The sequence below is a fragment of the Thermobia domestica genome, chromosome 6 (assembly GCF_964235325.1).
Source record: "Thermobia domestica chromosome 6, izTheDome1.hap1.1, whole genome shotgun sequence".
NCBI classification, from domain to species: Eukaryota; Metazoa; Arthropoda; class Insecta; order Zygentoma; family Lepismatidae; genus Thermobia; species Thermobia domestica.
The window spans coordinates 144,608,206-144,851,998 of NC_137459.1; the positions used below are offsets into that span (position 1 = coordinate 144,608,206).

The 243,793-nt window shown below is 36.9% G+C and overlaps 1 protein-coding gene and 1 long non-coding RNA gene across 2 annotated transcripts; one reads left to right on the forward strand and one right to left on the reverse strand.

The window, feature by feature from the left end:
* Positions 1–29,890: 29,890 nt before the first annotated feature.
* LOC145687324 (uncharacterized) lies at positions 29,891–243,414 on the reverse strand. The gene is made up of 9 exons (XM_081760782.1): positions 243,364–243,414; positions 242,683–242,734; positions 201,807–201,919; positions 200,364–200,495; positions 145,409–145,552; positions 112,205–112,370; positions 96,906–97,039; positions 44,901–45,098; positions 29,891–38,669 (listed from the first exon to the last, which is right to left on the reverse strand). Exons 1-8 carry the CDS (start codon positions 243,412–243,414, stop codon positions 44,904–44,906), a joined length of 987 nt encoding a protein of 328 aa, XP_081616908.1. The 3' UTR covers positions 29,891–38,669; positions 44,901–44,903.
* Positions 145,988–210,040, forward strand: LOC145688245 (uncharacterized). Its single transcript, XR_014131862.1, has 4 exons — positions 145,988–146,428; positions 152,196–152,339; positions 171,500–171,596; positions 209,746–210,040. It is a non-coding gene; the product is annotated as an uncharacterized LOC145688245 (long non-coding RNA).
* Positions 243,415–243,793: the final 379 nt, after the last annotated feature.

Consider the following 243,793-nt stretch of genomic DNA (forward strand, 5'->3'; position numbering starts at 1 on the left):
CAGTGTGACGTCACATCCGTCTCGTTGCCATGGTGATCATAGTTTTATTTTCTAAACAACATGGCCTAAGAACCTAAGTACAAAGCGAAAACAGTAACGCGTTAACTTCCGGATTGCAAACATTAGAGTAAAAGCAACACTTGTATATGTTTAAAAATATTCAATGAATGAAGCTACGAAAACATATAAAAAGCAAGCAATTAGGTAAATAATCAGTTAAAATATGTTAAGCGTTGAAAGTGAAATGTTTCCCCTGATATCGTGGATTTTGTGTAGCTTATTTATATATTTGGATGTTACGTTAAGTGCCAAAATATACTTAGCTTATTTGCTATTGGATATTAAATTCAAATAATGCTGGAAAATTTTTACTTAGTACCGTCAGTATCACATATTACATTAAAAGACGTTTAGGTTTACAAAAATAGTGTTTAAAACTTATGCTGAACCATACATAATTAAATGTTTTCTTGTTGTACTATTAGTATATATTTTTAAAGTAAATAGGAAATATAATTCAGGTCCTATGCATGTTAACCGATCAGAAATTGGTCCTGATTGAAAATTCTCAGAACAAATGTGTTTGTTCTATTTTCACTGTGCCGAGAGTTCATGTCTGTTCCATAGAGTTTTTACATTGGGTATAGCTGCTTTTGTTCATTGTGCGTTGCGTGGTAATGGCGCTGGCATCACTTATGCAATTTCTACCTTGTCAGATTACCTAGAGATGTGGTCCCTGTAGAAAAAGGTCCCTTATGTGTTACTTCGTTAATTGCAAAATTTAATCGTAAATTTTCTAAATAGTGGACCCATATTCTTAATCTGTATTTTTTCCCTGCCAACTTTGCTTTGTACTCAAAATATTCTAAAATTATTATTAATTGCGTGTTCTTATTAACAGTATACTTCATAGTATTCCTATCGGTTCATGCATTTGTTTAGAAAAAACATGGCGATCACCATGGTAACAAAGAGGAAATGACGACATCACTATTCCAGTCTATTCCTCGGCGACCCCCACAACTATCAGTCGTCATTCGAGTTGTACCTCCAGACTACACTCACACAGAAATCGAAGACGAACTACGCTATGCTGGACATGAAATCACAAAATGTCTTCGAATCATCGGACAAAATGGACCTACTTATATGGTACGAGTACTCACCAATTCTAAGGATACCATCGATGACCTTCTTTCCGGTGCTTCCATCTATTGTAAAAGACATCGCGTAGAACCTTCTAAAACTACAGCTCTTTTATCAGTACGCTGTGCACGTTGCCAAGAATACAATCAACATACCACTGCTCAATGCACCAAAACTCCTATCTGTGGATACTGCACTGGCAATCACAATACCAAATCCTACCCCAATCTACAAGCCGTTCCCAAATGCAATACCTGCTCCGAAACTCATGCTACCTATTCCTACAAATATAAGGCTAAACCGCAACCTCTACCAGATAAACCAAATCTAACTGTACCTGTCCGTACAAACGACGAATCAACTCCTACCAATAACTCCATCAGAGACCCAATATATATAGTTCTACTATCGTTCTACCATAGTTACTACCATCGTTCTTCAAAATGTTCATCCATTTCTTAGAGACCATATCCCACTACAAATCACAACTACTGCCAAGTCTCTATTTAAAGTCCAGCTTCAAGCCACCTACTCAGGAGCTCACGTACACTTCACTTTCCACCCAATTTAACCTCAACATGACTTGGACTCTTAGATTTATGGTTTTCACTTCCTTGTTCTTAAATATTCGATCCGTCTCAAAACACAAACTCGTTTTCGAACAACTCCTACGCGAAGAACAAGTATGTGCCTTTGCACTCAATGAAACATTTCTTACACCCAGTTCACCATTCAAAATTCCTGGATATCAGTTATTTCGTTACGACTGTCCCAGAAATGTCCTCAGAGCGCAAGGCGGAACAGCAATAGGCTGCTACCGACATCTTCCTGTCCGCACTCATACTTTACCCCACAATCTCCTCCAGCCTCTACCAGAACATAATCTTAATACAATCTACTTTAAATCCCTAACCATAACAGTAGCTATTATCTATGTTCGTCCAGGACATCCAATTCCCAAGCCCCTAGATGCGAGGAGCTGTAGAAGTATTGGGGAGCCGCCTTGATGAGCTTATACGTGATAGAGTCAAAACCCGGAGCTGTTGAGCGCTTTGGATGGATGATCGCTTGGATATCTGCCGGAAGAATTTTAGAGGTTAGGTCATTATCAGGTTGCAAAATATGTGTACAGTCGGGTTGGAGAAATCGGATATGTGGGTCACAAAATCGTGCGATGCGAAAATAAGTTGATCTATTAACCAGTTGAGGTGGTGGAGTGAATATTTGCTGAAAATAGGTTGCGAAAGCATTTGCCTTCTCGAGATCGGTGTGAAGAGGATGGGTATTGAGCATGATAGGGTAAGTAGGTCTTTGGAATTTTCCAGTAAGTAATTGGAATTTTTCCCAATATTGAGTACGATTGGATTTAATGGAAAGAGAATTACAGGCTCGCGTCCACTGTCGGCGCTTATAGGCAGAGAGATAATTAGAGACCATTCTGTTCCATTGACGATGGAGGCGAAGTGCGTCAGGATTTCGAGTTCGTTGATAGTCCCTAAAGGCTTGTCGTGATGCAGTGATGATTTGACGATTTTGAGGTGGTACAGGCGGTTTATGGGGGAAACGCATCTTAACTCATCTTAATTCGTCAACCGACAAAGAAAGTTTAAACCTTTTGGGATTTCCACCTTTTGAGGTAAATTTTAGACTTTCACTGAATCAGTTACTGCTGCCTTACTATCGTAGGATAATGGTTCATACCTTGTTTTTCTCAGAATAGAGCATAATCCTTTCCAACGTTCCACTCGCCTGTTCGTACTATACACCAGAAACGAGAAAAGCGGGGGAAACTAGGAGTATTTTCGAAATTATTTTTCCAAAATTTTTGCGCCTATTTATATATATTCAAAAAATTACTGCATCATTGCTACTTGGCCTAGTATCATGGTTCAAACGCCATCTTCTTCAGTATTACGCGTCCTTTCTAACGGTACACTCCGCATCAAAAAAATGCGACAGCTAACGCCGTGCAGCTAGGCCACCCAATCTGCACCTTCTTATCCCATAATCGTGTTTGGTAAAGAGACCTCCTCTCTCTCCTCCTCTCTTCTCACCCTTACTAAAATTAGATAACAACATGAACGCAATTCTAATTTCAAACCACACAGATATTCGTATCGATAAAATGAAATAACAAAACCGAGACGAAACAAGATTCTTAAGTTGATTTAGGAAGAAACTGAAACACACCCAATGAAAAATTGAAAAAAAATGGATGTCTATTACACAGAGGTTAAGAAATGAGGCAGAGAGAGAGAGAGAGAGAAGGCGAGAGAAGAGGAAAAAGAAAGGGAGAACAGATAAAAATGTGAAATTTTAAACTTAATAAGAAAACAGCCTAGCATTATAAAGTTCCGTTACCAGAAAGCCAACAGTAATATAGAAATAACGTTTGTTTTATATATTTTTCTCAGAACTATTCGAATATATAGAGGATGCTTGAAATTCATCATGTCTTTTTCATAAAGGATAGCATACTCAATTTCCAGTAGAACTGTAGATCTCACAGACACATCTAAGATAATGTCAAAAGTTTAACACACATGCTTTGTTTCCGCGTGGTTCGGTTGTAAATTCGGTAGTCTTTATTGGACCTACTGATGCTAACCACATTCTAATAAACCCAGTAGATAGCGTAGGTCATATCTTCCATTCAAGACTACTAATGCAAAGTGACAAAAAAAGAAAAAAAACGAAAAGAAAAAGGAAGAAAGAAAGAAAGATGAATTTTGAATGAGTGCTATTTTATTGGTAAATTTTTATCAGAAATATCCCATATTAAAGTCCACACCATATCATAATGAAAAGTTACAAATGTTACAGATGTTATCCCCAGAGCACAAAAACTGTACGCTGAAGTTGCCAGTTAATTACATTTTCCAGACAGCTCTATCAGTCTCTTACTCCGTTTTAACTTTGAAACATGCACACGCACATCAAGTGCGTGTGTGTGTGTGAGAGAGAGGGGGGGGGAAGAAGTGAAAGATGCAAAGACAGGATAGGGAAACGTCAAGAAAGAGAGAGAGAGATAGACGAATATAAATATGAAACATACTTATCATTACAGTGTATGATGAAGAACACACACACTGTTTATTCGAATTCTTGCCAGTGATGCTTTGTAAGTTCTCCACCAGAAGATAAATCTCTGTTTACAGCCATTATTTTATGCGAAAAATTTATGCTTCCTGACGGGGAATCGAACCCAGATATTCCGCTTGGAATTCTGGTACTTTACCACTACACCACCGATTGCTTTACCCAAACTTTGTCCAACAAATGCTGTAATATTTCTTTCTGAGAACGACAACACGAAAAGTGTTTACTGTAGATCAATGAAGTGTTTCGAATGTCTGGTAAATCCCTTGCCCTTTCCCAACCAACATTCGTAAATTGTTTCTATCATGATAAAGCTGTTTGCTTCCACATTCTTAAGAATTGCGCGTCTAATATGATAAATCGATTCTTCACTATCACTTTGTAAAAAATGCTACTTCGGCGCGAACAGGATTCGAACCTATGCTGGACAGCTGTATTAATAGTCACTCCATTACGTTACCTCTAGACTATTATGCCAGCTGAATCTAGAAGCGAAATATTACTTACTTTAGGTTTGTTCTTTGAAACGATCAAGCTTCTTTCCGTCAGGTTATTTGCACCTAAGTGCACAACGAAATTCATTTATTCGACGACCTAGAGAGAAATTAGTGCCCACTAATAAAGGAAACCACAGTCAATCCAGGAAAAATAACAGAAATTAAAACATATTATGCAGTAATTTCACCGTGCAAATTCAAAAGGACGCGAATGATGATAATAATAATAATAATAATAATAATAATAATAATAACCTCTATTATAAAAGTAAAGTGACTGTGACTTATAGTCTCTTGAACCATTCGACTGATCTCGATCAAATATTCAACATTGATAATGTTCGGACCTGGGAGTATTTTTATCTATTCGTTTTGATAGTGTTACTTAGGGGAGGGGAAGAATGGTAAATATAAGAAATAAAGAAAACTTAATAAGTTTTGAATCAAAAGACCAATCTGGGTGAAATTTGCAACATAGATTACGTTTATGCATGGAATGCTTTTAACCATCTCATTTTAATGGAAAAATGTAGGGAAGGGGGAGGACGGGGAGATATACAAAAACCAATGCAAATAAAAATAGATGTGACTATATTAATGACTTAATAAGTCTTGAACCACCGGACAGATCTGCATCAAATTTTTAACATGGATGAAGTTCGAGCCTGGAGTGGTTTTCATCATATCACTTTGACGGTAAAGCTTAGGGGAGGGGAGGGGAAAGATATATAAAAATAAATAAAACCTAATAACTCTTGAACCACGCGACCTATCTCGATCAAATTTTTAACATAGATGAGGTTCGGGGCTGATATGTTTTTTATTATTTCACTTTGATGCTATAACTTAGAGAAGAGGAATGGGAATAATATATATATATATATATATATATATATATATATATATATATATAAAGTTAATAAGTCTTAAACCACCGTACCAATCTCGATAAAATTTTCAACCTAGATGAAGTTCGAACCGGAGATGGTTTTCCTCATATCATTTTGATGGTGTAACTGGAGTCGCTAAGTTGAACAGTGACATATCTGATGCCGTTTAAATCTAAATTCAGCCCGCAACATGGAGAAGGGGAAGACATATAAAAATGATCAGAATAACCAATATCATTTTCGAATTCATAGTTTTCCGGGTGGCTGAGATGAACAATGACACTGAAGATGTCGTGCTCCGCAACATGGAAAGGGGAGGGGATATGTAAAACTCATCGAAAATGACCGATATCAAAAGCGCTTCAGTAATAGTAAAACGTGACTGAATAACGGAGCATATTATTATTTTTTCTCAATTTAGCTCAGCAAAGCAGCAGATATTATTATTATTATTCGTGCACTTATTCGTGTACTTTGCATATTATGAACAAATTAATTCATAATATGTTTTTATTTCTGTTATTTTTCCTGGATTGTATGTTGTTTCCTTTACTAGTGGGCAATAATTTCTCTCTAGATCAACGAATAAGTGAATTTCGTTGTGCACTTAGGTGCAAATAACCTTATGGAAAGAAGCTTGATCGTTTCAAAGAACAAACCTAAAGTAAGTAATATTTCGCTTCTAGATTCAGCTGGCATAATAGTCTAGAGGTAACGTAATGGAGTGACTATTAATACAGCTGTCCAGCATAGATTCGAATCCTGTTCACGCCGAAGTAGCATTTTTTACAAAGTCATAGTGAAGAATCGATTTATCATATTAGACGCGCAATTCTTAAGAATGTGGAAGCAAACAGCTTTTTCATGATAGAAACAATTTACGAATGTTGGTTGGGAAAGGGCAAGGGATTTACCAGACATTCGAAACACTTCATTGATCTACAGTAAACACTTTTCGTGTTGTCGTTCTCAGAAAGAAATATTACAGCATTTGTTGGACAAAGTTTGGGTAAAGCAATCGGTGGTGTAGTGGTAAAGTACCAGAATTCCAAGCGGAATATCTGGGTTCGATTCCCCGTCAGGAAGCATAACTTTTTCGCATAAAATAATGGCTGTAAACAGAGATTTATCTTCTGGTGGAGAACTTACAAAGCATCACTGGCGAGAATTCGAATAAACAGTGTGTGTGTTCTTCATCATACACTGTAATGATAAGTATGTTTCATATTTATATTCGTCTATCTCTCTCTCTCTTTCTTGACGTTTCCCTATCCTGTCTTTGCATCTTTCACTTCTCCCCCTCTCTCTCTCACACACACACGCACTTGATGTGCGTGTGCATGTTCCAAAGTTAAAACGGAGTAAGAGACTGATAGACCAGGTCTGGAAAATGTAATTAACTGGCAACTTCAGCGTACAGTTTTTGTGTTCTGGGGATAACATCTCCAGTCCTGGTCATCTCTGAAAGAAATACTGTTTAAACGCAAGGGAATAAGCAAAATATATGTTTTTATCATCTGGGTTACCGAGTCTCAGTCGAATTACCGGGTCACTACGGCTTTGAATCCTCGACCAAGTGGTAATCCATAAGCGAGCCAACATCATCCGACTGACACTATGATCCGTTTGAGCTCTAGCATGTACATTCTATCTGTGCAAATTACAACGTTATATCCGCAAGTGATGAAAGTGATGCTGGATGTTCGGAACAAATAAATCTTCGGAAAAGACTAGAAAATGGCAACCTCTTTGGTTATTTGAAAACAAAATTTTATTTATACTAGTTCGACACAAATTTGTTTCCATCCTATAATTCAATGTGATTTATTCATGTTGAAATTTGAAACATGCAAGGTCTGCTACATCTATGAGGAACACCCAATTTTCCATTTGAACATTTGTGACTTTTCATTATGATACGGTTTGGACTTTAATATAGGATATTTCTGATAAAAATTTATGAATAAAATAGCACTCATTCAAAATTTATCTTTCTTTCTTTCTTCCTTTTTCTTTTCGTTTTTTTCTTTTTTTGTTTACTTTGCATTAGTAGTCTGGAATGGAAGATATGACCTACACTATCTACTGGATTTATTAGAATGCGGTTTGCATCAGTAGGTCCAATAAAGACTACCGAATTTACAAACGAACCACGCGAAAACAAAGCATGTGTGTTAAACTTTTGACATTATCTTAGATGTGTCTGTGAGATCTACAGTTTTACTGGAAATTGAGTATGCTATCCTTTATGAAAAAGACATGATGAATTTCAAGCATCCTCTATATATTCGAAAAGTCCTGAAAAAATATATAAAACAAACGTTATTTCTATATTACTGTTGGATTTCTGGTAATGGAACTTTATAATGTTAGGTTGTTTTCATATTAAGTTTAAAATAACACATTTTTATCTGTTCTCCCTTTTCTTCTTCTCTCGCCTTCTCTCTCTCTCTCTCTCTGCCTCATTTCTGAAACTCTGTGTAATATACATCCTTTTTTTCCCAATTTTTCATTGGGTGTGTTTCAGTTTCTCCCTAAATCAACTTAAGAATCTTGTTTCGTCTCGGTTTTGTTATTTCATTTTATCGATACTAATACATGTGTGGTTTAAAATTATAATTGCGTTCATGTTTTTAGCTAATTTTAATAAGGGTGAGAAGAAAGGAGGAGAGAGAACAACTTGAGCTTAAGCTTGAACAACAGGAACACGAATACAAAAACATTTAGGTCAATTAAAATTCCCCACCGGGAATCGAACCGGGACCCCGTACACAAAAGGCAGACGTGCTAGTCATTAGACCAGCGGTAAGAACGGATGAAATCTGTTTTGAAGTGTCTGAAATTGATGCCTATTTCGCCCTGATGTACTATGTCTATTGATGTTTTTATGTTTGCCGTATTCGGTACTTTGAGGAACGATATATGTTATTCATGTAGGTCTATTACGTATTCGTCCATAAATACTATATAAATTATGAGAATTATTCGTGATCTTTCATGGAAATTCGCTGGTGCATGCACAGTAGACGGACAGTGTAATTGGAAGGTGAGTTCAACAGAGATTATGTATTTCGCCGACATTATTTAATAACTATATAGAATAGATAGCGAAAACGAGTCTACCTAATGAAGATGGAATTTCGGTAGGAGATGAAATGATGAGGTGTATACGGTTTGGGGTTGATATAGTTGTTGTTGCAGAATCTAAAAAGAAAATTAATAAGATGTAGAAAACTTGAGAAAGGCTTCTGAAGAATATGGGATGAAAATAAATGTTAGAAAGACAAAATCCATGGTGATTGAAACGAAGCGATCGGTGTCAAATATGGAATTAGGAGCGGGAGAAAAGAACAAATGACTAGTTTTCGATATCTGAGTAGTATTATTAGTGATGATATGATATGCGAACGTGAAATAAAAGCAAGGATAGAAATGGCGAAAGAATCCTTTAAGATGAAGAAAATACTATTTTGTGGGGCCTTAGAGTTGAAAAAAGACTCATAAAATGCTTCGTGTACTGTATGTTACTGTATTTGTAAGGCAAAAATATGGACATTACGCAAAAATGATGAGAAACAATCAGAGGTTTTCGAAATATGTGCATGGAGAAGAATGGAGAGAAATAGCTGGGTCGAGAGGAAAACGAATGAGAGGATGTTAGAAATGGAAGGAGAAAAATATTATTAAGAAGAGGAAGAAAAACTGGTTGGGATATTGGTTAAGAAGGAACTGTATCATGAGGGATGTGCTAGAGGGTATGGTGGCAGGAAAGAGAGGGAGGGGAGGAGGGGATTAATTACACTATATAGAAACAGAATTAGGCTATTGGCGATATCAAAACAGAAAAATCGTATGTGAAGATGGAAAGGTTAATAGAAGATCGTGGAGCATGGCAGTTTCTCAGCCGCGGTAAGTGATCCGCTGGTAATGGCGGAATACTTCTGATATAATGATGCCGATGATGCACAGTAGAAACAGAAAAATCCACTTTACTGTCATTGCTAATTCGAATCACAATGCAAATTTCTACAGGCTGTCAAAATGCCTTGCTCTAAAGGCTGTAGAGAACTATCTGTTACTATGAGAGAGGAAATCATAGGTCGAGTAACTATGGGACAAACTGCCATTCAAATAGCTAGGGGTATGGGCTGTGACAAGAAAACAGTGAAGAAATTGATGTAGTGATATGAAGAAGGTGGTGAATATTTCACATCTCGGCCAAGAAGTGGGAGACCAATAATAATAATAATAATAATGGCAGGTATTTATATTTATTTAAAGCAAGTCTTTAGCATGCCCTCCTAGTACAGTATTTTTTAAACAGTCATTATAAAATTGTCAAGCTAAATTTTAAAGAGTTATTATAAGTGGTGCTTTACTCATTTATTTCACAATTCATTTCTGCCAGTAGCTTTCGTCCTCTTACTCCCTCATCATGCTTAACCAGGAGGAAGCTGCGCTTCCTCAGGTTGGGAACCACTGCTTCCGTTTGACAGCCTGTAGAAATTTGCATTGTGATTCGTATTAGCAATGACAGTAAAGTGGATTTTTCTGTTTCTACTGTGCATCATCGGCGTCATTATATCAGAAGTATTCCGCCATTACCAGCGGATCACTTACCGCGACTGAGAAACTGCCATGCTCCACAATATTCTATTAACCTTTCCATCTTCACATACGATTTTTCTGTTTTGATATTACCAATAGCCTAATTCTGTCTCTATATAGTCTAATTAATCCCCTCCCTCTCTTTCCTGCCACCATACCCTCTAGCACATCCCTTATGATACAGTTCCTTCTTAACCAATATCCCAACCAGTTTTTCTTCCTCTTCTTAATAATATTTTTCTCCTTCAATTTCTAACACCCTCTCATTCGTTTTCCTCTCGACCCAGCTATTTCTCTCCATTCGTCTCCACGCATATATGTCGAAATGAAATGAAATGTTTGAGTTTTACGTCCCACGGTTATGCCGGTTAGACGGTGTGATGAGAGATGAATGAAATGGTGGAATGAAGAAAGTGGGAGGAAACGGGAGAACCCCGAGAAAACCCACGAACACGGTGTTTGTCCACCACAAAGTTCACTTGGCGGGAGCAGGGTTTGAACCCGGGACCCCAAGTACCAGAGGTGAACGCTCTACCACTGAGCCACCGCAGCCCCTGCACATATGTCGAAAGCCTTCAATTGTTTCTCATAATTTTTGCATAATGTCCATGATTCTGCCTTATAAATACAGTAAAATACAGTACACGAAGCATTTTATGAGTTTTTTTCAACTCTATTCAAGGTCCCACAAAATAGTATTTTCTTCATCCTAAAGGATTCTTTCGCCATTTCTATCCTTGCTTTTATTTCACGTTCGCATATCATATCATCACTAATAATACTACTCAGATATCGAAAACTAGTCATTTGTTCTTTTCTCCCGCTCCTAATTCTATATTTGACACCGATCGCTTCGTTTCAATCGCCATGGATTTTGTCTTTCTAACACTTATTTTCATCCCATATTCTTCAGAAGGCTTTCTCAAGTTTTCTCCATCTTATTAATTTTCTTTTTAGATTCTGCAACAACAACTATATCAACCCCAAACCGTATACACCTCATCATTTCATCTCCTACCGAAATTCCATCTTCATTAGGTAGACTCGTTTTCGCTATCTATTCTATATAGTTATTAAATAATGTCGGCGAAATACATAATCTTTGTTGAACTCACCTTCCAATTACACTGTCCGTCTACTGTGCATGCACCAGCGAATTTCCATGAAAGATCACGAATAATTCTCATAATTTGTATAGTATTTATGGACGAATACGTAATAGAACCTATATAAATAACATACATCGTTCCTCAAAGTACCGAATACGGCAAACATAAAAACATCAATAGACATTTTACATCAGGGCGAAATAGGCATCAATTTCAGAGACTTCAAAACAGATTTCATCTGTTCTTACCGCTGGTCTAGTGGCCAGCACGCGTGCCTTTGATGTACAGGATCCCCGGTTCGATTCCCAGTGGGGAATTTTAATTGACATAAATGTTTTTGTATTCCTGTTCCTGTTGTTCAAGCTTAAAGGAAATGATTGTAAAACATGTATAACCGAGTAGAAAATAAAGACAACTCACTCAGATACGTTCAGTAAATCAGTTAACTGTTAAAGACAAGAAACAAAGTGTCTAAGGCATTTGTAACTTGAAAGGAACTCTTAAAGGTTAGTTCCAGTCCCACCAAAGTAACATTTTTCTTTTACCTCTTCTCGAAGTTTCTCTTTGTATTTCTATCGGATTCGAATAAATAAAACTTCGAATAGAGGCCACGTTGAATTCATTTATTGAGTAAGCATGAAATTCTTATAAGATATGGCTATGATTTTATTATTATTATTATTATTATTATTATTATTATTATTATTATTATTATTATTATTATTAGTTAAAGTACGAAGTTTCAAATCAGACGATGCAGTATTTACGTAAACTAAATAATAATTTATTTGATAATATTCACTAGCCCACTATACATTTGCGAGATTTTGCTTTGGGAAATGAAGTGTATACGACATTGAATAGTAAAAATATTACAATAAAAATATATCATTAAAAATATTGATTAAGTAATTGGAGTTAAACATGCTTTCCAGTAAGAATTATATATAGAGAGGATTTACTTTAAAGTGCGATGCAAACGAATATTCTAGTTTTAATCCGATTAGAAACCGATAACTTACACAATACTATTTACTTCATTAGTTCTATAAACCTTTATGCTTATCGTATTATAATTATCTTTAAAATTATGATTTTGTCATTTCAAAACATAGAACGAGAAATAAATGTAATATTCTACCTAGGTATTTGTTAAGGAAACCTTTGAAACAGTAATGATTTGAGGGCATGACCTGTTGGAGAATTTGAGACCCTGTCGACATAAATTCGTGGCCATATCTTCGATCATGCTCAAAGTGGACTAACAATGTTATATCAATTTCCTCTCATTCATATATTGACCATTACCTGGGGAGAATCTTCTGAAATCATCAATGCTTATAATTAGTTTTTAATTACAAATCAAAGGATAATAATGAAATATTGAACATACTTAATATTTTGTTTTCAGTTTTGGATTTTAGATTTGCAATTCATATAATGTTTCCCTCTAATCGAATTTGAGAGAAACGTAGTTGCCAAAGTTTTATTCAAAGAAATGTTTTCAGTCCTCTGATGAAAATAGGAACACACTTTTAAGGAAAAAAAAACGAAACCAATACTTCCTACAGGGTTTGAACACATAAACTTATGATTAATAGACTATTGACCCAAACCGCTCGACCAGTTCGTACGTCTTCACTGAGCTTCTTTAGACTTTTGTGTAAAGTAGTTTCCTGCTCCACACTTTTTTTCTGTTTATGTCGATACCACTATAAGTTTGTGGTGAATATTTGGGTGTTGCAGGTCTTGCAATGCATAAAAGTCTTTCTCGTATAAACTACATTCAATTTTACGTCCTAATAACTTATATGCAACAGGTTGAATCTGTGAAATGATTGGGGTTGGAGTGATCGTAAATGTTTTCATAGTTAGGAGCCTGGATATGCAAACCCGCTTAACGTAGGGATTTACTATTGTGAAATTTGGTACAATCACATGTCCGTATCGTACACCTGAACCGGCAAATTCGGGAAAAACCGGATTTTTTTTTAAATCATCCGCCTCGGAACATTTCGCCCTCTGGCCTGGCCTGGGTTCACGTAGGGATCTGAAAATCCCATGGAAAATACGTTGTTATGTACGCAATGCGTGTGCAAAATTTCAATTTGATATCTTGAAAACAAATAGCAAAATATATTTTTGAAAACCTGAAGGTGATCCATTTATAGATATACAGGGTGGCCCAAAAGTAGGTATACAACCCTGCATTGATTACGTATGACAGTTTATTAAGATAATGAGGTTCTTTTGCTTCGGTGTATTCCGACTTTAGCGTATAAGTGAAAAGAAATAAAAAAAAACAAATAATAAACTAGCCTAAGTAAACCTGTATGAATAATAATAAGTAAATTATATAAAATGTCATAAGTCGATCAGTAAGTTAGACTTATACCTACTTTTGGGCCACCCTATATATACATATATTCTAAAAATTCCTACACCATTGCTATTTGGCATAGGATCATGATTTAAACGTCAGTTTCTTCAGTATTACGCTCCCTTTCCAACGGTACCACCTACATGTCCATATCATATACATAAATCCGAAATTTCGGGAATAACTGGATTTTTTCTAAAAAATCACCCTCTCGGGATATTTGCTTCCTCGGGCCCCGGCGCGTGTTCAGGTAGGGATCTCAAAATATGAGAAATACTCAAAAGTGCACACAATCCGTATGCAAAATTTTAATCTTGATATCTGGGAATCTTATTTTGGGATTTTTTTTTTTTTTTTAATTTCCCTTAAGAAAAAAGAAAAAGTTACTCGCTCCGCCGCCACTTGGCACCGCCAAGTTTACCATCCGGTTCCAAAACGTATCTGGGGTGCTCTTTGATCCACGCTTGACTTCACCAACAATAAAAAAATGGGTTCAATACGTGTTATATGAGCTTAATAAGCGTTTAAACACAACACTACTCCATGGTACAGGTTAGTACCATTAATCCTCAAAGGGTTAAACACTACTAAGCAAATATTTCCGAAGTGACGGCTGTATCGAAATGATCAAAGATTGCTGTGACATGCTCATACGCTACAAGTCTTTCCTGACTTTTGTTTACTACTCCTTCCTGTTAACAAATTTTCTTCAATTTTCTTTTTTATCTGAAAGAAAATAAAACAAAGAAAAATGTTTATTTTTACCCCGGCTCTTTCTTTTTGTTCAGTAGATAGGAAAAAAAATACTACTAGTATTAGCTACTCCTACTGAGTATTTATCGAAGTCAATCTCTCTTTTCATTGGTCAATTGCGGCTACAAGTGAGCAGTACTGATCCGAGATTCACTGTTATATTTGGTGGTATTGGGAACGACGGTGAATGCTTCAAACTAGACCGACGATAGGTCATATGTTTTGTTATTTTTGTGGAGGACAACGATTTCTTGGCGCAAATATATTCATTTAATTTCCTCTTAACCCGTAAAGGAAAGACCACATTTTTTCGGAACCTCCTTCGGCGATTAGAGAGGAACTGGTTCCGTCCCATATTGCCTTGATCAAATTGTATCCAATCGCCAGACTTTGAATTTGAATTTAGAATCTGGAAGGTAGGGACAACGCATGTGACATCTTAAGGAAAAAGCACTGCATATTCATAGCGCTGTTTTCCATTAAAGAAAAGATTCTCAGAAAATTTTATTCCCACGCTCCGAAAATGCAAATATTTTAAAAGAATTTAGACATCATTCGCGGTAACAGTCTGACGACCAGCTGTTTAGTTTTTTTTTTTTTTTTTTTTAAAAAAAAAGAAAGTACATGAAAAGCAGTTGTTGTTTGTCCCAGTGAAGTGAGTATACTGTTGATCGAATGTAGCGTGTACTTCCTAAATTTTAGGTAGCTATACGATAGTTTCCAAAAATTAGAGGTGGGTATACGCCGTATATCCTCCATTACATCCCTGAAGCAGAGTAATACTTCTGTTTACAAATACTGCCCACAAGATTTTCAACGTTTCACGCACAGTAATATACACAATACCCAAAGCATAGCATAATATTCTGTTGATGCAATCTTGGTTTAAGAGTGAGATCATGTGTTACCAAGTAGTAATAGTAATAATCATAATAATGGATGCGTGTAATATCGTAAAGAACCCGCTTCCCATAGCATGTCAGAATCTGCCCGAAACTGGACCCTTCCCTAAATATACACACATTTGCCCTATCTGCAGAACCTATCTTTACACTTCGTGTACAGTTTCCCAACTAGTGGAAATGTTGGCGAATAGTTCTGCACTTGCAATTAAATACATCTCCAGGGCCGGATTTAGCATTTTGGCGCCCCTAGGCCCAATAAATTTTTCCGCCCCCTAGTCTGGTTAAAGTTACTTTCCTACTTTCCTAAAAACCTTTATTAAAAAATTATACGAGGCCTATATGTTAATTGCTTAAACACCACTCCACGATGCAATTTTATTATTGCAAGTTGTTTGATGAATTTACTTGGTTCTGGGCTTAACAAAATACCGTTAATGTATTAACAAAAGATTGGTGAACTTTACCAACAATTATTTGTTCCAATGAACTTCAAAATCAGAATGCTTTATTAGCCTGATTTTTTTTAATCAATTCCAAAAATATGTTATGTCTATTTATTTTTAATCTTTTCTCTCAGCCGTGCGCCCCCTGGGAGCTTGCGCCCATAGGCCCGGGCCTACCGGGCCTATTGGGAAATCCGGCCCTGTACATCTCTCAATGTCACCCATGTTAGGCCAATAGTGGTCCCACTAGCCTTTTTAGTACCTCGTTTATGGCTCGTGAACGCTCCGTACGTGATGTTTCCTCTAAAGAATAATAACAGTTCTTAAATTTAATAATTCACTTTCTACTGCCTGCTCATTTAACATCTCTACAGAATGCCTAGCATATTTTTTATTCCCATTTCACTAGAGTATCTACAATTCAATTCCTAAAGGATACAGGACGCATAAAGCTTTTTACGGTTTCCGTGTTTGACCTACTCATTGAAGTCTTTGTTTAAATGTGGCAACCAAAAATAATGAATTAGCTATTTTTTGTACCGAAGGCGGTACATTCACACAGACGGATTTCTCACAATTTATATGTATATAGTTTCTTTAAACTTTTTTTCAACGAACAAATAACTAAAGAACCAGGTTAAAGTGTTTGTACAACTGTTAGTAATTGTTGCATCCACCATACTTTGTTGATGTTCACTGCAGAATAGAAACTGTGTTACTAAGCTGAATAGTATGCGTAATCTGTATTGATCCACTTTTGAAATAAAGTAATGTGTTTAACATACGTTCGGCAATTACGTATCACAACCTATCCTCAGAAATACAAACTATCAAACTTGGAAAGCTTAAGTACAGAGAAGTTAGGTACAGCAGTTAAGAGAAGTTCGTATTTAATTTAGAGGAGTGGCTGGGGAAAAAAGAGTGCAAGTTGTACCTTACTCCATCATGTCGTACGAAGTTATGTCGGATTAGTTATCACAATAAAACCTGAAATAACAGATTGAAATCTGGAAATTTATTTAAAGACGCTGTCTTTTATTGAGCTCGATTTTTTTATTACTGCTCCTTTTCACTAACTTAGAGCAGAGTGTAATCTAGTAAAGTACAAATATTTCTTAAAGTGGAGTGAAATATTATATATATATATGGTGTTTCAAAACAACACCGACAACATTTGGGAGGTGATTCCTGACACCAAGATAAAACAAAAAGTATAGACCAACCTGGGTGCACAAATGCTTATTTTCGGAGTTATGGGTTGCCGAAAAAATGAACCTTAAAGGTCCATAGCTCCAAAACTATAGGACCTATCGTAGTCGGGTCAAGACTTCACTTAAGAACTATTCCCCTGTTCGGCGTAAGCTCTAAACTGACATAAACAAAGCCACGTGAAACTAAATCTAGCTGATTTGCTGTTGGCTTATCGACGCTTGTACTCCTCCGCAAAATAGTTCATATGATTTGATTATTACTTTCACTATGAAGCTCTACATAAAACTATTACATTATTATAAATGACAAAAATATAATGCAGATTATCTAATAATACTGCAATCGAGTGTGGTTAATGAAACAATAGAAATAAACACTAAGCATGCACAGTAATTATGGCGCCAATTCAACTGTGAAGACGTGTTCTGCCTTTAAAGTCTGAAAGATGGCTGGCATGAATCCCGGTTCCGCGAGTGTTGTGCTGAAACACCAAGGTAAACCTTTACTCACTAAGCAACAATTGTTTACCAACGAAATTCATTTTTTTTTTTTTTTTTTAATCTTTCGAGGTTCTTCTTTCTTTTCTGCTGCTGCTGTAAGTATCTGGACAACACGAGACAGTATTGTCAAAATGCACGTGTATAATTTGCTCCTCCCTGTGGGGAGTGGGAGTGATACATTAGTAGCCAATCGTAATTGTGACAAGCGGAAGGATACAAATATTTTGTTTATCGGAGTTTAAAGCTTACGCTGAATAGGTAATAGTATGTGTGCTATCCAAATATCCATGTTTCAGAATCCTGAGGTACTTGCGCAACAATTTTTATAGAGGTAGTTAGTGAGTACTTCAAATTATATGTCTGTAGCCAAACTCCCTCTATAAAAGTCGTTGCGTGAGTACTTTAGGATTCTGAAACATGGGTGTTTGGATAGGGCACATACTAGTTCTTAAGTGAAGTCTTGACCCGACTACGGTAGGTCCCATAGTTTTGGAGGTATGGACCTTTAAAGTTCATTTTTTCATCTTTTCGGCAGACTATAACTCCGAAAGGAAGCATTTGTACACCCAGGTTGGTCTATACTTTTTGTCTTATCTTGGTGTCAGGAACCACCTCCCAAAAGTTGTTGTTTTGAAACACCCTGTATATATACACATTATTCTGAAATGGGTTTTACCAAAGCCAAGTAGTATTAAAGTAGCTTTCTTGCACACAAGAAGAGTGTATTCAGCTTATTTCAACAATTTCTTCTGAGCTCTTTTGGTTAATTGAGATTTTGATTTCAAGCTGAAGTATTAATGTTTTCTACCTATGGTTGTGAAAATACAAAATTATGTCTTAAAACAGAACCATTTTCAAGTAAAACTTACAACTGTAATTGTAATTACTCACAATTGTTCTTTTTTTTTAAAGAAAAAATAAACAATCACTACTAATAAGCCACACATTTTTTTTAAACACTTGTGTACAACAAAAGATCTATGAAATTTGCACATAATGTTAATTATAACAAGAGTCTCACTTCACAGAACGACTTTTAAAAATAGAAACATGTATACCTAAGTATATATGTAAAGGAAGCCGAATAGTTATATTGTTTGGAGAACTCTATATTCGGCTACCTCTTCATGGTTATTCTTCCTCCACTGTTACTCCCGGCCTGGCCCAACCCACTTGTTTCCCATCGCTGCACAGTGGTCCAGACACCCTCCAAACCTGGCCAAAATCTCAAAATTCGAAATTATCAGAAATGTGAAAGACTAAAGTTTGCAGAAATAGGTAGATTTTCCTGCAGCTCGTAAAGGTTTTGGTCTACAGTTAGTACCAATGTGAAAGATTAAAGTCGTAGAAAAACGCCATGTATCCACACCTCGGTAGGAAACGCAAAATATTTCCTTGTTAGGCGTCAATAATTATTATTTAGAACATTATTACCGGTATACCTTTGTCGTTCATGACACATACGTAGAACTCGAATCTGCTTTCATATACCAGTCAATGTGTGGATAAATAAAATTAAATCGAAAACCAAAATTGGTATACTTGATATTGAATTTCATGTAGAGTTTTAAGTCCAGCCGAATCCAGTTCTATTATGTGCTGGATGTGATAGTATTGGATGTTATCTGTTAGAGGAAATGACCGAGTGTTGCCCGTTTTAGTCCGATCTGGTCTGACTAGTACAATACAATACATAGTGCCGTCAATTCGGTGGACGTTTCTTTCTCAAGAAAACTAATCAGGTGATGCTTTTTGTTCTCCTTGTTTCCTTCTACGTTTTGCAGGACTCGTAGAAGCCTCCTTCGTGTTGTTTCGAATGACACTTCTGGAATCACAAGGAAAAACAGTCAGCCTAAATACTACTCGCAACAATATTACCTACCCACATACAAATATGCCTTTCAAACCAGGTTGGGCAAAAACGAGCAACACTCGGTCATCTTCTGTAACAGATAACATCCCCTACTATCCCATGCAGCACATAATAGAACTGGACTCAAAATAAAACTCTACATGAAATTCAATATCAAGTATACCAATTTTAGTTTTCGATCTAATTTTATTTATCCACATAATGACTGGTATATGAAAGCAGATTCGAGTTCTACATATGTGTCACGAACGACAAAGGTATAATAATGTTCTACATAATCATTATTGACGCCTAAGGAGGAAATATTTTGTTTTCACATCATGAACTTTGCGTTTCCTACCGAGGTGTGGATACATGGCGTTTTTCTACGACTTTAACCTTTCACATTGGTACTAACTGTAGACCAAAACCCTTATGAGCTGCACGAAAACCTACCTATTTCCTTACGCCTTTCCTTATAAAATCTTTCTGATTCTGGTCTTTCATATTTCTGATAATTTCGAATGTTGAGGTTTTGGCCAAGTTTGGAGGGTGTCTGGATCACTGTGCGCTGGCTGGAACAACGTGAAATTAATGTCGTGTTGGAATTTAGCTCATACCCCTAAACTTCCCCAGCTGGATGACTTTTGCTTATTGGAATGATGTGGTAACAGTCGAATTCTTTCAAGAATATGAAATCAGCAGCAGCCAACCACAACCGCGCTGCCTGACGCTGTCTCCTGCTTTTTAGACTACTACTACGTGATTGGAAGACGGCTCATAGAGTGGAACCACTATAATAGTAGTTCTTGTTAGGCATGTTCAAAGAGCTCATGCGAAGAAATACCAGTTTCAAACATTCTGAATTATGCTCTTCAATATGTCTGTCTTCCATTTTCAATAACATAAAATGTTAAGTTGTAACTAGCTGAACCTGCGCTCTCTACACAGCGCATCGTTCACATACAGTATGTGATCGAAAGTATCCGGACACCCCCTCCCCCCAAAAAAACATACGTTTTTCATATTAGGTGCATTGTGCTGCCACCTACTGCCAGGTACTCATTATCAGCGACTTCAGTGGTCATTAGTAGACTTCGGATTTTTGCATATTTGCATGTTTTTTTCCTGATGTGATATTGATATGCTCTTTAAACAGAAATCCGTTTCAGGTGTTTTGGGGTAAAATAGCAGAGTTTTATAGTGCATATATTTGCATATTTCGGAGGTTTGTGCATGTTTATGTCGTTACTGCATATAAATGCATATCTAAAGGAACGATCAAATTGATAGTTTTTAACGTCCAACAACTTTCCTCATAAATGGAATTTCAAGTTTCTAATATAAATTAAAGTCAAGATCTTGAAATGGTTGATTGTTCTCGGTTAAGAATATCTTCCAAGGTCATGTGAAAGTTGAATAACAAAAGGGTGAGTGATTCATCCTCTCGGCAATGATGCGTGACTGTCACCTTTTTGGAAGAAGATATAAATAACGGTGTCAAACCACCTACAACAAAATTTCCACGTCATACACCTCAGAAGTTAAAGTTGTTACTGTTGTTTGTGTGTGTGTGTGGGGGGAGGGGTTGAAATTGTGTGGTGTTGTGGCAGTATAAGAATGCCAAAAGAAAAATCTGTGTCCATTTAGTTGTAGTGCGACATCTTCAAATTCGAATTTTAACTAGCTCAGAATTTTGTCCAATTTTTGTTCACCCAAGAAAGAAACTTGTACCATTCAAATAAACGAGGGAGGACCATTTCAAAATTTCGGGCACTTCAATCACCTGTAGTGCGACATCTTAAAATAGGAATTTTAATTAGCTCAGAATTGTGTCGAATTTTAAAACATTTTTGTATCACCAAGAATAAATTCTGAACCGTTGAAATAAACCAGGGACGGTCATTTAAAATTTCCCCACTGAAATTACCTGTAGTGAGACATTTTCAAATTCGAATTTCAGATATCTTGATGGTACAAAAATCTACAAAAAATAGGGAAAATTCTAAACTAGTTAGAATTCGAATTTAAAGATGTCACAGTACTGGTGATTGAAGTGGCCAAAGTTTTGAAATAGCCCTCCAAAATTTGAAGATACAATTTTTATGGTACAAAATGTAAGAAAATTGGGCAAAATTCTGAGCTAATTAAAATTAAAATTTGAAAATGTCGCACTACGGGTGATCAAAGTGACTGAAATTTGAAATGGACCTACCTCGTTTATTTGAATGGTACAAGTTTTGTCCTTGGGTGGACAAATATGGAAAAATTCTAAGCTAATTAAAATTCAAATTTGACGATGTCACACTACAGGTGATCGAAGTGGTCGAAACTTTTAAATGGCCTTCCTTTGTTAATTTAAATGGTACATTTTTTCTTGGGTGGACAAAATTCCTGAGCTAGTAAAGATTCAAATTTGATGATGTCGCACTACAAGTGATCGAAGTGGTCGAAATTTGTGAATGGCCCTCCTTTAATAATTTGAATGGTATATTTTTTTTTTCTTGGGTGGACAAAAATTGAAAAAAAAAAAATGGACAAAGGTGTCGCACTACAACTAAATGGGCCGAAAAATCTTCTAGAAGTTATCTTCTGAAGCAATGAATTGAAGTTGACAGATGTTAACAATTCAAGATGAAAATATATTTTGCAAAGTGTATGCTAAACAAGTAATACTTTCAAAGTAAGTTTGTTTTCAGAAAAGGACATTTCTATTTTGATCTACAGCAAAAACTCAAACTTTAGCAACTTTTTTTTTTTTTTTTTTTTTTTTTTTTTTGCCTTCTTATATTTTCAGTTTCAAGACTGGTAAGAAGTTTATGCAACTATGAAACAGCCTAGATGTAGCTTTCTTTTTGCATACTTGACAGAGTTCATCCCAAAGAAACCGTTGAAAAATGTATTTCGGGAAGAAATGAACCTTTTTTAAAAATGAGCTCTAAATATGAGAGTGTTTAAATGTAAGCTTGTGTTGCTTTCATACACACCTCTGTCTCTCGAAACCTAAATTCCCTACTGCCTTCTGTTATGTTTTCGATAACTTCACCTTCTTCCCATTTATTCCTTGCCCAAATCACTTTATTCCATTTAAAGTATCAATATTATACATAATAAATTATTGCTGTTTGGGACGGACAATGTTACGGTAGATGAAAATTGGATACAAAAAGTAATTTCAAGTGTATATATTAAAAACCCCAAGAACAGAAGGGTTTTTAATATAGGTTTTTAATACAGTAAACACTTGCCTTCAATATGCCCCTTATTAAACGGAAATTTATTTTAAACGGAAATATTTCACGATCCCACGAATTTAAAGGTAAAATAAAATGGGTTAAATTATCTTGATTAGACGAAACCTGTGTTGCGAACAACGGATGTTAAAATACACATTTTAACGGAAATTTTCAAGTTCCGTAATGCAATGTTTAATTTTTTTTTTAAGACATTCTGTGAGAGGTTAGGTATATGAACTATGTTGTCTGTAAAGGTCTTCGTTTACTTTTTACCCTACACATTTACTCTTTAGTCCACCACCATGTAAGGCCCTAGCAGGGCCGTAACTTGTGAGGGGGCAGGGGGACAACTGCAACTCCAGGAAAACTCCCCACCGTTTGAGGGACCCATTTTGAGACAAAATTTTCTTACTTTATAAACGATATGAACATGAAATTATAAATGAAGCATCAAACATGTTCACTACATTACACAAACAAAACAACACACAAAAGGTAAATCAAACAAAAATGAGTCGTGGGCCCATTTCAGTAAGAAATATCTACAATTAGGGGCCCTAGAAATAATATTTATTCGTATGGCTTTGAGATTTGTCAATATTATCCACTTCACTAATGTATGTATGGAACGGGCCCAGGGTCCTAACTAACGGCCCCGTAGACCTTGTCGTGCGGGAGGGCCCACAGACTCCGGGGGCCCATAAAGAGTAAAAGAAAAATGGAAAGAGGGGGCCCAAGAATTAGAAAAACAACTTCTTCTACGGGACCCAAATACGCGTATTAATACTTACCCCCCGCCCCAGAAAAAAGTCAAAGTTACGGCGCTGGGCCTTAGATACCGTGCGAGTTTTTGAACGAAGTGCAATTTACATAGTTATCTCCAAATACCAATAACGCGTTCTCTAGCTGCTCTAGAGACAGGAACAAGGAGCATAATATACACAATAGATCAAAAGGGAGCCACAAGTAGAGGGAGAAGCGGTGAAAAGGGCATAGCAACTACTTTTTGTCTTGACCTTTAAAACCGTATTTAGGCTTTTTTTTTTTTTTTTGTTTACTGTAAGTTTTATGTGTATTAATTCGTAGCATAAATAAATAATATAATTGAATACGTTAGGCCTATATTCAACATTTTATTTTATCTCACTATGTCCATTGTATGTATGCACCTTATTTATTTTTCTAAGCATTAATTCTAAGAGCTGTTTGAACCCGAAGAAACCAAATTTATTTAAGAAGGCTTGGACGCTTGCGGAGCTGAAAACATTAAAAGCGACCTTGCGTTTATCAATACTCATTTCAGTTCATAACGAGATTAGAAGAGCGATGATTAGGACTTTGCAGTGCATTTGAGCTGTTTGATTCAATAACGAAGCAGACGCCCCCAAGACCAATCGGACAAGTATTTCTTCGAAACGCACATTCAATAGACGCGAAAAATTCTGGCATAAAATTCTTGTCTAATGTGAATAAAGTGTTCCTAGGATCAACGACGCACGAATTTCAGATTTAACAGCAAGTAACATTGCTTCTTTGAAATACTATCCCTTAACGACCCGTGACAGGGAAGGAACATTTTCGATGTACAGTAATGTTTTAACTAATAAATGCAAGTTTTCGCTAGAAAACACCGAAAACTACATAGTTGTATATTGTAAAATGAATGCATCATAGTTATACGCAAATATATGCAGTTCAAGTAATACAGCTTTTTTCTCTAAAGATAAAATTCCTCATTTAACTTTAGTTTTTGATTGCTGCATATTTACAATTTTTAGTGCATATTTGCATGTTTTCAGTGCATATTTTCGTGATTTTTAGTGCATATCGATCCGAAGTCTAGTCATTAGACATCGTGAGAAAGCAGAATGGGGCGCTCCGCGGAACTCACGGACTTCAAACGTGGTCAGGTGATTGGATGTCACTTGTGTCAGAAGTCTGTACGCGAGATTTCCACACTCCTAAACATCCCTAGGTCCACTGTGTCTGATGTGATAGTGAAGTGGAAACGTGAAGGGTGAAGGAACACGTACAGCACAAAAGCGTACAGGTCGACCTCGTCTGTTGACTGACAGAGATCGCCAACAGTTGAAGAGGGTCGTAAAGAGTAATAGGCAGACATCTGTCCAGACCATCACACAGGAATTCCAAACTGCATCAGGATCCCCTCCAAGTACTATGACAGTTAGGCGTGAGGTGAGAAAACTTGGATTTCACGGTCGAGCGGCTGCTCATAAGCCACACATCACGCAGGTAAATAGGTAAGTGCCAAACGACGCCTCGCTTGGTGTAAGGAGCGTAAACATTGGACGATTGAACAGTGGAAAAACGTTGTGTGGAGTGACGAATCACAGTACACAATGTGGCGATCCGATGGCAGGGTATGGGTATGGCGAATGCCCGGTGAACGTCATCTGTTAGCGTATGTAGTGCCAACAGTAAAATTTGGAGGTGGTGGTGTTATGATGAGGTCTTGTTTTTCTTGGAGGGGGCTTGCACGCCTTGTTGTTTTGCGTGGCACTCTCACAGCGCAGGCCTACATTGATGTTTTAAGCACCTTCTCGCTTCCCACTGTTGAAGAACAATTCAGGGATGGCGATTGCATCTTTCAACACGATCGAGCACCTGTTCATACTGCACGGCCCTGCCTGACTTGAATCCTATAGAACACTTTTGGGATGTTTTGGAACGCCTACTTCGTGCCAGGCCTCACCGACCTATATCGATACCTTCCGTCAGTTCAGCACTCCGTGAAGAATGGGCTGTCATTCCCCAAAAAACCTTCCAGCACCTGATTGAAAGTATGCCTGCGAGTGGAAGCTGTCATCAAAGCTCAGGGTGGGCCAACACCATACTGAATTCCAGCAGGACCGATGGAGGGCGCCACGAACTTGTAAGTCATTTTCAGCCAGGTGTCCGGATACTTTTGATCACATGGTGTATGAGCATGAATCTCCTTGTCACTCCTTAACATCTGTACACGTCCCTTTACAGACAAAAGTGAAGGAAGTCTTGATAAAAATTGGCAAGGGGTATCATAAAGGGAAGATATTTTTTTTTTCGATTATTTTCCCAATATCTCGCACCGTTTGCAAGATTTGAGCCTATTTCCGGTTGGAGTTTCTAATTCATGTATGATCAGAGTTTGCTTTCTTCTTGCATGTAGTATGCAATAAGCAAATACATTACACACAATTAATTATGCCAGTGATATATGGTGTTCATTAGGCGAAACACTCCAAACAATAAAGATTCATCTTAGACTAGAAACCCTTATTATTAGTTTTTCATTATCATTTGGCCATGAAACAAACTTTGGAGAGTTACACTAACCCCGTATACAAACGTGTGGTGTTGGAATGTATAGCTCGTAGGATATGATGTTATACTTTAAAATTTCAACGCTTCCAGTGTACTCCTAAAAAATGTAATGAAGAAATAACGGTCATTTTTTTAAAAAAATCAATTAGAACTGAACAATCTACACAAAATTTGTAATCGATCAATGAAAACGGCATCTTTATAACGCTTGTTAGGTTTCCGATACATCATTGTCAAAAGAATTAGCCACAAACATATAAACCGATAGTCCGCGTCACCCGAATTTTGTTCATATTTATGGACAATTATGAATGATTAGATTCTTCCCTGAAGGTTTAGTAACAGCGCACTGCGAGCTTATTGACTGATGCCACACACCAATTCGGGTAACGCGGACTATAGCATTTTAATCAGGGTGGAAAAAAATCATGATTTTTTTTTTAAATTAATTTTTGTTGATTTTTTTTATTTAAACCGATTTTTTTGATTTAAATCAAATCATATAATACAAGTCGCGAACTGAAGAAAAAGCATTAGGAATTAGTATTAAATGCTAATTATGCGATTTAAGTGAAAGTGGTGGGGTTGAATTTTGAATTATCCCAAATCGTTAACCTATATCAATCTCAAACAATACTTCTTAACCCTTTTAAATTATGGCTCTTTTTAAAGGTAAATTATAGACTTTCAGTCAAGCAGCTACAGCATCATCCCTATTTATCCTAGGGTAATGGTACATACATCACTCTCTTTAAAATAGAACAGCTTTTGAAACGGTAACATTCACATTTCCCTATCATGTCCCTGAAGCGGGAAAATTTTGAGAGTAATCGGCCTTTTTTTTTTTTTTTTAAATTTTGATCCCCTCTGGATTCCCCTGTGTTAACGCACAGATCTCAAAATCAACTGGGAAATACTAAGGAGTGTACTAAATGTGTGTACAAAATTTTAAGCTTCTATCTTGAGTAGTAAGGGTGAGGAAACTATTGAGCTAAGGACATTCCCACAATACCCCAGATGACCTGGATGTAGGTAATATAAAAATTTCCTCAGACATCCCTATTTGTTCTAGGATCATGATTTGTACATTACTCTCTTCAAAATAAAACAAATTTTCAAACGGTACCCTTCAAATGTTTCCATCATGTATCTGGGGTGGGTAAATCACAAAAAAAAAAAAAAAAAAAAAAAAAAAAAAAAAAAAAAAAAAAGGAATTTTCTGTTAAAAATACCTTTTTTAAAAAAAATACCACTGTGGACTCCTCCCCCTGTTTTAAGGCAGAGATCTGAAACAAACCTGAAAAATACTGAGGGGTCCACTGAGTAAATGTGCAAAATTTCAATCTTGTAGGTGCAAAAGTAAACCCGCAAAAAATAATATTCCCCAAATACCCCAGATTCCCGTATAAAACAGGATCTTAGGTAACAGTTTCCTGAGACATCCCTATTTATCCTAGGAGCATAGTACGTTCATCATTTTCTTCAGAATAGAACAGCCTTTCAAACGGTACGATTCATATGTCTCCATCTGAGGTGGAAAAATCACGAAAAAAGCTATTTTTTTTGTTAAAAATGTCCTTTTTTAAAAAAACTTTTTTGCCCCTCTAGACCCCGCTGTTTCCACGCAGAGATCTGAAAACATCTGAAAATTATTAAGGGGTGCACTGAACGAGTGGGCAAAATTTCAGTCTTCTGAATGCGAAATGTAACCCGCCAAAAAATAATAATAATACGCATAACAAAAAAATATCTTTTTAAAGGGTCTTTTCTAGTAAGATAGTGAAATCGGCCCTTGATCCAAATTGGGTCGCTATTGACACAAAAGGTTACCCTTGACCTAAAACTACCTAAAAAAATTTTTGACCCCCCCCCCACCTCTGCTCCTTACCGAATTATCGTATCATACATGCTCAAAATTGAATATTTTTTAATTTTGGTAGGGGTGATCGAAAAATTTTGAAAGTTTCACAGATTGTAGATACTATTTAGATGTAAACGTGCATTTTTTTCAAAATTATCGATTCGTATTTTCTGTTTTTTTTTTTTTTTTTTTTTTTTTCGTGTTGAAACTTTCAAAAAATTGTAGGAAAATTTTTTTTGGGGGGGACATGTCGCTGATTTTTTGGTTAAAAATTTTTTATACCCTTAGGTACAACATATATTTCTTCGGGGCCTGAAAGTGATGGCAATATTGTCAAAAATAAATAAAACTGAAAACAAACGTGTTTTTTCGGGCTCAAAAAACCTCGCGTCGGCTGAACGTATCTATCAGTACTTGCTTCAGTGGCGCTCTTTACCGGTAGCGCTCTCTACCGTGAGCTGAGTGTAACTTTGTTGTGCACGAGTCGTTGAAGCGGAAGCACTGTTACGAAGATATATTTGGTGTTTCTATTCCAAAATGAACCCAATCGAAGCAGCCGAAGAAACCAGGAGCGGGAAGGGGCGCAAAAGAAAGGAAAACTGTCAACTTTGGCAAAGGATTGTTTGAAGGGGCCCTCACCTTCCGGGCAATAAAATGGTATAAAAACTGTGCAAAAAGCACGTTTGTTTTCAGTTTTATTTATTTTTGACAATGTTGTCATCACTTTCAGGCCCCGAAAAAAATATATGTTGTACGTAAGGGTATAACAAATTTTTTTAACAAAAAAATCAGGAACGTGTCCCGCCCCCCAAATTTTTTTTCTACAATTTTTTTAAATTTTCAACACAAAATAAAAATAAAAAATAAAATACGCATCGATGGTTTTGAAAAAAATTGCACATTTACATCTAAATAATATCTACAATCTATGAAACTTTCTACAATTTTGATCATGTATGATACGATAATTCGGTAAGGGGAGGGGGTGGGGAGTGAATTTTTTTTTAGGTAGTTTTAGGTCAAGGGTAACCTTTCGGGGCAATAGCGACCCAATTTGGATCAAGGGCCGATTTCACTATCTTATTAGGAAAGACCCTTTATGACGTCATCACACACTATGCCTCAACGCAGAAAGGCGTGAAAGCATATGTAACGTGTTCTAAAATGCCTCCAGTCTTGAAGAAAACGAAGTAAAAACCCTTATTGGTACTTTTTTAATCGAGTAATGAAGATTCTACTCTATCACCTAAAAATAGGTGATATAATTTAAAAGGTTAAGCATTAAGGAAAAAGTACAGCAACGTTTATCAAAATGACACTTTTTTTCACAAAAGTTACTGATATTTGGCAGAGGCCTGTTTTTAAAAACTCAGAATTAGCTTGCGGCATGAAATACATAAATTTCACCTAAAGTTATAAAATTAACAAAAAATAATTTTGGGGGAGGGGACAGGACCCCTCTAAATACGCCCTATGATCTGGGAACAAACAAACAGACACGCACAAAAAAGAATTTTCGTCTTAAATGTCGATGGTGATTTCCCCGTTGGAATAGTTAACGATTTTAAAACCTAAACCTAGTGTTACGAAAAGAAGAATGCAGGACTGTTCAGTTACCTGTTCAAAACGGGATTTTCCCTAATCATCCTTTGCATGGCACTTGTTTTCATACTATACTGTCATTTGAGTCTCACTGTATTATGATTATTAACTTCCATAATCGAAATAACAGAACAGAAACGGGATTTTACTTATTTTCACTTTAAATTAATTTATTTCGGAATTCGATTTAAATCAACGATTTTTATTTTTAAAAAATCAAGTCATTTAAATCTTGATTTAAATCAGACTGATTTAAATCAATCCACCCTGATTTTAATATACATATAGGATCTGTAAGCTTTCCAACATTATTCATCCCTGCAACTCAGCAACAAGCTGATCTTACTTTCGATCGTGCACAATATGGGTGCAGAACCGGACTACTGTAACAACAAAAATAAATAAATAAATAAAATAACCTACTGCTGTACGTGACTACTCAGACAGTATATGAATCAGAAATGTCACACACACATGTATACCACATTATATCCGAACTGTATGCTTTATTGTATCTAGCTGCTTAACAAGCAATATTTTTGTTTATATGTTATATTTTTATTTACTGTACAGGATCACAGGAAATAAAAGTACCACTAGGTGAAAAAACATCTTTACTTTTTTCACTTGTACAAATGAAAATATGTCTAGTCTAGCTGTTTCTACATCTAGTCATAAAATGGTGAAATCTGATGATATCTACAAACACTTCCAGCAATTTTAGTTTAACAAGGCCAAACAACCCACAATGACATACCACGTGAAGGGGAAAAAAATAAGAAGTTAGGTGCAAAAACTGAGTTTCTCACCTCATTCTGTTAATAATGGTATGAGCTCGATACGTTACAAATGGCATTGTGATATGTCATTATCACAACAATAGAGCTGTTTCCATATTTTTGGATGCTACAATCTAACATCTCTTCAAAGTATCATCACAACAGAAACAACTCCAATCAACTTCATTAAACTCCCACACCCGGAACAACCACCATAGGCTAGATGATTCAAACAAGCTCATTCCAAATTGATTTTTAGCCCTCAGATGAAGAGTTTATTCATGTCAACATTATTTTTTGGTCAAATACTTTTATCACAGTTCCATAACATACATGCTCAACATTTCATACATAACGCTTAAAAACCATACATGATCACTATTCGAAAGTAAATTCATGTGTTTGTCTGCACATATTATCTAAAGGCTTAATTTAGAAGAAACTTGCCATTTCTACTTTAGTGATGCAGAGTTCAATGTATAAAACAAAATGAATATATATTCACACAAATTAACAAATCTTTAGAAACATACACATCTGGGTATATTCACACATTATGGATGCATTCACTATTGCATATAAACAATAATACACTATTTTTATTTACGCATTCTTACTAGAATTATTTAGCTGTAGACAGAAAGAGGAGGAAGTGACTTGAATTGTTATAGAAGATAAATGCATCCATAATACACCCTTATTTATTAAACTTTTATCTCATTCATAATAATTACAATTAAAAAAATCCACAGGAAGCACTGTGGTCATCTTAACATCCAGGGTAAACCATAGAACGACAATGGCTAAGCAACGTAACACGTGAGACTGTCAATTCAATTTGTACCCTTTTCCTCGCAATACTTATGATGTCAAAAGAAACAAAGGAGTTACTAACATAAGTCGATTTTCGTCATGCTCTATATTACGTGAGTACTTTCCAATAGCAACTGTAAAATCGTAAACGTGGAGGCGTTTTTACGACACATTACAAAGCCACTCTCTTCAAAGGCACTGACTATTTTTAAATGATGTACAACAGTTAAGTCTACACACACAAACTCAACCATTAAAACACTCAACCGCAGGAACTCTTGCATTGTACATATAGACAGATGCATCAAACCAAGTGAAATTTCTAAAGCATGTAGAAGTGTTACAGAAATCATGCTACACAATGTCTTAAAATCAGAAAAATAAAGGTTTCAACGTTAAACGACATGAGACACTACATGAATTACTTGAATCGGTACTCGGAAGGAAATAAATGAAAAACTGAAAATACAATTTTCCCCTTCGTTATTATTACTTTATGTACCATAGAAATGCTTTTAAACTTTACTACCGATTGCGGTTAATTTCTCGAATGCAACAATGAAGTATAAAAAATTTCCTAGCGCAAAAAGAATAAATAAATAAATAAATAAAATAAAAAATAAAAAAATAAATAAAGCAGTACATAAATCTAGTTTCAATTTGGGGTTTATTTTCTTCTTCCATCCGGCAATTTACGAAACAATACGTGAATTAGTACAATTGTCAAGCAGTACAACTGGTGAATATTATATATATTCAAAATCATCTAGGATTAGAAACGAGCAGCAAAATTCTTATGGAGCACAACGTTACTACTCCTCTTAATGCGAATGAGAGCGGAAGTCACTGAGCATGCCAATTTTCTTCTTGCTGGTGTTACTAAAAATACCATGAGTAACCTTTTGAATGTTAAAAATGTTCTTTCGGAGCATCCCGTTGCGAAGAGATTTCTCCAATAGCATTAGATACATTTCTCTAATCAACAACCTAATCTACATCTAAATAACATAACCAAATATATTCACACTCATTATATATGTACTTAAAAAAGGATTCTCTTTACGCATTTTTTCCAGATGAGTCGCCACTGCTACAAAATCTTCAACTCGGAAATTTAAAATGAATACATAACGACTACCAAAAACACTGAAACAATCATATGTACATCTGCGCTGAAATAATAGGTGAAGTATTCGTGAAAGACATTATTTCTCACCAATGAACGTCTCGTGCAATACAAAAGATTAAATATCTAGTATATAATGTTGGGAAATTAGAATCATACACATATTTTTTTTATTTATTTCTACAAAAAGGAAATTGACAATTTAAAGGCATACAGAGGAAGTAGCAACGCTGTTCCGTTTTGAGAGACTTATGGAAGAGAGATGAAACTATTCCATAATACTGCACGCACTGAACAAATGTTTGGATAGTCTTAGTAAGCTCCCTTAAGTGTTGCAACAATCCAATTTTATCAATTACTTCCGATGTTTAAACAGAGAAGTGACGAATTTGCCATGAAAGCTTGCTTATATGCACATTCGTTATATACTTAATTACTGAAGTAAGTTAAGACCCAAAACATTTGAAAATCAATAACGTATCTGTTCATTGATCTTCCATCAAAACAAAAGCATCTTGTTTGTAGGACAATAATTTTGACTAAACAAGCACATGTAGCTTTACCTTCGTTCCCGATTTCAAAGCAATAACTAACGGCCGAACATCTTCAAATACACACTAGACTAAAAAATTTATTTACGAGCATATTTGGCACAACAAAATACATGTATATAAAAACTGAGCAAATATTACCAAAGGGTTGGTTTAACCTAAGCCATGCTAGATGTATATATGACCAAGTAATAGGGTTCAAGAAGTATGTACATATACCAGAAACTAGGCACACACTAAACACTTTCGAATGACTTCAACGTAAGTGTCGGTTACGTGTAACTATCTATGCTCAACTTGCCTGCGACCAATAATTCCGAACTTTAGTAAAGACAAGAAAAAATACATTAAATTCTGTACGGTACATAAAAGTGTGGCAAAAGGAAGTTCATGTGCTCCGAGTGTATTTAACTGAACAAAGTTCTAGTCAATTACCAAGAATAAATTTACATTGCACTCGAACATTCTTGAAGAACCACAACAGCATTACTTCTCGACATATTAATCTTCATAAGCATATCAATTACTGATAATTCAATATCGAATTTATGTTGCAAAACTTAATTTATAATTGTGTTCGAAAAAAAAAAAAAAAAAGAAAAAAAAACTGGACACCGTTCTTTAAGGTCGTGAGATCACAACCGCACGCAGAATAAAACTTGATACTTTGGTTTGAAGAGCTCTTCTAAAGGAAGATTCGCTTTTGTTTAATTCTGATTACGAATGAAAGTACAGAATAAAAAAAAAATAAATAAATAAATAAAACAAATAAATAAATAAAAATTAAAAAAAAAAAAAAAAGTGGCCCTGATTTTTTTGAGCATAACTGTACGTTTGGGGTAACAAATTATATTAAACCATATGAAGTAGGTAATTAATTTCCGATACTGTAAGTATCGTTCAACTCCTTATCTTAAGATCTTTCAGGTAAAAGGATACAAGATGAAACGAATGAAAAAAGAAAGAGAAAAGCGAAAACAAAGCACAGCATCGTCCTTCATCTACACTTTACGAACGATGTCGGCCAAAACAAAGTAACAGTTCTTTATATTTACACCCTGGTGTTAATACAACGCCTCAAATTTCAGTAATGATTCAGATCCCACTATAATTATGGCTTACATCCTTTATAAGCTCACTGTTGCGCAAGGATGAAAAGCAAAATGAAGTAATCAATGATTTTTTTCTTATCGATATTATGTGCGGAAACAATGCAACAAAGTATAGTATTCAAAGTAGTCACGTCAGAGAAATGTGTAAAATACTCAGGTGACAAATGTTATTACAAAATGCTTACAAGTTACTTTACTTTCGAATATTTTAAAAATATAAATCACATAACTGTCCTTCCTAATGATTTTTTTTTCCAGTTCTCTTAAGGCATAAATATGCTATTGCCACTTTTGATGGAGGTTTACTAAAATGCTGTTATTTATAAGCACAAAACAGTACTACATAATTAACAGGTACCATTCATTTTCCTGAGTAATTTTGATGTGAATAACATGGCACTGAATCGTCTTGCCTATATAAATATACATATCCATATTCATGATCATTCTTTAAACTAAACCAACACTAAACTAATACACTAAAAACTGCGCATATTCTTTAAATAAAAACAAATCTCCCATGGAAACAAGATAGTTGTTACAAATATAATCCAGCTGAACCATAAATAATAAACGTAAACCAAAGGTATTTCTTAAAGTTATTAGCTACGTTCATCATGTAGAGAACGAGCATTATAATTTATTATTTTGACGGCACTACATAGTAGACATTCCGAATGTCTATAATTCTCTAGCATCGTCAATATCACACCGACTTATTATTACACATTAATTCTGAACATTTTTTTTTTTTTTTTTTTTTTTAAACTCCGTTCTGCCTGCTGGCTCTAATACAAAACATCCTCATAAGTAAACTTGTGTCAATTCCCCTCCTCCCTTCCAAAACACAGTGTGAGAAAAGCAGCAAAGTATTTTTTTCTAGCACTGAATTGAAAATGGACACTTTACAGGTATTTGTAAGTACGTACATATATTCGTTGGAACAAAGGAATCCAAACTAAATGAATGAATGAATTACAAGAGAACACAACAGAACACAAAACGTACGAGCTCTTGCACTAAAACGCAAAAACAAAAACACGTGACCCAGCATCCCAACATATATGATGGCCCTTCCTGAAATCAATTCAGTTTTTTTCTGTTTTTAACTTTTTCTTTCCTCTCTCTCTCCACGGTTATCTAATTCCATGGAGCTAAAAAGAGGATGCATCATTTCAAGTCTTGGTATCAAAACGCTCTAAGGAAGAATTTAAATACACGTTAAATATCTCGACATATCACTACAGCTACAAATTTACTAGCTCAACAAATAAATTTATACATGTATACAAAACAAATTTACTAATTTAGTCTTTATCCTTTGACGTTCCAACTGCTCCTGCTGGTAACCAAGGGATTTTTCAGTTGATCCAATTTCATTCAAGAGAAATAATTTATTTATTATTTACTTCGAATTCTGAATCCCTAAAAACGGTGTATTAAGATAAGACAAATGCTACTGCTTTTTGAAGGAGGTTGTTAAGGAAAGCTCAATGATCATTAGAGAATTGTTTATTGTACGATCCCTCAATCTCTTTCCACGAGAAAAATCTTTATACACCATAGGATTTATCCCTAAGCATGGCAACACTAAAGTCAATACAAACGTGCGAAACTGAAAGGTAAAACAAGCCGTATGATGTCATCAGCAGTACTAAGCTCAAAATACATCACCGACGGCAGATTCTCTTCAGCATTTGCGAAAACTTATTAGTTTTATTAAATAACATTCTACTGATTATTTTTCTTTAAAAATCCAAACATATTACTTTATTTTAAAAAGTCCTCAAGGACGAAAAGGGGGGAGGGGGAGACGTGACCGAGAAAAAGAAAACGTTTGATAACCTTATTTCTCCTTACTTTTTCCACTCCCATTTGATAAAGGCTCTTAGCGGAAGTGTTGATAGCGTACTAATGACAACCAAAAATTCGTCAAATTTTATCCCTTTCTTCCCTTATCCCTCTCAAGGCTCTGCCTTATCTCAATACACTTGACATCTGAAATAAGATCACGATAGTCTACAAATGTAATAATAATCTATCTGCAGATAGTATTTAAATATATTAAGAGGGATGATGATGTATCCGATTTGGATCCAGGAACAGAATGTAATTCATTTCGATGTTCTCTAGAGAATGAAGTAAGTTTCCTCGAAGAAGTATTATCTCTTTTGCATTGATAACTTACGTTCCTATCCCACATATAAGAATTTCCACACTGAAACGAACGCTCAACTATTCTAGCAATTACTGATGTTCACCTCTTTACAAAGTTAGTCAAAACATTAAACATCCGGACTTTTAAATTACTAAATTCTTATCTATCATGGCCAAAGATACGATATATCAAGTAGGATAGAATTAATTAGTCTTGGTATACACTAAATGTATTACACAATAAAAATCTGGAAGATTTTTTTACTCCTGAAGATGGAATATGACAACCAAAATAATTAACAATTCTGTAAACAGTAGATCCCGTATCATATAGTCTCAATCCTGAAAAGGGTCAACACCAATCAATCAGCAAGTAATAACACAATCGTTCCCGAAAGTTAATTACACACTTTACTATGGATTATTATTATGAATTTACAAGAAAATCTAATATGAAATACACAAATTATTTATAGTCTTATTCAAAAACATCTAGCTACCCACTTCTCTTCTATGCGTCGTATCCTCACAACCAAATGCAGAACTATCTATTACATTGATTTTAACCCTATTAAAATCTCTGTCCTAGATCGGAAAAAAGTTTTGAATAAATGTTCCTCTTACAGAGCACACTAGCTGTGTATAAAGTCTATTTTCTACTTTAATAAAATGTATTTGTAATAAATAGGAAAGTAACCTTTGTCTTCCAAACATCAATGACTAAATCTACTGTATTTACAAACAATGACACTGAGGTTGAGAAAGGGAAGAGGGGGAGCTTTACTCACACCAATATTCATATGATTACCAAATAACACGCTAGCATCAACTTTGAAACTTTTACGAGGTACATGCTCCAAACAACTTCAAGTTTTTACACTTAAAAAATACGTTCCTAACATAATTTGCTCTACTTTAACCAATAAAATTATGAAAAAAAAGAAGAAAAAACGAAAAAACATAAAGGAGTTCTCTATCTTTGTAAAATAACATTACTATGAGAAAAAAATTCTTTTTAGATTGATCCTGTATAAAAAAAATAGCTGACAAAGTTTTGAAGCATCAGAGTAACTAAAACTGTCTTTTCTATCAACTGCTAAGTGACACCTAATGTTTCAGAAAATTTTCTGCATATGAGAGTCAAATATGCACTCTTAAGACATTCTTTTTCTGATATGTGATTCAAAAATTTTGCTGTATCAAAGTAGTGAATTCTTATCCTATAACTAAAATTTCGAAGATATTGCACAATCAGATACTTTTTAAACAATATAAGACAGTCTTAAACAAAAGTCTAAGACAAACTGCAAGGATTTTTATATCTATCAACTGATTAAAAAAAATAATAAAATATTTTAAAAAATGAATGAACTATAGTATCACGAAATTATGATTCCAGGAACAGTTTTTGCTTAAAGACCCAATTATTTTCTGCGACATGACAAAGTTATACAAATTCCGAAAGTCAGACACAAAATTAATAAAATATGTGTATGTCAAGCCTATTAATATACAAAATGTAGAAGAGTTTTCAAGTAACATCAATCATCCCAATGTAATTTAAGATCTGATAATTTGTGCCACCAGATTTTATTTTTTTAAATAAGTTATATCAAATTTTGGAACAAGCATGGAGAGTCATCGTTTTTCTATCGACAAATTAATTTTGTTAAATTACGGGACAAAAATAAACGACCTAAAACGCCATTAGTTTTAATGGCATTTTTGGTTGTTTATTCTTGTCCCGTGCTTTACGTAACTAGTTTTGAAAAATCTGCAGCTTTGCACTCAGTATTCAAAAATAAAATATTTTGGCAATATAAAATTAAAGTTTTAAATGTACTTTCAAATTTGGATCAGAAGGATTATTAAGCATAATTTATAATAATGATCACACATTTCATTTTACTAAAATATAACTTGATTCACTTTTCATAAACCATTTCTACATATATGAAGAACTTCATTTTACTATAACATTTAGGTGCACTTGAAGCTATTGCACTACAAGGAAAAATATATATATTTATTTATGTACATGTACATGTACATAATTGAAGATTACTAAATCGCATTTATACAGTTCAAAAAACCTTTTCGCAAGTGCCTTTGAGACAGAGTGCTTTTACACATAATTTATAATAGTAATAAATTATATCTTCCTGAATAATCTTACTTATGAAATAAGACTCAAAACTTTCACACATAATTTATATAATTTCGCGTTTCTCTATCCAACATTCTACGCTTAATTTACTCAGAATGGAAGAAATCAACGTATCGAAAACAGAAAAAAAAGATATATATATATATATTTTCTCCGGTTTAATCTTGATACGCACTGTTCCTTTTTTCTGATACACTCGTTGCCTCAACTTGTCGCTGGGACCTCCTTCATGATCTAAACCACTTGTAAAATAAACAAATTAAACCACGAAAAAATGCACTTGGTTCTATGATCAACATTTAGTAGACTTTTTTTTATTTTTTTAAATTTTTCTTTAGCGTGAAAGACGTCGAAGAGATCACTTAAGAATTCAGCAAGGGTCCCATTGCTTTAAAAGAATGCGACCCAACGCTAGCTACACTGTTCGATCTAAGAATGAGTTCTAGTAAACCTATGGTTATTCCCTGGTAAGAAGCCAGTGTTATAATTCCATATCCTGTGTTTCATCTTCACTGAAATCAGACATTGATGATTCACTATCAGAAGAGCCCTGAATCGGAAATTAACAAAGAATTTAGTAAATAAATAAATAAATAAATATCACCTGAACAAATTATATATATATATATATATAATCTGTAGCTTGGGTCTAAAATGGCCAATGTTACGCTTTGGTGAAAATGAGATTTTCAGCAGCTTGAATGTCTCTAAATGTGTATTTTCTTGTGTAAGAAGGGCAAGTGTCAACATGGAATAGTTTTAGAATAATTTTCCAAATAATGTTATAGGTCATTGCTGAGGATGAAGTATATCTGTTTCTAAAAAAGACCAAAGTATACATTGGCCTTTCTTCAATCTACTAAAACTAATGTGTATTAGGGCCATAGTGAACATTAACCTTTTTTGATCCAATATTGTTAATATTTTAACGCGACCAAAGTGAGAGTTGGCCTTTCTTTATCTCGTGTTTTGGAAACTCTGTTGAGGCCAATGTTTAAACTTTGTATTTATTTGTTTGACTTGAAAGATGGCGTCTTTTGTGTGACACATAAAGGAAAATAAGGTAATAATGTTGTGCTTTTGTGAGTGTAAATCCGACAACAATCTGGTTCATGGTGACGAATCATAGTTAAAAGTGTATATTTTGTTAACACTGCATAGGGTTGCCAATTCAGTCAGTTTGTGGCTAGATCTGACCATTTTGAGAACCTGGCTAGCCACAAATTTTCAAAAAAGCCACTAGTAGCTTTTCTAGCAATGTGAATTTTTCTTTTAGCTATTTCTAGCTATTTTCTGAGTTCAACCACTTTGTGATATATTTATCGAAAGTCTAGAGTTGTTTTGGGATTTTTAATACAATAAGGAAAGACCTGTTAAAATTTAACTTATATGCTTAATGTTTCACTTCAAGAAGACGATTAGCTACATAATTTTCATAGCAATTGCATATTATAGCGGAATATGTTATGCTCAAAGCACAATTTGTAAGCACACTCTACGTTTAAACTTTCAATAAAGGGCCAATGTCATTGTAACTATTGGGGGGGGGGGTGAGAGAGAGAGAGCGAAAGAGAGAGAGAGAAAGAGAGAGAGAGAGAGAGAGAGAATGAATGAATGAATGAATTTCAAGATCAGAAGGGCCAATGTCAAGAGATATCTCAGAGATAAGCTGAGATATATTCATGAAAATGCAAGTGTCCGATAGGGCATAAACATATTTTTCATTGGTGAAATGAGTTTATTTTGAGTTTAATGCCCCGTTCAGCAGCGAGGCTATATGAGACATGGACCTACTGATTAACGTGGAATCCGAACCACATGAGCTCCCGCCGGGAATCGAACCCGGGTCTCCTACGCCAATTTATTGGTGAAAGTATGAATTTTCTACTTGCACGTATGTTCGAAATATCTTCAAACAAAAAATTGTAAAAAAAACTTCAAATGCGTTTTTTTTTTCTTTCTTAAAATGGTATATTTTTGACATTGGCCCTTTTAGACCCAAGCCATAGATATTACATATTCACTACTACTTGTACAAGTAGTTTACACATACTCGTAAAAAATCGTTCCTTCATTTGACTTGTTTTACGTAACCATAATCTTAGTGACTGTATGATTTTCATTGGTGTGAAGTGAATCATTTACCAGCAAAAGAAAATGAAATCTTTGAGTTTTACGTCCCACGGTTATGCCGGTTAGGCTAAAGGAGACGGTGATGATGAGTAATGAATGAAATGGTGGAATGAAGAAAGTGGGAGGAAACGGGAGAACCCCGAGAAAACCCACGCACACGGTGTTTGTCCACCACAAAGTTCACTTGGCGGGGGCTGGGATCGAACCCGGGACCCCAAGCACCAGATGTGAACGCTCTACCACTGAGCCACCGCGGCCCCGGTACCAGCAAAAGAATTGCAAGCAATCATATGCACAAGGAACTGAAAGTTAACTTCTACACAACAAACCTGGCCATTACAAGGATCTTCACTGAATTTTCGAGATAGTGTGCAACCACACTGGTATCGAATAATCGATACTAGTGTGTCTTAATTCTGCCGTTTTATATCCTTTCACGAAATAATTCAAAATCCTTGAAGATTTCTCCAGGAAAATAAGTATCCAAAGCGTTCATGTATAAGCAGTATCAGACTGGTTTGAAGGGCGTGGTTGTCCCCTCATTTACGTTACTTCTGACCAAGACTGACTTTTGGTTACTATTTAAACATTGTTTATTATTTGTATTGTATCCAATATTGTTTTTAAAGAATATTTGTTGTGCATGTGCATAGAATAGTACCAAAGTTTTGCATATCATAATATTTAACAAGCTTTTGTACCAGGTTACTGTCTACTACCATGTCAAATTTCATCAAGATGAACGAGTTCGGTGAATATATTGTAGATTTGAGTTTTAATGTCCCGTTCAGCAGCGAAGTTTTATGAGACGTGGACCTACTGATTAACATGGAGTCTGAATCACATAAGCTCCCGCCGGGAATCGAACCCAGATGCCCCACGCCAAAGGCGCGTATGCTAACCGCTTAGCCACGAAGGAAATCGGTGAATATATTATGTCCTCGTGATTTTATTTTATTTATTCGGGAGGGGGGCGAGCGGTGGAGTCAAATGAAGAACGAAAAGTAACATCAATTTCAAAATGTTGCCGAACCTTTAAAAGGTCAAAATATGAAGCAATCAATACAGAAATGGAAGTTATCATTGAAATATACACCTCACTTTATCAAGTGAATTTCCTTTTAATAAAAGTATATTGATTTTCAGTCTTGAAAGTTACTGTATTTTCAATTGAAATTTCGTTCATTAGGAAACATTCATTTATATTTAGAATACATTACTTATTGCAATATTTTTCTTGATCTTTTTCTCGTCAGTGGTAATTCTAATCAGTATAGCTTTTAATACCATGTGGAATTTCAGATAGCATTGCAAGGGGGTCCGCGGATCACTTTAGGAATGCACAAGAGGTCTGCGTTATCGGAAGGTTTGAGAACCACTGACATATAGTGTAGCCAAACCAAAACTACCAATTTACTCAGTATGATGTGCTTATTCCGCAAAAAATATGAAAACTCGATTTAAGGACCGTTCAAAAATTTTGTGGTCCCTAATCCAAAAAATTCAATATATTTCATAGAATCAAACATTTTCTTGTACGCCCCATATTTTGAGAATATTGCGTTTAGTCGAATAATAAAAATTTTTGTTAAAAATTATTGTTAATAAAATCTCCATTTTAAATGACAATAAGAGAGAGCTTTAAATGTTTTGCTAGTTGGCCTTGGGTTACCTATCGCTGGAAGTTCTCATACTTCCCGCTGCATGGCGCTAGTTGTGCCTGTATGCTCGTCTGGAGTGTGCAGCTAGGGAGCTGAATTGTTCCACGTAATTGCAAGGGGTGTAGTTCGTTAAGAATTTGCTGCGAAATTGTGTTAACTTGGTGAAAAATGGCGTGAGATTTAGCTTCAGTATGGGTTAAAGGAGATTTTGGCAAAACTAACCACTAAATTCGTGTTCTTTTAAAAACAAGTTTTGATACAAAAAGTGAAAAAGAAAAAAAAAAGGAAAAATGAATGGTTTGTCCTGGTTTGTATGGTAGTTTTAAGTCACTTTCGAATACTATTATACTCATGTTTCCTTTTTCATAATATCTAGTCTTAACAAGGAAAGAAAAGTAATGAAAATTAATTTTGAATTAGCTTATGTCTTTCGAATTTAACAGCTATTTAGTGTTGGAGTTGCTGCCCCATTTGACATAATCAAATATTTTTCAACTACTAACTTAAATGCAGCAAAGCGTAGAAATAACCAAGGAAGGAAATTAGTTACTTTAAATATATTTCGCGAGTTTAAGAACCTATTCCCTTATTGTTCCTTACTCTGGGGATTTTATACTCTTTCATTCTCTGTCAAACAATACCTTAAAACTAAAAAAAAAACTACCTGTTACTTATTATTGAGATTTATTCAACAGACTTAAGTGAAGTCGAATGCTATTTCAATTTACTATATGTTTCTTGTTATTGAATTTGTTCATATTATAATAAAGTTTATCTGTTTTGAGAAAATAGGTTTTGTTGTAATTTGGTGCTATAACTGGTAACCTGCTATACCGCTTACAAACATCCCAGCTCACTCGACGTGTTTCCGTTAATTTTCCGTGCTGGTTGTTTTGCTTATGATAGTTTTGGATTTAATTTTTTTTAAATTCTAAATACTTCAGGGTGCAGAGCAGCGAGTACTGAGAATTTTCTGGAGGCATATAATTATATATGTGTTTATTACGCAACACATATATAATTAATAAAGATTACCTGGAACATTTTTTTTTTTTTTTTTTTTTTTTTTTTTTGCAATATGGTGCTATATTACAAAAAGGAAATAATTAGGAGGGAATATTGTGTAGCCAACACAAAACTAACGATGATGTGCTTATTCCTCAAAAAATACGAAAACTCGATTTAAAGTTTTGTTCAAAAGTTTTGTGGTCCCTGATACACAAAATTCAATATATTTCATACAATCAAATATTTTCTTGTACGCCTTATATCTGGAGAACTACATACAGTGTAGGCAAAACAAAATTAACAGTTTACTCAGTATGGTGTGCTTATTTCGTAAAAAATACGAAAACCCGATTTAAGGACCAATGAAAAATTGTATGGCTCGTGATCCACAAAATTCAATATACCAGAATGAAACATTTTCTTGTACGCCCTATATTTTGAGAACTACATAAAGCGTAGCGCAACCGAAACAATTTACTCAGTATGGTGTGCTTATTTCGTAAAAAATATGAAAATTGGATTTATGGGTCGTTCAAAAATTGTGTGACCTCTGATCCAAAAAATTCAATATATTTCATTCAATCAAACATTTCATTCAATCAAAAAATGGATCAAAAGATTGCGATCTTGGCCAATAATTAAATGTTGGGTCAGTACTCACAAAATTTTTAAACGGCCTCTAAATCGGGTTTCCGTATATTTTACGGAATAAGCACATCATATTGAGTTAAGTGATAGTTTTTTTTTGGCTACACTATATGCAGTTCTCGAGATATGAAGCGTACAATAAAATGTTTGATTGAATGAGATATATTGGAATTTTTGGAACAGGGGCCACAAAATATTTTGAATGGACCCTAAATCGAGATTCATATTTTTTACGAAATAATCACACCATACTGAGTTAAGTGGTAGTTTTGCTTTGGCTACAGTATATGTAGTTATCGAGATATAAGGCGTACAAGAAAATTTGTAATTGAATGAAAAACATTGGCTTTTTTTGATCAGGAGCCATAAAAATTTTGGATGGCCCCCAAATCGAGTTTTCGTATCTTTTACGGAATAAGGACATCATAGTGAGTTAAGTGGTAGTTTTGGTTTGGATACACTATATGCAGTTCTCCAGATATAAGACGTACAAGAAAACGTTTGGTTGAATGAAATATATTGGATTTTTTGGATCAGGAACCACAAAAATTTTGAATGGCCTCTAAAACGAAATTTCGTAACTTTTTTTTTTTTTTTTTTTTTTTTTTTACGGAATAAGGACATCATAGTGAGTTAAGTGGTAGTTTTGGTTTGCCTACACTATATGTAGTTCTCCAGATATAAGGCCTACAAGAAAATTTCTGTCTGAAATATATTGGATCTTTTGAGCCAACTAGAATTTAGTTGGTTTTAAAAATACTTTAATAATAAATATCAATACAGCAGCAAAAAAATCAAAGTTTGTATTATTTTTTAGCTAAATTTATACCTACCCTGTCGTGCCCTTGTTCCATTATTGGAACATGGTTAATCAGTGGTTAATACGGCTTAACAAAAAAGTTAATTATTGCATTGGGCTAACAGTCCCCAATTATGGAAAATATATATAAAAAAAACACGAAATTTATAAACAAAAAATTAATTTGGGAATAAATGGATTAATAACACAATTATTAACATACAATCATAACAGTGAAGTAATGGCACTCCAAACTAGAAAACAACGAAAACATCAGTGAAGGGTCTCCCGCGCACTTCTTTTTTTCCCGATCCTTTCGGCTGTGTCAGCTGTCGACGAATGGCTCTTCTTCCCTGGATTTCGGATTTTATACCCACGCCCAGGGAAGAAAGCCTTCTAATTGGCTGAAGGAACAGGGCACGAGGCACGAGAGAACACATCTGTTTTGGTTTGTTCTGAAGGTAGACTACATAGACCGATTACATACAAAGTGTGTACCCTACAAACAACGAACATGAAAATATTATCACACCTTTTAAACTTTGAAGTTCTTTCGTACCGGACCTAATGACATCTTCATGCACTCACTACCAAAGTCCAAAGTTGCTAGGGTTTCCTCCACACTATTTAGTTGTGATATGGTACATACAGTTATCAACTTACAGTTTCCGGAAAAACTTGACTGTAAAATATGTGTTAGCTTGGAATTCCTGTACGGGATATGCTTCTCCTGTAAAAAGAAAAAGAAATATAAAAAGTAAGGAAAAATGTAATGGTAAAATGAAATATACACAAGTCAAACACATACTAATAGGTACACTGCGAGTTCTTTCGCTAAATGAATCATCTAATAGGGAGAACACGGGATAAGGAGACAAGGAAACAAAAACTGAAGAATGATGAAGTAGCTGTGCAGTGACCAAGTGGTCATCATGAAATCAACTTTAACATGGATAATTATTTTCTTCAGATAAGAGTAAAATTTTAACTTAGGACAACAAAGAAAATTGTATTTAATTGCTACAAGATGAATACAATGTTCAATGGAGTGATTATGACGCAATGTCTAACCTAAGCGTTCTAGAGTAAAAATTAAGTAAATAACTGCTGAAATATATTAGGTACCCCAGAAAAAGTTCTATTGGATTTTGACTCTACAGACATAGCTGAATAATAATAATAATAATAATAATAATAATAATAATAATAATAATAATAATAATTATTATTATTATTATTATTATTATTATTATCCATCAGTAACAATATCCTGTCTGTCTTCAACATTTTGGACTACATGCATCTCAATATCGTAGAACCCAAAGCTACGTAAACCAAAGAAGTCGTCCAGCTGAAGCAGGATAATACATCTCCGACTCACTAACATTGGTTTTCATATTTTTTACTTTCGAGCGACGATAAGAGAGAAGAAAGTACAGTGACGTGAAAAAATGGATTCGTAATTTCTACGGATTTACATGTTTCATGGCCCAAAGATTCCACAAAAGTAATTTTTCGACATATGTCCGTCTGTCTCTCCGGATGTACACTCACCTAGAGGTCATGTCGTTCAATGTATCTCAACCAAATTTTAAACTTAAAGTTTCTGTTTGATTCTCCTGCGGAATCTTCCGAATTTTCTTTCTGCCCCAATTAATAAGAGTAGTTTACTGAAGAGTAAAAGTAAAACAATTTTCTCAAAAATAGCTCTAACGATTTTCTTCAAATTTCATCATCTTATCTAAGAAAAATCGAGTAGTAGTAGTAGTTTGCTCTTGCGGGCTAGTTTCTTCTGATAATTTTCTCAGAAACAACTCAAGTGATTTTGATCATATTATTAAACTGAAAATATGTCATAACTCATCTGTTCTGAGGGGTAGTTTACTCTTGGGATGAGTATTTTTCGGGACAATTTCCTCAAAAAGGACTCGGGCGATTTTGTTCATATTCCATAAATAAATCGTTCATTATTATTCCTAAAATACTGTATAAATCATTTCCATTAGAATATTCTCTTGTTTTTTTCTTTGTTTCTTCTGTGAAAATTTTGTAAAATCTCACTCATGCGATTTTGGTGTTCTTGTATAAACAAATAATTCACTAAGAAGCATAACATATGGCATAAGTCATTTTTTATGGAAAAATATACAAGCGGTAACCTACTTTTAAGAATGAGTTTTCTTTGGGTGATGTTTTCCAAAAATGGCTTATACTTTTTTTGTTCGTATTTCACAAGAAAATATTTTATTAATAAGTGCATCACGACATGATTGTGTTTAAGGAATCGGAGCGAGAAAGTTTAGTGCGGTGGCCCGTACCTTTTATTTTATTTCACATTCTAACTGCTACAAGTACACAGTCTAGCCAGGCGCAGCAGTTGGCGATGCACGATACTCAGAGCAGTCCTCCAAACACTGTGCAAACCTACTAGACCCTTTCTATTTCAAGTGTGTCCTCGGAAAACATGCAAAACATACTTCGGCCCCACCCCCGCCTACCCTCTTACGAAGGAAACCTTCCCTTTGCTTTGGGGAAAGTAGTGAATGACCTCAGCCGTGTTACCAATTTGTCATTCAGCCGCGTAGTCTTGACGAGTGAACATCGTCGACTACTTAGAATGGCTAACAAGACAGTGCATAATAACGGGGATGCGGCACTAGTTCTAAACGGCACAAGGCTAAAAATCATTTCGCGGCACAAGTCCTAAACGGAACTGGATCTAAAGAATTCTTGTGGCGCTACCATCGCGTCCGTGTCAAGAATACTGTCAATCTGTTAGTCGAAGTTTTAGATATACTGTTTCATATTACAGAACCAGATTCTAACTTAGTTCTTACAAGTAATTTGTATAAATACATATTCTATCATTCTGAAATAATAAATAAATAAAGCCTATTGTTCTTTCTTGCTGTTTGCATGATAGCATTTGAGTCAAGGATGTTATAAAATAGAGGATCTGCCCATACAACAAAATCGTGAAGCCATACGTCACAGCTTCGCCACATCTACTCTGCCCACTCCGCGCCACTAAGATCGCAATGTTTCGAGCCAACGATCATGGCGGAAACGAGAGTAGCCAATCAGGCGTGAAGGCTCAGACGATGCTCGGTTGTTTTTTGGCTTCATTGAGTTCATATGTTGAAGATACGAATGGGCAGATCCTCTACTTTATAACATCCTTGATTTGAGTGGTGACAATATTAAGTACCTATGAAATGTGATTGCCAGATCTTTCATAATGACTGTTTTTTTTTTTTTTTTTTTTTTATTCCCACACTATTGACCTCGTATTAGTAACATAATGTTTGTTATATACGTCATACATTTTGCTTTCTTTGCGCTGATTTGAAGTGAATTATTTTTACATATATACGAGGGTTGGGGCAAAAGTCATGGCAACTATTTTTTTCTTGAAGATACCAGTCCGGTTGAAAAATGTGACATATACAGACGACAGGACAAGATGTTAACTGCATATGTGGACAATGAATAGCACTGAAATATCGTAACACACTAATTTATTACGGTAGTATACAGGGCAAAATGGCCTTCACGGTGCAAAAAAATGACAACACAGTACGCATACAGTCGACATGACAAACCTGGGCTTAAAGACCCTCAAAGTAATCCCCTGGTACTTGCACCACACGCTGCCAACGATATGGGAGGCGCTGGATAATATCCGCCTCAGCATTTGCGCACCATGTGTGAATCGAGTCACCAGTTCGCGCACAGCATTAACAATGTCCTCGCGTGTTGCAAACCGCCTACCACGTAGTGGTTCCTTAATCTTTCGAATGAGATCAAAGTCACAGGGCGAAATGTCAGGAGAGTACGGTTTCTAGTTCGTATTCCCTGGCCCAAAATTCATCGATGGCGATTATTCGTAACAAGAATTGATCGCCGCCCTGTTGCCAGTGTGCAAGGTGGTCGAAGCATATTGCATAGAGCATCCACCTTTGACTTCCGTCAGTGCATGCGGTACCCACCATGATGCGATTTTGCGTGGTTGCAGCTCATTACGCAATATCCTGTGGACGGTGAGTTTCTCGATGCCACCTGCCTCCGACAACTCCAGTAGCGTCCATCGTCTGTCTTCATCCAGGAGCTGCTCAATGACGGCACCTGCCACGTCGGTCTGCATACTGACAGGTCGTCCCAAACGATCCTCATCACTGGTTGACACACGTCCTTGCTGAAACTTTCCTAACACCGTCCTACTGTTCGATATGGTAGGGAATTATTCCCAAGGGCTTCCACTAATTCACTGTGACATTCCATCGCATTTCTCCCACGGAGAACGGCTATTTTGATGTAAGCGTGCTGCTCAACACGGGTTACTTCCATCTCGCACGACACTCACCAACTGACTGATTTCATAGCCCTCGCTGTGCTACTACCAGCTATCACAGAGCCATCTGTTGTTCTGCATACACACTATGCCTGCAGAACTTCCACACGACACATAGAAATTTGTGATCCGCTCACATATCTGCAAGAAAAAAAATAGTTGCCATGACTTCTGCCCCAACCCTCGTATTTATCATATTTAACTCTTCCCGTAGCAAATAGTTGTCATACTCGTAATTAACTACTCTTTCCCATTATTAACATAGTTTTAGTATTACTACCAAAGCTGTTACCGTTGGAATTAACTACTAGTAGTAGTAGTAGTGTATATATATATATATATATATATATATATAATATATATGCTACGTTTTTGAGACCTGAGCCTTGATTGTACGTGAAGTTAAGATCAAAGGTTATGTCACGGATGGCAAATGGTGGCTTAACACCCAAAAGAAACTCTTAGCCTCCCAAGTGGGGGTTAGTCTGTGTTTAATAATTACAGGAAATTAATAATGTTTATAAAAGAATGTGAAGAAAGAAACACTTTTTAAAAAATTAAACTACGTCAACATGTTAAAATAATTAAAAGAACCTAATTAATCATCCACTTTGTACTCTCATTTGCTTAACTGGACGAACCCAGACCTAAAGGAAAAGTTTTCTGTCCAAATCTCATAAGCAGTGGGAAATTTTAATATTCTAGAAACTGACCCTCCTTCCCTCTTAGAAATGTAATTTTCAAGATGCTGAAACACAATATTTTATTAATTTTAGTTAGAAGTTGAAATACCGAGTTTCACGCATCCAGCTTAAGCAAATCCTTTTTTACTTTACAAATATTTTCTGAGTAAGTAATGGGGAATTCGAACATTAAAGAAAGTTCACCCTTTGTTCTTTCCCTTTTATGTGTTGAATTTTCAGTTTTTTTTTTTTTTGTTTGTTTGTTTGTTTTGTTTGTTTGTTTGCTTTACAGTGGAAAGTTTATATGTCCAGTTTCATTTTAGTACCTTCAGAGATTTACGAGATACACTACTCTTAAAAAAAATCATACCCCACACTTTTTACGATACGTATTTCCAAAAATTCTTTCTTATATCCTGCTTTCGTAAGGAAATGATTTTTTAAAACTAAAATTTAACGACTTTACTTGTAGTAGTATGCCAAGAAAGTCACTTATTTTAACTCTTTTATATGAGTACAGAAGATAAACACAGTCAAACTTATGGACCTTCATGAACAGTTTCCGATTTCTTTTGATTTAACTTATTCGTACATTTCCCACAAGCTATAGTTTTAAATTCACGCACTTTCAAGACTCGGGTTTCAAAAAGGTAACAAACTTAATAATAATAATAATAATAAAAATATGTACGTGTGTAATATGTATATATTTATTATTTTATTGAAGCTTTAGTAATTTGGAAATATACCTTTGGTTTATTTTAATATGAAAAAAGCCTGCTCCCGTGGAAAAGTTTGCAGGATGAATGATTATGTATTGGTTTCTTCAAACGTACTGTGTTGCGTATTACATTAGTAATTTAGGGTTATTTGTTGATTTTTCTTGCTTATACATATCAACTCTATTAAAACACACTGTGAAATATAGTAACTGTCTGCGTTCTTAATATATAGTCGGTATTTAGTGTTCACATGTAATATATCTAGTGGTCTTTTGTCCTAAGCAAACTTTGGTGGGCTTTTGTCCTACATTTGGAAAGTTAGATTGGGCTTTTGTCCTACTCTTAATAAAATACACTCCACAGAGTATATGTATTGCAATTTTTGCTTGCTTGGTTTCAGAAAAGTCTGGTAAAATATGATGTTTAAACATTTTTATTAAATTCTTTTTTAGAAATTTGTTATGGGATTCTCGTATCTCCATTTCGAAGAAACGGATTTCTTAATCAATTATATAATTAATTCTTAGAATGAAATAGGTTATATAATGTAATTCATGTATAACTGCAGAACAGATAATGGTAACAATAATTTTAGTAGTACAAATATAGCTGTTACCGTTGGAATTAGCTACATTCGTAACATTATTGCCAACTAGTTACTGCATCGTCGCAATTTCGTGTGGTGGTGGCGAATTTCAGAACTAAACCAGGTGAATGAAAAAAGGCACAAGACCTAAACGGCACAAGACCTAAAAATCATTTCGTAGCACTAGTCCTAAGCGGCACAAGTCCTAAACGGTACAAGACCTAAAATTTAGGTCCAGTACCTATATTTTTAGGTGTTATGCTGTTTAGATCTTGTGCCATTTAGGACTTATGTTACCCCGCATAACGACGTCCGTGAAATAATTCAATGTGGCAATCTTGTCCACACCCAACTATTGAAGGATCTCGATCATAGCATCTTGTCTCTTCTCTTTGAAGGGAGGTACGGGAAAACACACATCGACAGCAGTGCCAACAGGGTCACACTTGAAATAGAAAGGCTTTATTGATGATGTTGTCAGTTTCGGTGTTAGGTCATGAGATGTCAACCAGTGATGAGGGTATCGTGGGATATTGTCAAGAACCCACATCTCATCGCATGTCAATAAACTGTCCAGTTCGCTTTCTGAGCCACACTTATTGTATGTGAGATTCATCATCACACTCTATACTGTTTCTTTAGCTGGAGAAGGTGTAAAGAATAGTGTGTGGAATTGCAATCGAATTATTCTCCCTATGCTTTACATGCTTGACCACACTGTTATTTATGCCTTGTAGACGTCTTGTACGTGGTGTACTCTTGAGGAATTCATTGCCGGCCTTGAATTTGTTAGAGCAGCGTTGCATTCTCGGGTCATTTATCACATCCGGTCTCAATTCCTGGCATATTTCATTCCAGTTTCACTACACGCCCGCATAATACTAATTGGGACACCTATGTTTGACTTGCTCTCTATCCCCCGTCCCCGTTTAACCGTAGAGACCAAAGTTAGCACGCTACAAGTTGCATTACCCTTTTTTATTATTTATTTTTATTTTTTTTTTCATCTTGAAATGAAAGGAGTTGGAAACGATTGTGGCTTTACTACGTTAGTAGTAGAGATAGATGCTGGCACAACTAAGTCAGCAAAAATTTAGAGTTACCATGGCTCCGACCAACGCACCCCTATCCCGAACCAAATTTTGGGAGGGATAACTAATTCGGGGGCCCAAGGTCAAGGAAAACTTTTGATACAAGAGTCTGTGCCCAGAGCTATGCTCCAGGGCTCCATAGGCTATCTAGAATATTTTGACCTATCTGAAATTTATCTCGTTCCCTTTCATGGGTATAAAATATCAAAAAGTATATATTTCAGAGGTTTTTGACCTATTCTATCCTCTGATGATGGTTTATTACATTATACGGATGAGTATACAGGTACCGGACACAAGTACCTTAACGCCCCCTTATCTCGTTCCCTTTTATGAGTATAAAATTACCAAAAATATAAATTTGGAGGTTTCTGACCTGATGTATTCCCTTTAATGACTCGTTTCGTTTTATGGGTACAGAGTACCAAAAATACAAATTTTGGAGGTTTCTGAACTAATTTATATCATTTGATAATGTTTCCTTACGTTATGAATCAGTATAAGGGTCCAGAATATAGGAGCATTAACACACATCCTGGGGGCTGATGTATAGGTCCAACAATTGGAAACTGCCATGGTATGATAGTATAAGACCATGGAATGTACCTCGTGATCCGTCTTGTTCAAGATTATGGGTATACAATTAACAAAAGTAGAAGGCTATTTTGATAAAAATGTGACTAGGAAAGGTTTCTGATTTCATATATTCTCCTTAATGAGGGTTTATTACATTACATGGATGAGCATAGGCTCCTATTGTTTTTCATATGATAGGGTACATAAACGAACGCTCCAAAATTTCCGGAGGAGTACCTAATTTTGGGAGTCAAAGATCAAATTAAATTTTTGATAGAACCAGGGTCACCCCCAGAGCTCATTTCGGCATTTGATCACCTTTCGTTCCCTTGGATGGGTATAAGATTGTCGAAAATAGCAGGTTATTTTGCCAAAAATATAAATTGGAAGGTTTTTGACCTCTTCTCTTTAATGAAGGTTTATTACATTATATAGCTGAGTATAGACCCCTATTGTCTTTCAAAGGACAGGGGTACATGAACGAACACTCTAAAATTTTGAGAGGGGTACCTAATTTGGGGGGGGGGGGTTCAAAAGTCAAGATCATTTTTTTGACAGAACCAGGGCTATGGTCCAGAACTAATTACATTCACTTCGATGGGTATAAAATAGCCAAAAATTATAAATTGGGAAGGTCTTTGAAATCATGTATTCTCTTTAATGAAGATTTATTATGTTATATGGACATTGCCTTTCATAGGACAGATTCTTGGTCATTATGACGTAAAATTTACTATTTGCTACATTCTGAATATTGTTACTCAAATCTGATTTGTTATTTGTAATAATAACTAATCATACTCATCATACGAGAAAGCAATGAAATGTTATTCATTATAATTTCAAGATTTGCAAATCAAAATTTTCAAACTTTTAAAATCAATGTTTTCAAACTAAAATAGTTTTCAATCCAAAATTTTCAAACTAAAGTTTTGAAACCAAATACTGAAAAACTATAAATTCTAAAAAAAAAAAAAAAAAAAAAAAATGTCGAACAAAACCATTTCAAATAAAAAAAAAAAAATAAAACAGAACTTTCAAACCAAGATTATGAAACTAAAATTTTTTAACTAAAATTTTCAAACCAAAATTTTCCAACTCAGAATTTTAAAACTAAAAATTTCCAAACTAATAATTTTCAAACTAAAATTTTCAAACCAAAAATTTCAACTAATATTCAAACCCAAATTCTTAAACTAAAAAAATTCTCAGTGATTTGAAAGTGATCACCTAATCAGACTGCATCAAAGATAATGACCTCAGATTGTGAGATGTAACTAAAGTTCAACGTGTCGTTGCATATCAATTGGTTTTAGTAACTACCCATAACAACTTTCAGTTTTGAAAGCTCAACTACATTGTTTAGCATAACAAACATTGACAAGTAAATAAGAAACGTGTTTTACGGTTAACCGTTAAACTATTGGTTTTCGGTTAGGAAATAAAAGACTTCCAACTATTCGATTAACAAATGAACGATTTTTATAATATTCGACTTCATCTACTCAACTATAATCCTAAATTCAAAATGTAAAATTAATGGGTTACTTATCGGGTTTCAAGCTCAAAATTCGGAGTTAAATGTAGGGATCAACCAATTAAATTTCTCACAAAAGGTAACTTTTAATCATTGACCTTACAGTATGTCCTCTACTCACTTATATGCTATAATAAAGTATCCCATCTTAGATTAGGTGAAAACCCTCATAAAATTTAAATTTTGACAATTAGGTGAAAACCTATTTGAAAGGACACATCCTGCTATTGGACCATAATCATTTATTGCTTTTCATTTGTTTACTGATTTTGTTATTTGAAATTTAAATTGTCTTGGAGAACTGTTTAGGACTAAATATTCACTATTCTCTCATCATTCAGATGATGAACCACTTGAAATGGAGTTTTCTTTCTTCAATTACCAGATTTCAAGCCTCATCTCATAAAACAAACTGTCTGGTCAGCTCTAACTTATGAACTGTTTGAAAAACTATAGCCAATTAGCGAACTGTAATCTTTTATCGATTTTTATTTGTAATGAAACATATTTTGCTGTTTAAGATTTAAATTGTCTTGAGAACTGCTGAGGACTACATTTTCAGAAATACAATCCAATTTGTTTACGTGATGATCTAGTTGGCGAGCCATAGCCTGATTTCCCATCGTAGTGTCATCAAAGGAAACAAAGTTTCTTATAATAACTGACCTTGACGAAATATTTGGTCAGTTATAACTGATATGAACCGTTTGGCTGGAAATAACCTGTAACGTCGCCAGGAATGAATTCTTAAGGTACGCTACTTGGTTTAGCGAACACTGAGACGTGAATAAAGTGAAACCTGAACCACCAAATGTCAAGACATCCTCACAGGAACCTACGATAGAACAAACATAATCAAGTATATACCATGTGTTTTCCCCCACCTCGAATCGAACCCTGGACTATGTACTGATCAATTTGAGAGAGGTGTAGATTTCCGTGTAACTTTGATGGGAAGGGTATCTTTCATTTACTTAGCACAATGGTTCGTATTCCATGAGTCCAAGAAACTTTGTGCGGGGACTCGGTATCTCTCGACGCTCAACGCCCTTGGGCTGACCCGATTGATTCTTAAAGAGATATTATACTCTAATCCGAGAAGGGCTCCTTCGTGGCTAAGCGGTTACCGTACGTGCCTTTGGCGTGGGAGACCTGGTTTCGATTCCTGGCAGGAGTTCATGTGGTTCGGATTTCTCGTTAATCAGTACGTCCACGTCTCATATAGTCTCACTGCTGACCGGGACGTTAAACTGAAATTCAATTCTAATCCGAGCAATTAACAAATTTCTTATTTGCATTGACAAAGTCTTCGTAAATTACATATTATGAAGAAAAGAGATATTGATTCAGCCTCTGCTATATCAAAATTGCATAACAAAAATCATATCGGAAGTTCAAGTAAACGACAGGTCAGGGAGAAGGTTTCCTACACAAATTTCGTAACGAGAAGTAATGAATTTCATTAGAAATACCGTACTTATTTCATTCTTTCTTTATTTGTCATAGGAAAAGAATACAACATTTGCATTTTTTTCTTTTGTGACACCATTAGTTAAGAACAAAAGCTCATCATTGAAATTGAATTCAGACCTCTGCTAGTGATGTTTAGTTATCAAGATATCAGTCCCGTGCTTGTGACACTGAACTTGTAATTCATGCATTGTTTATGCGATAGTGATTTCCTACAAACTACTTATGAACGGTGCTACCTATCTCATAGAAGATTTTCCAGTAATGATGATGTAATGTGAATGATGGTGAATTCAATTCACTTTTCTCTGGTGCAAGAGGTTTCCAATTCAATTCCTTTATTGATCGTTAAGAGGGCTTCCCTTCGTTCTCATCACAAGTACATAGGATTGTCAGTGAAAACCATACCTATTTCACTGAAGATTTTCCAGTAGTGAGTGACGATGCATTGAACTCTATTTACTTGAGTGAAAGAGGTTCCCTACTACTAAAAACTTCATTGCTTGATTCATGAACAATGCGTTCTCATTGCAAACAATACAAGTAATGTATTTTCTACTGAAAAATGTAATCAAATATGTAATAAACGACATTGTGTGTGTTTGATGTTAACCTATTATTATTATTATTATTATTATTATTATTGCAAAACAATAGTCTATCTACGAATGGGGTTTATATGAACGTGCAACCTCTGACTATGAAACCTCTATGAAACCTCTGACTCGACAAAGTTCGGTATTGTCCCCTCCCCTCTGAGCAGCTTGACCCTTTCACAGTGTTGTCGAACCTCACTTTCACCCGCATAAATGAACACGACACATCTCATAGAGGGCTCAATTGACACCCGTGATGAGTAGAGAAAGAGACGAACACAATGGTGAGTAGAGAAAGTGGAATCGGCTTTGAACCAGCCAAGGTTTCTCACTGTGGTGCAATGTTGCAACATAGGGATTAGCTGCAGGTGACAAGATAGACCTTCCAGAAGTGTTTCCAGCTTTTACATTAAAAGAATACAAAATCACACTAGACTAGGGCCATCGTAACCTGAGCTCTCACAGATCTAACATCGTGTAAGTTGACGACAGTGTTGCGAACCGTCATAGCAAGAAGAATCAAAGCGACCACATGACAGAACGATAAAGGAATCGAATTACTTTATCACTGATTGAATCAGATTATAAGTTGAAATATTTACAAACTAGATATTTAAAAAATAATCGTACTTCACTTTACTCCTCAACATTCCAGCACAACGTAGTTCCACTAGGCCTAAAGTTATTGCCACAATAATGAATACTTTTTTTCTTTTTCCACTTATTGACACAACTCTGTCCTTTTGACAAATTTGCTACGTAAATAGAAGTGGGGTTACATGGAACAACAACCGGTCCACCTCCCTATCGTCGCAGGGAGTAGGTTTTCGTGGAATTGAAAGCGAAGAGGGTAGTGAGTCTGTACGGCTCTTCTAAAGTTCAAGGGCAATGAACCATTATTTGGAATGTCAAGCTGAAATTAGTATAATTTGTAATGATCTTTGTAGGAAATTTGTTGACGTAAGGAAAAAAATGTGCCTACATACTCTATATATTACAGAGATCGTTATAATGAGCTTTTCATAAGGACTGATTTAGAAATTGAGTGATTGGAAAGTAACGAACGTGATCCACAGGGGTGTAGCCAGCAGGTTTCTGTAGGGGGGGCCCGTCGTTTTTGAGGGGGGGCAGCTACAATGTACAAAGTCAAAAAAAGTGTTGCTGCTAGTGTTTTTGAGGCCTGAAAGAAAGGAAAATTTTGGTTTTCTTCTGGAAAACTAAAAACACTATTTTAGCTTCTTCTTCTTCTTCTTCTTATTATTATTATTATCCATAAATTATATTCAAGATAGTTTTTATTATGCTTAATCAAGAACTACTGCCCGGGACCAAACTCTATACTTTTGTGCATAACTATAAAGGTAACCAAGAAAGTTCTGTCCCTTTTCGTGGAGGTCTGTGTTCAATTGGACCTCACACCGTGACTTGAATGCGAGTGGAGATAAGGCGAACGTCAGGTGTTGGTGTGGGTATATCCAACATACTACCTGGTTGTGGCAATTCAGATACACCGTGAACTTGCGTAAAGACAGAGAGAACATGGGACATCCACAGAGCGTCATAAGAGCATGTATGCTGAACGAGTTCAAATGGAGGTCAAACGCCGCTGTAGCGGGACAGAAGATATGCCAGGGCTTTGGTGAGGGTGACGTGACGACGCGGACATTGCAGCAATGGTATAACAAATTTAAGGACGATGACGAAACTCCCGAAAACACCACGTGCCAGAAGACCAACACATGTACAAAGAGGAACTGGGACTACAATTCAGTCTGTGGAGAAACCATTCGGCAGCACATCCATCAACTTGTGAAGCACTACAAGTTGGGTCGATGGGTCTCATATTTTGACTCCGGGCCAGAAGGCAACGCGGCAGTCGCCTGTGTTTATTTACTGTTTCGGAGCCATTTCTGGACAGGGCGTTGACATGTGATAAAAAGTGTGTCTTATACGAAGCTCCACGGCGCCGTCATCATTGGTTAGCATTCCATGAACCGATTTCAAAACAGCCGAAACCAGCACTGTACCAGAATAAGGTCCTTATGTGTGTTTGGTGCATCGTGCATCGAGAACTGCTACCAGCTGGTCAGAGTATCAATGCAACTGTGTAGTGTCAGCAGTTGAGCTGTGCTCAACAAAAACTCAAAACTCTGGAGCCATCACTTCTGGATTGTAAATGTGTCCTCGTTTACGGGACAACGCTAAGTCCCACGTGGCTAGGATTACTCAGGACACCATTTTCAGCCTTCAATGGGAAACAATATGCAACCACTATATTCCCCGGGTATTGCACCGTCCGATTATCAACTGTTCCATTCTTTGGACAATCACCTTAGAGGACGCCAGTTCAAATCCCTAGTAAAAGTCCAAAATGCACCTGATACTTTCTTCGTTTCACGGCCCACCAAGTTCTACCGCGATGGATTCCATGGTCTTCCAGAATGTTTTCAGAAGGTCGTCAATGCTGATGGGGACTATTTTTGATCTTCCAGGTTAGGTGACATATCGATGTTCGAAGGTGGTGGGTGAAAAAGCAACAAAACTTTTCTTGGTTACCTTTATATTTAAATTTAAGACCTTGTATACAGAACCTATCTACACAAGATTGATTTTCTTTTAAATTTCATTTAATTTCTTTATGGTTTCCTGACAAAAATATTTATTTTTTATTCGTGACTAAGAAAACATACCGGTAATTATTTTATTACACTGAGTAAAAATAAAAGAGAGAGCGAATGAAATTCAAATTGAATAAAATCATTGTTTCTCACCAAATTTTCCATCCTCTATGTCTTTTAAAACACTTGTTAAAGCATATAAAAATATACTGTACTTACAAATCAGTTTAGTACCTTTGTTTTATGGCTATATTTGTAGTACCTTGTTAAAACGTTTGTCTTCAAACTGTCAAATATAAATCGCAGTAAATTGTGTAATCTGCTGTTACAAGAAAAAATATCCTATTTTTCGATCGGTATAAGGAAGAAATACTATACTATTTTTCGATCGGTATGGAAAAAGCAATATTTCTCCATACTATTTTACCATAAATTATTAATTGTCAATAAACTTTGTTACTTTTAAATGAATGAAGCGAGATAATTTTACTATGATGTTTTAAAAGTTGGTCATTTGGGGCGGCCAGGAAACCATTTGGGGGGGCCTGGCCCCGATGGGCCCCAGCTTGGCTACACCCCTGGTAATCCAGCTATGTTTGTCTTTTCGTAGAAGACATTTTTTCACCAATATGTGAAGGGGAGGATAGGTTTAGACCCACAAAAATACATTTGGAAACACTAGGTTGTTTCCATGGTAACCGAACAGTGTTGTCGCATTTATACCTACACATTACTGTGAAAGTTTTTGTGTTGTCAGGTTGTTTTGATTTTTTGTGCTATCATCTCAATGCATTGGTGTGAATATTGTGGTGTAATCATTGTTATTTTCATTCATCAATGGAACATAGTTTGTATTCGTATTATTCACATAGAACTAAAATATAAATTTAGTATGTGTATGTGTGTGTGTAGGCCTATGTGTTTATGAACATAATGCCTGAAGTGAGTAAGAAGCGCGGAAAGGGGGTGCCCTTGACAAGTCAGGCACGGGAATTTGTGTTTAATCTTAGGGAATATTTCGAAAAAGAAAGTAACGACGGTCCTTTATTGCCATTGAATAAAGTGATTGAAAGAGTAGATTCAGCTTTATACATTAGCCCTACAACTGTGAAAGGAATCACAAAAGAGAAGTGCCCGAAAGATCTCGCTGAACCGACAGAAATTTTATCCATCCTAGGAAAAAAGCGTAGGATTTCTACAGTAAACGGAATTAAATTGTCTACAAGTGAAAGCCATTCTCTAACGTAAGTAGTTTTCATTTAAAAAAAAAAATAAAAAATAATAAAAAAATAACATTATGGGTCTTACGCAGAGTCGTTCTGACGCGTGTTTAGTGTCACACTAAAGACTTGAGTTGATTTTGAGTTTAACGCCTCTTTCAACAGCGAGGCTATATGAGACGTGGACCTACTGATTAACGTGGAATCCGAACCACATGCGCTTCCGCCGGGAATAGAACCGGGGTCTCCCATGCCAAAGGCGTACGCTAACCGCTTAGCCACGAAGAAGCCCGATCTCATACTAAAGAGTTCGACTAACATATGTTTCCATGCAGTAGTCAGTCATTTAGTATGACGCTAATCATATGTCAAAACGACTCTGCATAAGGCCCTATGTGTTTAGAAGTAGCAGTTGTTTTCTTTACGATTTTGCAAACTATCTTAACGCAATAGTAATTTGTTTGTTTCTTTTGACATACTTTCGACAGGCATAATATTAAATAATATTTTTGTTGTAATACATATATGATTCATTTCCACAAAATGTGCCCTTTGTTATATTTATATTGTTACAGAAGATAAATGCGGCAACCGCACTTGATTGCACGTGAGAGTTCTCAGAGCTCTTCTTAGCGCGGCCTTACTTTACTAAGACACAGTGATTTTCTGTTTTAATTTATAGCAGACTTAAGATAGTGTCTCCCCGTTTCAATGCGATAGCGTTTCCACTTTACAGGTAACACTTGCGATTTTAGATCTAATTCATATGCATATTTTGAAAGGTTTCCTGGTGGCTACATGGTTAGCATACGAGCGGCGTCGGAGGTCCACATTCGGTTATCAGAGATCTCACACGATTCTAAATCTTACATTCAGCTGTAGACCTAAACCTAACGTAGTTTCAATGCTGCTAAGGGACGTTAAACTGAAACAAATAAATGTCTTTAAAAAATAAATTAAAAACCCTACTTCTGCAAAACATTACTGCCGATTTCAATTTCGCATTATTAATACTAAATATTAATTTCAATATTTTCAGGATGTTGCTCGGTTAGATTTCGGTTTAGTGTCCCTTGCACCTCCAAGGTTATATGATACGTGGACCTACAGCTTAACATGCAATCCGAACCAGGTAAGTTTCACAGAGAATCGAACCTTTTTCATCAAGGCCGTTTACTCTTTTTTTTTAAACATTTCACGATTATGCTCCGATGGTAAAAGGGACGTGATTATGATAATGAACTAAAGGGTGGAATGAAGGAAAGTGGAACACTGAATGAAACGAGAAAATACCCACACACGACGTTTGACCAACACAAAACCCATTTGCTGCGAACTGGAAACGAACCAGGGACCCAACCACACAAAAGCTGAAAGCTTTACTACTGACAAGGAAGGGTCACGCAGTGGCTCCGCTGAGATTCGAACGAGACAATTGTGCTTGCATTTAATATGTTATAACTAGACGAATCCCGAAGTTATACGTGCCACCGGGCGGAATCGTAAGTTACAACATATTTTGTAATATAGAAGCTACAAAGCTGGCACAATAGTTTGAACCTAGTCATTTGTCCGGAAACGGTTGGGTAAGTGGAAAACTCGGTCAACACGTATCCCGTCATTTTCAATGACAAACTTTTTGGGGTAAAAAGCTTTGTCCCAGGGTCCCCCGCAGGGTCCCAGACGGGGTCCAACTCAAAATTTTCAAATGGCAAGGGGATTAAGTAGCACATCATTTGAAAGCTGTTGTAAAATGAAAGAAAATGCAGCAAGTCCCGACTCTCTACAACAACCCTGTGCAAGATGGCGGTGGGTCAAAATGTAAACAAAAAATTAATTGAAAGTCTATGGCCACCTTGAATCCAAGATGGCCGCTTAAAACCTATATCGAAAGGATAGGCATACCAAACTGCTGAAGCTAGGAAAACGAAATCTGACATTAACGTTGATTAGTAGGTGACGAAAATATGCGAAATGTTCAAAAACGCGACATCTTGAATTCAAAAGGTCGTACTAAGTATCGAACGCATGTTCCCCTCAAACCACTGATGTTGCAGAAGCGAAATATGGTATTTACGTTTATGGTTAATAGTAGATATCCACAAAATATCAGAACTTTGGTACTTAATAGTAGCATGAACTTACAAAACAGCTGAGTGCCATTTTGGCTTAGTGGTAGAGTACTATTTTCTGGTTTTCAGTTTTACGTGCCACGGTTATGCCTGTGTAGGCTAAAAGAGATGGTGATTATGTGAAATGAGTGAAATAGTGGAATGAAGAAAGTGGGAGGAAACGGAAGAACCCCGAGAAAATCCACACACACGATGTTTGTCCACCACAAAGTTCACTTGGCGTAAGTGGGAATGGAATCAGGGACCCTGCGTACCAGAGGTAAACGCCCTATGCTAATTTCCGGTGTCTGAAGTCATCGTTCGAACCTAGGTAGTGTTATGTGAAAGTTACAGTCAACAGTGTACTATGTTTTCTTGCAGTTCAGTTGTCTGCTTATCCACTGCCTTTACTTCATCATATATGCAATTACCAGCCATTTTCTTCCATTCATCACCGTCTAAGGGGCATAATGACACGCCATTGAACTTCTTTTTTAAATTTCACTTCGCAAAAAAATCGAGAAAGTAGGTTGTACTTTTTTCGTTATGGATGGAATAGGTTTTAAAATCTCCATGAGTTCGCTTTGCTCTAGTTGTCAATTGCATTTATCTTGACTATAGTATATTTTTAAAAATAAATTGCTAGCTTTCGCGTTTAAGGACGGTAGATCTAACAACTATTAGTAGACAACTCATATCAACACGTATTTCAAAATTCTGGCGCTATGTAGATTGACTTTACAACACGTAAGTACGAATCTTTATCGTAATAAAACGAGAACATTTCCTACTGGTTTAACTTCCCACAGTCATGCCCTTTAGGTGGTGCTCAATTTAAATAAGTAAATGACAATGATGTACATGTACTACCATGAGCAAAATAAATGACGCGTCTCTTTATTTTGAAGTTTTTTGAAAATATCTCCGTTTTCTTTATATGTTCGAAATCTCGGAAGGTTTCCCCAGCAGGACAGGTTAATAACAAACCCGTTTTTAATATTTGTGTTAGATATTAGCTTAAAATAAAGAAATTAGAAGCAAAAAACATTAAATCGACAGAAATCTCGAGAATTACCAACTCTGCTAAAGTGGGAAATTTTCAAGAACACGAGGGAATTCTGCATTTCAACACGAAGCAGCGACATCTATGTCATTGAGAGAAATGTGGATTAAATCTACAAACTAAACTTTTAACGAATATTTCTAGTATGTCTTATTATATGCATTATCTGCAAACTCCAAATATATGAATATATGCTAAGTATTAACATAAAGATAGAGCAAATAGTGGAAATTATCTATGGAAAAGGACGAATTGGTAGGACGATCGTAATGAAATATCGTCTTTACCGGAACAGGCTCAGTTCACGTAAAAAGCAAATAGCTCAGTTAGTTAAAGCAACGAGTCTGTATGCTGAAGGTAGCGGGTTCGATCCCCTGGAAATGCCGTTGTCATTTTTATCACTACACTACGGTTATTTTATTTTTTATGTGGGAAAGAATCAAATTGTAACGTATGTGTAAAACTCATGACGATACCAAAAAAAGAAAAAAATGCCGTTGTCGCACTTGCACTAGCGTCCCTAATTTTGTTTGCAAACAGTTTCGTAATTATTTCCCCTGTGCTCACTGCTCACCATATGCTCGCTGGCGCATAACGAATGTTTCCCAGTAAATGTTAATTCTAATTTGGAGAATTTTATAAAGTTTCACAATATTTCTCACTAGATAGTCTTCTATCTACGTGTTTGGATATTTTGATAACATATGTCCCTATTAAATGTTTAATTTTCCCTAGATGTTTAATTAGGGAAAAGTTTTACAATGTATTTGTATTGAATTGAAATTGTTTTGAATTTACTACATAAGGTAAGTAGACCCAAGGAGGAGAACTCAAGTAATTGATATTCTACGTAAAAGCAACCTATTGTAGAATGATGATGCTTCTTACCTTCAGCACATAATCTTTACGTTAGAGAGTCAGACAGAGAAAAATCCTGTTTTTCCTCCTCTATGACCACCCATCTTAAACCTCTACATATCGTTGTTCGTCTCACAAAATTTCGGTGCTCCAAAAACATTCAAATAATAATAATAATAATAATAATAATAATAATAATAATAATAATAATAATAATAATAATAATAATCCTGAATATGCCATCCTTACATAATGTAAGGATATCTTAGTTTCCTAGTTTAAATCTTAAATATCTTAGTTTAAAATGCTTTCTTTAGTACTTATTTGAGCAACCATGTAGGAGGGGGTACGACTTTTTATTTTGCCCCTCTCATTTCAGTACCCTTCCAACAGAAAGTAATTTTTGATAAGCAGGACAGACAAAATGTAAGAAATATATTTACAGCATCCTCTCCCCTTTCATGATTGGAATATCACGTAATATTTTTTATTCTACGAAAGATGGCCCTGTGCGGTCAGGGGTAGGTAACTAAAAGAATACCTAATATATAGCGCCCCTTGATTGTAATATTGCCGCTTCTTTATTTGTACGAAGGAGCCCCTACAGAAATCAAGGGTGACAAAAAGAATAGGAAGAGTGTCTATTGATTCCAGTGGTGGATCCAGCACGAACTCCTGGGGGAGGGGAGGGGAAGTGAAACATTCTTTTGATGATGTGAAGCTGTCACAAATTACCACTTAACTAAACTAAACAATAGTGGGGGGAACCGGAACCCAGTCAGTTTAAATTGATGTAAAAGTTTAATTTTTGGCTTCATATTAAAGTTTTGGTTTCAAATGAGAGTTTCAGTCCAAGTGGTCAATGATCAAATCTCGTGGGGCTCTTCAGTGTAGGCTAATACGGCCCCCTTATGAGAAAAGGCAAAATTGTTAACATGTTTATAACTTTCGAATTTTTCGTCTATTTTAAAGAAATATTTTGCTTCGTATTAAAGTGTTGGTTCCAAATGACAAATTCAGTCCGAGTGGACAATGATCAAATCTCCGGGGGGGGCTCTTCAGTATAGGGGGCTACGGCTCCCTTATGGGAAAAGGCAAAAATATGAAAATGCTTATAACTTCCGAATTTTCCGTCTATTTTAAAGAAATTATTGGCTTCATATTAAAGTCTTGGCTTCAAATGACAATTTCAGTCCGTGTGGACAATGATCAAATCTCGGAGGGCTCTTCGGTGTAGGGGTTTCGGCTTCTTTATGGGACAAGATTCACGTAGTTGATATTGCAAAATTGTTTTATATATATAAGTGGAAACTTGCACCATTTGGTTAATTTTACCTCTTATGTTTTGCAGATTCATATTCCAAGCAATAGTTACTCCGCAGAGCTAAAAGAAGGCACTTACTAGTTTCATTAAAATGAAATGTCTTTTATGAGAGGAGCAGACGAACGAACAGGCACCCAAACGTTGGTTGAGTCGTACGGTTGAAACTCGTTAAGCTCGCTTCAATTATTATTATTATTATTATTATTATTATTATTAAAGCTTTTTGCTCCTAATTTAGTTATTTTACTTTATTATTTAACGAATATATTGAAAATTGTCAGAGACACGTATGCAGTAATTTGTTTCGGGAGGGGTCCGACTTCAATATTAGGATAAATTATAATAAAATTTTAAAAGATAATCCCCAAAATTAGGCTAAATTTACAGAAAAGTTGGGGTTTCAGAGGGGGTCCGGACCCCCTGGACCCACCCCTGAATGCGTCCTTGTTTGTCAGTAACATTTCCTCATTTTGAAACCCTCAAAAACTTCGGATAGACTATATAAAGGAAAACGAGTTATTTTCGATAAAATATCACTTCAAGGAGACGCGACAGTTTTATTGCACATGGTGGTATCCAACGTTCACAAGGGCAAGAATTCCTTCCCTTTTATTCTTTTGCTATTGTGCTGTATCGAAAGGTCAGGTTTGTAACATATTACTCCTACGAACAAGCATGACTGGCAGATAGGAATACTGAACACAACTCCAGAGAAATGCATGCTGAACTTACGTCTTTACGCTTTGGTGATTTGCCCTCAAGGTCAATCGAGTGGTAATTCAGTTCCGTCTCTGTTCTTAAGCCATGTTCGTATTACTTCGAACAGTTTTGCGTAAGAAATCGAAACTCAGTTGGTCAGAGCAACTAGTCTGTAAGAATTAGGTTGTTAGTTAGTTAGGAGCCCAGTACGAGTAAGGGTTTTTATTACTATTGTTTTTATCTTTTTTATGTGAGGAAAAATCAAATTGTGACATCCCGATATCAAATGTATTTGATTAGGTAGCTTTGTCTTAGCTAAACTTTAAACATCAGTAACTGTCGAAATTATTTCACTAACCGATCACTTACTGAACATTTCAAACACGTCAAACCAGTGGCATAACATGAAGGTTAACCTCTCCTCCACAGTCCTTAGTTATGCGTCCGTACTTTCAAGGGCGGACTAAGGGCCGGGCGACTGCCCGGGGCGCCAGAGAAAGAGGGGCACCAAAACGAGCCTCAAAAAGTAAATTTTATAATGTGCTTTCTACTGACGTTTTTGGTTTATATTCTTGTATAGTAGTGGCAATTATATGATCTTTTTCCATTTCACTATGGAAGAAGAGAGTTTCATAGTACTAAGGGGGCTGTATCGAAAAATTGAGAGATGGCATGTAGAATAAAGAGTGCCGGGAATTAAGTATTGTTTGTTTGTTTGCTTGAGTTTAGCGTTCCACGGTTATGCCTTAATGGGCAAGGGAGATGTGGATACTAATTATAGTGGAATCCGAACCACTTTTATCGTTCAACAGTAGTCCACCGGGAATTGGACCCGGTACCACAGAAGGCAGGCGTGCTAGCCACTAGACCAGGGGGGGTGGAGTTGGTATTGTTTATAGCGGGCCATATTCTTTGTGAAGTTTTCCTAGGTAAGGATTTCTTTTTGAAAATGGGTTTAAAACAGGGGCGTCATTTAGGGAGGGCAGGGAGGGGCATTTGCCCCCCCTGAGTTTGAGATGTATATAGAGTTTATCATTAGAATAGTAGTAAATCAGTGAAAAACGCGAAATTTTACTTATATCAAGAGGTCTTGCCCCCCCCAAAGCAAAATCTGAAATGACGCTCCTGGTTTAAACTATTAAAAACACTATGATAAAATGTAAAATATAGGCTACTACTAGGGGAAGGGCGCCAAAAAGTCACAGGAATAATAATAATAATAATAATAATAATAATAATAATAATAATAATAATAATAATAATAATAATAATAATAATAAATATGAATGTCTTTGGAGAGCCGAAAGTATGTGACACGAATCATTATAGGTAGAGCTTTAAGATGAGTGGTCATAGGGAAGGAAAAACAGGATTTTTCTCTCTCTGACTCTCTAACGTTAAGATTATGTGCTGAAGGTAAGAAGCATCATCATTCTACAATAGGTTGCTTTTACGTAGAATATCTGTTACTTGAGCTCTCCTCCTTCGGGCAACTTTGCTTATGTAGTAAATTCAAAACAATTTCAATTTAAGACAAATATTTATAGAGAAAATTAAACATTTAATAGGGAAATCTGTTATCAAAATATCCAAACACGTAGATAGAAGACTATGTAGTGAGGAATTGTGAAACTATAAAATTCTCCAAATTAGAATTAACATTTACTGGAAAACATTCGTTATGCATCAGTGAGCACAGGGGAAATAATTACGAATCTGTTTGCAAACAAAAATTAGAGACACTAATGCAAATGCGACGATATTTTCTCTCTTTTTTTTTTTTTTTTTTTTTTTTTTTTTTTTTTTTTTTTGGTATCGTCATGAGTTTTACACATATGTTACAATTTGATTCTTTCCCAAATAAAAAAATAAATAAAATAACCTTAGTGATAAAAATGACAACAGTCCTTCACGGGATTCGAACCGTCTACCTTCGGTATACAAACTCGTTGCTTTATCTAACTAAGCTATTTGCTTTCTTACGTAAGCTGAATCTGTTCTACAGTAAAGACGATTTTTCATTACGATTGGGCTAACAATTCGTCTTTTTCCATAGGTAATTTCCACTATTTGCACTATCTATACGTTAATACTTAGCATAGATTCATATATTTGGAGTTCGCTGATAATGCATATAATAAGACATACTAGAAATATTTCGTTAAAATTTTCGTTTGTAGATCTAATCCACGCTTCTCTCACTGACATAGATGTCGCTGCTTCGTGTTGAACTGCAGAATTCCCTCGCGTTCTTGAAAATTTCCCACTTTAGCAGAGTTGGTAATTCTCGAGATTTCTGTCGATTTAATGTTTTTTGCTTCTAATTTCTTTATTTTAAGCTAATATCTAACACAAATATTAAAAACGGGTTTGTTATTAACCTGTCCTGCTGGGGAAACCTTCCGAGATTTCGAACATATAAAGAAAACGGAGATATTTTCAAAAAACTTCAAAATAAAGAGACGCGTCATTTATTTTGCTCATGGTAGTACAGAGTTTGGCAAAGAAACCTGGATTTTAGAAATCATAATGTAAGGTCGTAATTTGAAACTTTCTTCTTCTTCTTTTTTTAAATCTTAATGAAATACCATTTATGGATTATTAAGAAATTCTACGTTTTAAAAATGGCGTAATTCAAATCAGAACTATTATTGCCAATGCACTCTTGCAATCTTTCACTGAATTTCTACACAACCCGTTGGACCAAATCTTGTGGTATTATCTTTATATTCCCCTACGAATTGCGTTTCCCAATTCTCCTGTAGTGCGTCGTTTATTCACGAAAACTTTCACTTTGAAGTAATGGCAATGGGCCCGGTTAGCGAGGTACCCATGGCATGTTTCTTCGCTGGGAGATAAAATATATGCCCAGGAAACATGTGTGAGAGCATCCATGTACGTCTTTCATGTACCGGTATTTGTTCCATCTTGTTCAAATCAAATTTGTGTGAGTCAATTCGTCTTTTGCATTTGCAAGATTGTCCTCATATGAATGGCATTTTAAAACGATCTTTTTAAAAACTTTCAGGGGACAAACGGAAAGAAGAAAGTATGGTGATCATGAGGTAGATCGAATTCGATATTTCTACAAATTTACACGTTTCAGTCATAGATACCATAAAAGTGATTTTTCGACATTTTGTCCTACTGTTTATTTTGACGTACACTCACACCGAAGGATGAAAGTCAAAAATTGTGATTTCCTCAAAAACTGCTCTAACCATTCTGTTTATATTTCATGAATCAAAATTTAATTAACAATCCCATACTGTGGTATGTTTTTTCTCTAGGAAAATTCGAGAACGGGTATTTTATTCTTGGAGTAAGTTTTCTCGGAAGATCTTCTCATAAACGAATCACGCAATTTTGTTAATATTTCATAAATACATAATTCACTAACAACCTCACAATATGGTATAACTCGTTTGTCTTGCAAAAACCTATGAGAAGTTTATTTTTGGGGATTAGTTTTCCGGACAGTTCTCCAGAAAACGACTCAAGTGATTTTGTTCATATTTCATTAATATTCCTATCATGTTGATTACATCACTTCCGTGAGAAAATCCAAAAGGGATTGTTTGCTCTTGGGAATAAGTTCTAGTTCTTCTTTAGGGTTGTGTAAATTACGACTCATGCGAATTTTGCTTATATATTTTTTTTATGTACAAACATATATTTTATTAATAACCCTAACGTATGGCATAATTAATTTCTTATGAAAAAGACTACATGAGGTAGCTTACTTTTGGCGGTGAGCTTTCCTTGAGCGAAGTTTTTACGAAAACACTTTCTAATTTTGTTCACATTTCACACGAAAATGTTTCATTAAGGTTGTTTTGGATGCCATATTTTTCCTTGGCAAAAATATTACCCCTTTTGGTTACCAGATACTGCTTCTTTTTAAAATTATTGTAGTTATAAGTGCCTCTGGTGAGAATAGACGAAAGTTCGTAGCGGTGACTTCGAAACTTCGTGGCAGACATAGGCACCGGAACCTGGGGGCTCAGTCCCCTTCAGCCCCCCCCCCCCAATGTTTCAGTTCTGTTTTCGTATTTTTATTTCTTCAAAATACTTTTTCCAGACTTAGTGTTTTTTGAAAACTCACTACTCAGGTGCATCTTCATTTTCAGAACATAGTATTTAGTTCAGAATTTAGTCCAGAATTGAAACGAGGAAAGAGATTATATGATTCTTACGTTTTTTCCCTCCCGCTCCCAGCTTCAATTCTTTACTGGTGACTGGACTGATGAGCATTGTCGTCCTGGAATATCAAAGCAAACAGAGAGAAAAAGAATTACCGTTGTTTTATTAGTACTGTATATCATGTAAGGACAAGTATAGTGGGTCTTTTTTTCTAGGAATCCTGGAAGCCCACTGAACTTTCCCCTGCTAGCCCTTAATAAACATGGTACTTTATGTAGAGGTTTATGACCCCTGTTTGCGGAAATAGGGGTTTATGACCCTTGATTGCACAAAATCATAGGTGCCTCCGTCCCTTTCTTCTGATTTTTCTTTCTTTCTATATTTTTCACATATTGGGTTTTGATCATTTTGTGGAGAAAACGCAGACAGTAACGTATACATCCCTTGTTTCTTGTTTCAATGATTTCGTGTCGTGTCGGTGTTTTAGTTTATCGCTGGTGTTGACAGAAAAAAGAAAACGTTATTCTGGTGACTTGTTATCGTTTGTTTTCTGGAAGAAGAGGAATGTGAGTTTTAGTGAAGTGTTTTAGTTTTATTTATTCATTTATTCATTCACTATTTACTGGTAAATAGTGTTAAAAATGGATCATTTTGTAGCGAGAACGAAAAAAATGCAGAATGAATCTATGTCAGTGATTGACAATAGGCATACATATTCCATCGTTCCCTGTTTTTTTTTGTTTTTTTTTTGTTTTTTGTTTTTTTTAAGCTACCATCCACCACTTGCACAGCGGGGAGATCCTTTTCTTCATTAAGACGACTAAAGTCCTATCTACGATCTATTATGAAACAAAAACTTCTCAACGCGTTAGCAATTTTAAAATGTCATCAAGAACTTTCTGCAGGACTGGATCTTGATCTTATTGCAGACGAATTTATAATGCGCATCGAAATCCACAGGCAAACCTTTGCTATGTTAAAGAAGTAATTCTCCGATTGCCGCCTACAAACTTGCACCTCCTGGATGGAAGAAAGTGTCAAGTAAATACAAGTGAGTTTATATTAACATAATATTAGAATTTAATGAGAAACTTAAATTTTGGTAGTCATATCTTAATATTACATCTATTTTACAAGTAAATATAGGTGCAGAAAGCCGTACTGTATCATTCAAATATTGGCAATATTTATATAGTGAAACATCTCTTAATGGACAGCCCCATAGTGTGAACAAACTTTTTTTTTTTTTTTTTTTTTTGTCCTTCCCTGCAAAAATGTGTGTTTTGTGGGAGAAAACACTTCCTTTTACGGACACTTCTCATTTAAGGGCAAATAGTCATGTTCCATCGATGTCCGTTGAGAAATTAACTAAATATATTATGCAATAAAGGCTAAACAGTTTATTGGTTATAATGAATTATTAGCCATTGTCGTTTCTGAATTGTTGCAACTATATTGTAAGGATCCCCACGTTGCCGTACCAGGCAATAACCACGTGTGAACTAAATGTGTTGATAATAAACACAAACAAACAGACGACGTTCCCGAAGAGGAGTCGAACACCATCGCCAACAGTCGGAAGGACGAGTAACCACGATAGAAGCCGACAAGACAGAATAAAAAGGACCTGCACACCTCGACCAACATCAATCTTCACGGATTGATCACAACACCAAAAACCCCTCTCACGACGCTTGGTCACCGAGAGGTACCTATCCTTATACCCACGACGATCGGTCAACGGGTTCCTATCCTCTTTCTCACGACGCACGGTCACCGAGAAAGAGAAACCTAATCTACACCCCTCTCACGACGCACGGTCACCGAGAGTACCTAACCCCAAAGCCCACGACGCTTGGTCACCGGGCTCCTATCTAATCTTACCTAAATATTAGAGGAATTTCTTACTATAATTTGTGTACATAAAAAACTTTTGTAATAAAAAGGTGAAGGGAAAAGTCCAAATCCCGAGTACATTATTTGCTCTACCCGAGAAATCTTTACAATATTGTTGAATTGAGTTGATTATCATTCAGCGTATCTTTACAGTAGCGCGGCTATATGAGACGTGGACCTACTATTTAAGGTGAAATCCGACCCACTGTCGTTCAATGCTGTCCCACCGGGAATCGAACTCGGAACTCTGCACCAAAGGTACACGCGATATCCACTAGACCAGCAAGGAGGGCTGCAACTGCATTGTGACGAGCTGTCAGTAGTTCATTGTTGGCGCACAGAAACGAGGAACGTAAATAGGGAGAAACACTGGCGCAAATCCTGGGGTGCTGAGGGAACTGGGGGAACTGTCCCCCCAATAATCCGATTTGAAATGTGTTTTTTGCCTAAGTAGAAACATACCAATTATAAATATGCATGTATTCAGATTTCAGAATGTGTTCACGGCACTGATTTGTAATACTGATATATGTACCACTACTTCATCGCCTGTTGTACACAACATACGCCTGTTGTACACAAATATACAACAGGTTTACCTTAGAAATCAGATTCATCTACCGTAATATGAGTCTCATCTCCTCCATCCCCCAAAATAAGCATCAAATCTACCCACCTCCCAATGTTGAAGACAACTCTGCTCCCATGATTCTCCACAGCATTGTTTTTCAACTTCATAAATACTTTGAACATCGCTTATAAAAAATGTCTTGCCCGTCCCTCGATTTGCGCCGCTGGGGAGTAAACGAATGAAAGCTGTTAACCAGAATTGAGGGAGAGGGGAGAACTCAGGCTGCAAGGTGCCTAAATCCATCACTGATTAAAATCAGTTGGTTTTCAACCAACTAACCCAACATCTAAAAAATTCCTTGTTCCTGTTTACAGTGGTTGAGCCCCCCAATATTTTCCTCGTGTCGGCGCCTATGGTGGCAGAAATCGAAAGGCTTACATAGAAGCAACCATATGCAAAGAAAGAGGGACAAGGAAGACTAATCTCTGCAAGGAAGGATGAAACTTTCAAATCATCTTCGTGGCCTTCCAGCATATAGTTAGATTCTACCCTCGCTGATGATGGTCCTTTAATGGGTAGCAAAATTGAAGACTTTTTTCTTTCTTTCTTTTTTTTTTTCTCTGCGATTGTTCAGGATTGTTCGTAAGTTCAAGAATATCACTTGTCACAAGATATTATATTCCTAGACGTATATATTATCTGCTTTACGTATAGGCGTAAAGACCAACGCCACGCAGAACAGAACTCTTTAGACTAGAAACAGTACACTGATGTAAATCAACAGAGAAATGAAAAAATGAAATGAAATCTTTGAGTTTTACGTCCCACGGTTATGCCGGTTAGGCTAAAGGAGACGGTGATGATGAGTAATGAATGAAATGGTGGAATGAAGAAAGTGGGAGGAAACGGGAGAACCCCGAGAAAACCCACGCACACGGTGTTTGTCCACCACAAAGTTCACTTGGCGGGGGCTGGGATCGAACCCGGGACCCCTAGCACCAGAGGTGAACGCTCTACCACTGAGCCACCGCGGCCCCAACAGAGAAATGAAATCAAAGATATTTTCATATATAGAGAGTCTGTTAAATCAGACAGAAAAGTTAAATAGCAGCACCAAAACAATTCATTAGAACCAATGATTCAGGGAAAAAAAAAAAAAAGATGAAAGGTATTTGAATCTCCGAAAGGGTACAATACTCTTAAAAAGAGTATATTCGGTCACTCTAACCAACATACTTATTGAAGCAAGCTTCTACTATTCGACTCGAGCGGCATTCGTGTGTGGATCTGATTTGCGGTAACTCGTATTATACCGTATTATACTCTGATTTGCGGATTATAATTTATCCGATTATAATGAATCTCAAATATACTTTCGTAAAAATTAAACAATTTTGATACAATATGGTCAGTATTTTATTTGACGCTTTTACCAGAATTTCCAATAATTAGCTAGAAAATTAGTTATGAGTGAGCAGTTAATTTCCTTTCAGTAAGAATTCAATTTACTTCTCCTATCTATTGATATATATTGTTACTTACGCGATATTGAATCTCAGACCACGATATATATATATATATTGATGATTTTCGATGTTTTTTATATATCCTCTTTCCCTCCCCATGTTTTGGGGCACGGCATCGCAAGTGTCATTGTTCATCTCAGCGACCCTGAAAACTGAATTGGACACTGATATTGGTAATTTTGATTATATATATATACAGGGTGTAAAGAAAGGTTGTTTACAACGCTTGGGAGGTGATTCTACAGATGAAAACAAGTAAAATGTCTATGTAATACAATGTTCATCTCGGCCTCCTAACCGAGTTACGGACATCCTAAAGGGTGGGAAAATGAACTTTGAAGGCTAATTCTGGCAAAACGACAAGAGATAGAAGAACGGTGTTAGGCGGTCCACACAGACTCTCAACATGGACTATCCAAAGATACTAAGATTAGATGTGTACAAGGCGAGCGCAAGGGATTCCCGAAAGGATGCGAAGTATGCCGCGGACGTTATGAGGGCAAAGTGAGGTGAGAGGGTGTGTGTGAGGTGTTCATGCATACAGAAACGAATAGCTGAAGTGTGTATGCGTATGCAAGATGGCGGGAGAAGTGCGTGGTTGCATAACTGTACAGGAAAGAAGCGCAATTTCGACACGTTTATTCAAAGCATGTTTTCGAGAAAGCAGAAACGGCAGACGGGCAGTGGGATAGGGACATACAGCGCTCTACATAGGGTCGACAGTTGTGTAATTATAAAGCGCTAATAGGGAGGTGATGCAACGTTTACGATAGAGGAACCGAAACCTGTTCCGGTAATAGTGCTCGTAGAAGATAAACTTCAGCTGATTACTACAATTGCAATACAAACAGCAAGTATGAAAAACTGAGCAGTTAAGACTGAATTCGACCACTGCGTTAGAATGTAAAAAACGTTTGAGGATATTTATGACGAAACTATGGACCACACAAAGTTGCGAATTCGGATAATTATAGATTTCCTATGTATTGAAAAAAGTAAAATATTCCTAATCATTGCCATTGTTGTATAAAAAGAGCATTTGAATGAGAAGTTACGCTTTTCGATAATGAACTGAGCTTGATCAGTGGTTCTACTTGTCTCTCATTATTAAAGCAAGTTTTATTTAGTGACTAAGCTTTTCAACCGTGTAATGTGGGTTCCTGTCACCACGGCATGGCGCGTCCTCAGGTTGCGGATCGAGAAGGCCTCTAGATATAGAGATTAGCTGCGAATATACTGAATAAGCAGTCACGGACAGCCGACTAGGAGTGGTCCTCCAGCTTGGGGGTTTGGGTAGGGCTAACAACCTCATCCTAAAAAAGCATTTGTTCAGAAATATTCACAAAAGCCTCTGACAAGGACTGATAACTCGGCACGACCTCAGCAAAAGAAAATGGACATGAGATTTGGAACATGGAATATTAGGAGTCTTTATAGGGCAGGCGCGTTAAACTTAAAATCCGTAACGAGTGAGTTAGAGAAATACAGGATGGACGTAGTAGAAGTTCAGGAAATTAGGTGGGAAGGAAATGGATCTGAGAATTCCGGAAATTTTACGTTCTTTTACGGGGAAGGAAATAAAAATCACCAGTTAGGAACAGGGTTTTTCGTTCATAAACGTATATTACCAGCAATTAAACGGGTTGAATTTGTTACTGATAGACTTTCTTTTATTACTCTTAAGGGACGGTGGTGTGATATTATTGTTTAAATGTACATGCCCCGACTGAAGATAAGGATGACGATATAAAAGACAGTTTTTACGAAGAAGTGGAACGGATATTTGACCAACTCCCGCGATACCATATGAAGATTCTATTAGGGGATTTCAATGCGAAGGTAGGACGAGAGGATATTTTCAAACCGACAATAGGGAACGAAAGTCTGCATAAGGAAAGTAATGACAACAGTGTTAGACTCGTGAACTTTGCAACATCCAAAAACCTAATCGTGAAGAGTACAAAATTCCCACATCGCGACGTTCATAAATACACTTGGACATCACCAGACGGAAGAACACATAATCAAATTGATCACGTTTTAATAGATAGAAGAAGGCAATCTAGCATAATTGATGTCCGATCATTTAGAGGGGCTGATTGTGACACTGACCACTACCTGGTAGTAGCGATAATACGAGAGAGGTTATCGTTGAATAAAGGTAATATTCATTGTCCGAAAACGGAGAGATTCAATTTAAAGAAATTAGAAGAGAGCCAGGTAAGAGAGAAATACCAGATTGAAGTTTCGAATAGATTCTCGGCCTTAGAAGATTCGGGGTGCACTAGTGTTGAGGATACCTGGATTGAAATTAGAGATAGCATTAAAATTTCAGCAAAAGAAAAATTGGGACATGCGGAAATACGTAAGAACAAACCATGGTTCGACCAGGAATGCATAAAACTAGCAGAGAAGAGAAAACAGGCTAAATTACGCTGGCTACAAAATCCGAATGAAATAACTACACAAAATTTCGCAGATATCAGGCGGAAAACTTCCAAAACTTTTAGAACAAAGAAACACGATTTTCTGAAAGCTAAAATTAAGGAACTTGAAGATAATAGTAAAAATAAAAACATTCGGGACATGTATAAGGGAATCAACGAATTTAAGAAAGGCTATCAACCTCGTGCTTATATATTAAAGAAATCTGACGGTACAGTTCTCACTGACACGGATAGCATCTTAAATAGATGGAAAGATTTCTTTGACGATTTGCTTAACACGCAACCAAAAACTAGTGTGCGTGGAGAAAAGGGGATACACACCGCAGAACCGTATATTCCAGAACCCAACCGAATAGAAGTAGAAACCGCTATAAAGAAATTAGAGAAACACAAATCTCCGGGTGTAGATGAAATTCCGGCGGAGTTAATTTTAGCTGGAGGCGAAAATTGTGGAACAAGATACACAAACTCATTCTCCTTATCTGGAACAAGGAAGAATTGCCACAAGAGTGGAAAAATTCAATCATTGTTCCAATTCACAAGAAAGGCGACAAAACTGACTGTAATAATTATCGAGGCATTTCTCTTCTGTCAACATACTATAAAATTCTTTCAACTATTCTGTTAGCAAGACTGACCCCATACGCAGATGAAATTATTGGAGATTATCAGTGCGGATTTAGACGAAATCGATCAACTATCGACCAAATATTTACCATTCGCCAAATACTCGAAAAAAAGTGGGAATACTATACCCCGGTACATCAACTATTTATTGATTTTAGAAAAGCGTACGACTCAGTTAGGAGAGAAACATTATACGAAGTCCTTACAGAACTTGGAATACCGAGAAAGCTAATTAGATTAATTAAGATATGTTTAAATGAATCACAAAGTAAAGTCCGGGTAGGAAAATTTTTGTCCACGAGCTTTCACGTTGAAAATGGCCTGAAACAAGGAGATGCGTTGTCGCCATTATTATTTAACTTCGTTCTGGAATACACTATAAGAAAAATCAAAGATAGCAACCAGGGCCTAGAGTTGAACGGTATTCACCAGGTTATGGCATATGCTGATGATGTAAATTTAATAGGTGATGATAGGAGAACAATAGAAAGAAATGCAGAGATCTTATTAAACGCTTGCAGGGACATGGGTTTAGAAGTAAATGCAGAGAAAACTAAATACATGGAAGTGCGTCGGGACCGGAATACAGCAAATTATGGATGCGTTAAAATATTAAATAATACTTTTGATAAAGTGGATAGTTTCAAATATCTAGGATCAATATTAACAGAGGAAAATCATATTCACGAAGAAATTAAATGTCGACTGAAATCAGGGAATTCGTGTTACTATTCAGTTCAAAATCTCTTGTCGTCGCGAATTCTGTCAAGGAATTTGAAGCTTAAAATATACAAAACGATAATTATGCCTGTTGTTCTGTATGGCTGCGAAGCATGGTCACTTACTCTGAGGGAAGAACATAGACTGAAAGTATTTGAGAACAAGATCCTGAGACGAATATTCGGACCCAAGAGGAACGGGAATGGGGAATGGCGGAAACTTCATAACGAGGAACTACATAATTTATATGGTTCACCCAACATTGTTAGGGTCGTCAAGTCTAGGAGGCTTAGGTGGGCGGGTCATGTAGCTAGAATGGAAGAAAGTGGAAATGCTTTCAAAGTCTTGACTGGAAGACCAATCGGAAAACGACCATTAGGAAGACCTAGGCGCAGATGGGAGGACAATATTAAGATGGATCTTGCAGAGATTGGAATAACAAGTAGAAACTGGATGCAGTTAGCTAAGGATAGAAGTCAGTGGAGAGCTTTTGTGAACGCGGCATTGAACCTCCGGGTTCCATAGGCCATAGAGAGAGAGAGAGAGAGAGAGAGACTAAGCTTTTCAAACTGTAGTTAGAAGTATAAAAGATATTGCGAGGCTGCACAATTTTAAACTACTTCTTGTTTTGACGAAACTATCCACACAAATGGAGTGTTCTTCAGGTGGAATTCACCCGCAAAGAGATTCACATAGTACGGCAAGATGCCGAGACACACCAGCAGTGGGAACTGGCATCCGGAATTGAACATGTGGGTGAAAGGGCAACTCGATGAGAATAATAATAATAATAATAATAATAATAATAATAATAATAATAATAATAATAATAATAATAGCAGCTCTCGCGTACTTGACGCGTCGGGCAACCAACAGCGCCCACTGTTTTATGAAGCAGTAAAACACCTCTGAAGCGAAAAGTTACCAGGTGATTTAGGAACAGCTTTCTGAGGAGTGTTGGAAATCTGGCAACCTTGCCTGTCATTACAAAAGGAAGAAGCAGAGTTCTTTATAACCGACAGACTATGACTTAAGTGTGGTCGCGTTTCTTAAGCGTCACGTCAAGCCAGATGTTTACTATTTATTAACACAATTTGATACACTGCAAATCAATTATTCCAAGTTTTATCCACGACATGACAAGGTTACTGTGGAATTTAAGGACTTCCCATTGCTGAGTAAGGCTCCTCGAAACGCTCCCCAGAACTTTTCTCGGTTTTGAAAATTGAGGGAAAACGAAAGAAAGTAGTCGAACTTTGAAAATTCAGCCACACAGTGATCATGGAATTTTATGAAGTGATCTTAAATAATTGATTTCCAGAAAAGATATTCGATACCTTTGAGGGCAGCCAAATGATTGTCATAGGCTGTCCTATCAAATGTCTCAAATGTTATTTGAATCGTTTCTTAGTTTATGAGTACCATAACTACTATGTGGCCCACTTTCCAAAACCTGAATATTTTATTCAGTTTTCACACGAATTTCATTAATCGGGGGGAAAAGTTGTGGGGAGCGTTTGGAAGGGTCTTAAGTAAATAGCAGAACTCTATGCTTAAGTATCGGGCCTTTTAAGGTAAAACACTGGAAGGAAAATAATTCAACACGAAGACATTAGCGCTGATTTTGCATTCATCTATTTTATTCACATCATGAGAAATCATCCAGATTTACTACACACCAAAGTTGTTCAACGTTCATGCTAAACGTAGTCGCAAAGGTGAGTTTAGGACCTCAGTTTCGTTTGCGGAGCTCAGAAAAAAAAAAAAAAAAAAACTATCTTCACATGTAACCAGTAATACATTTGTAGATTCATATGTAATTACAATACTTCTGAAAAAAAATCTTATCACTCGTTAATTTTGCCCTAAACAAACACCGCTATGAATGTCAAGATCCATATGTGTGTAAGTTTCTCCATGATTCAATACGAAATTGCGTCCCCGGGCTGCAAGTGACGTAGTTTCTTCGTTCATTAAGCAACATGTGTGGTTGTGTCTCTGGTTTAACACTAGATGGCGTATCTAATGCACAGGGCTCGTAACTGAATTCCACAACTAGTTGGAGCTGCATTGATAGTTGATGCCGTCGATTAAATGCTATTTTGGTGCTTCTGTGTGAGTGTTCGCGTAAAGTGTATAAGGGCCTCAGTGTATAGAATTGGGCAACTGATAACTCGCACGTGAATGATAGTAGAAACAATAGAAACAATAATGATTTAAATAGTTTTACCGCTTATCATTGTGGTACCCACAGAACCGTGAACGACAGTGCAACTGATAGAATGGCGGACCACTCTTTTACTGAGCTTGCTGATATGCATCTCATATGGCGAGGCAAGGCGTCTGTATGAAGAACGGTTCCCGAATAGGAGATTACCGTTGCACGTATTCTTTCAAACCATCGATCGCCGACTTCGGGACACAGGATCACTACAAAAACCCCGACAAGAAGTAGAACGAAATCGAAGTGTGCGAACTGTTGCATTTGAGGAAAACGTGCTGGAAGCATTTACGTCTCATCCTGAAACCAGCACGCGCTCCGTAGATCAGGCGCTAAACACAAGTCATACGACTGTGTGGCAGGTTGTCCACGAGTAACGAATGCACCCTTTTAAGTTTCAAAAGGTTCATCATTTATCCCCTGCAGACTTTCAACCGCGTGTGGACTTCTGCCAGTGGTTTCTGCAGCGCACTATTGCTGAGCCAGACTTCCCAACAGTTATTTTATGGACGGACGAGTGTATATTCACCAGAGCAGGCGTACTAAACGTGCAGCAACATCAGCACAGGTTTGCTGTGAATGTCTGGTGTGGCATCATACATGACTACCTGATTGGACCGTACATCTTACCTAATCGTCTGACTGGTGGCAGTTATCTTATTTTTTTGCGTGAGGTCTTACCTCTACTTCTAGAGGATGTAAGCTTGGCATTGAGACAGCGGCTCTGGTTCCAACATGATGGCGTGCCTGCTCATTTTGACCAACGTGTACGGATATTCCTCCATGAAACTTTCGGTAATCGATGGCTTGGTAGGGATGGTCCAGTATTATGGTCACCTCGCTCGCCAGATCTCACACCCATGCACTTCTTTCTCTGGGGTGAAATGAAACGGATTGTCTATGAAACACCTGTGCAAACAGCCGAAGAACTCGTGGCTTGTATTTTGATTGTTGCGGCGCGAATTTCTGATACACCGGAAGTATTTGGCCGTACCAGGCAGTCTGTTATTAACCGATGTCACTTGTGCAATGCTGCTCATGGAGGACAGTTTCAACACACACGCTGAGAGTGTCGATGAATCTTTCTACGCATGCGCACAGAACATAGAGAGGCACATGACATATTCTACATATGCATCTGTAATATTTAGGGAGGTCATTGTAGTTTGATATAGGTCCATTTGAAACAACAGGTAGCTAGTACAATGCTGGTAGTGACGGTGCTAATACTAACACTAATCCCAAATACTAATACAATAATACATTAATTTTATTCGTATTCCTCACCTTCTTCTCCTCCTCTTCCACCTTCTTCTTCTTATTATTATTAAATGCTTATCGAATTGCCCTTTCACTCTCCATGCGCAGAATCACAAGTTGAATCTTGGATGCCAGTTCAAACTTTTGCTGTGCCTCGGCATCTTGCCGTACTGTGTGAATCTCTTTACTCAGTTTTTCATTATTTTTGTTTGTATTGCAATTGTAGTAATCAGCTGCAGCTTGTGTTCTACGAGTACTATCACCGGAACAGGTTTCGGTTCCTCTATCGTGAACGTTGCGTCACCTCCCTATTGTGCTTTTTAATTACACAACTGTCGACCCTATGTAGAGCGCTGTATGTCCCTATCCCGCTGTTGGACTGCCGTTTCTGCTTTCTCGAACACATGCTTTGAATAAACGTGTCGAAATTGCGCTTCTTGCCTGTACGGTTATGCAACCACGCACTTCTCCCGCCATCTTGCATACGCATACACACTTCAGCTATTCGTTTTTGTATGCATGAACCCCTCATAACGTCCGCGGCATGCTTTACATCCTTTGGGGAATCCCTTGCGCTCGCCTTGTACACATCTAATCTTAGTATCTTTGGATAGTCCATGTTGAGAGTCTGTGTGGGCCGCCTAACACCGCTCTTCTCTCTCTTGTCGTTTTGCCAGAATTAGCCTTCAAAGTTCATTTTCCCATCCTTTTGGACGTCTGTAACTTGGTTAGGAGGCCGAGATGTAAAAATGTCTATGTAACACGATGTCCTTGTTTTCATCTGTAGAATCACCTCCCAAGCGTTGTAAACAACCTTTCTTTACACCCTGTATATATACAGGGTGTTTCAGACCACCCGTCCCAGACATTTTTCTCGGCTCGTAGTGCACGCAGATACCTCAAACACAAAATTGAATGATCAAATCGGATGTGGAGAATCAAATGGTGACACTTTCATATCCAGTGGTGTAGCGGAAATATTACCACGGGGTGTCAACTACAAATTCTCAAATAGAAAGTGGTATCAATTTCAGTTTCTTTGGAAGTATTATTAAAAAAGAAACAACTTTTATAGGAAACTAGCAGCGTTCACCCCGCTTCGCTGCGGTCACCCCGGAACGCAATAAACTTTGTTACTTAGATAATTTTTACTTTTTCGCTTTCAAATTGCAGTAAATGTTAACATTATAGCGCCTGTCATTTATGTTAACCCGCCGAGTGACACGGTCATGCGGGTTGCATATAAATACGTTTATTTTTATACCTATGATGAACTAACAAAGGATTTGTACGTTATGGACACTTGAATGGTCAATTATCTCAAGACACTGGTAATTAAAAATTAAAGTGATATGATAAAAACCATCTAGGGTCCAAATCCTAATAACCCCCCAAAAATGAAAGAAATTGGTTCAGCCGTATTAGCGTGATGAGCTAACAAAGGATTTGTGCGTTCTCTTTTATATAATAGATAATTTTCGCTAAAGTCTACGGTTTGGCATCTACGAGTGCTGGTAAAGGAAGTAACCATATTTTATAAATTGGATTTGTTGTGCGACTAAATTTATTTGTTCTCAAAAAGAGTAAAGTAAAGTCTCAGCAGAAGTAAGCCTCTGGGATAGGCAACTGCATATTTTCGAAATACACTCAGCCCTAGCCAGAAGGCATTAGGTTTGGCAACATCGCACGGAAACGAATGCTGAATTGCATTCTAACCCGTTCCTATTATTATTATTATTATTATTATTATTATTATTATTATTATTGCTATGGATCTGTATAAGTACAAGGGCAATCTTATTTTAATGAAAGACCTTTAATGATTCTTTTTAAAAAAATAATCGTTAACGAAAGAAGCATTATAATTTTTTTTTTAAATAATAAGAAACTTTCCTAACGCAGGATTTGAACCGACGCCAACACCGATTTTCCTTACTAGTATGTTGCGCTAGCCACTCGGCTACCAGGGCCAACAACACCTGGAGTTTACTTTGTGCTATATGTAGGTCATGACTCGTGATCGCGCTATAAACGTCGTTCAATTTTCCTACATTGTTGCCAAGCGTAACCCCGTTTACAATGCCTTATGGCTAGAGTTCAGTGTATTTCGAAAATATGCTAGGCAACTTTCCTAGAAGTTTACGAGCTGGCTACCTTGGCTCATGACTGTTTAGTGGAAGGTGCTGCCCTCTACGAGCTTTCGTGGTTGTACAGCAAACCTCCCCTCTTCAGTTATGATAGTCAGGTAAGGGGAAGAAATATCTACTTTTTTTTGTTTGTAGGTTATTTTCGTTATCAAAGCATGTTAACTCATCGATTTCTATATTATTTGGTGCTGCGTGTAAATTTGAAAGTGAATAGTGATTTAAATTCGTTAAATGAGAATTATACGAAAGTTGAGTTTTGAGAAAAGTGAATTTGAAAAGGAAAATTGTTATGCAATCTGTTTGACTTACCAAAATCTGAATTGAATAGGACTCTAGATGTTAAGACAAGAGGACATTTGGTATGTATTCATATTTTTTCTATTTTTGGCATGCAGACTAAGAAGGAACATTAATTTTGAATATAAATTATCCAATGAGATAACATGCTATGAAGATATTTATTTTACAAATTGTTGTTTAATTGACTTTGCGGATAGTCCACTTTGTTTGATACTTAACCTGAAATTGCTTGAGTTATTAATTTCTTTTTTGAAAAGTTGTTTTCAAGTTTGTTTTCGATTTTTGAATTCTAATAAAATTTGTTATATTTGTTTAGTTGAAAATCTCATGTTTGCTTCTATCTATAACCCGAGAAAACACCGCAAAACGTACTATCCGAGCGGTTTAGTATTAATTTACTTAGATACCGCAACAAGACAAAAATTACCTGACTATCAGAACTCCGTGTTTCTCATTAGGTCGGAGCTTTATGCTCAAGAGAAAACTTGTATTTGTTTGGACTGTAAACCAATTAGGAAAGACTAACCTGCCAAATTCAAACCTGTAAATTAAAGTTTAGGATTGTAAAAGAGAAGCACGTTAAATTAGATATAAGTCATTATGAATTTCATGTACGCTGCAGAGGCATATGATTATTATAACCAATTTAATAGGGGGAATTATATTCCTAACCGCTATCAAGAAAATACCCATTTAAATAGCAGTGGTTATAATGCTAATGTGGGAAATTTGTGTTCGTCTGGGCATGTAGAACCGGGCAGAAGTAGTCAGATGCAACCTGTTGAGGATCTAATTGATTTTGCGGGGGCTACGATCCCTCACGACACCGTAAGTCATAATCCTAATATAGGACAGAACACAGGTATCAGATGTGATTTCAGTAAATTTAAAAATTTAAGTGCATTTAAAGCTGTAGAAAGTTTGGTTAACAATATACCCATATCAAATTCCGTAGATGGCTACCAGATATGTCATTTCTTAATGCAGGCTAACAGTTTGATAAAACAGAATGTGGCACCTACAGATATTATATTAGTGCTTTTGTTAGGTAGAATTACAGGTCCATTATTTTTAGATTTCCAACAATTCATAAATGAAAACGCTAATTGGGCAATAATGTGTAATAGAGTAGTAGAAAAATATGTAAGCAGTATTATAAAAACAGAAAGTATTAGAGAAAAGCTGTATAGAGTAATGCGTCCAGAAGAAACATTTAAGGAATTTATTCTAGAAAAAGAAAATATTTTAGAAATATTTAACATGTATATGGGTGACGTAGAATTTTGTAACATGATAGTAAACCTTATCACACCTGAGATTTATGTTAACTTCAACTCCCAATCAAAAACATGTATTATTGTCCTTTGCCGAAACGTACGATTCTAACCGGAAGTATAATAAAGATTATGCAAACGCGACCTTGCAGTCACAGGTACCTAGTGGTTTAAATTTATCTAATGTTAGAATAAATCAGAGTCAAAATAGACAGTGTTATTCCTGTGGAATGAGAAATCATTTTTGGCGTCAGTGTGGTTTGAGAAAAGAAAAAAGAAAGGAAAATGTGGTAGAAAATAAAAAATGCTACAATATTTCGGATAAAAGGCAAGATTATATGGTTCAGATTATGGTTTCCGTGTGTCATATCCCTGTGCGTTGTTACATAGACACTGGCAGTAGTACAAACTATATCGGTAGAACATTACTTGAACAGATCAAGTTAAAGTGTACCCCCAAAAGAAAGACAGTAAATCATGTAGTTACTTCCATGAGCCAAGAACCGATCTCTATTAAAGAAGCAGTGGAAATTCATTTCTTTATTAATAATAGAAAATTTACAGACTGGTTTCTTGTGATAAGACTCTCCGGACATTTCGTTTTTAATTGGAGGACAATTTTTACAAAAACACGATGCATGTATTCGGTATAAAGAACAACAATTGTTTTTGGGTAAGGATGGCATTACTGTGAACTTTAAATTGGAGGAAAATAGTGTGTCTAAAACGGAGAACTACTCGTTTCGGAATTCTCGTTCCAGGGTTGCCGACTCAACAGCTATGTCGACAGGCGCACTAGGCATTGCTGGGGAGAGGACAAACAACCTTGGACAATTGAATCAACAACCATCTACTAGTCAGACAAATCTTCAGCGTCCACAGGCGAGAAAAGGTGGCATAGGAGAGCGAAAAAAGGAAGCTACCGACTTTTCCCCTGCTGCAGGACAGCCCGTGTTCAATCCAGTATACCACACAATTCATGAGTTGGATGAAGTCATGAAAGAAACCCAAGGTAATAACGATATTCAAACCGATATTTTTGATGAAAGTTTATGTAATTATGTCAAAGAGATACAAACAAAATATAGTGACGTAATTTCAGATCAATTAGGTACTATCAAAAATTTTAAATATAAAATTTTGTTAAAAGATGATAAACCTAGCATACAACAGCCTTATGCTTTACCGAAACATAAGATGAAAGAATTGAATAATTACGTAGACGAATTAATAAAACAGGGAATCGTAGAAGAGATTAGGAGTTCACCCTACATTTCTCCTTGCTCTTAGTTAATAACCGTGACAATAGTAAGCGGTTAGTGGTCAACTATTCTTCTGTGAATGAAAAGGTAATTATGCAGGCTTTTCCAGCTCCTAATTGTGAAAGTATTATAGGAAACATAGGTAAACATCGAATATTTAGTGTCCTCGATGACTTTTGGACGCTAATAGTTCGGAAACTATCGAAAGTAAAGAGGGTGAGTAAAAATTCACTGAATACCTGCTGTATTGAATTTGGCATGTTTCACAATCCTACCATGGACGCGCAAGGGATTCCCCGAAGGAACGTACGGAGTTCCGGATTATCGGACAAAAGAAAATTGGTCTAAATGGATATGAATTGATAGGGTTTCTACCAGGTAACAATAATTCATCTGTATTGAACAAATACAAAATGGCGGCCACCTTCATGCACGTTGTGGGGGGTTGCATAATCGCCAGGTACGGATGCTGGCCAACAGTGACGTTCTGAGTATTAATTGTAGCGAATTTGTATTCAAATGCTCTAGATAAATATATTTAATGATCGAAAATGACCAATATTAGTGTCTAATCGATAGTTTTCGGGATCATTCAGATGAACAGTGACATTTTTGATCCGGTTTAAATCCAAAATCAGCCCCGCCACTTGGGGGAGAGGGAGAAAGAGACACATAAAAATGACGAAAATGGCCACTATCAATGTCGGATTTATAGTTTTCTGGGTCGCTTAGATGAAGAGTGATACTTTCGATCCCTTTTAAATTTAAATTCAACCACACAACTTTGGGGATATATACAGGGGTTAGACAAAAAATTTTAAAACCACTTCATACAGGACACGTAAGTTTGGCCCTCCACTGTACAACACGTGTTGCGGTTGCCGATCGTTTTTTGTTTTCAATGTGTCGTGTGGACCTTCCTCTTCCGTCAGCAGTAACTAGTTCACCTGTAAGTGTCGTGGTGTGAAAGTGGTGCAGAAAAATGGACGACCTGACAGACTTCCGAAGTGGCATGATCGTTGGTGCCCGTCTGGTTGGAGCTTCAGTGGCAACAGTGGCGAACATTGTGGGGGCATCGAAAGGTACTGTGTCCAATGTCACGAGGACATATACAATTCATGGGCAAACGACGTCTGCACAGCACAACAGTGGTCGAAAGACAATCCTGTCAGATAGGAACTGGAGGGCATTAAAACGGATTGTAGCAGCTAAAAAGAAGAACACTGCAATGAAAATTACGTTTGAATTCAATTCCGGCCTACAGAACCCGGTTTCATCGAAAACAGTGCGACTGGAACTTCATAAAATGAAAATTCATGGCAGGGCCGCTATCGTCAAACCCCTGGTCACAGCAGTAAATGCGAAGAGGCGTATCCAGTGGTGCAAGGACCACAAGGCGTGGACTCATGAGCAGTGGAAATATGTATTGTGGTCCGATGAATCGAACTTTACCTTGTTTCCAACACCCGGTCGTCTTTACGTATGGAGAACACCGTCGCAGGCCTTTGATACAGACTGTCTGTTCCCACCTGTAAAGCATGGGGGTGGTTCTGTTACAGTATGGGCAGTGATATCGTGGTTTTCTGCAGGTCCCATAATAGCCCTGCATGGAATGACGAATGCTAAGGCGTATAAGGCCATTTTGGGGGACCAGGTTCTACCCATGGCCCAAATATTGTTCATTGATGGTAATGACATCTACCAAGATGATTTGGCACCCTGTCACGCTGCTAAAACGGTGAAATCATGGTTTGAGAAGCATGACTAGGAGCTATCATACCTCCCCTGGGTCCCACAATCACCAGATCTGAACATCATTTAGCCATTATGGTCTGAGTTAAAAAGGCGTGTTCGGTCTCATTACCCTCCACCTTAAGGAGCATGTTTTGGAGGAACAATGGTACAAAATTCCACACACCACGATTCAGGAGCTGTGTACGTCCATTTCACGTCGGATTCAAGCTGTTTTGGACTAAAAGAAGGCCCCACACCACACTTGGTATGATTTTCACACTTTTGAAAACGTTTTCGATTTTTTTTTTTTTGCCCAACCACTATATATATTTATTTATTTATTTATTATTGCTGCCTATTACAGGATTTTATCCCAGTTACAACAGGCTTACAAAATTAATATTACATCTACGAATGAACAAAAGAAAAAAAAATAAATAAATAAAAATATCCACAAGAAAACATCAGAACATATAATGGCAAAATGCTAAGTGCATAGAGAGAGAGAGCAAGATGTGAATAAAATACCAGAAAGAGAAGATACACAAACTATCAAATCACATACGACCAAAAACAATAGAAAATACATTAGAAGACTGATAAAATAATTTTTATGAGCACAGGATCAGTGAGATACTTCTAAAGTAGATTTATAAAGCCATCTTTTAGTGAAGGAGCGTAACAAAATCCATAAACCAACTTATCAAAGCAATTTTTAATATATACAATATTGTTACTAAGCAAATTCAAAATAGTAATAATAGAAGAATTATTCAAATATTGAAGACTTACATTATAATCATGTTACAATTAAATTGGCTTACATAATAAGTAGATATAGAAATATCAATACTATAGATAATCTAAACGTGGTAAAATTTTTATAAGCGATCTTATGTAGGCAACACATGGCATAGCAAAATCAATTTCAATATTATTTTGTATTAAACTGTTAAATAATCTACACATACTTATCAAAGGTGTATTCAAATGTGCAATGGTTTTGGATCTTTTACAAATAAATGGTAATCTTGTCCTCAAACAGTTACGTGTAATATTAAAATTTAATAAATGCAAACACTCAGGACTATCAACAATTCCATTTACTAACTTAAAAAGAAATATAAGTTGAAAATACCTTCGTCTAGCAGATAATGTTTCAACATCAAATAAACATAGAAGAGTTGCATACGATATTTTATTTTCATAAGAGTTTACTCTATAGGTTTTGTAATATAAGTATCTCAGAAACTTATTCTGAATCCGTTCAATTTTTGCAATGTACTGCTTATAATACGGAGTCCAAACTATACTTGCATACTCAAGTTTGCTTCGTACTAGAAAATTAAATAGCATAATAATGACATATGGATTATTAAAATCTCTAGTACTTCTTATCACAAAACCTAGAGATTTGAAAGCTTCATTGACAACCTTTTCTATATGAGCGATAAAACATAATTTAGTATTTACAATGACACCCAAATCATTTACTTCCTGAACTCTATTAAGAATAGTGTTTGTTAGGGTATAATTGTAATGTACAGGGTTTCTATTTTTAGAAAATGTGATTACATTACATTTATTTATATTAAAATGTAACTTATTTTCAACACTCCATAAATAGCAGTTATTCAAATCACACTGAAGTTTTAGAACATCGTCAAGTTCTCTTATTTCTTTGTACAATTTCATGTCATCCGCATATAATAAACAGTGTGAATGTTCAAGTACAGATGGTAAATCATCAACAAATAGTAGAAAGAAGAGAGGTCCAAGATTAGAGCTTTGTGGTATACCCGAATTAACATCAAACAATGGAGAACTGTGATTATTGTACACAACATATTGTTTTCGACCATTTAAGTAGGAAGAAATTAATGATAGTAGTTGCTTTGAAAAGCCATAATTAGATAATTTTGCAAGTAATACAGCATGATCTAGCTTATCAAAGGCCTTCGCAAAATCTGTATAAATTACATCCACAGAAAAACCATTATTAAGGGAATCCGCAATAGACTGTATAAATAGAAATAAATTGGTAACGGTCGATCTCCGTGGATAAAATCCATGTTGAAAATTAGATATGTAAGGTTTAACATGATGAAATATTCTATTATAAAGAATGTACTCAAATATTTTAGCTACTGTGGAAATTAGAGATATTGGTCTATAATTTTCAATACTCTTGGCATCTCCTTTCTTAAGTATTGGACGAATTTTACTAATCTTCCAGATTTCTGGAAATATTGAAGTTGTTAATATCAGGTTATAAATGTAATTTAATGGTTTTATTAAAAGTTCTCCACATCCTTTTAATAAATAAGTTGGCAATAGATCGGGCCCACTTGATTTAGAAGATTTTAACTTTTTAATAGCCTTTTTAAGTTCACATTCAGAAATGGAATTCACCGTCAGACAATACGGTATGATTGACTTGGTATGGGGGATAATATCGTAATCAGAAGGATGAGGAGAATAAACACTTTTGAAATATTGAGCAAAGTTGTAAGCTATATCCGCATCTGTTGTAATTACTTTACCTTTGAAAGTCATATGATTTATTTCTAAATTTTGATTCTTCTTATTTTTGATATAATTCCAAAAATTTTTAGGATTATCCTTCAATGCCATTTCTGACTGATTTTATATAAAGCATACGCCCTCTTAATCAACGTTTTTGATTTTCTACGCAATTCCTTAAATCTATTTAAATTATAGTCGGAGGTTTTTGTGTGTTTCCTATAATAATACTTTTCTTTCAATGTGTTAATAATTTCTGATGTAAACCAACATGGATATTGATATTTCTTAGATATTTTCTTTTTTGGCACATTTCTTTCAATACTACTATTCAAAACATCGTAAAAATAATTGACAGCTTTATCAACATCATTTATATTATATAGATGCATCCAATCTTGTAGGTCAAGTTGTTCATAAAGGTTATAAAAATTGGCCTTACTAAAATTAAACAAAGTACTTGAGTTATGTTTTATGCTTGTTGTGAAATTTCCAAGATTAATATTAAAATTAAGAGATGGATGATGATTATCTTCTGTTAATAATGGAAATGCATTTCTAGTTAGATTAATATCATCTCCAAAATTAGACAAAACCAAGTCCAAAGTTTTCCCGTACATATTTCTTATTAAATTATGCGATGTTAAATTATGTAAAGAAATGAAGTTCACCAACATATTACAAACAGACCCACCCTGCAATAAATCAAAATCAGCGTCCGTGATTGATGATATATTAAAATCACCAACAACAAGCAAACTTTGATCATATATGTCATCAATTTCCTTTAATTTTTGAAAGAAATCATTATAGGTTCTTACTTGACTCTTCGGTGGAAAGTATACCAATACTATATAAAAATTTCTTCTAGATATTGTAACTTTTAGACAAAGAACTTCAATACAATTCACTGTTATGGATACCTCAGATACACAATAATCTCTTAAAATTGCTATGAGAACACCACCGCCATTTTTGTGAGTCCTATCACACCGATAAACATTATACCTTTGGTCAATAAATTCACCATTGTATATACCCTCACACAGCCAAGTTTCAGTTAGTAATATTATGTCAAAGCTTGAAGCTGCAATATTTGTATATAGTTCTGTAAGTTTACTACGTATACCTCTAACATTCTGATAATTTAAATGTATCAAACTATGGCTTTCACTCATGTATCTATGTCAGATGTCTTACTTCCTCAACTGTGTTAAGTGTATATACAAAAGTATCATCAGCTTTCTTCTTTAGTCGGATATTACCAGCATAGTCTATCCACAAGTAGTCGTAATTTTTTTCTCTCTTAACTTTTCTTGCTTCACTAAAGACTATTCGCCTATGCAATGTAAGACTATGGTTAATATAGACAGGACCTCCAATAGATAAACCGAGATCTTTACAGGATAAATTTCTTTTGACCTTCCTTTGTTTAATAAACCTATCCTTGTCAGAACGCTTAACAAATTTTAGGATGATACCTGGATTTGGCTGATTAGGTGATTTTTTTAATCTATGACATACATCGATCATATTCTCGGTTACATCAATATTAAGTGCACCACCAACCTTTTTGACTATGTCATTAACATCTTCGTTAGGTAGGAAGGGAACCCCATGAATTTCAACTGTGTTTCTCCTATTGTATTGGTCTATTTCGTCTACTTCAACTCTTAATTTATCTATTTGTTTCTTTAACAGTAAATTTTCGTTTTTCAGAACATCAATGTCGTCCTTGCATTTATTCAGTTCTTCAGTTTGACTTCTTATGAGGTTGAAGTTTTCGTCTAACTTTTCGTGTACTGAATTTAAAGATTTGCCTAACTCTTCTTCAAGTTTTTTATTGGTACCCTTAATATCGTTTATTTCATTTTTAATGCTTAGTAATAACTGATACATTTGAGTTAAAGTAGGGATTTGTTCACTCACTTCAGGTGGATTATCACTAACCAATGATTTTCGTCGCACTCTACTACAATCTTCACAACGCCAAATTTGGTCACTCACTTTCAGAAATTTAACATCATCCTCCTTCATATTAACACAAATCCCATGAAAGAGATTCTTGCATTCCCCGCATTGTATCTTTAAATTAGTATCTTGCCTAGATATAGACTTGGAACACTTACCACAAATCCCCATTATGTATTTCTGAAGACGGAAAGACAGATATTTCCAACGCTGGCACCGGCAGAAGTAGATTTCACAGTAAAATTACACCTATTTCCAATAAGGAGTAAACTAATTCAGTCTCCTTTTGATCACTACAATGTTTATAATAAAAAATTAACTAATCGAAATATCCACGTGAGATTCACGCTGATACTAGGGTATTTTGTCGAAAATGGCCGATATTAAGTGTTGAATCTTTAGTTCTTGGGGTCCCAGAGATGAACAGTGACACTTCTGATGCTATTTAAGTCCAAATTCAGTCCGGCATCTTGGGGAAGGGAGGGAGGAAAATACATAAAACTGATCAAAAATAACCCATATTAGTGCAGAATCCATAGTTCCCGGGTTCGCCGAGATGACCGGTGAAACTTCCGATCCCTTTTAAAACCAAATTCAGCCCCGAAACTTAGGAGAGGGGGAGATAGTAAAATGATCGAAAATGACCAATATTAGTGTCCAATCCATGGTTTTCGGGGTCGTCGAGATGATCAATGGTATTTCCAATGCTGCTTAAATCGATGCCATTAAAAATGTAAACAGCATATTTCACGGGTACTAAACATGAGATACGGAGTTGTGCATTTGAATTTTCATTTCAACCCAGCGAAGCGGGTAATATATGCTGGTGTATATATATATATCCCTTCCCACAATTTTTGCGAGGATGAATTTGGATTTCAATGGCATCAGAAGCGTCACTGTTCATCCCAGCGACCTCAAAAAGTATAGGTTCGACACTAATATCGGACAATTTTGATCATTTGTAAATGTCTTTCCCCTCCTTTAAGTTACATCGTCAAAGTGATATGACAAAAATCATCTCAGGTTTAAACTTCATGTAAGTTGAAAATTAGATCGAGATGGGTCCGGTGGTTCAAGAGTTATTAAGTTTTATTTGCTTTTATATATCTCCCCTACCTCCTCCTATCAGTTCTATCGTCAAAGTGAATAGATAAATACCATCCCAGGCCTAACCTCATCTATGTTGAAAAATTGATCGAGATCGGTCAGGTGGTTCAAGAGTGAAGTCACATAGACAGTCACTTTCATTTTTATTTTTTTATACATATCTCCGCCTTCCCCTCCCTCTCCCCTACCTTGCACCGTCAAAGTTAAATGATAAAAATTATCCCAAGCCCGAACGTCATGCACGTTGAAAATTTGATCGAGATCGGTCTGGTGGTTCAAAAGTTATTAAGTTTTATTTACTTTTATATATCTGTCCCGTCCCCTCCCCTTCAGCACCCTAAGCTCTACCATTAAAGTGATATGATAAAAGCCACCCAAGGCCCGAATTTCATCCATATTGAAACTCTGATTAAGATCGGTCCTGTGGTTAAACCGTGATGAAGTCACAAAGACAGTCACTTTTATTTTTACTTTTTTTTTTTTTTTTTTTTTTACATATATATCTCACTCCTCCCCTTCGTTGTACTGTAAAAGTGAAGTAAAGAAAACATCTCAGGACCAAACCATATCTATGTTGAAAGTTTGATCGAGATCGGTCCGGTGGTTCAAGAGTTATTAAGTTTTATTCATTTTCATATATTTCCCATCCTCCCCTCCCCTAAGATCTACTGTCAAAACGAAAAAATGAAATGAAATCTTTAAGTTTTACGTCCCACGGTTATGCCGGTTAGGCTAAAGGAGACGGTGATGATGAGTAATAAATGAAATGGTGGAATGAAGAAAGTGGGAGGAAACGGGAGTACCCCGAGAAAACCCACGCACACGGTGTTTGTCCACCACAAAGTTCACTTGGCGGGGTACTGTCAAAACGAAATGATAATCAAATTTTCAACATATTTGAAGTTCAAACCTGAGAAGTTATTTTGGGATCGATCGGGTGGTTCAAAAGTTATTATTTCACGAACATAGTCACTTTTATTTTTATATTTATTGATTTTTGTATATCTCCCCCTCCACCCCCTCCCCTACGTTGCTCCGTCAAAGTGAAATTATAACAATCATGCCAGTCCCGAACCTCATCTACATTGAAAATTAGATCAAAATCGGTCGGGTGGTTCAAGAGTTATTAAATTTTATTTATCTTTTTCTATGTCCCCCTCCTATCCCTACCCTAAGTTCTACCGTCAAAGTAAATAGCTAAGAACACTCCCAGAATAGAACCGCATCTACGTTGAAAATTTGATCGAGATCAGTCCGGCGGTTCAAGACAATAAGAGTCACAAACATAGTCACTTTCAATTATATATATATATATATATATATATATATATATATATATGTGTGTGTGTGTGTGTGTGCGTGTGTGTGTGTGTTTGGTCTGAGATTCAATATCGCGTAAGTAACAATTTGCCAATTTTACAGGAGAGACAAAAAAAAAACTGTTTGAAAACTAGCTAGATTCAGCCTCATTATACTCTGTATTACTTTGAGAGTATAACAGAGCCATTTGTCGTGATATAGGTGTACTCCTAAAGCAGATTATGCGCCATTCTATACTTATTCTAATGGTATCAAAAACTGAAATTCGCCAAAAGTGGAGATACGCTGCTTTGAATCTCAGACGATATATATATATATGCTACGATAATCTCCGTAGAAAAAAATGAAAATTCAATTACGCAATATTGTGCGCTTAGCGCGAGCTGGGATCGAATCAGGAACCCTCGCACCAGAGGTTACTTGCCACTGAGGTTTATTCTCGTTGTTCGGGCTTGAAATTACACAAAGTAAAGATGATTAACTCATCACATCTTTTTCTTTCTTTCTTTTTTTTTTTTTTAACAAAAAAAGCATCCTTGTGGCTACTTGGATACGCGTCTTTGGCGTGGGAGATCCCGGTTCGATTGCCAGTGGGGGCTAATGTGATTCGAATTTCGCGGTAAGCTGTAGGTCCACGTATCATATAGCATCGCTGCTGAAAGGGACGCTAAACATAACACAATGAATTTTCATTAAAAATTATTTTTGCACTGGGGCCCTTTGCTTTTGGTGGACATCACCAAGGAAAAGAGAGCAAGTTTCAACTAAGTTTTTTCTTTTTCTCTGGAAGTCTACCCCTGTTAGTTGGAATTGACTTTGGCGAAGGAAAGGTGATGAAATTTATTTCCTAAAAGTAAATAAATAAGAAATTAAATTTCGAAAAATAATAAAACTTGCGCTCACTTCTACACTGTGCAGCATTACTAATTTAATCTTATTGTCATTACTTCCAAACACACAAAAGTATTACAACATTCACAGTAAAAGAAAAAAAAGAAGAGAGAAATACTAGAAAATGAATTTAGACACAACAGGAAATTTAACAAAACTTATTAAATAATTCACCACATAAAATTGAAAAAAAAAGAAAAAAGAGACACCAAGTGAAGAAAACTGCTTCAATGTGGATTTTCAAACGAGACTAACCTTATATTTAAAGATTGTTTTATACAATTAATCAATCTTACAGTAAATTTTCTGTATACGAAATTCGTATTCCTCAAGTTAGTGATCAATGACAACATAACTAGATGTTCACTGTATAAGGTTTCTTCAAATTGAAAAATAAAATGAAATTTTTCAATTTTACTCCCATGGTTATGCCCTATAAGCTAAAGGAGGCAGGTGACTACGGAAGCGAATTACTGTGAAGGAATTGGTAGAATGGGAATTATTAAAAAATAGGAAAATCTCGAGAAAACGGACATCATGATGTCCACCACAAACTTATTTGACCTGGGATTGAATCAGGAAATCTGACGCACCGACGATAAGCGCTCTACTATGATTTTCGTTTCTTTGAAACGTATTCAAATAATTTCCTTTTGAATTTCAGCTAGACTTGAATTTGAATTTAATTTGTAGGTCCTTTAGGGAACTTTGGCTCAGCCCGTAAGGATGGTGAAGGAATAAATTGGTGGAATGAAGAGAGTTGGGGAAAACGATAGAACCTTGAGAAAATACACGTACAAGGTATTTGTCCACCACAAAGTCCATATAGCATGAGCAGGAAACGAACCGACGACCCACAGCACCAGAGGTGAACTCCACATTGAGCCCGTACGGCCTTTCACAGGAATCGTTTAAGATCTTATCGTTACTGATAGTTTTTTGAACTTTTTATGGCCTTAACATTCTTATTGACTAGTAGGAATAAATACTTAACTGGGCCAGAACTCGAACCTGTGTCCTTGTATTATTTTAGAAAGCAAAAGTTCTAACCAGGGTGGAAAAAAGAACGAGAATTACTCCTGTACTCACTTTCTGTATTATACTTCTCATAACCAACCGTAAGTTTGCTACGGACTGGTTTATATGCTTGGTTGATGGTGCTACATTTCTTTCAGATTCAGATATCCTTTCTGCTGCTGCCAAATCACTTATAATAAGGATACCTGAAATAATATATTTAAAACACACTCATTATAGATATTTTAACATTCTTATTGATAAACATCAAAAATTACGATACTATTGACATAGAGTAAGATTCAGTTAAGTGGTCTTGTGTAACCAAAACGACTGATTAACTCACTTGCTTTTGGTGGACGTTGTCCGGGGTTTGATTCCGCATGGACAGAATTTTTAGTTGAACTGTAATTCAGTTATATTGTTTTCTTTGTGTTATCTATTTTTTATCTATATTAAAATTATACAAATATGTACGACTAAACTAAATATCACAGTATACGAAGTACATGGTACTCTAAGGAGGAGGTGCAGAAATAATTCTGTAGCAGGAGTGCTGAAAACTGTACCCAGCTAGTCCGAAGAAAAATATGAAAGGGTGAACATCACTAGTGCTTCTGTGTAAGTAAGAAGGTGACATCAAAGTTAACAAAGAAATAGTGTTGTGCTATTACAGTGAAACGTTTGCATTCTAATCCCCAGAAATTACATTGCGCGTTGCGGGCAGTTCATTGGCCTAAGTTGCCCACAGACGTGTGAAAGGAAATGGAAAGGTCATGCCACGTACGAACGAAATTAAAAGAGACTAAACGGGCTAGTACAAAACTTAGGTGCTCACAGTGCATGTTATCTTACACAAGTGTTTGCATTGTACACCATACAAATGAGTGGTCCTGCATGCTCTAAAATTAGATTATGCTAAAACAACCGAAATTTTGCATTTCGATGGACTGGTTAGGAGAAAGTGGATTTGCTGGTAGCACAGCGTTCAAAGACAAACCAACCTTTCATTTCAGTAAAAGTGAACGTGCCTGTTTCTCAGCAGTAAGAAACTCCAAAGTGTACGATCCCTTCATTTTTGCCGAACCTACTGATATTAGTAACTTCTACCTAAGTATAACAGCAGAATGATGCTCCTACACACTTCCATGGATGTTTACAGATACTCGGATGCTATGCTACTAGTACAATGGATCGTTGGCAGAAAACAATCTATCCATGCTGTCCTGGTTTTTATGACAACCAGATCAGTACACTGTGATCTCATTTTCTACGGGTTCATCACGGGTTCAGGTGTATCTGTCCTGCACGTTACAGCATCTGAACGATCTGATACAATCCATCTCAGAAAAGTAGAGACGATATCCAAAGATACTCGGGTGTGTCTGTACAGAACTGCACTTAGTTTTGAGATATCTCGTGTCACAGACAACTTCCATATCTAACAATGTAATGTACAGGTAAATGAACTGGATTTACTTTCGTATACCACTTTTGAATTACAGTCTATTTCGATTTTCGATTTTATATATATATATATATATATATATATATATATATATATATATATATATATATATATTGCAATATTTTGTGTGGGTAGAGACAATGACAGTCCGGGATTCTAGTCCTTCACCTATTTATTTTACAAAATAATACAAAAATAGTCTTTGTTTCTACAAAGTTAATATCTTAAATTTTCCTTATGACCAGAGAGGTGAAGGGAGGAATGTTTTATATGGGAACCCCTTCGCTCATGGCAGCCACCGGGGTGTCTTGCAGAGACTTCAGCTTATGGCCCTTTGGTAACCCCCCATCCCTCGGCTCATGGCAGCCTCGTCAGATATGGTTCGTGATTAGGAATCCCCTTTGCTTCAAGGCAGCCTCCAGGAATTTTAGGCAGGGTTGAGCTCCTTCGTCCAAGGCGACCTCCAGAGCAACTACGGGTTAGCGATCAGTAGTCAACCGAAGCCTCCGACTTCTTTGGCTCTCCTTTTATACACAATTTTCAGGTGGCTCGTTCCTCTTCGGTTTCCGTCGTGCTGTTCTTCTTGTCTTCCTGTACCAGGCAGGTTTATTTTATTTATTTATTTATTATGGTTAAGGGGATCTTATACCTTTACCACTGGTTTCTCAGTTCCCATAAGATAACGAGTAAATTTTACCTCATGAAGATTATCTAACGAAATGTGGTACGTAACAACTTAAAATTTTCCATATGTATACAGAAAAGTAATAGAAATTATGTGGTTGTTTCAATTTCACGCTTAATAGCGTAAATCATGAGTAATGAACTTTTTTTAAGTAACATTGTAAGGGACTATATATTCAAGGTTGTTATGTTCCACTTTGATCAGCGCGAACAGATGTCCTGCTGACAGGAAGAGATTTCGCTCCCCCCCTCTTAAGTCCTTTTCCAATGGGTGTGGTAGAACGCCGCGGGGTGCCACCCTCATTCAATTTCTTTCCTTCGTTTCTGCAGAGCGGATAGAAGATTTTCTGTAAACATCACAATGGAAGAACATTTGCTTCCAAGACAATTTGAAATATTTGCTTCTTGCGATTTCCTGCTGTATGATGTATACTGTAAAAGCAAAGCAAAGAACAGGTAGAGAATGTTAATTTCTTCATTACTAATAACTCTAGTTAGATAATTATTGCTAACCACTAATTTAATATTAGTAAGTTTCAACTTTTTGTAATAACACTGCCTCAACAGTAGAAAATAGGGTAAGGGGGAGTATATACTTTGGAGAGCAGGATCAACAATTTGATACAGATTATGGTTGAAATTTAGCTTTCATTTGTAGCACTAAGTTTGTATGAGATGTTTGCATGGATACCAACTACAGAATGCCTTCTAGTAACTGGGATTTGAAATTCGTGGCGGGTAGTTTTCTACTTTCTGGCAACATTAGACATATACATAATTTTCTGGAAGTAATAAAAAAAAACATCAACTTTAGTTCGAGATCCATTTGTTGCGCCCCGGGAAGGAGCTCGTTTAGCGCAGGTAAGACGTTTAGGGGCGCTTCGGGACAAGACGTGACGACGTTTGGTTCGTGAACCAAGAAGGTTTCTAGCGTACGATCCTTGATAAAATCACACTGAAGCTTGTTCGATTTATTGCCTTCGAATGTTACGAATTACAATCCAATTATTACAGAGATTCGAACTCTGAAAATCGAAGAAGGCTGTGAACTGATGTTACGAACTTAAATATCAAAACTAGGAGAACTGTGACAATCTCAGCAACCTTAACACACGGGGAGTTTCCAACGGTGGGTGATGTGGGATTGAACTCGCCACTACTTAACAGAGGAGAGTTTTTATATTTGGGTTCTACCAGGTAATCATTCTCTCACAGCCTGATACGATTATCAGTCACATTACTGTACATTGCATGCTTGGCACATGATTTGGTCATGACTGTGCATAATTAATTCATGATGAACATATCGTTTGACGTTAGCATCATTCGATCATCATCAGATGTGTTACGAATTTCCGTCACTTTTGACACTTGATTCCTTGCCTTATTTTCTAGTCGAACGCCAATTCTAATTTATCTGGCATATTACAGCTTGACCTTTCACACTGTTTGGATTGGTATCAATAATTTGTTGGCAACATTCTATTAACTTGGAGAAGAAAAATGTATCGCAATAAACTTCTATAAAATACGCATACAACAACTAAATGTTCAAGAAAAGAATATACAGGGCTTACAGAAGACTATACATACCTAATAATTACAATAAAAGTATCACTGAATCAAATAAAGAAAAATTGGGGGTATGTTCCGTCTGGCATCTGTAGCTTTTACAGCGTGATTGAAGAACTTATATTTCGGTAGCTAGGCTTTGCAATCAGCCCACGTCATGTGACAATATATGAAAGCTATTTTATTCTATTTTGTACAGCTTAAAACACAAATTACTTTGATGTTTATTATGTCGGGAAGTATGTAAATGTTATCGAATAGAGCAAATCATTAAATTTTACTCTCGATCCAAGCCTTTGCATTATGTTTTTTTCCATAAATGACGTAAAGGCAATGCTCTAAATAGGAGAGGGGGAGTGTGCGGGGTATACTTTCTTAGATCTTCCACTTCGGACACTGCATAAAGGAATTGCAACACAGTTTAAAAACCGAGATCTTGCTATCTTGAATATTTTCAGTGCGTAGCTGATGCTTGCATTGTGACATTGGGTAGGCACTGCCCCTCATGGACCGTAGCTCCAGGGAGTTAGTTTAGTATATTCGTAGCCAATTTTCTCACTATTTCAATAAGCATTTATTATTTTATTACCAACGTCCTAGCTACACTGGAATATCACTCCCCATGAGATCAGCGAAGTCAAGCAGAGGGTCTGGTCAGAGGAAAGATAGGTGTGACTATTCGTACTCACCAGACGGTGTTGGCATTGCGGCGTCCACCCAGCGTCGTGAGGACAATTGGAAGCTATTTGAAAGAAAAAAGTAGCGAACTGCAGTCCAGAAAGCAAGCATTAATGGCGAGGGTAGCCGATCTGCTGACAACACATCACCCCACAGGAATGAGTACCATAAGTCCAGGCCTTCTAAGGGCTGTTGCGCCAGGAATTTAGTTATCATTAGGCCTATTATTATTGCTAATAATAATAATAATAATAATAGTAATAGGCTTAATAAAGATACTGTCTGTTTGCTCTGCTCGTAAGTACATTATTTCTAACTTTATGATATAGTTAGACAGGCCAATAATTGATCAGTTTCTTTCTAATGTGATTTGTCACGTTACTGGACAAGCCACAAATTAGGATACTATACACAGGAAATTAATAATTATAGATTTATTACTCAGATATTAATCTGCATACATTAATAAATATGAGGATCTAGGTACTTAATAGAATGTTGTTAAATCATTTCTTTTTTTAAAGAAAAAAGTTTTAAATTGTCATTATAGACAGATGGCCTGGCGAATAACAACAATAATAATAATAACAATAACAATAGTTTTCCCAGGACATTGAACAAAGTTATAGTGTCTTGCAAAATGTATTTGATGAAGACATGGATCATGTTGTCATCGAGATAGATCAATTATCGTCAGAAAGTGAGGATAACGAAAACGAGGACATGTTTTAAACTCTTGACGTGTCAAGTTCCAATTGTTTATTTTATCTATTTATGTGAGAATTTTCAAAATAATATTTAATCAGATCTGATATAGTGCTTTATGTGAGATTGATTCTAAGGTGCATGAAGGGCATAAACAAGAAATAATAATAATAATAATAATAATAATAATAATAATGCTATTTATAAAGGACTAACATTAGTGGATCACGCTAACTCCTAATAGTAAATCACGTTCATGTTCATTGCAATAATATAATGCAATAATTTAGATTTGAGCCTTTATATTTATGTATCCTCAAGTTTGTTGGTCGGCTAACTATTTAAAAAGTGTATGCAAACAATTAGAGCTCTTACGATTGAATTTAGCCTATAATTAGTGCTTGAACTTTTCAGGTAAACAGTATCCGCCCGATAACCATTGCGTTTGGTTTACTCGCTCCTTAGACCTGATAAACCCGTTTGACCCGTGTTTCGCCTGTTTGGACCGTTTGACTCGATAGACTCGTTATGAGTTCCTACGTGATAATTGGAACAATTTGTGTTACGATAATAAAGTGAAACAACACATCATTTACAATCATGACAGAATAAGCTTGTTTTCATAAAAAACGGGGTTATCAGGCTAACCCTATTCATACGGTTCAATCGGGCAAACCCGATTCATACGCTTAAAAATACAATATCGGTCCAACGGGCGGTCCAGGATCGATTCTATTTTCCGAGCATTACCGAAAATTTACAGTAGCCCCAAACGGCTCGGATGTAAAAACTATTATCTTATTATTATTATTATTAAAAGGAGAGAAAATTACTTGTCCAATGACCTGTATGTATTTTATTCCTATTTTAAATGGTTATTCTGGTTTTATTTATCTGCTTATTGGTTTGCAACACTCAGAAAGAATAGTGCGAGACTTCATTGTTTACCCTGGCGACGGGGAGAGCGGCTAAGCTTTTGTAATACCGGCAACATCCAACTGGTTAACAAACCGCACGTGGCCGCTAAAAACCATATGACAGTTTTACTGCTGATAAGACAAGTTGGTTTAGCTTTGAAAACTAATATACATCACATTCAGCAGAAACGATGGATTGAACCCCATGAACCTACTTTCCCGTGAATAAACATACGTGAGTAACATTCTAAAAATACAACAACCCTTCCCGTTCGTATGTCTAGTGGTTAGCTCGCGCACCTTTGGATCACGAAATCTCGGGTTCGACATCCCGTGGAAGAGTCTTGAAATTTCAACATATCACTAAGGATTCGGATTCCACTGAAGGCTCACGTCTCTTATAAAATCGGTGCAGAAAGGGCCGCTAAACTCTAAACCCACCAAACCAGCCAACCTAATAAACAATGGACGTAGTAATGACTCAATAATTTAGACTACGTGAGCGATTTTGTTAAAGTTTTCAGATTATGGTAATAAATATAAGTGGAACAAGGGCCTCGAATATTTCTAGTTCTTGTTATTCGAAAATAAACAGTGTAATATATACACATGGTGTCCGAAAATGTCGGGAAATGAATCCTCGGACGAAAACATGAAGAAGACCATAGACCAACCTTGGCGCACAACTGCGTTATTTCAGAGATATTTCCATAGGAAATTGGTCGTAACAGTACAAGAAAGCAATAACTCGAGCAATATTTTGGAGTTTTCCAAAAACACCTTAAAGTTTTGTTATATTCGACTGCAGCATAATATGATTTAGTTCAAGAAATTTGAGCGAGAATCTTTTAGTGCGGTGACCCGTAACCTTCATTTTATGTTCTCGTGTAAAGATTAATTTTTTTAAGTTGTTTGATGTCGTTTCCGAACACCCTGTGAACATACACAGTGAGACCTCGGGTCACGAACTTCATATCTATTCCGCTGTGTGAGAACCAAAATTATTTCTCCATTGAAGTTCAAATAAATACATAGAATTTGTATGTGTGTGTTAAACAAACAATTGATTTAAATCTATAAAATAATATAAATGGTTACTGATTTCACTTGTGCAGTTTTTTTTTTTTTTTTTCTTGTAAAGTGACTCTTAAAATATTCACAAGTACAGTACATGCAAGATTAGTACACTATATCTTTATCAGGTGTTCTCCGTGGATGAGTCTGCAGAATTGTCACTTTTGTAATCAGGAGTACCAGGTTTGAGCTCAGCTAGAGGACAATTTCTCTCGGATTCAAACCGAGTAGTGGTTTGTAACCCACTTTAAACTGTAGGTCTTATCCTTCATAACCCCACTGTTACATAAGAATGGGCTAAAAAACTTATTTCTATCGATATGAATCTAAATAAAGTAAAAGTGTTGTAGTCATAGCTCCTTTTTAAAAAAAAAAAAAAAAAATAATGAATAACTGCAAATAATGAATAATTGGACTGAGCTCCGTCTCAATCTCAAGAAATAACCACAAATCGGTATAAATGGAGGTCAAAGGTCAACTAGCTCTTTTCGCTCAGAATCAATACTTTCATTACAAAAATGAGTAAGCGTTTGCGAATTTCATTGGAGATTATGTATTCTAATTCGTTGTCACAAAATAGCATGATGTAAGGTTATCTATCTCTTATCTATTTCTAAACTGTAACTGTGTGAACCTAATAACCTCTCAGATGTTTACGATTTCTTATTCCTTATTACAAATCTAAAGTAGGTTTAACTTCATGGAAATAATCTTATATATTAATTTCCCTAACTCAAACCTTATTCAGACGCGCTACTCAGCTTGGCTTATTTAATCTTGAACAGTGCTGAATCGGCAGACTAGTAAATAATTTGGTCTACTGGTAAATCAATTGTAAAACTAGTTTACTATGACCTCGAGTTCAGCTTATTTTATTGTTTAAAAAATAGAGGCCACGATTATCCACAAAATAAGGAAAATAGTTCAAAAACAAGTAGCAGTGCCACGTGTACACCACGCAAAGGAGTTTGGTTTCTGTGGTACGATATTTTCGTAATTAATATTGAAACTGGAAATTGTAGTAGATTTCTACTACTTCCGGTTTTAGTTGAGATATTAGACTAGAGACGAAATATATTCTTGGAACGCCTAATTAATTGCAGAAAACCGCTTGTTGTTATCTCTTTTTATTCTATAGCCATCAATGTTAAAACCGGAAGTTCTTGATTTCTGTTCTTTTGGTTTGAATAGAGGCTTAAGACAGAAGATGGTACTTATTTTTTAGAGCGCTGAATAGAAAGCAAAAAACCGCTTCTTGCTTTTATCATTCCTGTTCTGTGGACATTACTATTGAAACCGGAAGTGGTTAATATCTACGACTTCAGGTTTCAACTGAAGATCAAAAGAGGAAATGGAAGGTAGACTTGAGACGCTTGGGAGATACTCGATTGGAAGAATCCGCTTTCATCTATTTTTTTTTTTCTGTTTTTGCTCTATGTAGATCAATATTTATTGAAACTGGAAATAATAGTTGGATTTGTACCATTTTCGGTTTTAGTAGAGAGTTAATAATAGAGATAAAATATGTTCTTACGAAGCAGAAAACCGGATTTCACTACATATTACCGTTTTCGATCTATGGTGATCAAAGTTCAAACCAGAAATGGTTTATTCAAATCACTTCCGGTTTGAGTAGGTGGTTTTAATAAATTCAATTCCTAACTCTTGACTATATGTTGACCAAATTTGGTGATCATCCATCAAGCAGTTCTTTAGTTTTTTTTTCTTTTTCTTTCTTTTTTTCACACCCGTGCACACACATGTATGGTAAATATATGAAGGAGTAGGTAAACCATATTCTAGTTATTTAAAAACCAAACAAGGAGAACTTGGTTTTTGCCACTCGTGCATACAATTAATCCGTTCTAAACAAAATGAAATGAACCCTTTCCTTCCAGAAAACAAAAGATAGGTAAATAAGAAACATTTAGACTTTTCTTGGTTGTATAGTTGTCAGTGGCAGAGGTGAAAGCTATTGCTTGCAAAAAGAACCCGTCCGTTTCAAGCAACAAAAGATGTAGAGAATCAATCGGAAACATTTGTTCGATACTGAGGTTTCTAAGATCATTATCTTTGTTCTACCAAGTATTTTGTTGACACGTGAGTCACACCAGCTTCCACCGAAAAGGAAAATTCAGATAGTTGCTGTCGTAAAGTTGTAGGAACTCAGTAGGAAAGTGGCGGTAGGGGGTGGGGAGACTGCTCAAGGTGTAAATGAGTATGATAGTGGAGGTGGTAGACATGAGTTTCGCTTCTCAAATTGCCACATTGCATCCCTCCCAGCATGTGTTCTTCAAAGAATGTCACGCGTAGTAATTTATGAGGTATGAAAGTGGTCTTTTAATCCTTTACCTGCAGTAGTGGTTACCTCATTACGGAAGTAATTATTACTATTAATCTACGTCATTATGTTTAAAATTGAGCTAACGAACTACTTTATATTGCTCTTTGGCATTCGTATAGAAAATTGCAAGTTTCTAAGTGCAGTATTTTGTATGGTATTTATGAATTAAACTTTACATGTTACCTTATGGAGATTTTGAAGCCACTGATGATGGGTATACATTCCCTTAAACAAGAACTACTGCCCCGGACCAAACGTTATACAGGGTGATTTAAAAAAAAAAATCATTTGGGTCTAGAATTTTTAACTGAAGTCCGATTTTCATGTGGTCTGTGGCAAATGATCAAGGAAGGATTGGAGATTTATGGAACTATGTTTACTTTTTAAATTCACCCGGGGTAATATCGGAAACGCCTCAAGAAAAACAGCAAAATATTCGCCACTGTACCTTGGATTTGGAATGAGGTGCGGTGCGGTTGAGTTTATTTCGTTAGATGACAACCTTAGCAAGGTCAATAAGAAACAGTAAACTGGGCTGTTGTATTGGGAATTGGGCTGTACAGTTCTGTACTACTGTGTGAATATGATCAGGACACGGTGAAAATAGAGTATTCCTTGAAGCAAGATGAGTTTATCGTTAAAAGTTTTTGGAGAACGGAATCTGTTGTTGCCATGCGAAGGGCATTTATGAACAAATTTGTCTCACGTTCTGCTCCAGACAGGAACATAATATGGTCGCTAGTGAATAAACTGCAAGAAACAGGATCGCTTCTGAGTGAAACAGGGAAGCATCGGACTCCGCAGGCTGGTGTTGTAAAAGATGTCAGGTATGGACTCCTTAGGTCGCACAAGAAATTTGTCCGTCGTTGTCGGAAGAAACCGGTTATAGCTATTTAACGTGTGATTTATGGATTCTCACTAACACTTAATTTCTATTGCAGCAATTTCGCTTCAAACATCCAAAACCTCATTCCAAGTGTAAGATACACTGATGGACATTTGCTCTTTTTCTTAAGGCGTGGCTGATATTACCCCGGATGAATTTAAACCAGTAAACAAAGTCCTATAAATCTCCCATTCTTCCTTGAGCATTTGCCACAAACCGCAAGAAAGGGGATTTCAGTTAGAAATTCTACACCCAAAGGAAATCCGCGAGTTAAAAAAAAAAAAAAAAAAAAAAAATCACTCTGTACCTCTGTGCATAACTATTTCAATTTAAGCCCTTGTACACCGAACCTGTCTACATAAGACTGTTTTTCTTTGAAATTTGAAGTTTTTCCATGTCAAAGGAATTTGATACATCCCTGTTTTAAAAGTAATTTCAGTGGTCACGTTTCCGTTCACGATACAAATTCTCGTATTGGCATAGATTGACAATTATTTTAAAATAGGCCTATATAAATACTTCCATGCTTCATATCGGACATGATCCGCACAGGAGCACTAGATCAATCATTGTAGCACATGTGGTAGGAAGCTGCGCATTTGGTCATTCTTTACACGGAAGAGATACCATACTAATTTTCACGGTAGACTTAAGGATCGGTAAATACTTTACCGTAAATTATTAAGTTTTGTTATTTTTAAATGACTCAAGCAAGGTAATCTGACGATGATGTTTTAAAAGCTGGTCATTTGAGGATCCAGAAAATCATTTGGGAGGGGGCCTGGTCCCGATGGAACCCCATGACTACACCCCTGCTGATGGGACATATGTATATTTTGAATACAGCGAGTAATAACAGTCATGCATGTTTTACATATAGCTCAGCAGGAAGTGTAAGGATAGGAGTTACTGATACATGTTTCTTTCATTGTTGCAAGGATCATCGTGATGTAGACCGCCGTTGGAATTTCAAACGTCGTGGAGCGTTCTTCAGAAGTAGAAGCTCCACCATCATAGCACAACAGCGTAAAAATAAATAAATAAATAAATAAATAAGAAACACGTAGGAACATCCCGAAAGGTCATACTGCGTGATGGTTACAACTTTCGTGAGACCGTAAACGTGAACAAACAACTGTTCCCTGGGAGACCTTGATCGTTGTGTAGAGCAATAAACAATGAACGTGTGTGTGTCCAATGCCATGCATGAAAGTCCAAAGAAGTCAATTCGGCAATCGTGTCGTAAAGTGCGTATTCCATGTACCAATGTGCGGCAAATCCTTAAAAAGGACTTACAACTGTATCCATACAAGCTACAGGTAGTGCATAAATTGTTCGACTACGAACGAACCACATTCCGTGATTGGCTAATCAGCAAAGGTGACTTTTTGCAACATCTTAACACGTCCGATGAAACTCATTTTCACCTCATTGGTTATGTCAATAAACAAAACTGTCGATTTTGGGCTAGACAAAACCCGCACCCGTTGCACAAAACGCCATTACGCAGTGCCAAGATTATTGTGTGGTGTGCAGGAATCATGCCTATGTGATAGGTCGCTATTTCTTTCTTCTTTTTTTTTAGAACAAACATAATGACACCGTTATAGTCATCGCTGAGCGGTACAACATAATGTTACGAACGTTTCTCATTCCCGAAATGAGACGGCTTGGCGTAAGGGACATGTGGAATTACCAGGATGGTGCCACCCGTCATACTACAGTTACGTCAATAACAATCCTTCGACCACACTTCCCGGGACGCTTCATCTCCAGATTCGGGGATATCCATTGGCCACCCAGATTCCCCGATTTAATTTCACTGGACTATTTCGTGTGGGATTAATCTAAAGAAGAAAGTGTATACCACAGAGCTCAGTATCATTAATGAACTGAAGGGCAGTATGCGAAGGTAGATAGCAGCCATCGCTGTCGAAACCCAACACCAAACTATGATGAACATTTTTGTTCAGGCCAAAGAATGTTCTGGTCAAGGTGGTGCCCATCTAAGGGACGTAATCTTCAAACACTGAACTAACTAACTAACTATATGGCCTCTGGAACCAGGAGGTTCAATGCTACGTTCACAAAAGCTTTCTATTGACTTCTGTTCTTAGCCAACTGGTTCCAGTTTCTACTTTGTATACTAATTTCTGCGAGATCCATCTTAATATTGTCCTACCATCTGATCCTAGGTCTTCCAATGGTTGTTTTTCTATTGGATTTCCAGTTAAAATTTTGAAAGCGTTCCTACTTTATTACATTATGGCTACATTATCTGCCAACCTGAGCCTCCTAGACTTGATGATCCTAACAATGTTTGGTAAATGGTACAAATTAAGCAGTTCCACATTATGAAGTTTCCACCATTCCACATTCCCGTTCCTTTGGGACCAAATATTCGTCTCAGGATTGTATTCTCAAATAATCTGCTTTCCACAATCATACAGCACATTAAGCATGATTACCGTTTCATGTATTTTAAGCTTCACATTCCTCGTCAGAATTCGCGACGAAAAAGGACTTTGAACTGATTAATAATACGAATTCCCTGCCTTCGGTCGATATTTAATTTCCTCGTGAATATGGTTTTGGTCTGTTAATATTGATCATAGATATTTCAAAGTATCGCCTTTGACTAAAGTATTATTTAATATCTTGACACATCTGTAATTTGCAGTATTACGATCCCGGCGAACTTCCACGTATTTAGTTTTCTCTGTATTTAATTCTAAAGCCAGTTCCTGCAAGCGTTCAATAAGACTTCTGTATTTCTTTCTATTCTTGTTCTATCATTCGCTATCAGATTTACATCATCAGCATATGTCATAACCTGGTGAATACTATTCAGCTTTCGGTTGTTATCTTTGTGTTCAAACACTGAACACAATGTACAGCTCCCATCCTTTGGCTTGTGTTCCATATAATTGGTAATATATGTTGTGCTTAAATGCTCCACAAATATATTTTGAATGTGTCCCATCAATATGACCCAGCCTGTATATAATCAAACAAATTGCTAGTAATAATCGTAATTACTGTATACTCAAATATTTAAATATAACATATTATATATTAAAGAAGTCAGGTGTAGTCACATCAGAAATTTGAATTTATGGAAGCCAGAGAAAGTTTTTATGCATTAATTTCAATATTCAGTATGGAATGGTGAGTAAATAGGACACCTTGGAATATTTTCTCTGACGTGAATTATCCTAAATTAATAACTATTTAACAGCAATGTTATGATATCTTCTTGCAAAGATTAGAATATTATAACTGATTCACATATTTTAGTACACAACATGCAAATCACTCTGATATGAATCAGTGTAAAATAAATATTTTACTCTTTCAAATGGGATAAATTGTCAGCAACTTGTAAGGGGAAATATAACGATGTAGAACAGAAATCAAATCTTTAGTTTAGCATTTCATGGTAATACCCTTGAAACCAAAGAAGAAAGAAAATTAACGCAGGCGACTGAAGATGAAACACTTTGTGGAATAAGAAAATGTGAGGACCCCGATAACACTAATAAACCTGACATTGTTCAGCAGAAACTCGTATGACTTGAGATCAAACGTGACGTCTCTATTTTACTCCAACCAATTAATCAATCAATGAGATCAAAGGTGAGCGTTCTACCTCGAGTCATCGTACCATTAAAAAATTAAAATTACCTTTATGAATCTTTAATTTACTGTAACAAATGATCTATTATCTATTTGGTCTAGGAATTAATTCGTGCGGGTGGACAAGAGATGGCGCAACGAACGGAGCGTCCCACAGTTCCGTGTATCCACACATGTGTTGCAAACCCCTGTCATCGCGTATCGTTCGTAGTATAGGGCAGTGGATTAAAGCGTCAACAACACCAGTTTGTAGTTAAGTGAACATGGCGCAATTTGTGCCTGATAAAGTGTTTTTGCGGGGTGTCCTGCTGCATTACTTTAACATGCAGAAAAGTGCGACTGAAAGTCATCGTATTTTGGTGGAAGTGTATGGTGACCATGCTCTAGCTGAGCGAACGTGTCAGAAGTGGTTTGCACGGTTTAGAAGTGGTGATTTCGGCTTGGCAGACCAAGAGCGAGCTGGGCAGCCAAAAAAATTTCAAGACGAAGAATTGACAGCATTGCTCGAGCAGGATTCGTGTCAAACGCAGGAACAACTTGCAGCAGCATTAGGCGTTGATCAAACAACAGTCTCCAAACGCTTGAAAGCCATGGGAATGATTCAAAAGATGTCACATTGGGTTCCACATGAATTGAAAGACAGAGACGTTGAAAGACGAAAAACCATTTGCGAATTGCTGCTTCAACGACAGAGCAGAAAGGGGTTTCTGCATCGAATTATTACGGGTGATGAGAAGTGGATCCATTACGAGAACCCTAAACGAAAAAAGGCCTGGGTGAAACCAGGTGAACCAGGTCCATCACAACCAAAACGAGATATTCACTGTGCAAAGGTTATGCTGTGCATATGGTGGGATATGAAAGGTGTGGTGTACTATGAGCTGCTGCAACCGGGTGAAACTATGAATGGAGAACGTTATCGACGACAATTAATGCGTTTGAAGCAAGCTCTGGCCAGAACACGACCAGAATGGGAGAACAGACATGATACACTTATTGTTCAACATGATAACGCTCGCCCACATGTCGCAAAACCGGTCAAAACCTATTTAGAAAATGTCGGATGGGAAGTTTTACCCCACCCGCCGTATTCACCAGACGTTGCTCCTTCGGACTACTACTTGTTCGATTGCATGAACAACGATTTGATTGGACAGCGGTTTACTTCTTCAGAAGATATCGAAACATGGGTCTCTGACTGGATCGCTTCCAAGGATGAGGACTTCTTTCGCCACGGAATCCGTACATTGCCTGACAGATGGGCGAAAGTGGTGGCTAGCGATGGACAATATTTTTCTTAAGGTATTTATGTATTTTGTGTTTGTACTACAGCTTCAATGTGTGCGTACCAACCGCACGAATTAATTCCTAGACCAAATACAAGATATCAAATTTAAAGGAATTTACCTCTAGATGTATTATTATTTACAAAGTTTCTTCCTTCAACAATAATTTCAATCAACATATGACCAGATGGAGACAAGGTGTTGTACTTGGACCTTTTCTTATGTCGGCGACCCATTCCAATCTTGAATATATTCTTTATGTCCTCTATATTTTTCACATGTAACTTCTATAATGAGAGCAGAATTAAAGAATTAAACTATTATATTAATAAATTATTGCTAAATGTTTTATTTTACAACAATACTACTGATAAACAACAATTATTATAGATATTACGTGTATTATAGAATTATTATAGACAGACATATAAACTAAAACTTCCTTACCCTAACGAAACACCAGCAATGAGGCGTTAACATAACCTAATTACAAACGCGTTGTAGGTTGAAGCATTTGCCAACTACTCCAGACAAAACTGAAAAATATTTACGAAGGAGTCAGGACTCAGATATCACCATCTGCTATAACCTCCGTTCACAAATAATTGCTGAATTCAGACATCTTTGTAAATATTTTCGGTATGAAATGCAGGATAAACATCTATGTGAGAAATAGTGAGTTCAACTTAATAAGGCTGAAGAAGGAACTCGTAAAGTTGTCCACATCTGTACTAAATAACGGGGACAAAAATTTCAATAACTTTTTCTACTGCGATTTTCTAACCATTTCTTTTTAAATTCGTGAGAATCATCTTAACGTTGTGCCACAAGGAATTGAATACCAAAAACATATCCTGTTGCGCAATTTTCAAGGTAATTCGTATGGGTCCTATGTCATATCATACATGAACAAAACATCATCATCAACGTGGTTTCATGTGTTTATTTTTCAGTACAAGTTATTACCTCAGTGCTATATAAAGTCAGGCATTATACTAGCAGAAATTCGAATGAAACGCAATATTTTTTTTTTTCATTTTTGTAGAAGAGCAAGGAGTACGGATTTTTAAAAATGGTTCTAGATGTCCCATTTCTTTACGTTTGTTTTTCTAATGAAAATAATAAGACAACGTTCTGACTCTAATAAAAATTGTGTTTGTTGTCACCCAGAAATTTATAGAAATGACAACTGACATTAACTCCAATGTTTTAGTCAGGCACAATATTATGCCAATTCCTACACAAGCATGACCTGAAGTAAACGACAACTTGAATAGAAGACGGTATCAGGTTGAAGAAAACCAAGTATCGAGCTGTGTATTAGGAGGGTGCAAGAGAGAATTTATCTGTAGGCACAGAAATGTGTAAGATAACGGAAGAGAATGGCATCCAACCACAGCAAAGATCCAAGCGTAGTGGTGAGTTAGTGCTGATGCAGTAATCAGTTGATAAACAGGCACCTGCCTGGTTCTCGGCTACATAATACAAACACACAAAATATCGCGTACCTAAGAATAGCTTGCTATGTATTTTGTTTTCCTCTTCCGTAGATATGTCCCTAGCATGTCAGGAAAGTTTATAGCTTTCTTCCTCTTAACTCGACCCCTCTTAGATGTTTATGAATCAAACGACTACGTCTTTGCTATTAAGTGTATTTTGATACCTCTATATGTTTGCTTGTTATGGAATAGCAGGTACTAATATTGATCGACTGAAGCTCAGTATCCCTTTCCAGCACTAATGCTATGAGAAAGGGTCTATTGCTCAAATTCATTGACGGAAAAGAGGGAAGAGGAGTTAGTGGAGATATAGCATCGAAAATATTTGTTTCTGTCATGTTGAGGACCTCATAAAATAAAAAAAATCACAGAAAAATATAACGAGAGTTAAAGAATTCTAAAATAATAGATAAACAAAGGAATAAATAGCACTAGATACATACAAAGGAAATGTTATAGTAACTATAAACTTAAAAGGAAATATCAGACTCTAAATCAACAGGAACAAAATGAAATGATCAGGTAACGTAAGTTCCGCGTAATGAACAAAAGCCAGAAAACTCCCCATAAAAACCAAGTCATGCACCAAGAAGTGGAGTCTCAACAATCCTCTTTTAAATGTTGACAGTGCTCGTCAGCGTTCCAAAAATGTTCCATAGCGAGTGGAAGGAAAAGTGTGATTTGTCCGATCTAACCGTTGGAAACAGTGGGCCTTCATAATAAAGGTGCTGTGATCGGACTGGCTTCAAATTTCACACAACAAGTGTGAAGACACTTCCGTTATGGAAGTTTGAGAAATCACAGGTTTTTGCTGCCCATCTTCATTGTTTTAAGTGTGCGTGTGTCTGTGTGTGTTTAAGTGTTGGTCTTCCAAATGTAATGCTCTTTTTCTTAAAATGTTACTTTTGACTATTTTAATCTGTTAAATATGCCTACGTGTTTCGTTTCTGGTCGCCTGTCAGGTTACAGCGACACAAACCTAAACGGTTGCTTACGCCTCCTATGGATAAAGCGTTATTTGACAGATGGGTTGGCGCTGCCCCATGAAATGAAAAAAGCAGGGATGGTTACAAAATCTCAGATCCAGGTTACCAGGTTCCAGAAATACCCAGTTCTGGATTCAGTGAGACTCGGGTATCCGGATTGTGAAGAGGGCGCGGGTGACACCCCCTGAAGAGAAGATACAATTTTTTTGTGCTATTTTTGAGTTATCCTCAAATGAGGAAATATTTTGCGCCCCCTCTAAACCTTCAGCCCTTTTTGGCACGAACGAAAAGATATAAACCCTTAGTGACCCAGTGGTGGATCTAGAAGGGGTCGTTCGTCCCCTCAAGGGGAAATAAAATTCTTCTTCTCTTTTCCCAACATGAGAGAACAGGAGTATTTTCTATATCGATATGTTAGACCAATCATCTACTGTCAGTCTATTGTTAATACAAACTAGCTAATATTCCCAAGTGTTACAGTGGGTAATATGTTGTGTCCCCTCCGAAACTACCATTCTTTTGTGCAAGAATGAATGAGGCCTAAGGTCTAACTTACAGGAAAAAATATAAGAATTATTCGGGACAATATTTGTGATGATAAATTCCATCATCCTTGGCATCAGAATGAGCATAAATCTTTCCAGATTGGCCAGAGATGCATATTTAAAAAATAAAAAGCAGCGACTTCAAATTGAACTATGCAGAGGTTTTTTAACAAGCCGTAGAATGGAAGTAGTAAGTCAGTACATTATGGAAGAAACATTCAATACCCGTTACCTTCTTTCAAAATTTCTGATGCCGCTTCTCTCTCAGCAGGATCATATAGCTTAAAACGCTCTATGCAAGCAGCTGAATAGAAAATTTTGTCCAGCGGCAAGGGGACTGAACCGGTACACTAGTTGCTAAAGGACGTATCCTGCACAAGAGAAACATGAAGTTTTATTTACCTTAATTTGGGCGAGTGGGGGAGAAGTTGGTTAACTCCCGAGGACCTCAGGTTGTGTGTCTGGAAGAAATACTGCAGCTAAAAAATGTAATACTTCTCCCTTTAAAAAAAAAATATATCTTTCGTTTGATTTTTTCTTTTCGTAAAAAGAACTCAATATCATAAGGACAGTACGTATATGCCGTATACGATCGATGAAATTCATCCGATCTTGAGCAATATTAAGATGGTGATCGAGCCTAAGGAGTTTAGCACACATATGATATATTTTAGTGTACAATCCTTTGGTTAGTGAGTTACTGGCCATCAAATTTGGGTTCGACTTAATGAAAGGTTATTATATGGAATAGGCTAGCGATGATTCTAATCTAATCTTAAGGAAATTTGGTATGGCAGTAGAACTCTTATAGCTTCGTATATTCATGAAATATGGTAGACAGGGCATTCGTTTTTGAATTATTAACCACCAAATTTTGGGTTTGGATTTAGTAAAATGATGAAACTTCACTAACTCGCGATCGATAAACCCATCCGATCTTGACTATATTTGGTATTGTGATGAAGGTTGACGAGCTTTCTACATATTAGAGCGAAGTATGAAACATAGTGTACATATTTTAAGTTTCTCCAAGTTATTGCCAATCGATGTTGGGTTTGGGATCAAAAAATTTCACTGAACCGCAATTGATGGAACTCATTCGATCTTCACCAAATTTGGCATGGTGATATAACTTCATGAGCTTACTACCCATAAAAAAATATATATATTATGTTGTGTAGAGTTTTGGTTCTCGAGTTGTTTTTTTTTTTTTTTTTTTATTTTTATTTTATTTTTTTTAATATATATACCGAAGTTGGAGTTTGGACTGACTTGCCCCAAGTTTGCTAGCCCAGCACTACCATGCTATTTCACACGCATATTAGACTTGTTAAGGTATACCATTATGTCAAATTTGGTTAAGTGAAGACCCTTAGTTCCCAAGTTATTGAATTACTGACCAACAAATTACTTGGACTTACAAACCTGTTACGGGAAGTAAGTACAGTGTATATTTAAAAATAAGAGTTGGTGAAAAAAAAAAAAAAAAAAAAAAAACAACGAAAGACAACGTTTCGCCGCTATAGGAAATTTACTAGTTTATAGATCGGAAATTAAGAGGGAACAAAAAACGAGATCCATGTGAAATACAAATACTACGTATTGTTCTTGAAGTTGTATAGCCTATAATTTATTTTCACTCGATTTCCTAACTTCAATTTTGGAACTTGGAAACATACAATCCATCTATCAGGCATGTACGCAGAATTTATTTCGGAAGGGGTTCAAAGCTTATGGAGGAATCAAATTCAATATGAGGATATATAATATTATTTTTTTTAATCAGGATCAAACAAGATTTATTATAAACGTAGAAGATAAAAGGAATGAAAAGTTAATATTTCAAGTTGAACTTAGTACCCCCCCCCACCCACCCACACATTATATATAAAGGTAACCAAGAAAGTTCTGTCGCTTTTGGGGGAGGTCTGTGTTCCATTGGCCCTCACACCGTGAGTTGAATGCGAATGGAGATAAGGCGAATGTCAGTTGTTGGTGTGGGTATATCCAACAGACTAAATGGTTGTGAAAGTTTAGTTGCACCGTGAACTTGCGTAAGGACAGAGTGAAGATGGGACATCGACAGAGCGTCATAAGAGCGTGTATGCTGTAGGAGTTCAAACTGGGATCTAACACCGCTGCAGCGGGGTGGAAGATATGACAGGCCTTTGGTAAGGGTGTCGTGACTCCGCTGACAGTGCAGCGGTTGCTTAACAAGTTTAAGGACGGTGATGAAACACTCGAAGACGCACCACGTGCCGGAACACCAACACATGTACAAAATGAAGATCTTCAGACAGCAATTGAGGTGAACAGTGGCCAGACATGTGAGGAGCTGGGACTACAATTCAGTGTGAGTGGAGAAACCATTCGGCAGCACCTCCATCAACTTGGGAAGCACTACAAGTTGGGTCGATGGGTCTCATATGATTTGACTCCGGTCAGGAGGCAACATCAGCAGACACCTGTGTTTCTTTGCTGTCTCGTCTTAGGAAGCAGCCATTTCTGGACAGGGTGTTGACATGTGACGAGGAGTGGGTCCTGTACGAAGCTCTAAGGTGCCATCGTCCAGCACCCCATGAACCGGTTCCAAAAAAGCCAAAAGCAGCACTGCCACAGAAGAAGGTCCTCCTGTGTGTTTGGTGGACTTCTCGCGGCATCGTGCAGCGGGAAGTGCTACCAGCTGGTCAGAGCATCAATACAACTATGTACTGTCAGCAGTTGAGCCGTGTTCAAGAAAAACTCAAAACTCTGGAGCTAGCCAGAACTTCTGAATCGCAAAGGGGTCCTCCTGTTACAGGACAACGGTAAGCCCCACATGGCTAGGATTACCCGGGACACTAACTATTATATGCCTTGGATGGGAAACTATTGCATCCGCCATACTCCCAGGAAATTGCACCGTCCGATTATCACCTACTCCATTCCTTGGACAATCACCTTCGAGGACGCCAGTTCAAGTCCCTAGTAGAAGTACAAATTCCACTTGATACCTTCTTCGCTTCACGGCCCATCAAGTTCTACCGCGTTGGAATCCATGGCCTTCCAGAACTTTGGCAGAAGGTCATCGATGGAGATGGGGACTATTTTTGATCTTCCCGGTACGTGTTAGGTGACATATCGATGTTCAAAGGTGGTGGGTGAAAAAGCGAGATAACTTTCTTGGTTACCTTTATACAGTGAAACCTGTCAACTTGGCCACCTCTCTAAGTTGGCCACCTGCTTATCTTGGCCTAGTTCGTCTTGAACCTGCATTTCTCCATAAGACATTCGTTACTTACTACTCTATAAGTTGGCCACCTGTCTATCTTGGAAGTTGGCCATACCGAAGCAATGTTTACCCTATGATGATAATGATAAATTTACCTGCGTATCTCGGCCACGAAAAATACAGTTTTGTTATTTTTCTTAACTCTTTCGAATTCCCATATGAGAAGCAGATGTTCTGTATTTGTGACTGGACACAAAGGAGCATAGATTCGCACGATTTGTTCTTGGAGGTCAATGGCCAGAACACTACCCTCATAAAAAGGTGGTGAAGGAAGATGTGAATAAGAAAAGGCACGTACAGGAATTCAGGAAATGGTTGTACGTATTTGTTTACCCTGTCTGTTTTGGTAAAACCATTAGCTATATTGGCTCCTTTCACCAGTGGGAAGCTTTAGTAATTCCGGAAAATTCTCAAGGTTAAAGCTCAATTGTCATTTATTGGCACCTGACTGCATGTCAAATAGTAGCGGAGGTTTTGAGATATGAATTCCCGCAAGATTTTCTCAAAACATTTTGCTCCGAGGTAAACACTTCTAGCTCATTTACAAGAGGTAGTTAACTACAATATTAGAATGTGCATATCTGCCAAAAAGAATAAAGCAAATATGTCTAGAATGAACCACCATTCAGTAACAACTGAAAAGAAGTCATATAAATTGCATATGAATTTCTCAATTTATAACTTAGCTTTTCTATTTTCAAATCTGAATAACTCAGTGTGCTATAATATCATTTTCAATAAACTGCGTACATACACTTCTATTTCATGGTTGTTTGTGTTATGTGTTTTCAATCCGAATACTCCAATGTAACAGACTAGTTTTCAGGAAGAGAAAGGTACGCATATATATTAAACATACTATCAAAAGCGCCGATCCTGGGGGTCCCGAGGGGGCCTGGGCCTCCCTAAGCTCATGTGGCCCCTATTTTATTTATGAGTATACAATATTTGGTATAATTTGAGTGCAATTTGTCTTAAAATCTTCATATATATACCTTCTGCATCTGAATGCCCCCCCCCCCCCAAATTTACAGAGAAATCGGCGCTCTTGCATACTATAGTAATATTTTCTAGTACTGTATATTTTTATGATTACTCTATATACATTATTTATAAGTAGCTGTCGTGCCACTGCTTATTAAAATTTTACAATCAAGTAAAACTAGAAATTCTATTCTAAAAATACACAAATCACACTTATTTTCTGTAAGTTGGCCACCTTTCGATGGAACCGATGGTGGCCAACATAGACAGGTTTCACTGTATATACACACAATGTGATCAAAAGTATCCGGACACCTGTCTGAAAATGACTTACAAGTTCGTTATGCCCTCCATCGGTGCTGCTGCAATTCAATATGGTGTTGGCCCACCCTTAGCTTTGATGACAGCTTCCACTCTCGCAGGCATACTTTCAAACAGGTGCTGGAAGGTTTCTTCGGGAATGGCAGCCCATTCTTCACGGAGTGCTCAACTGAGGAAAGGTATCGATGTAGGTCGGTGGGGCCTGACGCGGATTTGGCGTTCCAAAACATCCCAAAGGTGTTGTATAGGATTCAAGTCACAACTCTGTGCAGGCCAGTCCGTTACAGGGATGTTATGTTCGTGTAACCACTCCGGCACAGGCCGTGCAGTATGAACAAGAGCTCGATCGTGTTGAAAGATGCAATCGCCATCCCCGAATTGCTCTTCAATAGTGGGAAGCAAGAAGGTACTTAAAACATCAATGTAGGCCTGCGCTGAGAGCGTCACGCATAACAAGGGGTGCAAGCCCCCTCCAAGAAAAACACGACCACACCAATAACACCACCACCTCCTAATTTTACTGTTGGCACTACACACGCTAACACATGACGTTCACCGGGCATTCGCCATACCCACACCCTGCCATCGGATCGCCACGTTGTGTACCGTGATTCGTCACTCCACACAACGTTTTTCCACTGTTCGATCATCCAATGTTTACGCTCCTTATACCAAGCGAGGCGTCGTTTGGCATTTACCTGCGTGATGTGTGGCTTATGAGCAGCCGCTCGACCATGAAATCAAAGTTTTTTCACCTTACGCCTAACTGTCATAGTACTTGGAGTGGATCCTGATGCAGTTTGGAATTACTGTGTGATGGTCTGGATAGATGTCTGCCTATTACACTTTACGACCCTCTTCAACTGTCGGCGGTCTCTGTCAGTCAACAGACGAGGTCGGCCTGTACGCTTTTATGCTGTACGTGTCGCTTTACGTTTCCACTTACCTATCACATCAGACACAGTGGACCTAGAGATGTTTAGGAGTGAAAATCTCGCGTACAGACTTCTGACACAAGTGACACCCAATCACCTGACCACGTTCGAAGTCCGTGAGTTGCGCGGAGCGCCCCATTCTGCTTTCTCACGATGTCTAATGACTATTGAGGTCGCTGCTATCAGCACAATGCACCTAATATGAAAAACGTATGTTTTTGGGAGTGTCCGGATACTTTTGATCACATAGTATATTTTATATATATATTTGGGTGGTCCTTAATTTTTGATTTCCGAATTTCTTTGGACGAGCCCCCTAAAATGGTTCCATGTGGGACTAAATTAAGCCAGGAGTAAAATTAGCTCCATTGAATAATGTTAAATGGTGCCTCAAGCGACCTAAAGTTTTGAATCCGATTACAATACATAGTATATGGGCAAAATATGGAATAAACTCTTGTAATTCAAAAACGCTTTAAGGGAATGCGAAAATACCCTGGATACTGGGACTAGAGGAAGAGACACACCTAATGTTGTATAGTATTGGCATGACGGCCATCTTGAAGTCCGCCATCTTGGATTCAGGTCAAAATTTTTAAATAGGAAGAGGGTCATGTGACATATCGTGTTAAGGTAGCGTTTCACCAGAAGCACAAATCTGGCAGTATTATAAAGATAGCTTTAGTCGTGTAAGAATTATTACCTATGAAAAGATTTCTTCTTTTCATAGGTAATAATTCTTACACGACGAGAAGTATCTTTCGAATAGTGCTAGATTTGTGCTTCTGTCACTATTATTCAATCATATATTAACCTTAGTAAATACCGTAACGATGATAATTGTAGCTATTAATGCATTTAATTATTGGACTATCATATTTATTTCTGTCATATTCAATACAATGTAATTACTTTCTAGTTAATTTGGTTTGTTGGTTGGTCAATATATGGCAGTAGCAAATGCTGTGTTTATACTTTGTAAGTTCTTTTTTAATTGTTTAAAGTGTAAATGCATAAATATAGAAACTAGGCAAAAAGTTTTGTTTGCTTGCAGTATTTTTGCTGCCTGACATTCGATTTTTAATATTAAATTGAAGCTCACCAAAATATTTTATATCTATTTGAGTATTTGAAAGCTACAGAGGAAAGAGTTAAACTGTGGCCACAGAAAAGGTATTGCCTTCTACGGCCCTCCCATCCTCGGATGGGAATGAAACTCTTGTTTAAAAAAAAAAAAATGTTATTTTAGTTCAAATGTCAGGGTTAGCATTTGAATATTTCAATTTTCTAGTTAGTTTTAATGGAAGACTGCAAGCTTCGGATATAACCATATGTCGAAAAGGAATTTATTTAATTGGTAGTGCCAATGAACAGATTTTGGGAAGTAAATTACCATCAAACAAGCAAGTGTTGTGTGCCTTTTTCTACAACTTGAGAACGGTAAATCTGACAGTGAGCGAAAGTGCACGATTAGCTGTTAAAGAAACTGAGGTATTTTGGCAAAAGGTGAGGATCCCGGTAAAGGATACCCAACGCAGTGTTGACAAGCTGATTGTATTGTATGAGAAATGGTGAGCATTACAGAAGAACAACGAAACGTCGAGTGAAGTGCAAAGGCAAAAAGAAGTAGTCTTCTCAAATATCTTGCCTGATTTATTTGATATAGCACACGCTAATGCTCTAGGTATAACTGAAATCAAGCAAGATAGTTTCTTTTGTCTCAAAGACAGAAGGGACGAGGTCAACGGTGCTTGCATTCTGCTAGAGAAGAAGCTCCAAAAAATCTTCTATACCTTCCTTGTAGACACCACATTTATGAATTGGTTTTAAAATGTGTATTTGATAGGTGTTGTGTTTGATTTGCAGCTGGACCGGACGTTCTTCTATTTAAGCGTTTTCAGAACGAGTGGTCTAAAATAAGTTGCACTAACTTTATTCCAGGAATTGATGATGATGATGTAAGGAACAATATTTCCGATGTAAGAAATGAAGTTTGTTGAAGCAGGACACCACAGGAAGATTACAGGGAATTTTTAGGATTGGTCATCATATTCTTGGGTGGCATACCTCCTCCTCGAGGAGTTTTCTTTCGTTTGCCTGGAGCAACTCACCATGCAGCGTGGATGGGAAAAGCAATCTACTGTTTAAAAACATTTCTCATTCGCTAACAATTTCATTTAACGAAGCAAATAGAAACAGATCTTCTGAGAGTATGCATTTTTCTGATACGACTATATGTGCAAGCTTGGTTTAAATGTGATTGAGCATCCCATTCACCATTACAAGACCTGCAATTTTTGAAAGGTTGGTACAGTTGTAGACAAATAGATGCTGAATTCTCTCTCTAAATTTTCTCGCCGTCTCTGGTACTTGGCGAAGGAACACGTAGTTTTTTTAGTAGTTCGCATTATGGAAAAACAAAAATATGATTAAAAGAATTAAAACTGTAAGGGGAAACAGTGAAACGGCAAAGAGGCTTGATTCAATAGGTGATACGATAAAAATTCTTGTAAAAAGAGAAATCAGTCGTTTTGTTATAATAAACACACAAATTTTCCTCGAGAGATTTAAAATACCTAAAGGGTTTCTTGAGTGTGATAAGATTTCATGGTCAAATAATAATGATTATTAAATTCATTCACGTAACAAACGATGCAGCAGAAAGAGGAGTGAAACTAACAGAAGATTACAACAACGTTCTTACGAAAAATGAGGAGCAGAAAGTTTCTTTCGCGGATTGTGAAGGCCCACAGATAATCTTTTCTTAGATGTGTCCAAAGTGAACTATGTAGCAAATAAGATTGAAAATTTACCATAAAGCTACTACACAAATAAGGGATATTTCGATTTCTTCCAAGTTATAATTTTTCTCTTTCCTCATAATGGTCTATGAATCATCTTAATGAAAACTTATTTTTAGTTCATAGCGAAACAAAGATTGAGGTTTCTCTAGCAGTTTGTTTCACTTTATGTTATTAAAAAAAAAAAAAAAAAAAAAATCTTACAAATCTGTTGTCTATAACTACAATAAGAAGCATTTAGTTTTTCACGTATAATAACTCTTACATGATTATAGATTTGAAAATAATGCCAGATTTGTGCTTCTGGTAAAACGCTACCCCAAAACGATATGTCACATGGCCCTCTTCCTATCTAAAACTTTTTACCTGAATTCAAGATGGCCGCCATGATAATGCTATACAGAATTAGATTGGTCTGTTTTCCTAGTTCCATTATTCAAGATATCTTCCCATTTCCTTAAGCCGTTTCTAAATTACAAAGGTTTTTCCAGATTTTCCCCATATACTACGTATTGTAATCGGATTCAAATCTTTAGGTCGCTTGAGGCACCATTTAAAATTATTGAATGAATCTAATTTTTCTCCTGGTTTAATTTAGTCCCATATGGAACCATTTTAGGGGGCTCGTCCAAGGAAGTTCCTAAATTTATTTTTCCCCATATAAATAAGGACCACCCTAATATATATATATATGGAAAAATCTCTATTGCCAGAACTTCTGTATCCGCTCCTGAGTAACAGTCGGGTAAGCAGATCCAGAACAGAAAATCGGGTACCCAATTCCAAAACGGACGATCAGTACCCGACTCCAGAACTAAGAATGCAGGTTACCTGTTTCCGAATCTAGTGAGAACCGGGTACCTGGTTTCGAAACTGAGAATCAGGTACTCGGATCTACTATTATCCGTGATCTGGTTCCAGAACTGAGAATCGGTTATCCGATTTCAGAACAAGTGTCGGGTACTCGAATTCATTATAACTCGGGATGTGGTTCTGGTTATTCCTAAAACAGGAACTAACCAGTAACACTATGGTCTGTGGTTTATATTTCGCGGGAGAGTTTATTAAAACTGATTCGTTTGAAATAAAAAAAGTTAACCTCCAAAGGAAAAATGGAAATAAAACCTGCTGTGGGTCACCATATTTCCTAATCAGGCTTTTTTCAAGTTTTTTTTTTTTTTTTTTTTTTCCTGGAAGGTGTTGCACCGGAACACACGGACACTCTTTGCTACAGAACGTACCCTTGACAAAACTGACATGTAAGCTCAATTTAGTATTTTTTTAGCTCCGGGAAGTGGGAGGAGGTAAATATGCCTGAGAAAACACTGTTCGTAGTCTTTCCAAATATTTGACCACCCCTATCAAATACCGTAAGTCACCTACGAAAAAGCAGCTAGAAAACAAAAGGAAGAATGGAATCAGAGCTAGCAGGTTCGTTACCAAGCTCTAATTCATCTTAATATGGATCTGTTTCCTTCGTTGGAAACTCTAACACTTCAGACGCTCGTAACACAATTCTCTCTCTCACGAAGCAAATGAAAGTATCAACCGAAAATTAGCCACAACAGAATTTATCCTTTCTACAACGAGGATTGATTCTTTAGAGATTAGTCTTAGCAATGCCAAAGTCAAAGAAACAATTGAAAAACTTTGAACAAACAGCAAACATTAATAATAAATACGTTTAAAAAAACTTAGGGAAAATGTTCCGAAGGTCCAAAATGGAGTCTTCACAAAGGACGTCCAGCATGGCAAACCTTCACAAGGACTGAAATGCACATTCCCTTAGGACAATGACAGAAGCTTTCCAAGATGAAAAATGTTGAAAATAAACAGCTAGAATTTCTAACTTTTAATGCAGTTAAGCTAAAAAAATTCATTTTAATTAATACTCTCCTAAACTTGATAGTTCTTTGATTCGAGGGATAACATTTCAGACTTTCAAAACAAAATGTTTTGGTATTTATGTTTGAACCACGAATGCACGACTGCATTCAACCAGCTGCTGTATATGCTGATTCCATCCCACCTTGCCTAACTATTTATCAGCCACTGATAGCTCCAAGATAAGAATTTCAACCATTTTAGGTGAGATAGGGATTCCCATATTGCCTAAAATGGAGCTAAGATGCAAGGAGGGAATAGCTGTACTAAAAAGGGAATTATTCTACTAACATTTTGACCAGATACTAGCTGAACCTGCGCTCTCTACACAGCGCATCATTAACATATGACCATGAATCTCCTTGTCACACCTCACAACATCTGTATATGTTCCTTTGAAGACACAAGTGAAGGACATCTTGATAAAAATCGGCAAGAGGTACCATAAAGGGGAGATTTTTCAATATCTCGCACCGTTTGCAAGATTGAGCCTACTTGCGATTGGAGTTTCTTATTCATGTATAATCAGTTTTTTTCTTGCATGCAGTATGTAATAAGCAAAGACACTACACACAATTAATTATAATGTTAGTGATATATGGTGTTCATTGGTATAAACACTCCAAACAATAAAGATTCATCTTAGCCTGGAGAAATGGTTATCCTTCGTTTTTCATTATATCACATAAATGTAACCAAGAAAGTTCTGTCGCTTTTTGTGGAGGTTTGTGTTCCACACTGTGAGCTAATCCCCTTCCCATATAGACGTGGCAATTATCATGGAGCTAGAAAGATGGAACAACCGCCATTAGTAAGCTTTACCACTACTGAACACAAACAAAAGCGGGCCTAATTGGTTCACCGTGCGTAGTTTTTGAGATCTAGCATGAAATATATCCAAACATCGTTTTTACCATGTCCTTTAAATTTTTCCGGGCTATAACCATCGTCACGCACGTGCTTTCTTCGCGTTTTTACCATGTCCTTACTTTTTTCTTCATGTAATATCAGTCACGATTTTTTCCAATAGTTTACTCACATACAGAATTACTTTGTGGCCTAAGCAGCAATTTTTTAGAACTTTGCCCTTCTGAGATATTACGCACCAAAAATTGCATCAAAATCACAAACTTCAACTTTCGGACTCCCATAAATTTACAGTGCTAATAGTATCATAGCTGTTGATATTTCTGCAGACTCTTTATATGTAATAGTATTCAGCACAAAACTTATGAACCCCCACTTTATGCCATTCCAAAATACAGTCCCTTTAAAATCTAATTTTTTTGTACTTTTTCTGGTGATTTCATGTATTGGTTTGTAACCCTGCATATTTATTTAGAAGGAAGAGCATATATTTTCCGCGTACCTCAGTCTCTGCTGTAAACATTCATTTTTGTTTGGTGTTCGTCTAATTCGTACGTCCTGAGCAACTGCAGTTTTCGTAAACGCTTGAAAATGCAAAAATTTGCACACCAATGACAACAAAGATGACCGCCAATCAGGAACACTTGTACATACGACACCGTGAATAGTGTTTTTGACCTTCTCATACGCAAGGTTCGTTGCACTCAAATTTTTATAATTTTCGGAGATGGTCGAGCAACATTTTCACTATCTTTGGACCACTTCAGGTAGATGACTCTCAAGTAAAGGATAGAAGACTCACAAAGGAAGTGAATTACTATGTATAGATGTTGGAATGAGTTTGTAACGAATTTGTAGAAGTAACACGATATCAAGTGGAAATATTTTTTCTAAAAAATCCATATCCGTCCGAATATACCTCATTGCACCTCTTGAGGCCTTATAAGTTGCGAGCATGCAATGAGTTACGCCATTCAGATTTAAGCAAAGCGCTTGCAATGTTCGTCAACCCGCCATACGTAACTTCTCTACTGGTTGCCTAACCGTAGATTCGGCCTGCAACAATGTTAAAATTATGGGCTCAAAACGGCCCTTAAAATGTTGAATAGAACAATTACGGCACGATTTTTGATAACTTGAATGAGAGCTGAACAATCTACACAAAATTTGGAATAAACCAGTGAAAACTGCATGTTTCTAGCACTTGTGGTTTCCGAGATCTCATTGTCGAAAGGATTGGCGACAAACATATAAACCTAGCATTTTAATATATAGAATTTCAATCAATATTGACAATCTCTGTCAACTACAATATAAATTTAATTAAAATAAAATAAATAGTTTGTTCGTGTGTCTGTGTGCGGCCTGAGGACCAGACGAGTGGACCGAGAATTACCAAATTTTGGTCACGGATATCTTGGTCCAGGCTCCAGACCAAGACGAAGCATTTTTTTTAAAAAAAAATTCGAGCCAGGAGGGTCTCGGGGGGAGTTTAACGGGATATGTAAAAGTAGTAAAAGATGATCGATATTAGTGTCAAATTCGCTGTCGCTGAGATCAATGGTGAAACTCCGATCGCATTAAATTCCAAATTCATCCCATTCGGCTGCAGACTGGGGATCACCGGGAGGATACCAAGACATGTAAAACTAATCCAAAATGACCGATATTAGTGTCAAAAACATAGTTTTCGCGGTCGCTGAGATGAATGGGAGCCGTAAGCGTTTTTTTTTTTTTTTTTTTTTTTTCAAAATTCGAACCAGGGGTCTCAAGATGCGTTTACCGGGATATGTAAAAGCAGTAGAAAATGACCGATATCTTTTTCTTTTCATTGTTCAGTTTGTTTACATAGATATTTTATCTAACCCATGCAAGAATGGGTATTTCAGCTAGTATATAATAAGTACTATACAACAAGAAAGAACAAGGGGATTGCGATTTAGTGTATTTAGTTCACTTTTGGTTTGTTTTGGGAATACTGCTAGGTGATTGGCAGACAGTAGCTAATCAGAAACAGGATAGAAATACACAGGATGTTTCAAAACAACATCGATAACGTTTGGGAGCTGATTCCTGACACCAAGATAAGACAAAAAGTATAGACTAACCTGGGTGCACAAATGCTTCCTTTTGGTGCTATGACCAGCCGAAACTCTTTCGGAAAATGCAAAAAAAGCTATAACTCGAGAAACAAATGTCAAATCGAAGTCGAGGAAAAGGGAACGTCTCAGAAATATTATTAGCCGTAGCTTACATATTTGCACAACTCGATGTGGTAAAAGGTCTCCCCAAAGAAATTGAAGAATTCCTGAGATATTTTATCAAACGTTGATTGAGACAAATTAACTACAATTAAATAGGATATAACAACTAACGAAATTATTAGAACGTGGTCCAAGTTGTAAGAACATCGATAGAATTCGAAAAAGGAAAGATACACATATTTGATGATCTACTTTGTCTCAGTACAGAATTGGCTATCGAGGAAGAACTGAAGTTATGTGAATTGAGTTTATTTTAAGTCTAACGTCCCTTTCAGCAGCCCTATATGAGACATGAACCTACTGATTAACGTGGAATCCGAACCACATGAGCTCCTGACGGGAATCGAATCCGGGTCTCCCACGCCAAAGACGCGTACGCTAACTGCTTAGCCACAAGGAGCTCTGAAATTATATGAAGTCCATAACGTTTAAATGTTATGAATTCTAGGCTAATGAAGACAGAGAGATCATTCAAGGCTATGTGGGTAGCGTATGCGACTTTGGCATAGGAGACCCGGCTCCGATTCCCTGCGAGAGTGCAAGGGTTCGGATTTCACGTTAACCCACAACTCCATGTCCAATATAACTTTGCTACCGAAGGGATGCTAAATCAAATCCGATCCAATAATGGAGGAAGATAATAGAGGGAAGCTAATTATTGGGACATTATTCTTGAAACGAGAATGTAGGAGAAAACAGGATAATCCCGAAAATACTCACGAGTACGGTGGTATCCACCACGAACTTTTATAGTCTGGGTTCAAACGAGGTCCATCCCATACCAGAATTAAGCGCTCTACCACTAAGCCACCGTGTCCCTACTTTGGAGGAAGCAGTATAATTCTGACAGATGTATCGGTCTAGTAAATACTGTGTGTGAAAAACCATTATAAAAGAATTTTAGGAATGATATTAAAAAATTGATTTAAAAAATCGTGATCCTGGCCAAAAATTTTAGGAATGATAAAAAAAAAAGAATCAAAACATTGCGATCTTGGCCAAGAATTAGCTTTTGGATCAGGGAACACAAAGGGTGGTATGAATAAAATTGAGCCTAGACTCTGCTCACTTGAGATGAGCATGCTCTATTCGTGAGCAAACTCTAAAAATTTCGTATGAATAAAAAACTATCAATAGTTTTGAGAGCTTACTCTTGCAGAAGCCGAGCATGCTCATAGAGGTTGCTCCACTCCGCGCTGGGACGACGAAGCAAGCAGTCTGTCAGGTGTCGTGGTAAGAACAGCGGTAAAAATGAGTGATATGGGGGAAGACGAGTTTGAGAAAAAGGATGAATCTTTGTCAGCGTTTGTGGACATTATAAAACAGTATCCCATCATATTTAGTATTCCATGTTGCCGGATGCAAGAGCAGAGAAAGCGTTTGCCTTTTCCACCATCAGGAAAAAATATGAAGAATCATTCGGTATTCCTATAACTGAAACGCAGTTGAACAAGAAATGTAATAACATGAAAACCAGGCTTAAAAGAAAAATTGACCTGAGGAGGACAGGAAATAAGCCTATAGAATTGAATGAGTGGGAGAAAAAACTACTGGAACTAATGGACGGTGATACCAATCCCGTTATTAATAAGACTGAAGGTAAGCATAATTTAGTATAACGTCATATATGCTATTTTTGTTATGTATAATCATTCACAATAGAGTCCCGGTAGTTCTTATCTGGGGTCCATGAACCCATAGAGGCCACGGAGGCATTTGAAGCGCCTTCGTGCGAATAAGTGAAATTAATTATAAAATAAATTATAAATGAAGAATAAAAATGGTTCAACACAAACTAGCACAAAAAAGTTAATTATACAAAAATGAGACGTGGGCCATTGCAGTAAAATGTCTACTATTAGGACCCCCAGGGAAGCTCCTTGCCGTTGGACGGGGGGGGGGGCATTGTAATACATTTTGTTACTGCATATATGAAATGAACTTGAAATAATAGGGGGCCGAATTTTCTCTAGGGGGCCCAAATATTAGTGCTTGCCCCTTCCCCCCCAGGAAAAATTCTAAGTTACGGCAATGGATAGGGAAATTAAACTTACGCTAATTTTACCGTTTTTCTGTACTACCTTCAAAATAGATATAATTGGTCGAAAAGTGTCAAGCGGGCCCCATACTATTTAGCATGTGTTAGCGTTCATGAGTCAGCTGATTTTGTTTTGCAACTATTTATAGGCCCAGCATATTTTTGCAGGGCTACCAATGCCTGCAAAACGAAAGCAGCTGAGTGACTTATGATAACGGTATCACATACCATTGTCTAGGGGACCCACTTGACACTTTTCGACTAATTTTATTGATTTTGAAAATAGTACAGTAAAACGGTAAAATTAGCGGTAGTTTAATTTCGCTCCCAAGGGCTCTTGATTGTGCCGATTAAAGACAACAATAAATAGACTTGAATGAGGTTTTAATAAGCTTCTTTTCATTTGTTGTTTAAAGTAGCCGTAAGCTGTGGTGTGAGTCTTATCCGGAACGAAGCTTCTACGTCTGCCGAGTCATTCGATTCTAGTAAAACAATTCCACCACCTCCTACACCGCCAGCATCTCGCCGTCAAAAGTCATCGGCATCAACAGTACTTGAAAAATATGAAACAGAGGAAACAAAGAAATTGTCAGTAACTGAGCCACAAAGGCTCGTATTATTGCAGCAATTGGCCACTCTAAAGGAGCAGAGGGAGTATTATCCAGAAAAAAGAGAGAAATGTTAGCTCAAGCCGGCAATGCTGGTGCTAGCACAGGTACAAAACAACAATTAGAGCAGAACACGCTTACTCCATGTTATTTCCACTTGTAATTTATTTTTACATATTTGTTCGTCATAACAGGTTATGCAACTGCACTTATTTCAGCTATATTATTTTTAAAAGAATAGCATGTATTGTCATTTATTTTAAGAAGTGTCAACAGATATAAATGAAACCAAAAAAAAAAAAAAAAAAAAAAAAGAAAAAGAGAGAGACATTTATTTCAAGAAATTTGTGTTGAACTGTTCTATAAAACCTCATAGATGCTATAAGATTTATAAGGATTACTAGGTCTGTAGTATAACATGAATATTTTATATCAAGTATTTGACAAACTACTACTGTAAATAAACTGTACTTTTCATGAAAGTTCTTACATTTTAATGACCAACTATCATCCTGGCAATTTCATTTCTCCTTTGTTGCCCACGTTGTCCCACGCGCGGGATGCCCTCGTTATCCTCTTCCATGTCGTCATCGTCTTCAAACGCTCTCTCAACAATGTAAAACTCGCCGTCTTTCAGATATTTAGCCACATTATGAAGGACAAAACAGGCTAGAATCACCGAAGGCACTTTGTTTGTCGCCAATCGTATTTTATTTTCCAGTATAGGGGATCGCTGCTTGACTTGACCGAAGAATCTTTCTATTATAACTTGTTCTCCTTTGAAGCAGTTGTTGAATTCTCTTTCTCCTTCTGTAGCTGGATTTTGGAAAGGAGTCATAAGCCAAGGAGCAATGGCGTATCCAGAGTCGCCCAGAAGCAAGGCTCCTGACCTGTTTTCGGTCATGACCACACGAACAGCTGAATTCATCCATATTCGGGAGTCGTGCACCGAACCTGGCCAGGAAGCATCAACGCTCGTGAATTCCTCGTTACAACTACAAGTGGCTTGAACATTCAAGGTGAAACGTCCTTTACGATTTATGTACTCCGCCGCGTGTACATGAGGTCGTTTAATTTCCATATCTGTGCAATCGATGACCCCGATGGCAAAGGGAAAATTGTATTTTTGGCGCCACTTATTCATTTCTGCCTGCTGTTCAGCAACAGTTGTTGGGAATTTTATCCACAGAGGAGCCTTTTCGATTATTTTGTCTAGAACATTTGCAAATGTCACGGACACCGTACTCTGATCCACACCTATATCCTCCCCTACCCCACTTTGAAACCCTGGATCACTCAAATATCTATATAAAAAAAAAAAAAAAATTCGCATTCTCTGTTCGTTAGTAAGTGCCCCGCCTCTAGTTTCATTTGTTGCACCTAGGAAATAATCGCTTAACCACTCCACGTTTTCTTGATCAAAGCGATACAGAGTTTTATAGTCCACTTCCCACGTGTTTCTAAGCTCCTTGTATATTTTACGTCGTTGTAAATTCATAAATGCAGCCATTTTCACAACACACCTTCACTGCACGGCTTGAGTCAGCTAATGAGGTGACTCCAGATTTTTGGCGACAGTAATCCGAAGTGCGAGCACGAACTCGTTTTTTATTCATATGAAATGTGAGCATGCTCGATAGTTTTCAGACCATGCTCCAGCACTGAGTAACCTCTCCGTGAGCATGATCTCTTTGCTCCTCTTTATTCATACCAAAAGGAGTAAACTTCACAAATACTAGAGCATGCTCACCTTGCTCCACTTTATTCATAAGACCCAAAATTTTTGACTGAAATATATTGGCTCTTTTGATCCAACACGAAGTATAAACGGTCACAATGTGGCATTCGTCGAGTTTCCTTCGTTGGGAAACAGAAAGTACGCTTTTCTAATTTATTTATTTATTTACTCCATCTAACCAATACATGGTATTTGGAGGGTTCAGTTCACATGTACACTCATGTCCAAAATTATTGTCGCATGTCTATAAATATGTTGTTGTAGGAATATAATTTGATAACGAATTCGCCCGGTATTATAACGTTAGTATGTGTATAATCGGCAAAGACATGTATGTGGCAGATTTCATGTCAAAAGAGCAGTAAATTAGAACAATAAAACGAAACTAAGTCTTTCTTGTCCATTTAGTTACATTTTGTGTTACTCATTCTAATTTTCGTATTTATAATTATTTTCCTATGAAATTTACCACAAATATACATTTCCCGATTATACACAGAGTATCATTGTTAAAAGTGCCCCGCAAAATCATTATCAAATTATATTCTTACAAGAAGACAGTTATAGATATACGACAATCATTTTGGACATGACTGTACATAGTATTGATGTAAGATTATACAACAAACATAAAATGATTTACAGAAGTGATTGTACATATAGATAAAATATTGTACATCGTTATACATATATTCCTAGATATTCTTTAACACTATATTGTAATGATCTTTCGCTTCATCTTGATTTTGCGTTAGACTGAAAACGAATGCTTCATATACATAAATAGATGGAATTGTTAATATCTTTAACTTTTTAAAATGCGATTTGCAGCTTGTAGTGTAATGTAACTTTGCAATGGTACGGATGGTCTGTTTTTGTTTAATAAATATAGATTTGCTTTCAGTTGCGTTACCCAAAAATAGGATGCCATACTTTATGATAGATTATATGGACCCATAGTAAATTTGTATTAAGCCTTTTAGAGTTAAAGTTTCTTTTAGCACTCTTAGAGCATATAGCCTTGGATTTAGTTCATGTATAGTTGCTTCAATATAATTACTCCATGTGAAGTGTTGATCTATTAAATATCTAAAATTTTGTTTTGTTGACTAGCTGTATGGATGGGTTGTTTAGATTTATTGTGGATTTATCCATATTTTTAGCATGTGCTATTCTAAGTAAGTTATTCTTAACTGGTTGTCCGTGTCTCTCAGGGATTGGGGGGACATAGTGACTCAGCGGTAAACACTTTGCGTTTAGTACGTGGGGTCCCTGGTTCGATCCCCAGCCAAGTAATTTTGTGGTGGACACCATTGTATCGTGTGTGGGTTTTCTCGGGATACTCCAATTTCCTTCCACATTGTTATTCCACCATATCTTTCATCATCATTCACTTGTTTTAATCACTGTCTCCCTTAGCCTAAACAGCATAATCGTGAATCGTTAAAACTGAAATAGACCTATTTCATTTCATTTTTCAGGGATTGCTCACATTTTGTCGATGGATCACCATGAAGGTAAGTTTTAATACGTTGAATTATTGTTGCTATTATTTGTAAGGAAGAGGGAGTCTATGTGACTCATAATTTTCGAAGGGCTGAAAATTACAGTTGCAGGTTGATTATAAGAAATGCTGAAGGTACGAACTAGATTCGATTCATGAATCTTTTAGCAATGTTAGTCGCATTAAGGACAAATGGTTCAGACAATTTTCTATTGATGGAGGGATGGGGAAAATAATTCTACAATAACTGAGTAAATATGCTTATAGCCAGGTGAAAAAAAAAAACGTAGTGGCAGGATAGTGCGTCGAAAAATAGCACAGGTTACTTCAATTAATATTTGATAAGGTCAAGACATTAATATGTGAGGATATGTATTGAGCATCCTTCGTATTAGGATGTTTCACATTACTATTAAATAGATGTTTCAAGGTCATTTCTAGAAGACCTACTTAGTCAACAATAGTGACCTAAATTGCATCGATTGCTTCACTGAGTCAATAACTATTTCTTAACTTATAAAATATTCAGTAAAAGTATTTTAAATTTGGATTAAATTGATACAGGAACTCACTGAAAGATTCTTAACAGTGACAACGCCAGTTTTAATTAATTGGGTGGAGGTAAGGAGGAGGGAGAGAAAAAAATGGGAGACAGCAAATTTTTATGTACGAAAAGGATAATTTTATAAGATTTCACCTATCATAATACAATGTCTGCGGGGACGGACGCTCGTCCTCCTATTCCCCTCTAGTGTTGTCACTGATTCTTAACTTTTACGTAATTCGGGAATATTAGGGCATGAAAAGTGGAAGGGCACCACGAACGAAAGTGTGTATGAAATTTCTACTGGGAGAAGTTATAAGAGAAAGACGGAAAAGACAGTCAGATGACATGTATAATAAAGTTAGAAGTTTGTATGATAGTAAGTTCAATAGTGAATTAGTTCAGGAATGTAAACACACTAAGGAAATATCATACATTAAATAAAAGAAAAAAAGAAAGAAAGAAAGATAAGAGAGAGGTTAAAGTAATGGATTGGTTACAAAATACAACGCATTCTTAATAGTTACACTTACAGATGTGCTCTCACCTGTGCAAGGTAGTTGATCTTGCTATTATTATTATAAATATATTTAAGTAGTGTATAAATATTCTTATAACGACAATATGTTTAATTTTAAGGTAACTTTTCCAGGTCTGAAACATATTTATCCAAATACATTGCATTTTATAATCCTGTTGTGGTTATTTTATTCATATTGTAAGTTACTGTATATAAATATATGTTAAAAATTAATCCCAACTTAGGTATTTTCAAATTATATTCGTTCTAGTTAGTTAGATTCATAAGTTATTATCACTTGTTAGTTTTTTCTTCTAAACTTTTAGGAGCCTGTTACGAGGCTATCGAATGGAATGCCATGTTAGTCCACTTCCTCTACTCTCTTTTCACCCAACTGGCTTGCATTGATTTTTTTTTTTTTGTTTCGAAGCGATTTTTTAAAGTTTTTTTTTTTTTTTTTTTTTTTTTGTGCAGGTCAAAACGTATAAAAAGAGAAGCTACTCTATTGTTTGTTGCTGTGTCTAGCTAGAGTCCTAGCTGTCAAGGTCTCGGTTGTTTCGGCCAGCCTCTACAAGGCAATAAGTGAACTGTGTTGTAGAAATTTTCCGTTATCTTTGCCACTGTTTGTAATTTGGATGAGTAGGTCCGTTAAAATACAGTTTTCCCGCTGAAGTAAGTAAACTTCGGCTGTAAAATAGGAAATCCAAGATAGGGATTTAAGATGCTTATGAGTTTTATTTAGTTTATAATCGTACGTCTGAAAGAAAGCTATTGGATTAATTGTTGTTTTAGAAGACATATGAAAGCTATCTTATGGAGTCTGTCACGTGAGTAAGAGAGCTTGTACAGACTTAGGTAGCTAAATATCGCCTAATGGTGAAGGATTTTATGTAAAGAATCCTGATACATTTGGGTTAGAGTCCCTAATAAGACGATTCCAGCATATATTGGTGGTGTTATCGAATAGTAATTTTCTCATGGCGACTTTCGTGTCTGAAAGTATAAGAGTGAGCTTTTTACCTATTACACATTCCTTGAGTGCTGGGAACTTGAAGTCCGGGTTAGGAGAGAAGGATGACAAACCTAACCCACAAACTTAACCTATCCTTGCAGTTTACTTAGTTTCCTTTATGGAGGATTCGTTTCCAGAGTCTCCAATCAGGTGTAAGCCAGACTGTGCCTTTGAGTCGGGGTCCAGCCTTTGAAAGTAAGGAGTACGGGGCAGAGTAGAGTGAGTACTGTAATCAGTATTTTCCGCAAAACCCAAGACTGATTAGATGAAATCTTGAATTTTTATGAAATAGGTATTATAGAGAATTAGCAGCTCCTTGTCCTGTCCATTAATTATTGGGGAAGGTGAGCAGGGTAAGTACATTAAGGACGAAAGTGGCGTTTATAATTAGCCAAGCAACCCAAACTCCTTTTATAGCATTATTTTGGTAATAAAAGTTTATCTCCTACTTATTCCTTAAATTTTATTTATTTCTCTGAGATATGAACTTTCCTAGACAAGTTTACGAGCACGTATTCGGACGTTAATGTTGTGGTTTACTAAGGATTGAGGGTTCAATTCTTATAAAAGTTTGATTGGAAGTTAATATATTACCTGCAACTTGAGAGCGAATTAATTTCATCAAAAAAGAAAGGTAACTTACATAAATAATAATATTTTTTTAACTTACAAATTGGGGGCTATTACATTATTATTAAATAACAAAACTAACTCTATGGCCTATGGAATCCGGAGCTTCAATGCCGCGTTCACAAAAGCTCTCCACTGACTTCTATCCTTAGACAACTGGATCCAGTTTCTACTTTGTATTCCTATCTCTGCGAGATCCATCTTAATATTGTCCTCCCGGTCGTTTTCCGATTGGTCTTCCAGTCAAAACTTTGAAAGCGTTTCTACTTTCTTCCATATTATTATTATTATTATTATTATTATATATTTTTTTTAACTTCCACCTGCAATATATATATATATATATATATATATATATATATATATATATTAGTATTTTCCAAAATCGATAAGTCATACGCTCAGAGAATACGTCCATTGGAAGGGCAGTTCCCCCTCGGAAAATTTATTCTGCTCTCAGGCAAACTAGATTAATCAAACATGTGTATCTCTGCTTTTTATGAATTCTAACAGTGTTCTTCTAACTTGGACAATGTAGCGAACGTCAACGAACGATTTTTGTTCGTTGACGTGATGTACTTGATTTTAGCCAATTTTCCTCAGTCAACTTTTGATATAATATCCCAGGAATTCTTAATTTTTTTAATCACCCCTGCGTCTCACCTTCACCACGTCGAATTGTGCGTTAATGGAATGTACGACTAAAAATAATCAAGATTTCCTTTTACTAGACTTCGATCCGACATTTTGTTCTCGAGTTATGGCTGTTTTTGCATTTTTTCCGACAGATTTTTGGTTGGTCATAGCGTCAAAAGGAAGCATTTGTGCACCCAGGTTGATCTATACTTTTTGTCTTGTCTTAGTGTAAGGAATCACCTCCCAAACAATGACGGTGTTGTTTTGAAATACCCTGTATACTTTTAATGAATTGTGCTGCTAATATATGAAAGTAGCAGGTATTCTTTATGATATTGTTCTAGTTAAACATGGCTGTGACTTACTTGCAGAGTATAAGCGCTGGGAACAAACTGAAACTAGGTTATTGATTTTCTTTGTACGAAAGATTAATACATAGAGTATTTCTTTTCTGAAATGAGCGTATGATTTTACAGTGCTTAAAACGCTAGTACAGGAATTCCCTCTTTAGTACAGAAATTCTTTCCTTGCATTTTGCCGAAATTTTAGGCGAGATGGGAATTCTCATCTCGCCTTAAATGGCGGACATTCTTATCTTAGAGACATCAGTAGTTGACAAATCGTTAGGTGAGATGGGAAGACACCCTATATATTAGTAAATATGCGCCCCTGGATATTCTGACAAAAATTTTAATTCAAGAAATATTGTTGGAATAACCAGGTGTCAGAATAATAAGTTTCACTTTTCAAGGAAGTCGGTCAAATAAAGTATGGAAAACATTAGGAATTCGTGAGAAACAGTATCACATTTGGAATGCAGCTGGTAATAAAATAAAATTAGATAAATTTCAGATGTTGTATATATATATATACATATAGGGTGTCCATAACCTCTTGGGTCAAATTTATACAAGTAACTGAGTGCTCCAATATCGTATTTTGAGATGGGAAACCGAAGGTCAAAAAAGGAATAATTTAAGCGCCACGCTGTCTTGAAGTTACAACAATTTGTGGGAACAAGTACAAGTTTCAATAGGAAATGTGTTTATCAAAGTCGATGTAACCTGCTTTATTATGCATAACACTACATCTGAGTATGTAACGTTTATTAGAAACAAACTACTGCTGCACTGTACGTACCAAAGCTCACGGTAACTGCACAAAGTGACGACCATTAACCATCAACCTCGATGCACGTAGCACAACGCCTAAGGAAAGTTTGCCTCACCGTGTAGAGTGTAACAGACCACCCTTTCCAGGCACTTTTCTCGGCTCGTGGTGCACGTAGACACTTGAAATAAAAAAAAATGAATAACCAAATCGTGTGTGAAGAATCAAATGATATTTTTATATCCAGTGGCGTAGCGGGAATACCTCCACAGGGGTCAACTCCAAAATTTCAAACAGAAAATGATATCAATTTCTATTTCTTTGGATGCATTATTGAAAAAGAAGCCACTTTTAAACGAAACACTTTTCGTTAAATATTTTGGTTTGGCATCTACGTCTTTTACTTTTTGGTGAATTGCTACTATCAGAGCACCCGTCCCAATCATTTTTCTTGGCTCGTACTGCACGTAGACACTTCAAACAAACATATTTGGTAAAAGACAGACTGTCACAGCGAAAGCAAGGAATGAAATTACGTATTGCACGTAAGTTAGGAGATTCAAAAATACTTTTCCCGATATGTATGAAAAAGAGCTGAAGTGGCATGTAAAACAGTTAGCTGATCGCTTAATGCCATTATCATGGAAAGAATACCTGAAGCTAGTTTGACTTAGCTGAAGAACTAAAAATCAATCACAGGTTCAACGAAGACAAACAGAGTGCTCTGAAAGATGTTTACTACAAGTTTATGAAGTGTCAGCCCGATTTGTCTATAAGTATATTGAGAACAACAACTTTCAAGAAGTTGCAAAGTTTTATACAAATTAGTGCACATTGATGATGAAATATTCTTTTCCACCGTCACGAATATTGAACGTGGGTGAGACTGGTGTATCGTGTGTTCATGTTAATCCCACAGTGATATGTAAAAAAAAGGAAACAAGTTGTGGGCAAGTTGGCTTCTGTCGAAAGAGGTTGGAATACAACATTGATGTTCTGCAATGGTGTTCTATGAAACCGTTTAACGGCACATACAATGAAGCTTGTTCGTTGTATATGTGCAAGAATGCTGGAGTAAAGATAACCGAATACCGTGGTCAGTTTGTATCACCCTTCTTCATATTTCCGTATCAGAGAATGAGTGAGACAGATGGTTGATGCTCCACCCAAGAGTATTGTTGTAGATCATAGTAACGTGTGATACGTGTGGTCGGATAACGTATGAAACTTTTTTTTTTTTTTAACTTGGTTGGAACACTTTGCGAAATTCTGTCATCCTTCCCCTAATAAGAAAATAAAAGTGATTCAATATGCGAGGAATTACAGTATTCACTGCTCACTACTGCTCCACATACCACTAACAGGTGTTCTATAAAATCATTTAACGGCACATACAATGAAGCTTGTTCGCTGTATATGTGCAAGAATGCTGGAGTAAAGATAACCGAATACCGTGTAGTGCAACTTGTTTCAGAGGCATATTGAAAGATTTGTCGCATGGACATTGTTCTCAGTTGATTTTGCGTGCAGCGGAATATATTCACTGAACCCTCAGATATTCACAGACACCGACTATCTATCCACAAACATGATTCGTGTTCCAAGATGTTATGCTAGGCCTACCTGTGAAGACCCACAACCTTCAACTTCGGCAGCGGTTGAGGAAAAGGAGGTTACTTCTTGTTCGTCGTCTGCAGCTCATCCACGTTTTCCACATATTACCGAGAAATCAGAACCTTATCGTCCATCAACTAGTAAAGAGCTCTCCATTAATGAACAGTTATCATCATTGTCGGAAAATTGCAAGAGATGTTTAGCGTCATGAACCAGAAGAAATGGAGGGAGTGCGATACTGACATCTTCACCATATAAGACGCAAATTGAAAGAAAAGTGACTTCTGCACACGAACTACTAAAAAGAAGGTCGCAAGGAGCAAATGAAACCTCACACCGACAAAGAGAAAATACGATCAGCCAAACAGGAAAGCACCAATATTTGAAATATGTAGCGATCTGTAAGTCACCAAAGGCCAATAATGGGGTTAGAACTGCAGCATTCACTTGTTCCACTCTTGAATCCAATTTATAAAATACGGTTACTTCCTTTTCCAGCAATTCTACCTGATTTGCTATATCCATGCGATGTGCATTGTTAAATCAGTGTACAAAATTTTTTTTTTCTCGCTACAAATGAATGCTGCAACAGGTCATCGAAAGATACAGAAATCGTTCCGAGACAAAATACACGAAACCAAGAGGTTCCGTTCAAAAACAATGTCACAGGTAAAATATGGACGTTATCAATATCGTTGTGTAGCAAGCGGAAAACAACACCTTAAATATCAATGTCCAGCTAGATGTGCGCAATGTAGGAATTCCAAAGAATATAATCATTTTGCACAGTACTGTAAAAAAAACACGAATAGGTACGAAAGAAGAATCAATGAGTTACATGAAGACATTCAGATGGAAGACAAGACCTTCACCCTTGCTGAATTACAACAAGCATTTGATGACATAGAAGCAAGTAAGAATGTAGAAGGTGAACAAAACTTTAATTCAATGGAGATTTTTGTTAAGCTCCATTCAAGTAGCTAATATAGAGAAGAATATATGTCCACTGGTAACTATTCGAATTCAGTTGGTAAAACGAAATTCAGAGGTAAAACACGAGAATCTTGAACATGAAAATCCATAGAAGAGGAATCAGGTCTGTAGACGCCACACCCACAACCCGGTAGAAGAAACGAAACACTTTAATATGAGTCAGGGAATACCTACTAGGTCAACAATAATAGAAGAAAAGGACAGAATAGAAATAATAGAAGAAGTCCGAAGCAAATATGGTAAACAGGTGAGCGTAGAAAATGAAGTTACGAAAGAAAGAAACAGAAGGAAAACAATACAGAGAAGTAGATAGTAGAACAAGAGAGATGCGTAAAGATAAAAGAGAAGGTGAAGAGATGAAAGAATCAGTCAAGGAAGAAAAAAAAGAAAAAAAAGGTAGAGGTTAAATTGAAAGAAAAGATACAAAAGAAGGAATGATGGAAGGAAGTCTGAAGAATTAAAACGAACGGTTGATACATAGGTGAAGAAGAGAAAGAGAGAGACGCAGGCGAAGAAGGAGATCCAGAAAAAAAAGCTGTACAAAAAAAGAGAGAAATGAAAGAGAAAAGTAATTTGTATACTCCTTGTGTAAAGATAAATTTTGTTTTTTCTTTTTTTGTGTCATTTTTTTTTGTCATTTTTTTCAAATTGAGGCCGTTTGCGCGAACTAAAGATCCAAAGTGTAACTTTTTCGTTATTTTTCCATTGATTAGCACTCGAATACGCAACTTTTGACCCCTATTAGAATTCGATACTCGAAAAGTTTATTTTTTCGCTACACCCTAGTACAGTATATATATGTATATATAAATGCATTATAAATTACTTTCCTGACAAAATTTAAGTTTCTTATTAAGAAACACCCATCAATTCCTCGTAGTACAGACCTGAGATACCTCGTAGTATAGACCTGAGACCATTTGAGAGAAAAACAAAAGTCTCACATTTTGAACTTTTTACCACGAACATCACTGTTACTTTAAAATATTTACGTGAATTTGGTTCGTAGAGTTTCGAAGGCTGTGAAAGTATTGAACTGTTCACATGAGATTTAAATAGCCTTGCAGATGCTCCTAACTTTCGTCCCTACGAAAGCTTTGTACAAAAACCTATCTTCGCATTCCTCACTAACATTTTTTCTGTTCTCAACACTTCTGACTCTGAAAGAAGAACTAATAACAAGTCTTTACTAATAACATTACAGAACATTAAAATGTTTATGAGGTAGAAGATAATTATAAAAGCGTGTTTTAACTGGAAAGCTCAATTCAGATCCATTAGACAGTCATTTCTGAATATTGAGACTTTTATGCTGTGGTGACCACCCAACCACAACACATTTTATACAATTACAGCTTCTGCAGTGCATGTATGTTCGTATTAAGAAAGCACTTAGAACTGTGAGCCAAAAAAAAAAAAAAAAAAAAAAACAAAACCCTTCTTCTACGTACTTCCTTCGAAAATCAAATGCGTTTTCTAGCCAATGGAATAGGAAAAAAAAAAAAAAAAAAAAAAACTACCTAATATGCAGTTGAAACATCCATTAAGAAAAGATGGTTTTCCTTCACTGGGAAAATGGGGTAGTCGTAAGTGAAGAAAACTGTGCAGTTAACTTATGCTTGGTCTATCACTTAGTTCACTATAGCGCTTACTTTGTAACAAATCCCTCCGCACTGAAAATACACCAATAAAAATCAATGCATTTTTAACTAAGTTAAAATATTACGTATTTGACAATGTCCCAATTTTAACTTATCCTTCAGAAAGTGTCTATTATGTTTTCCTACAACGAAAAAGAAAAAATCACAAGTTGTGTGCTGCCAGTTCTGTTTAGGGTGACTTTCTTTTACGAATGTCTTGACAACACAGGAAATATTTTTGGGAAAAAAATTAGAATTGAGATGTTATCTTGACCACAGTGAGGACAATTACCTAAATTATTGATTCATTATATGACGCACAGAATTTTTCTTCGGAAAAACTAAAAAAGTAGAAGCTTTGTGAAATTAAATCGAAAACTTTCTAAAGAGGCTAATTGTGATACTTGACTTTTATTATTTACTAGATTTAGGTTTGCTTTATCTTTCGTAGTAGTTTATCAACCACATATGTTGTTTATAGCATACAAGTAGATTATTAATGACCAAGTGAAAAAAGAAAGAAAAGAACATTTTTCCTATACTACATAAAGACGCATATAGCTACATTATGAGTCTACAGCGTCGCTAGTGCCACCTTAGCGACGGTCCGCTGAATTATGAAAAGTGATCACACTTTTTGTTCTACTTACTATGAATGTTCTTCAACATTTTTGGGGGGTAATACTTACGCTTTTACTAACAGCATTTTAGTTATTCACTTATTGTTTAATTTCCTTGTAGCCTCAAAGTGACCAAAACTTAACATAGATAAAAACTACCTAAATAAGAAAAGATAGTGGTTACAAAATGCAATTAATAATGGGATAATAAAAGTATTGTGCCATTGTGTCTATTCCATATTGAGCAATACCATCACTTCAACGAATGGAATATTGGATACTACATAGAATATGGCAGTTTTGCGCTTTTCTTTCCTGATGATTTGATACATTTTAATCCTTGATGCTTCCTTTTTTTTCCCTCTCTCTCCTACTTTCGAGTACCATAACAAACGTACCGAAGGAAAGCCGAAAATCAAAATCGCAAATGAACTGTAAAGCGTTGTTTCACTGATAAAGTGCAAACCAAACCTCTATCAGAGTGCACAGAATTAACCATGAACTAATTTGATAGAAGTATGAGGGGTTGTTTGGTAAGTAACTGTGACTACCATTAAAGAAAATAATGTTGAGTTTTTTAAGGTACTTTATATTTGTATATTAGTTCTCTCCAAGTTCAACGGATTTGTCCAAACATTTCTCCAGCTTCGCGATTCCTTCGAGGAAATGGGTTTCTTCGACGCTTTCAAAATAATCCTTTATTTCCTATATGGCCCCATTCATTTAGCTCAAATTTTCGTCCTGTCAGGAAAGTCTAGGAGTTTCTAAAATAGATGGTAGTCAGAGGGAGTTAGATTTTTGTTAATAAGCGAGATACGGAAGCAGTTCAAATCCCAGCTTGGTCAATTTTGGCTCAGCGACACGGCTTGAAAGCACCATGTTGAAAATCATGACTCCGCGAGTTTCTTCGTTACTGCTGCTTAAAAACTGTTGCCATCGTCTTTCCAGCAGAATTAACGAATTACGCCTTTTTTGAATCCAGTTCGCTATGCGCGATCTATTGTCTTGACTGCTACTTTGTTTTCAGGATATGGTGGTATATCCAGTTTTCGTCCATTGTCACAAAACGACATAAAAACTCTACTCGATTCTTCTCAAACACTTGCAAAATTTTCGCATGCGAATTCTCTTTTGTTCAGGAGTAAGCAAACGCGTCACTCATCTTGCACGAAGTTATCTCATGTGCAATTCATTAAGCAAAATGAAGTGAACCTGCTCAACTGAGATGCTTATGCTTCTGTTAACTCGCGCGCATTTACTCGTCTATCGGATAAAACCAAAACATGAACTTTATCGAGGATTTCGGGTGTCACAGCTAATTTCTGGGCTCCAGGACGTGGTGCATCTTCAATGCTTGTTTCTCCATGCTTAAACTCGTTTACTCACAGTGGAACAGTTTCATAGGAAGCCATGAACCTCCTAATGTAGGTAAAATCTTCTCATGAATTCTCTGTTGTTGTTTTCCACTTAAAAAAAAAAAAAAAAAAAGGACTTCCAATTTTATCCATTTTTGACTGTTATTCGAAATGACGTCAGTGTCACCCATTAATATGAAACCAACTTATTCATCAAACCGCCCTCGCATGTTTAAACGTCAATATTAATAAAAATATATATATATAACTGAATACGAAATACTGGGAAGCGAAAATAAATACATAAATATAAGTGAGAAACAAGAAAAGAAAAAGCTTTGCTAATCAGGACATGATTTCAACACTATGAAGTAATATTAAAAGAAAATAAATCAATATTGCTCACTTTTAGGTTAGAAATGGAATTTTGACCAGTAATTTGGTCTTGGATAATCTGATGTGAACATTTCTCTTCATCTTCACTTAGTAAATCAAGTATTACATCCTGGTAGAGTTCACAACAGTATCCTGAAATCTCGAAACTCCAATCCTGAAATTATATGTAGAAAACTTTATCACATAATTTTAACAACATTAAAGCTCTAAATCTAATTTGTATCAAACAAAAGAAAATAATTCTGATGAAAGGTTTTATAGGTGGTTCGAGAAATTACTAACAAGTAGCGGAAGTTGTATCACAATACTTATGTTTTGGAACCATATCGATTCTACATCTACACAACAGATTTTGGAGAGTACTAACTACTGGAAATTATTCCCATATCCAGCCTTATTCCGTGGATATTTCTATAAGATGTTAACAAATCTATATAAAAATGTATATATGTATATTCCAGCATAACTGTGGAACGCCTGGAGCAATTAACCAAATTTGGAACTACATATTAACTTATTAAATATGAGAGAGAGAGAGAGAGAGTGAGAGAGAGAGAGTGTGAGTGTATATATATATATATATCCCAGATAGCACGAATACTTGCGGCAAATTTTTGCTTCGTTTAGTGGAGCAAACAATCTGAAAGTTTGCGAAGGCAAAATTTCTTAATATTTATTAAAAGCTTTCAATATGATCTGCAAATTTTCACTGATTTGAAAATATAAATTCACCACTGCAATTAACTTGCATCTTTTTTGAAAATATAGCATTGAGTTTGCCGTCGCAAACAGTTTGCAACTCTGTAAAAAACTTGTTTCGAAAATTTGCTGAAAGCAAATACGCTGGTGCAGAAAACATCATTTCCGCTTCCTGTTTTGCTAGCTGGTTCCAAACAAACGTATATACATACGAACCTTGAACAAACCAGCTTACAGCGGGTTGTATAAGAAGTTTACATGGTACTCGCCTTTTGAAAATGAATTGTTTCGCTTACGGATGTCAATTTTCCAAATGGAAGAAAATCTGCAGGTAAGTGCTGTTAAAATTATTATCTTACAAGTGCAACAAAATGTTATCCATACTGCCATTGAATAAGATACCAGCACTATTGAATAGTACTTTTGTTTAGCAGGTATTACTATACGTTAATTAAGTTGACCTGTGTTTAGAGCAGAAGGGTCCAGCCAATTTTTCTTTTAAGAAAAATAATCGGTGATTTCTGTTGACATTAGCGTAGTTGATATTAGATTATGTGGTCAATGTTCCGTTAAGGGGGTCCAGTGTTTTGACACCACTTCTTTCTATTGATTTTTTGTTTGATTACATAATATAACGTTATATTAGGTTAGGTTAGGTCAGGTTAGCTTAAGGGGGTCCAGTGTAGATTTGGACCCCCATAACGGAACATGGACCATTTAGTTTAGGTATAAGTATAACACAACCAGCGAACGAGTGCGGGCGGCCGGTTTTGGAACTAAAATACAAGCAGCAGTGTTTCTAACCGGACTACTTGTAATCAATCTATCACAGTTCTTTCTGTCTTGTTCGTAATAAACCACTTCACGCATATGCTCAAGTCAGGGACGGAGCGTTCGGGGTCTTGAGTAAGAAAATTCTTTTGCACTGACATCATATTCGGATGTACTTCAAAAATTAGGTGAGAGAGAGAGAGAGCTGATAATCTTTCACCACCACCCTCCTAACCGTCTCCCCAGGGGTCCTGGGTCCACCCCCTGATTGAGATGGTGCATAAAAATAATTTTGTCTAATCTCTGTCATTATTTAGCATGGTTTAGTAATTTAAAAAAAAAGATATTTCTGCCACATTTTGAAAACTTTCAAATAAAGTTTTCAAAATGTGGCAGAAATATCGTTTTTTTAAAAAAAAATACTAAACCATGCTAAATAATGACAGGGATTAGACAAAGTTATTTTTATGTACCATCTCAATCAGGGGTGGACCCAGGACCTCTGGGGAGACGGTTAGAAGTGTTGCATTTACGGCGGAGGGGGAGTGGTTAAAATGGGGTGTCTGATAATTGAAGGTTCCTTATAACTCCAGCAAAATTCAGGCAAAATCTCTGAATTACGTAAAAAAGAAAACATACAAAATACATTTTCAGGATAACTCTTACAGCCATTACGTTATTCTAAGATTAATGTTACTTCTGAAATTGATTAGAGCGAATATGTATTTTAATAACAAAACCACTTTCATAAGTTTTTCGAAGTATCAAGTTTGAAAAGAAGTTTGTCTTCCATTGTTATCTCATTGCTCAAAGATACCGGTGATGAAGTAATTGGCTGGAAATCAATCGGCTGTTTCTTACATCAATTTATAAAGAAGTTGAGTGCCAATGTTAGATATGTCAGTTCAGTATTTTTTAAAAAGCCACCCAACCTCTTGCAACCATGCGTAGCGCATTTTAATACTTACACTTGAAATAAAAATACAACTGAATCAAGACGATTGACTTTGCCTTTGAATTTCATATGTGAATAACAATATAGGATTTTCAGATAGAGGACTGGGAGGAGCAGGTTTTATTAAACAAGACCGTACATCTGATATGTTTGAACTATAGGCAACTTGTGTTTGCGGGCTAACCTCAGTCCTCTGAAGTCAATCGACAAATACCTTTAAGATGTTCAACAGAATAACGTATCAGCATTATTATGTACTACAGACACAAATATAACACTAGACTCCCAAGTTTCAAAATTATATTGTGTGTGAAAACAGTTAGTAGATTTAATTCTTTGTGGCCTGATAGCTAAAACCTGAAAGAAATTCAGAGTTAGTCCAGAGGTAATTTCTTTCCTCATAAATAAAATTTATTGTGTGCTGAAGCAATGATACTTACTCTTACACTACCCATACGCTGATGTTTTATCAATACTTTTATTCGAACTCTACCAAAGGGCTGGATTTCTATAATGATCCTAAAAGAAGGGTGCACTGAACCAAATTGTACAAATCAATCCCTAAAGGCAAGCTATCCAATCCCATAAATCTTTAAAAAAATGAAGGAAAAATTTCTTCACTCCTTTCCCCCCAAAGGGTTCACATTTCCCGAACAAAAAAAAATGAAATTTCTTTATTTTAACGTCCCATGATTATGTTGTTTATGCTACAGGAGACAGATGATTAATGAAAGTGAAGGATTGTAAAATTAAATTTTGTTCTCTCAATGGGAATCAAACCCAGAACCACATACGATAAAAGCACATGCGCTGGCCAATAGACCAGCGGAAAGACTTTCACAGTTCTCGAGAGGAAACGATTCGAGATTCTTCCCTAGCTAAAACTCGAAAAAATAATTTATTTGTCAATCGATAAACATACACTTAAACAGCAACATCATGAGCCTTAACCTTAACTTGATTTAAACTTACAGTTACAAGATATTGCGCAAAACTCTAAGCTATCAACCCAAAGTTAATCTTTTAGTCACTGCCATTGTCATTCCTGCGTTTTACAGGCTGCTACTGTTTTATAATGAAATCGAATAAAACGTAATCAATTTTTATACAATCTGCTTAATACACGGTAGAAGCTCACTGAACTGTCAATTGTGCTATGTTGTTCTTAAATTGGTAATTTCCATTCATAAATCACTATTCACAATACATCTGCATTACTTTAGGGATGGTTCACTACAATACATACATAAGTTACGGCGTTTTTTATTAAGCGTAAAGAGATTAGACTATGCACATCATCTAAACTGCAACTTTAAAAAACCGTTGGATACACTGCAAAATGAAACTCTCCGCTCCCCTGTCCTACCGCGCTTGCCAAGAAACTGATGTAAACACAACAGCAGCGCCATCCTCCCAAAACCGCACAGCTATCCTGGTCAGGTTATACTTGCATCAACCCATTTCTCCTGTAAATTATGTTGTTTACGTACTTCTGGAACCCTCCTGCTAAACATGTCGCATTAAGTTAATTAATCTATTATATTAACATGCTTACTACTCACAGATTGTGTTGAAATGTGTTCAAATACAGTCAACGAGGATTTTTCTTTAATAAAACAATTGAGAGAAACATCTGAAAAACAGTAGTTACTTCTGTATTACTCGAGCAGACGGGTCTACCAAATTTTGACATATTCCTAACAGTTTCAGGTTAGGTTAAAGCTTTGTATTTCTTTTAACAGAATGCATGAATGGTCTCTAACCGAGTCAGTGTAGGAGCACAGCAGGTCCGTATGGACCAGGCGCGTCAGCGACGAGGGGTATACGCATACTTGTATTATTACTCAAAATTCATTTCAATATGTTGTGCACTGACAGTTCACGAAAAATGTTTCCCATTATATTTTACCTATAAATTATCTATTTTGGTAAAACTGTCTGCTCGAGTGAACCCGTTACTTGGTCGTAGACTATTTCCCACTATTTGCACTTTTTTTGTGATAACAATTTGCACTTGAACGGTACAGATTTAAAATGTGAGGACACTGAAATTTTAATGTACAGTCTGAATAGTATTGAAGGGAAGAGTAATGTTTAAGGAATTTATGTATGTAAACAGAGAACATGTAGAGAACTGGCAGGATCTTAAAAGCCTTAGTGGGTGGTAATCGGAACTGTCCGAACAATCATATCCTCTTACTAGTGACATTGTAACTTAACTTATGTTCAACGACGTTGCCACAGCTTTGGTCCCCATTACACTGTGATTAATGGCTTACACATTGGGTTCTTTCTTTCTATATGGAGAAGGGGGAAATTCAGCTAGCTTGAATTTCTTGGCAACATCGGATTTCGGAGAAAATGTTTGTTTTACTACCATGTAGTGGGAGGAGAAGGTTAATAGGTCAATTTTCCATACCTCCCCCAAGGTTTTTAAGAAGTTTCTAAAACTGTATGTCGCCCTTGAGCATAGAAGCTGGGAAGGTTCTGGATCGCTGGCCCCTACGTATATGTTAGTAGCTAGATTGGTTTCTTTTTTGTACCAAAGCTCTACTGAATGCACATAGTATTGCTGAGCGAGCGATAGCGAGTAAAGGTAGGTTAATAGCCCGTAGATTACGTTGTTTTCTATATTTTACAATGCAGTGTAAAAGGTGGACAGCGGGGGTATGTTTAGTACAAGGGATCCAGAAGCACGTAAAAAACACAGAATTTACAGGAGAAATGAGTGATGCAAGTACTTAGACGTAACATAACGTAATCAAATCTAACCTAACCTACGATAAACTAACTTAAGCTAACCTGAACTAACCTAAACTAACGTAATATTAATAGAAATAAGCGAAATTCTATCATTTTTTTTTGGGGGGGGGGAATTATGCGGGACTCCTACACTTATATAACATAAACTAAACTAACCTAACCTAACTTAAACTAACCAACCCTACCCTAAACTAACCGAATGTGAACAGAAATTACCAAAATTGTATCATTTTTTAGAGAAAAGAGCTGGGCCCCTTCTGCTAAACATAGGCCGGACAGCGTTCTAGAACCCTGTCGAACATGCCAATAGTGAACACTTAACATAGGTTGGTTTGTAAGTTTTGCACTTGTCTTCTTTACTGCGTGTACCAACTTCGCTGCTGCTTTCTGCAGTTGAATCTACGCCCGGACCTACTAGTTTCGCCGTGCCTTTTGAACCGCATAGGTAGAAATCCGGTTCGTCTTCTTGTTATGAGTATTCGTTTTAATGACTTTCAAATATTTTAATTGATAATATATAAATGTATAGACCTATTGACTTCAGAGTGAAAGTTCTATAGGAATTATAAAGCTGTAAACTCCTAGTAAGAAGGCACCAACCTAATAAGTTTAGAATGAACTAGGCGATGATTGTTGAAATAATTTTACTTTTTTAAACATAATTATTGGGTCTTGTTTCGTAGAGAGCATAATTCGGCGGAACCTTACTAAAGTTTGGGTTAAGTTTCGCAGAAAAGGTTCAGAATTACCAACAATTAGCATGGAGACTAATTTAACTATATTTTTTATTACACGACACACCGAAGGAGGTTCGAATCACAGCATACGAAATGAAATGAAATTTCTTTACGTATGTGACTAAGAAATTGCTGCCATATTGGAACTACTTGTCTCGGTACATACTTCATCCATGTATTGTACATGATGACACGCGCAAATCACAAATAGTCTTGTTAAAACTGAGTTTAAAGCTATTGAATAACTTATACTACACTGCGTTTCTTCATACCAACGAAATGAAAATCAGGTAAATTACTGTTTTACCTGTAAATTTTGGTAATTTATCTGAATTCTGGACCCTTTCTGCAAACACTTTACCCATGAAGTTCTTCCGTGGCGTCAGTAGTTGTAGTAGTAGGTTGGCATAAAGTTCCCTAGACGGCATGCTCCAAGTTATATGAATAGTGACTGCTATTATTAAACAGAACAGAACTTACCTTGACCTAAGGTAAACCAACCTATTACTACCATCAATAAAACTGTTGGCTGGTTGCGATCTGTGGATTGTTTTTCAACACAAGTACTGTTTTGCCAATAGGTTTTCATGAAGAGTTAATTACTTCAATAATACCGGCAATTCCACTAGTGCCAGCATTTTTCTTCTCTCTTCTTTTATTCCACGAACCATGTATTGATCGTGATTTTTTTTTTTTTTTTTTTGGTCAGCCGCACAAGGAACAGATCCCTGTATACTGTGCGTGAAAACAGGCGTGCTTTACAGTAATCTTAATTATATTTTATTATCGAAGTATCTTCTGAAGATAGTTTTCATGGCTTCTCTTTCAGTTTATTTTATACTTAATTTATTCATATTTTTATATTTTCTAAGGAGGAAAGACCGGGAGCCAAACAATTTCTCAAGGCTTTGCAGTTGCCATTTCAAGGATGGAATGAAAAAGAATGGTCCTACTATATTTGAAAGAAATTTAAGCAAGTACTTCAATTTCACAGATCCTGAACGCACTGCAAGTAGGTATGAATGAAGTGTTTTGTTTTATTATATTAACAAATGAATTTCATTGCGTATATATGTGGATGACAATTGTAGTGATTACGGGTGGGGATGATAGAAGGAAAATTGTGGTATGGATAATTTCCTTACTTTACAATATTAAAGGGTTCACCTCCGGTGTTTGGGGCCCTGGTTCGATCCCAGCTCGCGCTGTGTGGACTTCGTGGTGGACAAAGACTGTGCTCGTGGGTTCTCCCATTTCCTCCCACTTTGTTCACTCCACCATTTCATTCATTTTTCATCATCAGCGTCTCCTTTAGCCTAAACGGCATAGTCATGAGACGTAAAACTTAAAGATTTCATTTTACAATATTAAAGGATAGCGTTAAACTAGTTTATACAAGTGTATAAACTTAGATTTTGGTTAATGCCATGTAGTAGTAGTTTTACGACTATATAGATTATAGACAAGGTGTCTACCAGTCTGGAAAACCTGGAAAAGTCAGGAAATTTGCAAAGTTTGGGAAGTCGGGGAAATATTAGGTAATTTTATAGGCATTTTGGAAATTTTAGTGTTAGGTTAAATTTATATAGCAAAATGGTGAATTTCTGCAGGAGAGTATAATTAAAACGACAACACCTAGATCATAGAATATAAAATCTCTTAGCAAATATCGTAGGAAAGTAAGCCACTGATTCGCAGCGGACACCACTTGTGTTTCACTGCTGCAGGGATCCGAGACGGTTTCAGTTGTGTGGTATGACGTTGCGGGCAGTAGCGGCGCTAGGCTTGTAATAGTAGGGGCAAGAGAGGAGCCAAGAAGAATTTTGGGGAAGCGAAACATCCACGCCTGTTTTGCTTTGAATATTATTATCGATTGTACATATTATTATTATTCACCGTTCTACATAGAAAAATGGGGTAGCAAAGGGGGGGGGGAGGGCGAGAACAAATATTGGGTTGGCGGTCACTCCCAAGTGCGCGCCTGTGATGATATTACCGAGTGAGCGCGCATCGTACCCAGAATTCACTGCGCTACATCTACTGTGACAAAACAAGCGGGAAGTGAGAATCGAGAAAAGCCAATACATCAGGATCAGAGGACTCCAGAATAAACTCACTGGTCTCTTATCAGATATTTATATTGACCCAGACAGCCTGACGAGAGTAAGTACAGGGATATGATCGTTGAGTAAGTAGATAAATTGCAATATCGTTTGTCTGTGCGTTTATCGTTCGTAAGTTTTTTTTGGCAAGTAGCGAAAGATGTTTAGTGCTTGCCACTAAGAAAACACCGATCCACATTATAAAAATTTTGATGTTTCATAAAGTTAGGTTTCACTCTTTCTGTTGCCGGGTTCGCTTATAAGCAGATGATTTTACTAAATGGAATAGTTATTTATACATGTTGAATAGTCTGTGAATTTCGAAAAGGTACGAAGGACAGTTGTCGAAGCTACAAAAGTGTGTTAGCGGTTGTAGGCTGAGCAATGTAGCAAACAGTGGTTGGCTCTTCGCTGTTTCTCCGATGTCTCGCTCGCGTAAGTAATACGGTAATAGCTAATTCGTTAGTTGGCGTGCTGTCAATAATTGGTTACCAGTGAACTTCAAGAAAAATTATTAGAATACAGTTTAAGAACCGTTAGAGTATGATTTTTAACTGCCAATGCTGTCGGAGTTGGGTTAACTACTCAAGGAGGTTTTACGAAAGTAAAAATTTACAGGAGAAAGACTGTGTTAATATTGAACGGAGAGAAAGGACAACCTAACCTAACGTGATCTGATGTAACCGTAGAACATCGAAAAGAAAACGTATCACTTAGGAAAAATATCCGTAGAACCGTTGGTAATATACTAGATTAGTTCCCCATGCCATATAGCGTTGCCGACGATGCATATCAGTGTTTTTTGCTTTGTAGTGACGTTCACAGTCGCATACGAAGTATAAACACGTTCGTTCAAAGACACTTAAGGTAGGACGCCCCCTGTTAAACTTGCGCAAAAATCAAACAATTGACATGTGTTTTTAGCGCATAAATAAGATCGAGGGTTCCCCCAAAGCGAAAACTATAGAGGGACCTCCGCCCTTGTTTATGCGCTAAAAACACATGTCAATTGTTTGGTTTTTGCGCATGTTTAACATAGTGGGGTCCTACCTTAAGTGTCTTTGAAGGCAAGGTTCTAGAACACAGGTCCCCTCTTCCTATTTATCTGTAATCAAGACCGAAAACAACGTGCCCTGCGGGGCTCTAACCCGCCTACACTCGCTAACGATCGCTCGGCAATACTATATGAATTAAATATTAAGGTTTGGTTCAGAAAGGGCCCAACCTAGCTACTGACCTATGTGGGGGGACCTGTGTTTTAGAACCTTCCCGTCTTTGAACGTGTTTGTACTTCGTGTGTGCGACTGTGAACGTCACTACAAAGCAAAAAAACACTGATATACATTGTTGGCAACGCTATATGGCATGACACCCTAATCTGGTATATTACCGTTGTTTGAAGTAATGTGTGTTTTTAGAAAGCTCCCAACTAGGGAGGGGGGGGACACCACATTTAATACGCATAAACAATTGGAAGTGCTTCCCAATTGGAAGCTCTCTTTCTACGCATTTTTTAAAAATATAATGTAATAAGGAGCAAAGATGACTGGGAAAATATTTAGTATCGGCATCCTCTTTTTTTCTTCAACAAAACGTAGCTATAAAAGTAGAACAACAATTGCACGACAGGCAAAGTTAGGTTAGGTTACGTTAGCTAAAATTACGTATAGTTTTCTTTTTTGTTTATTTATACTACACAAACGAATATTACCAGCAATTAAACGAATATTACCAGCAATTAAACGGGTTGAATTTGTTACTGACAGACTTTCTTTTATTACTCTCAAGGGACGGTGGTGTGATATTATTGTTTTAAATGTACATGCTCCAACTGAAGATAAGGGTGACGATATAAAAGATAGTTTTTACGAAGAAGTGGAACGGATATTTGACCAACTCCCGCGATACCATATAAAGATTCTATTAGGGGATTTCAATGCGAAGGTAGGACGAGAGGATATTTTCAAACCGATCATAGGGAACGAAAGTTTGCATAAGGAAAGTAATGACAACGGTGTTAGACTCGTGAACTTTGCAACATCCAAAAACCTAATCGTAAAAAGTACAAAATTCCCACATCGCGACGTTCATAAATACACTTGGACATCACCAGACGGAAGAACACATAATCAAATTGATCACGTTTTAGTAGATAGAAGAAGGCAATCTAGCATAATTGACGTCCGGTCGTTTAGAGGGGCTGATTGTGACACTGATCACTACCTGGTAGTAGCGATAATACGGGAGAGGTTATCGTTCAATAAAGGTAATATTCAATGTCCGAAAACGGAGAGATTTAATTTAAAGAAATTAGAAGCGAGCCATGTAAGAAAGGAATACCAGATTGAAGTTTCGAATAGATTCTCGGTTTTAGAAGACTCGGAGTGCACTAGTGTTGAGGATACTTGGATTGAAATTAGAGATAGCATTAAAAGTTCAGCAGTAGAAAAATTGGGACACGCGGAAATATGTAGAAACAAACCATGGTTCGACCAAGAATGCATTAAACTAGCAGAGAAGAGAAAACAGGCAAAATTGCGGTGGCTACAAAATCCGAATGAAATAACTACACAAAATTTCGCAGCTATCAGGCGGGAAACTTCCAAAACTTTTAGAACAAAGAAACGCGATTTTTTGAAAGCTAAAATTAAGGAACTTGAAGATAATAGTAAAAATAAAAATATTCGGGACATGTATAAGGGGATTAACGAATTTAAGAAAGGCTATCAACCTCGTGCTTATATATTAAAGAAAGCTGACGGAACAGTCCTCACCGATACGGATAGCCTCTTAAATAGATGGAAAGATTTCTTTGATGATTTGCTGAACACGCAGCCAAAAACTAATGCGCGTGGAGAAAAGGAGATACACACCGCAGAACCGTATATTCCAGAACCCAATCGAATAGAAGTAGAAGCCGCTATAAAGAAATTAAAGAAACACAAATCTCCGGGTGTGGATGAAATTCCGGCTGAGTTAATTTTAGCTGGAGGCGAAAAATTGTGGAACAAGATACACAAACTCATTCTCCTTATCTGGAACAAGGAAGAATTGCCACAAGAATGGAAAGAATCAATCATTGTTCCAATTCACAAGAAAGGCGACAAAACTGACTGTAATAATTATCGAGGCATTTCTCTTCTGTCAACATCCTATAAAATCCTTTCAAATATTCTATTAGCAAGACTGACCCCATACGCAGATGAAATTATTGGAGATAATCAGTGCGGATTTAGACGAAATCGATCAACTATTGACCAAATATTTACCATTCGCCAAATACTCGAAAAAAAGTGGGAATACAATACGCCGGTACATCAACTATTTATTGATTTTAGAAAGGCTTACGATTCGGTTAGGAGAGAAACATTGTACAACGTTCTTACAGAACTTGGAATACCGAGAAAGCTAATTGGATTAATTAAGTTATGCTTAAGTGAATCCCAAAGTAAAGTCCGGGTAGGAAAATTTTTGTCCACGAGCTTTCACGTCGAAAATGGCCTGAAACAAGGAGATGCGTTGTCGCCATTATTATTTAACTTTGTGCTGGAATACGCTATAAGGAAAATCAAAGATAGCAACCAGGGCCTAGAGTTGAACGGCATTCATCAGGTGATGGCATACGCTGATGATGTAAATTTAATAGGGGATGATAGGAGAACAGTAGAAATAAATGCAGAGATCTTATTAAATGCTTGCAGGGACATGGGTTTAGAAGTAAATGCAGAGAAAACTAAATACATGGAAGTGCGTCGGGACCGTAATACTGCAAATTGTGGAGGCGTTAAAATATTAAATAATACTTTTGATAAAGTGGATACTTTCAAATATTTAGGATCAATATTAACAGACGAAAATCATATTCACGAAGAAATTAAATGCCGACTAAAAGCAGGGAATTCATGTTACTATTCGATTCAAAATCTCTTGTCGTCGCGAATTCTGTCGAAGAATTTGAAGCTTAAAATATATAAAACGATAATCATGCCTGTTGTTCTGTATGGTTGCGAAACATGGTCACTTACTCTGAGGGAAGAACATAGACTGAAAGTATTTGAGAACAAGATCCTGAGAAGAATATTCGGACCCAAGAGGAACGAGAATGGGGAATGGCGGAAACTTCATAACGAGGAACTACATAGTTTATACGGTTTACCCAACATTGTTAGGGTCGTCAAGTCTAGGAGGCTTAGGTGGGCAGGCCATGTAGCTAGAATGGAAGAAAGTAGAAACGCTTTCAAAGTCTTGACTGGAAGACCCATAGGAAAACGACCATTAGGAAGACCTAGGCGCAGATGGGAGGATAATATTAAGATGGATCTCGCAGAGATAGGAATACAAAGTAGAAACTGGATGCAGTTAGCTAAGGATAGAAGTCAGTGGAGAGCTTTTGTGAACGCGGCATTGAACCTCCGGGTTCCATAGGCCATAGAGTTAGTTAGTTAGTTAGTTATTTATACTAAGTAACGACAATGACTGTCACGTTGATTCACCTATAACCGCAATTTCGGAAATATAATTTGCGAAAAAAAAAAAAGTAAACCTGGCCACGTTGGTTATCATATGACCTCTACGAAAAATCAGTTTCAGATCTAGATTTTCCATTCGGTAAAAACAAACAGAAATATGACACGCGCCGTAGGCCATTTCCTTCCCATACTGCAATGCTTTTGCAAATGGTTCCAGCCGCCACAGGGTATCTTTGAGCTTTTCACGAAAATGTTGCCATGTTCAACACCATTTTTCACTTACAAAATGTATTTACAAAGCTTGAAACTCAAGTGTTTCAATATTTTGACTAAAACCGGGGTGATGATACTAAACTTATTCCGATGAATGAGAGAATGAGCTAAACTTTGCAATTAATGATAGAACTAGGCTTACTAAAATGAATATAGTGTATTAATGCTTGCAGGATTGCCATTGGAAAAGGCATTTATTCCGAAGTTGCCACACCGCTTCGTTAGGTTAGTTTAGAATACGTTAAGGTTAGGAAGCAAATTAGGTTAGATAGGTGGAGTTTCTTACCTCCATCTTTTGAATGGGCTGGCAACTACGCAATTTGACCTTTGCGAAAAGTGTAGAGCGCCAACTACTCATCGAGGGTTTTAAGTGACGGACTATCAAATAAACGAGGGTAACAGGGTTACCGCAACCTACTTTTTTATGTGTATAAGAAGAAACATAAAGGTCGACCCATGAAGTTTTGCGAGAAAATAAAACCTAGTCTTATTTTCGGAGAATCATTTGCTAAAGTAGCAACTTCCTGGCCTTAGTTCTTATCGTTACACATACTGTTTTGTACAAAGTAAAGATTTACCGAGCTACGGTTTATTTCTTGTTTAAGGGTGTAGACTAGTGCTGCCAGTTTAAAGTTGCTTTTTTCTTTCTTGCCAGTTTCTCATAAACGGAGGGACAAAATGTAACTTACTATGAACATAGAAAATGCAATTCTACATAAGAAAAATTCAAATTAGGGTAATCTTCAGTGTTGCCATCTTTAAAGATTTTAGTGTTTCCAGAAACACGTATTATTTAGATATCTGGCTGTAGGTATCGACTAAAAAAAAAATGAAACCAACGGCATTTTATGATTGATTATATTATCTGCCTTTCCTATGTGCCACTTTTCATATAATACTGTAATTTTTGTTTGCAATAAAATATTTTTGACAAAGTTATTGAAGGAATAACAGTATTTGAAATTTAAAATTTGAGACGTAAAAAAAATAAATTTAGATAATATAATGTCATGAACTGCTACTGGTTTCATTTTCTTAAATCAATACCTAAACCCGGATGTTTGGGTAATACGTTTTTCTGGCAACACTGAAGACTATCCCTCATCTAATTTTTCTTATGTCGAATAACATTACCTATATTCATAGTAAGTTAACTTTTCTCCGTTTATGAGAAAGCGGCGAAAGAAAAATATGTAACATTTCAAGATGGCGGTACTCTCTACACAGTTAAGTTGCGGACTTCACGAAGTTGCTTCCAATTGAAGTGTCTCCAAAGAAGAGCTGCTTTAAGAACCTAAAAGGAGCAGCTAAAGCAGCTCCCTTCTGACTAACCAATTACTTTGTTTAATCGTAAAATACTATTATATAGGTGGCTGGACTATACCTACTGTAGGACCTACGATTACATTCATACATGATATCGAAACAGTCATCTTAAATTGTGGTCAAGTACCACAAGTTCCGGAAATACAAGGTGCCCAGAGCCTGCAAAAGCGAATTTCAGATGCCTATTAAAAAATCAAACGTAGGAAGTGTGGCCAACACTACAATAAAAAGTACGTGTGTTCTATTATATTCCCAAAATCAATAAACGATGAAAAGTTTAAAATTATTAAACACTCATATACTTCGTGATTTCTCCTTGTAAATATTCTATTTAAGATCAAGATTAACAATACGATACAACCACGAAAAACAACACGTCCTACGCAAACGGATTTTTCAGTGGCTTCAAAATATAAAAACCTTCAAAGTGATAATATCAAGCTTATTCAAGGTGATGGTGTAAAAACATATAAGTTAAAATCTTTCAAGGTGTCTATTTTAAATTGAAAAAACATATTTTCCAGCATAAACAGTGCCTTGCTAAAAACAGTTTTTGTGATACTATAAAACCAGGCATTTTTAAAAATTATTATCATTCGACCTACACCTGCTAAGAGTGTGGTATGGTACAATTATTCTGCGTCCAGAGGAACCACCCAGGACTGACAGCGGTGATGGAAGGCCTGTGTTTGTGAGTATAAGCTTTGCACTGATGAACTTTTGCATGACATAAATGTCGTGAAAGGAGGATTACGCGACATTATAAACACACGAGAGTATCAGGGATTTCTCCTTGATAGACCCCTACCATTGTACTACTTATATTTCACATCATGATTTTGTAAATATTGTTTGTATCTCTATCGTTCGCATTTATGGTGACGGTTTTAATAAATACCACAAATATATGACACTTGTCATTTTATTAGAATTCTGACTACTTAACGTGACAATTGATTGTTGCTACAATTAGTATCAGTAACATATTAGTAACAGATTATGGCTCCCCCAGAGGAATCTCTCTCGTGTGGTTCTTAGTGTTTGTGTTCCTCTTTTCACACATATAAGGCACTTTTTTTGCTTTGTTAACTCCATTGTGGTCATTTCATTTCTCACATTCTCTTGTCATGCCCACGACTCGCAGTCAGCCTTCTTTCATTCCCTTAAACACACCTCAAGCTCAAAATTCAAACAATATGGCAGGTATTTCTTCCATCATTCCCGATATATACAGTGCGTCCAAGGAACAAAGCGCGGATTTATTTTTACAAAATTTCATGAAGATCGCACTGGTCAATAACTGGGATGACTCAAAATGCATAAAGATTTTCGAAAAGTCCCTTTCTGGACCCGCTCAACATTGGTTCTCCACCCAAAATCTCTCTACCCTTCCCTGGTCAACCGTCCAACAAAAATTCCTAAAACAATTTGGCAATGAACAGGTTCCACGATCTCGCATTCATCAGTATAGGGCTCGAGTTCAACTCCCTAATGAACCACTTTCTCATTACGTTTTCGCAAAGAAATTTCTGGCAGATCAGGCATACACGCAATTAGATTTTCAGGAGTTTCTTTTAGAATGCGTGTCGAGTATGACACCCGAGAACATACGTTGGTTTGGCACTCGCACCATATCTGACTATCCCACATTTATTGATGAGGTTACAACCTTAGAACGCACTCAGCTCATGGCCCAAAAGCGAGAAACGGACTCTTCCTTTTCACGCCAAACTTCAGATGTCCCACCTTCTAGCGCCATTCAAGAACTAACTCATCAAGTTTCACAGTTACAGCTTCATCTCAACACCCTTTCAAATTCTCAACCTACCTCTGTTCATTTCGCTCCTACCCGTTCTCGTTCTCCTAGTCCTCACAATCACAACACCCTCTCTCCTAACCATAAATCCCTTCCCTTTCAACGGTCCCTCTCACCCCATGCGCCGTCCTCCTGTCTCCAACATTCTCATTCCACCAATCCGACCTCTTCTTCTTCTAACTCGTGTACTCATTGCTCCACACACCCATATCATTGTTGTCAATGTACCGCCTCCTCTCATTGTCAAACTGTCCCTCAGTCTCCCCCAACCCGTAACACTCCACGAAATGATCACAATAACGGCTCTCGTAAAGGCAAGAACAATAAGCGTTTTAATACTAAGCATTCTTCCCAACCCCAAAACGTCTATACTACACAACAGCCAACCATACCCATCCCACCATATCCATTCTATCATCCCTTTTTTCAATATCCTACCCCTACCCACCTACCCTCACTCCCCTCCCCTTCCCCCGTCTCCACAAACTCTCGTACCAATAAACCAAAAAACGCCCAAAATTAGCGCGAGAGCGCACCAGTCTCCTCGCGCTTAATTCTCCCTCATCCCCTTCTTCCCCTCCCTCTTCCTCAGATTACCTCCAATTACCGTTGCATTTCAAAGGCAAATTACCTTACGTAAAAGCCCGTTGCATGACCAAGGATGTTTTCTTTTGCCTTGACTCTGGTGCTGAAGTCAGTCTCTTTCCAGCCGACCAACTCGACCCTTCGGTTCGTACTTTTAAGCTTCACACGGTTCTAAATGGTCTTTCATCATCTCCGGTACATCTCTCCCGTGCTACCATCCTCAACTTAAATTTTAATGGTCATCAATACTCTGTACTTTTTCGTTTGGTTCCTTTCAGAAACTTTCCTGCTATTCTTTCCAGTAAATTTCTTCAAGACCATCAAGCAACCCTTGATTTTGACAAAGGCATCCTATCATTACGTCATCTAGGTCGCATGCCTCCAGCCGATAATGCAATACACAGCGTTAATACAAACACATTTCACTTTTTCAAAAAACATCCCACTCCTCACATTGTTTTTCAAGCACGTAGAAGACTTGTCATACCACCCCGTTCAGCTAAAGCAGTTCCTCTCAAGGTTAACGGTCACTTTCCAAATACATCCTTCCGGCTACATACTCCTATCTTACGAAACTTAAGTAACTGCTATATGACACATGCCGTTGTTTCCATAGATAAACTTGTTTTGCCACTTGCAAACGTCTCGTCTCGTCCCCAGATTATAAAGGCCAATGCTCCCATTGTTATTGGTTCCATATTTTCACCACCGGAACAAAACACTAACGCTTACACCATCAGACAGGTTCATTTTCCCACGGACGAGGACGCTTCACGACACAAAGCACAACGCCTTAAAGAAATCGGTCATCTCATTGACATTAACAAATTTCACTTTTCTCCTGACATGAACGAACATCAAACTGCTCAAATGAAGGCGCTACTTTCTGAATATGCTTTTCTTTTTCAATGGCACGACAATGATTTTACAAAAATACCCACCTTTTCGGCCACGTTAGACTTTGAATCAGACGTTCCCTTTCAGTCCCCCCAATTCGTCATTCCACACAGACTTAGACCGCGAGCAAGAGAACTCGTCCTGCGCCTCATTAATCAAGGAGTGTTTGAACAATCAGATTCTCAGTATAGAAATAACATATTATTTGTTTTAAAACCAAATTCCAAAACAGAGCTAAGGGCCGTTTTTGATCTCAGGGGCCTTAACTCCCGTTCAAGAACAATCGCTTCTCCTTTAGAAGATATACAGGACGTTCTAGAGTCTCTTTCTGACTCAGTTTGGTTCAACTCCTTTGATTTACACTCCAGTTTCTATCAATTAGACTTAGATCCCAAGGACAGACCGGCCACTGCGTTCTCCATTAAGGGTCTTTCTCTCCCCTTCAATCATCTTCAATTGACATCTGTTCCTCAGGGTTTCAAAAATGCCTCCATTTTACTTCAACAAGCTCTTCAAACCATTTATAGGGACATCTACCCCAACAATATTACATCATTCGTTGACGACATGTATGTCCACGCAGATTCATTCGATCAGATGATGATTGTGCTTCGTGCCTTCTTTCAGCAAGCCGCCAAACATTCTCTGCTCTTTAACATTAAAAAATCAGTTTTCGGATCAAAAAAAATTAAATGTTTAGGCCATATTATTGACAATCACACTCTACAACCTGACCCTGATAAGATTTCAGCTTTAGCTCAGGCACCCAGACCGGCCACTCTCAAAAGCCTCAAAAGCTGGTTAGCCAGTGCAAATTTTTTCCGACGTTTTTTCAAAAATTTTTCCATCATTCTTGCACCCCTTTATCAGGCTCTGTCAAACAATCCTAAAAAGCTCATCTGGACTCCTGAGCGCGTTCAAGCGTTTGAAACAATGCAGAAACTTCTAACCTCACCCCCCGTACTTGCTCTATATTCAACCCGCAATACACACCACATTCTCATGACAGACGCCGCATCAGTAGGCGTAGGGGCAGCGTTATTACAGAAAGATCTCACTACTAACGTTGTGCAACCTGTTTGCTATGTCTCTTCCAGACATCCCAAAACCGTTTCCCCCCTTCCAATCTTCCATCAAGAATTATATGCAGTGTACTTTTCTCTCCGGAAATTAGAAAAATATTTGTTAGGCCACCATTTCACCCTAGTTACTGACAATATTTCTCTTCTTGCTGTTCGGAAAACAATTGTTCCATCCCCAAAAATTTTGAGATGGTTAAACTACATTAATACATTTGACTTTACAATCAAACATGCAAAAAGCCATCAGAACCCCATAGCTGATTATCTTAGTAGGCATCCTGCTCCTCTTACGCAAGACACGATAGACATGGACAATGAAGTTGTGCCTGATTCTGTACTTCTAACTATCGATAACAACTTGGACCTATCTCGCCTACAGGGTGAAGATAAATTCTTCTCCAAAATTATCGAGACTCTCAACAAACGAGACGAGACAGATCCTTCATTCCAACGTCTCAACAAACAATACGTTATTCAGAAAGGCATACTTTACAAAAAACTGTACCGAGTACCTAACTCTCGATTACTGCTCTGCGTACCCGATAGTCTTAAACCAGCTTTATTCGATGAGTATCATGACTCAATGACTCACATAGGTTTTACCAAGATGTATTGGATGTTGCGATACAAGTATTTCTTTCCGCGCCTAAAATCATGGCTAGCTCAGAAACTTAAATCATGTAAAGGATGCGCCATCTTTAAACGCAATTACATGCCTAATAACCCCACAATTCAGCGTTTTCCTCAGTCAGGCCTATTTGAAACATTTTCTTTGGACCTAGCAGGCAAACTAATACCCAGCGATCCCGAAGGTTTTCAATACTTTTATGCAGCTACGGTTCACTGTACTGGATTCACCATTACTCATCCCATTACAACTCCAAACAGCGACAACTTCATCAATTTCATCACAAACCATATCATTCTTCCATATAATACTCCTCGCACAATCTACTTAGATCTTCAGAGTTCACACCGGTCTACAGTATCGTTAAACTTCCTTAAGTCTCTTAACATAACAGTTAAGTACGGCCTACCCTATCAACATCGTTCTCTAGGCACAGTCGAACAACGATTAGGCTCCTTGCAAACGAGTCTCAAATTTCTGTGCCAAGACAACCAGAAATTTTGGCCTCGCTTCCTTGCGCATGCCACTGCGGCTCTGAATAAATCACCCTAACTTCCATTGGTCTATCTCCTCATTTTCTCCTCTATGGCGTTCATCCCACTTTACCATTAGACAATTTGCTACACGTTCAACAAGAAACTTTAAATACTAATGATCGCCTCCTTGCACTCAAAGAAATGAGGGATCTAGTGGAATTTCGAAAACACCAAGTTTTCACTGATCTGAAGAAGCGCATTGAGAAGGCCAAAAATCCAACACAGTTCTTCCCTGACAGTTTAGTTATGGTCTTAGATACCTACCTCAACAAAACCTAACACTTGTAAGCCATTATCCCGTCTTTATAAGGGACCCTACAAAGTGATTTCGAATGTCTCGGCTGATGAATATCTTCTAGATATTGATGGGAAGCCAACGGTCATTGCTAAGACCCGTTTGAAACTGTACATCCCACCTACAAACCCAGACTCCGAATTTGAGTACAAGTACAAGCGCTTCCTCAGTACCTCTAAATAGGATCCGACCACACATTACTTCAAAACACAACTACCAATTACATTTCACGTTATGTTTTGATTATCTAATTTAACGTTCCTAGTGAAACATGATCCCTTTCTGTAGTACCACACTGGCAAAACTTCCGACTTTGTCTCTCGTTATGCCATAATTACAGATACAGGTAGGCAACACACATTACAGGCAATATTTCTCCCGTGCGGAATTTTTTTTCTTCCGGCAGTTCATTATTATTGCATATGCCTCGTCTCCTGTTTTAGGCAACCCGCTGTACACACACCATTTCTCCCGTGCAACGACTCCTAGTTACGCTCATAACAACCTCTACGCTTTTCCTTCTCCCCATCAGCAATATACCGGCATCATTCATTATTCTCGTCATTTTCTTTCCTAGGCGCGCAAGGAAAGACTCTCCATCTCATTTCCAATTGCGTCCTTTTTTGGGAACGGCTGGTCCGACCCCACATGATATCACTAAGGTCGCTAGGACGAAATGCTTTCTCTCATCCATACACAAGGTTTTTGGTACTTACCTCGTACTCTGTCCTCCGCCATTTTCATTCCTCGTTCCACATATCTTAACAAATCCTCTCATTATGATGATAATAAAACACAAAACCACCACCACACATTCGCGAACGGCACACATTAAATTGCCACTGCCACTCGCGTCTCCATTTTTTTCTCACCACCCGTATACAAGCTCCTTTTGCTCATAACTGGCAACCTCACGCAGTTTTCTCCCGAATCATTTGTCTTCCAGGTCAACTTACGGTACCTTGGCCAGGAATAAACTACGTCTCACTGATATATATATATATATATATATATATATATATATATATATATATATATATATATATTTGTCCTACTTAATGGCAAACTTCACTCTTCATTTCTATACTTCTTCTACTGTAACGGAATCTTTCGCTATCCACGACCATACTTCCGTCCACACCACATACAATAGTAGTAAACATGATCATAATAATAATAAAAATAAAAAAAAATAAATAAACAAGGGTCTCGCCTTTTCACACACCCCGGAATCTCCGTATCTCCCTGAAGATTGATCAGGTGCCTTCTTCATTTCAGTACGCCATTATACGTATTTTTATGTTATCCCTTTTGTTCCTTGTACGTTCCTTTTGCAATAGCATTACTCTTCTTCCTACTTTTCTCTTCTCCCTTTTTTTCTTTCTTTTAGTCCTTTTTTTAAAAAAAAAAAACGTTTTCACAATGGTCTTTAACAAGTAATTCAGTGCCTCCTGTCATGTAATTTCTTTTCCGCATCCGGCCTATTTTCACAAACGCACCTGGGCTACCCATCATCTTGCTACCCGTTTCCATGGATGATGCCTACCAGTCGCAGTTTTTTTTTCTGGATGATGGACCTCTCGACTTCCAGACCACAAGATGCTGTCCATTTTGGCTCAAGGATCAAGCCTTCCAGATAGCAGATTTCCAGGAGATAGCCCTTGACTCTCGACGTGCTGCACCACCACGATCAGGATTTCCCGAGTTCCAGCCTTCCCGGATACACTATTGGGATCACGCTCGACATCTACACGGACCCAGCAGTTTTAGTGATTTTTTTTTCTTGTGTGTGTGTTTACTAGTGCCTCCTTCCTCTAGTGTTTTTTTTTTCTTTCTTTTGTGCACCAGCCTCATGGTTATAAAGGTCTTAAACGATGAAAAATTTTAAGGGATTCCATGTCACTGGTTCTCATGAACAGTTGACCATTGTTCTTTATTAAAAGGGGGATTATTATATTCCCAAAATCAATAAACGATGAAAAGTTTAAAATTATTAAACACTCATATACTTCGTGATTTCTACTTCGTGATTTCTCCTTGTAAATATTCTATTTAAGATCAAGATTAACAATACGATACAACCACGAAAAACAACACGTCCTACGCAAACGGATTTTTCAGTGGCTTCAAAATATAAAAACCTTCAAAGTGATAATATCAAGCTTATTCAAGGTGATGGTGTAAAAACATATAAGTTAAAATCTTTCAAGGTGTCTATTTTAAATTAAAAAACATATTTTCCAGCATAAACAGTGCCTTGCTAAAAACAGTTTTTGTGATACTATAAAACCAGGCATTTTTAAAAATTATTATCATTCGACCTACACCTGCTAAGAGTGTGGTATGGTACAATTATTCTGCGTCCAGAGGAACCACCCAGGACTGACAGCGGTGATGGAAGGCCTGTGTTTGTGAGTATAAGCTTTGCACTGATGAACTTTTGCATGACATAAATGTCGTGAAAGGAGGATTACGCGACATTATAAACACACGAGAGTATCAGGGATTTCTCCTTGATAGACCCCTACCATTGTACTACTTATATTTCACATCATGATTTTGTAAATATTGTTTGTATCTATATCGTTCGCATTTATGGTGACGGTTTTAATAAATACCACAAATATATGACACTTGTCATTTTATTAGAATTCTGACTACTTAACGTGACAATTGATTGTTGCTACAATTAGTATCAGTAACATATTAGTAACAGATTAGTTCCATTGAGAAATGCATGTTTTAAAATTATCCAAGCATGCCGAAGAGACTGAAGAACCGACAATTCATTATCCCTTTGAAGAATCCCTTGTGTATGCACTGAATTTTTGAAACATGAATGTTAAAATAGAACAAGTACTCCTTTGATTGTAAATAAGCTACACTCTCCGTTGGATTTTTTTTTTAATAAATAAGTCCGGAAAATTCGCTTCTTCACGTTTTCGGTAATATAGAATTAGTCTTTAGTTAAGTAAATAATGATACTTCGCACCAGGGCCGTGCCGTGGAATATCAGCGCCCGAGGCGAGAGTATACGGCGGCGTCCCCATAAATGTATTCCAATCAATCTTTTCTATCTTTTTTCTTTTTCTCCCGAATTTTTGGTCCCCTCACTTCGGCGCCCGGGCCGTTGCCCCGCTCGCCTCCCCCACACGGCACGGCCCTGCTTCGCACAATAAACCTTAAACGTCATTTATGTTCATATTGTAAAAATAAAGTGCGGATTTCTAATTAAGAAAACGGACCAGAATATATTAACACTAGAAGAACCAAGCCGTCATTTTGACGGCATCACGTAAAACAATTTTCTATATCATATATTTCTTTGACTGACGCAACCATACATTAGGACTTTTATTATTTTAAAGAGAGGTTTGATATAGGATATAAACATTGTTTGTCTATTTTAAATAAGTACATATTTTTGTTGAATACCCCTAGATGGACCAGACCGTCAATTTGACTGCCTCATTTAAAAATCTATATTTTGCTGTTGATGTGGACTGTTTTATAGGTTGTACGCTATATGGTAGTATCTCTGTTGGAAATAATAAATTTTGAAATATTTTACATTATTTTTTCCAACGAGTTTTCTATTTGAAATGTTTTATTTCTGCTTTTCATTGCTGTAAGGAAAAAGATATATGGCACTTCTTTGAATATATTTTCTTCTTCAATTATGTTCGTATCTCGTAGGTAACATTGTTCTCTGTAGAAATAAAAGTTTTCTTGAAGGTACATATGAACAATTACAAAAGCAACATGAGACCTGATAAAATGTTACGTATCTTCTAAGATTTGAGTGAAAATCAATTTCGCTTGGAAGAACAAGAGGGAGACTGCTTCGATGAAGACAGCAGTAGTAGCGACAATGCAGTGTCTGAAGTTACTTTTTCGGATAAGAGAAAGGAAACAGATACAGAAGTTTCCAGAAGTAATCGATCAAATATTTTTATAGGAGCTCACGGGACACGTTGGAGTAAAGTGGACAAACATAACAATGCTGGGCATACTGCCTCACAGGACATCCTTCGCGAGAAACTTGTTTGTTATGAGTTACATCATATTGAAGATGATGATTTTGGTAATGCTTTTCGCTTGTTCATAGACGAAACAATGTTGAGAAACATTCTGAAATGCACCGTTATTGAAGCTCAGAGAGCGTCAAGATTCTCTTTGGCTACTGTCAATTACAGAACCCGTTTTATTTCTAGCAATATTCATATTTCGTGTAGCTTCAGATATACCCGTAAAGGAACTATAGAACGTAAGCTATGGACTAGTGTTTTACAGAACGATTATGGAAAGAAAGTTTTTTTTTTTTTTTTTTAATATAAATAAGGAAGTATCTTTGATTTGGTGAAAAATGTCCTAGCTTTCAAGGCTAAAGCAAACAACTTTGCTTTGGCATCATCTGTGTAGAACTTATTCATTGAGAATTGTATCAGGCACTAAAAAACCCACGACAGTGTTTTTGTGGATGAACAGTTATTCTCTACTAAAATGAAATGCAAATTCATGTAATGTATGCCTAAACAAGCCTGAAAAATTTGGATTCAAATTTGGTTGTAAAGTCACGGTATGAACTAAAAGTATTTTCGTACCTGGAAAACTATTAAGAACGACGTCGGGACTTACAAGTAGGCGAATATATTGTTCTGAAAACGATGGATCCTTTTATCAGCAGAGGAATGAATGTTACTTGCGATAACTTTTCTTACAGGTTAAAAATGAGCCGAATCTTTGAAAAAGAAACAGATGATCTTAATTGGTAGTCTGCGTCCAAACAGGAGAATTTCCCAAAATGTGCTTGAATGAGAAAGAAAATGATATGTTCACTGCATACGTACATGAAGATCAATCAGGAAATCCACTCGCTGACACAAGTGTAAGCGCAAGAAAAGTGTTGCTGTCTTGATTTTAGTGCATACAAGTTGAAATAAAAATATATTGAAAATGTAAATTTACTTCCATGTAATAAAAAGTTCGATATAAAACTAATTATTTTGGTACATTATACACAGGGTCTGTGCTAAAAAAAAAGTAGCCCAGCCAATGTTTAAAGGGCAGCTAGGGTGATCACGTGACTAGTATAAAAAGGATTTCATACGTAGGAATGCAAGTACTATTCCTTTATTTTAATTTTTCTTGTCACTGTCCTGTGGGCGAACTTCCGATATTAATATTATATTTAATATATTGACGGGGTTTAGTGGATTACCCTGCATTATATCACGAGAAAAATTTACATAAAACATAAGCTAGTCGATTAAACAGTTTAAATTCAAGCTAAAATAAGAGAAATATAAAGAAAAATAATATACATCTCTTGGAATTAAATAGCCGTCAAAATGACGGCTCGGTACTTCTAGGGAGGTAAAGGTTTGGTCCTTCTACTGTTAAATTGCACCATACGTTACAAATGTTTAGAATTTTCTTTGAGAACTTGAATTTGGAGGTTTTCGTAATGCACACCATCGGCCATAATATCAACGTTTTCTTCAATTTTGGATGGTAAATTTTAATGTTTTTAGATTTGATACCCTGAGAGAATCCTACCACACAATCAGAAAAGGTGGATAAAAGGAGCTTATAATATTAAATGCTTTTCGTTTCTGATTAAATACTTTTAGTTTCTGCCTTTTCAAGTGTAACGAGAGGCAAACTGCTCAATCGAGGCCTTTTAAAAAAGAAAATAGGTCTATTTCTCGTGGTTTGTTTCTAATGTTTTAATGAATGCATTTTATAACTTTGTTTTACGTTTGCACTTTGTTTTACGTTTACTTTGGAATGCAAGATATTTTATAGAGGATACTATTGTTGCAGTGTGCGAAGCCACTACAAGTGACGAGTCTAGGAGGAAAAAAAAAAGCTGTTTTTTTCCTTCCTCAATTTTTATGCATTTAGAAATCTGAAAGTGACCAAAGTTGATTTTGGGGTTAAAGTCATCTTTCGATATGAAGGTTTTTGGTGTTGAATATCAAAGCAATCCTAGTAAAGCCCACTTTCGCCTTCTTATCCGGCTAGTGTCTTTGCATTTGACGACTGCTATGGTATTTGAAAAGTGTCGCACAAGGCAACCACTATGTTCAAATAAAGTGTGTAAAAATTAGAATAAACCATTTGATGTTTAATATTTTGATCAAAAATATTCTTTTTCAATGCAGATGCTGTTATGAAATCACATCCCAACACACCCCAAGACTCAATAAAGAAATATAGACTAGGATTTCTAAATCAAGCCAAAACGAGGTTAACTCGAAGGTGAGTAAGCAATTTTATGTTCGTTCGTACTCAGGATCTTTTATGATAAGCATTGGATAGCAAAGCTAAAAAGCATTTTTTGATGGTAATAAATAACTTTTCTTCCATGATTACTCATCAGTTGAAGCAAATGCTTCGGTTATTCAGCGATTTTTTCCTTTAAAAAAGTAACACTAAGAAACAGTTAAGAATTCAGCAGTCATTATGAAATGAAACCAGTTGTCACTTCAAAAGCAGTACAATCTTCATATCGTCCCTAGTATTCTTTTCAAATAATGAAAAAAGAAAAATACAAGTTTCAACCAATGCAAGAAAATTTATATTTTCAGGGAAAGCACTTTATAACCATATGGAGGGTGTAATGGCGCTGATTTTTATATCTTTGTAGTGTGTTTGCTTACGAGGAAAGTACACGAATCATGAGAGTTGGATTTTTTTATGAAACTTTGTGTTAAAATTAAGTTCTAGCTGCTAAGCAGGACAGTAGTGGTCATTCGCTTCACAAATGTTCCATTGAGCTGCTACATGCATGCTATTTTGAAATAAGGTAGGCAATAAAATGTGAAGAATACCTGTTTGGATCCGTCACGAAGGAAATATTGACAGATCCAACACAACTATTGAAAATCGGGGTAGATAACTTATGTTTGAGGGCACTTCCAGTGCTATGTCACCATCTTAAAAGCCGCCATATTAAATTGCAAACATATAGTAGAAATGAGAATGGAGTCATGTGGGGTATCAAAGAGCACTGGAATTGTAAGCAGTCTACATATCTGTTGCCACTCGTGAGTTAATAGCTGTCTCACACAGGAATGTATGGAAGCCATTCGACCTTCAAAAACAAATCTTTTGGTGTTGTAATTAATGAAAGTTAAGTTGCTTATTAAACTATTCTCATGAATAGTATTTTAATTTAGAATCTTTTACGGTAAAAAATATTTTTGTGAAATGTAAGGGAATACATACGGATATATAATGTGTGTATATTTTGTATGTATGTAGATAGGTAAAAATATCACACAACTAGATACATATGCAGAAAAAATATCCATGGAGAAATGATTCCAATAAAAACATTCAAATTGGAAGCAATTCGTATGTCAATTGAATTTTTAAAAATCACTGGTAGTGATCAGTCTTTGGAAAAGGCAAAATCGTTGGTAAAGTTCTGACCTCTTAAGCCCCTATTATACAACTTCTTCAAGTTCGAAAATATTATTATTCTTGTTTACTTTCATTTTAGTATTCCCGCGCAAACAGGAGCTTGCATGTTCTCTGCACTCCTCTACTTTTCATACCTTCATTCTCACCATCGTGAGTAACCCGATTCGGTAGAATGGCGTGATTAACTAAGCAAATTCATCACCATCAAAACACATTTCAGAATTTGACCGTTTTACTTTGAAAATGCTCCTGCGTAGCCTATAAGACATTACTCGGCACCTTGATATCACATCATCATTAATAAATCATATATAATAACTTTCTTTAATAAGTGAAAAACTTGTGACGGTTATTGAAACGTTTGAGTTGCGAACGGAGCGAGGAAGAAAATTTTTAACAAATCCATTTATTTGCTAACCGACAATATTGATTTAATAGGGCGCCAGAACTTTTATGGGGCGCCGCGTCTTATTCATTTTCAGCACTTTTTATTTCTTCTTGCTCGTTCGGAGCCCCCTTGCTATCAGCGCCCGGGGCAAGCGCCCCGCTGGCCCACCTCTAGCTACGGCTCTGTGTATTAGAAACTATATTCAACCGGTGCTGTATTTGTGCACAGTGTACAGAAGTTGTATTTTATGTTTACAAGTGGAACGCTACAAGATGAAACCGTGACAATTATTATTGAAACTCATATCTGCCGAAATCCATTCGTTTTCACTATCCTCATTTTTGCATATACCAACCTTCGTTGACGCACCTGCTCCCTCGGACGCACCCCCTCGCTAGAGATCGGGCTCCAGCTTCGCCATGCCGTGACTCAGTTAGATAGCATTCGTGCTTTTCGGTGGCCTACTAGCATAAGTTGTTCCTTGTTTTTTGCATTGCAGTTTTTGTGCATACATCCGGGACGCCGTATTTACACGCAAATCCTAGAATTTTACTTTTTCAACAATTGATTATGATAGTCCCATTAAAATTTAACTATTCAATTTGAGATGTTTTCATGTCGGCCAGCGCAAATCATTTAATAAACAATAAGAAGAAATTTGTGAAAGAAAGGTAATTTTTGAACAATTATTTCGAGTGGTGCGGCAAAAGTAAACCTCAACGACAAATATTTCTAAAAATGTGCTTAAAACATTATGTCGAGCTTCACATGAAAAGCAGTAGCGCGTTTCAAACTTACTGAATTGTAACTACACATTCAATAAATAAGCTGGCAAATACAGAAGATAATATGCAGTGTGACAAGCTGGCGGCAAAGTAGAAATTTAAAAATACTAACTAACTAACTCTATGGCCTATGGATATGGACCACCATCCACAGTTTCTCGAATTCGAAATAGGGTTTCTTGAAATTTGGCTTCTTCGTGATTTTGGACAGCCCTAGCTCTGAAACTATGCACATTTTCCCACAAGTCCATATGAACTTTTTCTCTTATTTTGGTGTGAGGAATCACCTATTACATTATTCGGTCTAGTTCATTAACACCCTGAATATATATATATATATATATATATATATATATATATATATATATATATATATATATAGATAGATAGATAGATAGATAGATATAGAAGGCTCATCAGTGGATTTTGTTTCGGGAGGCTTAAGGGAAGGGTAAGAAACTTTTGTGTTGTACGTGCAATGCGAGAAAATGATTACAAATTTATATCGGGAGGGGCTTGAGCCCGATATCCACTTCCTAATTCCGCCACTGTACATCAGTCAACTGTTCCCATATTATTTAACACAGCAACGAAACAAATTTTGAGTAAAGGCAATTTTAATAGCTATCAATATTCGAGACGACACCGAGAGTTTCGAGACTCGCCTAAGTTTCGGTCTCGGTCTTTTCTCGATTTATAGAGGTCTATCTCGGTCTCGTCTCGGTATATAAAAGTCGGTCTCGGTACCATTCCTGATGGTTACTTGCCATATCAGATTAAAATCCTGCTCTAGCTGCATTGCACAGATTTTGAAGAAATATATTTTATAACTGAAAAGTTATAATAAAATAAAACAAACTAAAACCTGACTAGTGAAAGGAGAACTGAAAAGCACTAAACAAGATCAGAAAGTATTTACAGTTTTGCCGTTGTCGCATGCCGCTGTGCCCTACAGATGTCTACCTACATTTATAATTGATATATTATGTATAAGGCAAGTGACATGGGACACTGGCAAAACTGTGGACATTTTCTGATCGTGTTTCGTGCGTTTCAGTTTTATTTCAGTAGTCTCATTTCAGTTCGTTGTACTTTCTCCATTGTCTGGTCAGCACGAAATAGGTGGAAATAAATATGTGATTTATAAACCAGTGTAACTCTCTCTCTCATATATATATATATATATATATATATATATATATATATATATATATGTTATATTATTATTATTATTATTATTTGGTTGTTGTTGTTTCAAAGTCCGCAATCTAGAATTTTAGAGAATGTTTTGGGAAGGGTATTTACAATTTCCTGAAGATAATTTCAAATCCAATAACTCGAGCAGGAGTGAGAAGTACACGTTATTATTGTTGATAGCATTTTGTTATTAGTATGAATTAAGACATCTATTAAGTTCAAAAGTTTTTTTAAACCGCCACGATTTTGATTCTTAGCGAGGAAAAGCTGCAGCTGAGATTATTACATACAAACTTATATAACTGTTACATTCAAACTATATTTTTCTTTATTTATGTCCCTCAATTTCAATGAAGTCAAAATTTTTATTTACTTCCTTTTTGGTTCGAGAATTAGCGGGTCAAAATTACTGAAGCGACCAAAATTACCACTCCACGAACCAAATCACCCCGGTGAGAAAACATTGCGGACAGTCAAAAAATATTACAATTTTTTGATGTCTTAATTTCTGAACTGATAAATAGGTCTATCTTAACCAGAAATGAATTATCTAAAACAATTTATATTTCTGATCATCGACTTTATAACCAGGGCTCTGATCTTGGTGACCTAAAATTATCAAAAATGACCTATAAAATCACAATAACACATTACAAAACCTTTAGAAATGTATTACAGACAAATATGTATTCATGCTTTCTGTGGACGTCTTTCTGAACATGATGAAATAGGCTTTAACACCAGGGTTAGTTGTTCCAATATAAAGAAGTAAACCTTGCTGGAAAGCATTTTGCATCTGTAATTATCTATATATATAAAATTGAAAATCACTGTTTGTGACTCTAAATCTCCTGAACCGCCCGACTGTCTCGATCAAATTTGTAACATCGATGAGGTTCGAGGCTGGGCTGGATTTAGGCTATTCACCTTGATGATAGAACTGAGGGGGGGGGGGGGGTATAAAAATAAATAAAACTCCTGAACCACTCGACCGATTTGATAAAATTTTCAACATAGATGACGTTCGGGCCTGGGATCGTTTTTATGATTTAAATTTAACGGAGCAACTTCAACATAGATGAGGTTCAGGCCTGGGATCGTTTTTATGATTTAAATTTAACGGAGCAACGTAGGGGAGAAGAGGGAGATATATAAAAATCAATTTATATAAGACTGAAAGTGACTATTTTTGTAACTTAATAACTCTTGAACTATCCGACCGATCTCAATCAAATTTTTAAGATACATGAGGTTCGGATCTGGAAAGATTTTTGTAATTTCACTTTAACGGTAGATCCTAGGGGAGGGGGGGGGGACGTATAATAAAACCTAATAACTTTTGAACCACCCAATCGATCGCTATCAAATTTCCAACATATATGAGAGTCAGGCCTTGGGATGTTCTTTCTCGTTTCACTTAGACGAGCCAACCTAGGGGAGGAGCTGGGGGGAGATATATGTAAAATAAATAAATAAATAAATAAATAAAAAAGACTGCATTTGTGACTTCATCACTCTTGAACCACCACACGGATCTAAATTAAATTTTCAACATACATGAGTTTAGGGGCAGGGATTGCTTTAGGCTATTCACTTCGACAACGAAACGTAGGGGAGGGGGAGAGAAATTTTAAAATGATCAAAAATGACCGATATTAGTGTTGAATCCATAGTTTTTGGGGTCGATGAGAGAAACAGTGACACTTCTGATGCCGTTTCAATCCAAGTTTAGCCCTGATAGTTGGGGAGGGGGAGGATACAACATAGGGAAGTTTGATAAACATTTAAAAATGATCGAAAATGACTTAATATTAGTGTCGGATCCATAGTTTTAGGAGTAACTGAGATTAACAGTAACAATTCTGATGCCGTATGCTGCAGCACGTAGGAGTGAAAGGGGTAGCTATATCTAATAATAATAATCGAAAATGACCAATATTAGTGTCTAATCCATAGTTTTCGGGATCATTTAGATGAACAGTGACATTTCCGATCCGGTTCACATCCAAAATCAGCCCCGCCACTTGGGGGAGGGGAGAAAGATTACATTTTATATATCTATCTATCTATCTATCTATATCTATCTATCTATCTATCTATCTATATATCTATCTATCTATCTATCTATCTATATATATATATATATATATATATATATATATATCATCGAAAATGACCCCACTATCAGTGTGGAATTTATAGTTTTGTTTATCGCTTAGATAAACAGTGATACTTTCAATCCCGTTTAAATTCAAATTCAACCCCGCAACTTGGGGCAGGGGGAGAAGAGATATTTAAAAATGATCGAAAAACGACCGATATTAGTGCTGAACCCATTTTTGGATTCGCTGAGATGAACGGTGACAGTTCCGATGCCATGGCCGCAACATGGGGGAAAGGGAAATTATATATATATATATATATATATATATATATATATATATATATATATATATATATATATTATATATATATATATATATATAAATGATCGAAAATTACCAATATTAGTGTCGAATCTATGGTTGTCGGGGTCGCAGAGATGATCAATGATCTTTCCGATGCTGTTTAAATCTATGCCATTAAAAACGAAAACAGCATATTTCACGGGTACTAAACACATGAGATACGGAGTTGTGCATCTAAATTTTCATTTCGACCCAGCGAAGCGGGTAATATATGCTAGTATGTAATAAATGTTGTGTGTCTGATTTTTTTTTAAGGAAGCAAATGCTGTTAGGAGGATTAAGTCCTAGAATAATTTCCTTTAGGGAGGATTATGTCCTATGCAAATTTTCTTTAGGGGGATTTTGTCCTACATGAACAAAAAATTTAGGGGGGATTATGTCCATAACTCATGTGGAATATTTACTTCTCATCAATGTTGTGTTTACTTTCTCCAAAATAATAATAATAATAATAATAATAATATAGTCTTCCCTTTCTCGTTCTTGATATTTTTTCAACCCAATCCGCTCCAATTATTCGAAAATTTGTCTTTCCTTTGTCTGGTTTGTCTCTCTCTTTTCGATGGCATTCTATCCCGAAACAAAACAAGATCAGCTCTCTTCACTAAGCTCTCCAACCACAACCTTTACAGCGTGCAAATTCGGAAACAGACTGAACCATATGACAAAATCTTGTTCTTTGCTGAAAGCGGGGGCAGGGCTGAAGAATCAAGGGGTAGATGAAACCCTGAGTTATCCGGTCACGGAAAACGAACGCAAGCCTGCTTTCTCCGGGTGCATTGTTTTGAACAGAGTTATCTAACGGAAAAATGCTGAATTTTTTAAACATTGATTACTACGAGAATGTGCAGTCTTTAATGTAATTAGCATCTTCTCTGTAAATAATAATTAGTAAGAAATAAGAAAATTATAGGTTGATTAGAGACGAATCAAAGATTATGAAGGTTTGCACCTCAATTGCTAATTCTCATTACTTACTCTAAAAAGCAGAGTGGAGTTTAGTGGTAAATCTTGATTTCCTATTGGAAATTTAACAATGATATTACTAATTTTGTACAAATTACACACACATACAAAGCAGGATCAAAAAGTGAGGTAATAAGTGCCCTAAAAATGAACCACTATATGCTAGTAACTGTTTTTTTTTTGTGTGTGTGTGTGTGTGTGTTTGTGGGTGTTGTAGGTATTGATGAGTAGTAACCCTGGTGACCACTAGAGAGCAGCACGGTGACGCAGTTGCAGATGATCGCAGTTCAAAGATGGCAGGGCTACTGGAAACATGGTCAAATGTTGAAGTGCGAAGTATGATAATGTTTCTGCATGTAATGGGAAAGAAACCAGCCGAGATCCATTGGGATCTTGTGCAGGTGTATGGCCACAACCTTTTGTCGAGGAAACAAGTGTGGTGTTGGTGTAGGGAGTATGATAATGGGAAGACTCACATCATTGATGAGAATGGAAGTGGCAGACCGTCAACGTCTGCTAGCGACCAGAATATTTGTCAGGTGAAGGGAATGATTAGGGAGGATAGGCGAATCACACTGTCACACATTGCAGAGGTACTGAATATTTCGTATGGTTCCGTTCACAGTATTGTTCACAACACGCTTGGCTACCGCAAAGTGTGTGCACATTGGGTACCACGGAATCTCACAGAAAAGGATAAAAACATACGAGTGCGCATTAGTCTGAACCACCTGACCCGTTATCAAAAAGAAAGGTCTTCATTTCTGCATCGCATCATTATGGGTGATGATACACCTGTGCCATTGTGGACACCTGAATCGAAACGTTCCTCCACGATGTGGAAACATCCTTCATCGCCCCCATCTAAAAAGTTTAAAACAGTAACATGTGCAAGGAAAACAATGGCCACTGTCTTTTGGGACCACCTTGGTGTGATTCACCTGGAATTCCTTCCACCGGGTAGCACGACCACTGCTCGGACCTACTGCCAGACGTTGGACAGACTGAGAGAGGCCATACGTCGGAAAAGACCTGGAGCACTAAGAAAGGGTATCTTGTTGTTACACGACAATGCTCGACCGCACATAGCCCATCTCACTCGTGACCATGTCACACGTTTTAACTGGGAGGTTTTGGAACACCCTGCATACAGCCCGGACCTTGCACCTAGCGATTTCCATCTCTTCGGACCAATGAAGAAGCATCTTTAAGGACAACTCTTCAACACAGTGCAAGAGGCACAGGATGCAGTGAAAACCTGGTTGAACAGCCTCGACACAGATTTCCTCCATAGTGGCATTGATGCATTGGTCACCCGCTGAAGTAAGTGTTTAGACAAATATGGCGACTATGTGGAATGTTAGTTTGCAATGTCAAGTATACCCTGTAACAGTATCGCCAACCGAGACATAAAGATTACTGAAAAAAAAAAACATTGTTACCTTACTTTTTGATCCTACCTTGTACTTTATGAATACTTGATGAATTTGAATAATATGGTTAAATGTATAACCCTACTTTATGATTTTATCCAAATGAGTAGTGTAGGACGTGATATCAGGCAAAATTCAAAAAATCCTATGTTAAATTTATCCCATTTTTCATGGCATCCTCGCAAAGCTCCAGTCCACTCTTAACTCGAAACATTTAACGGTATTGAGTTCAACATTTTACACATTACGTAAGCTTAATTACATTACCAGATAATTTATGAACTTACTCAATATTAGCCCGATTATAAGCTGAATATTCAAGTATTCAAATCAGTCTGTCACTTCAGAGACCTCCCAAAGTCATGTGATATGTAAATAGTTTTTTATTGTCATACTTCACCAATTGCAGGTGAAGTTTAGCTTTGACCAGTCGATGGACTTTCTGTATTTGAAATTTCTGTGTTCGTGGAAACTTCTTGGAGACTTCTCCACTGCGACTCGAAGATTTGGTACAGGATGATTTTTCGGTTGAAAATCTGGTCATTTTATATGAATTATTGTCCGTGTTTGTTTCAACTATTTATACTTTCTAATTTGCTAAAAGCCATTATATTGTACTTTAAAGTTAACAAAATCTTAAAAATGTTCTGATGATAAAAATATTGTTGTTATATACTGATGAAAAAATAACGAGTATTTTGAAGTCTAATTTACCCCAAGGTTAGCTTTCAATTTTTCATGGTTTTATTTGAAATGTTAATTACTTTTATCTACTGGCAAACACGAGTTACATCACCACAGGTGTTTTTTGACTATTTGCAAAAACCTTTCTTCTGCTTCCAACCATTTAAGAAAGATTGCAAATCCTGTTCTTGTGATTTTAAAAATAATGTTATGCACGTATACAAAATTTAAGATATTACAAAAATCTTACTTCAGTTTCACCCACAGAATTGACTTTATTATTTTCATGAAAAAAAAATTAATGATTTTTCTTTTCATTCATAGTTCGTGATTTCATTACACTATGTTGTTTCGTCCTAAGTTTTCTCTGTTTCCCCAATACATTTCACATCACATCTTTTACAATCTACTTTATACACAACTCTTTATTTTCCTTCCATGTATACATATCCCTCTTCATTCTAATCCTCGTTTTCTTGACCACTTCTACAACTCTACTACATCCTTTTCTGTAACGTTAAGTTGTTGAAAGTATTACAGATTATTTTAATTTTTTTTTTATAAATAAGCGTGATATTCTGGTCAAAAAAGCTTTTATTTATCTAATAAGTCCCACAATCCTAATGGTAGAATTACATGCGTACTGAGCCAACACTGTAGTGTTGACTGAGCTAGTCAAAGTCTATCACTATGCCAACTTTGGTGAGCATCGGATTAGTATCGTAGATAGCATGTTATATAAAATATATTTTGATTAAGTTCAACACAAAATTTAATGGCCAGAAACTCAGGAGTCAAAGTCTTGCACACCACAATATTTTACAAGGATACTCACTTCCTGAAATTCTATCACCATCGCAATTTCTGGCCAAGATCGGATGAGTTTCATCGATTGCGTACGATATATCTTGCCCTCCCGCGAGTTAGAAACGGAATTTTCGAAAACGCCGGGACAAGAATCCAATTATTTTTAATGAGGAGCTTATTTAGCTTATTTACCGATTTTGATATTAATTTGATGGGCTCCTGATATTTTCAATTTTTGGCATAAATTTGAATTTTCTTTTACCTGATGGGAAACACATTTTAATCAAATTACGTAATAAAAGCCATTTTGATGTATGTACAAAGTAATTTCAAACAGTTCAGCCCCGTCCCTTCCCATTACGAGTCGAGAAAGCGTTTACGATAAAAGATTGATAATGTTTACCAAATTTATTCTGGAATGAAACACGGCGAATCTAATTGAAGAGACGTTAGTTAAACTAGTTTTCTCTGATTACAGTACCATCTATCACGAATCGATGAAATGTTTCGAAAAAAATTTACTTACTTTCTCCGGAGAATCCAAACCTGCATAAAAAGTGGGGTCCCCACTTAAATTTTTAGTTTCCCCTGCTCTACCTCAAGATGCGGGCTAATTTATCACATGAATTTCCCCCTCCAAAATAATAACTTTTCATTTCGAATATATTTTTCGTCCGATGCTTATATTACCATATTTCTTGCAGCCTCATGTTGAAAATAGTCACTCTGTATATACATAGTCTCACGCTATGAACTCCCTTGTGGCCGTACATTGGCGAACCTGCCTTTGGCACGGGAAGCAGGACTTTGAATCCTAATGGGACCTCATGTACGTTAGATCCTCAAGCTAGTGTTATTTGATGTTTCATACACCCCCTTCCCATTTTAAAAAATTGACTTGAGTCCAAAATGGCGGCCATGAATGACATACACTCCAAAAGTTGCGGCCCCTCATCAAACCTTTGTTTCCATCATCACTTTTTACTTTTTCCGTCGATTTTCAAACTTAAGCAGGTGTCCAAAGACTTTTGACCCACCCTATATATATATATATATATATATATATATATATATATATATATCCACACAGAGTGATTCTTTACAGGATTCACAACTTCAATCAGTTATAATTCTTTATTGGAACCACATACAGACTTGGTTTATACTGTAAAACACTTCAAGTTTTTTGTGACCAATTCATTATGGCTCGATGTGTGCACCTGCGGTCATCCTGGACACATCCCAACGAAAGTGATTTCCTCCCAAACAGTAGCCAGCATTTCGGGGGTAACGTACGCGATGGCTGTTGTGATGCGATGTTTCAGTTCATTATCAGGTAGGAGAGAGGTGCACACCTTATCTTTCACAAACCCACAGAAAGAAGTCAAGTGGTGCGTAATCTGGAGACCATGGCGGCCAGGCAATTGGTCCACCACGACCTATATACTTATGTGGGAAACGCTGATCAACAAATTCCCTTATGTCCACAAGGTAGTGCGGCGGGGCGCCATCTTGTTGCCACCATATAAGCGGCCATCGTGGTCATCTTTACCTAATTGTGGAACAAGGAAGTTCTGGATCATATCAAGATAGGTAATGCCGGTGATGGTGCTCTCAGCAAAGAAGAATGGTCCATACACGTTTGTTTTAGAAACAGCTCAAAATACGTTCACTTTGGAGCTGTCACGAGCGAGAGAAAGAGAGAGCACGAGAATTTGGCCACATATTTCCAAACGGAGGATATAATTTTAATTAGTAAATTATTATCTTTCAATACACACACACACACACACACACACACACATATATATATATATATATATATATATATATATATATATATATATATATATATATATATATATATATATAGAGAGAGAGAGAGAGAGAGAGAGAGAGAGAGAGAGAGAGAGAGAGATAGTTTAGAGACAGTTCATTTTAATATGTTGCCAACATTTGCACGTGAAAAATGGCGTCCGAGATACCATCTTCGGCAGTCTGTATCTCGGGAAAAATATTTTCGAACGAAAAAAAAGGGTTTCTTACTTCGTCCTGAATTTTACCATTTGAGGATATCTAGGTAAAGATTTTTTTTTTTTTTTTTTTGTCAGCCTGAATTGACTTTGACTATGCCAGCTACTGATTCAAGACTCTCGTGTGACTATAAATTGTTTGGTTAGGGAGTAAACATTAGTAGTGGGATAAATTTACATCATACTGCATGATATTCTGCATATGAGTGGGTTCCCCGATTGCTGGCATATTTTCAGAAACAACGACATGTCCAATGTTTACTTTGCATTTTGGATATACCACAAAGTTTGTAAACAGATTATTGACTATGATGAATGCTGATTGTATCTATTTGACCCTGAAACAAAATAGTTAAACCAGGAAACATACCTCGTTCCCTGGCGCAGGAAAGCCTCCAGTGCAGCATTTATCCAGCAAGGTCATGTTGTCCGTGTTTTGAGGTCATAGAGATGTGATCTTAAACGAGCAGTTACAAAAAGAGGCTACAATTACACGAACATATTACAGAAACATGTTACAAAAGTTACGAATTGCTATTAAAGGAAAGAAAGAGGTTTGATCTCGAAAGGTGTTGTTGCTAGCGGACAATGCACCAGCACACTGAGCAGGACGAATATTCAATTTTCTGCGCCAATGTGGCTGCGAAAACTTGTCCCGCCAACCATATTCACGCCTTCTAACTCCGCCCAATTCTCTCTTCCCTAAATATGAAAAAACATTTGCGGGATAAATGTCTTGTGAATTATGAGGTCGACATTATGCGGTGAAAACCTCGTTGGCCTCCAACACCATAGATTCTTATGGTCGTGGCACTAAAAGACTGTTACATAGACGTGAGAAACGTAAGGCAATATCAGGCGAATATGTAAAGTAGGCCAATTCTATCCCTACTAGCCCATTTTTATCATGGCGAGAGTAAGTGCTTTTTGGCTTGTGCTATTTGACTTTCAATATATATATTTGACTTTGAACCCCAGAAGACACACACTACTATCGACCGCACTCGAATGCACTAGTCGCCTCTCATGGGCAAACAATGTGCTGTGAGTAGAGATGCAAGGGCTCGAAAAAAAAACGGCTTTTTTGGAAAAAAACTCGTTTTTTTTTTGCTTCGCTTTTTTGCTTGGGAAATTTTGGGCTTTTTTGAAAATTCTGCTTTAAATTGATAAACCAGATTTTGTTTCGCTTCTCTACAACACAAAAAGTCATTTAATTAGTGGTTGATGCCGATAATAATATAAAACCTCGAAAATAAAGCATTAATTTCGAAAAGATATTTCAAACAGTTTTACTTCTCAACATATTTACATTATGAATTCCAAAGGATTAACCAATGTATATAATATGATTTTTTTAACCTCCTACATACAAAAGTAAGCAGGGTAGGCAAGAACCATGGTTGTTTTTGAAAATGCCAAAAACCCGTTTTTTGGGGGGAGTTTAAACTAGGCTTTTTTGGTTTAAACCAGGTTTTTTAGGTTTAGATATTTTGCTTTATGTATTTATATTACATATTGACAGAAATAAGTTTGTTTCGCCTTGGAGTTATTATGTAACAACGGGGTTATGCTGGAAGAGGTCACTCACATAAGCTTAAAGAAGTCCGGTCAGTAAATTTCTTAAATTGAGAAACTCCCGCCCTAACCATCGGGAAAATCCCGTCATTATTTTAAATGTAAAACAATAACGGGAAAATCCTGTTATTGCTTTCCATGTAAAGTTTAAAGGTCAACGTATCATAATCAGTACGCTAAAACTGAGGTATTAAATTACAAATTTAGTACGTACATATCATTGAAAGTACAATCCAAGCTAATGTTGGAAGCTACGTAGGCAATCGATAAATTTTGTCAATTTATATCAGTATAATTAAGCAACCTTGGCGTCTTTATAAAACAACAGGCATTCAGGCATGCAGAAATATACAATTTAGTTTTGTTTCGTATGTTCAGGCTTAACATCCTTACGTAATACCGAGGTTATCAAAGAGAAGATTTTCGCTTAAAGTTACATCCGAACCGCTACTTTGTTTACGCATGAAAGAAGGGTTGTGGTTCGACCGATAACTGAACATGGGACACCTTGATTAAAAAGTGAAAAGGAAATAAAACTAATGCAGATGGTTTGCTGTATGGAGACGTCACCATGAAGTTCACACGATTCGCATTTTTCGATCTTTTTTATTTTTTTCGGTTTAAACCAGTTGTTTATTTAAAAAAGAAAAAACAGCTGGTGTAAACCAGCCAACCTTAAAAGTAAACACTTCTTTAAAAAATACTCAAATAACTAGCAAAATTCTATGTAGTATTTTTACTTCAAAATATTCCATACCCTCTTTTTGGAACAAAATAAAATTAAAATAAAACATAAGAAAAATACTTAGATTTATATGATACACTTAAAGGCTGCACATCTAGAGCTTTTGGTTTTGTATATTCTTGAAATTCTACAGTTTTATATAAGCACCATCACGGTTTATTCAGTCCTCAAGTTTTCTGTATTTTTAAAAAGAGGGATTCAACATATGAAGGGTGTGAGGTAAGAACATGGTAACCCACAATTTTACTATTTTAAGAAATTATAAATTTTCTGCTGCACAATCCATTTTGAAAGGCGGAAAGCTGATTTTTCACATAAGACTATACATGAGGGATTAAACGAAGCGGTGTGCGTTGCTGTCTATCTGGTGCTGCACAACTCAGCAATTGAAAATTTGTTAGTTACCATGTTCTTGGCTCACACCCTTCATATCATTATAGAACTCTCCCCACCCCACCAACAAAAAAAAAAAAAAAAGGACTACGGAATATATTTAAGTTAAGATAAATACAACTGCACAACAAACATGACTAAGTGGAGCTTTTGCGCTTCTGTCGGGAAGTCCGGGATTCAACTCAGCATTCGACAATTCTGACAAAACTTTTCTTCATTCTATCTATGAAGTAGAAATAGTGCGTGTACTGTGAGTTGGCCGACTTCATTTCTTATTGTTTTTAAATCGTTATTATTACTAATTACCAGCAGTGACGGTTTTGCGAAGGTTAGGGGGCGGTCTTTCGGACTAAAGCCTGTTCCCCAAAATTACGGAATGCCTAAAAAAACGAAATACCTATTAGTTATGCCTTTACTCATAAACTTTAAGCTCCCGTCAAATAAAAATTACGAATGTTTAGATAAACTAAACATCAGTAAGAAAAAAACCCTCCCAAAATACTTTTCTAAATCCTCCACTGGTTCTCAGTATAAAATGATCTTCAGGGTTGTATCCGGAAGATTATCGCTAAATATATAAAGGAAACGAAATACATTATCAGTTATGCCTGTACTCATAAACTTCAAGCTCCTCCCAAATAAAATTAGGACATTTTAGAAAATGAAACAGAGAAACCCGTCCCAAAGTACGTTTCTAAATCCACTACTGATTATTTGTATAAATTAGTATTCAAGGTTGTATCCGGAAAATTATTGCTAAATCGTTGCACAGCTACAGTATAACAGAAATGTGGAAGTACGGTTAGACGGATATATTGAAAAACGTATGCTTTGATGGATATATAGAAAAACGCTTAACTTTTGCGCTAGAAGCTAGAGTACTAAGCTCTTAGAAATGAAACACAGGCGACAAACTGAAATGATCCCGAGAAGAAAAAATGTCGATAACTCAAAAGTTAAAATAAAGTTAAATAGCCTCTAAAATTGCCCTTAAATACTACATTCTTCATGTTAGCTTTAATTCGTAAAACATGTGCTCAATCCATCTTGATGGTGAACTTTAGAGCGAAATATGGCATTTAGGTCATGAAATTTTTATCTAACTAGAGAATATACTATAAGAAAGCTATTTAGATAGAAAAATCATGAAAATGAAAAAAGCCAAAATTTCCAAAATTCTCGTTTTTTTCCCAAAAAAGCAGGCTTTTTATGTGGAAAAAAACATCGATTCAAAAAAAGCCGGCTTTTTTGCATCTCTAGCTGTGAGTAACTGATTAACCAAAGGCAAATAGTGACGATAGAAGGGTTAGCCATTATGTCTATAACAGCTGCAATTGTGGGATGTTCAAGGATTATAGTGTCAAAGGAATACCAACAGTGGTTGAATGACGGTCAGACATCTACAAGACGATCACAATAGTGTCAGCCACAAAAAGTGGATACAAGAGGTGAGCGACAAGTAGCACGTATGGTATCTCAGCATAGGTGTGGGACAGTGGAACAATTGACCCACCAGTACAACAGCGGGCCAATAGACCTATTTCAACAAAGACTATGTACCTTCTGTCGGCTGGGGTATTATAGCCGTAGATCAACACTAGTACCTATAACAACACAGTGTCATCAACAACTACGTCTGGCATGGCGAAAGGCAGGCGTTGTTGGACTATGAATCAATGGAAGAAGATCATCTGGAGTGATGAATCCCACTTTCTGTGGAACCAGGCCAATGAGCGAATTCGAATCTGGCGTAAAGAGCTTGAGACCATGTCTCCGAATTGTAGTATGAAAGGTCAACAGCCGACAAGGGTGGTCACTGTCCGGAGAGCGATCTGCTGGCATTTCTTAGAGTCATTAATCATCATTCACAAAACCTGAATGGCGAAAGATACTGCAATCTGTTAGCTGATCATCTGCACCAATATCTTCAGGCCAAGTTCGCTGATGCTACAGATCTATTTTAGCAGATCGGATATCTATACGAATCGTTTAAACCATTGAAGCAATTCTTGATTACACCATATGTAATACTGTACATATTGCTACTACATCTTATATATATGACGTCAACAACTAACATATAACGGAACAATTTTAGTCGTACGGTGTTATCGCCAATAAATTATCAGAAAAATATTAAGCTAGCCGAAATTGGAACTAGAAAACATGCAAGTAAGATGAAGTTAAAATACACGTACGTTTTTGAAGTTAAAATATTTATTTAAACAATATATATAAAATCTCAACACCATAATCAAAAAACAGTGTAAAGCGATCACTTCTGGAGCTTGGGTCGTTGAGGTCGCTGGATCGAACTCAGCTCGTGCTAAAATCGACTTTGAGAGAGAAAAAAGTACATGTACGGCTCTCATTCCACGTTTACGAATTATTGAGCTGCAGTGATGGCTTCCACTTTCGGACTGGGAAACCATTCCGACACCTCCACTCATACCTACTTGCTCTTATTCACTCATATTTGGAAGAACAGAAGTAGAAGACAGCAGTTAAGGATTCTGGCGGGTCTGAAATGTGGTACACACGTGAGTTGTAAGACCGTAAGGTTAGGGTTTTATATGCATTGTAACACGAAGAAAGAAATTACTTTCCTTGTGTTCTATTACTGTTTCCTTGTGAAATACTAGATTTCAGCCTCAAAGATTCAAGCTTGAGCACACATATTGTCAATTTTCACTTGAATTTCTTGCTAATGTACAAGAAATTAACATTAATTATATTCTACGTTGTCTACATAGTCTACACGGGAAGAAGTATGGTGCAGACTATGAACAGTTTACAGCAAAAACAAGAGTAAACGTAAAATTTAAGTCTATAGTCACTGGTTTAAGTGCATCCTTTTTGTCACAAACATACGTGTTATGGCTTCCTTTGGGCTAATAAACAAATAAATTTTAAAGAAAATAATCGTACTACACATATGACTTGCGATGGCTATGTTAAATTTAACGTGATGGTTTGAAAACTAGCCTATGGTGTGTTTTATCATATCCTCAATATTTGCAGGAAGTTCGAAGTTATTCAGACATCATTTCAGTCCCGTCCATCAACGACTCTGTCTTTAATAAATTCATAGGACCAATTACATCATAAGATAAAACAACAGCTGAATTGAAAATTAAGTACAAGAGTGGTGCAAAGATATTTATATTACTATATCATGTTCCTATTTTTCTGAAAACATCTGATATCAGTTGTTTCTAGAAGCGCTTATTAATAATTCCGCCATCGCAACTACCTCTTTAATGAAATTAACGTTGCCGGAATAAGGGAGTGTTTGGCAAGACTGAAACTCTGTAACTATCTGTAGAGCACCATTTTAGAGTATTTTCTAAAATTTGCAGCTTACCAGTTGCTGATTTTTTTTCTTTCCATATGAAGACCCTGAGAGATAATGAAGTTTTGTTTCACAGGTTCTCTCCGTTCTATGTTCATGTACCCTTTGCCAGCTGCAATATCTTTTTCACTACATAGTGTCCTAATGACTTCTTTCTTATGTTATAAAGGACGAAGATTTGTAACGCAGATTAGCAACGATGCTACAATATAAGAAACTTGCATCAATTACCCGCTTCGCTGGATTAAACTAAGAAAAAATAGTAATATGTTTCCGTTAGTCAGTCACTTATTATTATTATTAGTAAAGCGCCCTTTGATATCGGTCATTTTAGATAATTTTTATATATCCCCCTTCCCTCCCCATGTTGCGGGACACGGCATCGGAAGTGTCACTGGTAATCTCGGTGACTCCGAAAACCATGGATTCGACAACGATAATGGTCCTTTTCGATCAACTTTATATATTTTCTTGCTCCCTCCATCCCCAAGCTGCGGTGCTGAATTTGGATTTAAACGGAATCGGAAGTGTCACAGTTAAACTCTGCGACCCCGAAAACTTGGATTCGACACTAATATTCGTCATATTCAATTATTTCTCTGTCTCTCTTCCTCCCCTCCCCCAAAATGTGGGGCTGAATTTGGATTTAAACAGCACCGGAAATCTCACTGTTCATCTCAGTGACCCCGAAAACTATAACTTCGACACTACTATCGGTCATTTTTAAATGTCTCCCCCCCCCCCCTAATTTACACCGTCAAAGTAATATAACAAAAAAGTCTCAGGTCCGAAACTCATCTATGTTGAAAATTTGATCGAGATCGGTCGGGCGGTTGGAGTGTGATGAAGTCACAAAGACAGTTACTTTCATTGATTTTATATATATACAGGGTGCGGCACGTAAAACCGACCCGTCGTAATATTCTGGTATATTGTGTTTTTGGCAACACTTAAATAATCTACCTTCCTACCAAGAGATGGCGTGTCGAGGTCGGGTCGACTTACGTGACCTGCAGCAGTCACGTGCAGCCGCAGCCAGTGAAACTTGTCGAAACCAGTTGAGAAAAAGACCTCGTTGTGTTAAGCCGGGTGAGTGTCAGTGTGTGATAATGCCGTATTCGATACCCGAGCGTGTTGCCATTGTTGAAGGGTTCATTCTCACTGGATCTTTCGTGAAAACAAAGAATTTATTTCGGGAGAAATTTCCAGGACGTTCTGTGCCAGCAAAAAGCACCATTCAGGAAATGATTGAAAAATGGCGGCGTACAGGATCGGTTCAAAATGCTCCCAGGAACAGACGACCATCTGTCTGCACACCTGAATTCAAGATGCAGGTGGAGGAGATAATGACAAGAAGTCCTCGAAAGTCAACCAGGAGATTGAGTCAACAGGTTCATGCAAGTGAGAGAAGTTGCAGACGTGTTTTAAGGGGACTGAAGTTAAAACCGTACCGGATAAGTGTTGTGCAAGAACTGAAGGAGCCTGACCTGCAGAAGAGGGTGCATTTCTGTTCATGGCTGTTGAGCAATGTTGCCAGTGGTTTCTTGGATCCACTAATGCTCATCATGAGTGACGAGGCGTGGTTCCACCTGTCTGGGTACGTAAATTCCCAAAACAACCGGTATTGGTCGACAGAAAATCCACACGCAATCCACCAGGTACCCTTGCATGATGTGAAGATTGGTGTTTGGTGTGCCATTTCCGCCACACGCGTTATTGGGCCCATATTCTTTGAGACGACAGTGAACAGTGACGTGTATATGGGAATCCTGGAGGATGTACTTAATTTATGTGTTGTAGTTAATCATATTCAATACATTACATTTCATTTTATGTGTTCACTTTACGGGCCGGTTTTACGTGCCGCACCCTGTATATATATATATATATATATATATATATATATATATATATATATATATATATATATATATATATATATATATATATATATACCCTTTTCCCTCCCCTAAGTTGCACCGTCAAAGTACAAGGAGAAAAAATCATCCCAGGCCCGAACCTAATGTATATTGAAAATTTGATCGCGATCGGTCGGGTGGTTCAAGAGTTATGAAGATTTATTTATTTATTTTTGCATAAATTTCCCCCTCCGCTCCCCCTCTTCTAGGTTATGCCGTCAAAGTGAAGATATATATATACAGGGTGATTCAATAAGGACGTACCAGGTCTATATTGCAGCTAATACTGCATGTAGAGCCTCCAAACAAAAAAATATGCATTACCAAATCGTATGTGTAGAATGCAATAAAAATAGTACGGAGACCAGTGGCGTCTCGTGAATACCTCCAACGGGGGGCAACTTCAAAATTTGAAATGGAAAGTGGTATAACTGTTGGAATCGTTCGAAAGGACATTAAATGTCATGCAACTTTTAGAGGACAAACTTTTTCATATCCTTTCCCATTTAGCCGCTAGAGGCGTTGTTGCAGACTTGTATCTGACTACCAGTAGCAGGCCTTTATCTCAGCTGATAATGCACATAGAACCGTCAAGCAAACAAATGAAGTACCAAATCGTACGTGTAGAATGCAATAAAAATAGAAGCGACACCAGTGCCGTATTGCGAATATCTCCAACTGGGGTTATCTGCAAGATTTGACATGGAAACAGGGGTTGGTTGTGCGTCCATTGAAATTTTTCATTACGTGTTTTCACACATGTGAATCACCCTGCTTCATCTGTTCTGCTCTACCGACACTCCAAATGTCTTTATAGAGCATTTGAGTACAAATTCACTACACTTAATACTCAGAACGTCACTATTGGCTAGCATCCGTATCTGGCGATTATGCAAGCACACACAACGGACATGAAGGTGTTCACCATTTTGCATTCGTTCCAGATATCGACTTAATACAAACGAATTATTGGTACCTGGTAGAAATCTTATCAATTCATATTCATTTAGACCAATTTTCATTTGACAGGTAATCCGGGACTTCCTACGTTCCTTTGGGGAATCCCTTACGCGTGCATGGTAGGATTATGAAACATGCACAATTCAATACAGCAGGTATGACTTCTTCAGTGAATTTTTTACCCGCCCTCTTTATGTTGGATAGTTTCCGAACTATTGGCGTCCGAAAGTCATTTTCCCACGCTTTCGGCACCTTGTAGATCCGAAACTATGTCCGATAGCCGAAAGTTCAAGAGAACTTTTTTTCTTGTCTCAGTGGCAGGAGTCACCTCCCAAGAGTTGTAACACTTATTTTGCAACACCCGATATTAGATGAAATCCAGTCCTGAATCTCATCTATGTTGAAAATTTGATTAAGATCGGTTGGAGGGCTAAGCGTGATGAAGTCAAAAAGATAGTCACTTTTATTATGTTTTTCTACATATATCTCCCCTCTCCCCCTCTCCCGTACGTTGCACCGTAAAAGTGAAACGAAGAAAACATGCCAGGCCAAAACCTTATCTATGTTGAAAGTTTAGTCGAGATCGGTCGCGTGATTCAAAAGTCATTAAGTTTTATTCATTTTCATATATTTACCCCCTCCCCTTCCATACCCCTAAGATCTACCGGTAAAGTGAAATGATAAAAAACTTCCCAGCAGGGTTGGCTGGTTTAAAAAAAATAAATAAATGGTTTAAACAAAAAAAAAAGAAAAAAAAAAAAGAAAAGAAAGAAAAATGCTTTAAATCGTGTGAACTTAATGGTGACGTTTCCACATATCAAACCATCCGCATTACTTTTATCTAGTTTTCGCCTTTCAATCAATTGTCTCGTGTTCAATTCTCGGTCGAAGCACAACCCATCTTTCAAGAGTAAACCAAGTAGCGATTCGAGGTGTCCCTTTAAGCGAAAGTCTTCTCCGTGATAACCTTGGTATTTCATAAGAATGTTAAGCCTAAACATACGAAATGAAACCAAATTATATATTTCTACTTGAATGAATGCCTGTTGTTTTATAAAGAAGCCAAGCTTGCCTCTTGTTGATAGAAATTGGCAAAATTTATCAACTGCCTACGTAGCTTCCAACAACAACTTGGATTTGACTTTGTTTTAATTTTATTGAATGATATCTACATACCAAATTTGTAATTTAATACCTCAGTTTTAGCGTAGTGATTATGATATGTTGACCTTAAAATTTTACATACAAATACATTTAAAGTAATAACAGGATTTTCCCAATGGCTAAGGCGGGAGTTTCCCAACTTATGTATAATTCTACTTGTCTAACTGTTTATTTTTTTGTCCTTTTGAAATGACTCTTGACAATTATGTTAACAAGTACGCCTATGTAAAGATGAGTACAACGTATTTTTATCAGGAGTCCTTCGTGAGTGAGTCGGCAATCGCATTTGTGACCAATTAGTCCCGGTTTCGTGTCCAAATGGACAATTTCTCTTGGATGTAAGTCGAGAAGCGGTTTGGATTCCGCTTTAAGCTTATGTGACCCCTTCCAGCATAACCTTGTTGTTGCATAATAACACAAAGGCGAAACAAACTAATTTCTGTCCATATCTAATATAAATACATAGAGTAAATTATTTAAACAAAAAAAAAAAAAAAGGTTTAACCCCCCCCCCCCCAAAAAAAAACTGAGTTTAAACCAAAAAAACCTGTTTTTTTGTTTTTTTTTCAATAAAAACCATTTTTTTGCCGACCCTGCTTCCCAGGTTCAAACCTCATCTATGTTGAAAATTTGACTGAGATCGATCGGGTTGTTCAAGAACTATTAACTCACGAACATAGTCATATATATGGTGTCCAAAAGGAGGTATATAGTCCCGTACTGATCAACTCATAGCTTTTTATCATTTCTTATTGTTATCCATCAGGTAGACATAGTTTCTTTATTATTTGTTTTTAATGGCTTTTTACTTATGTTTTAAGCTCGGAACAGCCGAAGCAAATAAACCTATAAGCTAGAATGTTATACTTGATCAACGCAAGGGTGTATACCTACTTTTGGGCCACCCTATTATATATATATTGATTTTTGTATATCTTCCCCTCCTCCCCATCCTCTATGTTGCTCCGTCAAAGTGAAATGATAAAAAAGCATCCCAGGGTACGAACCTCATTTATGTTGAAAATTTGATCGAGATTGGTAATTTGGTTCAAGAGTTATTAAATTTATTTATATTTTTATAACTCCCCCTCTCCCTAAGTTACAACCACCAAAGTGAACAGATAAAAACAATTCCAGTCCCAAACCTTATCACTGTTAAAAATTTGATCGAGATCGGTCGGATGGTTCAAGAAATTAGGAGTCACAATCACAGTCACTTTCAATTTTATAATCTAGATTTCCCATAGTTGGTTTATAAAAACTGAATGCCGGAATTTTCCGAGTTAACTTTCTACAATGAGGAAAATAATATAACGCTGCTTAAGTCACGAAACAGACACAAGCGTTTTTGTGTGACGTCAAACATTGGTTTTTCTCTCTGAGCCGTGTTGAAAGCTTCAGGGAATCCTTTCATATTGCAGTTTCTTATTGTAGACCACAAATAAATTTAGTGGAATAGTGAAAGGAAAAGTGACACAATAAGTAAAATACTCACTGTACACAACATAACATGTTAATAGGACCTATTCTCCTCGTTTAATAAGAATTTTAGGAACGATCCAAAAAAAAAAAAAAAAAAAAAAAATGGATCAAAAGATTGCGATCTTGGCCAATAATTAGTTTTGGGATCAGGGACCACAAAATTTTTGAACTGCCCCTAAATAGATTTTAAAAAGAAAATAAAAAAATAAAAAAAATAAGCACATCATACTGAGTTAAGTGATAGCTTGGGTTTGGCTACATTGTATATGGTTCTCCAGATATAAGGCCAATAAGAAATTTTTTGCCTGAAATACAGGTATATTGGATCTTTTGATCAAAGAAGCTAAAATGGTGCATGATGTTCTACCATTTCAATTATTTTAAATACATATCAGCAGGATTATTTTACTATATTGTTAGACCAGAAACACTAGGAGTTTAACGACTACATCAATTCAAACTAAAAATAAATCACGCACAGATTGAGAATAAGTGACCATATTAGAGATACAAATAGCTTTTGTTTGTTTTGTAAGTTTGGCTTCCAGTGCTTTAAAAGTTCATGTACTATTAGCGCCTATACATTACTCGGACTCTTAATTGTACATACTGAAAATCTGTCGGAATACATATTATAAATGTAGTGAATCTCCATTATACAAATACTACGTCTACAAATATAGCACTTTCTGCACCAACAAGCTCTTAATGCATTTCAAAAAATCCGTACCCCACTGCATCATTTACATGTTTTCTACCATTTACTGTACATACTAGCTATTGGTTATCACACACCATTGCTACAATTATTCGTATTTTATTGCTATAAGAATCATTTTGTATGACTTATTTACTACTAGCTGAATATACCCATCCTTCGCATGGGGGCTGTATTTGGAAGCCAACGCCTGTGGGAGTACCATCATTTATTTCAGCCACCGCGAAAACTATGGATTTGACACTAATACCGGTCATTTTGGGCTATTTTTACACGTCTCGGTATCTCCCCCCCCCTACTTGAACCCCGGCCCGCATACAATGGTAGCTGAATTTGCAAGTCATTGCTAATGGAAGTGTCACCATTGATATCAGCGACCGCGAAAACTATGGATTTGACACTAATATCGATAATTTTGGATTACTTTTACATGTCTCGGTATTCCCCACTCACCCCCCGGTGACCCTCGGCCCGCAACCGAATAGGGTGAATATGGAGTTAATGCGATTGGATTTCACCATTGATCTCAGCGATCACGAAAACTATGAATTCGACACTAATATCGGTCATTTTCTACTACTTTTACTTGTCCCGGTAAACGCCCCTTGAGACCCTCCCTGGTTCGAATTTTGACAAAAACGATTCGCCTTGGTCTGGGGCCTGGACCAAGGTATCCGTGACCAAAATTTGGCAACTCTCGGTCAACTTGTCTGGTCCCCAGGCCGGTCCAGGTAAACGGCCCCCCTGAGACCTCCTGGTTCGAAATTTGAAAAAAAAAAATCTTTGTCTTGATCTGGGGCCTGGACCAAGGTACCCCTGACCAAAATTTGTAACTCTCGGTCCACTTGTCTTGTCCCCAGGCCGCACACAGACAGACATACAGACAGACAAACACACAAACAAACACTCTATTTCATTTATATTAGATTTTCTGTATTGCTGTTTTAGTGGTCACCGTGGTGCTTTGGAGTTGAAGAAAGCTATAGCAAAAAGAGGCAGACCGATGGTAAGGCTGCCGAAAAAGCATCATGAACGAGAGCAGGGCTCGAAAAGTTTTTTAAAGAGGTTGGCGCCAGTTCTTAAAACTAATCACCATAATAATAAACAAATACAATTTGATATATCGGCCTATATATTTTGGATTTAAATTATCTAGACGGCAGAGTCATATTCCCAGTATTCATGGCTACCTGAAGCACGGGATTTTTAGAACCTAAGAAGAGAAATATTAGTACATAACTCATTATGTATTCCACGAATTCATTATGTATTACATATGTTATTACTTTAAAATTTCAACTTTTTCTTTTCAACAACCTTACACGGAATAGTGTTCTGAACATATAAAGATACTTATAATTTTTCTCTCGTCGGCTCTGAGTGCGAATAATATGGTAGTACACTTGCAAAAGATTAGATTGTGAAAGTATTGTGTCTTGTACGTTTTCTGAGGTACAGAAGAAAAAAAAAAAGCATAAAAGCAAACATATGAAGAGTTCAGCCCTTTGATAAGTTTCGTCAGTGTAGACTAATTTCTCTCATATTGCTTCACTCACTGGAACACAATATTGTGTTTATTACTCGTCATGACGTACCACAAACATTCGTTATCAGGGAACACAGTGGATTAGTGATGGAGCGCGTCCTCTGGTGCGAGAGGTTCCTAGTTCGATCCCAGGCTACATGAGTGTGTTGAACAACATCGTGTTCGTAGTGTTTTTTCTCTCGATTCTGACGTTTCTTCCCACACGACACTACACAAATTCTTTTATAATCATTCACTTTCATTAATTATCCGTTTCCCTTAGCTTACAGGAAATATTCGTGGCACACAAAATTAGAAATCTTATTTCATTTCATTCAGTAATCAGTCAATTGTAAGCAGTTTGTTACCATGTTTGTATATTTGTTAGTTTGAATATTAATTCATGTGTTCAAAACACTTCAGACTATCTGTAAATGTTCACACGAAGTAATATAAACAATTTATGTTCCATTGGTTGAAAAAATTACGGTAAACGCGAAGATATTATGGTGAAATATCATTATTTATGCGTAAAGTAGTTCGATAATAGCACTGGAAAATTCTCAGAAAGTTCATGGATATTGATTATCATTTTAAGTTTGTGCATCCTAGTGTTGAACCCAGTAAAGAATTTAAATTATTTTTACTTTGGGATTTTTTGTAATGGGTAAATTTATCCACGACTAACTTCCCTACCAGAAATTAGCACTCTACTTTAAAGTTACTGCGGTTTTATATCGTTAAAAAAGAAACCTGAATAAGATTCGCTTCATAAGGTCGGTTGATTATCCAAACACGAGGGCGTTAATTAATGTATTAACTCAGGATGCAAACAATGTCAATTTACGTAAAGGTACTAAATAAAATTACTGTGACAACTGTCTTCATGTTTTTATACGTTTAGCATAAATTACAACTTTTAAAAAAACTGGAAAACTTGGGTGAGTATGTAGGTTCATAGGCACTGATCGTGTTGTACTGCTAAGGAAGGTAACACTAGTCACATTTTTAAATGGTTTAGTAAAGTCAATGCAATGACATTATCATAAATATATGTTAGAAAGTTTGTTGTGTAATCTTGCAAATTAACACACTACAACCTTGTTATATTTGAGAATTTTCAATTAATTGATTATAAACAAATAAAACAAATAATCTACTTTACAAAGAAACCTTAAGGTGTGATACATTTCATTCTTCCTTTTATTATCAACGTCGTAGACTTTTGAAAAACTTGCATCGTATCTTTCTTTAAGACGTTTCGCTACTGAGTGGCGCAGTTTCCCCTGAACTGACAGATGACGTATAAATATGGTGATCATTATTTTACGCACACGAGTAGCAGGCTGAAATTCAATCGCAAATTTTTACTAGTCAGAATCAACGCATGAGCCAAAAGTGTTTCCTGTAATCAGCTAGCTCTGAAGTATTTTACAGCGCAATAAATAATAATAATAATAATAATAATAATCAGTGGAAATGTCCATTGTCTGTAGTTCTAGAGAGGGACGTAACAGAGGCGGGTGTTGAAGGGCACAGCACTAATGCAAAATTAGAGATATCTGAGTTTCAAAAGGATTAATTTTGGGTAAGCAGTTAATTAGAGCAAGAACAGTATATCTAAAGTGGCCAGCCTATTAGGCGTATCACGAAGAACGCAGAAGGTGATGACAGGCTACGGAACTCATAGCAAAGTAATTTTGGCGAAGAATAATAGTGTTTGGGAGAGAAACCTCAGCGACAGGTATGGCTGAACATTGAAGATTACCATTAAGAACTGTAGAGAGAACGCGGCAAAAGTGATTGCAACTCATCAGCACCTGGGGGGCCGCGGTGGCTCAGTGGTAGAGCGTTCACCTCTGGTGCTTGGGGTCCCGGGTTCAATCCCAGCCCCCACCAAGTGAACTTTGTGGTGGACAAACACCGTGTGCGTGGGTTTTCTCTGGGTTCTCCCGTTTCCTCCCACTTTCTTCATTCCACCATTTCATTCATTACTCATCATCACCGTCTCCTTTAGCCTAACCGGCATAACCGTGGGACGTAAAACTCGAATATTTCATTTATTTTTCATCAGCACCTGGAACATCTTTATTGGCACAATCACACTTTGACACGAGTTCTGTAACCTAAACATCTGCTCTCACGTTACAATTTTCAAATCAATGATCTGCTAACCGACAATGATCTAACGCAAAGAAAATGCAAGGTGGAACGAGAAGACTGAGAACGCGTAATAAGGTCAAATGAGGCCTCTTTTACCTTACCTCCAACCACAGACCCCGCTCACATATAGTAGACGCCCAAAGAAGCTTACGAACACAGTCGAACTGTCTTCTTCTTACCATGAAACATAGAAGCATCTTTGTGAAGAAGTAGCCTAAAGTTTCCGTATTATTTAGATATTTTCGGTAATGACGTGCACATCCTATGGTTCAGACTTCCGGCCAATAATCCAAATTTTCAATATAACAGTGCGCCAATTCACGATCATATAGCTATTGAGTTGTGGATACATGATCGTCTGGATGAACTACATCCTTCCTGGCCTGCTCAATTTCAAAACCTTAACATTATTGATCATCTGTCGGACAATTTTGAATCTCAGACTTCGGCGCAGACTCCATCATCGCTGGCGTAACTGAGTGTTCATTACACAAGGAATGGTACCATACACCTTTGACAATCACTCCTGCTTCCATTCCATGAAGTATCAGAGCTCTTCTGCAGTCTAACTGTGATCCCACACAGTACTACTCAGGTAAGTTTCATTTTCTTCAGGTATTTCTATTATTTTATTAACCACGCAAACATCTGTATATTACCCTCACAAGTAAAATATATATTGTATATATTATCTTCCTTCTGACAAAATGTAAATAAACACTTTATTTGTATCTTTAACGTAATAGGACTGCGTTCTTGAAAGTCACAAACTTCAGAAATCATATAGTGAATAAATATTATATCTTTATAAATCAAATGTGACAAAAAAAAGTACGTGCTTACATCTTTCTTAAGTTCTCCAATCCTGGTAAACAGGCAATCCACGCTTCGCAACAGAAAGCTTAATTCAGTTCTTTTTCCACTTCCTGCTGAGCCATACAACAAGATAGTGATGTTGTAGCCATCCGCGACAGACTGAAAAAACCAATATAATATTATATATATATATATATATATATATATATATATATATATATATATACAGGGTATAACAAAAAGGTATGGCAAAATTTCAAGGTTAGATTCCTTATGGGTAGACAAGCAAAAAAAATTCATATGACCATATGCCGGGAAATGCATCGTTACAGAGTTACGGGGTGAAATAGTCACATTTTGGTTGCCCATCAATATGACTCAATTTAAACTTAAATAACTCATCCCTAATTAAACTAGGAAGATAATTTCGGTATCTCTGTGATTCTGAAAGACGAAGTTTTAAACCAATATGCATTTTGTGTATGTGGGGGATACCATGGCAGACGGGGGAGGATAAACTACGTGCTTTTTCGTTTTTTCCATGAGAATTCCTTCCCCCTTGGGGGTACACTCATAAAAATTTGTATATGAAGCAATGACGTAGTCCACTATCTGATAATAGCCTGTATATGTACTTGTTGCTTATATGGGGGGAGAAGGGGGAGGGTAAATTTGGCCAATTCTTTAAGTCTCAGTTTGAAAATTACATTTATTTTCAGGGCGGCTTCATATAAGACTTCTACGCAACAAGTGCATATACAGGGTATTACCATACAGTGGACTACTTCATTGCTTCATACACCATTTTTTTGAGTGTACCTCCAAGGGGCAAGGAATGCCATCCCCAAAATTCTGATTTAAAAAAAAAAAAAGAAAAGGTACGTGCTTTATCCTCCCCCGTCTGCCATGGTACCCCTCACATACATAAAATGCATATCGGCGAAAAGTATCGTCCTTTAGAAACACATTGATATCAAAATTACCTTCCTAGCTTAATTAGAGGCTGAGTTAGAGAGGTTTAAATTGAGTCACATTGAGGGGCGACCAGAATGTGACTGTCACTCCGTCAAGTGGCTCAATGGCCGTAATTCTGTGACGATGCATTTCTAGACATATGGTGATATGAACTTTCTTACTTGTCTACCCATAAGGAATCCGCCCCTGAAATTTTGCCGTACCTGTTTTACACACTATATAGATAGATAGATAGATACAGGATGGAACATTTATCTGAAAACGATATTATAGCTTTTAAAATGAAATGAAATCTTTGAGTTTAACGTCCCACCTTATGCTCTTTAGGCCAAGGGAGAGGGATGAATAGGGCAAGTGAATGAAAATAAAATAAGAACAGGATTTTACATTTGCATCTTTCTAAATCTCTAGATTATACTTTAGAAATTATTTATTTATTTTATTACACGCTTAAAGAAAGATATTATTCTATATTTATTTTTCAAAGTGGAATACCTTTATGGGAAAGGAAACTTCGTCTGTTAGATCTTTATCTAACGTACTGCATTCTACTATCTTGCTAAACTGAAACCTGTGTGATGATTTCTCAGGAATTTGACCCCTACGTTCTGTAAGAAAGAAAAAGTATGCATTACATAATTGCGAAACAAATTTTGCAACTGAATATTTTTCATTCTACGAGCTTTGCTTTTAATATACTTAAATCTGATTTAAACTACTCGCTGAGCAAAACAATACCTTTATTGTAAAAATTCAACAGACACTATCTAGCCAAGTGTTAGTTTGGCGAAACTGTTACACATTAATAATTTTACTTGTACAATAAACGTATTGTTTTGCTCAGTAGTAATTTAAATCAGATTTACGCAACATAATGAAGAAGTATTTACTACCTCTATGGCCTATGCAACCCGGGAGTTCAATGCTGTGTTCACGAAAGCTCCCAACTGACTTCTGTCCTTAGACAACTTAATCCAGTTTTTAATTTGTATTTTTATTTCTGCAACATTCATCTTAATACAGTATTGTCTTAACCTGCGTCTGGGTCTTCCTAATGGTCGTTTTCATATTCTATTTCAAGCTAAAATAGCGTTCTTTCTTTCTTTCAATCTGGCTGCATGATCTGCCAACCTGAACCTCATATACTTTCCTAACAATGTTAGGTAAACGGTATACATTATGCAGTTCATTATTATGAAGTTTCTGCCAGCTCCCATTCAGTTACTCTTGGGTCGGAATATTTAAGGATTTTATTCTCAAATACTTTTAGTCTAGGTTTTTCCCTCCAGAGTAAGTGACTATGTTTCGTAACCATACAACTTAACAGGCATGATTATCGTTTTATATATTTTAATCTTCCAATTTCTCGAAAAAATTCGCGAAGATAAAAAGTTTTGAACTGAATAATAACACGAATTTCCTCTGCTTTCTGTCGACATTTAATTTCTTAGTGGATATTGATCGGTCTGTTAATATTGATCCTATACATTTGAAAGTATCCCCCTTGTCGAAAGTATTATTTCATATTTTGACGTATCTATAAATTAGCAGTATTACGATCCCAGCGAATTTCCATGTATTTACTTTTCTATCCATTTACTTCTAAACCTATGTCCCTGCAAGCGTTTAATAAAACCTCAGCATTTTTTTTATATTTTTCGCCTATCATCCCCTATCAGATTTACATCATCAGCATACACCATAACCTGATGAAGACAATTCAGATCTAGGCTCTGGTTGCTATCTTTGATTTTCCTCATAGCGTACTCTAGAACAAAGATGAATAACATCGGCGACAACACATCTCTTTGTTTCAAGCCATTCGCGACATAAAAGCTCGTGAGTACGTACTTTCCTACTCTGACTTTACTTTGAGGTTCATTTAAACACATCTTAATTAATCTGAAGAGCTTTTTCATGACTCCAATTACGGTTCAGGGTAGTTCCGTGGTTGACGACACCACATAGATTAAAACCAAATTAGAGACTTTTTTTTTTTTTTGGGGGGGGGGGCTTGAAATGGCAGAGCAAGTTACGAAGCGGAAAAGTGTACACATTCATTTATACTTTATTTTTTGAAAAAAGATTTTCCAGTATATAAATTACTTAATTGATTTCTTTCGTCTTGATGCTAGGAGCATATCTTATGTCCCGACCATCACGAGAAAACTGACATTAATTTGATCTAATTTAAAAGTAAAGGACCTATAAAGCAAACAACCTGCAAACTTAAAGTGAATATTGTAGAAATGAATTAGAATATTTGCAAAAATTTCGAAAGCTGTACCCGACCGTCACAGTGATGGGTCGGAAAAACTAACGATAGTATAAAAAGGAGACATAGAACGATATATTTTTAGTGCATTTACGTAGAAGATTCACGATCAATTTCCGATGGAGTTATTATCACAACGTATTTACCATATTAGCGTAGTTGCACTGAAGATTCGTTGTTGATTTTCTGTGTAGTGTTTCGCTGTACTTCTTTAATCCTTTCGGACCCAAGTGGCCAAAGTGGCACACACGGGCGTGTCACTTTTTTAATCCGCTCCTGTGTGGACATTAATTAAAATATCGGTATATATATATATATATATATTGGCCAAATGTGAAATCTTTGATTTTTACGTCCCGCGGTTATGCCGGTTAGGCTAAAGGAGACGGTGATGATGAGAGATGAATGAAATGGTGGAATGAAGAAAGTGGGAGGAAACGGGAGAACCCCGAGAAAACCCACGCACACGGTGTTTGTCCACCACAAAGTTCACTTGGCGGGAGCAGGGTTTGAACCCGGGACCCCAAGCACCAGAGGTGAACGCTCTACCACTGAGCCACCGCGGCCCCTATTGGCCAAATGTGGTTGGACCATAGTTTATCATATTAGTTTCTTTCTCTTCTGGGCGTCGAATTTCTTTCTCAAATTTCAGCACGAAGTCAAAAATTCGAGAATTTTCGAATTTCCTTTTTTCCCTATAGCTTCCTTCGTTGTAGAGAGATCTCCTTAAAACTTGTCAGGTAGATACCTCGAATCATGGGCGCCCGAAGGGGAGGACAGGGTGGACACGAGCCCCCCGCCCTCTTACGAAAACGTATACGTAATATAGCAAACCACGTATATTAAATACCAGAAATACCAGATGTAATATAGCAACCATGGAGATGAGTCCCTCCCTAGAAAATTTTCTTCGGGCGCCCCTGCCTCGGATTGTATACCTAATTGTTGACATCAATTGGACCAGCCCGCGTGCAGTGTTCCCAACTAGGAAAATTAAAACTTCCACAAATTGAGGCAAAAAAATTCGAAATTTTTGTTTATAAAACCGTGCCAATATCAGGGTTCCCACTAGGGCTGTGCGATATGTCGATATCAGCTTATATCGATAATCGATATCGCAAATCAAATATCGTCGATATCGACATTCGATATCGATATTGTCGATATTCGATATTGGTGTTTGACACTGTCTCGAAAAAATTTGCTTCATATACTGTATATATATAACGCTTTTTGGCTCGTGATAGCAGCTGCATTTGCATTTCTTAACCGAATGAAACCAGACTGGACGATACTCGTATGAGGCAGAGAAATGCCCTGTTCCATGAGTCAAATTAATATAGGGTTTGGGGACTATGCCCCCCAACATTCTATGTTAATATTTAATTTTCGCTTTTGACTGCATTTCTTAACCGAATGAAACCAAATTTACACAGGATTAACAATTCGGTTCCTTTTAAAGATATGCCAAATCAGTGGTGGAATAAGGATGTTTCTATGTCTACGTAATCCACCTAAATATTGTATATTTAACTCGTATTATCGGCTGCACTTCTTCACCGAATCAAACCAAACTTTGTGCAAAAATTATATGGGACAGAAATTCTGTCCCATTCGAAGATAGAGCCAAAGCAGTGCAGAGCCGGGAGCTATGCCCTCCAAAATATTTCTCATCATAACATGGCTGCATTCCTTAACCGAGTCAACTTGATATCCTCACTACAATTAATGTTTGTGCTCTATTGCCATTGCGAGTGAAGAATCAAATGCCAGTGCTAATATTTGCTTAAATCTAAACAGACAGGGAAACCAGAATTTACTCGTTTTTTAGTACAAAGTAGGAATTTTCCGTTCTTTTGTATGTGGTTACTAGATGTAAGTTGAGCCACATAACTCAGGCCACTAAAACAAAACAAAAGCCTCCATTCTGTTATTTCACTACAAAGACTTACATATTCAGTTTAGGTAGTATCAACGCTTACCTATTTCTTTGGATTTTCTTAGGTATTAGAATATGCATTATTAGGTGCACTATTATTAGGACCTTTCTAAATTGATTTCATAAGCAAAACTGAATAATAGTATGAGACGTAAGTTTTAAATTTAATGAAAACATCAACACTTTTAGATATGAGTTTGCACAAAACCAATAACAAGAAACCTCTCAGTTCATATGGGACATGTTACGTCTTTGCGTAAAGCTCTTTAATATAAAAGATTACCGATTTAATAACAACATGAAAGAGATCTCGACAGATCGCTGGAATTTTTTTATTGAATATTAAAATAGAATACTACAAAAGAATATTAAGTCCAAGTGTTAAATTTTTAAAGGCAACGGATTATTTTAGAAGAACACAAGCACATACATCACACACAGAGAAAAATGAACAATATCTGTCTTGTTTAGAAATATGCCTATTAGCACTGAGTTTTCAACTAGAAATGTATGTTGCATTAAAAGTTCATGACACCACTATTTAGGAACGAGCTTTCTATTCATGGAAAGAAAATAAGTTGTTTCGCATATTCTGCAGTAAGTGAAGTATGAGCATCAGTTATGATATTGCATAAATAGTCTTTCCGATAGAGTGCTAGTACTCTGAATATACAAATATTTACGAGCCAGAAGAGCTAATTTTGGAAAGTAACTGTCATGAGATTTCCACCAGTGAAGTAGGTTTTCTTCCATATCTGTAGCCAGTGCTGTTATATATAAATCGAGGGAGAGATAGTAGATGGATAAATAGATAGATAGATATCTCTCTCCCTCTGTCTTATTAAACAAATCATACAAGATAGACAAAAGCAAATTTTTCACTGGATGCCACAAGTGACAAGTAGAGACCTTCACACCAACCTAATATAAGGTGTTGTGACGAAATTAGGTAGCACTGCGAATATCTTCGAAACGAATTATCCAAAATAGATGTTTGTCAAGAAGCATTGGAAAAACCTTAATCCAGAATGGATCAACAATTGCTGATAATGGTATATATGCGTTTCAAATGTAAATAGCCCTCACCACTGCAGTCATGTGATTTTAGTTTTCACTCTTGATATCTAACCGGCCCATTTGGAATTAAGAAATAATCATTTATACCTTATTCTGAGAGATCATATACAGAAGAACAAAGCTAAACAAACTAAAGCTTGCACGTTCTTGGTTATAACTGGGTAAAATTTACTGTTATGCCTAGGTATAACAAACGGTTTCGCAAACTCGAAATATTTTAACAACCGGTTCTAGCGAACCGGCTGAATAGCACCACTGTCTGTATGGCACTCAAAGATATGCATCGATTTCCTGTTGCAGTAAGGCATCAAATGATTAGTACAAAAGAGAAACAGGGATTCCCCGATTTTGCTTTTGCTGATCGGGTACGTCATTCGTCCATATCAGGATCAAATATTATTTGTGCGTGAGTTTAAAATACAACGCACGTGTTATGTTATGTTATAGAAAGAACTTCTCTCTCTCTCTCTCTAACGCATACCGCCACACGTGCACATTCACAAATGCATATACATGAAATACACACTTACACACAAATAAAACACGCATATTCTATGTCACCCTGTTTCACTCTCATTATTTCCGCAATGATGACCAATATGATGGCTGGGAAAGACAATTAAATTACTATTTTTATTAACTTTTTCTGAGGAAAGAGTGGTGGATTAGAAGGAACTCACGTCTGTTTTCTGAGACTAACAAGTATTCTGGGACATCCCCCATTGAAACGTTTTGAGACCAGATTGTCTATATCAACACGAATATTCAAGACCAATCAATATGTTGAATATCAATATTGGATGTTGTCGATATACGATATTGTCGATATTCGATATAGATATTGTCGATATTCGATATATCTATTTGACATTTTAATTGTGCACCGAACAAATTTACCAACAAAAATATATTTTTCGTACATGGCATCTTCATTGTGTGACAGTGTGACAGATATAATTAGAGGAAAAAAGGAATTATATTACAAGTTTTTCAACTGAATATGGAGTTGTGATTTCCTCATCTATAGACATAGTCTCATATTAAATTTTACTGAAGAGTATGTACTGTTGCGAAAATAGGCTGATTATGGAAAAATGAAATGAAATCTGTAAGTTTAACGTCCCACGATTATGCCGGTTAGGCTAAAGGAGATGGTGATAATGAAAAATGAGTGAAATGGAGGAATGAAGAAAGTGGAAGGAAACGGGAGAACCCCGAGAAAACCCACGAGCACGGTGTTTGTCCACCACAAAGTTCACACGACGCGAGATGGGATCGAACCAGGGACCCCAAACACCGGAGGTGAACGCTCTACCACTGAGCCACCGCGCCCCCCTAGGCTGATTATGGAGGATTGGTACTGGTACAAGGCACAGTTTCAGGAGGATAGTGCTAGTGAAGACAGCATCCAAGAATGGGCTGACCGACTAGTGAATGAAAGAGAGAATTTCTCCCAGCCAACCACCCAGTTGGGAGAAAGGAAACCCACCAATCATCCACACATGCAGGATCATGACAAATTATTATTCAGCACAAAAACAGGTACAGCAATCAATTAAAATCTTCATTATAATCATGAAAAATCTGACATTCAGTATTTCTGTACATTTCAAGGTCAGAAATGCATTTTTAAGAATGTTTCTACGGACAAAGTCAATTCAAGGACATTTCCAGGTTTTCCAGGATTTTCAGGACGAGTGGGAACCCTGCTATATGCCTGAGCACAAGTCAACTTACGCCAGTCAAACATTGGTCCTTTCTGAACAAAAGCGGGTACAGATCGTTAAAATAGGGTAATTAGGGGGTGCACGAAAAATTCGTATTTAGGTTCTAACCTTTGATTTTTCTAGTTTTCCCTGCTTTTCTGTTTACCGTAATCTATTTTTTGTAATTAGAAGCCTTGTTTCTTAAATATCGCCTTGATACTTGTAGTTTATATTAGTGGGATACCAATGTTTGTTTTAAGATTGTTTGCATCTGTTTGATGGCAATGTTTCCAGCCAAAAAATTAAATCCCGATTTTAGGGGAAAATTTTGGAAAAATATCCTGTTGTCTCTATTATTTCCCTCTTGTTGGTTACATTCAAACAAACTCACCACTATCTTAAAGCCTCGTCCTTAACTTACACAACGCACCATAAAAAGTTTCAGTAGGATAATTAGGGAAAGTACAGTTGAAGTTTATAATAAACCATGTTCTGAAAATCTTAAGAAAATGGGGAATTTCTGAGGTAGAATGAGATATTTCTTTTAATTTCATGCTTACTTTGTTAGATATCGCCATGATACTTGTAGGATATATTAATGGGGTACAAAGGTTTATTTTCAGATAGTTTGCGTCTGTCTGGTGGCAGTGTTTCCAACCCCAAAAAGTTAATTCCCGATTTTGAGGTGAAAAATCCGAAAATTTCCCTATCCCCCCCCCCCTATTACTTCCCTTTTGCTAGCTACATTGGCGCAAGCCTATCTGAAAGCCTTCCCTTTGGCATACAGAACGCACTATAAAAAGTTTCAACAGGATAATTAGGGAAGATGTACCTTCGGAATATCTGTTGATTTTGCTTCTGAAGCGTAAAAGTGTCAAAATTTCATGTGTATGATGACAAGAGAATTTTTTTTTCTCTCTTTGTATAGCAACCAGCGACTGCAGTTTCCACTGTACCTTGTCAACACACCAAAGATTTTTTTTAGTTGACTTGAACCTATGTGGCAACAGTGGTGCCAACTGCAAACAAATCTTGAAATTCGGTTAGGGAATTTTTTGTAAATTTTCACCCCTACATTTCCCTCAATAATTTCTCTCCTGTTGGCAACATTGCAATCTAACATAACCCAAAAATTAGCCACATCCTCTCTCCAAGAAAACAAGCTTTTAACCATATCAATCGGATAAATACTTTTTGACCAATAAGTCACTAACTGAAAATGTAGGAAAACGCCAAAAATGGCCTGGGTCCGAAAGGGTTATAGATTAGTTTCTGATATTAATGAATTAATTCAGTATTTTCGAAAACCTGTACTGTACACTTAGTTATTGACCTAAAATGATTTTAACATTATTTTCGAGTTATTCACTGTTTTGAGCACTGATATTGATGTTTAGTCTTGCTCCACATAACCAAAATATTACTCTGTTCTTACAGATATGAACTTACCTGAGAGAAAATCTAGATTGGGAGAGAAAATTACACAAAACCCACTAAAAGGATGCGGAACCTGAGAAAGCAGAAAGATACGCGTCGCAAGAGAAGGAAAAACTATCGACAAGCTTACGGAAGACACTGGAGCTAGTGAATTAAAGGAAAATAGACGGTGAGAAAGACAAAATATAAAAAAAGAGAAGCAGAAATTGACAAACAACGCTGCCAAAGAACATAATTATAATTTAAGAAACATGCTAACACCTGTTATCAATAATAAAAACAGATTTTAGTTGCATTTAATTTACTCATTTTTCTACTCGTCTCGACTGTCAGTTTTTAAAACTGGTGTTAGAAATAAACATAGAAGAAAATTTAAATTTCCACAATTAACAAACCTCTTAGTTTTTGAATGAGAATGCTCGCTTCATTCAAATGAAAAATTCTATAGCTTGTATTTTCCTGTTCTTCTGGTTGAAGGGGTCTAATACATACGAACACTTGACAACAACCCTGAAAATAAATTTCAATCTTATTATATAATTAATATAATTTATTCTCACAAAAATTGAATTGAAATCAGAATAACTAATAACAATAGTATTCATCATTCCATTTAAATCCTTTAGTTGCGTAAATACTGAAAGTTAGAATAGCAGAAGAATATAACAACAAACGCCTCGTCGACATCATAATGAACAGTTTTATAAGTCATGCTTTGATAAAAGGCTCCACTAGTGTTCGAAAAATAAAGTTTACGCCGTCATAGGATTTGAACTCGGAGTGGTCAGTGTGAGTTATACCTAATTATATACCACTTCAGTGATCTACAGACAAAATGCAATCAGTACTTATATATGTATGTACTAGCCTTCGGCTAGCTGGGGACTACGTCCCCAGACCCGCGGGTTTACTCGATCTACGGCCTCGTGTCTCTTATGTATCAGCCTTTACATCAAGAGTAAATTTGGTGCATTTGCTCTTAACATTTCCTGCATTTTGCCCGGCTGGGGGCTTCGTCCCCTGACACCCACGTTTACTCGGCCTACGGCCTCGCACCTCTTAAATCCACAGTTCTAGCAAATTTCAAGTATCTTTTCGCATTTCAACTATCAAAAGATAAGATTTTGTATCCTAAGAAAAAGCTCATTTAAATAACATGGGAATTTCTTCATTCCGCTTAAGACACCTTAAAAACTAAAAATATTCGCTTTTGGCAATTTACAATTTTCCTGCCGGTTAGTCTCGGAAGGATACAATCATACCAAATTTCAACATTCTAATCCTGCTAGAAGTGCCTAACATTTTGGGGTGTAGAAGATGTCCATATACATAACACAAAGAAGATTTTTCAGTTCCCCATAAAACCACTCTACAGTTAGATTTTTATTTTATTTTTATTTTTTATTTTTGGTGATTTACTTAGTTAACGATAACGAAAACACATAAGCATAACGAATTTCAAGTTTTTATTCCACTTCTAAGTACCTAAAATATGAGATTATAGGTTCAAAAAAAAAAAAAAAAAAGGCCCATTTAAATAACATGTGGAATTTCTTCATCGCCCCTTTACTCCCTAAAAATTGAAAATATTCACTTTTGGTATTTTTCCGGCAGGTTAGTCCCGAACAGCTAGTATAATGTCAAATTTTATCATCGTAGCCCTACAGGAAGTGCCCAATAATTTTGGGGTGTGAAATTTGTCCCATACAAATAACAGAGGGAATCACTCAAAAGTTGGACATTTTCATTTTTAGTGATTTACTTAAGTAACGCTAACGAAAATGTACAAGCGTACCAAATTTCAAGTTTTTATTCTAATTCCAAGTACCTCAACATGAGATTATAGGTCTAAAAAAAAAAAAAAAAAAAAGGCCCACTTAAATAACATGGGAAATTTCTTCATCCCCCCTTTAGACCCTCTAAAAATTAAAAATAATCACTTTTGGAATTTTCCTGTCGGTTAGTCCCGGAAAGCTACAATCATGCCAAAATTTAAACTTTCCACGTCAACCCGAAGTACCACTTTACTTTATGTCAGTTCATAAATTGAACGTCACTAACTCCTAATCTCCTAATCCTGATCAAATTTTTGACATAGATGCTGTTCTGGCCTGGGAGTGTTTTTAGCTATTCACTTTGACAGTAAAACTTAGGGGAGGGGGAGTTATGAAAAAATAAATAAAACTTATAACTAATGAACCACCCGATCAATCTCAATCAAATTTTCAACATAGATGAGGTTCATGCACGGGAATTTTTTTTATTATTTCACTTTGATGGAGCAATATAGGAGATGGGGAGGAGGAGATATTCTAAAATCAATATATATAAAAATAGGTGACTATGTTCGTGAGTTAAGAACTCATGAACCACCCGATCAATCTCAATCAAATTTTCAACATAGATGAGGTTCAAACCTGGAAAGTTTTTTATCATTTCACTTTGACGGTAGACCTTAGGGGAGGGGAGGGGAGGATGGGAGATATATAAAAATGAAGAAAACTTAGTATCTCTTGAACCACCCGACTGATCTCGATCAAACTTTCAACATAGATAAGATTCGGGCCTGGGATGTTTCTTTAGTTTCATTTTTACGGTGCAACGTAGGGGAGGGGGAAGGGGGAGATACATGTAAAAAAAAAAAAAATAAAAGTGACTGTCTTTGTGAATTCATCACGCTTAATCCTTTTAGGTTCTAGTGCCAATTTTTATATTCTGAAGAAGTGTCTTCATTATTCGATTTAAAAAATATCAATAAAGCTTTTTACTTCGGGCTTTTTGTTTTCCGAAGCATAGAGGCATTGCAGAACACGTTACATGTGGTTTTCCGCCTTTCTACGTCGAGACGTAGGGGTTATGACGTCATAACCTTTTAAAAATATATCTTTTCGTTGGGCCTACTTTTATTATTTTTTGACGGGCTTTCTTTGGCACCTAGAAGATTGATATTTTGCACAAACATTCAGTCCACCGAGTAATATTTATCAGATTTTTTTACATCTATGCGTAAACACCGAGTGCTTCAGAGGGACAAAAATGTTTTCTTTTAAAAAAAAATTGAAAGAATATTGTAACCAAAAAATACTTTTTTAGCGATTTTTATGCCTCAGATACATGGAGACATGTGAATGGTACCGTTTGAAAAGCTGTTTTATCCTGAAGAGAATGAGGTACAAAATATGATCCTAGGATAAACAGGGATGTCCCAGGAAATTTTTTATCTGAGATTATGGTCTTTTGCGGTAATCTGGGGCACTGTGGGTTCATTTGTAAATATATTTCAAGCCCTTATATTCAAGAGAGAAGCCTGAAATTTAATACACCACTTAGTATTTTTCAGTTGATTTTCAGATCTCTGCGATATAAGAGGGAGTCTAGGGGGGGGGGTAGATTTTTTTTTTAATGAGAAACTCCCGATTTCTCTCGAGCTTTCTGCCTCAGGAACATAATAGGGAAATGTGCTGAAAGGCTGCTTTATTGTGAAAAAAAAAGAGGTACGAATCATGAACCTACGATAAATAGGGATGGTGCTGTAGCTGCTTGACTGAAAGTCTATAATTTACCTAGAACCTATAAGTGTTAAACCACCCCCGACCGATCTTAACCAAATTTTCAACTCAGATGAGGTTCGGACCTGGGGTGGTTTTTATAATATCACTTTTACCGTAGAACTTAGGGTTGCGGGAGGGGAGAGGAGATATCTATGAAAATAAATAAAACTTGATAACTCTTGAACCACACGACCGATCTCGATCAAATTTTCAACAAGATGAGGCTGGGACCTGGATTTTTTTTATAATTTCACTTTGACGGTGCAACGTAGGGGAGGGGGAGATATATATGTAAAAAATACAAATGAAAGTGACTTTCTTTGTGACTTCGTCACTCTTAAACCACCCGACCGATCTCGATCAAGTTTTCAACGTAGATGAGGTTCGAGCTTAGAATGGTATTTTTCTATTGACTTTTACGATAGAATTTAGGGGAGGGGGAGGGAAAAGTTAAAAAAAAGTATATAAAACTTAATAACTCTTGAATCAAATGATCAATCTCGATCAAACTTTTAACATAGATGAGGTTCGGGCCTGATATGCTTTTTTCTTTTTTATTATTTCACTTTCACGCTGGAACTTAGGGTAGGGGGATAGGAGGAGGGAGATATATAAAACTTATTAACTCTTGAACAACCGGACTGATCTCGATCAAATTTACAACTTGATGAAGTTTAAACCTGAGATGGTTATTGTCATATCACTTTGACGGTGTGAGTTAAAGCTGGGGGAGGGGAGAAAGATTTCAAAGTGATCGAAAATGACCGATGTTAGTGTCAAATTCATAGTTTGCGGGATCGCTGAGATGAACAGTGGCACTTCTGATGCCGTTTAAATCCAAATTCCGCCCCGCAACTTGAGGGAGGGGGGAGAAATACATAAAAGTGATCGAAATGACCAGTATCAGTGTCGAATTCATAGTTTTCGGGATCGCTAAGATGAACAGTGACACTTCTGATGCCGTTTAAATCCAAATTCACCCCGCAACTTGGGAGTGGGGGATATATATAACAATGATCGAAATTACCAATATCAGTGTCGAATTCATAGTTTTCGGGATCGCTAAGATGAACAAGAACACTTCCGATGCCGTGCCCCTTAACATGGGGAGGGGAGGGGGATATATATAAAAATAATCCAAATTGAACGATATCAAAGAACGTTTTAGTAATAGTAAGAAGTGACTGACGAACAGAACATATTATTAATTTTTTTCTTAATTTAACCCAGCGATCCGGGTAATTGATGCAGATAGATAGATAAATAGATATAGATATATAGATAAATAGGGTGAACCTGAAAGATGTACACCAACTTAGGGGGGTGATTCGTGACATCAAATGAAGACAAAAAGTCCTCTTCCATTGTTTTCGAATTTCACGTAATGTACAAGTGACAGAGGTGCCAAGTTGGAACGAAAAATCGATTCATGAGAACTGAAACGGAACAAAAAGATGCGCACAAACTGCAGCAAGTGATCTGTGACATCAAAACTAGTTAAATGTGGCTATGATCATCAGCAAAATGGCACATTAGGTGGTTGCGCAGACAGAGCAAGCAGGATCAGCCTGAGAGTTGATGGTACTGCATCCTGGCCGAGACGATACGTGCCTCGGACGCCGCTATCGCGCATAAAAATGATACTGGAGAAATACGAAGAAGCACAAAGCCAATGACTGAAGAGGAAAGAAAGAAAGCGAACAAACACACAGTGATGGGCAATGTCAAGCAAGACGCGCGATGCACAAATGGTGCGCTGTGGAGTAACGATGATCAGTAACCTGATAGCCAACATACGCACGTACAGCACAGTACATATTGTACTTACCTCGAGTTGAGTCAGAGTAGACGTTCAAAATGTCCCCAATGGCTGTTAATGCACGCATGCGCACGTCATATCAATGACTGACGTACCCTGTCGAATATTCCTTGCTGAGTGCGCACATTGTTACAAACAAGCAGCATGGATACGTTGCTCCAGAGTATATACAAGGCACAGACTCGGCGTAAACGACACTGCTAAGATATTGATTGACTGACTGAAAGGTGTGGGTGGGCGCATCAACAGCAGGTCTTTTGCATCCTTCTGTGACAGTAGAAAATGGAAGTACCCAAGAACAAAAGCATAGTATCGCAGAAATAATAAATTAAAAGCAAAGTCTTTAGCACGGAAAAGATGTCAGGTCAGTTACGAATTAAAATGTCACAGCATTGAAGAAAAGTGCAAACTCGATACACAAACACAAGGACTGGTTAGTACACAATGACATGTTAATCTTCTCTGCCGGGACAGCTCGGCAATAGGTGAGCACACGTATGGCAGCCCAGAATTAGTAATGAATATGAAAGTGCAGTAAAATAGATAAAAGCAAGGAAATGCTATGACAAACATAAAACCACCATGAAATCACAGAGAAACAGTAGATAAAATCATAAATAAATTAATTAAAAGAAACGTGAGAAATGCACTCACAAATCAATCAAGACGTGCGCATGCTGCAAGTAAGTGAAACTTTCTGAATAATCTAGACATCGTCTCCAAGCAATGTACACATATCAGCTGGTAAGTCAAGGTGGGCTCGCTCAGGAGCAAGAGAAACACATTCCACAAGAAGGTGGCGGATGGTCAGTAATGCACCACAATAGGTGCAGGACGGCGGGCTCTGCCTACGTAACAGGTAGCCATGGGTCAGATGGCTGTGCCCGAAACGCAGGCGTGCCAATCGTCGTTCTTCCAGTTTTGAACGACGAGAACTCGTGGCCCAAACACCAAGTCGCGGCTTGATAGCGTGTAATTTATTCTGAAGGTGCTCATCCCAGTTAGTCTGCCAGCGCTGAAGGAGAACACGGTTGATTACAGGACGAATATCGGAGCTGGGGAGCAGTGACTGATAGTCAGGTCCTGTAAGGGCAGCTTCTTTGACAACACGGTTAGCACGCTCGTTCCCTGGAATACCAGCATGGCCAGGCACCAAACAAAATTGGACATCGCAACCTGCGAGACATAAGGAATGGCAGGAGAGTAGAATTTGCTGAACTATAGGGCGCACAATTGACACATCAGTGAGACTACATAAAGTGCTACTGGAGTCAGAGGATAGAACATGTCGAAGATGGCGTCGACGAATATAATGCAGTCTCCAAAATAGCAACCAATACAGCAGTGAAGACATTGGAAGTAGGATGGAGCTTGAAACCAGCGCTATGATCATCCGTGATGAACGCACAGCCAACAGAATCTTCATGCTTCAAACCATCTGTGTAGAGGACAGCGTACGTGTGGTACGCATCCAGAAAAGAGAAGAACACCTGACAAAATTCTTGATTGCTGGTGACAGACTTTTTAAACTGCGTTAGATGAAATCTGACAACTTGTGGTAGAACAGTCCACGGAGGAATGGGGAAGAAGCCCAATGGACAGATGGCAAGGATATTCAGTTCAAGAGAAGCCATAAGGTCTATAGCACGAATGCCAAAAGGCCGAGTAGCAGTAGGTTGTGCTTGATATCTGTCATAGCGAGCACCAGCCTCAAGGGTGAAGGCCGAAAGGATGGTCAGGGAGGACAGGGTATGAATGTAATAGCGCAGGAGCAGACAGTCCAGACGGTGTGAAAGAGATAGTTCAAGTGCCTCGACATAGAGACTAGGAATAAGACTGGATCGGAAAGCTCCAAACGAAGGCCAAGATGATAAACAGAATACATATGCAACACAGCCATAATCCAATTGAGAGCGGATGTGGCTACGATATAGACGCAGCATCACCACACGGTCAGCACCTCACGAAAGATAAGACACCAAACGTAATAAGTTCATGGAGCGGAGACAGCGGTACTTCAGGTCTCGAACATGAACAGCCCAGGTAAGTGTTCTGTCAAATTCCAAGCCCAGGAAACGAACATGATCCACATAGGACAATCCAGAACAGCCAAGGAACAGCTCAGGATCATAAGCACATTGACCAAGGCGACAAAAATAGACGAATTGTGTTTTGGTGAGAGAAAATGTGAAACCAGTAGTGGTAGACCATCGGTGAAAGCGGTTGAGCGCTAATTGCAACTGTCGAGTAATTGTACGGAGATCACATGAGCATCAGTAGGTAGTAAAGTCATCCACATAAAGCAGCCCATGAACAGAAGGGGAGATCTGCGACATCACACTGTTCAGTGTTGTAGCAAACAATGTGACACTCAACACACTGCCCTGCGGAATGCCATTCTCCTGTGGAAACGGAGCAGAAAGAGTAGCTCCAAGCTTGACTCGGTAAGAACGTTGTTAGAGAAAGTTCTAGATGAAGAGAGCGAAGCGGCCACGTAAGCCCCAGAGATGGATTTGCCGTACAATGCCATAACGCCAAGCCGTGTCAAGGTCAAGATTACTATCAGATGTTCTTGATGACGAAAGGCATCCTGAAGAGCACTTTCAAGATACGCCAAATGATCAGTAGTCGAACGGAAGCGCCGAAAACCACACTGAAGATTGGAAATGAGTCTATGGTGTTCAAGAAACCAGACTAAACGGGTATTGATCATCTTCTCCAAAAGCTTACACAGACAGCTAGCCAAGGCGATCGGGTGATATAGATTCCACTGGACGTGGCAGGTTCGGCAGGCTTCAAAATAGGAATAATGTATGCTTCACTCCAAGCAGCAGGGAAGAATTTTGATTTGATTTGATTTTGAGTTGAACGTCCCGTTCAGCAGCGAGGCTATATGAGACGTGGACCTACTGATTAACGTGGAATCCCAACCACATGAGCTCCCACCGGGAATCGAACCCGGGTCTCCCACGCTAAAGGGGTGCAAGCTAACCGCTTAGCCACGTAGGAGCTCGGCAACAGGGAAGGAATCTTCAAGCCAGATACGATTGTACAAGTCAAGAAGATAGTGCTTGCTATCATCAGGTAGGCCTAGCTGCCGGAGCATAGCATAACAGATGCCATCATGAAAGAAAACGTAAAAAAAACAAAAAAAAACTAATAGTAGTAAACGAAGAAAAGCGCAATGTAGAGGAGTCGCTAAAAATTAACTTTCTTTGAACGAGAACGATTTACGAAACATCATCTACTAATCGAAATCATGATTATTCTTCAATAAAGTAACTTCCAATAAACCTTTTGTTATTGTTAATTATTCCATATCGGACTCCCGAAGAAAACTCATCGAAACAACTTATTGACCGTGCCAATAGCGACTACTCTCAATCATGACTCCGTTTTCTTTCATTTAGAAATAGGAAAGAAAGAGAAGAAAGTAGAAGGGTAAAAGAAGGAGGTAGGAAAAGAAGAAAGAAAAAGAAATGGGGTATTTTAATAAGAAACAGATTACTGGATAATTCCGGAAATATAGTAAGAGGTCGGGAAAGTCGTTGAAAGATGAATCATTCTAAATGTTATTAACAACTAATCAATTCTGGAATGCTTCGGAATAGACACATGTTCCCTCATACCACCCAGACCTAGCTCCAGGCACCACGATCGTGGGGTTGCCCAGACCTAGACCTGGAAATGAGAAAAGTGAAATCATTCTTTGTACTGTTATTCCAACCGGTGATTGATAACCATCCAGCATCTGAACTCTGTTCTCTAGGATCGACCACACATATGAATTAGCCAAGAGGAAAAAAAAACAAAAACAAACTTATTAACTCAATATAAATTTATGTATCGTATCAATAAAAGTCTCAACTTCCTGGAAGAAAGAGGTCGTATTTAGGCTCATCCTGCTATTTTTGCTTCACTCCTCGAGCCGATTTAAACCGTTAGTGACGGTCCTTCATGACCTAGGTTATTTACCTTAACACATATGTCAAAACATGACACATATATTACAGATGTTAATATGACAAATGATATCACACAAATTACTTAAATTAAATCCATCATGCATTCACACGCTCACTCACTCAGGACAGTGTATATATGTTTAAAGGAAACCAACTAACTACAAAGATACAAATAATTTATTACATTCATAGTGAAAAAAAAAGACAAAACAAATAATTATGAAAAAAAATATTAAAAGCACAAATTCTTAGTTATATATTAATAGAGTACATCGTGTTATATTTTAGTAAATTTTTATATATTCGATCATATTGACAAAAGAAAAGAAAAAAAAATAATTACATGTATCATATCTTAGGCATGCTGAAACAAAATTATGATTTGCGACATACGCAAAGAAGACACTTATTTCACTTAAAAAAAAATTGGACAAAGAGGAAAGAAAAAAAAACTTTTTGGTGTATTAGAACTTATATGAGTCTCTACCTCACATTGGGTAATAAAATATTAATGATTTTGAGCGTTCAAATCACAAATCACGCACTACTCGTAGTGTCCAAAACATTTCGCTCCATTTAACTTAGTTTGTGTTTATTTATATATCTATATATATATATATCTAACTATTGGTTTACAAAACCATTCATCGTCTATATTTGGTTTGTAACTTAACAGTTTATGTCTGCAATCGCACACTACGACGCTTTACCCATCTAGGGATTTTGAGAAAATCACTTTCGCCAGAGGATGTTTCTCCTCTTAGACGGTCCATTTCCAAACTTATTAATTGGATAGTTTTAAGTTATTTATTCAACACTGGGACACGTCATGAGGCCTTTCCTTAGGATCACTTTCGTATATATGTGTATATAATTCGGATTTTTAAAACGATCTCCCGCAGGTGTACGGAGTATAAAGGTTCAAATTGAGGATAAAAAAAACTGGTCAAGTCACAGGATACATATGCAGGTGAGAAGGATTCAAGGTACACTTTCCACAATGGTTTTTGGTTGGTAGTTCAGGGATAATATTCGTTATGATGTGGGTTACGTTTAGACCTGCCGTTACTTTCCAATACATGCCATTACAGAATTACATAAGGTATCATTTACATTTATTCAAAAGAAAAGGAAAATTACTTAAGTGCACGGCGGTATTCATGACAAAATCTACATTCTCAAATTCGTCGGAAAACTCACTGGCAAACTATAGCAACCAATACACGTTTAGGGGGGACAGACATGAGCGCTCTTACATATATTCATAATACATTTAATATCATACTTTTACTTTAAAATCATATTCACATATTAAGTACATATACATTTCGACGTATTCATTTCTCTCTCTATATATATATATATTTATATTCAATAAATGCGCACACATTTAAATTAATCACCCCAATAATAAAATTTTTTACAAGGTTGCAAACATTGTCCAAAAACAAATGACTTCCGACATTACCTATGAAAAAGAAAATTGATTTTTTACTTGATACCGCGCATCTATAAATTTTTTCACTTTTATATATTCAATTCGTGCTTAAATAATGAAAAAAAAAAACTTTGTGAGGCAGGCACGTAACACAAAGCATTTCTAAAGATATAACTAGATAAACCAAAGTACAATTTCTGGGCCCAGGTTAACTACAAGGTAATTGAAAACCAAAACAGAAAGGAAAGTGACCAATGGATCAAAAAAAAAAAAAAAAAAAACTTAAGAGGGACGACGGTGAGAGAACGTAATCGAAGTGTCGTCAACTACGAAGTCTTTGTTCATTTCGGCGATAGGTCAAAATGTGATGGAGGACCCAATCACTATCTACTTTATCCATGAATCGTGTCTTGCAACGTTTCAGCTGGTAATTTCAGATCAGAGTTGTACGTTAAATAAATCGTAAGTGACAAGTTCAAAATCGGGGGGGGGGGGGGGGGGAAGGTTGAAAATTTGAAAAAAAAATCTTGAAGTAATGAAGACAGAGAGAGGGATAGTGAAGAAGGAAGACGAAGAATAGGGGCGCCAAAGACTTAAGTGAGAAATAACTAACGCTACAAAGATAGAAGTCGAATTTCACTCTCAACAAATCCATAGCCAAAATATCCTTAATATGCCAAAAGGGGTTCGGCTTACCAAATAAATAGCCGAAAAAGCTGTCTGCGAAGATGAGACAAGTCTGTGTCCACGATGGGATTTTCGGAAAGACAAAGGCTTTAGGGAAATCCCACCACTCACCGTATCCGGTCAACACCCTTGCAGACTCCGAAATCCTCCGGAAGGTTAGAGACGGCGTTAATTTAGGATTTCAAAAGAAAAAAAAATCATCCGACCTCTTGGAAACTAGAAGATTCCAGAATAGTAATGAAATTAGAGTAATAGCTAAGATATCCCTAATTAGTGATTTGCCAAAATTAAAAAAAAAAATAAATAAACTGAATTTTGGATCGGTGATTTCTATTGCCAAACTTCACCGATAGCTCCCCTTCGCAGAATGCGCTAAATTCTGAGGCATCGATTAATTTCCATCACTATCTAGTTTGAAAACTAAGAAAAGAAAACGAAAATATTCAAGGGGGGAGGTCGATGCCCGGGTACGGGATTAATTGGATAATTAATTGTTTTGATTCTGTAACCCTATCAGAGCTGTCGCCTCCATGAACATTGTAAGCTAGCCCGAGTAGGTAACGTGAAGGAAAAAAAAATTCACAGAGCAGGATATTCTATTTTTTAAAACCGACCAGAAAATATAATTCACTACAGTCCTTATGTATAACTACTACTGTCTTTTCACAATTTATTATTCAATATATCTAGTCAGCGATTATATGATGCTACCCATGCTATCAGATGGTATCACTATGGTTGATCATTACTATAACACATTAAACCACAAAGTATTACCGTAGTCCGACTATATATCGCCCTCCGGTCCGCGTGATATTATGGTGCAGGGGTCAGAACCCGAGATGTTTGTAGCTACACGTATCTATTCAATATATATATATCAACACGCGGCGAAGTATTCACTGGGCTACTATATATATTCAACTATATGGGTGTCCTATCTTCTATATTCATTTACTACAATATTCATATACTTTCATATTCATATTCATATTAATATTCATATCATCATTCTTTGCATTCATTACGACGTTATATTTTACAGACACCCTGTTTCCTCTATCTACGCCCAGCCTATATACACATTTTATCATAACACTTTAAAATCTATAATCACTACAAACATTTCACATTCCGATCACCGCACGACAACCTCACTCGAACTCAAGACTCTTTCACCACACACAATACTATGTAATACTCGGTAGCTTTATTAAGAAGAAAGAAAAAAAAAACAAAATCCTACGTATGTTCACTGAAATTAGAATTATCTGCGATAATGTTTAATGTTTATGAAATTCTGCAGCAACAATGAACTTCTGCAGCCACGAAGGAAAATGGACATTTATTGTAATTTCAAAGCGAAGATCTAGCATCATATCGCCCGACTTCTGTTAAAAATTTACGTATTGTTTATTTACTTAAATATCTCGATTTCTAGACTAGGCAGAATGCTGAAATTTTCAGAATATATTAATTTTGGGTCACTTGACCTAACTGTACATTCATATGGGCTGTGAATTATACCTTCTAGGTTTTATTTCGGAAAGAAAGGTCAATTTCATGAAAACTAAATCACTAAGCATCTCGACAGAAGAATGGCGGTTAGTACTGACTTTTGACACTAGGGCTAGCGACGATATAATCAACCCTTGAACAACTGAATGTGACCTTGTACACGGAATTATCATACTATATTACGTTCACTTTTAAATATTGTGTATGAGTTCACTTAATGACGGAGTAATAAAAAATTTATCGCATAGTAAATACTACACTGTCCATATTTAATTATCTCACACACTCTTTCATCACTTAACTATCACAATTACTACTGATACTACATTACAAATATACACATACTACTTAAACTACAAGACACATCATGCCAATACACACCAATTATCACTATCATTAATACATGTTGTACTGATAAATACACACAGAAAACATTCATATTTCACCATTTTAAATCGGCTCGAAAGGAAAAGGAAAGAAAGGAACAGGGCCAACTGGCCCTTATATTTACTAAATCACATTCTTTACTTAACCTGTTTAATCAATGCCCTGAGGGGACATATCGGAGTATTAGCTAACAATAGGACCCCTGCCCTGAAGGGGCAGGAACCCGGAACAAACTACATGTTCAACTCATCCCGCTGGAAGCCGTACTCCCAATTTGGGAGTCAGATAGGAGCCCTCTGCTTAATTTACACGTACATGCTGATGGTTACTAACACTACAAACAGACCTAAAAATACCGCCATATATATATATATGAAAAAAAAATCACGTACTAACTACACAGACAGATTACTGAACGGACAGGTCTGACCGAACCTACACTGATTCAGGAGGGGCAAGAGGGAAATTTAACTATTCGATTCACTGAACTGCAAAACTGGGTTTGGGAAAGGAGATTAAATGCACACACTATCCTGAATTCTGTCCATCACGAACTATATCTGCACAACATGGCGTCACCGAGTTATGCTTCCTATTTCAGCTTTTTAGTTCAGTTTTTACTACGAAATTTAATAGTTTTTGGCTCCTCGAGACTTCCAGAGATTTTAGATGTTAAAAAACTCCCAAATATTACCTTTTTTGCAGCTTTTCTACTCCTTTTTCAACTTTATGATCGAGAAGATCCGAATCTGGCTGTTGTCAGTAAAATTTCCCGGCGTGGAATGGAATAATTGCGCCCTAATATCATAGCGTGGGTTTATCAGCCAATCAAAACTAAGCATTTTGGCGGTGGGGCTTTGAAACGAATAAAATTTGGTAAAATCTGGATTAAACTAGATATTAGAAGGACCTAGGTATCTAAAAGAGAGGTGAAGGGTGGTCCTGAAAATTCTGTCGAATTTTAGATTGGTTATTTGATCTGAAAAGTTCCGTCCAATAGTGGATCTATATTTTCGGATAGCACTGACACCGTAAGAATTGTAATAATCCATTTACACATCCATATACAAGACTTATAACTAATTTAAAATATAAATAAAGATATTGATTCCCAAAACTATCATTCGCAATGAATTTTTTTACAGTTTTCCATGTTAATTTGAAATAGAATAACGAACAATATTATGAATTATATGAACAGCCAGAAATTTTTTGTTGAACGTCAAGTACAGTCGGTGCAAAAATTTCGGGCACCCTCCTATTAAAAACATCATCTCAATAAACTGTAATGGCATATTACAGTTCCCCGGCGTCGTTAAAAAAAAAATTGTTTGAAGAACAAAATTTTGTTGAATAGAATTAACATGTATTAATACTAATAAACTAACTACCCACTCATACTCTCATGCACTCAAATGAGACAGTGTAACATTCACTTTGGGTATTGAGATAGAAGTTCCCGTTTTTTGTCCTCGGTACAGTTGAAAAGCTTAAGATTTTGGAAATTGTGAGTTCACCTTTTAGATTGTGTAATACAGCACAATTTTTCAATAATTTTACTGCTCAAATGTTCACAAAGGAACAGAACGGACAGGAGTTCCAGCTGAGATATTGAAAGAGACAACTCATAGGGTTTCACTCGCCGACTGGCGTATCCAATGACGTTAGGATCTAGTTTCTCGACTATCAGTCCCTCCATTTGTTAGAATTCTATTTCCGCCATTAGTTTGTATTGGCGAAGGGGCAGAATTCTGAGATCTACTTGCACTGTTATTAGTAACATTACCGCTTTGACCATTACCGTTTTCTCTTCTCCGGTACGCCCCGTTAAAGTTCATCCTATTATCGTCCCTATTCGGGTTCGATTCCCCCATTGTGCGGTCATAGGGGCGATAACCCCGGCGATTGTTAAACATCAGTCGGGTACGGTATAGACGTCGACCATTATATTGATTGCTTTCCGAGCCACACCCACTCGGATAACGAGATCCAGCTTGGGTGTAACTCAGAAAGTCCGTTTGGCAACTAGCCGTTGCCTTGCTTTTCACGGGTTTCACAACTTTTGCTTGTCGGGCGAAATACCTCTTTGGTGGGCCTCCAGTTTCTTTCCCACACAGGGCAGCTAGGCGTGACGTAACTTCTCGCACCGTTTGGCACAAGTGGGAAGCAATAGCCCGTGACTCATCTGGTGGAAGAGCGTTCACTATTATGTCTACTAGCTCGGCTTGCGATGGATTTTCCGCGATCTGATAGTACAGTTCGATGATCTTCCAAGCATAGTCCAAAAGGGACCCATACTTGGCTCGATCATATCTCAAAGATTGGAGGTTGCGTTTCTGAAGCCTCTCTATATGTTCGTTGCAGTATTCTTCCTTAAAAAGGATCAGGAAATCATCAAACGTATGAATTCTATATTTAATAGAAGCAAACCACGCGCCTGATGCTGCAATTAAAAGTTTTTCAACTATTTGTAAACGTTCTCTATCGGTCAGCCGATACATTTCTAAACACTGCTGCAATCTACGCAGAAAAACACGAGGCTGTCCATTGGTAATATTCCCGTCAAAAGTAGGAAAACGTTCGATGTCCCTCAGCGAAACCTTGGAACCCATACTAACATAAGCAGGGGAATAGTTACTGGGAATTAACATATTATCCTGCACAATCGGAGTCGTCACCGGATTTACCACCGACGACGTCGTAGCGGTGTTATAACTACCCATGTAAGTGAAAGGGATTCTGTTGGTCGTATTGAATATGTTGGGCTCCATCCCCGGACCAATCGCACCCGTGAACAACGACTCAGAATGGCACCCATATCCTCTTCCCGGCAACACGCTATGTGATTGTATACCTCCATGTAAGGAGGGAGCACTCACGCTAGTGACCGTAGTCGTCACAACACTCGACTGATTCGGCACACTATTAGAATTGAACCACGACTTTGGTTCTGACCGATGCATAAGGTAGTGCGTCGCAATATCCCGTGCATCAACCGACGTTAAATTTTCTTTTCCTGCGCCACGGGTAGTTGTTATAGCGGGTAATATTTCTGAGGAATCGCTACCGGGGAAAGGATAGGTTACCTCTGATTTTTCGCGACTATATTTCGTCATTTCTTTATGAATATTTACTATCTCGTTTTGAATTTTCGAAATTTTCTGGTCAGTCACTTCCAGTTTGGTTTCCAATGATAAGTCTGACAAGGTTGACTTTAAACTATCAATTTCGGCCTGCTGTGTCTCTAATTTATTGTTGATTTTATGCAATTTGGTATCCATTTGTTCGATTTCAGAATTTACATGATCTAATTTATCCTCAGTCTCCTGCTGAATTTGCTTTAGGGATTGCTGAGCCTCGCATCTGACCGAATCAATTTCAGTAGACGTTTGCTCCCTCAATGTGGTTATTGAGGAAGCAAAGTCCGAACATATGCTGTCGATTTTCTTGGTTAGTACCTCAAATCGAGATTCGGTTTCTCGTTTCGAGGTGTCAAATTTTTCATTTATTTCACGTCTCATTTTCAGACTATTTTCATTTATTTCGCGTCTCATTTCCAGGCTATTTTTATCTATTTTTTCATTTATTTCGTAACTCATCTGTTGATTATCCCGATCAATTTTCTGTAACATCTGTTGCAATGAAAGGAGGAGAGCGTCATTATTAGATGACACAGTCTTCCTTTGCTCTTCTTTGGTTTTATCACCACTTAAATCCCCATCTTTTTCATCATCATCGAGGTCAGATATCTCCACTGGAGATATTTGGCCTCGGTTCTTCGGGGTACTATACCCTCGCTCACCGTCTGAATCGGGATGTTCATTTTCCCTCTCAGAGGATAAACTCATAGGTTCACGCGACTGGTGGAGCTTCCCCTCACATTCTTTGCAGTATATAACTATCTCACCAGCCCGGACCTTTTCTGCATTTTCAGCAGTATAATCTAAATTAATACAACTGAAATGAATCCATTTCAGCCCACATTCGTGACACCTCACTAGCCTACGAGAGACGCGAGCTCTTTTCTCACTACTTTCTAAAGTACATTGTGTACATGAGACTTCCGCGTTCTCGTGTGATACTACTTCCCTATTGGTTGCCATAGTTTTCATATAAGAAGACACAATATAAACACATGCAATTATATACTTATAAACTAACAATACTTATTATTCAGGTACTGTTCATAAATTAAGGACTCCCATCTAATTCCCTCCTTGGGTCAACTTCCAGCATTTTCAAATTTTAGAAGTCACTTTAGCAAATTCCTTCATTTCCCCCTTTCTACAGAGAGAGACAAAGATAGCAGAACAGCCAATGCCTATAATTATTTAATTTCACTGTAACTTTTTAATTATGCACCTTTTGTGGCCAAGTCAATATGTGCTCGATCCTAAACAGTGTTTAATAAATAATTTCAGATCCGTTACCAGGGAAAACAATTGTTTCCATGGTAACTATCCTATGTCAACGGTCGCCAATATTGAAAGAAAACGTAAAAAAAAAACTAATAGTAGTAAACGGAGAAAAGCGCAATGTAGAGGAGTCGCTAAAAATTAACTTTCTTTGAACGAGAACGATTTACGAAACATCATCTACTAATCGAAATCATGATTATTCTTCAATAAAGTAACTTCCAATAAACCTTTTGTTATTGTTAATTATTCCATATCGGACTCCCGAAGAAAACTCATCGAAACAACTTATTGACCGTGCCAATAGCGACTACTCTCAATCATGACTCCGTTTTCTTTCATTTAGAAATAGGAAAGAAAGAGAAGAAAGTAGAAGGGTAAAAGAAGGAGGTAGGAAAAGAAGAAAGAAAAAGAAATGGGGTATTTTAATAAGAAACAGATTACTGGATAATTCCGGAAATATAGTAAGATGTCGGGAAAGTCGTTGAAAGATGAATCATTCTAAATGTTATTAACAACTAATCAATTCTGGAATGCTTCGGAATAGACACATGTTCCCTCATACCACCCAGACCTAGCTCCAGGCACCACGATCGTGGGGTTGCCCAGACCTAGACCTGGAAATGAGAAAAGTGAAATCATTCTTTGTACTGTTATTCCAACCGGTGATTGATAACCATCCAGCATCTGAACTCTGTTCTCTAGGATCGACCACACATATGAATTAGCCAAGAGGAAAAAAAAAAACAAAAACAAACTTATTAACTCAATATAAATTTATGTATCGTATCAATAAAAGTCTCAACTTCCTGGAAGAAAGAGGTCGTATTTAGGCTCATCCTGCTATTTTTGCTTCACTCCTCGAGCCGATTTAAACCGTTAGTGACGGTCCTTCATGACCTAGGTTATTTACCTTAACACATATGTCAAAACATGACACATATATTACAGATGTAAATATGACAAATGACATCACACAAATTACTTAAATTAAATCCATCATGCATTCACACGCTCACTCACTCAGGACAGTGTATATATGTTTAAAGGAAACCAACTAACTACAAAGATACAAATAATTTATTACATTCATAGTGAAAAAAAGACAAAACAAATAATTATGAAAAAAAATATTAAAAGCACAAATTCTTAGTTATATATTAATAGAGTACATCGTGTTATATTTTAGTAAATTTTTATATATTCGATCATATTGACAAAAGAAAAGAAAAAAAATAATTACATGTATCATATCTTAGGCATGCTAAAACAAAATTATGATTTGCGACATACGCAAAGAAGACACTTATTTCACTTAAAAAAAAATTGGACAAAGAGGAAAGAAAAAAAAACTTTTTGGTGTATTAGAACTTATATGAGTCTCTACCTCACATTGGGTAATAAAATATTAATGATTTTGAGCGTTCAAATCACAAATCACGCACTACTCGTAGTGTCCAAAACATTTCGCTCCATTTAACTTAGTTTGTGTTTATTTATATATATATATATATATATATATATATATATATATATATATATATATAACTATTGGTTTACAAAATCATTCATCGTCTATATTTGGTTTGTAACTCTTAACAGTTTATGTCTGCAATCGCACACTACGACGCTTTACCCATCTAGGGATTTTGAGAAAATCACTTTCGCCAGAGGATGTTTCTCCTCTTAGACGGTCCATTTCCAAACTTATTAATTGGATAGTTTTAAGTTATTTATTCAACACTGGGACACGTCATGAGGCCTTTCCTTAGGATCACTTTCGTATATATGTGTATATAATTCGGATTTTTAAAACGATCTCCCGCAGGTGTACGGAGTATAAAGGTTCAAATTGAGGATAAAAAAACTGGTCAAGTCACAGGATACATATGCAGGTGAGAAGGATTCAAGGTACACATTCCACAATGGTTTTTGGTTGGTAGTTCAGGGATAATATTCGTTATGATGTGGGTTACGTTTAGACCTGCCGTTACTTTCCAATACATGCCATTACAGAATTACATAAGGTATCATTTACATTTATTCAAAAGAAAAGGAAAATTACTTAAGTGCACGGCGGTATTCATGACAAAATCTACATTCTCAAATTCGTCGGAAAACTCACTGGCAAACTATAGCAACCAATACACGTTTAGGGGGGACAGACACGAGCGCTCTTACATATATTCATAATACATTTAATATCATACTTTTACTTTAAAATCATATTCACATATTAAGTACATATACATTTCGACGTATTCATTTCTCTCTCTCTCTATATATATATATATATATTTATATTCAATAAATGCGCACACATTTAAATTAATCACCCCAATAATAAAATTTTTTACAAGGTTGCAAACATTGTCCAAAAACAAATGACTTCCGACATTACCTATGAAAAAGAAAATTGATTTTTTACTTGATACCGCGCATCTATAAATTTTTTCACTTTTATATATTCAATTCGTGCTTAAATAATGAAAAAAAAAACTTTGTGAGGCAGGCACGTAACACAAAGCATTTCTAAAGATATAACTAGATAAACCAAAGTACAATTTCTGGGCCCAGGTTAACTACAAGGTAATTGAAAACCAAAACAGAAAGGAAAGTGACCAATGGATCAAAAAAAAAAAAAAAAAAAAACTTAAGAGGGACGACGGTGAGAGAACGTAATCGAAGTGTCGTCAACTACGAAGTCTTTGTTCATTTCGGCGATAGGTCAAAATGTGATGGAGGACCCAATCACTATCTACTTTATCCATGAATCGTGTCTTGCAACGTTTCAGCTGGTAATTTCAGATCAGAGTTGTACGTTAAATAAATCGTAAGTGACAAGTTCAAAATCGGGGGGGGGGGGGGAAGGTTGAAAATTTGAAAAAAAAAATCTTGAAGTAATGAAGACAGAGAGAGGGATAGTGAAGAAGGAAGACGAAGAATAGGGGCGCCAAAGACTTAAGTGAGAAATAACTAACGCTACAAAGATAGAAGTCGAATTTCACTCTCAACAAATCCATAGCCAAAATATCCTTAATATGCCAAAAGGGGTTCGGCTTACCAAATAAATAGCCGAAAAAGCTGTCTGCGAAGATGAGACAAGTCTGTGTCCACGATGGGATTTTCGGAAAGACAAAGGCTTTAGGGAAATCCCACCACTCACCGTATCCGGTCAACACCCTTGCAGACTCCGAAATCCTCCGGAAGGTTAGAGACGGCGTTAATTTAGAATTTCAAAAGAAAAAAAATCATCCGACCTCTTGGAAACTAGAAGATTCCAGAATAGTAATGAAATTAGAGTAATAGCTAAGATATCCCTAATTAGTGATTTGCCAAATTAAAAAAAAAAATTAATAAACTGAATTTTGGATCGGTGATTTCTATTGCCAAACCACCGATAGCTCCCCTTCGCAGAATGCGCTAAATTCTGAGGCATCGATTAATTTCCATCACTATCTAGTTTGAAAACTAAGAAAAGAAAACGAAAATATTCAAGGGGGGAGGTCGATGCCCGGGTACGGGATTAATTGGATAATTAATTGTTTTGATTCTGTAACCCTATCAGAGCTGTCGCCTCCATGAACATTGTAAGCTAGCCCGAGTAGGTAACGTGAAGGAAAAAAAAATTCACAGAGCAGGATATTCTATTTTTTAAAACCGACCAGAAAATATAATTCACTACAGCCCTTATGTATAACTACTACTGTCTTTTCACAATTTATTATTCAATATATCTAGTCAGCGATTATATGATGCTACCCATGCTATCAGATGGTATCACTATGGTTGATCATTACTATAACACATTAAACCACAAAGTATTACCGTAGTCCGACTATATATCGCCCTCCGGTCCGCGTGATATTATGGTGCAGGGGTCAGAACCCGAGATGTTTGTAGCTACACGTATCTATTCAATATATATATATCAACACGCGGCGAAGTATTCACTGGGCTACTATATATATTCAACTATATGGGTGTCCTATCTTCTATATTCATTTACTACAATATTCATATACTTTCATATTCATATTCATATTAATATTCATATCATCATTCTTTGCATTCATTACGACGTTATATTTTACAGACACCCTGTTTCCTCTATCTACGCCCAGCCTATATACACATTTTATCATAACACTTTAAAATCTATAATCACTACAAACATTTCACATTCCGATCACCGCACGACAACCTCACTCGAACTCAAGACTCTTTCACCACACACAATACTATGTAATATTCGGTAGCTTTATTAAGAAGAAAGAAAAAAAAAAAACAAAATCCTATGTATGTTCACTGAAATTAGAATTATCTGCGATAATGTTTAATGTTTATGAAATTCTGCAGCAACAATGAACTTCTGCAGCCACGAAGGAAAATGGACATTTATTATAATTTCAAAGCGAAGATCTAGCATCATATCGCCCGACTTCTGTTAAAAATTTACGTATTGTTTATTTACTTAAATATCTCGATTTCTAGACTAGGCAGAATGCTGAAATTTTCAGAATATATTAATTTTGGGTCACTTGACCTAACTGTACATTCATATGGGCTGTGAATTATACCTTCTAGGTTTTATTTCGGAAAGAAAGGTCAATTTCATGAAAACTAAATCACTAAGCATCTCGACAGAAGAATGGCGGTTAGTACTGACTTTTGACACTAGGGCTAGCGACGATATAATCAACCCTTGAACAACTGAATGTGACCTTGTACACGGAATTATCATACTATATTACGTTCACTTTTAAATATTGTGTATGAGTTCACTTAATGACGGAGTAATAAAAAATTTATCGCATAGTAAATACTACACTGTCCATATTTAATTATCTCACACACTCTTTCATCACTTAACTATCACAATTACTACTGATACTACATTACAAATATACACATACTACTTAAACTACAAGACACATCATGCCAATACACACCAATTATCACTATCATTAATACATGTTGTACTGATAAATACACACAGAAAACATTCATATTTCACCATTTTAAATCGGCTCGAAAGGAAAAGGAAAGAAAGGAACAGGGCCAACTGGCCCTTATATTTACTAAATCACATTCTTTACTTAACCTGTTTAATCAATGCCCTGAGGGGACATATCGGAGTATTAGCTAACAATAGGACCCCTGCCCTGAAGGGGCAGGAACCCGGAACAAACTACATGTTCAACTCATCCCGCTGGAAGCCGTACTCCCAATTTGGGAGTCAGATAGGAGCCCTCTGCTTAATTTACACGTACATGCTGATGGTTACTAACACTACAAACAGACCTAAAAATACCGCCATATATATATATATGAAAAAAAAATCACGTACTAACTACACAGACAGATTACTGAACGGACAGGTCTGACCGAACCTACACTGATTCAGGAGGGGCAAGAGGGAAATTTAACTATTCGATTCACTGAACTGCAAAACTGGGTTTGGGAAAGGAGATTAAATGCACACACTATCCTGAATTCTGTCCATCACGAACTATATCTGCACAACATGGCGTCACCGAGTTATGCTTCCTATTTCAGCTTTTTAGTTCAGTTTTTACTACGAAATTTAATAGTTTTTGGCTCCTCGAGACTTCCAGAGATTTTAGATGTTAAAAAACTCCCAAATATTACCTTTTTTGCAGCTTTTCTACTCCTTTTTCAACTTTATGATCGAGAAGATCCGAATCTGGCTGTTGTCAGTAAAATTTCCCGGCGTGGAATGGAATAATTGCGCCCTAATATCATAGCGTGGGTTTATCAGCCAATCAAAACTAAGCATTTTGGCGGTGGGGCTTTGAAACGAATAAAATTTGGTAAAATCTGGATTAAACTAGATTTTAGAAGGACCTAGGTATCTAAAAGAGAGGTGAAGGGTGGTCCTGAAAATTCTGTCGAATTTTAGATTGGTTATTTGATCTGAAAAGTTCCGTCCAATAGTGGATCTATATTTTCGGATAGCACTGACACCGTAAGAATTGTAATAATCCATTTACACATCCATATACAAGACTTATAACTAATTTAAAATATAAATAAAGATATTGATTCCCAAAACTATCATTCGCAATGAATTTTTTTACAGTTTTCCATGTTAATTTGAAATAGAATAACGAACAATATTATGAATTATATGAACAGCCAGAAATTTTTTGTTGAACGTCAAGTACAGTCGGTGCAAAAATTTCGGGCACCCTCCTATTAAAAACATCATCTCATTAGACTGTAATGGCATATTACAATCAGTGCCAAGTGCTGTGTCCTTCGTAGAATCCAAAACAACAGTAAGTTCAGCAGCAGTAAAAGGCAGATTAGAAGGTCAACGGTCCGAGAGCGGAACTGAAGTGGTGTAGATCCGGTGCGTTGCTTCTGAGTGAATTCAGCTGAGGAATGAGTAGAACTGGAGACATCCGCAAAACGACGTCCTAATTCAGCAGCAATTCTATCCTGATCAGCGACCATTACACCATCGATGACAAGGGATGGGACCGCAACCGAGGAAACATAGCTCTGGAGACGTCGAATCTGCGACCAGACCGCTGTCATGGAGCTGCCAGCAGTAAGAGAAGAAACAAGTGCGCCAGCTATGACATTTAGCTTGCTTAATCAGATAGCGGGCTCGAGCACGAAGAAGACGAAATTGAGCCAAATTATCATCTGTAGGAGCACGACGAAAAGTACAGAGTGCTCGACGTCGGGCCAGAATAGCGTCACGTCGAGCACCACGAGGGGACGGTGCGTTTACACCAGGAACCAGCATAGATAGGAATAGAGTCGTGTGCAGCTTCCAGGATACTCTGTTGAAATTTCTCACAATGACCATCAACTGTAAAACGGGGTTCCAAAGTGAAATGAAAAGTTGCAGAAAAGGACCCCAGTGTGCTTTACGTGGATTATAGGTAGTGAAAGGAGCGGAAGGGATAAGCGGAAATCCATTGACAATAATAGGAAAGTGGTCACTGCCACACAAGTCGTCTTGGACGCGCCAAGTGAGGTGGGCACCAAGTTTAGGACTACCAATGGAGAGGTCCAAATGAGAGTAGGTACCAGTAGCAGTAGTAAAATGTGTAGAACTGCCATCATTTAGGAGCAATAAGTTATTGTTGTCAAGGAAAGTGGCAATCTCTTAAACTCGAGGCTCATTACGAGAAGAGTCCCACAGTGCATGGTAGGAGGAAGTCGCCCACAAACAGAAATGGGGATGGAAGCTGTCGTGCAATCAGGTCAAGGTCGGCAGCAGTAAAAACGTCATGCCGCGTAAGATAGACACAATAAAAAGTAACAGGTTGCCTTAAAAAGACACGAACAGCTGTAAGCTGGAAAGCACTGTTCACATGTAAGAGAGAAGAGGGGTAGGCATCAGAGACATCGAGTACCACACCACCTGCTGCACGACCTGCAGTAAGCTGATCATGACGATATATAGTATAACCAGAGAGAACTGAGTTGCTAGTAGAGGTAAAATGCGTTTCCTGAAGACAGAATATGGTAGGTTAAACAATGTCAATAACTGCTTAAATTCCTTGTAGTGAGTGGAATAGCCATTCAAATTCCCTTGAAGAAGAGACATATGCAACAAGAGTCGAGAACAAGAAGCGAGGTACTGCGCTTGCCTTTTGTACGGCCTTCCACAAGGGTAAAATTATCGAGCTCCTCCTCCACCGTATCATCCATAAGAGACTCGTCATCACTTGATGGACTGCGTGATGTATGCTTCTGTTTCTTCGCCCCAGGCTAGAAGACTGGGTGCGTGGAGATTTCTTCGGTGGATTGGCAAAAGTAGCTATGGAGGAGGTGGAGGCAGCCTTCGAAGCCTGAGCCTGGAGCTGTCTTTTCCGTTCCTTTTTAGTGAGTGGTTTGGTAGGAGGCTGGCTGTTTGACTGCTTCAAAAACTGGGCTATGGATTGACTAGGGACAGTCGAGGTGGAGCCAGCAGCCGGAGAGGCAGGAGGCTGAGAAGCAGGAATTGGCTCAACGATTCGTGGAGGCGAAGGATCATTCGATGTAGGCTTAGGCTGCGAAGCGGAAGATGACCTGTGCTTCATGCGGGATAGTCCTGATTTCACAGAAGAAGCAGTGGCACGAGACTCCTTGGAAGAGACGGGAATACTGGAAACCGCAAGATCAGTCTGGGTAGAGAAATGAACTGTCTGAGTACCTTGTGATCTACTGGTCTTTAGAAGGGAAGAGAAACTAGTGCCAAAAGTAACCTTCGGTTGTAGCCTTCGTTTAGCCTCAGCTGCTGATATCTTCTCTATTACCATTAGTCACGAATCTTTTTCTCAGCCATAAAATGAGGACAGGCACGTGACCAAGCTGGATGACCACCTTTACAGTTAGTGCACTTGGGTGGGGCCGAACATGGGGCCTGGCCATGACCTGCTGAACTACAATTGTCACAGATGACAGAGGCAATACAGGAAGGGGCGGAGTGGCCAAAATGTTAACAATTAAAGCACCGTAAGGGTAATGGCATATACGGCCGGACCTTCAAACGGTGGTAAGCGACGTTCAAATGCGTCGGACGGAAGGTTAGGTAGAGCAAAAACGAGGATATAAGGATCCGTGGGCTGTACCGTACCATTTTTCTTCGTGGTGATTCGATGTACATCATTAACGTGACTACCCTTAAGTTCGAAACATATTTCCGGCTCTGGTAACTCTTTCAAATCAAAGCAAATGATAACTCCCTTGCTGGTGTTGAGTTGACGGTGGGCCTCAACTACCACAGGACAGGGCCTAAATTAACACAGGATAATAATAGGCGAGACTGTTTATCTGAAACTGTTTGCACCAGTAATGTACCATTCCTTAGTTTGCCAATATGACATGGTGGAAAGGATCCTGTGGCTATATGGTGTAACTGTCGATGTATAACAAATGGTGATAATTAGGAAACGGAACTTCGTGTGCTAAAAAAACTCAGACATATTTATTTATTTATGTGCTATAAATTTTGAAAATATGTGATAAAACCGAAAAATGTGTGACAAAAACAAAAATATTTCGCAACAGAAACAAATATTATATGTATTGTGAATATTTTAAATTCTGTTCTAGTGAACTATTCTTTGAAAGCGTTGCATTGGACTACCAGAGTTTTCTCCAAGTTCTCCATTGTAAATTTGTGACGATTATCCCTAAAAAGCATCGTATATTGCGAGAAAGATCGCTCCATGTCACAAGAAACAAGTCTCACCTATTTGAAACACAAAATTTCACTAACACTGAAATTGATAACATCTTCCTTCACCACTTCCCCTTCCAAAACACGTGCAATTTCTTCACAGTGTTTGAAAACCTAAGTTTTTTTCAAGCTTGTCTGTTAGCTCCAGAAAGTTCTTACAGTTTCGCTTCTACTATGCGGATTTCACCCAGTGAAGCTGACAGAGTGTTCGATGACGATTCAAGCTTTTCTATGCAACGAGAAAGAAAGAACAGGTTTGTTGAAATGAATGTTAACTCGAGTTTTACGGAGGGATCTTTTAAAAGATCTTGGAGGATTTCTAGACGATGCTTAGTCTTTGTCGAGATCGCTTACGACAGATACGAATTGTTCAAAGTTCTGGGCATAATACCCAATGGCGTCTAACCAACTGCATCATCGCGTAACTACAGGAGCGGGTAGAATAGGAATCCCAGGACATATTTGATTTAAAATGTCTATTATTTTAGGTGACTTGATAGAAACTTTCTTTCCATTTGAAACTAGTTTATCGACCTTGGGATAAAGAACTCTTATCTTTTCACATATTCTATGTAACCCATGAACCACACAGGTAACATGCACCATTTTGGGGTAGCTAACGGCAAGGCCTACTGCAGTTTTTTTTTTTTTTTTTTTTTTTTTTTCATGTAAGCTGCAGCATTTGTAACAAGAAGAAGAACATTGTCAAATTTTATGCCTTCTGGCCACAGTAATTGCATTGCTTCGTTGAAAAATCTTGCTATATTTACGTGTAGCAGCAGATAGCTCTTCACGCACTGGCAAATAATTTTTCGTCAACACAGTTTCATTATCATTACTTACCACTCCTACAATCATGTTTCCCCACTTTAAAAAAACATTGGAGTCTGTAGTTTCGTCCATAAATACCCAAATATTTTGATACGCACATTCCGAGCGAATGTGTTGTAAAGTTTGCTCGTAACACCTGTGCAGATAAGTTTTTCGCAATGTTGATTCGTCAGGTGGTTTGAAGTTCGTATATTTCACGAGAAACTTTCGTAATTCAGGGTTCTTCAATTTGAACACTGGAATATCTGCGGATACAAAAGCTCTGCACAAATTCATTAAAAAAGCGGACAATTTTGGCGGTTCACCAGAACTAGACGCAATTGGCTGACCGATAAATGCTTGTCTCTTGCTCAAACGTGAAGCAGCAGCAATAGGCTTCTTGCTCTCCAAATGCTGCGTAATTTGTGAACGTTGGTCAGCCACGACAGATTTATCACGCGGTTGGCAAAATAGCACCTTGTCATCAGTAGAAAATCGATCTATATACTCCTCACAGAACTTCTGCAAACGAGATGATACATTTGCCTTTATTTTAGGCATTTTACAGTAAGGAAACACACACACTATGCTGAAGCACCACTCAGAACAATAAACGAAAATACACGTAGTGGATTCAAAATCCTGCATTGTTGTAGCTGGCTTGTGGCTGGGTAGAATTCCCTTAACAGGACCTTACATGTAGATTAAAGTAAGGTGTCAGAAGTCTGCCAGTGAACGTGGTCAAAGACAAAACAAACCTGACACACTCGATATGAAAGTGTGGGAAAAGCATTTTTTCTTTCGAAGACTTCGATGTAGCAGGCCTCAAAGAGAAATTTTATGTTTTTATAACGAAAATTCTTAAAATATGTATTTACATACGGAAAACTGGAAAATATGTGTTTTTCTGTAAAATAAAATTTGCTGTGGTGACATAAAAAGATATGATCAACATTTTGACAAAAGAAAGGACCTCTATCTCACTGCAGAAAAAAAAAACATTTATTTAAATAAACTTCCGTTCCCTAGTGATAATTTACTAAGGGCTCCTGTTGTATCAGTAAATTTATCCTAAATTATTAAATATCTTGGTAGAATACCAAGCTTTTCCTTATTGTTACGGATCAGGCCAGTATCCGTGTTGGGTGGTTGATGCAGAACCATAATTTAAGAAAGCCCAAAATCCTCTCGGATTCCTGTCTTGGTTCGAAGCGGCCAACGAGGATGGCAGGTCCTACCTGCATGATCCTTGTCAACAAGCTAAGTTGTGACACAAAGTCAAAATGACAAGGAGGCAGAGCCACTTGCACCACCGACTGATGGGTACTTTTGAGAGGATCCACGTCCCACCGTGGAAGGGGAGAAACCAATGGTTCACTAGAGATCCCCGCACCGCAGACACCCAACATTCCCTTTCAGGGCATCATCACTCCTTCCGGTCCTGCTGGGTACGCATGCGCTTCACTCCTCCATCCCATGGCCCGGAGTCCAGCGTCATCCAATCAAATCCAAGAGCAAAAACAAGTCCATAGCAAGGTTATCTTCTAGTAAGAGCAGTCCATATCCGAGGCTTATAATTTAACTATGCTCGATCGCAGGTTTTAAATGATGTGTGATCGGCTCAGCACAACCCCCAACCTGGAGGATCTGCGGCTGACAGTTCCGGAGAACTGGGCGACGGGGGCGCCACATCCCGACCCCGGGACTACTAAGATATTCTCACAAGTAAAAATCAAGGGATTTAGGTCCGGTTACCGGACGGGCCATGCGACCGATCCACCTGCAGGGGAAGGTATTGTTCAAATACGCATGAACGGGAGGAAAGAAGTGGGGGAAACTCTATCGTGCATCAGCCACATATAGTTTCGAAATACCAGTTGTAACAAAAGGGGCAGTGTATCTTGCAGAAACTGAAGATACGCATCGCCTGTTAGTCTTTGTGGCAGAATAAAGGGTCGGATTAACTGGTCACCTAAAATCCCAGCCCAGATATGTATTCGAAACTGCTGTTGATATTGGGACTCGACCATTCCATGTGGATTTTCCGACGCCCAGATGTAAGTGCTGAAGAAGTTGATTATGCCATCTCACCCGAAGGTAGCCTCATTAGTGAAGAGTGTTAACGATAGAAATCAACATATGGTTACATCTTGTTGGAACAACCAGCTATAGAACGCCTCCCGTGAGGGAAAATCGACAGCCTGGAGACGATGTACACGTTGCAGGTGATGGGGATAAAAGGTATTCTCGTGTACAATTCGCAAAACAGTACTCTGACCAATTACACGCACACTGACTAGCTGCCTGGAGCTCACACCGGGGTTTTCCGCTACATCTTGTAGCAAACGAGCGTCCATCTCAGATGTTCGAACCGAACGCTTTCATCGTAAGTCCGCATACATAGACGCCAGGGTCCCCGTCTCACGTAGACGACGATGTACAGTAGCAAATGTTTGTTGATGAGGTTGTCGTCGTGGATATATTGCCTGGCACAGTTTGTCAGCCTCCCGAAAATTTCCATTCGCTTTGCCATATGTAAATAGTATATCAGCTTATTTCCCATATGAATAACGGACAATTCGTACAGTTCTGACACCACACTTACACTACGAAGCTTTATTACACACTTTACCCACTTTAACTGTCTCCCTTGCAGATCACCTACATCATAGTCGTGTTGGTTCAGTCGTCCCGCAACACGACGTACTACTACCGGACACGATGTTATTAGTTTTTGTTCAGAAAATACTGTCTGCGTGAACAAGTGGTATTCAGGTCATTTTGCTCCTTACACATCAGTGTCCTGCAATTGTTTCCTCGTAGAGAAATATCGTAAACTAGCAGCGTTCACCCCGCTTCGCTGGGGTCACCCCGGAACGCAATAAACTTTGTTACTTAGATAATTTTTACTTTTTCGCTTTCAAGTGATATGATAAAAACCATAGAAGATTGCAGTAAATGTTAACATTATATCGCCTGTCATTTATGTTAACCCGCCGAGTGACACGGTCATGTGGGTTGCATATAAATACGGTTAGATTTAGCTATGATGAGCTAACAAAGGATTTCTACGTTATGGACACTTGAATGGTCAATTATCTCAAGACACTGGTAATTGAAAATTAAAGTGATATGATAAAAACCATCTAGGGTCCAAATCTTAATAACCCCCCAAAAATGAAAGAAATTGGTTCAGCCGTATTAGCGTGATGAGCTAACAAAGGATTTGTACGTTCTCTTTTATATATATAGATCACGACTGCTGGTCCACAATATGTCGCTCATGTGTACCAAGGTCGACCAGCAATCGGTCACTGACACTTTTCCAACCTTTCGCCCTAATATTGTGTCTCTACACACATGCATAAATTGGTGCACATGTTCCTGTTTAGTTCCAATTGTCAGGATTCGATTTTCGATTTTAAGTTGGCACCCCTGTCACTCGTACACGACGCGGATTTCAACAACATGCAAGAGGCCTCTTTTTCGTCTGCTTTTGATGTCACGAATGACATCCCGAAATATGTGCACATCTTTCTGTTCCATTCCAATTGTCAGAATTCGATTTTTGATTCCAAGTTGGCACCTCTATCACTCATACACGACGCGGAATTTGAAAACATGCGATTTTTTTTTTTCGTCTTCTATTGATGTCACGAATTACTTCCCAGAGTTTGTGCACATCTTTCAGGTTCATATTAGGGTGTCCCTAATTTAGGGTAATTTCTTGTTGCAATACGCACACCCGCTAAACGTATTCTATGTGACCGTAAACACGCATTAGTGAAATAGCAGCTCCCTACGAGAACGTTAACCCATGCCGACTTGACGACAAAGTCATGAAATGACGTTTCCACATTATAATGTAATTTAGAATGTCTAACCGTAATAACGGAGAAACTAAGAGACAGAGAAACGAAACTTTGCCCGAAGCAACTAGAGAAAGGACAACATCTGACCGTGTACTGATGAACATAACCGGATGAATAGTGATGCCAACCCAAGAGAAAGTTGTGTTTTTGTAAATCGAATGACCTAAATTGGATATCATCATTGGAAACAACAATGAAAATAAAGACAATAGACATGGTAAACACAGATCAGTTTTGCAAACTTTTCAAGAAATAATGTGAAACGTGTTAAATGCAAACGCCGTGGTGCACACAGGCAGTGAGGTACTAACGTTTTTTAGACCTCAAATTAAATATTTACAAGAACTGTTTACGCTGACTGCAAGTCTAGAAGGGTCCGTTGAATAGTGCTGCCATCAACAGAAAAGTTGAGTTTGCAAAAGGTACAATAACTCGGAGAACGTGACTAGTGCAGTATGGTTTAAAACCTATAATGCAAGGCGGTAGAGCATGACGAGCAATACCGTGGTTATGTAAGATCGATAAGTCACGTACTGACCGAGATATTCTGTATCTTGTTAAAGCTGAGAAGTAAGGTTTGTAAAAGATAGCAATGCTGCACATTGGGTTGGAATTCTAACAACCTGGTCAAAATGTGGAAACAGTGTAATGTGCATGGGTTTATGTCCTCGTGGGTTTTCGAGGTCGCTGATAACAATGATAACGTCAAAGGTGATGTTTTTGGTAAGTTTCCTGTCCCAAGCAGGAGAGTGCTTGGTCATGTCCGTGTGGACATGAGGATACGTGTACTGGATTTCCTCAGGACATTAAGGACTAGCTGATTTGGTGTATTGGAATGTTCCGTCGCTTTTATCTGACGTCACACACGAGTCGAGAATAAAACTATTGAACACAGAATTATGAGGGGGTCAGTTGTCAATCTTCGATTTGACCGAGTGAACCGTGCTCATCTCGAAAGTTAAGTGCATATCAGGACTGAGTCGTTTGGTGAGATCTTATTTGATCCAATAATTGCAATATCCTTTTCCTCTTAAGTTACTGCCAAATTCTAAACTAATTATGCGTTAATTTCATATTTTATAATTCAGTATGATTTCCCCTTTTCCTCTTTTTTTAAGATGTCGTACTTGAAAATGGTTGTAGTCTCCTAAGACTAGTAGTAGAGCTTGCCCCCAACCTTAGTGGTTACTTTCATTTTAATCTCCCTTATTTTGAGAGTGCAACAATAAGGTAAAATTATTGTTTTTCCGTTAAAAATAAAACTACATACCTTCATATTTTGAAGTTGTTTTTCCAAATGAAGTCGTTGGTTGTGCTCTACTCTACTATTTTCTTTGTACTTTATAACGTCATCTTGAAGCCTTTTTATTTGATCGTTCAACATCAATATGTGATGTCTGTCATCTTCATTTTGCTTCAAACTACTTTGGTGCTCGCTCTGTCAGTGAAAGAAGAAAATACTTGAATATAACAAATTGACCTTGAAAGAAGTAAAACATGTCTAATAAGCATAAATTGAAAAATGATTTTTTTCCAAGTTATATGCTAGTGGCCACTACGAAAAAAAAAGGAATTTCTAGCAGCAACGCTTTAGAACTATAAGACCTATCATCACCGGTTCAAGGAGCAACTGACGACCTAATATATCATATACATAAATAACCACGTTTGAGAAACCTGAATCATTTCCACAACAATTTTTACAAAGTTGAAGTAGGGGGAAATAGTCTGAGATAATGATTACGCTTACTTAACAGTTTTCTAGAAGATACCATATAAGTATCACTTCATTCTCTTTAAGTTGTAGCAAATGAGTGATATCACTTTGAACTTCCATGCAACAACAAAAATTATTTTAAGGATCAATAGTAGTACTGCTCCCAGTTGGCCCAAATTTTCTTATTGGCTGAGGGATTTCACGTGATCTAATCAAGTAGTATGACTTCAATACCCTCTTGGCAGGGGTTCCTTGGCGAACCAACAGAATTTGAGAGGGGTACATAGGGCCACCCCCTTAAAATTTGGAAGTTGCTAAATTTAAAAACTTGGTACGGTAGTAGTATAGGATGAGGGTATGCACATCTGTAGGTTTGGGTGGTCTATCTAGTCTCCTTTTATAGGTAAAAATTACCAAAAATGTAAATTTTGTAGTATTTTTGACATAACTTATCCAGTAACGTAAATGGTAGAAAGGTTGTATTTCCTCAATAAATGGTAGAAGGTCGTATTTCAAAACATAAACATCCGGCAAGAAAGAGGTATAATTGATTACTTGTTGAGTGATGCTGCCCTATAGTAGTTACGAAAGGAACTAGGTCCGACGTTGACCAAGCCGTTCCGAATGTGAATCACTGAAATTTTGCAGATAAGGAATATATTAA

Coding starts and splice junctions, on each gene's coding strand:
- LOC145687324 (XM_081760782.1), bottom strand. CDS start 243,414: ATGTACCCCTCTCAAATTCTGTTGGTTCGCCAAGGAACCCCTGCCAAG. Junction 201,920..242,682: donor AACAACTTCAAAATATGAAG/GTATGTAGTTTT, acceptor TCTTTCTTACAG/AACGTAGGGGTCAAATTCCT. Junction 45,099..96,905: donor TGAGAAGTATAATACAGAAA/GTGAGTACAGGA, acceptor TTCTTTTTACAG/GAGAAGCATATCCCGTACAG.